We start from the raw sequence: 288,358 nt of genomic DNA on the forward strand, positions 1-288,358 counted from the left end.
ATACACACTAAAGAAATTAGCACAGTGTTCTAGTTTGCTAGCTGCCGGAATGCAATATACTAGAAACGGAATGGCTTTTAAAAATGGGAATTTAATGAGTTGCTAGTTTACAGATCTAAGGCCGAGAAAATGTCCCAATTAAAACAAGTCTATAGAAATGTCCAATCAAAGGCATCCAGGGAAAGATGCCTTGGTTCAAGGCCGATGAAGTTCAGGGTTTCTCTCTCTAGTGAGAAGGCACATGGCGAACACAGTCAGGGCTTCTCTCTCAGCTGGAAGGGCACATGGCGAATACGGTGTCATCTGCTAGCTTTGTCTCCTGGCTTCCTGTTTTTTGAAGCTCCCCGGGAGCCGTTTTCCTTCTTCATCTCCAAAGGTTGCTGACTGGTGGACTCTCTGCTTTGTGGTGCTGCAGCATTCTCTGCTCTCTCTGAATCTCTCTCTCCAAAATGTTTCCTCTTTTCTAGAGCTTCAGAAACTAATCAAGACCCACTCAAATGGGTGGAGACATGTCATCCCCTAATCCAGTTTAACAACCATTCTTGACTAAATCACATCAACCAGGGAGATGATCTCATTACAGTTTCAAACATACAGTATTGAATAGAGATTATTCTACCTTTATGAAATGGGATTTATATTAAAACATGGCTTTTCTTAGGGGGCATGCTTCCTTTCAAACCAGCACACACAGGCTGCTCAAGAGAGAGATGTGTCCTGGGAAGGGTAGGTTTTGTTAGTTTTATAGGTGCTTGAGCACACAGTAATTTTTTATTTTTGTCTCATGATTGTCAGGTGTTCACATTATTTCAAAATAATTTATTATTGTCTGCACTGGCTGCTTTCCTGTTAAGCACTTATTACATTGTCTTAAAAGAGTTGTTCCTATTGGTCCAATGGGAAACCTGCTGTGCAAGTTTCCCAGCTGGAACTGGTGTTGAGATCATGTCTTAATTGTTCTGGGGACACACAGCACACCACAGGAGGCTACTGCATCAGCCTGGGTGAGTGGTTATGAAAGGTTGCGGAATAGGGATGAGGAAGACTGAATAAATTCAAGGACTGTTTTGGGAGATGAAACCCAGAAAGATTTGATGATTGATTAGAAGTGGAAAAGGTGAGTTTTTTGCCTGGGCTGGCTAGGGGGATGGTAGTGTAACCAACTCATACTGAGAAAACAGGAAGAAGATAGGTGTTTGTGCAGAAAATGTTTACGAAGGACTAGGAAGGTGACAGACGCGGGCTGACCACGTGGTTGATGGTGGCTTCCATTTTGGTGGAATAGTTATGACAGATCTGGGAGTTCATGATTGATTGATGATAAGGAGCTAAAGAACAAAAAAATGGTGTTTGCTGGTCACAGAGGTTGGGGACGGCCAAGTTGGTCCCAGAGATTGCAAATGGAAAGGAGACTGGAGGGCGGACGGAGGCTGAAATGGTGGTACTCCCCTGGTCTGTTACATCCAAACACTACTGAAGCAAGGGACAGAGCCATGGCCTGGTCTTTTTATGTTGGCCTTCTCATTGAGAGAAGAGAGTGTGTTTATGAAGAAAAGGAGGATTTATGTCTTATATAACTGCTGTGGGCTGGCCTGAATTTGGTGGATGCAAATAATTCTCAAAAACTGTAGTCATTCTCTGCCAAAAGGTAATTCAAAACTTTCAAGTTAAAAAATCCCCAGCTCTTTCTCAGGGCACAGGTGTCAGTAAACAATCTACCTTTATTCTGCCCCAGTTTTTGTCTAAAGTAAGGCTAAAGGTGTGCACCATCCTTTATAGCTGCAATGGGTTTGGCCAAAATAGAGAATGATAAAACCCATCATGTAAAGATCATGAGAGACAAACCTGTCATCTGACAAACTTACGCTTATTAACTTGTTGGAATAAGAGAAACCACACACCAGAAGATCTTTGGGGGAGCCTAAAAAAGGAGAAGGCAGGGATATAAAAGGATTTGGGGGAACGGTAGAGTTAAGATTTAAATTAATATTTAAATTAATCAAAGAAAAGGAGGGTACTTTTTTCTTGAAAACTACAAAGTCAAATATGGAAGTTTATATCTAAAAACTCCTTATTTAGAAAAATATCAGGGACCTACATATCTTAGAGCCTGTAGGTAAGGGTAAGATGTTCCATTCTTACTGATATGATTTCAATCAGCAAAGCTTAAGAAAGTTTATCTTGGGGCACATAGTTTCTCAGCCCTATTTTTTTTTTTATTTAATTAAGTTTTTTACAGATTCATAATGTGTTTTACAGATTCCCTATGTGTTAAAGTCCTGCTACTTTAACATCCAGCAGGAAGGCTGTTTTCTTGGAGTGTTATTCAATTTGACCTTGGTTGGGTTGAAGGCCTCTTTCATTTTCATCAACAATAGCATACGCATTGTGTGCTTTAATTGAGTGCCAGTCCCAATTGATCCTCACCACAAATCAGTGAGGTAGTTACTAATTTTTAACAGAGAAACTGAGGCTTAGAAATCAACATGTCTACAGGATTTGCTTTTACATTAGTATTTTTCCATTATTGCAATTTATTTGGTTCTCTCTTACGTTTTAGCTAGCTAACATTTTTTCAGCTTTTCAGGCTGCAAAACTGTTCTTCCTAGGTGGCAGATTCTCAATAAACATGGGACTGAATCTAATACAGGATTCGTAACTCCCTTCCGTGATATCAAGTAAACTGGAACATTCATGTTCACAGGATTGGTCTGCCAGCAGATTTCTGGAGTTGCGGCTTGGGCAGCACAATGGTTTGACGCTGGGTTTAGGTGGTCAGGCCAAGCCTCCTGCTATGAGAACGCCAATTACAATCCACATCAAAATTCTAGGGGCTGTCGCTCATTCCCGCGGAGGTGGGGCTTCCTGAAGAAGTACTTCCGGCCAGAGCCGGAAGCTTTGCTGCGGACCGGCGGTCGTGAGGTGCTGCTTCTTAGACCATCGCGGCCGCCTGCGGGCAGGTAAGTTTGGGAAGGTCTGGAGAGATGAGGGAACCCAGTATTCCTATCGGCCCGTTGTCTGGAATGTCCCCTTGCTGTTCTCTCAGTCCTTTTCCGTTTCCTAGAGATTTACTAGGTTGCCCGGGCGTTGCCTGTTCCCTGCGGCTTTCACTAAGCCTATGCGCTCCGACGCGGACGGGCGTGCCTGAGTGCGGGCCGGGTGACCTGGGTTCCGCGGTGGCCCGACCAGTTTGGCAGCGCCGCCCAGCACTTCATAGAAAAATCTTAGTTAGGAGAAGCCAGACGTGTGTATCTGTTTTTAAGCGCACGGACAATCGGCATGCCACTTTGGTACAGACGTTAAATATTTTTACAAATGGTGAATTTGGTAGCGGGATTAACGACCTTGCTTGGGATCGTCTTAGATGAACATCCCCACCTTTTCCAAATCAGTTAGCATTTGTGAGTGAGGAGAAACAAGGTCAAGAAATAGGTGGAGAATATTTAAAATAAAAATATTACATAGCGATTACTACCAAATGGGTACTGTTCTAAGTATTAAGTTGATGGGCTCCAAATGAGGGTGAGCTATTCCTGTCCCCCATAGAAACAGTCCAGTCAGGAAGACACGATTAACAAATGCCAGCTGTTAAGAGTAATACAGAGGAGGTAGTGATTTAAAATACCAAAGAGATCACTTTTGTGTGCTGACGTTAAATATCAAAAGAGGGTGGGCCAGAGTTCTCGCCTGCCATGTTGGAGACCTGGATTCGATTCCTAGTGCCTGCCCATGTTAAAAAAAAAAATATATATATATATATATATATATGTTTATAATATATATAATATATATATCAAAAGACCTTGGTGGCTGTCCTTTGCTATTTGTCTCATAACTTTTTTCATGTGTTTTAATTTTAACTTTTGTGTACCCTCACATTATATATATAATTGTTGTAAATATATATATATAAATATATATATTTGTTGTAAATATATATAAGTTTTATATATATATATTTTGTAAATGGCATATAGCTGGTTTGTTTTTGTTTTTGTTTTTTAATCCAAGCTGGTAGATTTATTTACATTCATTGCCACTGTCGAGCTATATGTTCAGACTTAAACCTTTGGAATCATAGTTGATTCCTCTCTTTAACACTGCACATCTTATATATCAGCAGATCATGTGGGTTCCACCTTCAAAATCTGTCCAGACTGGGAAGGACTTCTCATCACCTTCGCTTATCCAAGTTACAGCCATCTTTTATCTGGATTATTGCTTTCGCTGCCAAAGTAGTGATTATGCTTTTGTTCTTTTTCATGATTCAGTCTTTTCCCAACACTTCATCTAGAGTGATTCTCCTAAAACATAAATCTCCCTCCTCCCCAAAAATCTTCCAAGGATAAAAGCCAGAGTCTTTACAGTGACCTCCAAGGTCCTGTGTGATCTAGTGCTTCTGTTATCTCTTCTCTTACTACGCTCCCATTTGCCTCCTCCCTATGGCCTCCTCTAGTATCTTCCAACCTCAGGATATTTGCCCCTGTTGTTCCTTTGCCTGGAATACTCGTCCCCCATATACCCACCTTACCTTCCTCATCTTCTTTTGAATATATACCTTCTCAGTGAGGCCTTCCCTGACAACCTTTTTCATACTTATATCCATTGTACTCGCTGTCATTGTTATATGAAAATGCTATGTGATTTATTCTTTTCTCTGGTTTATTAGTTTACCTCCACTAGGATAAAAGATTCATGAGAGCAGGTAGTTTTGTATGTTTTGTTAACTGCTGTACCCTCTGTGCCTAAAACAGTGTCTGACATTTATTAGGCGCTCCATAATATAAATGGTTGCATGACTATAGAAATTTTAATTTGGGCTTTTTCTACCATCTTACACTTTTTACTTTACTACTACCTTTTACATTTATTCTCCTTTCTGGCTCCCCCCATATCCCCCCTTTATTGAATGTTGTTTTTGTTTTCTTTTTCCACTTTTCTCCTTGTAATGGTTTGGTAGATATATTATTCTGTATCCTCTTTCTGTTCTTACAGTGGTTAATCTTTTAATTTTACTATGCACACTTAATTGGGTCTAATCAGAATCCTAACGGTGCAGAACAATGTGTACTTTTTTTCCACCTCTAAGTTGTGATTTTGAAGAGTTTTCTTAGGCATCTCACTAACTTAATTATTTTTGTATGATGAGAATGTTCAAAAATAAAACTATCAAAAAAAGAAACTAGGGTGGGTGATGGTGGCACGGTGGCAGAGTTCTCACTTGCCATGCTGGAGACCTGGGTTCAATTCCCGGTGCCTGCCCATGCAATAAAATAAAATAAAACTAGCAGTTACTATTTCTGGTGGCTTTGATTTTTTTTGTTTGTTTAAGTCTATGTAACATACATTTTAATGGAATATTTATCATGTACTTAGCACTTCAAGGTTTATAAGAGTAAATAAGTGACACTTTTCCTACCTCAGCATCTTGTTGCGAATACACAGGAGAGACCATCAGAAAAGAGTATGAGAAGATATATGATTAAGTGTGAAATGAATATTATCTAGAAAGTGAGGAACTACTAGAAAGAGGAAGCATTACAATTTTCTAGTTATTAGGAATACCTGGAATGATTTTGTGGGACAATGACTGGAAGATTAGGTGGTTTTTGAAAATGTGTAGAGGAAAGGCACAAACTTATTGATTCCTCTGTTACTTTTATTAGTTCTGTTTCATATAGATATGATAAGAATTGTGGGATTGATTAGATTTCTGTCATGGATGTTATACAGAGAAGTAGGTACGGCATTTTCAGATATACTGAAAGCTTTTTGCAGGAGCTACTGAAAATGATATAATCTAATTTAGTACCGAGAGAGCAAAGAAGTAATGTGAGTATGTGGTACAACTTAGACATAGGCTTTGCATTGAATGTTAAGTGAATAAAAAGAACAGCAGACAGGTTTGCTTAAATTGGCCTCAGTAGCTGAAAATTAGTACTTTTGGAGAAATAAAACGCAAAATGACATATTCTGCCTTGAATGCTTAAAGGTATTCCTCATTCTTCATCTGGTCTTTCAACATGTACCTCTAGTCAGAGAAATTCTCTTACATTTCCCTTCCTAAGAAGCTGTTTTACTCCATGCTTGTTTAAAGTAGTCCATTCCTGACAGCTTATTAACCAGGATGTATTTTCCACATGAAGCCGTACTCCCTCAAGCAATTCTTCTTTACCATTCAGCTTGATCTTTGCATTTGTAATTTTAGGTCTTAATTTTCCAACCATTAGTTATCACTTCCAATTAGACTCTTTGTAAGAGCATGTTTTTTACTTTCTGATGTTCTTCGCCATGAAGGTGTTTAAGCACTCACAGCTTGATAGGGAGTGAACTGGGATTACCACCTGCAGCTCCTAAATCTCAGTTAAGTGTTTTTCCTTGTGTTGTTCATTTTTCAATTTGATAGATGTTCAGAACAGCTTCTGTGTATGAGTCGTAATTATCTACTTCAGTCCTCATATAAATTATTTTGGTGTAACTTTGAATAAACATCATGGAAAGACTTAGGAAAGCAAATTTAGAAAGATAAGAAAATCCGTGTTGAAAAATCTTTTTTTTCTAATATTCATTCATGAAGTGCCAGTGTTTTGTTTTCATCTTTTCTGTAGTGAATCAGACATACGTTTTGGATCTGTTGGTGGCTAAAGAATCTAGGAAATGGGGCGGTGCAATGGTGGCTCAGTGGCAGAATTCTCACCTGCCATGCCTGAGACCTGGTACAATTCCCAGAACCTGCCCATGCCAAAAAAAAAAAAAAATTAAGAAATGTGATAATTGGTATTGGAATCCATATCCACTATGAGTGGAAGACTTACAATTAAATTCGCCTGTGTCATCTACTGTTATTCTGAAACTAACTTTTTTTAATTTATGGAATATTTTCTCTCCTCTTAATATAGAACATAATTTATAATCTTAATGGCTAACATTTATTGTCCATTTATTATATATTCACTAATTTAATTCTCACAATAAGTAAGTCCTAATATTATCTACATTTTACAGATAAGGAGACTGAGCCAATGAAAGGTTTAATTATCTAATATCCCCTAGCTAGTATATAGTGGTAGAGGTATAATATCTATCCAGCACATTGGCTGTACACCTGTTTTCTTAGTTACTGTGTTGTATGGCCTCTCAGCATTTATCCATATAATGTCCATATAACATAAGCAGGAGCAAATATTACCTAAGTTCTTATGCATGTTTCAGAATTCTTTCAATTGCAGAAGAAAGAAACTCCACTCAAATTGGCATAAACAAAAGAAGAAATGTAGTGATTCATTTAACTGGTATAATTGAGGGTTTTTGGCATAGCCATATCCCAAGAGTTGAGATGACATTATTAGGAATTTCTGTCTTTTTTTTTTTTCTATCTCACCTCTGCTGGGCCATATTTTCAGGCATGCTTTTCTAGTTGGTGGCAGAGGTACCCTTCAGCTATTCCAGGTTTAAGTGTCCCTTTCATTTTAAGGAAAGAAAGATTTATTCTCAGAGGGTCCATGTCAATACCTAAAAGATTGCCTCTGCTTGGGTTAGATTTTTATACATGCTTTCATTTCATTCATGTATATAGGAAACAAAGGAAACAAGGCAGGGAAGGTGTATTTTCTAAAAGGAGAAAAAGCTGGGCTGAATAAAAAATTTACAGATGTCCTCCATGCTCCCAGTATATTAATCTGAGATAGGGGTGAGAGGCCAGTACAGAATCAACATGAGTAATAAAAGATTTTGCTTATACATTCCTTAAACAAATATTTATTGAATTTCTGCTATTATATGCTCATGGGAATATGCCATGCACATGTATAGTGCGAAGGCTGAAAATAGTTGATAACCGTTTTAACTGTATAGCTGGAACTCTTACACTTTCTTCAGGATGTCTTTCACAGGAAAAGATTATTCTGCTCCTAAAAAAATGGCACAGTTACGAAGAAAGTATTAAAAATTTGAAATAATATTCTGCTCTTGAGATAAGGAAGATGAAAGCACTTTATGATGTGCTGTTCTAGTTTGCTAGCTGCTGGAATGCAATATACCAGAAATGGAATGGCTTTTAAAAAGGGGAATTTAATAAGTTGCTAGTTTATAGTTCTAAGGCTGAGAAAATGTCCCAATTAAAGCAAGTCTATAGAAATGTCCACTCTAAGGCATCCAGGTAAAGATACATTGATTCAAAAAGGTCGATGAAGTTCAGGGTTTCTCTCTCAAGTGGAAAGGCACTTGGTGAACATGGTCAGGGTTTCTCTCTAGGCTGGAAGGGCACATGGCAAGCATGGCATCATCTGCTAGCTTCCTTTTCAGCTCCGTAGGAGGCGTTTTCCTTCTTTATCTCCAGAAGTTGCTGGCCAGTGGACTCTCTGCTTCGTGGTTCTGTAGCATTCTCTGTGTCCTTCTCTGTTGTCTCTGAATCTCCTTCTTTCTCCAAAATGCTTCCTCTTTTTGTAAGATTCCAGTAAGGTAACCAAGACCCACCTAGAATGGATGGAGACACATTTCTACCTAATCCAGCTTAACAACCACTCTTGATTGAGTCACATCTCCAGGGAGATGATCTAATTAAAGTTTCAAACATGCAGTATCAAAAGGGATTAGAAGAAACAGCTGCCTTTACAGAACAGGATTAGGATTAAAACATGGCTTTTCTAGAGTACATATGTCCTTTCAACCTGGCATGTGCTGCATAATTCAATTAATTGCTTTGTTGTTGATGCGGAGATGTAGCACTAAAGTAAAATTTAGTGTCCTCTGATTTTCTTAATTGATTCTTTACGTAGGATAAAGACCTTTTTAGCAGCATGATGAAGCCTGTAAACTCCTTCACAGAATAATGTTTTCAATACAGAAAATAAAATACATAGGATTTCAAAGGAAACCAGTTATGTGAAATTGTTATCAAAATATTTTCAAAAATTTCAATGTGTATTTCTTTATTAACATATTAAGTAACAAGATTGTTGGGGATTTAACTATGTACCCCAGAAAACTGTCCTTAAATATTAGTCTGTTCCTGTGGGTGTAGACCCATTGTAAATAGGATCTCTTGAAAATGTTACTTCAGTTAAGGTATGGTCCAACTGAATCAGGTCAACCTTTAGTCTGGATTATTGAAGTCCTTTATAAACAGAATGAAATTCAGGTTTAAAAAGGAGAAGCTGCTGGGAACAACCAGAAGCTGGAAGTCAGTGGAACCTGGAAGAGAAAGGAGAAAGTACACAGCCATGTGACAGATGCAGGATTGCCAGCCAGCGAAAAGAAACCGACCCTAAAGGAAGCAAGCCTTCTAGCCTCTGAAAATGTCAATTCCTGTCATTAAGCCAACCCATTGTATGGTATTTGTTATAGCAGTTATGAAACTAATACTAAAGATCTAGCAGTACATCTAATAAAAATGCTCATTTTGAAACGGTGATGAATATAAGCTATATTTGAGAGATCTGCAGTAGCTATAATGTGAATTTAAACATATTTGTGATAATGATAACAGACTCACTGGGGCCGTTAATCCATCTTAATTTTTTTTTTTTGCCTTTGTTCATAATATAAGGAAATGCTAAATTTTACTTAGAAGTTAGTGAGAATCTTCAGTCAGAAATACCTTGAGGTATCTCAGGTACTGATACTTCAGGTAAAGAACCCCTTGCCTAGGTTTTGTTCAGGTAATCATACCAGTACCCAGTACCCAAATTCCTGATACAACAAGGTCCATTTCTGCTCCTGTTAGTTCCCCTTTCCAAGGCTCGGAGCCCTACCCCTGAACTCTAGTGATAATTTCCTCCATTAGTTTTTCTCCTCCTTTTCCCTTCTCTTCTCTTTCTGGGACACCCACAACACGTATATTCGTGAGCTTCATATTGTCATTCAGTTCCCTGAGTCCCTGTTCATATTTTTCCATTTTTTCCCCCTATATTTTCTTGTCAGATTTCAGATGTTCCATCCTCCAGTTCACTAATCCTATCTTCTGCCTTTCGAAATCTACCATTGTAGTTTTCCATTGTTTTTTTCATCTCTTCACCTGTGCCTTTCATTCCCATAAGTTCTGTGATTTGTTTTTTCAGACTTTCAATTTCTTCTTTTTTGTTCATTCCTTGTCTTCTTTATATCCCCCCTCAATTCATTGATTTGTTTTTTGATGAGGTTTCCCATGTCTGTTTGTATATTCTTAATTAATTGTTTCAGCTCCTGTATCTCATTTGAATTGTTGGTTTGTTCCTTTGGGCCATATCTTCAATTTTCTTGGTGTGATTTGTTATTTTTTGCTGGCATCTAGACATTTAATTACCTTGATTTGTTTATTCTGGAGATTGCTTTCACTTCTTTTATCTAGGGTTTTCTTGTTGTCTGTTTGTTCTTTGACATTCAGTTCAACTTTTTCTGGACCTCTTTGTTTAACGGAGGAAAATTTTTCAGTTCTTGTTTTCTTGTTTCTTGCCCTGCTTGTATGGTGCCTTTTTCCCCCCACCCTGAGGAGGGTCTACCTGGGTATTATAGACCCCAGCTGTATTTTCCCAGACCAAACTGGCCCCCTATGAGGTGGAAAGATTCACCTGTGTCGGTTTTCCCCGAGGGTGAGACACAGCAGGTTGACAGACTTTCCTGTGAAGTCTCTGGGCTCTGTTTTTCTTACCCTGCCCAGATGTGGTGCTTGTCTGCCTGCAGGTCCCACCAGCATAAGATGATGTGGTACCTTTAACTTTGGCTGGAGGTGTGGTGGAGACAGAGGAGAGGTTGTAGGCTGGTTTTAATGGCTTCAAATTACCAAGCCCTGGTGTCTGAATTCCTTGAGAGAGGGATTCCACCTGAGTTGGGTTTCACCCCTCCCCTGGGGAAGGCACAGGTTCCAGACAAGCCCTCAAAATGAGTTTGTTTCTGCCTATGCCTGGGGCAGTTGCAGCCTGAGAAGTCCTGCTGCTGTATCCAAAGGCAGTCAAGCCTTTGTAGAAACACAGCCGCAAAAACCCGTTTCCTTCTCTTTTTTTCCTTTTTCCTTCAGCCCTGCCCCCTTGGCACCGGGGCAAAAATGAGTGACCTCTGCTTTGACCAAGTTCACCTGAGCTGGGGTCCTATTCTTAGTAGTCAGAATTTGTTAATTAATTCCACGATTGGCATTTGTTTGGGCTCAGCCCCTGCTGCTGGTAAAGTCTCTTTCCTTTCCCCTCTGGGAAGCAGATTGTGGAGGAGAAGTGCTGGCCACCACGGCTTTGCTAACTCACGGTTCTGGGGAGGTTCACAGCCAGTCCAGCTGGTCCAGACTCAAGGGTACGCTGTGTGTCCTGTTACTGATGTGGCCCCAGGAGCTGTTCTGTACTGTTTCTGGTTATTTAGTAGTTGTTTTGGAGGACGAACTAAAATGCGCACATTGCTAAGCCACCATCTTGGTCCCCTCTCTCCGTACCCCTGAACTCTAGTCTCATGACTTACACTGTTTCTTTTATTTTAAGGCAATTTTATTGAGTTATAGTCAAACACTCTACTGTCTATCTGAAATATGTAGTCATTGGCTTACAGTATCATCACATAGTTGTATATTCATCATGATCAATTTTAGAACATTTTCATTATTCCAGAAAAAGAAAACCCAAAATATCTTATCCCCCCCATGATTGACCCCTATTGTTGGTATGAAATATTTGTTACTGTTTAGGAAAGAATATTAAGATATAACTGTTAACTATAGTCTATGGTTTGCAATAGGTACATTTTTTCCTATATCCCCCTCTGTTATTAACTACTTGTAATATTGCTGTATTTGTTCTAGTTCATGAAAAGACTTTTTAATTTTAATAATTAGACATAGTCACTGTCTACCGCAAGATTCACTGTTAGACGTTCTCATGTTTTAACCTCCAGCTTTCCTTCTGGTGACATACATGACTCTAAACTTCCCTTTTCTACCACATTCACCTGCAATTCAGCACTTACACTTTTTCTTTAACCAGGCTTCCTAGATCCAGCCTTTGAGTTTTTGAGAAACACCCGCTTGGACTGTCAACTATGCCCTCTCCAGTTTTTATGAGAGTTATTTGTGTTTTCTTGAATTCCTTGATGCCATTTGTGGACCTTGACCCCCTTTCAGTCTGAATTTCTGGGGGTCATGACTTAACTGAGTTATGTGCTTCTAATAAGCATGTATAATACCTAGGTCATGGTGTGTCTTCTCATTCGTTGTCTTCCTAGGTGATGATCAGCTTCATTCTAAAGTATTAGCTTTTTATAAGAATTGCAGAAAAACTTTCAATAGGAACTAAGATAACATGACAATGACTGGATATTAACTTTTACAAAGAGGGAAAAAATTGCTTGTGAAACTGTGGAATTGGATGCTCTTGAGAAGAGTGCAATAAGGAGAGACACAAACTAGTGAAGAAAATACACTAAAGATTTCTGGAAGTGATACTGTCTCAAAAGTACAGTAACTGAATTTATAGTCTCAAGTGTTTATTCATTCCAGGAAGATCTGGCGATATTCTTAATGCTGCTGAAATTTGTTAGGATAGGCTCATCATTGAAATGGAAATATGTTTTTGTTGAAACAATCTAATAAAGATTTAATCAATAAATAATGTGTATATTGTTATATACTTGTTTGGAGCCCAAGACTGGTTCAGTAGGGTAGAAAGCATGTAAATCACAGTAAAAGGAATAAGAAATAGAAGAGACCTATAGATTGTGCTACAGATTATTTGGTAAAAGGAGAAAAAAGATATTGCTCTCCTATAGAGATTTTATAACTGGCACAATATATTTTTAGCTATCCTAAAATCTCCTGGAAGTCCCGTTCTTTTCAAGAAAACCCAGTATATTTTATATATAATTATTTTTTGACCTTTTAAGTAAGGGACAGCAACGAGAGGAAAGATTACATTGGTTTGATTCTGATCAACCAGAAAAAAAAAAGATGGGTGAATTGTAACAGCCTGAAATATTGTTGGAAAAGAAACTGCCATTTTTGAGATTTTCCCCAGGTAAATGTTGAATATAATCAAGCTGGCAACTTGGGCATTAGGAAGTATACTTTGGAAAATGAGAAATAAATACCATAATCTTAAGATTATATGTTCCAGAATCAACTACAGTGAAAACAGTTGAAGCAAATCAAAGCTCTCTAAAACCTAAATACTAGGGATTAAATTTCAAATTATTTTATTTGAGGAATTATCTAGTTACCTCATAATTAAGACTATATAGAAACAGACTGAGTCTAGATTTAAAAAAAGATTTTTATTGTGGTAACATATAACACAATTTGCCATTGTAATCATTTTTAAGTGTACAATACAGTGGCATTAAATACATTTACAATATTGTGCTATCATACATAGCATCCATTACCAAAACTGTTGTTACTCTAAACAGAAACTATGTATTCCTTAGTAATTTCCCATTCCTCCCTTCCCCCAGCTCCTGGCAACCACAGTTGTTTCTATCTCTGAATTTGTTTATTCTGAGTATTTCATTTAAGTGGAATCCTACAACATTTGTAGGTTTATTTCATTCAACATAAGTTTTTTTTTTTTGCTAGAAAATAAAAGTTCTTATTAGAGAGAGTTTGTTCTGAATATGTCTTTTTTGACAAATGAAATCCTAATATATATGACTTTTTTTCATAGAGTGCATTTATCATCACAATCGACTTTTTCTCTTTTTTGTGAAAAATAACATATATACAAAAAACGATTTTAGGTTTTTATTTCTAGCAGTTCTAAAATACTGGAGGCTAAAAGAAATAACTATATAGTGTTTCAGCAGTCATACTCATTTATTAAATCCTACCTTCTCTGTATAACTCCACCATCACCTTTGATCTTTCTCCCACTCTGTAGGGATATTTGTATGTCCATTCTAACTTTTTTATGTTGGAAGGGGCTATCGATAATATGGGATAGGGGAATGGACTTAGTTGATGTTCTGGAGAGGCTGGCCCCCCTACATTTTGGGACTTACCTGGTCCAGGGACCCATCTAGAAGTTGAAGGTTTCTGGAAGGTTATCCTAGTGCATGAACCCTTTGTAGAATCTTATATAATGCCCTAGCTGTTCTTTAGGATTGGCAGGAATGGTTTTGGTTGGGGTTTGGTAAGTTATGACAGTATATGATGTTTTATATCTTATATTTTCCACAAAGTATTGTATTGGAAATACCTTTCATATCATTAATTCTTCTTGAAAAATATTTTAATGTCCATTTGATATTTATAATTACATTTCCCCTTTGTATGAACGTTTTGCTGTCTTAACTTTTTCACAGTTACGAAAAACATTGTCAAATGGAACCTGTATGCATAATTTTGACCATATATATGTTTTTTTGTATGCTGTATGGCAGGGGTCACATTTCATTGTTTTCTCCATGTGAGTATCCTGTTATTGCAGTTTATGAAACAGGATTTTTTTTGTGTCTCATTTTTTCCCTCTGACAATTAGTTTTGCATTACTTTTACCCTTTTTTTCCTAGTTTTTACTCTTCATTACCTATTTCAGTCTGATCGTGACTAGACTTTTTTTTAACTTTTTTTATTGTATAATATAACATATATACAAAGCAAAGAAATAAAAAAAAAATAATAATAGTTTCCAAAGTACTCTTCAACAAGTAGTTACAGATCCCAGAGTTTGTCATTGGCTACCATATGATCCTCTCATATTTTTACTTCTAGCTGCTCCAGAATATAGGAGGCTAAATACTTTTTTATCATCACAATCAACTTTTTTTCCTTTTTTTAATATATATATATATTTTAATTTTTTATTAATTAAAAAAATATTACAAGATGCACAAACATTCCCAACACATACACTCAGCAATTCAAAATATCATCACATAGTTGCATATTCATCATGATCATTTCCCACACATTTGCATCAATTCAGAAAAAGACATAAAAAGACAGCAGAAAAATAAAACAAAAACAGGAAAAAAAAATTTTACATATCATACCCCTTACCCCTCGCTTTCATTGATCACTAGCATTTCAAACTAAATTTATATTGACATTTGTTCCCCCTATTATTTATTTTTATTCCATATATTCTACTCATCTGTTGACAAGGTAGATAAAAGGAGCATCAGACACAAGGTTTTCACAATCACATAGTCACATTGTGAAAGCTATATCATTATATAATCATCATCAAGAAACATGGCTACTGGAACACAGCTCTACATTTTCAGGCAGTTCCCTCCAGCCTCTCCATTACATCTTTTTTTTTTTTTAATTTGTTTATTAATTAAAAAAATTAAGAACAAACAAACATTAACATAATTCTGTTCTACATGTATATTCAGTAATTCTCAATATCATCACATAGTTGCATATTCATCATTTCTTAGAACATTTGCATCAATTCAGAAACAAAAATAAAAAGACAACAGAAAAAGAAATAAAACAATAACAGAAAAAGAGATTATACATACCATACCCCTTACCCATCACCCTCATTTATCACTAGCATTTCAAACTAAATTCATTTTAACATTTGTTCCCCCTATTATTTATTTTTATTCCATATGTTCTACTCGTTTGTTGACAAGATAGATAAAAAGAGCATCAGACACAAGGTTTTCACAATCTCACAGCCACATTGTGACAGCTATATCATTATTCAATCATCCTTGAGAAACATGGCTACTGGAACACAGCTCTACATTTTCAGACAGTTCCCCCCAGCCTCTCCATTACATCTTTTTTAAAAATTTTTTATTAAAAAAAATTACAAGAAACACAAACATTCCCAACACATACACTCAGCAATTCACAATATCATCACATAGTTGCATATTCATCATCATGATCATTTCTCAGAATATTAGCATCAATTCAGAAAAAGAAGTAAAAAGACAACAGAAAAATATAACAGACAGAAAAAAAAAATTTTACAGGCCATACCCCGTACTGATCCCTTTCATTTATCACTAGCATTTCAAACTAAATCTATTTTAACATTTGTTCCCTCTGTTATTTATTTTTGTTCTATATGTTCCTCTCATTTGTTGACAAGGTAGATAACAGGAGCATCAGACACAAGGTTTTCATAATCACACAGTCACATTGTGAAAGCTATATCATTGTACAATCATCATCAAGAAACGTGGCTACTGGAACACAGCTCTACATTTTCAGGCAGTTCCCTCCAGTCTCTCCATTACATCTTGGATAACAAGATGATATCTACTTAATGCGTAAGATTAACCTCCAGGATAACCTCTCGACTCTGTTTGGAATCTCTTTGTCCCATTTCACTCTTCCCCCTTTTGGTCGAGAAGGTTTTCTCATTCCCTTGATACTGGGTCTCAGCACATTTTAGAGTTTTTCTCAATCCCTTGATGCTGAATCTCAGCTCATTCTGGGATTTCTGTCCCATGCTGCCAGGAAGATTCACACCCCTGGTAGTCATGTCCCACGTAGTGGCTGGAGAGAGAGGCCACATCTAGCAACAAAAGAAGTTCTCTTGGGGGTGACTCTTAGGCTTAATTTTAAGTAGGCTTGACCTATCCTTTGTAGGGTTAAGTTTCATATGAACAAACCCCGAGACTGGGGGCTCAGCCTATACCTTTGGTTGTCCACACTGCTTGTGAGAATATCAAGAATTCAACTTGGGGAAGTTGAGTTTTCCCCCATTCTCACCATTCCCCGAAGGGGACTTTGCAAATACTTTTCCACTCACTGATCAAATCACTCTGAAATTCATCAGGGCATCACCTGGACAAACCAACAAAATCTCATGTCCTATACAAAGTTCCATGTACTTAAGGTGTTCAATCAACTATCTACATAAGTTATATTAGGAGATGCACTAGTCAAAGTATAGATTTGTGCCAAATAAACATTTTTTGCTTTGTCTCACACATTAGTTGAAATTTTAAAATATTAAGTACCATCTATTTTCAGCACACTGCAGTAATGACATTCTTTTGTTCTTCCTCATGCAAAAACATTTTTTAAATTTGTACATCTAGTCACTGTCATTATACACTCTAGGCATTCCTAGATTACACCATCTCAATCTTTATTGTCTATCTTTCTTTGTGATTTCATTTATGCCCCAGCCCTCCTCTGTCATTCTCATATGCAGCTTCATTCAGTGTTTTAACATAATTGTATTACAGTTAGATAATATTGTACTGTCCATTTCTGAGTTTTTCTCTTCAGTCCTGTTGCACAATCTGTATCCCTTCAGCTCCAATTACCCAATATCTTACCCTATTTCTATCTTCTTATGGTCTCTGTTACCAAGGAAATATTCCAAATTTATTTACTAATGTCAGTTCATATCAGTGAGACCATACTGTATTTGTGCTTTTGTTTCTGGCTAATCACACTCAGCATAATATTCTTAAGGTCCATTCATGTTGTTACATACTTCATAACTTAATTCTGTCTTACAGCTGCATAATATTCCATCTTATGTAAATGTCACAGTTTGTTTAGCCAACTGTCTGTTGATGGACATTTTGGCTGTTTCCATCTCTTGGTAGTTGTTAATAATCCTGCTGTAAACATTGGTGTGTAAATGTCCATTTGTGTCCTTGGCCTCGTGTCCTTTGAGTAGAGACAGCATATGTATAGATGGGTCCTGTTTTTTATTCCATTCTGCCAGACTATGTCTTTTGATTGGAGAGTTTAATTGATTAATATTCAGTGTTATTACTGAATGGGTAGTACTTCTACTATTTTGCCTTCTGAATTTTATATATCATATCTAATTTTCCTTCTTTTTACCTTTACTCATAGTCTTCCTTTCTACACTCTTCTCCACACCTCTCTCTTCTGTCTTCGTATCTGTCTCTAGTGTTCCCTTTAGTATTTCTTGCAGTGTTGGTCTCTTGGTCACAAATTCTCTCAGTGATTTTTTTGTCTGAAAATGTTTTAATTTCTCTCTCATTTTTGAAGGACAATTTTGTTGGATATAGAATTCTTGGTTGGCAGTTTTTCTCTTTTAGTAATTTAAATATATTATCCCACTGTCTTCTCACCTCCATGGTTTCTGCTGAGAGATCTGCGCATAGTCTTATTGGGCTTCCCTTGTATGTGATGGATTGCTTTTCTCTTGCTGCTTTCAAGATCTTCTCTTTCTCTTTGACCTCTGACATTCTGATTATTAAATGTCTTGGAGTATGTCTATTTGGATCTATTCTCTTTGGGGTACGCTGTACTTCTTGGATCTGTAATTTTAAGTCTTTCATAAGAGTTGGGAAATTTTCAGTGGTAATTTCCTCTATTAGTTTTTCTCCTCCTTTTCCCTTCTCTTCTTCTGGGATACCCACAACACGTATATTCATGTGCTTCATATTGTCTTTCAATTCCCTGAGTCCCTGCTCCTATTTTTCCATTTTTTCCCCGATAGTTTCTGTTTCTTGACGGATTTCAGATGTTCTGTCCTCCAGTTCAGAAATCCTGTGTTCTGTCTCTCGAAATCTACCACTGTAGGTTTCCATTGTTTTTTTCATCTCTTCTACTGTGTCTTTCATTCCCGTAAGTTCTGTGATTTGTTTTTTCACACTTTCAGTTTCTTCTTTTTGTTCTTTCCTTGCCTTCTTTATATCCTCCCTCAATTCATTGATTTGGTTTTTGATGAGGTTTTCCATGTCTGTTCGTACATTCTGAATTAATTGTTTCAGCTCCTGTATGTCATTTGAATTGTTGGTTTGTCCCTTTGACTGGCCATATCTTCAATTTTCCTAGTGTGATTTCTTATTTTTTGCTGGTGTCTAGGCATTTAATTACCTTAATTAGTTTATTCTGGAGATTGCTTTCACTTCTTTTATCTAGGGTTTTCTTGCTGGATGAATTTGTTGTCTATCTGTTCTTTGACCTTCCGTTCAGCTTTACCTGGACCTTTAGCTTAAGTTTTGTTTAACAGAGGAGAATTTTTCAGTTCTTGTTTTCTTGTTTCTTGCCCTACTTGTGTGGTGCCTTTCCCCCCAACACACTTAGCAGGGTCTATGTAAATATTATAGACCCCAGCCGGATTTTCCCAGACCAAACTGGTCTCCTATCAGGAGGAAAGAGTCACCTGTGTCGGTTTTCCCTGAGGGTGAGACCCAGCAGATTGAAAGACTTTCCTGTGAAGTCTCTGGGCTCTATTTTTCTTATCCTGCACAGTATGTGGCGCTTGTCTGACTGCAGGTCCCACCAGCATAAGATGATGCGGTACCTTTTACTTTGGCAGACTCTCCCTGCTGGGGCCGTGGTGGAGCCAGAGGAGGGGTTGTAGACTGGTTTTAATGGCTTCAAATTACCAAGCCCTGGTGTCTGAATTCCTTGATGGAGGGATTCCACCTGGGTGGGGCTTCACCTCTCCCCTGGCTAAGGCACAAGCTCCGGTTAAGCCACCAAAAGAGCTCACTTCTGCCTATGCCTGGGGCAGTTGCAGCCTGAAAAGTCCTGTCGCTATATCCAGAGGCAGTCAAACCTTTGTAGATACACAGCCACAAAAACCTCTGTTTCCTTCTTTTTTTTTTTTTTTTTTTTTCCGTTTTTCTGTCAGTCCTGCCTCCTTGGCGCTGGGGCAAAAATGAGCAACCTCCGCTTTGATCAGGTTCACCTAAGCTGGGGGCCTATTTTTAGTAGTCAGAATTTGTTAATTAGTTCCACAATTGGCGTTTCATTGTGCCCAGTCCCTGCTGCTGGTAAAGTCCTTTCCTTTCCCCTCTGGGAAGCGACCTCTGGGGGAGGAGTGCTGGCCGCCGCAGCTTTGGGAACTCACGGTTCTGGGGGGTGCTCACAGCAGGTCCAGCTGGTCCACACTGGGGTACGGTGTGTGTCTGGTCACTGTCGTGGCTCCGGGAGCTGTTCTGTACTGTTTCTGGTTATTTAGTAGTTGTTCTGGAGGACGAACTAAAATGCGCACCTTGTTAAGCCGCCATCTTGACCTGGAAGTCTCTCCATTACATCTTGAGTAACAAGATGATATCTACTTGATGTATAAGAATAACCTCCAGGATAATCTCTCGACTCTGTTTGGGATCTCTCAGCCATTGACACTTTGTCTCATTTCCCTCTTCCCCCTTTTGATCGACAAGGTTTTCTCAATCCCTTGATGCTAAGTCTCAGCTCATTCTAGGGTTTTTCTCAATCCCTTGATGCTGAGTCTCTGCTCATTCCAATGTCTCTGTCCCACGTTGCCAGGAAGGTCCACACCCCTGGGAGTCATGTCTCACGTAGAGAGGGGTAGAGTGGTGAGACTGCTCGTTGTGTTGGCTGGAGAGAGGGGCCACATCTGAGCAACAAAAGAGGCTCTCTTGGGGGTGACTCTTAGGCCTAAATTTTAAGTAGACTTGACCTATCCTTTGCGGGTTTAAGTTTCATATGAACAAACCCCAAGACTGGGGGCTCTGCCTATAGCTTTGGTTGTCCACACTGTTTGTGAGAATATCAAGAATTCAACTTGGGGAAGTTGAATTTCTCCCCATTCTCACCAGTGCCCGAAGGGGGCTTTGCAGATACTTTTCCACTCACTGATTTAATCACTCTGGGATTCATCGGGGCATCACTCTGGACAAACCAACAAAATCTCATGTGCTGAGATTCCAGGTACTAATGGCGTTCAATGAAACTATCTACATAAGTTATATTAGAAAATGCACTAGTCAAAATATTAATTTTGTAATAGATAAACTTTTTTAGCTTTAGTCTCACATAGAAGGTGAGATTTTAAAATATTAATTACCATCTATTTTCAGTACCCTGCAATAATGACATTCCTTTGTTCTTCCTCATGCAAAAACATTTTTAAAATTGTACCTTGTACATTTCACTGTTATTATATGCTCTAGGCATTCCTAGATTATACCATCTCAATCTTTAACATCTATCTTTCTGATTTCAATATGTCCCCAGCCCTCCTCCCTCTATCATTCTCATATGCAGCTTCATTCAGTGTTTTAACATAATTATATTACAGTTAGGTAGTATTGTGCTGTCCATTTCTGAGTTTTTGTATCCAGTGCTGTTGCACAGTCTATCCCTTCAGCTCCAGTTACCCAATATCTTACCCTATTTCTATCTCCTGATGGTCTCTGTTACCAAGGAAATATTCCAAGTTTATTCACTAATGTCAGTTCATATCAGTGAGACCATACAGTATTTGTCCTTTAGTTTTTGGTTAGTCTCACTCAGCATAATGTTCTCAAGGTCCATCCGTGTTTTACATAATTCATAAGTTTATTCTGTCTTAAAGCTGCATAATATTCCATCGTATGTGTATACCACAGTTTGTTTAGCCACTGTTCTGTTGATGGACATTTTGGCTGTTTCCATCTCCTTGCAGTTGTAAATAATGCTTCTGTAAACATTGGTGTGCAAGTGTCCGTTTGAGTTTTTGCCCTTAATTCCTTTGAGTAGATTCCCAGCAATGGTATTGCTGGGTCGTATGGCAATTCTATATTCAGCTTTTTGAGGAACCGCCAAACTGCCTTCCACAGTGGTTGCACCATTTGACATTCCCACCAACAGTGGATAAGTGTGCCTCTTTCTCCGCATCCTCTCCAGCACTTGTCATTTTCTGTTTTGTTGATAATGGCCATTCTGGTGGGTGTGAGATGATATCTCATTGTGGTTTTGATTTGCATTTCTCTAATGGCCAGGGACATTGAGCATCTCTTCATGTGTCTTTTGGCCATTTGTATTTCCTCCTCTGAGAGGTGTCTATTCAAGTCTTTTTCCCATTTTGTAATTGGGTTGGCTGTCTTTTGTTGTTGAGCTGAACAATCTCTTTATAAATTCTGGATACTAGACCTTTATCTGATATGTCATTTCCAAATATTGATTCCCATTGTGTAGGCTGTCTTTCTACTTTCTTGATGAAGTTCTTTGATGCACAAAAGTGTTTAATTTTGAGGAGTTCCCATTTATTTATTTCCTTCTTCAGTGCTTCAAGGGACATTTTTAATTGTCATACTTAGTGCTGCTTTACTGGCATCAGGGCAAGGATGCCACTTAATTGACAAACCCTATTTTGTTCTAGTTCTTAACTATCAGTAAAATCCATTCCTTCTGATCTAACTGCCCCTGGATTGTAAACTTCTAGTTCAGGATTCATACACATGTAGTTTACTATGTCAGACCTAGCACAGTAGCAAGTATGTAGTAAGGTGCTCAGTGAATATATATTAAATAAATGAATGGGCCACTGCTTTGGTTTAATCTCCTTGTTTACTCCTGGATTACAGCAATATTTTTCTAATTGTTTCCTCTGTTTTTGACTTCCACTCAATGTATTCTTGATACTATCACTTAGAATGATATATCTAAAAATCATTTTTTTAACTTCTAAACATTTTAGTACGTATTTCTAAAAGGTAAGGGCTCTAAAAATACCAGTATCTCTGCTAGAAGTTTAATATTCTTAAATATCATCAGTAATCCAGTGTTCAAAATTTTCAATTTTCTTATAATTCTTTCTCTTCTCCCACTTCTTCATTGTTGTCATTGTTGTTATCATTCATTTTTTTTGGATTAGGATGCAAATAAAGTCCATACAGTACAATGGATTGCTTAAATCATCTTTCTCTGTCTCTTTTTCTCATTTATTTATTGAAGGTACTGGTATACATATTGTTCTAGTTTGCTAGCTGCCAGAATGCAATATACCAAGGGTGGGATGGCTTTTAAAAAAAGGGGAATTTAATGAGTTGCCAGTCTACAGTTCTAAGGCTGAGAAAATGTCCCAATCAAAACAAGTCTATAGAAATGTCCAATCAAAGGCATCCAGGGAAAGATACCTTGGCTCAAGAAGGCCAGTGAAGTTCACAGTTTCTTTCTCAAGTGGAAGGGCACATGGCAAACACAGTCAGAGTTTCTCTCTCAGCTGGAAGGGCATGTGGCGAACACAGTGTCATCTGCTAGCTTTTTCTCCTGGCTTCTGGTTTCACAAAGCTCCCCGAGAGGCATTTTCCTTCTTCATCTCCAAAGGTCTCTGGCTCGTGGACTCTGCTTCCTGGTGCTGCAGCATTCTCTACTCTCGCCGAATCTCCTTCATTCTCCAAAATGTTTCCTCTTTTATAAGACTTCAGAAACTTATCAAGACCTACCCAAATGGGTGGAGACATGTCATCACCTAATTCAGTTTAACAACCGCTCTTGATTAAATCACATCTCCAGGGAGATGATCTAACTACAAATTCAAACATACAGTATTGAATAGGGATTATTCTGCCTTTATGAAATGGGATTTAGATTAAAACATGGCTTTTCTAGGGGACATACATCCTGTAGAGTTTCCCACAGTCTGGAATTTGGCTGACCAGATGCTGATGATGTCATTTAATATGTTCATCAGGCCTTTGCTTTTCCTGTGAAGTGGAATTTAGATCTGCTTACCTTTCCTTATGATACGTTTTCTCTGGGTATTTTTAAGATTTTCTCTTTACTTTTAGGCTTTTGTACTTTCAGTAGAGCTAAAATTTTTATTTATTGTTCTTTATAGGTTGCTTCCTGAGTCTGTGGATTTATCTTTTTCACAAACTCTCCCTTTCTGAGGAGAAAACAGTGCCTAAATTGTCCCCTTCCCTCCTTTCTCTCCTCCTTTCCTTGAGTAAATGCAGAATAGACAAGTCATGTGACATGAATTAGAGTTAAACAAGAGTTAAAAAAATTAGATTATCAATATAGTTAGACAGTGAAATAAAACCAAATCATGAAAAATACAGTACACAAACGTATTAGGTTCTTCTCTTCTCCAAAATACAAAAGACTAAATCGTTCAGAAGCATTGTACTCATGAATATCTCTATGGAGTTAAAATCTTTTAAAGGAATTATATTAAGTCCTTGTCAACGTTGTAATTTTCTTCCTAGATCTCCTTGTATATTGGATTCTGGCTGTATTATAATGAGTGACACTTTGACTTTAGATGTTATCGGTCGAAGAGTTGAAGTCAATGGAGAACATGCAACAGTGCATTTTTTTGGTCTCATCCCTCCTGTAGCAGGTACTTTGTGGTTTTATATGTCTGTGTGTGTGTGTGTGTGTGTGTGTGTGTGTATATATATATATATATATATACACATATATATGTGTGTGTGTATAATACATGTATGTGTATATACATTCTGCAATTGTTTCTTTGTAAGCTTTATCAAACCAATTTTGAGGAAACTAACAACCAGTTAATAGATGTTTCCTGTATGCAGTTGTTTAATTTCTTAGGATATCTGTGGTTTTGTTTAATAATAAGCCATAATTGAAAGCTATTTAATTACTTAGTTGTTGCTGTTGTATATCATATACCTTAAATATCTTCTGAAAAAACTTTAAACAATAACAAATCTTGATTTCTCATAATCTAATCCCCAAAACCAAGTCTTAAATTTAAAAAATTTCTTTTCAGTCATTAAATCATGGGTGTAGGTGTTTAATGTAGTTTAAATTGATAAACATACAATTTTGTACGGCCTTTTTTTTTTTTGCATGGGCATGCACCGGAAATCAAACCTGGGTCTTCAGCATGACAGGCAAGGATTCTGCCATTGAGCCGCTATCACACCGCCCTGCCTTTTCTGTACTTTACTATGTTTCTGTAGCATTATTTTACTTATATTTCCTAGTGGCTGCATTTTAGTATACAGTTTGTTAAATCATTCTCCATTTTTGGACATCCATTTCTAGTGTTTTGCTTTTGTTAATAACGGTATAGTAAACTTATTTATTTGTGTTGGTCAGTCAGCGCATATTTGAATATTTTTCAGCACATATTTGAATATTTTCTGTATGGTAGTAACTGACCTGAATAGTAATATATTCAGTTAATATTCGTTCTTAGAATATAGGGAAACATGTGTTGGAATGAAAACACTAATAGTATTCCTTATTCTAACCCTAACCGTAACCTTATCCTACACATATGTGAATAGTACAGGGGATTTAGTCATAAACTAGACCAGTGGTTCTCAAACTATGATCCCTAATCAGAATCAGCATCACTTGGAGACTTGTTAGAAATTCAAATTCTTGGGTCTCACATCAGAACTACAGAATTATAAACTCTGGGGATGGGGCCCAGCAATCTGTTTTAATAAGCCTTCCAGGTAATTCTGTTGCTTACTAAAGTTTTGAGAACCACTTAGCTAGATAGATATGGACTCTGCCTTTCCGGAGCTTACAGTTTACCATGGAAAACTTTGAACAAATTCCTGTTATTATTAAGAATATTGGCAAATGGGAAGGGAAAGTAACATTTAAAAAATAATTACTATGTACCAGGTAGTTTGGCATATGCTATCTACTTTGGATGTTATGCCAACACCCCTAAAATATAGATGTTAGTATTCCCATTTTTATAGATGAGAAGACCAAGATTCAAGACTCAAAACTTTCAAATGGCAGAGCTGAGATAGGAATTTATGCTCCAAAGCCTATGCCTTTTGCACTGTTACATCTCAAGAATATGAGTATTTTAAGGTTCTTGATATGTATTGCCAAATTATCATCTGAAAGTACTGGATCAATATTAATACCTGGAAATTTCTAATACCTAGGGTCTCCGGGAAGTAGACTAAGGTGGAGATTGCATTTAGGAAGTTTAGTGTTCAGAAATTTATCAAGTAGACTAAGGTGGAGATTGCATTTAGGAAGTTTTAGTGTTCAGAGATTAACAAGTATGAAACGGGAGAAAGGGAAAGAAGCAGGATTGGGCAGTGGGAGGAGATGGGCTGTAGTTCAGTCTCAACAAAGGTTTCAGTTGAACCCATGGGAAGCTCTGAAAGTAGGATGCATCTTCAGAGTCATTCTTAGTTGAGATGATAGGGGTTGGGCCATTAATTCCTCAGCCTTGATCAGTCCTTGAGTTCTCCTCCCCTAAGGAAGGGGAAATGCCCTTGGGCAAGGTGTTCTCTTAAAGAGTTTTTTTAAGAGGACTGATGATTGAAGGCTACTCCCAAAAGTCAGTTCTCCCAGCAGCTGTGAAATAAATCCCAATTCCTGAAGGTGAAATGGGTGATGCATCACAAATACAGTAATATAGATGAAAGTTACTTAATGGTAGCTTAGTAAATATGAAGTAGCACATTAATTTAATTTTCATTTATTAAATTATCTGTGAGTTTGATACTTCTCCATGTATGTATTATCAAGCAGGAGTTTTTTTCTTTACCCCTGAAAATTATACTTCTACAGAGAGGAAGTTACTGTGTATTAAGTCTTTACTAATTATCTCATTGTATGACTTTGTTCTCTCTTTACTTTAGCTCAACTGATACTAGTTTTGAATTGCTTTTAGAGGTTATCTGATGGAATTTGTACAGAGATGCAAAGAATTGAACAGAGATTTAGTAATTATTCCTAGGGTTCCTTTATAATCACTTGTATGGTTGTTACAGGACTGTTGTGAGAATTAAATGAGTTAAGGTGTTAGAAGCACTTCAGCCAACTTATTAGTGCATAATGTTTACACTATTGTTGTTAAATAAACATTTAAAAAATCACTTAATCCCTGATGCTTTGCAAGTGGCTCTTTGGGGTTTGAGATGTAATTTCCTGTGCTGGTAATATATACATACATAGATTTAAAAATCATCCTATCTTAAAACTGTTTTGACAGAAGTAAAAATAATGTGTTCTAGTAGGAGAATTATGGCCCCCCACTCCAAAGATGTTCATTTCCTAATTCCCAGAACCTGTGAATATGTTCATTGGTATGGCAAAGGGAATTAAGGTTGCAGATGCAATTAAAGTTGCTAACTAGCTGACCTTAAAAAGGAAGATTATCATGGGATTATTCAGGTGAACCCAGTAAAATCACAAGGGCCCTTAAAAATGAATCATAAGTAGAAGAAGAGTTATTATCAGAGTGATGCAATGTGAGAAGGACTAGACTGGCCATTGCTGACTTTGACAGTGGAAGGGGCCATAAGCTAGAAAATGCAAGAAAACAGAATGTCCCCTAGAGTTTCCAGAAAGTCTAGGCTGACACCTTGATTTTAGTCCAGTGTGTTCCATATCAGACCTCTGACCAACAGAATTGTAAGATAGTACATTTGTGTTGTTTTAAGCCAGTAGTTTGTAGTAATTTCTTATACCAGCAATGAGAAACACATGTGCCTTAGAAAATTGTGTGAGGTATTTGAAAAAGCAGGACACTGATAAGAAAATTTCATTTGAAGAGTCCAAATAAAATTGTTTCATGAAATGTAGGAGTAAGCATCGGGAAGCAGTATTTCTAAATTAGTGTACTATTTTATCCCATGTGATTTTTTTTTAAACATATTTTTATTGAGAAATCTTCACACACTTACATTCCACACATGGTACACAATCAGTGGCTGACAATATCATCACATAGTTGTGTATTTGTGCACCATGTGACTTTTAAAAATTTTTGGTTAATTTTTAAAAAAATTACAAGAGAAAGGCAAACATTCTTAACATTTGCTCATTCTGTTCTACATATATAATCAGTAATTCACAGTATCATCACATAGTTGCATATTCATCATCATGATCATTTCTTGGAATATTTGCATCAATTCACAAAAAGAAATAAAAGGATAACAGGAAAAAAAAAGATTATACATACCATACCCCTTACCCATCGCTTTCATTTTTCACTAGCATTTCAAACTAAATTTATTTTAACATTTGTTCCCCCTATTATTTATTTTTATTCCATATGTTCTACTCGTCTGTTGACATGGTAGATAAGAAGGAGCATCAGACGCAAGGTTTTCACAATCACACAGTCACATTGTGAAAGCTATATCATTATTCAGTCATCATCAAGAAGCATGGCTATTGGAACATGGCTCTGCATTTTCAGGCAGTTCCCTCCAGCCTCTCCACTACATCTTGAATAACAAGGTGATATCTGCTTAATGCATAAGAATAACCTCCAGGATAACCTCTCGACTCTGTTTGGAATCTCTCAGCCATTGACACTTTGTCTTATTTCACTCTTCCCCCTTTTGGTCGAGAAGGTTTTCTCAATCCCTTGATGCTGAATCTCAGCTCATTCTAGGGTTTTTCTCAATCCCTTGATGCTGAGCTTCAGCTCAGTCTAGGATTTCTGTCCCACATTGCCAGGAAGGTCCACACCCCTGGGAGTCATGTCCCACGTAGACAGGGGGAGGGTGATGAGTTTGCTTGTTGTGTTGACTGGAGAGAGAGGCCACATCTGAGCAACAAAAGAGGTTCTCTTGGGGGTGACTCTTAGGCCTAAATTTTAAGTAGACTTGACCTATCCTTTGTGGGGTTAAGTTTCATATGAACAAACCCCAAGACTGGGGGCTCAGCCTGTAGCTTTGGTGGTCCACACTGCTTGTGGGAATATCAAGAATTCAACTTGGGGAAGTTGAATTTCTCCCCGTTCTCACCATTCCCCAGAGGGGACTTTGCAAATACTTTTCCAACCACTGATCGAATCACTCTGGGATTCATCAGGGCATCACTCTGGACAAACCAACAAAATCTCATGTCCTACCCAAGATTCTAAGTACTTGTGATGTTCAGTCAAGCTATCTGCATAAGTTATGTTAGGAAATGCACTAGTCAAAATATAAATTTTGTACCAAGGAAATATTTTTTACTTTACTCTCACACATAAGGTGACATTTAAAAATATTAATTACCATCTATTTTCAGCACCCTGCAGTAATGATATTCCTTTGTTCTTCCTCATGCACAAACATTTTTAATATTTGTACATTTAGTCACTATTATTATACACTCTAGGCATTCCTAGCTTATACCATCTCAATCTTTATCGTCTATCTTTGTTTCTGATTTCATTTATGCCCCTAGCCCTCCTCCCTCTGTCATTCTCATATGCAGCTTCATTAGTGTTTTAACATAATTGTATTACAGTTAGGCAGTATTACGTCGTCCATCTCTGAGTCTTTATATTCAGTCCTGTTGCACAATCCGGATCACTCCAGCTCCAGTCACCCAACATCTTACCCCATTTCTATCTCCTGATGGTCTCTGTTACCAATGAAATATTCCAAGTTTATTCACTAATGTCAGTTCATATCAATGAGACCATACAGTATTTGTCCTTCTGTTCCTGGCCACTCTTACTCAGCATAATGTCCCTGAGGTCCATCCATGTTGTTACATACTTCATAACTTTATTCTGTCTTACAGCTGCACAATATTCCACCATATGTATATGCCACAGTTTTTCTAGCCACCCGTCTGTTGATGGATATTTTGTCTGTTTCCATCTCTTGGTAATTGTAAACAATGCTGCTATAGATATTGGTGTGCAAATGCCTGTTTGTGTCCCTGCCATCATCTCCTTTGAGTAGAGACAGCATATAGATGGGTCCTGTTTTTTAATCCCTTCTGCCAGTCTATGTCTTTTTTTTTTTTAATCCATTTAAATAATTTTGCTTTTATTTATTCTGTGTTTTCACATAGATAGTGAAATCTGGCTGAAACAAAGAACCACCACAACCACAATAATAATGATAGGAGTTAAGCAGATTAATTAATCAATTGCCACACCAGAAAATATGCTTAGTACTCTAAGTAGATAATCTCAATTGGGTGCTACCTTTGGAGTTCTTCCTCTCAGGTTTTTTGTCCTCCAGGCCCTCCTAAGGGTGCTTCAGTTTCAGATATTGTGCACTTTCTATGTCTTTTGATTGGGGAGTTTAATCCATTAACATTTAGTGTTATTACTGCATGGGTAGTACTTTCTTTGCTATTTTGCCTTCCTGATTTTATATGTCATATCTAATTTTCCTTCTTTTTACCTTTACTGATAGTCTTCCTTTCTATACTCTTCTCCACACCTCTCTCTTCTGTCCGTTCGTATCTGTCTCTAGTGCTCCCTTTAGTATTTCTTGCAGAGCTGGTCTCTTGGTCACAAATTCTCTCAGTGATTTTTTGCCTGAAAATGTTTTAATTTCTCCCTCATTTTTGAAGGACAATTTTGCTGGATATAGAATTCTTGGTTGGCAGTTTTTCTCTTTTAATAATTTAAATATATCATCCCACTGTCTTCTTGCCTCCATGGTTTCTGCTGAGAAAGCTCCACAGTCTTATTGGGCTTCCCTTGTATGTGATGGATTACTTTTCTCTTGCTGCTTTCAAGATCCTCTCTTTCTCTTTGACCTCTGGCATTCTGATTATTAAATGTCTTGGAGTACGTTTATTTGGGTCTATTCTCTTTGGGGTATGCTGCACTTCTTGGATCTGTAATTTTAAGTTTCATAAGAGTTGGGAAATTTTCAGCGATAATTTCCTCCATTAATTTTTCTCCTCCTTTTCCCTTCTCTTCTCCTTCTGGGACACCCACAACATGTATATTAGTGCTCTTCATATTGTCCTTCAATTCCCTGAGACCCTGCTCATATTTTTCCATTTTATTCCCTATAATTTCTTTTACTTGTCGGATTTCAGATGTTCTTCCTCCAGTTCACTCATCCTATATTCTGCCTCTCGAAATCTACCATTGTAGGTTTCCATTGTTTTTTTCATCTCTTCTACTGTGCCTTTCATTCCATTAAGTTCTGTGATTTGTTTTTTTAGACTTTTGATTTCTTCTTTTTGTTCATTCCTTGCCTTCTTTATGTCCTCCTTCAATTCATTGATTTGGTTTTTGATGAGGTTTTCCATATCTATTCGTATATTCTGAATTAATTGTTTCAGCTCTTGTATCTCATTTGAACTGTTGGTTTGTTCCTTTGACTGGGCCATATCTTCAATTTTCCTGGTGTGATTTGTTATTTTTTGCTGGTGTCTGGGCATTTAATTACCTTAATTAGTTTATGTGGAGATTGCTTTCACTTCTTTACCTAGGGTTTTCTTGCTGGATGAATTTGTTGTCTGTCTGTTCTTTGACATTCAGTTCAGCTTTTTTTGGACCTCTAGCTTAGGTTTTGTTTAACAGGGGAGAATTTTTCAGTTCTTGTTTTCTTGTTTCTTGCCCTCCTTGTATGGTGCCTTTCCCCCCGCCACCCTTAGGAGGGTCTATGTAGGTATTATAGACCCGAGCTGGGTTTTCCCAGACCAAACTGGCCTCCTATCAGGAAGAAAGAGTCACCTCCATCAGTTTTCCCTGAGGGTGAGACCCAGCAGGTTGACAGACTTTCCTGTGAAGTCTCTGGGCTCTGTTTTTCTTATCCTGCCCAGTATGTGGTGCCTGTCTGCCTGCAGGTCCCACCAGCATAAGATGATGCGGTACCTTGAACTTTGGCAGACTCTCCCTGCTGGGGGCATGGTGGAGACAGAGGAGAGGTTGTGGGCTGGTTTTAATGGCTTCAAATAACCAAGCCCTGGTGTCTGAATTCCTTGCGGAAGGGGTTCCAGCTGAGCTGAGCTTCACCGCTCTCCTGGAGAAGGCACAGGCTCTAGATAAGCCCTCAAATGACCTTGTTTCTGCCTATGCCTGGGGCAGTTGCAGCTTGAGAAGCCCTGCCGCTGTATCCAAAGGCAGTCAAGCCTTTGTAGAAACACAGCCACAAAAACCTCTGTTTCCTTTTTCCATCAGCCCTGCCCCTTTTGTGCCAGGGCAAAAATGAGCAACCTCCTCTTTGGCCAGGTTCACCTGAGCTGGGGGCCTATCCTTAGTAGTCAGAATCTGTTAATTAATTCCACAATTGGCGTTTGGTTGAGTTCAGCCCCTGCTGCTGGTAAAGTCTCTTTCCTTTCCCCTCTGGGTAGCAGCCTGTGGGGGAGGGGCGCCGGCCACTGTGGCCTGGGAAACTCATGGTTCTGGGGGGGCTTGCAGCCGATCCAGCTGGTCCAGACTGGGGTACGCTGTGTGTTTGATCACTGATGTAGCCCCAGGAGCTGTTCTGTACTGTGTCTGGTTATTTAGTAGTTGTTCTAGAGGATGGACTAAAATGTCACGTTGTTAAGCTGCCATCTTCTCCTGGAAGTCCACCATGTGATTTTAAAAAATATTTTTTACTGTGATATATAAATCTATACAGAAATCAATTAAACTTCGAAGTACATTTTAACAAGCAGTTAACAGAACAGATCTCAAAATTTCATATAGGTTACAGTTCCACAATTTTTCTTTCTTTGTGCTATATGATTTGAAAAATGACATGTACCTAATAAAATGTTATAAGTAGACTTTTTGACATCTATATGCTTAAAATTTAAATATTTATTACTTGGATATTCAAAAATTAAATATTTATTACTTGAATATTGAAATATGTATATAATTGGGATTGTCTCATATCAGTGCATAAACTGTATTTATATTTCTTCTTGGGTAATTGCCTTCATGGTTCTTTACCCTTTATGATCATCCTGTGATGTGCTTTATGATAATTAAAATAGGATATTATTGACTGCCTTCATGCAGTGACTAAATTGAAATGCTTATAGTATTTTGCTTCCCATTTATCCCATACTAATAATGTTACTATTTAAAAAGTGTTAATTTTAAGTAAAATAGTTCAAGTATTTCTTGTAGTTTCTTGTGAAGTTATTTTGTATTCTATGCTCAGTACTAAATTGCACTTGAAATGTATTGTCACCTGTTAAAACTGGAATGTTGGAAATTTGAATTTACCTTAGGAAGTAGGGCTCTCAATCTGTGACTTTTCATCAGAAATGTCAGACATCTACTTTTGATCTCTTTAACGTTTTTCTCCATTCTTCACATCAGCTTACCAGAACCTGCATATCAACTTCCAGTACCCCAAATTTCAACTTCTACCTGGAACTCTTTTAAAAGGTCTGAATCTCACCCCCAGAGAACCTTTTTTGTTGCTAAGATGTAGCCGCTCTCTCTTTCTCTCTCAGCTGACATGGCAAGCAAACCCACTGCCCTTACCCTTCCACATGGGACATGACTCCCAGGGTTGTAAACCTCCCTGGCAATGTGGGACAGAAATCCTGGGGTGAGCTGGGACTCGGCATCAAGGGACTGAGAAAGCCTTCTTGATGAAAAAAGGGAAAGAGAGAAATGAGACAAAAGAAAGTGTCAGTGACTGAGAGATTTCAAGCAGAGTTGAGAGAGTATCCTGGAGGTTATTCTTACGCATTGTATAGATATCCCTGTTTTAGTTTATGGTGTATTAGAGTGGCTAGAGGGAAGTACCTGAAACAGTAGAGGTGTGTTCCAGTAGCCATGTTTCCATTTTTTTTTTTAAACTTTTTTTATTAATTAAAAAAAATTAACAAAAAACATTTAGATATCATTCCATTCTGCATATACAATCAGTAATTCTTAATATCACCACATAGTTGCATATTCATCATTTCTTAGTACATTTGCATCGATTTAGAAAAAGAAAAAGACAACAGAAAAAGAAATAAAATAATAATAGAGAAAAAAAAGACTATACATACCATACCCCTTACCCCTTGCTTTCATTTACCACTATTTCAAACTGAATTTATTTTAACATTTGTTCCCCCTATTATTTATTTTTATTCCATATGTTCTACTCTTCTGTTGATATAGTAGCTAAAAGGAGCATCAGACATAAGGTTTTCACATTCACAGAGTCTCATTGTGAAAGCTATATCATTGTTCAGTCATCATCAAGAAACATGGAGTAGCCATGTTTCTTGAAGATGATTGTATAATATAGCTTTTGCAATGTGACTGTCTGACTGTGAAAAGCTTGTGTCCGATGCTCCTTTTATCTATAGTATGGACAGAAGAATAAAAACTATGGATAAAAAATAAATAATAGGAGAAACAAAGGTTAAAATAAATTGAGTAGATTGAAATAGTGGTGGTCAAAATGAGAGGGAGGGGTAAGGGGCATGACATATATGAGTTTTATGAGAATTTATTTATATTTGTAGTGTTAATCAGTGGGACACATGAGTCTATACAGTCCCTTTCAGTCATGTTCACCTTCAATATGGTAATATTACTTATAGACCTACTAGAGAACTGCTGTTCTAGTTTGCTAGCTGCCGGAATGCAGTGTACCAGAAACAGAATAGCTTTTAAAAAAGGGAATTTAATAAGTTGCTAGTTTATAGTTCTGTGGCCGAGGAAATGTCCCAGTTAAAACAAGTCTATAGAAATGTCCAATCAAAGGCATCCAGGGAAAGATACCTTGGTTCAAGAAGGCCGATGAAGTTCATGTTTCTCTCTCAGCTGAAAGGGCATGTGGCGAACATGGCATCATCTGCTGGCTTTCTTGTGGTTCTGCAAAAAGGACTCTCTCCAAAATGTTTCCTCTTTTAAAGGATTCCAGCAAGCAACTCCACCTTGAATGGGTGGAGACACACCTCTATGGAAATCATCTAATCAAAAGTTGACACCCACAATTGGGTGGGTCACATCTCCATGGGAACAATCAAAATGCTCCCACCCAGCAATATTGAATGAGGATTAAAGGACATGGCTTTTCTGGGGTCCACCACAGATTCAAACCGGCACAACTGCCTTCACTTCTATCTATTCCCTTACAATTACAATTCAACCTCATTAGCAAACTGTTCACCCATCTCAAGCTTCTGTGTATCTCTAGGTCCCCCCATATTCCATATTATTAGCCTCTGATTTTACCTTTACCATGGTCGTAAAAGTGGAATCATGTAATATCTATTCTTTTGTATCTGTCTTATTTCACTCAGCATTATGTCCTCAAGGCTCATCCATCTTGTCATGTGCTTCACGATGTCATTTCATCTTATTCCTGCATAGTATTCCACTGTATGTATATACCACATTTTGTTAATCCACTCCTCTGTTGATGGGCACTGGAATTGTTTCCATCTTTTGGCAATTGTAAATAGTGCTACTATGAACATTGGTGTGCGAATATCTTTTTGTGTCAGTGCTTGCAGCTCTTCTGGGTATATACCCAATAGTGGAATTTCTGGGCCATAGGACAACTTGATGTTAGTTTTCTGAGGAACCGTCAGACTTGTCTTCCATAGCAGCTATACCATTATAGATTCCCATCAGCAATGCATAAGTGTCCCAATTTCTCCACATCTTCTCTTAACATTTGTTGTTTCCTATTTGTTTAATAGCAGCAATTCTTAGAAGTGTGAGGTGGTATCTCATTGTCGTATAGATCTGCATTTCCCTTATAGCTAATGAGAATAAGCATCTCTTTGTGTGCTTTTGAGCCATCTGTATTTGCTCTTCAGAAAAATGTCTTTGTATCTTTAGCCTACTTTATAACTGGGTTGCTCGTTCTTTTGTTGTTCAGTTGTATGATTTCTTTATGTATGCAGGATATCAAACCTTTATCCAATGTGTGGTTTCCAAATATTTTGTCCTGTTGAGTTGATTTCTTCTTTACCTTTTTGGCAGTCTTTTGAGGCACAAAACATTTGATTTTGAGGAGTTCCATTTATCTATTTTCTCTTTTGTTGCTTGTGCTATGGATGTAAAGTTTAGAAAGCTACCTCCTATTACTAGGTATTGAAGATGTTTCCCTACATTTTCTTCTGTGAACCTTATGGTACAGGTTCTTATATTTAGGTGTTTGATTCAGTTTAAGTTAATTTTTGTATAGGGTGTAAGGTAAGGGTCCTCTTTTATTCTTTTGGTTAGTGATAGCTAGTTTTCCCATGCCCATTTATTGAAAAGACTATTTTGTCCTAGTTCAGTGGATTGGGGGCCTTGTTGAAGATCAGTTTACCATGGAATTGGTGGTGTATTTCTGAGCTCTCAACTCAATTCCCTTGGTTAATACTTCTATCCTTGTACCACTACCATGCTGTTTTGACTACTATGACTTTATAATACATATTAAAATCCCATTTCATTCCTCTTTTTAGGGTACCTTTAGCTATTCAGGGTCTCTTTCCCTTCCAGATGAATTTGGTAACTAGCTTTTCCATGTCCTCAAAGTAGGTTGTGGGAATTTTGATTTATACTGCACTGCATTGAATCTGTAGATCAATTTGGGTAGAATTGACATCTTAACGACATTTAACCATCCTGTCCATGAGCATGGAATGTCTTTCCAACTATTTAAATCTTTGATTTCTTTTAGCAATGTTATGTTGTTCTCTGTATGCAAGACCTTTACATCTCTAGTAAAGTTCGTTCCTAGAAGCTTTATTCTTTTAGTTGCTATTTTGAATGAGATTATTTCCTTAATTAACTCCTTGGTTAGGTCTTTGCTTATGTATAGAAGCATTACTGATTTTTTTTTTTTTTCTTGAACAGGCAGGCACCGGGAAATGAACCTGGGTCTCCAGCATGGCAGGCATGAACTCTGCCTGCTGAGCCATCGTGGCCCGCCCCATTACTGATTTTTGCACATTTTATAACCTGCTGTGTTGCTGAATTTCTTTATTAGCTCAAGTAACTTTATTGTATATTTCTCAGGATTTTCCAAGTATCACATCATCTGCAAATAATGAGTTTTACTTCTTCCTTTCCAATTTGGAAACCTTTTATTTACTTTTCCTGTCTGATTGCTCTCATTAGAACTTCTAGTGCAATGTTGAGTAATAGTGGTGATGGAGAGTATCTTGTCTCATTCCTGATCTTAGAGGGAAAGCGGTCAGCTTCTCAACATTGAGTATGATGCTGGCTGTGCATTTTTTTATAAATACTTTTTATTATATTGAGGAAGTTACCTTGGATTCCTACCTTTTGAACCATTTTTATCAGAAAAATATGTTGAGTTTTGTCAAATGCTCTTTCAGCATCATTTGAAATGATACGATTTTTCCCTTTCGTTTTGTTATTGTGCTATATTACATTAACTGATTTTCTTGTGTTGAATCATCCTTGCATTTCTGGTATAAACCCCTCTTGGTTGTGGTGTTTAATTCTTTTAATGTGCTGTTGGGTTAGGTTTGCTAATATTTTGTTGAGAATTTTTGCATCTGTGTTCATTAGGGAAATTGATGTGTAATCTTTGGTTCTTGTAACATCTTTATTGGTTTTGGTGTTAAAGCAATGTTAGCTTCATAAAATGAGTTAGGTCGTTGTGCTGGTTTGAATTTGTGGACCCCAGAAAAGCCATGTCCTTTAATCATCATTCAGTATTCTGGGTGGGAGTTTTTAAATTATCCATGGAGATGTGACTCACCCAGTTCTGGGAGGTAACTTTTGGTTAGATGATATCCATGGAGGTATGTCTCCCCCATTCAGGGTGGGTTGCTTACTGGAGCCCTTTAAGAGGGAACCATTTTGGAAAGAGCTACAGAGCTGGCACAGCTAGAGCCCTTGGAGATGAACAAGGTGAATGCTCCGGGGTTGCTTCATGAAACAGGAAGCCAGGAGAGAAAGTTAGCAGACACCACCATGTTCATGTGCCTTTCCAGTTGAGAGAGAAACCCTGAATGTTTTTGGCCTTCTTGAAAAAAGGTATCTTTCCCTGGATGCCTTAGATTGGACACTTCTATGGCTTTGCTTTAATTTGGACATTTTCACAGCCTTAGAACTGTGCACTTGAAATTTTATAAATTCTGCCTTTTAAAAGCTGTTCTGTTTCTGGTATATTGCATTCTGGCAGCTAGCAAACTAGAACAGATTTTGGTACCAGAAGGTGGGGTGTTGCTGTGGTTTGTAAATACCAACATTTTGGAATGGCTAATTTTAAATGGATAAGGGGAAGATTCTGGAAGAGTTATGAGGAGCTTGATAGAAAAGGCCTAAAGCGCTTTGAAGAGACTTGGTAGAAACATGGACTCTAGGGATGCCTGTGGCGAGGCGCTAGACAGAAGTGAGGCCTGTGTTATTGCAAACTGGAAGGAAAGCGATCCTTGTTTTAAAATGGCAGATAATCTGGCAAAATTGACTTGTGGCTTTGGCTGGAAGGAATATTTTAAAAGCCATGAATTCAGATATTTAGCAGAAGAGATTTCCGAATTAAATGTGGAAAGTACGGCCTGGTTTCTCCTTGCAGCTTACAGTGAATGCGACAGGAAAGAGAGAATCTGAGACCTCAACTCTTGGGTACAAAGAAACCAGAAATTGAACCCATTTCAAATTGAGTTCTGCTTATTGAGAGCACTTCAGAACTCTGTATTATCAATAAACAAATCTCTGTGCTGCCCTTAGCACAAGGAGTTTCTAAGAATATTCAAATCTCCTATTGGTTTGTCGTCATCATTGCAAATAATTTAATTATGCTTATGAAGTTCACTTACAAACAAGCAGCAAAATCACTTTATTTTTTTTATTGTTGTACATGGAGGAACTGGTTCTATAGAATGACTCCAAAAATGTTTATCTAATATTTGGTGAGGGGCTGGCAGAAATTTAAAGATTTAGTGAAGAAAAACTTATCTGTATAATTAATTTATTATGTTGGTGTATGGGCTGTGAGTTCACCCTTTAGTGGTCAGTTGTCATTTCCTAACAACTATGCATTTTGGTTCACTGTGATGATGGTCTATATTAGTGACTACAACATGTTTATACCACTGATTCAAATTCCATCCATGATGAAATTATACAAATACTGCATATATTGATATCTTTTATTGCAAAATTATAAATTTAAAACTTGTATAATGTTATTGTGCTTTTCGAAATAAAATATCTCATATGTGTATATTAAAAAAAAAAAAAAAAACGAAACCAGAAATTGATGTTCTGGAAAATTCTCGGCTTTCAGGAAGGGAAACCCCAGAGAGTAGTGCCCCATGTTGAGGATTTAACCAAATGTGAAGTCAGTCAGCCATTTCAGAAAAAGCCAGGATTAGAAACGGAGTTATCCAGGAAGGATTTGTGGAAATTCCTGCTGTCTAATGGGCACGATCCTTGCCTGCTACATAGAAAGCCAACAAAAGTGCTGTGGGACCTGTATAAACAGAGCCACTGCCAGTCTGGACTTGGGAGCTTAGAAAAGGAAAAATGTGCAGGTAAAATAACTTCAGAGGCAGAATTGTGGAAGCTAAAGTCTAAAGTTAAGAAACCTCAGTCCAGGAGAGCAGACACACGCAAGTACTTGGAGAGGGTGATTTTGCCCCAAAGGCAGAGGATGGGCCTTCTGTCTCATTGCAGTGGAAGAGTTGTACACCCTCGGGCCTTAGAGAATGTGCAGCACATTCCTTGGGAATTGGGGAGAGCCTGCCTGCCACCACATGGGGGGGTTGAGCGTGTACCCTGGAGATGGCAGAGAGCCTGAGTGCGGCTCCGATGCTTGGAGAAGGTGGAGCAGAGAAAAAGGTGGTCTCCCCATTGTCCTCCAAGGTTGCATTTGGAGAGAGGTGGGCCACTGCATAGGCCCTTGGAAAGGGTGACTGCCGCTTTCTAAGGCCCTGATGATCAATAACTCTCAGACTTTGAAATCTAATGGACTTTGTTCTGTAGGTTTTTGAAAGTGCTTAGGTCTGGTGACTGCTGTGTTCCTTCCAATTTCTCCCTATGGAAATGGGGCTATTTATCCTATGACTGTATGTTGGCAGCAAATAACTTATTCTGAGTTTTACAGGTTCAGAGCCAGAGGAGAATTTTGCCTTAGGACAGACCATGCCTGTAACTAACTTTGAGATTTTGTACTGTTTCTGACTTTATATTTGTATTGTTACTGAAATGCTTTAAGTCTTTCTGATACTGCGATAGAATGAATGTACTTTGTATTTGGAAAGAACATGTCTTTTTAGGGTCCAAAGGGACCCTAAATTTGCTGGTTTGAATTTGTGTACCCCAGAAAAGCCATGTCCTTTAATCGTCATTCAGTATTGCTGGGCAGGAATTTTTTTTTTAATTAATTAAAAAATATATAACAACAAACAAACATTCTTAACATATGATCATTCCGTTCTACATCTATAATGAGTAATTTACAGTATCATCACATAGTTGCATATTCATCATCATAATCATCTCTTAGAACATTTGCATTAATTCAGAAAAAGAAAAAGACAACAGAAAAAAATTCATAGGTACTGTATCCCTTACCCATCTCTTTCATTGATCACTAGCAATTCAATCTAAATTTATTTTAACATTTGTTCCTCCTATTTTTTATTTTTATTCCATATGTTTTATTTGTCTGTTGATAAGGTAGATAAAAGGAGCATCAGACACAAGGTTTTCACAATCACACGGTAACATATTGAAAGCTCTGTATCATTATACAATGATCTTCAAGAAACATGGCTACTGGAACACAGCTCTGCATTTTCAGGCAGTTCCCTCCAGCCTCTCCATTGCATCTTGACTAGCAAGGTGATATCTATTTAATGTGTAAGAATAATCTCCAGGATAACCTCTCGACTCTGGAATCTCTCAGCCATTGACTGGACGGGAGTTTTTAAATTATCCATGGAGACACAACTCACCCAGTTATGGGTGGTAACTTTTGATTAGATGATTTCCATGGAAGTGTGTCTCTACCCATTCAAGGTTGGGTTGCTTACTGGAGCCCTTTAAGAGGGAACCATTTTGGAAAGAGTTACAGAGCCTGCGCAGCAAGAGACCTTTGGAGATGAAGAAGGTGAATGCCCCTGGGGAAGTTTCATGAAACAAGAAGCCAGGAGAGAAAGCTAGCAGGTGTCACCATGTTCGCCATGTGCCTTTCCAGTTGAGAGAAACCCTGAATGTCATCGACCTTCTTGAACAAAAGGTATCTTTCCCTGGATGCCTTAGATTGGACGTTTCTATAGCCTTGCTTTAATCTGGACATTTTCATAGCTTTAGAACTGTGGGCTTCCAACTTAATAACTTCTCCCTTTTAAAAGCTGTTCTGTTTCCAGTATATTGCATTCTGGCAGCTAGCAAACTAGTTCTATACTGTTCCTTTTTTCCTCAGTTTTTTGGAAATGTTTGAGCAGGATTGCTGTTTGTTCTTATTGGAATGTTTGATAAAATTCCCCTGTGAAGCCATCTGGCCCTGGGCTTTTCTTATAGGAAGATTTTTGATGTGATTGAATCTCTTTACTTGTGATTGGTTTGTTGAGATCTGTTTCTTCTTGAGTCATTGTAGCTTGTTTGTGTGTTTCCAGGAATTTGTAAATTTCATCTACATTGTATAGTTTCTTGGCATATAGTTGTTCATAGTATCCTCTTACGTTTTTTTTCTTCCAGGGTCTATGGTAATGACCTCTCCTCATTTCTGATTTTATTTGTGTTCTGTGTTTTCTTTTCACCCTTTGCTAATAGGCCTTTGGTTTTATTGATTTTCTCAAAGAACCAACTTTTAGTTTTATTGATTCCTTCATTTTTCTTTTGTTCTGCCATTTATTTTTGTTTTAATTTTTGTTATTTCAATAAAATCCTCAATTTTTGCTCTTTCTTTTTTTGAAAGTCATAACTCATTTATTGAATGAATAGTATATACAAGAATACCAGTAAAAGTAAACAGTACTACAAACTACCAATTTTGATAATAAAATCAGTATTACAGTAACAAAATACGCATAACATGAGAGGAGTGTTTGATTTTGACACATAATGGCCTTTATCCTTATTGTTACACTTAACCTAAAAGTCAGTTGGAACTTAACTGTATACCTTGGTCTAACAAGTGCTTTTAAAAAAAACAAGAACCCTCCAGATACTTTTTATTTTGCTTTGCAGTATTTAAGATTTACACAGTTGTTCAATTATATAGATTCTGATTCAACAGTATATCTATATAGCTTGTTATTCTCTTAATATCTTGAGTAGCAAGTACTCCTGAGCAAGTACTATCTGATTTTCTAAAATTGCTGTTTGAAATAAAATTTACTTCAATTGTGGGTTTTTAATTAAGTGAGATAAAAGTAAAATTCATACCCCTATCCCCCTAGGAACAAAGAGCTTTTATTAAAGTATGGAAACTCAAATCTGTCTTTCTACACTAAAGAATGGTTTTTACTAACATTTCTGGTAAGGCAATGAATGCTCCAGAATAATCTCCGATATATGTTTGCAAAGCTTAAAGTTTAAAACTGTAGTTTTAATAAGCATGACTTTATTTGATAAGTATATAACATTTACATCATTTCAAAAAATTTTTTTTGAAATGTCCTTTTTTCCCCTTGTTTTGTTATTGATATTTAAGAGTGTAATCTTTCTTCTTTGTTAATATAGGCATTTAGGGCAATAAATTTTGCCTTTAAGCACAGCCTTTCCCACATCTCCTAAGTTCTGATATGTTGTATCTCATTTTCATTTGTTGCCAGATAGCTACTATTACTGCTGTAATACTGGCATTATTATCAAAATTGTAGTTTGTAGTATTAGATTTCTCTAGCAATTTCTTCTTTGACCCACTCATTGTTTAAGAGTGTGTTAATTTCCCTGTACTGTGAAAGTTCTTGTTCTTTGGTGATTATTGATTTCCAGCTTCATTCCATTCTGATCCGAGAAAGTGCTTTGAATAATTTCAGTGCTTTTAAATTCATAAAGACTTATTTTGTGCCTGAGCCTGTGATCTATCCTAGAGAAGGTTCCATGAGCACTAGAGAAGAATGGATATCCTGGCATTTTTCAATGTAATGACCTTTATATGTCTGTGAGGTCTTATTTATCACATTGTTTACCTCCTCTATTTCCTCATAGATCCTTTTTCTGATTGTTCTATCTATACAGGAGAGTGGTGTATTGAAGTCTCCCACTATTATTCTTGAAACATCTATCGCTTCTTTCATTTTTGCCAATGTCTGTCTCATGTACTTTGAAGCTCCTTGATTGGGAGTATAGATATTTATGATTGTTATTTCTTTTTGGTTAATTGTTCCTTTTACTAATATATAGTGTCCTTCTCTATCTCTTATGATATCTGTTCTAGTTTGCTAGCTGCCAGAATGCAATATACCAGAAACAGAACAACTTTTAAAAGGGAGAATTTATTAAGTTGCAAGCCCACAGTTCTTAAGACTGTGAAAATGCCCCACCTAAAACAAGGCTATGAAAATGTCCAATCTAAGGCATCCAGGAAAAGATACCTTGGTTCAAGAAAGCTGATGATATTCAGGGTTTCTCTCTCAACTGGAAAGTCACATGGCGAACATGGCGGTGCTAGCTTTCTTTCCTGGGTTCTTGTTTCATGAAGCTCCCCCAGGGGCATTTTACATCTTCATCTCTGAAGGTCTGTAGCTGTTTGGGCACTCATGGTTCTCATGCCTCTGTTGCTCTCAAGCTTTTTCCAAAATGCTTCCTCTTTTTAAGTATTCCAGTAAACTAATCAAGACCCACTTGGAGTGGGTGGAGCCACATCTCCATGGAGATAATCTAATAAACTTTCCAACCTGTAGTAGTGAATAGGGGTTTAAAGAAATGGCTGCCTCCACAAGGTGGATTAGGATTAAAACATGGCTTTTCTAGGGCGTATAATGCTTTCAAACCAGGACAGTGTCTTTACACTTAAAGTCTATTTTGTCTGATATCAGTATAGCTGCTCCTACTTTCTTTTGGTTACAGCTTATGTGGAACATTTTTCTCTGTACTTTCTCTTTCAATCTATTTGTATCCTTGCATCTCTCTTGAAAGCAGCGTAGTGCTGGATTATATTTCTTAATCCATTTTGCCAGTTTTTAATTGGTAAATTTAATCCATTAACATTCAGAGTTATTACTGTAAAGGCATTTCTGGAATCTACCATCTTGTCCTTTGTATTTGTTAGCTCTTTATTTTCCTTTCCCACTTTTTCTTTTTATCCTTTAAGTTACCCTTACAAGTACTCTTCAATTCTGTGCCTTACTACAGACGTCCATCATCTGTTTTCTTCAGCTGGCAGAATTCCCTTTATGATTTCTTGTAGAGCCAGTATCTTGTTGACATATTCTCTCAGCCTTTGTCTGTCTATGAAAATTTTAATCTCTCCCTCAGTTTTGAAGGACAGTTTGACTGGGTACAATATTCTTGGCCTGAATTCTTTCTCTTTAAGGATCTTAAATGTATCATATTACTGCCTCCTTGCCTCTGTGGTGCCACAGAGTAATCTGAACTTGGTCTTAACATGGTTTCCCTTGTATGTAGTAGATTGTTTTTCTCTTGCCACTTTCAGGAATTTCTTCTCTTCAATATTTCATAGACTTATTAGTATGTATCTTGGGGTAAGCCTATTTGGATTTACTCTATTTGTAGTTTGTTGGGCTTCTTTGATTTGCATATTTATGTCTGTTATAAAGGTTTGGAAGTTTTCCCCCATTATATCCTCCACTAATTTTCCTAGCCTTTTATTCTCTTCTACCTCTGGGACACCAAAGATCCTTATATTTGTGTGCTTTGTTTTGTCCATCATTTCCCTGAGATCCAATTCAAATTTTTCTATCTTTTTTGTTATTTGCTCTTTTATGTGTTCAAAATCAGTCCTCTAGTTCACTTATTTTTTTCTTCTGCCTCTTCAATTCTTACTGTTATGTGTGTCTAATATATTTTTGATTTGGTCTGCAGCATCTTTAATCTCTGTGATATCTCCTATTTTTCTGTTTACTCTATCAAATTCATCTTTATGCTCTTCTCATTTCTTCTTGATCTCCTTTGTGTCATTAGCCATCCCATTGACTTTATTAAGTAAAATTATATGAATATCTTTGATTAGTTGTTTCACCTTCTGCATTTCCTCTGGTCTTTTAATTTGGTCATTAGGCTTGGGTATATCTGTCTGTATCATGATATGCATAGTGATTTTTTGTTGCCTTTGAGGCATGTAAATATCTTGATAGGGTTCCTTTGGAAGTTGATTTCCTTCAGTAGACTAAAGCTTTGTATTTGCAGGATGGATGTGGAGCATAATGGGGGCCTAACAGTGCAGTGATGGGTTGCGGTGCAGGTATAGGCATCGGTTGGGGACCCTATGCTGGCACCCGTGAGCCTGGGGTGCGGGGTGTGGGGTTGTAGAAGTGCAGTGCAGGGGCCTTGGGGGCAGGTTGCAGCTCAGGTACGCCGCCTTGGAGTGCAGGAGCAGGGCGCAGTGTGGGGGTCACAGAGGTAGGGCATAGTGGGAGACGGATGGGGTGACTGAACAGATGCACAGGGGCTGGTTTGCAGGCAAGATGTCGGTGGATACTTGAAGTGTAGAAGTGTTGGTTTCAGGGTGTGGGTAGGTGGCACAGAAGTTGGGGTACAGGGAGAATAGGTTGCAGGTATGTCCCTGCACATGTGGAGTGGTTCTTTGTGGTCAGTAGTAATAGTCCCCCTCTCATTTCGAACTTTATTTGCATCTTTTTTCTGATTTTCTTTGTCAGTCTAGGTCAGTTTGTCAGTTTTATTGATTTTCTCATAGAACTAACTTCTGGTTTTGTAGATTCTATTATTTTTTTATTCTCAATTTCATTCATTTCTGTTCTTATATTTGTTATTTCCTTCCTTCTTTTTGTCTTGGGTTTAGTTTGCTCTTCTTTTTCTAGTTTGTACAGATGTGCTGTTAGATCTTTGATTTTAATTTAAAAAGAATTTTTAATTAATAATAATTTTTTTAATTAAAAAATATCTTTTTTAATGTATGCATTTAGCACAATACATTTCCCTCCTAGCACTGCCTTTGCTGCATCCCGTGTTTTGATATGTTGTGTTCTCATTTTCATTCATTTAAAGGTATTTACTGATTTCTCTTATAATTTCTTCTTTGACCCACTGATTAACAGTGTGTTGTTTAACCTCCATGAATTTGTCAGTTTTCCAGTCCTCTACCTGTTATTGATTTCCAGCTTCATTTCATTATGATCAGAGAAAGTGCTTTGTATAATTTCAATATTTTAATAATTTATTGAGATCTGTTTTGTGACCCAGGATGTAGTCTGACCTGGATAATGATACATGAATGCTTGAGAAGAATGTGAATCCTGTTATTTTGGGATGTGTTTTTCTGTAAACGTCTGCTAGGTCTAGTTCATTTACGTGTTATTCAAGTTCTCTGTTTCTTTATTGGTCTTTAGTCTAAATGGCCTATACGTTGATGACAGTGACATATTCAAGTGTCCAACTATTATTGTAGAGAGGCTCTTTTCCCTTCATTGTTGCCAGAATTTACCTTATGTATTTTGGGAAACCCTGGTTTGGTGCATAAATATTTATGATTGTTATTTTTTCTTGGTTGAGTGCCCCTTTTATTAATGTGTAGTGTCCCTGTTTGTCTCTTATAACAGCTTTGCATTTCAAGTCTATTTTGCCTGATATTAATATACTTTCTACAGCCTCTATTTTTGGATGCTGTTTGTGTAGAATGTTTTTTCAGTCTTTCACTTTCAACCTGTTTTATCCTTGAGTCTAAGGTGAGTCTCTTGTAGATGGCATGGAGATGACTCATATAATTGTGTGTGTGTGTGTATATATATAATTTTTTTTGTATGCTGTATGGTTGTCAGATTTCATTGTTTTTCCATGTGAGTATCCCTTTATTGTAGCACCATTTGTTGAATTTTTGTTTGGTGAAATTGTTTGTTTATTTTGGGAAGTGCATGGGTCAGGAATTGAACCTGGGTCTCCTGCATGGCAGGTGGAATTCAACCACTGAACTAACTTGCACCCCCTCATTCATTCATTCATTCTTTCATTTTTGCATGTGCAGGTCCCGGGGATTGAAACTGGGTCTCCAGCATGGCAGGCGAGAGAACTCTGCCTGCTGAGCTACCGTGGCCCACCCCCCCTCATTTATTTTAATCTCTTCTGCCAGTCTGTGTCTTTTGATTGGAGGTTTTAATCCAGTAACATTCAGTATTATTACTATAAAGGCAGTACTTCAATCGTTTTATCCTTTGGCTTTATATCATATCTTATTTTTTTACCCTTTTAGTTAACTTTACTGATACTCTTCATTTTTACACTGTCCTCTCTCTCATATCTTTTCCTTCCAGCTGCAGGACTCCCTTTAGTATTTCTTGTGGGTAGGTCTCTTGGTAATGAACTCTCTGGGTTTCTGCTTACCTGTGGGTATCTTAAAACTCTCCCTTGTTTTTGAAGGATGGTTTTGGCTGCATAGAAAATTCTTGGTTGGCATTTTCTCTCTTTTAGCATCTTAAATATATCATACCACTTCCTTCCTACCATCTTGCCCTGCTTCCTCCCCTGCCATTCCATATTTGAAATGGAGGCTGCCAGCTGTTTTCTGTCTCCAGTTGTTTAAAACTTAAGCTCTTCTTGGAGCTGCAGGCCAGTCTCCCAAATTTGCCAATCAAAAGCTGGAGCTGGTGCCTGGCACTGTCACCTCTTTTTCTTGGGGAAGAGCCATCCTTCAGCAAACTTACCTCGCCATCCCGAGATGTTACTGTCTCTCTCAATCTGCCCTGCTTCTTCCTTTGCCAGGAGCAGGGTTGAAACAGAACCTGCTGGATGCTTTATCTCCTGGGTAGGTTAGATATTTAGCTGTGATTGGTACTTGGCGAAGTGCTCCCACTTTGCTTCTGGAATAGAGGGCTTCTATTTCCAACCAGGGAGTGGCTCTTGAGGTAGCTTGCCATGCCAGTCAGGCATGGGCTTAATCCTCCACAGTATGGAGAGTTCTCCTTACAGCTCTTCACCGCAATTTTTTATCATTCTCTTCTTTGTGCCCTTCCCTGAATGGTGTGTGGTGTTCTTTTGGTCTCCAAAGTCCCCCATACATTTGTTTCCAGCAGTTGCTGACTATTTACTGGCTACCCTGGCAGCCAAACTGAATCCTAGAACTCCCTACTCTCCCAATTTGGGGCTCCCATCATCCATGTATTTCATTTTATTGCCATTATTTCTTTAGTTTCTATTTCCTTTTTTTATAAATTGAGAAAAACATATATATAACATAAATCTTCCCATCCCTAGAATACCATTCAGTGGGATTAATCAAATTTACCGTGTTGTAGTACCCTCAGCACCATCCATTACTAGAGCTTTCCCTTCACCACAAATAGAAAACCTATTCTCACCCATTATGCATAAATTCCTCATTATTCCTGTCTCCCACCCCTGGTAACCCGTGCTCTCCTTTCTGTCTCTTTGAGCTTGTGTAGTTTCAGTTATTTTCTTTTTGATTACTGTGGGACTTAAATTTAACATCCTTAATCTATTACAGAATTATTTGCTTTGATAGCAACTTATCTTCAGTAGCATGCATGAACTATGTTCCTAGATCCCTCTGTTTCTCCACCTTTATGTGTTCATTTCACAAATTACATATTTATACATTTTGAGTCCAAAATAGTTGATATATCCTTTTATTTAATGCATTTGCCTTTTAGATCCTTAAGGAAGTGAAAAGTGGAGTTACAAATAAAAAATATAATAGTACTGGTATTTATATTTACCCATGTCATTATTTTTACCGGAGATCTTTATTTCTTCACATGGCTTCAGTCAATTGTCTAGTGTTTCAACTGCCAGAATTTCCTTTAACATTTCTTGTAGGGTCAGTCTAATGGTAACAAATTCCATCAGCTTTTGTTAATTTAGGAATGTCTTAATTTTTCAACATTAAAATTTCACCTTCATTTTTCAAAAACGTTGAATGCTTGGTTGGCATTGTTTTCCTTTGGGACTTTATATCTGTGTTCTTATTGCATTCTTGCCCCCTTGGTTTTCAATGAGAAATCAGCACTCATTAAGGCTTCTTTGTGTATGACACATTGCTCTTTTCATGGCTTTCTTAGTTCTCTGTCTTTGGTATTTGACATTTCTTTTTATTTCTTTTAACATTCTCTATGCCCCTTTTTCTCTTACTGATACTTCCACAGTATATATGTTGGTATGCTTGATGTCCCACAGGTTCTTAAGGTCTGTTTACCTTTCTTCATTCTTTTCTAATCCTCAGACTGGATTATTTCATTTGTATTATTTTAAATTCCCTGAATCTTTCTTCTGGCAGCTCCAATCTGCTGTTGAATCCTTCTAGGGAATTTTTTTCTTTTTAATTTTTGTTAATATAACCACTCAACATATAAACATGAACATTCTTAACATAAAAACATGAACATTCTTAACTTATGAACATTCCATACTTGGTGTGCAATCAGTGGCTCACAGTATCATCACATAGTTGTATATTCAACACCATGATCATTTCTCAGAACATTTATGTCACTCCAGAAAAAGAAATAAAAAAAAAGAAAAAACTCATGCATACCATACCCCTTACCTCTCCCTCTCATTGACCACTAGCATTTCCCTCTACCCGATTTATTTTAACATTTGTTCCCCCTATTACTTATTTATTTTTAACCCATGTTTTTTTAACTCATCTGTCCATACAGTAGATAAAAGGAGCATCAGAAGAAGGTTTTCACAATCACACAGTCACTTTGTGAAAGCTATATCATTATACAATCATCTTAAAGAAACATGGCTACTGAAACACAGCTGTACAGTTTCAGGCACTTCCCTTTAGCCTCTCTAATACACCATAAACTAAAAGGGGGATATCTATACAATGCATAAGAATAACCTCCAGGATAAACTCTTGACTGTATTTGAAATCTCTCAATACTTTATTTTGTCTCATTTATCTCTTCCCCCTTTCAGTTGAGAAGGTTTTCTCAATCTTTTGATGCTGAGTACAAGTTCATTCTAGGATTTCTGTCCCACATTGCCAGGGAGGTTTACAGCCCTTGGAGTCATGTCCTACGTAGAGAGGGGGAGGGCAGTGAGTTTGCTTGCTGTGTTGGCCGGCAGGCCACATCTGAGCAACTAAAGAGGTTCTCTGGGGGTGACTCTTAGGCCTAATTTAAAGTAGGCTTAGCCTATCCTTTGTGGGGATAAGTTTCATATGAACAAACCCCAAGATTGAGGGTTTGGCCTATTAATTTTGTTGTCCTCACTACTTGTGAGAATATTAGGCCTTCTCCAAATGGGGAAGTTGAACTTTCCCCCTTTCTCATCATTCCCCCAATGGGACTTTGCAAATACTTTTTTATTCACTGTTCAAATCACTGTAGGATTTATCGGGGCATCACTCTGGACAAACCTACAAAATCTCATGCCTTACACAAGGTTCCATGTACTTATGGTGTTCAATTAAACTGTCCATATAAGTTATATTAGGAGATGCACTAGTTAAAATATAGATTTTGTACCAAATAAACATTTTTTTGCATTATTCTCAGATATAAGTTAAAGTTTTAAAATACGACTTACCATCTATTTTCAACACCCTGTAATATTGACATTCCTTTGTTTTCCTCATGCAAAAACATTTTTTAATTTGTACGTTTAGTCACTATCATTGTACGCTCTAGGCATTCCTAGATTATACCATCCTAGTCTTTATCATCTGTCTTTCCTTCTGGTTTCATTTGTGCCCCCAGCCCTCCTCCCTCTGTCATTCTCACATTCAGCTTCATTCAGTGTACTAACATTATTGCACTACAGTTAGGTGATATTGTGTTATCCATTTCTGAATTTTTACAGTCAATCCTGTTGCACAGTCTATCCCTTCATCTCCCATTACCCAATATCTACCCTGTTTCTGTCTCCTGATGGTCTCTGTTCTTAACTGAAATTTTCCAACTTCATTATTAATGTTAGTTCATATCAGTGAGACCATAAAGTATTTGTCCTTTTGTTTTTGGCAAATCTCACTCAGCATAATGTCCTCAAGTTTCATCCATGTTGTTACATACTTCATAACTTTATTCTGCCTTACATCTGCATAATATTCCATCGTATGTATATACCATAGCTTGCTGTAGCCACTCGTCTGTTGATGGACATTTTGGCTGTTTCCATCTCTTTGCAATTGTAAATAATGCTGCTTTAAACATTGGTATGCAAATGTCTGTTTGTGTCCTTGCTCTTGTGCCCTCTGAATAGATACCTAGCAATGGTATTGCCACATCGTATGGCAATTCTATACTTATCTTCCGGAGGAACCACCAGACTGCCTTCCACAGCAGTTATACCATTTTACATTCCCATGAACAGTGGATAAGTGTGCCTCTTTCTCCACATCCTCTCCAGCACTTGTCGTTTTCTCTTTTATTGATAATGGCCATTCTAGTGGGCTGAGGTGATATTTGATGGTGGTTTTGATTTGCATTTCTCTAATAGCCAGGGAAATTGAGCGTCTTTTCATGTGCCTTTTAGCCATTTGTATTTCCTCTTCTGAGAAGTGTCTGTTCATGTCTTTTGCCCATTTTGTAATTGGGTTGTTTGTCTTTTTGTTGTTGAGTTGAACACTTTCTTTATATATTCTGGATACTAGACACTTATCTGATACATTGTTTCCAAATATTGTCTCCCATTGTGTAGGCTGTCTTTTTACTTTCTTGATGAAGTTCTTTGATGCACAAAAGTGTTTAATTTTGAGGAGTTCCCATTTATCTATTTCTTTCTTCAGTGCCTGTGCTTTAGGTGTAAGATCTTGGAAACCACCTCCTATTATAAAGTTTATAAGATATTTCCCTACATTTTCTTCTAAAAGTTTTATGGTCTTAGATCTACTGTTTAGGTCTTTGATCCATTTTGAATTAATTTTTGTATAGGGTATGAGATATGGATCCTCTTTCTAGGGAATTTTGAATTTCTGTTACCATTCTCTTCTGCTCTGTTTCCTTTTCATAATTTCTATTTCTGAATTGATAGTTTTTATTCTGTTAAACTTTTGTTTTCCTGATGTCCTTTAGTTCTTTGTCCATGTATTCCTTAACTCTTTAAGCATATTTAGTACCAGTTTTCAAAAGTTTCTTTTGTCTGGAATTTCCCAGTTTTGTACCTACCCAGATGGTTTTTCATGCTTTCATTCTCACTTGCCCTGGCCATTGCTTCTTGCTTATTTGTTTATTTCTTTGTTTATTTTGTAATCTTTGGTTGAAACATGGACATTTTGATATTTTAAAGTATTACCATTGGAATTTACACTCTAAGCTTGCATCCAACTAGTGTTATGACAAGAGCTTTCCTGAGATGGCAGGAGCTAAACAAAAAAGAAAAATGAAAAAAGATGGAAAAAAAAACCCACCTTTCCCAGTCTTTGCCGATTTACCTGTGTGTGCGTGCTCTCCTTCTGGGCTTATCCATACAACAAATTTTGAGAAAAGCCCCAGGTCAAAATATAGGGGTCTTTCTTCTCCTTTCTGTGCACATACCTTGTCTTGTGCATGTTGTGTGTCTGTGGGAATTCCCCTGATTATATGATTCTGAATGTTCCCTCTTCTCTAGGAAAATGTTTCCTCATAGTCCTGGGCAATGCACTCTATGTCCTTTAGCCAGCAGTTTCTTGTCCCTCGTAGCACAATTTGACTGCACTCCCACAATATTTTGCAGGAGAGTTTGGTGAGCCACCTTTTATGCATAGGGCAAGTTCTTGGACAACAAGTCCCCTATACCACTACTAGCCAGATTGCGTCAGGCGTTGTGGTGGTTAGATTCAGTTGTCACCTTGGCCAGGTAAAGGCACCTAATTCTGTTGTTATGGACATGAACCAGTGGTACGTGAACCTCATCTCTTGCTGATTTACATCTCCAGTCAGTTAGGAGGTGTGCCTGCTGCAATGAATGATGTTTGACTTAATTGGCTGGTGCTTAAATGAGAGAGTTCATTGTAGCACAGCCCAAGCGGCTTGGCATACCTCATTGCAGCACTCTCAGCTCAGCCCAGGCCTTTGAAGATGCAAAGAGGAATCACCCCTGGGAAAGTTGTTGGAACCCAAAGGCCTGGAGGGAAAGCCAGCTGAGATTACTATGGGCCTTCTCACGTAAGAAAGAACCTCAGATTAAAGTTTGCTGCCTTTCCTCTGAAGAACTAACAAAATAAGTCCCCTTTTATTAAAAGCCAATCCGTCTCTGGTGTGTTGCATTCTGGCAGCTAGCAAACTAGAACAGGAATATGTGTTCCCTTCTGTGCATGATGGTTACTGTGCTCCCTCCGGAACTGGGACTAGGTGTCTGCTCTTGGAGTATGGGCCAGCTCTGCAGTGTTCTGATGAGGGGTGGTAGATATGTCAGCCAAGGCACCAGGAGATCTGTCACTTTTAAATGGTCTTTTTTTATTGTTTCGGCACTTGCCCTGTTACTGCATTCCTTTAACTGTATTCTGTAGCTTTTAGAAAGGTGTTTCTACTAGTTTTTGCTTTTTCAAAGCTTCCGTGGAAGGATAGAGCCTTGAAGCATCTCATTGTGCCATTTTGATCAGAGCAGGCTATTATTATCATTTTATATTGTAAATATTACTTAGATTTACTCATGTGTTTACCTTTTCCTTGCTCTTCATTCCCCCCCTGGAGCCTTAGACTTTACTCTGGGATAATTTTCTTTCTCTTTGAAGATCAGCGTTTTCTTTGCTGAAATTGTCTTTGTTTTGCCTAAAGATTTTCAACAATTAAAGAGTTCTATGTCACCAGGTATTTTCTTTCAGCGTTTTGAAGATAACATTCATTAATCTTCTGACTTTTATTATTTTTGTGGAGAAGTCTGCTATCAGTGTGGTTGCTCTTCCTTGAGAATAGTCTGTGTTCCCTCCTCTTCACCTAGCTGTTCTTTGTCTTTTCTTTACTATAATGTGCCTGTATGTGATTTTTTGTGTGTCTCTACTGCTTGGTGGTTTTAGAGTTTATTCAAACAGTGATTTGATGTCTTTTTTGCTCTTGATAATGCTCAGCTTCTGTTTCTTCAAAGATTGCTTCTTCTTTCTTTCTCTATTCTCCTTTTGGGATTCCAGTTATATATAGTAGACCTTTTCCTTGTATCCTCCATGTCTCTTACACTTTTTTGTGTTTTCCATCCTTTGTTGCTGTGTTTCACTCTGTATCTGTTATTTTCTGACTTAATGTTTTGCACTATTTCCCTTTTCTTGTAAAAACCTGTCTATTGAGTGCTAATTTGAATTATTTTCAGTCCTAGAATTTCCGTTTATTGATTTTAAAATAAATTAGTTTTTAATTTTCTGGTGAAATTCTCAATCTATCTTTTGTTTTACTGAACTTATTGAATATAGTTACTTTAAAGTCCATGTCTGAAAATTCTATTATTTGGATGCCACATGGGTCTAATGACTATTGTTTTCCTTGATTTTTCTGTCACATAGTCTTTCTGTTTGTATTCCTGATTGTTTTTTTGTGTGTCTGTGTTTGTCAAATATTGACTATGAAATTATAATTTGAATCTTGAGATGAGTCTTGAATAGTGTTATCTTCCTTCAGAGAGAATTGAAGTTGCTTTTCGCAGGAGGTTAGGGTCAGTAGCAATCCAGTATCACTTTCAATGCTGTTGAGGTTATTTAAAGTTGGTCTTAAATTCCTATCAGGGCTAGTCTATTTAGAATTGGTTCTTCTTTTCCCTTAGGGCTTTTCCATTGATAATTGCAGTACAAAGCCTCAGGAGTTTCTTGGAAACCTCGCCCTTCTCTGGGTGGCTATGATTTCTAATGTTCATATGTTAGCCTCTCAGATCTGTCCAAAACTCTGTTCTGCTTTTCAGTTTTTCAACCTTTTTTACTAGAATCTGCACATGCTTCTTTGAGGAAAAATGTCCTCAAATGCTTAGCTCAGTTCTTTGGGTTTCTTCCTTCTCCCGGATTAGTTGTTTTCGACAGGGCAGTAGATTCAGAAGTGAAATGCCCTGTGTCTTTATCTGTCTGTTTATTTATCTATCTACTTTTTATTTTCATATAATTTTATTGATATATATTATATATCCACACACCGTGTAATCATCCAAACTGAACAATCAGTCGTTCACAGTATCATCATATAGCTGCGTGTTCATCATCACAGTCAACTTTGTGTGTGTTGTGTGAAAAATAACATATATGCAAAAAGCAGTCATTTTAAAGCACACTCATGCAACAATAAGTTGTACAGCAGATTTCAGAGTTTGGTATGGATTATAATTCCACAATTTTAGGATTTTACTTCTAGCTTCTCCAAGACACTAGAGACTAAAAGAAGTATCACAATAATGATTCATCACTCACACTCATTTTTTAAACCCTACCTTCTCTGTATAACTCCACCATCTTCTTTGATCTTTTTCCCAAAGTTTAGGGGTATTTGGCTACTTGTATTCTTACTTTTTCATGTTGGAAGGGGCTGTCGATGATATGGAATAGGGGAATAGAATTAGTTGAATCATACTGCATGGAATCTTTGTAGAATTTCAGATAAAGCTCTAGGTGTTCTTTAGGGTTGGCAAGAATGTTTTTCTTTTTTAAAGTATTTTTACTGTAAACAACAAACATACAAACATTCTTGGCATACAAATATTCTTGACATGGTTACAATCAGTGGGCTCACAGTGTCATCACATAGTTGTATATCCATCACCATGATCATTTTCTTTTTAACATTTCCATCTCTCCAGCAAAAGAAAGAAAAAACTCAAACGTGCCATACCCTTTACCCCTCGCTCTCACTGACCACTAGTATTTCAGTCTACTCAATTTATTTGAACCTTTGTTCCCCCATTAGTTGTTTATTTCTTATCTATATTTTTTACTCATCTGTTCATACCATAGATAAAAGGAGCATCAGACACAAGGTTTTTACAATCACACAGTCACATTGCAAAAGTATATCATTATACAATCATCTTCAAGAAACATGGGTACTGGAATATAGCTCTGCAGTTTTCAGGTATCTCCCTTTAGCCATTCTAATACACCATAAACTAAAAAGGGGATACTTATATAATGCGTAAGAATAACCTTCAGGATAACTTCTCGACTCTGAACTCGCTCAGCCATTGACTCTTTATTTTGTCTCATTTCTTTCTTCCCCCTTTCGGTCGAGAAGATTGTCTCAATCCCTTGATGCTGAGTCCCAGCTCATGTTAGGATTTCTGTCACATATTGCCAGGGAGGTTTACATCCCTGGGAGTCATGTCCCATGTAGGGTGGGGGAGGGCAGTGAGTATGCTTGCTGTGTTGGCTGAGAAAGAGAGAGAGGCCACATCTGAGCAACTAAAGAGGTTCTCTGTGGGTGACTCTTAGGCCTAATTTTAAGTAGGCTTAGCCTATCCTTTGCAGGGATAAATTTCATTGGTCCCAAGATTGAGGGCTTGGCCTATTGATTTGGTTGTCCCCACTGCTTGTGAGAATATCAGGAATTCTCCAAAAGGGAAAGTTGAATTTTTCCCCCTTTCTCCCCATTCCTCTAAAGGGACTTTGCAAATACTTCCATATTCACTGCTCAAATCACTCTGGGCTTTATTGGGGCATCACAGTAACCTGGACAAACCTACAAAATCTCATGCCCTAGTCAAGGTTCCATGTACTTAGGGTGTTCAATTAAACTGTCCATATCAGTCAAATTAGGAAATGCACTAGTCAAAATACAAATTTTGCATCAAATAAACATTTCTTGTTTTAGTTTCACATAGAAGTTGAAGTTTTAAAACATGAATGACAATCTGTTTTCAACACCCTGCAATATTGACATCCCTTTGTTCTTTGTCATGCAAAAACATTTTTTAATTTGTACATTTAGTCACTATCATTGTACACTCTAGGCATTCCTAGATTATAACATCTCAGTTTTCATCGTCTGTCTTTCCTTCTGGTTTCATATGTGCCCCCAGCCCTTTTCTGCCTATCATTCTCACATTCAGCTTCGTTCAATGTAATTACATTGTTGTACTATACTCGGGTATATTGTGCTACCCATTTCTGAATTTTTACAATTAGTCCTCTTGCAAAATCTGTGTCCTTTCAGCACCAATTATCCAATTTCTAACCCATTTCTGTCTCCTAATAACCTGTGTTCTTAACTGAAATTCTCCAAGTTCCGTCATTAATGTTAGTTCATATCAGTGAAACCCATACAGTATATTTGTCCTTTTGTTTCTGGCTAATCTCACTCAGTATAACGTCCTCAAGGTCCATTCACATTGTTATATGTGTCAAGACTTTATTCGGTCTTACAGCTGCATAACATTCCATTGCATATACATACTACAGCTTGTTTAGCCATTGTCTCTTGATGGATATTTGGGCTGTTTCCATCTCTTAAACATTGTAATTGATGCTGCTGTAAACATTGGTGTGCAAATGTCATTTGTGTCCTTGCCCTCATGTCCTCTGAATAGATACCTAGCAATGGTATTGCTGGATTATATGGCACTTCTATACTTAACTTCCTGAGGAATCACCAAACTGCCTTCCACAGTGGTTGTACCATTTTACATTCCCACGAACAGTGAATAAGTGTGCCTCTTTCTCCACATCCTCTCCAGCATTTGTCATTTTCTGTTTTTTTGATAATGACCATTCTAGTGGGTGCAAGGTGATATCTCATTGTGGTTTTGGTTTGCATTTCCCTAATAGCCAGAAAAGTTGAGCATCTTTTCCTGTGCCTTTTAGCCATTTGTATTTGCTCTTCTGAGAAGTGTCTGTTCATGTCTTTTGCCCTTGTTTTTTTAGAAGCATGATCAGGGAATTGAATCCAGGTCTCCTGCCTGGAAGGCGAGCATTCTACCACTGAACACCCATGCACACCCCCTTTTGCCCATTTTTTAATTGGGTTGTTTGTCTTTTGTTGTTCAGGTGAAGTATCTCTTTATATATTCTGAATATTAGACCCTTATCTAATATGTGGTTTCCAAGTACTGTCTCCCATTGTGTAGGCTGCCTTCTTACTTTCTTGATAGAGTTCTTTGATGTAGAAACGTAATTTTGAGGAGTTCCCAAATATCTATTTCTTTCTTCAATGCTCATTCTTTGGGTATAAGATCTAGGAAACCATCTCCTATTGCAAGTTTTATAAGATATCTCCCTACATTTTGTTCTAAAAGTTTTATGGTCTTAGATCTAATGTTTAGGTCTTTGATCCATTTTGAGTTAATTTTTGTGTAAGGTGTGAGACATGGATCCTCTTTTATTCTTTTGCATATGGATATCCAGTTCTCCAGGCACCATTTATTGAAGAGACTGCTCTGTCCTGGGTGAGTTGGCATGACTCCTTATCAAAGATCAATTGTCCATAGATGAGAAGGTATACCTGAACACTCTATTCGATCCCATTGGTCAGTATATCTATCTTTATGCCAGTACCATGCTGTTTTGACCACTGTAGCTTCATAATATGCCTTAAAGTCAGGTAGTCTGAGACCTCTGACTTCATTCTTCTTTCTCAAGATATTTTTAGCTATTCGGAGCACCCTGCCCTTCCAAATAAATTTGGTTATTGGTTTTTCTGTTTCTGCAAAGTAAGTTTTTGGGATTTTAATTGATATTGCATTGAATGTATAAAACAGTTTGATAGAATTGATATCTTAACTATATTTAGTCTTCCAGTCCATGAACACAGTATGCCCTACCATTTATTTAGGTCTTCTGTGATTTCTTTTAGCAATATCTTGTAGTTTTCCATGTATGGGTCTTTTGTATTCTCAGTTAAATTTATTCCTAAGGATTTTATTCTTTTGGTTGCAATTGTAAATGGAATTTTTTTCTTGATTTCCTCCGCAGATTGCTGATTACTAGTGTATAGAAACACTACAGCTTTTTGAGCGTTGATCTTGTACACTGCCACTTTGCTGTACTCATTTATTAGTAGTTTTGCTGTGGATTTTTTGGGGTTTTCGACATATAATGTCATAGTTATCTGCAAACAGAGTTTTACTTCTTCCTTTCCAATTTTGATGCCTTGTATTTCTTCTTCTTGTCGAGTTGCTCTGGCTAGAACTTTTAACACAGTGTTGAATAAGAGTGGTGACAGTGGACATCCTTGTCTTGTTCCTGATCTTAGAGGAAGGCTTTCAGTCTTTTGCCATTGAGGATGATGTTAGATGTGGATCTTTCATACATTCCTTTTATCATGTTGAGGAAGTTCCTTTCTATTCCTGTCCTTTGAAGTGTTTTTATCAAGAAAGGATGTTGAATTTTGTCAAATGCCTTTTCTGCGTCAATCGAGATGATCATGTTGTTTTTCTGCTTTGATTTGTTGATATGGTGTATTGCATTAATTAGTTTTCTTATGTTTAACCAGCCTTGAATACCTGGAATAAATCCCATTTGGTCATGGTGTATAATTCTTTTAATGTGCTGCTGGGTTCGATCTGGAAGGATTTTGTTGAGGATTTTTACATCTTTATCCAGTACAGAGTTTGGTCTGTAATTTTCTTTTCTTGTAGGATCTTTGTCTGGCTTTGGTATGAGGGTGATGTTTGCTTCACAGAATGAGTTAGGTAGCCTTCCCTTCTGTGCTGGTTTGAAAGAATGTATGGACCCTAGAAAAGCCATGTTTTAATCAAAATCCCATTTCATAATGGCAGAATAATCCCTATTCAATATTGTATGTTTGTATTTGTAATTAGATAATCTCCCTGGAGATGTGATTTAATCAAGTGTGGTTGTTAAATTGGATTAGGTGACGACATGTCTCCACCCATTTGGGTGGGTCTTGATAAGTTTCTGGAGTCCTATAAAAGAGCAAACATTTTGGAGAATGAGAGATTCAGAGAGAGCAGAGCAGAACGACATAGCCACAAGAAGCAGAGTCCACCACTCAGTGACCCTTGGAGATGAAGAAGGAAAACGCCTCCTGGGGAGCTTCATGAAGCTGGAAGCCAGGAGAAGAAGCTAGCAGATGAAACCATCTTTTGCCACGTGCCCGTCCAGATGCGAGAGGAACCCTGACCATGTTTGCCATGTGCTTTTCTAGATGAGAGAGAAACTCTGACTGTGTTTGCCATGTGTCTTCTCACTTGAGAGAGAAACCCTGAACTTCACTGGCCTTCTTGAACCGAGGTATCTTTTCCTGGATGCCTTTGATTGGACATATCTATAGACTTGTTTTAATTGGGACATTTTCTCGGCCTTAGAAGTGTAAATTAGAAACTTATTAAATTCCCCTTTTAAAAGCCATTCCGTTTCTGGTATATTGCATTCTGGTAGCTAGCAAACTAGAACACCATCTATTCAGTTTTTTTTGAAGAGTTTAAGCAGGATTGGTACTAATTCTTTCTTGAATGCTTAGTAGAATTCATATGTGAAGCCATCTGGTCCTGGAATGTTCTTTTTTGGACTTTTCTTCTTGATGACTGAATCAATTTCTTTACTTGCGATTGGTTTGTTGAGGTCATCTATTTCTTCTTGAGTCAGTGTTGGTTGTTCCTGCCTTTCTAGGAAGTTGTCCATTTCATCCCGGTTGTCTAGTTTATTAGCGTAAAGTTGCTGATGGTATCCTCTCATTACCTCCTTTATTTCTGCGCAGTCAGTGGTTATGTCTCCTCTTCCATTTCTGATTTCATTTACTTGCATCCTCTCTTTTTCTTTTTGTCAACCTTGCTAAGGGTCCATCAATCTTATTGATTTTCTCAAAGAACCAAGTTCTGGTTTTGTTGATTTTTCTCTGTTGTTTTCAGTTTCATTTATTTCTGCTTTAATTTTCGTTATTTCTTTGCTTAAGCTTGCTTTGGGGTTAGTTTGCTGTTCTTTCTCTGGTTCTTCCAAGTGAACAGTTAATCCTCAGTTTTTACTCTTCATTTATGATATGGACATTTAAGGAAATAAATTTCCCTCTTAGCGTTGCCTTTGCTGCATCCTTTAAATTTTGATATGTTATGTTTTCATTTTCATTTGGCTTGAGATATTTACTGATTTCTCTTATAATTTCTTCCTTGACTCACTGGTTGTTTAAGCGTGTGTTGTTGGGCCTCTGTATAGTTGTGAATTTTCTGGCCCTCTGACTGTTATTGATTTCCAACTTCATTCTTTTGTGATCCAAGAAGATGTTTTGTATGATTTCAATCATTTTAAATTTATTGAAACTTGCTTTGTGACCCAGCATATAGTCTATCCTTGAGAATGATCCATTAGCACTTACGAAAATTGTGTATCCTGTTGTTGTGGAGTGTAATGTTCTGTAAATGTCTGTTAAGTCTAGTTTATTTATCATATTATTCAAATTCTCTGTTTCTGTTTTGGTCTCTGTCTAGATGTTCTGTCCATTGATGAGAGTGGGGAATTGAAGTCTCCAAGTATTATGGTAGAGGTTTCTATTTCTCCCTTTAGTGTTGCCTTGTGTACTTTGTGGCACTCTGGTTTGGTGCATAAATATTTATGATTGTTATGTCTTCTTTTTTAATTGTTTCCTTTATTAATACATAGTGTCCTTTGTCTCTTTTAGTTGTTTTGTATTTGAAGTCTAATTTGTCGGATATTAGTATAGCTACTCCTACTCTTTTCTGATTGTTATTTGCATGAAATATCTTTTCCCAACCTCTCACTTTCAACCTATTTTTTTGTCCTTGGGTATAAAATGAGTCTGGCAAGAATGGTTTTGATTGGGTGTCTCATTTATTTTTGTACCTAGCACAGTGCCCTATACATAGTGGGCACTTAATAAATATGGGTAAAAGGAAGGAGAGAAAGCAAATGAAATGCTTTGAAAACTACAAGGTGATATGCAAAGATAAAGTATGAGCTATAGATAGCACAGTATGTAGGATAGATTTGGATTCTGGAGTTAGAATTTGGAAATATACTTCTTTGGGCAAGTTATTTTGGCTTTATTGAATAAGAGTCTTTATTGTATAAGAGTATTGTATATGTATCGATTCTTATTTTGTAATGGTAATTTACTGCATTAGGGTGCTGAAGATCTGAGGTTTTAGTTCAGGAACTTGTAATAAGAGGATCATAATTAAATCTTCTTCACATCAAAGAAATGGCTATTACGAAAAGTCTGGCATTTAATAAGTGTGCTTAATTATGTTTTGTGTTTTCAATTTTTTTTTATTTTTTGGCTTTTTGAGTCGAACATTCTACTGCATTTGCTGATTGAAGTCATGAGTATAAGATTAACTTGTCTTTCCCAACAGACAAGTTAATTGTCCCTAAGTGGCATATATGCGTTGGTGGTGGTTCTAGTTTGCTAGCAGCCTGAATGAAATCTACCAGAAACGGAATGGCTTTTAAAAGGGGAATTTAATAAGTTGCTAGTTTACAGTTCTAAGGCCGAGAAAATGACCCAATTAAACAAGTCTATAGAAATGTCCAATTTAAGGCATCTAGGGAAAGATAACTTGGTTCAAGAAGGCCGATGAAGTTCAGGGTTTCTCTCTCAAGTGGAAGGGCACGTGGCGAACACAGTCACAGTTTCTCTCTCATCTGGAAAGGCACATGGTGAACACAGTCAGGGTTCCTCTCTCATCTGGAAAGGCACATGGCGAGCATGGCATCATCTGCTACTTCTCCTGGCTTCCTGTTTCATGAAGCACCGCGGAGGCATTTTCTTTCTTCATCTCCAAAGGTTGCTGGCTTGTAGACTCTGCTTCTCATGGCTATGTAGTTTTGCTCTTCTCTCTCTAAATCTCCTTCATTCTCCAAAATGTTTCCTCTTTTATAGGACTCCAGAAACTTCTCAAGGCCCACCCAAATGGATGGAAACATGCCTCCGGCTAATTCAGCTTAACAACCACTCCTGATTAAATCACATCTCCAGGGAGATGATCTAATTACAGTTTCAAGCATTCAATGCTGAATAGGAATTAGAAGAAATGGCTGCCTTCACAAAATGGGATTAGGGGTAAAACATGGCTTTTCTGGGGTTTATACATCATTTCAAACCAGCACAATGATTTACGTTGTAAATTGTATTTGCTTGCAGGAAAATGATGGCAATTACCTGTATCACCCTTCATTGCTCATTTGACTTTTCTTGTTTTGCTAGGACTCTGGTTAGGAGTAGAATGGGACAATCCCAAGAGAGGAAAACATGATGGGAGCCACGAGGGGACTGTCTATTTTAAATGCAGGTAATGTTCAAATATAAATTGTCATGGTAGTTTAGTCAAGATAAAATTTAATCATTGAATAAAAGGAGATGCAGAAGTAGAAACATTGTTTTGATCTTGGGGCTGTTTAATACAGTATTTGGTGTATTCTAAAAAGACAGTTTGATTTGTAGCACAACTGCTGTTTGTAGTGTTCATTCTTTTAAAAATTTGTCTTTTAACTTTACAAGTGGGATAGTGTTGTTGCCCTTTTTTGTTTTTTGAAAGTCTTTTTAGTTGGGTGAATAGAAACGTAGTTCAAAAAAGACAGGGCTGTACAACTCAAACAATGAACCCTGATATAAATCATTGACCACAATAAATAGTGCAACATAAAATACTGTTTCATCAGTTGTAATGATTGGACCACATTAATGCAAGGTATTAATAATAGGGGATAGAGAATTATATTGGAACTCTATTTTCTACAAGATTTTTCTGTAAACCTATGACTTCTCTGATTTAAAAAAAGGGAAAAAATGAGTAGACCACCATTTTGCCACCTACCTACTTCACAAACATCTTATAAAAAAATTCTTGATCTAACAACTTTAAGCTGCTTTTCTTTTGTTAAAATAGCATCTAAACATAAAGAAAATGTTTGCTACAATAAACTATGTTATCTTGTTGTGACCACTTCCTAAGTAAAATTTGAAATATCAACTCTCCAATGAATTTTTTAAAAGTGAAGTATATATGATATATTAGTAAGATAGGTGAACTAGCTTAATGATAAATATGTATGGTTTAATCTGTTTTGTTGATTTAGAGATTCTAAAATATTGCTGTTTTCTTTAATAATGGAAGACATATTCTAGTTAATAGCAATATAAGGACTGACAGATATAAAGGACAAGTTCAATTTCTTTTGTCTACACTAGTGGTTCTCCATCATATCAGACCCAGTATTCCCTTTTTGATTGCCCCCTGGAATATTCTGAAATGAAATTCATATATTTGCCATATTATTTTTTATTTTATCCATATAATTTTTTAAGCCAATACAATGCCTTTTTCAATGAAAAGAAAGAAAAGACATTTACAATAAAATAATATGTATTTCAATATATAAATGGTCAGGTACAAATACACTGAAAGACATAATGAGGTAAGGAGGTACTCCAGGATAAGTATCCAAACAGTAAGTCCATACCCCTGAACTGAGGTCTCCCATCAACACCTGAGAGGAAATCTTTGATTTGCTAGGACAGAAGCAATTCTTCTTCTGCTCAAAAAGTGACCATGACTTTGAAAATATCACCATATCCAGACTCCATTATGGACCACGAAATCATGGATGATATGGGCATTCTTTTAGAAGTTGTAAGTGGGCTGGGGTTAATGAAGAAGGATATCAAGCAGGCTCCATATGAGAGGTTTATTCACTGGAAGGCTTGAAAGATAATGGCCAGCTGGGTAAGGGATCAATAGCCCTGGCTAAGATAACTTCTACTTTCCTAAACACATTCCTTAAATACTCTAAATAATAAAATATTCCTAAATGTTCCTCCCTTCATCTTCCACTGACAGATTCTAAAATGACTTCATTCTATGTCTGCCATCAGTTTGCCTCTAGGAACATGCTGATTCTCCTTCTAACTTGACATAGTAAAATTGGGGAATAATAGAACAGGAAATATATTTTGCTATTATTGAACTCTGACCTTCATTTTAAAGGTTAATAACTTTGTACTTGTTGAGGGTCACAAAGATTGTTATAAGCCAAGGAAGAGGCTTCCTGATCCAGGTTAATATTGTGGTCACTGTACCTCACAGAAAAATAAAGCATTAGAGTAAATGACCTTTTGAAAAACTGAAATCTAAAGAAAATAAACCACAACAAAATGAAAAAGAGATTCTGCCTGAAAGCTCCCTCCTTCTCTTTTCAGAGCTTTTATGCAGTTTCCCTTACATCAAGCAGTTAAAAAATTAGTGATATGCAATACAATGTTTAAATCTTTCCATAACAAGAGTATTTTTTAAATAACGGTCTAGCATGTTTTAAATGGCAGCCTAGCATTCCACTGTTTGGATAGCTATATTTTGTTTAATCAGTTGCTTCTTATTGAATATATAAACTTTTTCTCATTATTTTTCAATTAATGTCTTTTTAAAAAAATTTTTTATTCTAGTAACATATATGCATATATAACATATATACAACTTAAAATTTCACTTTTTAGCCACAGTCAAATACGTAATTCAGTGCTGTTCATTATGTTCACAGTATTGTGCTACTATCACCATCGTCTATCACCAAAACTTTTCTATCACCCCAAATAGAAACTCTGTGCAATTTAAGCATTAATTCCCTCCCACCATCCTCACCCTGGCCACCAGTAACTTGTATTCTAATTTCTGACTCTATGAATTTGCTTATTCTAATTATTTTGCATCTGTGAGCTCATACAACATTTGTCTTTTTTCATCTGGCTTGTCTCACTCAATGTAATATCTTCAGGGTTCATCCACATTGTTGGATTTGTCAGGACCTCGTTCCTTTTTACAGCTGAGTAATATATTCCATTAGATATATAAATATCTGTTTTTTATCTAATTGTTGATATTGGGTTGCTTGCATCTTTTGGCAGTTGTGAATAATGTTGCTGTGATCATCAGTGTGCAAGTGTTTGTTCAAGTCTCTGCTTTCATTTCTTTTGGGTATATACCTAGTAGCTGGATCATATGGTAGTTCTATACCTAGCTTACTGAGGAACAACCAGACTGTCTTCCACAGTGGCTGTACCATTTTACTTTTCCACCAGCAGTGGATGAGTTTTCAAATTTCTATATATCCTCTCCAACACTTGTAGTTTTCTGTTTTGTTTTGTTTTTTGGTTTTTGTTTTGATAACTAGTCATTCTAGTAGGTATGAACTGATATCTCATTGTTGTTTTGATTTGCATTTCCCTAATGACTAGTGATGTTGAGCATCTTTTCATATGCTTTTTGCCATTTGTATTTCCTCTTTGAAAAAACGTCTATTCAATTCTTTTTCCCCATTTTTAAGTTGGATTGCTTGTCTTTTTATCATTGAGTTGTAGGATTTCACTATATATTCTGGATATTAAACTCGTATTGAATATGTGGTTTCCAAATATTTTCTCCCATTGTGTAGGTTGTCATTTTACTTTAAAGTCCTTTGCACAAAATTTTTTAATTTTGAGGTGCTCCCATTTATCTATTTCTTTTGTTGCTTGTGCTTTCAGTATAAAGTCTAAGAAACCACTGTGTTACAGAATGTTCTGAAGATGCTAACATTTCTGAACCTTTGCAGTCAACATTCTGTACTCCTTAATATTAGTTGCTCAATCTCTGCCCTCTATCTCCTGATAAACAGTGGTCTAAAATTTAACTCTGAGTTTGCTCGTTATTGTTTGTTATTATTAGTGAGACCATACAATTTGTCTTTTTTGTTTCTAGCTGCTCCACTCAACATAATGTCCTCAAGTTTCTTCCATATTGTTGCATGTATCAGGACTTCATTCTGTCTTACAGCTGCATAATATTCTATCATGTGTATATCCCAGTTTGTTTATCCCACTGGCCAGTTAATGGACATTTGGGCTGTTTCCATCTGTTGGCAATAGTGAATAATGCCGCTGTAAATATCAGTGTGCAAATGCATATTCATATGCCTACTTAACATTCTCCCGAGTTTATGCCTAGTAGCGGGATTGCTGGATTATATGGTAATTCTATACTTAGTTTACTTGAGGAACCGTATTAACTGCCTTCCAAGTGGCTGCACCATTCTGCATTCCCTCCAACAGTGAATACGTGTGCCTGTTTCTCTAAATCCTCTCCAGTACCTGTAGTTTACTGATTTTTTTTTATGGTGGCCATTTAGTATGTATGAAATAGTATCTCATTGTGGTTTTGATTTGCATTCCTAATAGCTAGTGAAGTTGAATTTCATATGCTTTTTAGCCTTTTGTATTTTCTCTTTGGAAAAGTGTCTATCCATGTTTTTTGCCCATTTGTGAATTGGGTTGTCTTTTTATTGTTGAGTTCTAATCAGCTTTTTTTTTTTTTTGTATGGGTAGGTTCTGGAACTCAAACCCAGGTCTCCAGCATGGCAGGCAAGAATTCTGCCTGCTGAGCCACTGTTGCACTGCCCCTAATCCGCTTTTTTTTAATTTTAACATTTGTTCCCCCTATTTATTTATTTTTATTCCATATGTTCTACTTGTCTGTTGACAAGGTAGATAAAAGGAGCATCAGACACAAAGTTTTCACAGTCACACAGTCACATTGTGAAAGCTATATCATTATTCAATCATCTTTGATAAACATGGCTACTGGAAGACAGCGCTATATTTTCAGGCAGTTCCCTCCAGCCTCTTCATTACATCTTGGATAACAAGGTGATATCTACTTAATGCATAAGAATAAACTCCAGGATAACCTCTTATATTAGCTAGGGTTCTCTAGAGAAACAGAATCAACAGGGAACACTTGCAAATATAAAATTTATAAAAGTGTCTCACGTGACCGCAGGAACACAGAGTCCAAATCCACAGGGTAGGCTGTGAAGCCGACGACTCCGATGGAGGATCTGGGTGAACTCCGCAGGAGAGGCTCACCAGCCGAAGCAGGAATGGGGCCTGTCTCCTCTGAGTCCTCTTTAAAAAACTTCCTGTGATTAGATTTAGCATCACTAATTGTAGAAGACACTCCCCTTTGGCTGATTACAAATGGAATCAGCTGTGGATGCAGCTGACGTGCTCATGACCTAATCCTATGAAATGTCCTCGTTGCAACAGACAGGCCAGTACTTGCCCAATCAGATAAACAGCTACCACAACTTGGCCAAGTCGACACATGTCCCTAACCATGACAGCTCTCGACTATGTTTGGAATCTCTCAGCCATTGACACTTTGTCTCATTCCACTCTTCCCCCTTTTGGTCGAGAAGGTTTTCTCAATCCCTTGATGCTGAGTCTCAGCTCATTCTAGGGTTTTTCTCAATCCCTTGATGCTGAGTCTCAGCTCAACCTAGGATTTCTGTCCCACGTTGCCAGGAAGGTCCACACCCCTGGGAGTCATGTCCCATGTAGACAGGGGGAGGGTGGTGAGTTTGCTTGTTGTGTTGGCTGGAGAGAGAGGCCACATCTGAGCAACAAAAGAAGTTCTCCTGAGGGTGACTCTTAGGCCTAATTTTACGTTTTGTAGGGTTAAGTTTCATATGAACAAACCCCAAGACTGGGGGCTCAGCCTGTAGCTTTGGTGGTCCACACTGCTTGTGGGAATATCAAGAATTCAACTTGGGGAAGTTGAATTTCTCCCCGTTCTCACCATTCCCCAAAGGGGACTTTGCAAATACTTTTCCACTCACTGATCAAATCATTCTGGGATTCATCGGGGCGTCACTCTGGACAAACCAACAAAATCTCATTTCCTACCGAAGATTCCAAGTACTTATTGTGTTCAATCAAGCTATCTGCATAAGTTATATTAGGAAATGTACTAGTCAAAATATAAATTTTGTACCAAATAAACATTTTCGCTTTACTCTCACACATAAGGTGAAATTTTAAAATATTAATTACCATATATTTACAGCACCCTGCAGTAATGATATTCCTTTGTTCTTCCTCATGCACAAACATTTTTAAAATTTGTACATTTAGTCACTATTATTATACACTCTAGGCATTCCTAGATTATACCATCTCAATCTTAATCGTCTATCTTTGTTTCTGATTTCATTTATGCCCCCAGCCCTCCTCCATCATACACACATTCACTTTCATTCAGTGTTTGAACATAATTGTATTACAGTTAGGTAATATCGTGCTGTCCATTTCTGAGTTTTTATATTCAGTCCTGTTGCACAGTCTGTATCCCTTCAGCTCCAGTTACCCAATATCTTAATTCTATCTCCTGATGGTCTCTGTTACCAATGAAATATTCCAAGTTGACTCACTAATGTCAGTTCATATCAGTGAGACCATACAGTATTTGTCCTTTTGTTTTTTGCTAATCTCACTCAGCATAATGTCCTTAAGGTCCACCCATGTTGCTACATGCTTCATAACTTTATTCTGTCTTACACCTGCATAATATTCCATCGTTTGTATATACCACATATACTCGTCTGTTAATGGATATGTTGGCTGTTTCCATCTCTATAATTGTAAATAATGCTGCTATGAACACTGGTGTGCAAATGTCTGTTTATGTCCTTGCCCTTATGTCCTCTGAGTAGATACCTAGCAATGTTATTTCCGGGTCGTATGGCAATTCTATATTCAGCTTTTTGAGGAACCCCCAAACTGCCTTCCACTCGGTTGCACCACTTGACATTCCCACCAACAGTGGATAAGTGTCCCTCTTTCTCCACATCCTCTCCAGCATTTGTCATTTTCTCCTTATACAAAATTCAGAATTTCTGTATTTGGATACAACCTTTTACTATAAACTTACAATCATAGTGGAGTCTTATGTAAATTCTTACAGCTTGCTGTGGAGATTTGGTGTTATTGATGAGTACTCATTTCAGTTAGCAATTTTTACTCGCTAAGCTGTTTTGTTTTCTGAGAAACCTGCCAGGAATGTTCCAGAGGAGATTAATCTTTCATGCTAGCCTTTAATCTGTAAAAAGCACAGCTTCTTCTTTGCAATTACTTAGCACCATTCCTAACTCTCATTTCAACTGCCTATAACCAAAATAGCTAATAATAAAGTTCTCTCCTTGAATTGTTTCTACTATTTTAAACAATGGAAATTTAGACATAAAAATAAACTTATGCTATTTGTGTTTTGTATTGTTTTCTCATTAATCATCATTATCCATGTACTGCCTTTTAAACTTGAGCTCTTATACTTTTTACATTTAAGTCACATAATATTAACAAAAAAAATCTTTCCTTTCTCTTCTTCTGCCCCTCTTCCCTACTCTTTTAAGGAAAACCAAAATTATATTAAACCTCTTAAATAAATGTCTGATGTTAGAAATAGTGAGAATAAAGTCTCTTAGATGCAAAATGTGTTTATACGCATACAGCTAGATTAAGGTATATAAGCTACTGTTTTAAATAGTTAGAAATTTTTTTTCCAACATCTACAACATGCATTGGGATTTATTTCAGTCTTGTATAACTAGAGTGTTTACCATTAATAACTAACTAGTTGTCAGTAAACACAAGATCAATTTATATGCTGTCATGATAGAAAATTAAAGGAAATAACCTAGAAGTGATCTTTGTAATTTCCATCAGAAAAAGCACCTTTTATTTAAACTATAACATTTTATTTAAAATATTATCCCTTTTGGCATTGGCTTACCATCCGTGGTATTGTCATTTAAGTTATTCCAGATGTAGGATGAGGATAGTTGAGTGTTGTTTCTCTGATACACATATCCAGGAAGAGCCCCTTGATCCAAGGACTTCTGAAATTAAAAAGTTATCTTCCCCCTTCCACCTTACATACAGTGATGTGACAGGAGAGAATAACTGCAGTAGACATCCCTGTTCAGTAAGGACAAGAAGAGAAAGTATGTAGCAGTCATTAATTTCTACTGTTCTGAAATCCAGCCTGGTGCATGCTGCCAAGTCCCCTTACTTTCGGGGCAGGGAATGTTCCTTATTTAGGGTCCATTTTACTCCTTGGTTCATCTTTCCAATAGACATGAGTGTTACATGAATCCTGAGTATTTGTAATATGAAAATTATAAATTTGAAAAACTGAGGTATTTGTAGTATGAAAATGCCTTGCACCATTCTTGGAATATAGTAGGTACTCAAAAATGTTTGTTGTATGTCATTACTGTCTCAATATGTGCTGCTCCTGTAGACTATTCAAAACATTGGTGTTTGTTTTGCTTGCGCAAGAAAATTTAAAGGTGATATGTTCATAAATTAATGTTTACATTGCTTTGGGTAGTTGTTATGCTGCAGTAGATAATGAGACAGTTAACCTCATGTCTGAGGTTGTATGTGACTTTATACTGCACACATTTATAGCCATAGTTTCTGCTAGCAAAATTGTACATCATTTGCATGATGAGTTGTGTCATCGCTAATGATGTGTATACTACAGGAGTCCATCTGAACAAATTTGGGAGCCTTTGCTTGTTTTAGAAAGTATGGGCCCTGAGTTATCCCAGTATTAAAAAAAAAAAGTAAAGTTTCTTTTTAGTGGATTTATTTTTCATAGCATAGATAGATTAACTATATGTAAAGAACAAATATCTTATGTGCCAAGCATGATAGTAAATGGCTTTATATCATGGTTTATTTAATCCATATAACCTTATTTGATATAGAGGTTTTATATATGAAGACATTTAGGCCAAAATATGTTAATTAAGTTACATGAGATCATACACTTAGTAAGTAATGCCACCAGGAACTGAACCCAGGTTTGTCTAAATCAAAAGTATGTACTACACTGCCCTCCTGTCTTAGAAACTGTTTTAGTTTCCTGGCTGCTAAAATAAATACCATATAATGAATTGTCTTAACAACAGGAATTTCTTGGCTAATGGTTTCAGAGGCTGAAAGACTTGCTTCCTCTTAGGGCAGTATCTTCTGGCTGGCTGGCAGTCTTTGGGATTCCCTGGACTTTCTGTCACATGAAATGTACGTAGTGGTATCTTCCCCATTCTCTTCTGGGTTCTGTGGACTTCTAGCTTCTGGCTATTCCTGGTAGCTTCTTTCTTTGTGACCTTCTCTATATTGCCTCCAATAATAGAGTAAGAGCTATTTTGACTGGATTGAGTCACAACTTAACTGGAATAATCTCATCAAAAAATCTTATTTACAGCGGGTCTGCACCCAAAGGGATGGATTAGGAACATGTTTTTCTGGGGTACATAGTTATAAATCACCACAGGGACATATATGTTAACTAGAATTTTAAATTTGAGATTAAAAAATGCATATATAAAAACAAATTGTTAATTTGTGTCTATGCCACGACAGAAAAGTGGGAAAGAATAGTACAGCATTCACCTAGTGGTCAGAAAATTTGAAATTTTTGTCCTTGGCTGTGCTACTTCTGTAACATTAGAGCCCACTGTTCTCCTCTGAAATGGGATTGAGTTAGGTCAGTTTCTTAAAGAATGACCAATGGCCCAGCTGTGTCAGAGGCCCCTGGAACATTATCTTTTTTTAACATATCTTAAGATATTTATTATAGTTATTGGCTCGTATGACTGTGGGGATTGGCAAGTCCAAATTCTGTATGCAGGCCACAAGCTGGAAACTCCCATCAAGGTAAAGTTGAATTCCCCAGGAGAAGCTGACTGACTGAACTAGGCACAGAAATTCTTTCTCAGTTCGGAAATCCTCAGGTTTGACTTTTAGACCTCCAGTTTGATTGGAAGAGGAGACTCCCTATATTGCCTACGGCAGTCTTTGTTAATTAGATGTAACTGGGCATAGATGCAATCAACTGATTATAAATGTAAATCTAACTACAAAGTGCCCTCACAGTAACATAGTAACAACAGGCTAGTTCTTGCTTACCAAACAGCTGGACACCTTGACCTAGCCAAATTGACATATGAACTTAATCATCACAAGCAGTTTTAGGCTTACAAAAGAATTGGTGGAACATTGTTGTGTATGTGTGTGTGTGTGTGTGTGTGTGAGAAATACAGCATATATATAAAAAAGCAATAAATTTCAAAGTCTATTCTAACAAGTAGTTATAGAACAGATTTTAAAGTTTGGTATGGATTGCAGTTCCACGATTTTTTGTTTTTTCTTCTAGCTCCTCCAAGATACTGGAGATCAACAGAAATATCAATATCAATTCAGCAGTCATACTCATTTGTTACATCCTATCTTCTTTTTAACCTCCTCCTTCTCTTTAAATAACATATATACATAAAAGCAATGCATTTCAAAGTATGTCACAACAATTAGTTGTAGAACAGATTTCAGAGTTTAGTATGGGTTACAATTCCACAATTAGGTTTTTGTTTCTAGCTACTCTAAAGTGAGGCTAAAAGAATTATCAGTATAATAATTTAGCGCTCATACTCATTTGTTGAACCTAATGTTCTCTGTATAGCTCCACCATCACCTTTGATCTTTCTCCCATTCTTTAGGGGTATTTGGGCTATCCCCAATTCTAACTTTTTCATGTTGGAAGGCACTGGCACTGTGACAGTATGGGATAAGGGGCTGGAACTAATTGATGTTCTGGAAAGGCTGGCCCCTCTGCATTTTAGGATTTATCTGGTCCGGGGACCCATCTGGAGGTTGTAGCCTTTGGAAAGTTACCCTAGTGCATGGACCCTTTGTAGAATCTTATATAATGCCCTAGGTGTTCTTTAGGATTGGCAGGAATGGTTTTGGTTGGGTTTGGCAAGTTACGATAGGTAAAATGTCTAACTGAAGTATGTGTAAGAGTGACCTCTAGTGCAGCTTCTTGATTTTATTTGAACTCTTTCAGCCACTGATACCTTATTTGTTACACTACTTTTCCCCCTTTTGGTCAGGATGACATTGTTGATCTCAAGCATTATCTTTAAAAGCCGCTTTCTGGGTCCCAACCGAGCTTTACTGAATCAGGATCTCTGTGAATGGGGTCCTTTTCAGATTAAGTTTGAGAAACTTTAGGCTAGGTAGATACTCTCTCACATAGATTCCTTTGAATTTCTAAAAAAAAATAATGCTAGTTATTTTTAATGTCTCTAGTTGAGTGATAAGATTGTTAAAACAGAATTTTGTTCTTTAACAATATGAGTCGTTCTTGGAGTTAAAATGTAGTATGTTTTAAAACACTTTCTGGTAGTCAGTTATTCTCTGATGCAACAGACTTTATGAACTCATTTTAAAGCAACGGAGAATTTAATTTCCTGCATCATCAGTTTTCCCTTCTCTACTGCATTGTTTTCATCAATATACAAACTTGATACTTTCTCCCATGTTAAAAAATACATTCCTAAAAGAAAAGTGCATTCTGTTTTGGTCGTATGTATCCCTTTGGTCGTATGTATCCCTTTAGTCATTCTCTTTGTTCTCTTATTTTCTTTACAGTAAAACTTCTCGAGAGCTCAGAGTATTCTATGCCCACTGCCCTCATTCTCTCTTGAACCACAATCAAGCTTTTGCCCCCATTGCTCTTTCAAAGCTGCTCTTATCAGGGTTACCTTCATGTGCTAAATTCCCTGCTGGCACTCCAGTCATCATCTTAACCTTTTCTGTTTGCAGCATTTCACACATTGTTAGCTTTCATTTGGCTTTCAGGACATCAACACTCCGTGGGTCTCTGCTTCGTGACCACTCTTCCTACCTGTGTATGTTGGTTGCAACTTATTGGAATTACAAATTCCTTTTCATAATCTGGTAATAACTATAGACCTTTCCAGGAATAAATGTATACATATAAACAAAATTTATTGTAAATATTATTTTCCATCCTTTTAAATTATGATAACTTCTAAAAAGATCTAATTTCCTTATGAGTTAAATGTTATAAGCTGAAATAGTGTTTATAATACAATTCATACAATTCATCATTTATTCTTTAATCAAATTATAATATTAACAAATTTACACTTGTTGATAGCCATAATTAGGTTTCCTTGATACTAATGTTTAGGTTTCCTTGATATTAATGTATCATCACCATGGCATAAAGAACACTGAAATTTAATGGAGCCGAAGCCCTCGTTTGACTCTCTTGGAAAGCCTGATAGAGTGGCCATTATGTATAGCATTATAATTAATATTTCAGTTAAATCCTGGTGAAGAGTAATATTAAAATTGCTATAAAACTGGAGTATTAATTGTGATACTATATTGTATCTCTTTACAGAATTCTTCCCACATGTTCTATTTTAGATTTTAAAATGTATTATTTTTAAAAAAAATGTGTTATTGATTCAAATTTGTCATTGAAAGGAAAAGAATTTCTTCATAATCTTGTCACGAGCAAATTTTTTCATTTCTTTGTGTCCTTTTCCAATCTCCTTCCATTAGTAGATATGATTCCTATGTTGTTATATCACATATAATTTATATTCTATAAGTGTTTCAGCTAGAATTTACTGACTATATAATATTCTTCATCTGTCATGATTCATTTAATAGTTCCTTTCCATCTGGGCATTTTTATTGTTTATAGAGTTCCTGAACATGAATAATACCATTAAATAAAATCTTTGTAAATGTGGTTTTGTTTTTATTTTTCATTATTGCCTGTTGACAAATTTCTGGGATTATGATTATAAATTCTTTTTTGTGTGTGTGTGAGTTTTGATGAAAAGAGTTTAATTATTTTAGTTTGCATTTCTTAATCATTAGTGAGGTAGAACTTTCCCTGATAAATTTAATACTTCTGTTTCCTCTTAGAGAATTATCTGTTCCATATTTCACATCTGTTTGCCCACTGGGATTTTCTATGTTTGCATAAGCTCATAACCCTTTATAATCAATCATGTTGATTATAAATTTTCCTTTAGTATATTATTTTCCCTTTTCTGCTGATTTTTTAATTTATCAAGTTGCAGAAATTTCTTAAAACTGTCAGAACATTGTGTTTATGTATTGGTAATCTCTTGGTGGTAAAATTTTATTCTGTGTACTATTTTTCTCCTTTTCCAGGCACCCAACAGGAGGATCCTTTGTCCGTCCAAACAAGGTAAATTTTGGAGTAGACTTTCTTACTGCAGTTAAGAAGCGCTATGTGGTAGAAGATGAACCAGAAGAAGATGGAAAAGAACAGATTATTACAATTGGAAATAAACCTGTGGAAACTGTTGGCTTTGACTCTATTAGAAAACAGCAAAGGTAAGTTGAGTTGATAATGGTAGAGCTGAGTTTAGAGTTATCAGAGTTCAGGATTTAAATACATATGACCCTTGTCACATGCCCAGAACTTCACTCTCAAACTGGTTTATCCTTTCTATGTCAGCAGTGAATTGAAATCTGAGGAATCCCAGGATTTTATAAAATAAAATCCCTTATTTTAGCATAGGATTAGTGGATTTTTCTAGGTTGGAAGTGAAACATTGCTTTGTTCATTTTATTTACATTAAAATGTATTATTTAAAAAAATAATTTAAATATTTTTATTTAAATATATGCTGACATGTTGGTTCTATTATTCTTCATCATGACATTTTCAATTGGATGATAAGTCAGGAATGGAAATAGAAGGCTAAATAGTTACCTATGCTATATAAAATGTTGGTACCTTCTAGAAGCAAGTAGGTCCCATTTCTGGCTGCACAACTTTATCACCTGGTGAGCTTTTGAAACAAGCAGAATCCTGAGTTCCATCCCAGACCTACTGAATTTGCTTTTAAGAAGTGTCCCAGAACAGCTTCATTCCACACTGTGTAATAATAATAATATTGATATTATTAATTTGAGTACTTTCTATATGTCGGACACTGTGCTCTGAACGTTATGTTCCATATGTCATTTAATCTTTATGACAGTGCACATGGCAAGCATTATTATTTTCATTTGCTGGAGAATAAGCACAGAGAGGTTAAGTATGTTGCCCAAGGTCCCACAGCTAGTAAGTGGCAGAACAGGCCATCCGTTCTAGGTTTTTGTCTATAGAGCAAACAAACACACACATGCTAGAGAAATATCTGGAAGGATATATGCCACGATGTTTTTACCTTTATTATTTATAGATGATGGGATAATAATTGTTTATTATTTATTGTGACAGTGTTACTAATGTTACTTAGTGTTAGTTGCTATTTTTCAAATTTTTTGTTTTGAGCATTCATTATTTAAAAAAATATATTTTAAAAATGTGATCATGGTGATGAATATACAACCATGTGATGATATTGTGAGCCATTGATTGTACACTATGTATGGAATGTTTGTATGTTAAAAATGTATGTGTTTGTACATTGTTGTATTAAAAAATAAAAATATATATATATACTAAAAACAAAAACAAAAGAAGTGTCCCAAATTATTACGTAGCATTCTGTGGTGCACTAAACAGCATTTTGAAACTGTTAAACCAGAGCTGTTTTCTCTGAAACTTTCTGTGAACTGTAGTTCTGTACAGATAGGCTTACTATTCTCACGTGAACTGAGTCAAAGAAAGTGAAGGATGATATATAGTCACAACTCTACAAAAACCCTCCAGGCCACTTGAGTTTAGTGATGGTTGCTGATTGGGCATCATCCCAGTAGTGACTCCTGGTAGGCATTCTGGATAACAGATTTGCAGCCACACTCTAAAGTTAAAGAATTAAGTATGGCTCTGTCCAGAGTAATTTTCTTTGCCATCTTTTTTCGGTTATTAGGGTTTGACATAATACAAAATATAAAGTGCAGATGGAACAGTGAAGCAGACTTCTTTATTCTCAGTGTTGAAGAATAAACTCATTTCTTGATACCTCTGCTTTTTAGCATAGATGCTACCATTAAAAAAAATCTAAGATTAAAATTTTAAAATTTCCAAAAGCAACAACTTGACTGTTTTTTTTAATTATGAAACAATATGCATTCATTGTACAGAATTTAGAAAATACAAATTGATACACAAGAAAGAACAAAATGAAAGTCACGACTAATGCCATCAAGGGATAATTATTAGCAGTTTGCTGTTTATCCTACTGATTTACTTGGATTTAAAGAACCATATTCCTCATAGGGTAAGAGTTTTTTGCTTTATTTTTTCCACTTAAAGCACAAATATTGAAATATCTTTTATCCCAAAAGAGACAGGTTTTTCTTACTGGTTCATCTTTTTTACTATGAGTTCTGTGGATATTAACAAATTGTAAACAGAAAAAGAAAAGCTTTTTCCCCTCACAGTTTATGAACAACTACATAACTCAAGTACTGTCCTGGAAGATGACCTGACTTCTTGAGTATCACTGCATTTAGTAATTAACTGGTATCCTTTTGATTGAAAAGGTAAAATTAAAGAGATTCTGAAGCAATCTCTTAAATGGGTTAAAGGTTAGTAAAATAAATTATGAAATTATGGGACAGCATAGTGAAAAGGACCAATATTGGAGCCAGACAGAGGAGACAGATGATTCTGATAATAGCTGAACCACTTCCTAGATTTGACACAAATTAGAGTTAATTGCTTATAATTTCTCAGCCCCAGTTTCCTCATTCATAGAATAATTCCTAAGCTGCTAGAGCTGTTGTGCATAACAAATGAGATTGTGCAAAAAATGATAGTCATCATTCTTAGGAATTGAGACCTCTGTTCTTAAGTCATTTTCTTAATCATATCCAGCTGACCAGTTTCAACTTTGTATAATCAAGAAAAAATTTATACAGTAAGGAAATCAAAAGCAAATAGCTTTCTGTATGGTTTTTCATGGAGATTACTTTGCTTGGAGTGATGTCTCTCTTGAGACTGCAGTTCCCCAGCTTTGTACCAAGGTATCACTGGGCACGGCAGTGGATAGCTTAAATTTTAGACAGCAACAGTGACATCAGTTGAACACTGTGCAAGCTATTAGTTCAACATAGGTCATAGTTTCATTACACTGTACAACTCCTTTCAGTGATGCATATTGTTACAGAGTTGGGGTTTTTGGCAGTTGCTGTGATAAAAGCAATTATCTCCTGAAAATCCACATGAAATCTGGAGGTGGTAGAGCCCAGTCTTATTCTAAAGTTTGGGAAGTTGTGCAGTGCCCAACTATCATTAAATTGATAGGACAATTATTAAATTGCTTGGACCTAACTACTTCCAAAATGGAACTATTTCTTTTGGCCTAGGCACTGATAAAAATTTACCAGAACACCAAGGGCCATGGAGATTGAGATCAGTGTTTGGGAGGCTCTGCTCTAGGACTTTGCTGGGGCTGATTTATTTTTCCAAGTATCTGATGATTGAGCTTGTGCCTTACATTTTTTTGTTTTTTGTTTTTATTTTTAAAAATATTTTTATTGAGAAATCTTCACACACATGCAGTCCATACATAGTGTACATTCAGTGGCTCACAGTATCATCACATCGTTGTGTATTCATCATCATGATCATTTTTCAAACATTTGTGTCTCTCCAGAAAAAGAAATATCCATATCCCTTACCCCTCCCTCTCATTGTCTGCTAGTGTTTCAGTCTACCCAATTTATTTTACCCCTTGTCCCCCTATTATTTATTTATTTTTTATCCATTTTTTTTAAAAAACTCATCTGTCCATACCCCGGATAAATGGAGCATCAGACACAAAAAATTTTCACAATCACACAGTCACACTGTAAAGCTATATAGTTATACAGTTGTCTTCAAGAATCAAGTCTACAGGAGTACAGCGCAACAGTTTCAGTACTTCCTTACAGCCACTCCACTACACCATAAACTAAAAAGGGACATCTGTATAATTCATAAGAAAACTTCCAGTACAACCTCTTGACTCTGAGATCTCTCAGCCTCTGAACGCTTACCCTGTCTCATTGCTCTCTTCCCCCTTTTAGTCAGGAAGGCTTTCTCAATCTTAAAATGCTGGGTCCTGGCTCATCCCGGGAGTTCTGTCCCACGATGCCAGGGAGATTTACACCCCTGGGTGTCATGCCCCACATAATGGGGGAGGGCAGTGTGTTTACCTACTGAGTTGGCTTAGAGAGAGAGGCTACATCTGAGCAACAAAAGAAATGCTCTGGGGGTGACTCTTAGGCATAGTAGGCTTAGCTTCTCTGTTGCAGGAGTAAGTTTCATAAGGGTGATCCCCAAGAGTGAGAGCTCCGCCTATTGAGTTGGTTAACCCCACTGCTTACGAGAAGATCAGAAATTCCCCAGATGTGAAGTTGAATATTTCCTCCTTTCTTCCCAGTCCCTGAGGGGACTTTGCAAATACTTTTTATCATGGCCCAAATTACTCTGGGTTATATTGGGGCATCACACTAACCTGTTCAAAACAACAAGATCTCATGCTTTATTAAGATTCCATTGTGGTGTCCGAATAAACTGACCATACAAGTTAAATTAGATAATATGCTATGCAAAATAGAAATTTTGCACCCAATAAATATCTCTTCCTTTGGTCTCACATAAAAGTTGAAAATTTAAAATATAGACCATATCATCCTTTCCCCTGTATTCTGATTTACCTTAGTCTTATCCTGGTCAGCTTCATTCATATCTCTAGTTGAAGTCTGATTACTTTATCAACATTTTTAACAGTTGCTGAACAGAATATGATGACTTTCATAGCTTCAGTGCTCCAACTCTAAGTTTCTGGTGTCACATAAATACCCAAGTTTCAGGGAACAACCAGGTTATATACAAATAGCTCAGTATCTCAGAATTTAGAAATATCAGTTACCACTCCTAATATATGTGGCTGCTATAAGAGCTTACAATCTAGAACCCTTAACAGTAGGCCCCAACTGATAACCCCATTGTGCCTTGCATTTTGAACTTGATATTTTCCCCAAAGATTGTCATTTTAATGTTCTTTTTTTTGCATGGACAGGCAGCAGGAATTGAACCCAGGTCTCTGGCATGGCAGGTGGGAACTCTCCCTGCTGAGCCACTGTGGCCTGCCCTAATGTTCATTTTTTATAAGTTATTATCCATGCCTTACTGTACACCAAATGCTAACTCTCGAAATTATTTTAAAGATGCAGAATCTGAGATACAGAGATGCTAGTTAAATTGTCCAAAGGCAAAGGAGGTGGTAGAATTGAGATTTGAACCCAGCCTCCAGATTCTGTGTTCGTATACTATTTCTATAACATACTGTCTCTTTTAATAAGTAGAAAATACCAATTCTATGTACCTGAAAAATGGCTGATTAGAGAACTAGTAAAGCTGAAGATAGGCACACACTCTAGGTTGTATCCTTAGATTTTTGCATGTGAGTGCAAGGAGAAGTATGAAATACAGTTTACTTCAGCACTGCTAAAAATGATCTAAGTGTCAGCAGAGGATTAAATAAAATAACTGTATCTTATGCATATAGTAAAAGTTCTACAGCTACATATGTCAGCATAGCTAAATCTCACTGATGTACAAATATGCTGTTAAGCAAAAAAAGTAAAGTTGCAGAAGGATATGTGTGGTGTGTGTGTGTTAGAATATCATTTTATAAAGTTTCATAATACACAGAAAAAAAGGATTTAAGGATGTGGAAATAATAGAGTCAAAGAATTAAGAAATGCTTGTAATTTATAATGAACACCAAATGGTTACCCCTGGGAAAGAGGTATGTTTTATGGAGTGGGACACAGAAGACTTCAGTTATATTTTTAATATTTATAATGCTTTCTTTCATAAGTTGGATGGTGAGTACTGGTATTTGTTATATTATTTTTTATGTCTTTTTATATATCTGAAATGCTTTTAATTTTTTTTGTATATTATTATTATTTTTTATTTATTTATTTATTTTGGTACATGAGCAGGCACCGGGAATCGAATCCGGGTCCTCTGGCATAGCAGGCAAGAACGCTTTTTAATTTTTAAAGGGCCAATAGATAGCATATGTGTTTATGTATGTATGTATGTGAACTGTGTGTTTTTTATTCAGTCAGCTGAGCAAGTTGCAGGAAATTTCTCTGAGGAACTGTGTGGTGAATTGTGCAGGGGAAAAAGGAGAAATTGCCACAACATGTCCTAGTATCCTTTTTCACTGATAGCTTGTACTGGAATCTGATTTTGGGTTTGATACTTGTGCCAGACACTGCTACTAATTGCCTAACCTTCCTAATAGCATTTCAGTCTTGCTTGGGGAAATCAGTGCCCAGATAAATGATTTACTTTCCCAGACTGCCTTGTGTTAGGTGTGGAATGTGACTCATTTCTAACCAATGAGATGCTGGTCGAAAAAAAAAAATTAGGGATATGGAAACATATAGTACAAGTATTAAGAAATGCTTATGAGTAAATAAACACCAAATGGGGCTTTTAAAAAAGGGACGTGTTTAGTTGGCCCTGCCTTTTGCCCTTTGACTTCACCTTCCTCCCTGCTTTGAATGCAGACAGAATGCCTGGGGCGTGAGGGTGGGGGGGCGTGGGGTGAGGTGGAGGGGTGGAGTGTGTGTGTGTGTTTGGCATGCTTCTTGCAAGCGTGAAGAAGAAAGCCATCCAGTATGAATCAGGAGAACCGAAAAATGGAAGGAGCATGAGTTCTTGATAGTATTCTGGGGACTCTATACCAGTTTTGGCTGGCCTTCTTGTAAACTTCTTGTTAGTGAGAAAAATAAACTTTTTTTTCTTTATTAAAGTTCCTGTTCATGCAACTAAATACTATTTTGTTACAGTACCTCCGAACAGTCCTTTCCAAAGAGTTTGTATTCTCTTTTCTCTACCTTCTCTTCTTACTTTTTTTTTTTTGCCATATGTTGCTTTTATGCCCACAATAAAAAAAAAAATGTAGGAAGTAAGTTAAAAAAAAATTCCCAGTGGAAAATCAGTAGGCTTTCTCTAACTTTAGAAAATCTTCTTTTCCCAATTTTTGCCTAATCTCTAGATAATAATTCATGCAAAAGATAGTTTATAATCTTGCTTATCTGAATGAGGAGATGCCAGATGAGTAATATACACTAAGTTCTTTTTAGCAGAATGTTTCTAACCACTCAGAACATACTTTAGTTGTGATAGAAATTAGGACAGAACTCCCCAACCAGTGCATCTGAGATACTGATCTCCTCAGCCTTGAGGAGCCTGTTCGTATTTGGAGGGACTGGAGCATTCAGGCTGGTGATCTTTGCTCATGAGCAGCAACTAGGTTTTACCCCTGTGCACTGTGCAGATGTGATTGCTTTCCGCAAAATTAAGCAGCCTTGAGTGTAGAGGAATTAAAGTGGATGTGGAAATAGAGTTTAGTAATGAATAGAATGCTGAAGAAGTGTGCATTCTGTATCATGCCTAGCCTACTCTTAAGTGATCTTAGAAAATTGGGAATTGGTGGTTCAAGGCATATTTTCTTTCAACATAAAAGAAAAGATCTGTTTAACTGGGGAATGTAGAGTGTTTGGTTAATCTGAGTTGTCATCAGAGTACTAAAGAATCAGCATAATGCTTGTTTATACTACTCTTTCATGGGGAAATGTCCCCCAATACTTGAAAAAATGAGTTTTAGTAAGATAAGTCATAGATGATATTTGCAGATACAGTGATGAATTTCTTGCAGTTACTGATTGAATTCCTGCCAGAAATTGAAGTATTGCCTTTCTGTATTTAATCTAGTCATCCTCTTTTCGGTTTCTCCCTCTTTGAGGTTATTCACTTGACTATGACTAAAGGCAGTATAAATGTCGCAGACCTGATTTATATAAAGTTGTGTAGGACCTCTCATGGAAGGGATGAGCAAGAATACTTCACCAGAGGACTCAGAACCTAGGGGAAAGAGAATTTATCCACTGGGAGCAAGAACTGTATAGCAACAGGATCCCTTTGAATTTTGAGGGGAAGAAGAGGAAAGAGAAGGAGATACTACATTAATGATTTATATTGTTTACAGTTTATTTCAGGATGTAGATAATCTGTGTACTCTGTACAGAAGAGTAAAAATATTTATGACTCTAGCCTATGTAATAGAAAGTGTGAGTGAGTGAAGAGTCACTGGATCTTCTAATCTGCCTGGTAACTTGGAGATGGCAGGGCTAATGGAGATGAAAGGTGGCCAAAGTTCAGTCAGACCACGACGCATGAAATACCCCCAGCACATCAGTCCACACCAGGGTCAGTGTCTAGAGTGTCAGAGTAACACACAGGGCAGTAGAAGACAGGGGCAACATAAGGGGATCCCTGGCATTGAAGAGGGAGCCTAACAGGAGAGAATCAGGAGTAAGACCCATGTCTGAATGCATTTGCCATGTGGGCTGTAGATCCTCACTGTCTTCCGTAGCTGCTTTGAGAAACTCTAAGAACAATTGTACAAGAATGTGTAGCCAACTTAGTGGAGGAGCAGAACTGAGTAGACCTAGAATCTGTTTATTGTGTCTAGCATTTCTTGTCAGTCTTCACTTTTTGTGCTTGTGTTTGATATGACATTTTTGCTTTGGGTAGTTATTCTACTTGTAGAAATTCAGATTAATGTAGCTAATTCTTCTTCTTTTTTTTTTTTTGCTATTTCTGCCATTAAACTTCACTCTGCAAGTTGTAAAATATCAGTATCCAAGCATTGTGGCTTGGGTGGCATCTCATCATTCTGGGATTTTTATTCTGTTCCCAATATACTTGGCATTATTGTCTTGCTCACTGTCTTGTGGCCCATGTTCTTCTGAAGGATTCTAAATCAGAGTCAGCAAACTTTTTCTTAAAGGTTCAAATAGTAAATAATTTCAGCATTGTGAGCCAGTAGGCAAAATTGAAGATAATGAGGGTACTTTATGACATACCATTTAAAATGTAACCATTTAAGGGTGGCAATGGTGGCACAGTGGCAGAGTTCTCGCCTGCCATCCCGGAGACCCGGGTTCGATTCCTGGTGCTTGCCCATGTGAAAAAAAAATCATTTAAAAACTAAACACCATTCTTAGCTCTAAGGTTGTGAAAAATGCAGGCAACTGACTGGATTTGGGTCACAGGCTGTAGTTTACCAATTGTGGGTTAGGATCCATTCTTTGCATTTCCACTGCCTTAATTCACTTTTTCTTGATCTGCTTGTAGAGCTCCCTTATTGGTTCCTGCCTAAAACTATTTCCTTTCCAACTGTTTTTTGTAAAAAAAAGCTTTTCCATGTTTTTATTCTATACTTAGATTACCTGTTGCTTTAGTGGGTATAAGAAAATGGGTTTTGGAGTGAGGCAGACTGGAACTTTTAATGCACTCTCTTTAATTTGCATAGGGTTACACAGTTATATAATTTCTTCATTTCTCAATTTTTTCATCTTTGAAATGGGAAGAGAGTAATGCCTGGGGCATGGTTAGCAACAGCAGTAGCAGCAGTTGCTGGTACTATTATTGGATCTTGGTTCTCATCTTCCCCCTTTGATTGCTTCTTCTCTGTTTCTTTATTCTCTGAACTAAGAGTGTTGGGAGTGCCCAAGGCTCCGACTTTTGACCTCTTTGCTTCTCTATCTACATTCCTTCTTCCCCTGGGGAGCTTTTCCAGTGCATGGCTTTTAAACATCATGTAGACGCTGATATTTCTACATTTATATTCTAGCCCAGACCTCTTTTCTTCTAGACTTTTATGTGCAGCACTCATTTGCTCTCTCTATTTAGACAGCTAATGTCCATTTCAAATTAAGTGTGGCTGAAACTCAGTTCCCTTCAAACCTGCTCATTCTGTAATCTTTTCCATCTCAATAAATGATAATTTATAATATATAATGATTATATATGTAGAATGGAATGATATCTTATTGTTTTGTTTGTTTGTTAATTTTTTTAATTAATAAAAAAATAAAGAAGTAAAAAAAAAGTAAATGATAATTCCAGTTGCACAGATCAAAAACCTTGGAGTTATCCTTGACTCTTCCTTTTTTCTCACGTCCTATGTCTAAATCTACTGGCAAGTCCCATCAGCTCTACGTTCCGATTTGGGTACCACATTTGACATTCCCAATCAGCTATCAGTCTGATTGAAGCCTAGATTATTGCCAGAACTTCCTTCTGTCTTCCTGCTCTGCATTTGCTTCCCTGTAGGCTGTTGCTCAACACAGTAGCAGAGTGACCTTTTAAAAACCCAGTTTAGATCACATCAGTTTTCTGCTCAAAACCCTCCAGTAGCTTTCCATTTCAGTCCGAGACTAGCAAAGACTTACAGTGGCCTCACCCCTAGGAGCCTTTGTGACGTCATTTCCAGTACCCACACCCTCACTGTGCTCCAGCCACACTGGTGCTCCAGTCCCAGTAAGGGCTAAACCTGTTCTAATCTGAGGTCTTTGCTCTTGTAAATTCCCTTTGCCCAGAATGCTCCCAGAGGTATCCTTCAATTCATTAGTTATCTGCTTAAATATGCCCTTACCTGACCACCTTATTTTAAATACCTACATCCACCCTTTCCCTTATACCCTGCTTTATTACTCTTAGCATACATCTGTACATAATATGCTATAGATGTGCATGTTTATTGATTGTCTTTCTTTCCTCAACTGAGACTTTATTTTGCTCACTGCTGTATTCCCTCAATAATTACTTGTGGAATAGAATATTTGTGGAGTAATTATTTGTGAATGAATTGAATAATTTTAAAAATCAAATTAGTGTGTTACTTAATTTACCAGAGCTGCTATAATAAAGTACCATAGACCAGTTGTTTTAAACAGCATAAGTTTACTGTTTCACAGTTCTGGAAGCTAGAAGTCCAAAAATCAAGGTGTCAGCAGGACGACATTTCCTTTTAAAGGGGAGAATCCGTTCCATGCTCCCAGATTTCCAGTGGTGATTTGCTGGCAGTCTGTGGAGTTCTTGGCTTGTGGCAGCATAGCTCAATCTTTGCCTCCCTCACATGGCTTTGTCTTTCTCTCTTACTGACCAAATTTCCTCTACTATAAGAACACCAGTCATATTGGATTGTGGCCTACCCTAATCTAATTTCTCCAATTTGGCCTCTTCTTAACAAATGACATTTTCAGAGAACCTATTCTCAAATGGAGTCACATTCATGGGACAGGGGTTTAGGATTTGAAATGTCCTTTTGGGAGGGACATGAGGCAATCCATAACAGTGTATAAGATCCAACTTTACCTGGTTTCAGTCCTTGTTCCAGGCTTCTTTTCCATCTCTCTCCCTAGATATTTTGCTAAGTTGTGTCCTTTCCTGATTCCACTACTACAGCTCCTCTCTAGCAGACAGTATTGCCCATCAGCTCAAATGCCCTTCTTTTTCAACCCTCCTGGGTTTCCCTTTTCTGAATTCCTGCTCCAGAGGCAGTGGGGGTCATTCTAACTGCTTCTGTTCTTCAGGGATCTTCTGAATCCCCATAATCATTCTTAGTAATTTTGAGCATCTGTCCAAACTAACCCTTATTCCAGGAAAGATGACACTGTATTTGGGGATTTGTACAATGCAAAGTAACTCTGGTTAGGAAGATTATTTGTGTAAGCTCTTGGCTATTAAGCAGTGCCAAGAGCAAGGCCTATGTGGCTGTACTTTGAGTGCTTAATAGGTCAAATTACTATCACTACTTTTTCTCTCTTTTTGTTGGATAATTCTAGATTGTTCAGGGGATGGCATTTGGTCCCTATTCATTAATTATAACTGTCTCAATTTTGTGGTATATGACTTTGAAGTTTCAGTTTCTGAATGATCAGTTGGACAATTTGAAAAGGTAAAAAGCAGCATGTGCTTATGAAAAAATTTCAAGCAGAATAGAGGGTATAAAGTGAAAAGTTCAGAATCCCATGCTTCATATTTAATATGTGATGATTGTTATGTTTTTTTAATGACTCTTTTGAAATCATTGTTTCTTAACATGAATTTAGATATTAGGGAAATAGATTTGTCAAAAAACCTGTTGTCATCATGGGATGAAGTGATACATATTGCTGATCAACTTAAACACCTTGAAGTTCTTGATCTCAGGTATGAATTCTTGGTTGCCTAATTGTCTCATACTACAAAACTCCTAACCTCTCCTGGCTGGCTCATAGCATCTCTGGGGAAAGGAGATGGGAAAATGGATGGTGTTAAGGCTGCTCCCCTAGTGGAAGTTTAATAGAGCTGCTTTTGGCTTTTTTGACTTTATGCTAAATTGTTCTTGTAGTCTTTCAAATAGTCATGCGGTAATTGATAGGAATGTTTTACTTTTGATTGGGTGGGTGTGAATTAGGTTGCATCGAGCGGAAAGATCTTCATAAAAGATGGAAAATTTGAAGGAGGTGATATTTAATTGGGGCATAGGAGGGGAGAGGTGATAATATTAAAACTTTATTTTGAAGCTTCTTGCATTTAATTGGGGAATTAATAACTTTGCTGGGAATAATTATTTTAATAGGGATTTTTCACTGATCGATGTATTTTATTAATATCACAGTTTTCCAATTCTTCCTGAATGTTTGATTAGTTTTAATCTCAGAACCAAATTTTCTAAGGTCTCAGCCAGGCTTCCCCTTTCATACTTGAACCAAGTTTATATATATAGGTGAGTTGTAGCTGGTTCGCGCAAGTACATTCATAAATAGTCAGGCCTAAACTGGTTGTACTCCAAATAGAGCAAATCATTGTAATTTTACCCATGGTGTTTCCTCTGGAAATATGGGATAATTTTCAAATGGTATCTTCTTTCAGAGTAACTAATGAGGTTGAGTACTTTCTGAGATTAGGATCTTGAAAGAAAATCGGAAGGACAATAATTTATTTCATTTAACTAAATCCTGATAGCAAAAGGGCAAAAGGTGTGTTTAGAAAAGCAAGATCCTGGTCCACAGTCTATCATATTAATGAAATTCTTTAGAATGGAACTTAATTTTTCAATGTCAAGAGCCACATCTTGTGAAACTGAAAAGCTGACCTTAGAACTGCTGGAGTCTCACATTTCAGGAAACATGCAGCCTCACATAGCTCCCCTAACCCTGTGAACATATTTACATGTCAGGCACCAAAAAACGTTGCATGTTAACTGTTAAAAACTCGATAGTCCAGCTCACTTTATTTTTAATAGAACTTCATTTCAAGATCGAAGCAAACCAAAACTCTCACCCAAATTGTTGTTTCAGTTGAATCTACTCCATAGTAATAAGCATATTGCATTTTTTTTTCTATACAGTGAAAATAAACTAAAATTTCCCTCTGGTTCACCATCTCTAAGTGGAACACTTTCTGCACTGAAGGTTTTAGTTCTTAGTCGAACAGGAATCACATGGGCTGAGGTAATGATATTTCTTTGTTTTTTGTTTTGTTTTTTAACCTGGTAATAAGCAATTTTGAATTCTGGGTTTAATAGGGAATGTGACTTGAGTTGAATCATCTTGTTAGCCAAATAAGATTTTTTATACTGCCGTACCAAAAGAAAAAGTTTTAAAAAATCATATATCTAAGTAGAATTTTATATCTAAGAACCTGCATTCTCTCTTTTAGCTCAAAAAAAGGGTATTTTGCTTTATCCTGGTGTCTTTCTATTGTATATGCAATAAGTGTGTGCTTACTTTTAAAAGCTTGAGATTTAGCTCTTCACTGAGCCTTTAGCTACCTGATTTTTACCACTTTTGAGGGGACAGGGTAGTCAACAGAAAGGTTATTACATCCCTTTTTTTTTTATTGAAGTTCAGCTAATATAATCCACTGTTCATTGTATATAACTGGACTTGAAGTGGAATTGTGGATCCTGGGCATGACAACCATTTGGAGTTTTATCTGGGACTACTGTTTTCTCTTAGGGGTTTACTGATTTCACCTACCCAGAATTTTTCATTTTCAAACCAGCTGCAGATAAGTATATCCCAAGCAGTATTGTTCATTTGTGAAATGTCACAAAAGCAACTCATGAATAAAATGCCCTTTAACCTAAATCAGCCATTTAACTTCTTTCCCAGTACTCCTTCCATTGTGCGTTATTCCCTCTCTGGGTCTAGGTTTAGCATCGAACTGGAAAGGCATATGGGAATTTAGGTGGCAGAGATGGCAATCAGGTTCAAGTGAGAGACTTTAGAAATAGTTGCTGAGAAATTTTGTTTCGATTAGTGTGTTCTTTACAAATCCAGATTAACATTAGAATTAAGGAAAGGTGTGTTAACATCAGTGCCCTTCCTTTGCTTAAGGAAACTAAATATGAGAAGAATGTGTTAAATCAGCATCTCCAGTTCAACTTTGCCTTAACGATGCATTTGTATCTATCCAGGTTGGTTCAAAGTGTTGAAAGTATGTGCTACCATATTAAATGTGCTACCTATTAAAATGTAGGCCCTTAACATTTTAGTTTTAACATCTTCCCACCAACACTCCTTGCCTGAAATATAGTCTGTAATGAAATTCTGTGAGGTAATTTATTTCTAAAACAGTAAACTGAATTCATATAGAGGTTATTCTAATAAAAAAATAGAAACAAACATTAGCGGTCACTTAATTCTGAATTGAATTTTTCTCATAGGTGCTCAGTTGTGCTTCTGGATGGCCAGTTCTTGAGGAACTGTACCTACAGTCTAACAACATTTTCATTTCAGAAAGGTAAAAAGGTGTTTTTATTTTTGTTTTTGCTTTCTGAGAGCTTTTTATTTAAAAATTTTTTATTTTTAAATTAAAAAAATATGACAAGAAACACATTCTTAACATATGATCATTCTGTTCTACATATATAATCAGTAATTCACAATATCATCACATAGTTGCATATTCATCATGATCGTTTCTTAGAACATTTGCATCAATTCAGAAAAAGAAATTAAAAGACAGCAGAAAAAAATTCATACATACCATACCCCTTACCCCTCCCTTTCATTGATCACTAGCATTTCAATCTAAGTTTATTTTAACATGTGTTCTCCCTATTATTTATTTTTATTCCATATGTTTTACTCATCTGTTGATAAGGTAGATAAAAGGAGCATCAGACACAAGGTTTTCACAATCACACAGTCACATTGTGAAAGCTATATCATTATACAGTCATCTTCAAGAAACATGACTACTGGAACACAGTTCTATATTTTCAGGCAGTTCCCTCCAGCCTCTCCATTACATCTTGACTAACAAGGCAATATCTATTTAATGCATAAGAATAACCTCCAGGATAACCTCTCAACTCTGTGCAATCTCTCAGCCATTGACACTTTACTTTGTCTCATTTCACTGTTCCCCCTTTTGGTCAGAAGGTTTTCTCAATCTCTTGATGCTGAGTCTCAGCTCATTCTAGGGGTTTTCTCAATCCCTGTAAGAAGATGTTTTAATTTCCTAGCTGCTAAAATAAATACTGCATAATGAATTTGGCTTAAGAACAAGAATTTATTGGCTCATGGTTTCAGAGGCTAGAAAGCTTTGCTTCCTCCTGAGTTTGATTTCTTCTGACTGACCTGATCAGCAGTCGTGGGTTCCTTGGCCTTTCTGTCACATGGTGGTGTCTTACCTTTCTCTTCCGGATTCTGTTAACTTCTAGTTTCTTGCTTCTCCAGTGGCTTCTTTTTCTGTCTGAATTTTACTCATAAAGGATTTTAGTAATCTGGATTAAAGCCCAGACTGATTCAGCTGAGTCACACCTTAACTGAAGGAACATCTTGAAGAGATCTTATTTACAACAGGTCCACACCTTACAGAATCCAGACCACGACCAAGAATATGTCTAAATTGGCCTATGCAATTCAGTCCACCATGTGGACCCCTAAAACACATGTTCTTCCCACATGCTAAATGCATTCATTCCATCACAACATCCCCAAAGCCTCAAACTATTTCTGTAACAATACTAAGTACAAAGTCTCATCAAAATCAGTTATGGTTGTGGTCCATCCTAGGGCAAATTTCTTCTGTCTAAAGGACCTGTGAAACCTAGAACACAAATTATCTATTTCTAATATAGAATAGAGGGACAGGCATAGGATAAATATTACCATTCCCGAAGGGAGAAATTGTAAGGAAAACAAGGGTCATGGGCCCCCAACATGTCTCAAATCCAGCAGGGCAAACTCTTATTAGATTTCAAGGTCTGATAGTATCTACAGATTAGTGTTTTGCCCTTGGGGCCTAATGGAGTGGCAGCCCCACCTCTTCCAAGAGCTTGTGCAGCAGCCATGTTATCCCCAAACCTAGGGTGAAGGTCCCATATTCTACAAGCATTAGGATGGTGTCGGACTCTCTACGAATGCTGAGACACAGATCTTACTTTCTCCGAGCATCAGGATGGCAGCCAGGCTGTCTGTGAGTGCTGGAACACTCATAGCATTGTGATGGTGGCTGGGTTCTCCTCAAACACTGGGGCACAAGCCCCACCATTTCTGAGCATTGAGATGGCAGTACTGTCCCTGAACAATGATGCACAAGGCCTGCCCCTTCAAAGCACTGGAGCAGATGTCCTACCTTTCCATATACATAGGTAGGCCCGTTTTCTTGGCTTAAGGAGATCTTTTCAGTCCAGACCTTTTCTTCCATAGTTCTTTCATTGAAGTCATTCTTCCTTCAATTGATCCCTTCTCTATCCCTTCCAATCCAGGCTGGTGTAGTTCTTCTCACACACATTTTGATAAAACCTTTTTGGATTTGTGTGCAGTTCATGTGGGTCCAAACCATCAGACATTAGAACTTTCCACAGATCCTTTTCAATACTTACTTCCCAGAAATGATTGACTGGATCCATGTTCAGCCACACCCTCTTTAGCAAAGTATTGTTCAATTAAACCTTCGCATGGACCCCCTTCCTCTGGGGACTCACTTCTTGGAAGCTCATGGAGGTCCCTGATAGAGCCACCTCTGGCTTCTTCTCAGAGCACAGTGTCTGGATAGGTTCAGAATTTTCCAAACCATCAGTTTCTGGTTTCTTTGTGCTTTAAAAGTTCAGTTCTCAGCTTAATCCCTCTCCTCTTGCACTTTACCGTAAGCTACAAGGAGAAGCCAAGCTGTACCTTCTGACACTTAGCTTGGAAATCTCACTAGCTAAATATCCAATTCCACTGTTTAAATTCCACTTTCGAACTGACATCAGGACACAGTTTTGCCAAGTTCTCTTGTCACTTTGTAGCGAAACCCACCTTTCTTCTAATTCCCAGTAACATTCATTATTTCCTTCTAAGACCTTCAACATTTGTATTTCTTCCAAAAATCTCTTCAAAGCAACCAAGCCTTTTTCTATCAAGCACCTCCCCATTCTTCTACCTCTACTCCTTACCCAATCCAAAGCAGTTTCTATATTTTTAGGTATTTGACATAGCAGCGCTCCACTTTCAGATACCAAAAACGATTTCAGATTCTTAGCTGCTAAAATGCATCCCATACGGTGGGTTGGCTTAACAAGACAAATGTTTTGGCTCCCAGTTTTAGAGGCTGGAAGGCTTGCTTCCTCTCGAGGTCACTGTCTTTTGGCTGGCAGTCTCTGGGGTTCCTTGGCTTTTCTGTCGCATGGCAATGCACATGGCAGAAAACCTTTCCCTTCCGGGTTCTGTTAAGTTCTAGCTTCTTGTTTCTCCAGTGTCTTCTTTTTCTGTCTCACCCTTTCTCTGTTTATAAAAGGACTCCAGTAATCCAGATTTAAGTCCAAACTGATGCATCTGAGATGGTAACTGAAGTAATGCCTTGAAGAGACCTTATTTACATGGGTCCACACCCATCAGAATGCAGACCGAGACCAAGAACATGTATTAACTGGGGACACAGTAAAATCCACCATACAAGGGTTTACGTAAATGCACCTATCACCACTTAAGTCATTTTGAATAAATAAATGCCCATAACATTACTTTTTTGGAGGATTTGCAAATAAAAATTAGAAAAATGCTTATCATTCACTGCCTTTACAAATTTATAATATAAACTAAAACTTCATAATAGATTCTAATCGAGGGAAAATTGGACAGAGTAAAAAATATAACAAATATTTTTGAAGACATGAATTTTATTAGTATCAAAAAAGATTAAATAATGCATTTTAATTAGTATCATCTGTATCAGAGTATATGTAAAAATAGCTCGTTCTCATAAATAGATTAAATGTGTTGTTGCTTCATCTTTTTTGTTGTTTATTTATTTCAACTTTTGTTAATATTAAGTTGCTATGTAAAGGTAATTAAGTGCGACAAATTACCAAATTCTCAAAATATTCAAATTAATAAAATTTTACTGCCCAGAATGATTTTATTTATCATACACATGCAGGTATTTTAAGATAGTATCTTTGAAAAAAGTGAAGAGACTAAATTCATGTTGAATACATTCTATTTTCCGTACAGGCCAACTGATGTTCTACAGATGGTCAAGTTATTAGACCTTTCCAGTAATCAATTAATTGATGAACATCAGCTGTTTCTAATAGCATATCTACCCAGGTAATTTTGTTCCTAAAATGCTTGTTAATAGTGTTTAGTAAATATTTAGTGAACAAATTTTCATATTCTGAATATATTTTCTCAATAGAAATATGATAATGATGACAGAATTCCTGAATTGAGTTCCTTTGGGAAAATTTTGTTTGGATTCATTTAGAGTATTTACTTGTATTCACAAGTATTTCTTGTGAATCATGTTCTGTGTTGTCAGTGACTGTACGAGATAATGTCAGAAGTCTTTGTTTCACACATGATTTTGAAGTAAATAGTCCTAGGTTTAGCAGTAATTTAGAGTTCCTTCTTATAGATATCCTTTCCATTTCTTTGTTTTAATAACAGCTTTATTCTCATATAATTCACATGTTATACAATTAATCCATTTAAAGTGTACAGTTTGTTTTTTAGAATATTTAAAGTTATGTAAGCATCATCATGATAGCTTTTAGAACATTTTCATCACCCTAAAATATACCTTGTACTCATTAGCAGTCACCCCTAGTCCTAGACTACCACTAATATACTTTCTGACTCTATTTCCCTGTTATGGACATTTCATGTGAATGGAATCATACATTATGTGGCTTTTTGGTTCTAGCTTCTTAATATAGTTTTCAAGGTTCATCCATGTTAGAGCATATATCAGAACTTCATTTCTTTTTATTGGCCATTGTATCACTATACCACGTTTAATTTATCCATTCATCAATTGATGGACATTTGGGTTGCTTCCATTTTGGGGCTGTAATGAATAATACTGCTTTGAACATTTGGGTACAGTTTTTGTGTGGATATGGTTTCATTTATCTTGGGTAAATAAATACCTAGGCCTGGAATTGCTGGTTATATTGGAACTGTGTTTAACCATTTTGAGACTGTTTTCCATAGTGGTTGCATTGTTTTATCTTCTCATCAACAGTGCACAAGGATTCCAAATTCTCCATATCTTTGGCAGTGCTTTCTGTTATTATCTGTCTTTTTGGTTATAGTCATCCTAGTGGTTGTGAAGTGGTATCTCTTTGTGGTTGGATTTAATTTGCTCTGAAGACTCTTGAGAATGAGAATCTCTGTATGTGTGTATTGGCTATTTGTATGTCCCTGGAGAAATGTCTGAAAAGCCTTTGTCTCAGGGTGCAAATCCCTTAGCATGTATATGATTTGCAAATATTTTCTCCCATTCTGTGGGTTGTCTGTTCACTTTCTTGATGGTATCCTTGTCCTTTGAAGCATAAGTTTAAAGATTTGATAAAGTCACATTTATATATTTTTCTTGTATTTCGTGCGCTTTTGGTGTCGTATCTAAGAAACCAATGTTAGGTTTTCTTCTAAGAATTTTATAGCTTTAGCTTTTACATTTATGTCTTTTATCCATTTTGAGTTCATTTTTATATGTGTTATAAAAGTCCAACTTCATTTTTTGCATCCAGTTATCCCAGCACCATTTGTTGAAAAAGCTTTTTTCCCCACTTTGAATTGTCTTTGCATCCTGGTTGAAAACCTATGCACTGTAAATGTACAGATTTATTTCTGGACTCTGAATTAATCTATTCACATTATCTATATGTCTATCTATTCTTTACCACAGTGTTTTGATTACTGTTGCTTTGTAGTAATAAGTGTTGAAATTGGGAAATATGATTCTCTGTTCTTTTTCAAGATTGTTTTGGGTATTCTGTGTTCCTAGCATTTCTCTATGAATTTTTGGATCAGTTTGTCAATGTTTGTAAAGAAGCCAGGTGGGATTTTGATAGAGATTGCATTGACTTTGTGGATCAATTTGAGGAGTATTGCTATCTTAACAATATTAAGTCTTTTGACTTATGAAATCTTTCTATTTGCTTTGGTCTTTTATTTTATTCAGTAGTGCCCCATGGTTTTCAGAGTTTAAGTTTTATTATTTTATTAAATTTGTTTCAAAGTGTTTTATTATTTTTGATGCTATTGTAAATGGAAATTTTCTGAATTTCATTTTGCATTTTTCACTCCTAGTATATAGGAGTATATAGAAATGGATCCTTATTCTCTTTTTGTTTTTGCATGGGCAGGTACCAGGAATCAAACCTGGGTCTCCAGCATGGTAGGCAAGAACTCTGCCTGCTGAGCCACTATGGCCCACCCGGTCCTTGTTCTTGATAGTTTGTGTTCCTTTCCTTCTTCCAGGTTGTTCTGTCATCACAACCACTTTTGAAATCTGTGCCATCTGCCTATACTAACTTCATCTTTCTTAGTGACATTGTACCCAGTTGATAGCCTCTTTCTTAATTCATTTTCCTTGCTTTTCTGCTGTATTTCCCTACCTTTCTACTCCTAATGCTGGAGAGAGGGTTACAAAACTGTACCAACTAAATCTCCTACAAACTTGTCTTGTGCCACTTTAGATGTTAAATTTTGTTTGATAGCTTCTTGTTTGCCTCTTGCTGACTTTTTAATCTTTTTCCTATAACAGCTGTTTAAACTTTTCATCCTCTTCTAGTTCCCAATCTGACCTTCTCTCTTACTGAGAACAAACACTGAAGCCATCCAGTATTAACTCCCTAACTCAGTACCTCTCTGCTATTTTTCTGTCCCAAAGGAAGCCTCTCTCCTTATTTTCAAGTACTGTTATTTTATTTTCTCTTTGGAGCCTCACTCCATCAATTATCCCTTTTCTCTTTCATATCTGATTGCTTCCTCTCTATTGGCTCTTTGCCCTCTGCTTACATATGTTGTACTGCTTCATACTAAAATACCTTCCTTTGATCCAGCCACATGGTAACATGTTATCCTATCTTACCTTCTGCTGCTCTTCTCAAAATAATAGACTCTAATTACCAACTCCTTGTTGAGGACCCACTTCTCACTCCCTCCTGCAGATATATGTCATCCCACTCTAAAGCTTCCAGTTACCAGTGACCTTTATAGTTCTCATTTAAGGGTATTATCCAGCCCTTCCCCCCTTGAAAGTGTTTCCTTGACCTTCTGCTAGTTCTCCTGTGATTGCTTCATCTGCATCTTCCTGTGACTCTTCTTTGGTTCCTCTTTTGTCTTTACATCATAGGCCATGGAATCTCTTTTATTTCCATACTGATGACAACAAATCCTATCTCTAGCTTTTGCTTCTCTTCTGACTTAAGCTTCCAGGTGCTTGCTGGGCATCTTTACATCGCTATATTACTTGGCACTTCAAACCCACTGTTCCCCAAACAATGCATTCTTTCCCTTAACTATAACTGGACCATCTTTTGATTTCTCTATTTTGATTGGTAGCGCCACCAATTTCTCTATCAACTTTGACTCCTATTCACTACCCTCCTCCTCTCCATTGCCTGGACATCCATACATCATCTGAGTCCTTTGGATTTCTCTTCTGAAATGGCCTGATCCCTCTACCTGGAGTATTGCTATGATGTCCACCCCTTGTGTCTTGTCCTTCCACTTCATCCACCCACTGGAAGCATGGCTCTCATGTTACATTTTTGTTCAAAACATGTCTCCTTATTGCCCAAGAAGTCAACTCGGCATTTGAGATACTTGTGATGGGGCCTCAGAGCGCCTTTTGCTACCTTTATATACCTTTTGCTCCTGCCAAACTGGACTTTTTTTTCACAATGAGATGTAAGTGGGGGCTCTTCTGCCTTCCTGCCATCGCTCACTCCGTTCTCTTTTTCTAGATGGTCCTCTCAGCTCCACTTGACAGAGCTTACTTTATTCTTCAGGCTTTTGCTGAAAAGCACATGCATATTGAGATCTTCTCTTATCTTCGCTTCTTGTGCACTCACATTGCTTTTAGAGCATGTATCTTTCCCCTTTGATACCATTTAATACCTAGCATAGTTGTAGGTACCCAGGGACTGTTAGGTGACTGTATAAACTGTAGAATTTATCTTCATGCCCAAAATTGGATATCATGGTTTCTTAGCATTTTACATGGGATTAAAATCCTAGGATGTAGAAAGTATTTTTTTAAGCATTTTGTATTGCTACTTGTAATAAAATTTAAAATTTTTAATTTCAGATTAGAACAACTAATCCTTTCTGACATTGGAATTTCTTCTATACATTTTCCGGATGCTGGAATTGGTATATAAGATTAATAAAGTGCCCCCCCCCCATACTTTAGCTATTTCTTTTGTTTCTACTGTGTAACTTTATTCTTCTTTTTCTAGGGTGCAAAACATCAATGTTTCCTTCCTTGCAATACCTTGTAGTAAATGACAATCAGATATCACAAGTAAGAGCTTCTTTTTGCTTTTTGTTTTTGTTTTTATTCTTAAACTTTTTATTTTGAAATAATTTCACTTATGGGACAGTTACAAAAATAATACAAAACCTGTACAGAGGACTCCAACATACCTCCCAACCAGATTCCCAGATCTGTCCTTCAGCTTTAAAAATTTTGCCACATTCTGTCTATCTGTCCATCCATCCATCCACATATTCTTTTGTCTCTCTGTCTATTTTCTAAATATTTGAGAGTTGATTATATATATCATGCTCCTTGAACACTTAATTCCTTCATATACTGCGGGAGCCGTTTCCTGTCCTGGTTTCTGTGACTCCCGCTTGGGGTCCGTCTCTTAGCGAACGGGGGGCTCGGGCAGTCCGGATCTGCTTTCGGTCCTGGGGGCTCGAAGGTGTGGAGGGCGCGCGACGCTCAAGGAAGAGTCGCGGGAACGAGTGGAGGTGCACATCGAACGTTTATTAGCGGAAGTGCAGGGGTTTATATAGCGCGGTGGCGGAAATTGGGAGGGGGGTAGAAGGACACTGCGATTGGTGGAGGGTTTGGGTGTGGAGACGAGTTAATGGGCCTATTAGAGAGCGAGAGGAGAGTGGTATGATGTGAGATAATGAGTTACTGGGTAGAGGGCTAGCAAGAAGAAGACGAGTTTTTACATCCGGCAGTGATGTCAGGAGTTGCTAGGCAGAGGGTTTTTGAGATGAGGCTGATATTACATCCGGCAATATACATTTCCTAAGGATAAGAATATTCACTTATATAACCACCTTAAGTACAGTAGTAAGTGACAATCAGATATCACAAGTAAATATTCTACTAAAAAATATTTTAAATTGAAAGAAAAATGCTTTCTTGGAGTGAAACTCCTCAGATAAAGCTATAAATATTAAGAAAAAAGTTAGTCAATTCACATTTAAGCATGCTATTTTTTTTTTGCACAGGCAAGCACCGGGAATCTAACCTGGGTCTCTAGTATGGCAGGCAAGAACTCTGCCTGCTGAGCCACCATGGCCCACCCTCATGCTATCATTTTAAATATAATCACAGTTATAAGAGTAAAAAAATATATGGTCTTTCTCGGGGGGAGGGGCGGGGGGACTCAGTACATGATGAAATTCAGTGCCTTAGATTAGAAGTGGGGACTTTTGCTTTGTTGTTATTTCAAATGATTTGAAAAAGTAGCTTGAGACATGTTCATTTTCATTTATTTTCTTCTCTTTGGTTTCAGTGGTCATTTATCAATGAACTAGATAAGTTACAGAGTCTGCACTCTCTTTCCTGCTTAAGAAACCCCCTGACTGAAGGGAACAAGGAAGCCCAGACTAAACGTCAATTCATTATTGCCAGAATTGGTCAGCTGAAGACACTGAACAAATGTAAGGTGAGTGTTAGTATAATGACTAAGCATGTTTTAGACTAGAAAATAAGTCCATCCACATTTATAAAAGGAAGAAATAATGTTTGAATATTATAAAAGGTGTCAGATACAGTTTTCCTCTAAATGGTAAAATATTATCTTTATGCATATTACTAATGGTTCTTCTCTGATTCCTCAGGAGAAAGGTAGATTACACTTTTTACCTTAGTACAGGCAAAACCTGAACTTCTCCCTGGTCTGATTTATAATCATTTGATGAGGGGAGAAGAATACTAGATACTTTGTCCTTTTTCTTGAGAAGAACATAGGCAAAAAAGAAGACAAAAGCATAAAGCTTATTTATCTTTTATTTCCCAGCTACTCTTGCCCATAAAATTGAGAAGGTAATGAATTGCGAGCACTTCTGTATGTACCTACAGGCTGACTCATGTAAGTGACCTTACATCTAGCAAAGATCAGTATGAAGAGAAGTATAAAGCTGAAATTCTTTTTTCTTTTTGAATAAACTTCAGGATTCTGTCAGTGTTTAAAAAAAAAAAAAAACAGAAGTATAAATATCATCTTGTCCCTCTCAATTTGTCTATTCTCTAGGAGTGGGCAGTGGAGGAAGGACGGGGTGCAAAACAGACAACTTGTTAGTAAAATGCTTAATTTGTTTTGTTTTTTTTTTCACTTAAACATAGATTTTACCAGATGAAAGACGTGGAGCTGAGCTTGACTACCAAAGAGCTTTTGGAAATGAATGGAGAAAGGCTGGTGGACATCAGAATCCTGACAAAAACAGACCAAACAAAGAATTTCTCGCAGCCCATCCTAGATACCAATTACTCTGCCTTAGTATGTACAGTGTACTGACCATCTCTTCCTTTGGTGGTCTTTCACCTGATAAAATACCTTGGGTATCAAAGGAGGTTCTTAATGTTGTTTTTGCTTTTCTCCCTTTCTTGGGGAACTTTCTGCACTCTTTTAAAATACTGGGGATACTTTCCTGGGCTATTTCAGCAGGTTCGAAGGAGATAATTGTAATTATCTTTATAGAAGATAAATCAGCCAGCATCTCAGCAGAAAGAACCTGGGGTGTGTGTAGGTTCCTGAAAGTGAGCCATTTGCATTTGGGGAAGGGAAAGCAGCTCTTAAACTTCAATTCTTTTCACTTTTGCAGATATTCACCAGAGACTTTAAATTTCAGGTGGTAGGTAGCACTCCATACTTTAAAAAGGGCAGGAAGCATCAAGTTTTTATCTTAATCCAAGTTACAACCTAGGGAATTTTTTTAAATGAGAATATTTTGAGGTGGAAGTCTTGTGTTGGCATTTTTAAAAGCTTCCCAGGTTATTGTAATGTATTATGATAAATGCATAGTTTTTCCTTGGCACTCTTGTCCTGTGGGCTCACTACACTCCATGTGTTCCAATTTAGGTACTTGGTGTGCAAGGCGGTTTCTGAAATCAGAGGATTATTCCTCAGGCTTTGAAGCTATGACTTCATGAATCTTTGTCCCTGATGTACTTTTCATTTTGTTTTGACTTCATTATTATTCCAATTTCACTTTTATGCGATTTCCCTTTTCATATATTTCCTAATGCAAGTTCACTGCATAAATACTTAACGCTAGAAAATTATCTTTGAGGAAGAAAAGCTGCCTGTGGGAATTGCTTTCAGGTTATTCCATTACCTGGCCCAATTTCCTGACCTCTTTAGGTGAATTCTAAATCACTTGAGGGTGGGGAAGGAAAGGTTCTAAAGCTGCCCTGTAGGTATGATTTAGTATTTTACTGCTGAAAATGCTAGAAGACAAAAACCCAGATGCTTGGGTGTTTATGGAGATTGTCACCTTTTGCCCAGCAGAAGTCAGTGTTGTACACCCACCCAGTCTAGCATTACACAGTCTGGTTGAAACCTGATGATTTTCTGTGAATTGTGTCCCAAATAATACCAGGGTTCTCATTCAGGGCCCAGAAAGAAAGGTAGCTGTTATCAAAGCTGATTTTCTAAGTAAACATTATATGTATTTTTGTACAGCTTTTTCTTGCTAGTTTGAGTCAGGATACTATTAGTCTCTATGGAATGGTAATGTAATGCACCGATGGAGGAGTCTACCCTTTTAAGTGGTAGTTATCCATCCTTTCTAAAATGAAAACGACAGATAATGAAATAAAAGAAGCAGATCCCTGGTCAGCACATCAACTGTCTATTGCTAGGTTTATCATGGGAAGGCAATCTGTTTTCTTACTGTGGCCTTTAGTTTATTATTTATCCTTAATTTCTTCATAAACAGAATATGGTGCACCTGAAGATGGGGAACTCAAAATACAACAACCATCTGTGCTCAAAAATCAGCTACTAAGTAAGAACCCAAAGTTTAAATACAGTGTAATTTGTATTCAAATCTTTAGGTGATCACCTAATAGGGACTGAGTTTGTTTTTCTTAATTACCTTGGTTTTTAGAGAAATGATGAGTTCTGAAATTTAACATATTTAAGTTCTTATATTGAATATTTTTTGCAACTCCTGTGCTTTAAACTCTTTAATACTGTTGCAGATGTAGAAAGTATGAACTGAATTGTGACTTCTTGGAAATTTGTGATTTTTCTTTTGTTTGAAAACTTGACTAAATTGTCAGGGAAAAGTGAAAACAGAAAAGGGAAAGCTATAGAATATTGACCCAGTTATTTTATTATTGTTGCTAGTTAGTTCTAGGAAGTATTAATAGAAGAAATTTTAAATATCAATAAGGGTGATTCCTTTATTAGGATCTGAGCAAAGTACTAAACAGCTGTATCATTTGAGAGTTCCTATTAACTTGCATGTGCAATAAAATCCTTATTATCAGAGGTAGAGTTGTTTTTCCTTTTTTTCTTAAAGCACTGAAGATAAAATATCCCAACCAAGATGATAGAAAAATCATAGAGAAACAACTGCCAGGTAAGAATGAGTCTATCTTTCCTCTCCTTTTACCTGTGACTATTGACTGGCCTAAGTTTGAGTCATCTGAAGTATGAAATATTCAATTCATACCTGGAAGTGTAGACCTTAATGACTTGGAGATTTTCACTAGTGTTTTTATTCTAAAATACAATCACTCATGCTCCCCTCAAAAAGTTCACGTATTCCCCAAATGTTTATCAGCTCATCTAGAAAATAGTTTACATTAAAAATTTGAAGCCCTTACATGTGATTACATTTCTAAACAAAGGCATGAGAATTTGAATGGCTTACTTAACCTTTCAGAAGCATGTCCTAAACCCACTGATGTGTTCTCTCAGTATCGCTCTGGGGTTTTTCTTGTCCAGAGATTGGTATGTTGGGCTCTGGGTCTCCAGTGTATCATCCCCACTGATATGACTGGAAACCCGCCAACTTAGGTTTCCTTAATGGTGAGGAATGCCTGCAGAAACCATTCTAAGACTTTTTTTTTAGCAGACATACTGAAAAGGTTTTCTTTGGGGGAAAAAACTTTAGGACTTTATATTTGTGCTACTGGGACTGAATTAGTTTTATTAGGAAAAAAATATCTTGGGGTCACCAAATTAGATTAACAAAACTTTCACACAAAGAAAAAATTAGATTATAGCCTATGTTTTCTGTATGCCATGGTACTATGAATTCTAAATATTAAACTAGATTCATAAATGCTAAAATGTAAACAGGTTAAATTTAGAGCAATGAGGATTTGAAGAAATCATCACTTTAAATGGTTCTAATAAACTTTGCCTATCACACTAAATTCACATCAATTTTAAAATTAGTTTATATCAAATAAAACAAGTGTATCATGGTATTTCTTATGGAAGGCCTTCATTATGCTCAGAGTACCTTTCTCATGAATAAACAGTCCATTTAGTGTTAATTTACCAGTACTGCTCCATTTTTATTTACTAACAATCCAAGCTCTATTTTAAGTGATGTCTACTATTGTTACTCTTGTACAATGAAGAATTAAAAATAGTGGTTTCCCCTTCATTATTTTGTTTTCAGACTTCAATACTGTCAGTATAAAGATGCTCTTGGGGATGAACAAAAGAGGGCCAGAATTTTTTGTTAATTGGCCTGAATATCTTTGCATTTTTCCTTTGATATATCAATTCATTTCATATACGATTGAACTAAGGAATTTTGCTCAAGATTTTTTTCATTAGATCTGTGCTGAGCTTTTTTTTCAGAGCTTTCTCTGCTGCATAGGCATGATCATCATTTTGGTCAAGGACTGTGGATTTATCTTTGGTTTGGGCACATACCTGAGGCTGTCCTAGTCCAGTAGTCACAGCGTGTGTCCCCTTCTTCCACATTGTACATCTCACAGATGTCCCACTTCTTTAGAGATTCAGTTACCCATTTTTGGAAACATCCATGGCATACTTAGTTGTTTTATGCTCTGATTTTTATTATCTTTAGCAGATATCAGAATCATCCATAAAAATTACATGTAATAATTACTACTTTAGCTATTCAGAATCTGAGCCCTATACTTTCTATAAAAATTCAGCAGTAAATCATCAGATTACAAGGATTCTTGCTATGCCACATGCTATAAATGCCTAACTGCTAAAATAAATATCCTTTAAAAAGAAGATAGAGAAATGTAAAATACTACAGCACCATTTTTTCTTCTCTATTGCTCAGCACATTAGCATAAGTTAAATAATAATACCCAGAGCTGGCATGAGAAATTGATACAACCTTTTTATAATGTCATGTGATAACTGTTATACTAACCCTCTCACCGAACATTCTATCTTGTAGCACTTGTAATGGTAAAAATAAAAACAGCTAAATGTTTACCAGTGAGGGAATGGTGAAGAAATTCTGGTAGAAGAGAATGAAGTAGATCTACATAGGGTTAGATTATCCAAAACTAGTTGCCACTAGTGGCATGCAGCAATTTAAATTTATTAAAATGAAATAAAAATTCAGTTCACTCATACTGCCATATGTCAGGTGCTCAATAGCCACTTACTTGTGGCTGCTGTAGAGGAACTGGCATGAAAAGAAGTACCATCATATAATAAATAAGTGCAAGTTGTAGGCGCCAGTGTGTATTATGAAACTCATGTATGTCAACATGGCAACAAACGTGGAAAGTATACCCATTATTAAACTTTCAGCATCGTTGGTGATGGGGCAGTAAAAAAAAAAAAAAGACAATTTTTCAACTATCTCCATATTTTCTGAATGTTAAATTAAATTTAAATTATATTTAACTTCTATAGTAGAAATTATAATGGTTTTTAGATTACACACTAATAGCCACTTTTTTTCTCTAGACATATTGCACAAAGGCTACTTTCTTACTAGAATTGTTTTATGACCAAATTTTTTGTTTTGGCATGAATTAGGAATTTGTCATTTCCCATTGGTGGGTGTGCAGAGCACCACTAACCACAGGCCAAACAGTGAAAACACCCAGTCTGCCAAAATCTTTTGAAAGGTAGAGATGATCTAGCATGCATATACATATAAGAGAGCAAATTGTGTTAAAGTCATAAATATTGGTGTCTGCATTTAATATATAAACAGAAGGCCAGTTTTTATTCTAAAATAAAGATAATATTTATTATCACAAGTTGCATAAAAACACAGACAGCTTTTACAAAAATGGTTTTTGATAGAAAAATATTTGTCTGAATACACTGATATTTGTAGGAACACCACACTATTGCTGTACCTCCAGCTAAAGCGTCAAAGAAACTATATTTCTCCTAATCAAAATATCCAGTATTTACCACAGTCCATCTTTGGAAAGAACTTCATTGTGTTTTCTGAACAAACCAAAGCATTTACTCATTTAAGCTACATTCCCATGCCTGGTGGGCACTTTCACATGTTAGTGTAACACAAGCACACATTATAAATATAGGATGGTAGAACTGGAAGGAACTTCATAGATTTTAGTCTGCTCCCTCATTTTACAGATGAGGAAATTAAGGCCGGAATCCTACTCCAGTGCTCTGTTCTCTCAGTAATTCTTAAATAATCACAAAGGTTTATAAAGAAAAGTTAAAGATTTCACTCACATATATTTCTCTGTGCTGAGAATATTATTTCTGGTTTATTCAGATTAAGAAATATTAAACACCACTGAAATGGTATGAGAACTCACTGTGTCAAAGGGCACTTAGGTCAAAACAGTGGCTCTATTTCCCAGAGCTTATGTAAAAACTCAAGTAAGTGGTGTGAAACCAATGATTTTTGTGGACTGCCTAATAATTGGTGGGCCTTTCCCTAATTATTTACTTGGGGTAAAATAAAAACTTTAAACTGACAGATAAAGCTTTGTGTTCTTGTTGTGAGCCAATTTCACAGGTAATTATCATTTGAGAGAATCAGTGGGTTTTCTTTTTTCTGATAGACTCCATGACAATTCAAAAGGTGAAGGGATTGCTATCACGTCTTCTAAAAGTTCCTGTGTCAGAACTTCTGTTGTCCTACGAAAGTACCAAAGTAAGTTGCCAACCAAAACACAAAGTCAAGATTAGTTTTCCACAGTATGACATGCTGTTAAAGAATATGCAATATTGTTTGATCACTAAGCTTAGACAGTACATTTTTTTTTTACTTTTGACTTATCTTAAAAAGAGTAATCTGCTCTTTGGGGAATATATATAAAATGCTTTGTGAGATCTGTCTTAATCACCTCCCCAGACCTTTTTTCTAATTTTAGATGCCAGGAAGAGAAATTGAACTAGAAAACAACCAACAGTCATTACAGTTCTATTCTGTGGAAAATGGAGATTGTCTATTGGTGCGATGGTAACAGCCAACTAATAAAATTCAGAGACCAGATTGCTTATCAGGACTGGCATTCACTGGAGATAAAGAATTTATTGGAACAGTTCTACTGTCAAGAGAGTGAAACTTGCCCTAAGTATAGAAAAGATTGTATTTTTCATTGGCCACAGTCCATTTCTAGGCTTGTATATAATAATAGTAGTAATAAAGGCTTTGTACCTACTAATGATTTTCTGCTTTTATTTCATATTTATTTCTGGTTTATTACTACATTTTATTGCATGAAAATTTAAATATTAACTAGCTAACCTAATATAATCTGAACAGTTAATTTTGCAATAAGTCTAAGTTTTAATGGAATCCTCTATTGATGCTATTTTTAACAGGTTATTAAAATGATTTGGTTGGTCATTTTGAGGGAGGCACATTCTCTTGTATTTATAACATATGCCTTTGTATCTCTTCTCACTTGTACTTTTTAGGGTACTTAAAATTAATCACATGCTTTTCTCTACACTTAACTCTACCTTTGATTGAAATTCACTTACAGTAGGTAAAAATTAGGCAATGATACGAAGAAAACAAAATTAATTTTTTCATATGTCAGCTATTTAGGAAAAACCTGAGAGGTATTTGCTTTTACTCATTTTCACAAAATTTAGCCATTTAGTACTCCTATAAAAAACTGTGATGGCAAAGACGACTTGATTAATAGTACACTTAAATGAATTTCTTTAAAACAAAGTCCAGAAATGAGTACACTGGTTCCCCTTTTCATTCAGAGATCCACAAAATCTGAAATTATTTTCAGAAATCTCAAAACTTTGGTATAACTGACTGCTGTTCACATAATCACAGTGATTTCTGTGGATTCTTTTTTGTCCCTTAAATACTCTAATTATGCTATACAGAGCTCTTCTACTCTGGTTGAAATTCAAACTCACAGTCACAATTCAAGATTTCTGAAATAGGCCACGTTTTAACTGTAAATGATAGGCAGTGATGAATCACTAACTAGAAATGATACATGAGAATTCAGAAATATTTTTTCTTTTATAAACAATTTGGTATTTTTCAAATCAGCCTATAATATATATCTAAAAAAATTTCTTATGCTTCAGTCTCAGTTGAGTTTTAAAAAGGAAAATTTGTGCAAACAGTAAGAGATACCCCATTGGGTACAGGTGAAAGTGTGAGTCCAGAACTACCCTGAAGGACCCGAGTATCCACTGTCAGACCAAGGGCCTTCCTCAGACTCACACTCAGATTAGTCACAGCCTTACTGTGATCTTCAAACACTGCTAATCAAAATCCTTGTTATCCTGCTTCACATTTACAAGGATCACCACACAATTCCTTCAGTTTCCATAGTTCTGTTAGTTCCTGTGGAGAATACTGAGGGGAAGACAACATTCCAGTTTCACAAGTCTTCTCACACAGCCAGAGACTGTCCTGTTGAAAAACCAAACCAGACCTGATTTGAGAGCTGTGAAACTGTTTTAAAAGAGAGAAACAATGCACATAAGGCAATTTATATATTCTGGTGAAGCTGAAATTATTTGAAAGACAGCTCCAATTAGATAGTCAAGGTATGTGTGGGACCACGCATGGGGTTTGTGGAGTGATACCTCATGATTCTGGGAAAGTACCACGTCCAGAGATCATGCGGTATGGAATACAAAAACAATGTAGTGTGTATGGTTTAGGAGTTAGCAAATGAAATTCTATAAACAGAAAATCTGGAAACCACAAATAGAGAGTTTCATGTTTGCTATTAGAGAAAAGATGGCTAAATATAGCAGTATTAATACTAGCTACTGTTCTAATGGAATGCTTACAATGTTCTGGGGACTGTACCAAGTGTCTTATAAATAATATCTCCTTTAATTCTCACAATAATCCTTGAGAGATTATTTACCTTGTACAAATGAGAAACTGAAACTGTGAGCAGAAGGGATTAAAATGGCTACCTGTAAGACCTAAACCCAAGTTCTTAACTGGTAGACTGGTTAAGATTTCTGTTAACCAGCAATGTAGCAGAATACATATACAAAAAAACCCTTTCAATTACAAAAAACAGAAGTTCTGGATAAAATTAAAACTTTCTAAAGCAAGGCTGAACTGGTGGTAAAGAAAAAGGAAAAGCAGAGTAGGAGAAAATACGGGAGTTAGCATGTATCTTAAAGTCATCTGCTGATGCTTGGGTTTTGAAAGGCCATGCCTGGGCTGAGCCGGTAGGATGACAGAGCACATGCCCACAGAAAACTGGGACCACTGAAAGGTGGTTTCCTTAGTGGGTATGTAAGGAAATAAAACTTTCTGTAGAGAACGAGACTTGTCTGTCTCAGTTTTGACCCTATATGGAATAGAAAAGGAGTCTTTCCTGAGCATCTGTAACCACAGTCTGCATGCACTTATACTGTGAAGGTATTCACATACTTAGGGAGTCCCCAAAGTCCCAAGCCAGAAATTTAAAGCATTCATAGGTAGTAATGCTTTTAGGTGCATGGCAGAAACAAATGTAAATCTTCTATGTAGTAAGCATGTTCCAAGGAACATAAGCGCACAAAAAAAAAAGTCTCAACACATCAGGAAACAAACTATTCCATGAGCAATAGTCACCAGAAAAAACCAACTATGAATCATAACTGCAAAGATTGCAGATGTTAGAATTTATCATTTACAGAAAATAATTCTATTCAATTTTAAATAAGTAAAAGGTGGAACTGACCAAGTAGATATAGGTTTATTTATTATTCACCTTTAAACTGAGGGTACAGTACTTTGGGGTCCCAGCTCTATGCGGGGTTACTACTGGACAGGTCCCACGTTTTATCTTCTGTCCTCTAACCTTCTATGGCCAAAGCAAAAGCAGATTTCAACAGAAATCTCTGAGGTAAAAGCCAGCTTGCCTTCCTCTCAGGGTTCCTACTTTCCATTTTTGGTCTCTGCAGATTTCTTTCTTTTTTTAACCAGTACTTTACTTGTATTAGTCATCACTGTCGTTCAGGGTTCTTAGACTGCCATAGTGCCAAAAACTAAGTCATCTGATTCTTTTATTATGTTTTTACAACTGCAAAGAATTTTTTATCAAATGGATAAAATCCTATTTAGTCTTAATGGGTGGAGGAACTTCCATTCCAAACATTTCCTTTTGGTTTAAACTCTTAGAAATACTGCATGGAAAATAACCTGGGAACATTACTGTGAATTAAATCAAGAACACAGTGATGATGCTAGATAATCTTCAAGTCACTGTTTCTGTCCAAGGTTTGACATATATAGAAACATTACTTCCTCAACTCTTAAGAACCCTGAGGTCGGTGGACCTAAGAGACTTGCTTACCTGGTATCTTTTAGGTCCTATTGCTGCCATCCAAATGCCCATGCTTACATCTTCACCCTATATATGCCCCATAAAGTTTAAATGCAAAAGTGTAAATGCTATTTCATCTGTAAAGACAATGCCACATCCACTGCCATGATAAATAATCTTTACCTCTTTCCTGGTAATTATTCTAATATGAAGTGCCAAACATGGATTAAAATTGACACAGAAGGTAAAAGCTAATGGTTGCTAACATGAAACACTCAGAGCACAACGAAATGAGTAGACTACACATGACAATGAGAAGTCAGCGTCCTCTTCTCATGTACCTTCAAATTCCAGCGTTATGTATGAAAGATAGAGTAGATCTAAGCATTAGGCAGAGTTGTCTATTTACACTATAACCAGAATCAGTTAAGCACTTCCTTTATATTCTTCTCATGAATGTACATCTTTAGATTCCTTCAAGGACTGTACTTTGTAATTACAGGCTCAAACATTAATAGGTTCAAGAAAGATTTAGGAGTAGAATTTAGAGAGAAGATTGGAGGAAAGTATGAATGTGTCCCTAACTGATACAATATTGGCCTGAATTAAACCTGATTTGATGAATGTACACTTAGGTAAGAAGTCTTTAATTACCTGATAGGTCTTTAGTCTCTCTGAGTTACTTGCCAGCCAGTGGACGATGTCTCTGGAGATAACATAACCCGACCCACACGCAAAGGCAGGGTAAGCAGGACTGGGGTACTCTAACTCTTGCCACTTTCCAGTTCGGTCAACTGCCCAATTCAATCTGAAACTGAGATGGGAAATAATTTGGCTTTTTTGCATTGGTCTGACACATACACTATTACCAGTTAACTTGACTTCTTTATTACCACTACAAAGAAGTAAGTTATTTGCTTGTGGAAGCAAGGAAGAAAGAATGAGAAAGTATTTTTTAATCTAAGGCAAGGAATTATTTATTCAGTGAGTGCTTTATATAAAACACTGGTATATATTAAATTCTCTCAAAGATGCATTTGTGGAGCTCCTGAAAAGAAAGTATCAGAACATCACACACTGTACATCTACCAAGAAAAAAAAAATATTGTTCTATATTACATTCCTGAAGAAGCACGTGGAATGATTTCAGAGATATGTCACAGATTTACTTTGGCCTTCTTGACCAAAAGGGTAAAGAGAAAAATGAGACAAATAACATTTCAGTGACTGAGAAATTTCAAAGTGTTGAGAGGCTATCCTGGAGGTTATTTTTATGCATTATATAGATATCCCTTTTTAGTTTATGGTGTACTGGAGTGGCTGGAGGGAAGTACTTGTGTTTAGCAGCTTTTTTCTTGAAGATGATTGCATAAAGATACAGCTTTTACAGTATCACTATGTGATTATGAAAACCTTGTGTCTGATTCTCCTTTTATCTACGGTATGGACAGATAAGTAAAAAATATGGATAAAAATTAAGTAATGGGACACAAAGGTTAGAATAAGTAGGTAAATGGAAACACTAGTGGTCAATGAGGGAGGGGTAAGGTGTATGGTATGAGTTTTTCCTTTTTATTTCTCTTTCTGGAGTGATGCAAATGTTCTAAAAGACGATCATGGTGATAAATACACAACTGTGTGATGATATTGTAAGTCATTGTACACCATGTATAGAACCTATGTGTGAAGATTTCTCAATAAAAACAACAACAAAAACATATAGCATCTTCTATTTTGAGGTCCACTTATTTGTAGGGATTGAGGATAAAAGCCACATCATTTTCCCTCCTTTGGTACATTAGCCCATGTTTTTTTTGTTGTTGTTAATTTTTTAAAGAAGCCTTTGCTGTAACAGTATGATATGTGCCAATCACCATGCTATGTCCTTTTCTTTTCTTTTTTTTTTTAACGTAGGCAGGCACCAGAAACCAAACCCGGGTCTCCGGCAGGGCAGGCAAGAGAGAACTCTGCCACTGAGCCACTGTGCCCACAACCCATGGTTTTTTGCTAAAAAAATTTTTTTTCTCTAATTTCAAAGTAATAAAATACCCAACCCAGGAGACTAATAGAGAAATCTCATACCTCAGCCACATTTTCCTTGTGAAAAATGACTTGCAATATTTCATTCTAAATTAATTACATTTAAAGACATCCATGAAAATCAATGAGCTAAAAATGTGTGACTTACTTGCCCCACCAAAGATTAGACCCATCTAAATTTTTACGGGCAATGCTATTAAATACAGCTTCTAAGTCTATGTAACAGTCGTCATCTGTCTTTAGCAACAAATCGAAGTTGGTTGTTTCCACAGTCCTGTTGGCAAAAGAGGTATACAAAAAAAATCAGTGTGACCACATAGGGAACAAAGTAACACCAAGGCAATTACATCATTAATATTTTAATTAAAAATTGCACCTGTGCTACCTTTATACTTTTTCTGTCTCTTATTCCTCAAGTGCTGAGTCATTTGCCTTTAGCAGGTCACTGCTGCTAGTGACCACAATACTCACTTGTAACTGCCAGGTGGCCTTACACAGAAAAGTAGTGAGCTGATTTTAAAAGGGTTTCCCAGAAAAGAAAAGAACAGTGAAAAAAATTCTGGTTAAAGTGGAATCGATGATGAAACATACTTCTTAATTCAAGTCAGTCAGGCAAATGCAGTAAACACTTGAGCCTGGTCAAGTTGTTCTTAACAGCAAAGGCCTAGCAAAATGGGACAGGCGTAGTTGGCCCCTCGCACAGGACAGCTATACAACAAGTGGGCCTATGCTACTAATGTTCAACTCAGGATATCGCATGGTGTGGGATAATTGAATTTTAACACCGAAACACACTTCCTCTTGGAAACAGTTTGTATCATCAAGTGACCTTCTGGAAGACACAGGAGTGGGGCTTCATTTATCTAGAAATCAAAAAAGGAAAACATGGACAACAAGAGACAAAACTGACTCCATTCCACATTGACAATCCTTACACAACTTTGTTTAAAAACCCAGAGTTCTGTTAGGGAATTAGCCAGATGATGGAAATCTGAACAAAGTTTCATTTCATCGAGGAATGGTAAAATTATGAAAAATGGGCCCACGGAATAGCATAATGTTTCTGAAGTGTATTTCAATAGTATGAGGCATATATATTTGTTGGCTAGTTAGAAATAAACTTTTGTGACAAAGGACATTTAGCTCACTGACAAATCAATTCAACAAAGAAGAATGAAGAATGAAATTTTCATTTCAGTGTGGAGGGTAGATGGGTGGAACAGGGCCTGGGAAATGGAGTCCTGAAGCAGATTTAGGGTATTGCATTAGTAATCCAGGTGGAGAAGATGAGAGTCTGAAGCACACAAGGGCAGTCAAGACTGAGGAGAGGCTAAGATTTCAGAGATATGAAAGGAGTAAAAGATAAAATTTAAATTAAACTGAAAGTAAATCAGAACTAACTGAATTTCTACAACTGGGAAGTATTTTCCTACAGAAATTAGTTCCTGAGATGCCATTTCCTGGAACCTGCATTCCCACTCACTTCTTTATACCCTTGCCTTGCCAGCACCTATGCCAGGAACCCCTACGGTGGCCTTGAGCTAAGCTCTTTTACTGTAACAGTTTAAACTTACTCTTGGAGTTCTAGACACACCCAAACTGCCAACCTGCATTTACATCTGCCTCCCACCCACAGGATCCCTACAAAATTATATCAACTTGCCCCAACTTTGAAATGTTACCTTCCAGAGACTGATTAGAACACCTACCCCTTAGGAATTATATCCATAAAGTACTTGATAACGTCCTACTCTGTCCAAGGCAACAGAGAAAAAAAAAGAAAGAGATCTTGAGGCTCACCAAGTAACTGGAGCTCACTGATAAGTTTTCAAGAAAAAAGTCAAAGAAACAAACACTTTTATAGGATTAGCCTAAACAGAGATGCAGTAAAAGTTTTTAGTAAAAGGCTTTTAGTTCTGCCGTCAGGACCAGGGGATTCAACAGCAAATTCTGAGGCCTTAGAACAACAAACAACAAAAATATAAAAGTGGTAATTTTATTAAGGCAGGAATGAATTATAACTAAGATCCAAGAAATACTGGAGGGTCTTGGAAGCCATATATATGCTCTAAGGGTTGGTGAATCTCAGGGAGCCACCCCACATACAAGAGCTTTGGAATTAGGGCAAGAAGCTTTTAAATGGGTGGAGCAGAGAGTGGAAATATAATGTGGGTGTTCAGTTGAACAGAACTCAAATCAGTAACTTGGGTGTGAGTGAACTTGAAGGGAGGATTTGGTGGTGGGTAAGAATACAACTGAAAGTGGGGCCTTTTCCAAATTCCCTGGTTTTCATCTAAGGCTGACCTGAGACAACTATGGCAAGTAGCAAATACTCAGAGTGAATCAAGTTTTACCTTGTGTTGTTTTTTATGTCATGTATCTGCTAATCTAAATAATAAAGTGGCAGCGTTTTTAGATCAGCCCTCAAAAAGAACCAGAACACAAAAGATCACATCCCAGGTGCTCAGGGATCTGAGGATCTGTGTCTGTGTGTGTGTGTGTGTGTGTGTGTGTGTTCTAAGACTCAGCGTTTTGAAGTTTTTAGATCATAAGAAAAATAAAACAAGTTCAAGCTACCCAACATTTTTACAACCTACCATCTATAGAAGTTCAGTAGTTTTGTAGGAACATTTCGGTAAGTGTCAACAACATCCACAAAAACAATATCATCATAGGTGCTGCTTTCCTTCTTCAGTAAGGCATCTTCCTTGTGGAGGTTACTTATATGATCAATAAGTCTTCGAGGGCGAGAATGAAGGTTTTTTAAGAGAGTATCACCTTCTATAAAGGAAAAATTGAGGAGTTGGAGAAAAATGCTATTGCCAACTTAAGACCCAGAACTTCTAACATTCCATACACTAAACCTCTTTTTCCAAGGCCACCTAATAGAAACACAGCTGTTAGAAACTGTGAAGTAGGGAGACGGGATCTGTGATAAACTGCTGGTAGGAGGGTGAATGTGGTGAATATACACACTCTGGAGAGCAATGTGGCAGTATGTAGTTTAAGATGTGCATACACATGGCTCAGTAAGTCTACTCCAAGGTATCTTCCTAGAGAAATTATTTTCCATGTTTGCAAAGATATTACTACAGCATTGTTTGTCACAGAAGAAAAATGGAGCCAACCTAAATGCCCACAGATGAGAATAGCTAAACTGTTATAATCACACAGGAAATGAAACAGTTTAAAAATGTCAGTAAGTGGAGTATGGGGGGAGGGATATGGGATTCTTTGCGGAAGAAAAGGAAATATCTTCATACAGATTGTGGTGGCAGAGGCATAGCTAATTAATTATACCAGGAGCTATTGATTTTTTACTTAGGTTGGATCGCATGATGCATGAATAAAACTGCTTAAGAATGAACAGAGAGATGATACAAATGCTAGAGAAAATGTGGACAAAGAGATGTTGGTAGGGTCGCTGCAAGGTCCAGCTCCTCCACAAGGCAGTGTGGTGGTTCCGCAGGAGGCTAGGGATGGTGTTGCCATATTATCCCGCAGCCCTACTGGTAGGTATATACTTGGAGGAACTGATAGTGGGTACATGAACGGACATTTGCACACTGGAGTTCATGGCAACAGTGTTCGCGATTTAAAATGGATGGAAGTGGCCTAGAGTACAACTGAGGGAAGGAAGAGAGAACTGCGGTGTATACACACAACAGACTACTGAGCAGTTGTGAGAAGAATGAAGTTGCGAGGCATGCATCTAGGTGAATGAACTTTAAGGACAGTATTTTGAATGAAATGTCAGAAACAAAAGGACAAATATTTTCATGCCTCATTCAGATGGACTAACTATAATACACAAACTGGGAGAACTGAAGTTGACAGCATGGGTTATCAGGCTGGGGTCTGTGTAAAGGGTCCTAGATTGTAGGCTCTTACAGCAGTCACATCTATTCAGGAGTTATAACTGTTATTTCCAAATTCCGAGATACTGAGCTATTTGTGTATAAGCTGGTCATTCCCTGGAACTTTGGGTATTTGTGTGACACCTGAGACTCTGAGTTAGAGCACTGAAGCTATGAAAGTCAGCATTACCCCACACAGCAAATGTTAAAATAGTTGGAAAAATGATCAGACTTTGACTAGAGATATGAATGAAGCTGATCAGAATAGAACTAAGGTAAATCAGAATACAGAGTAAAGGATGAGATGGTCCATATCACACTTCAACTTCTGTGTGAGACCAAAGGGAGACATGTTTATTTGGTGCAAAATTTACACTTTGGGTAGTGCACTATCTAATTTAATTTAAATGGTCAGTTAATTTGAACTCCATAATTACATGGAATTTTGAATAGAGCCTGAGATCTTGTTTGTTTGTACAGGAAAGTGAGATGACCCAATATATCCCAGAATAATTTGGGCAGAAAATAAAGAAGTATTTGCAAAGTTCCCTTGGGGGACTGGGGAGAAAGGAGGAAATATTCAACTTTCCAATCTGGGGAATCCCTGATATTCTCGCAAGCAGTGGGGGCAACCAATTCAATAGGCTGAGCCCTTGATTTTGGAGTTTGCCCCTATGAAACTTATTCCTGCAAAGGAGAAGTGACGCCTGCTTATGATTATACATAAAACTCACTCCCAGAGAACCTCTCTTTGCTTAGATGCTGGCTCTCTCTAAGCCAACTTGGCAAGTAAACTCAACTTCCTTCCCTCTACCTGGGACATAACTGCCAAGGGTGTAAATCTCCCTGGCAGCGTGGGGCAGGACTCCTGGGATGAGTCCTGCATCACGGGATTGAGAAAGCCTTCTTGACCAAAAGGGGGAGGAGACAAATGAGACAAAATAAAGTTTCAGTGGCTGAGAGAGTTCAAACAGAGCTGAGAGGTTATATGGGAGGTTATTTTTACGCATTATACAGATATCCCTTTTTAGTTTGTGGTGATTCAAGGGGCTGAAGAGAAAGGAACCTGAAACTGTTGAGCTGTGTTCCAGTAGCCTTGACTCTTGAAGATGATGGTATAACTATATAGCTTTTACAATGTGACCACGTGATGGTGAAAACTTGTGCCTGATGCTTCTTTTATCCAGTGTATGGACAGATGAGTAAAAAAGAAAAAAAAGGGATAATAAATAAATAAATAATAGGGGTGGACAAGGGGTTAAAAAATTGGGTAGATGGAATTACCAGTGGTCGATGAAGGGGAGGGGTAAGAGGTAAGGGATGTATGGGTTCTTCTTTTATTTCTATGCTCTAAAAATGATCATGGTGATGAATACCACACTATGTGATGATACTGTGAGGCACTGTATGCCTTGGATGAACTGTGTGTGTGTGAAGATATTGCAATAAAATATATTTTTTAAAAAAGGTGCAAAAAAAATTCTGAAGCAAATATGATGAAATGCAAATAGTCGTTAATTCTGAGCAATGAGAACACGGATGTTTCTTACAGTACTCTCTATTGTTGGTGTACTTGTTATGTTTCATAATAAAAATGATTACTAATGTGCTTAAAAGACATTTTATTTATCATCTCATGAGCTAATGAATTATTTATAACATTTGTGCAGGGACTGTCCCCAGATCCTACGGATTTAAGGCAGTAATTCTTTCACTAAAGCAGGTTGAGATAGGAATTTCTCTAATGTCTCAACCAAATTCAAGAAAATTTCTGAAAAAGAACACAGAAAGAAACTGAAAGTGATTTAACACTCTATTCTTTGTCATTGTAATGGAAGGAATGGGGGATGGGAGTCTGAGGACCTATATAATGATTTCTGGTTTTGTCACTATTTTGTGAGACACTGGACAAGTTATAACTTCTCATAAGGAGGAGGTGAATGAAATTGGTGGTTCTTAGGAACACTTATTAAAATAATAGACACCTGAGCCCTAAGCCTAAGTATTCAGATGGTCTGAGAGGAGGCCCAGGAATCTGCATTTCTGACTGTCCCTGAGGTGCTCAGGTGCAGGTGGAACACAGACTACCTACCCTTTAAGAACCATGGGCTTAAATGACCTCTGGGTCTCTTTTGTGTCTTACTTTTTATTGTAACATCCTTTTACTTTTAAGATAAATATATGCAGTTTATTCGATTCCTGGAGCCTGCCCATGCTGGGAAAAAATATATATGCAGTTTAACACTTGAAGGAAAGGTGAAAGTGTTACAAAACTGCAATAATAGGAAAATGGCTGGTAACAAGACGAGCGTAGAAAATAAATACAGGCCATTTAGGGAACAAAATGTTCTGTACTGAAAATCTAAGTATAAACTAAAATAGCTGCGTGTAGTTTTAATCCAATGACCCAAAAAGAATCATATGGTATACAGCCTCTTAAAACTGGGTAGGCTGGGCGGTGCAACGGTGGCTCAGTGGCAAGAATTCTCACGTGCCGATCTGGAGACCCAGGTTCAATTCCTGGAGCCTGCCTATACCAAAAAAAAAAGAAAAGAAAAGAAAAAAAAAACCACAATCTATTCAGGGAACTTATTAAAATACTGATATCCAAGCCTAAATTCTTATGATTCTGACTCTAATTTGATAGGGCCCAGCCATTTATTTTAGCAAGCTTCCCAGATTCTAATGCCCAATAAAATTTGGCAATTTGTGTACCTGATTCTTCTGAAGAGTACTTAGATGCTCAGATTAAAAAGAAAAAACACTTATATTTTCAGATATATCTGGTACACAAGATGCATAAAACTTCCTAGCCTGAAGAAACCATATCCATTTCTGTTTTTATCCCATTATCAAACATGTCCCCAGTTACTGCAATTATTTTAAAAATTATCATTTCTTAACAATTATATGGTTTTTCTTATATTAGGATTAGCCTTTATCATGGAATACTTGCAGTAAGAATACAAAAAAATTGAATAATACTCTCTCTTCAATCTATTCATTTAAATTTTTTTACCCTAAAACCTGAATTATTTCATGGTTGTTTGAAAGGATTTTTCCTCCCCAAACCTTATTCCTTTATACTCAGTGAGATAAAAATTATGAGTAGCTGTTCCCTGTAGAATGGTTCAATGCCAGGAGTTTCAAGAGCTCCCTGAACTAAATTTTTTTTCAAAGAGAGAAAGAGTTTATTATTAGGAGTGTAGTAATAAAGCAGATGGCCTAGAGGCCCAAAATCTGTCTCCCCAAACTGCAGTAATCTGGACAGTTCTATCAGAGAAAAAGATGGGAGAGTATAGGATGAGCACAGTGGCCCCAGATGATGTGATCAGAGGTGACCTGATCACTAAGCATGCGCAGACTGATTGCATGCTTACTGAACTAGTTTTTAAAGAGTCCTGGTAATACACACTTGAATTACTGGTGAAAGAAAGGAAGCTGCTAGACATGAAGGCCAGATGATACTACACCCACAGATGGTCTCCTAAATGGGAGCTGCTTTAGGAAATTGACTTAACTTCCATATCTCAGTTTTATCCCAGGGCTGAATTATTCCTACCCTCTTGTGAGCTAAGTTGATACCTTCCTTGGCAGTGAGGCCACACAGTTTATGAAAAGTCTCTGGAGTGGAATTAAGGAAGCCTAGATCTTAAATCTCTATCTTCAAACATAGCCAGCGTGCAAAGGGAGAAGTAAAACTATCTCTATTTGCAGATAATACAATCTTATATAGAGAAACTCATAAGAAATCCACACAAAAACATTAGAACTAATATGTGAGTTCTGCAAGGCTACCGCATATATAAGTCAAATACAAAAATCAATTGTACTTCTATACACCAGCAATGAACAAAAATAAGTCAATTTCACTTACAACATCATCAATAAGAATATTTAAGAATAAATTTAACAAAAGAAGTACAGGACTTTTACATGGAAAATTATAAAATATCATTGAGGGTGCACGGGTGGTTCAGTGGTAGAATGCTTGCTTTTCATGCAGGAGACACAGGTTCAATTTCTGGACCATGTACCGAAAAAAAAGTCACTGAAAGAAATTGCAACAAACCTAAATAAATGGAAAGACGTCCATGTTTTTGGACCAGAACACTTAAATTGTTAAGATGGCAATACTACCTAAATTGATTTACAGATCAAATGAAATCTTTCAAAATCAAAGCAAGTATGAAAGTCAGCAGTACCCCATATAGGCACTGTTTAAAAATTTGAAAAAGGGATCTGGCTTCAAGTGGAAATATGAATGAAGTTAATTTGGATAGGACTAACGTAGATAGAAGACTGGGTAAAGGATGATATTGTCCATATTTTAAAGCTTCAACCTCTGTGTGAGATCAAAGAGAGAGATGTATACTTGATGCAAAACTTATATTTTGGGTAGTATATTTCCTAATTTAACTTGTATGGTCAGTTAGGTTGAACACCATAAGTACATGGAATCTTGAATAGGGCGTGAGGTCTTGTTGGTTTGTCCAGGTTAGTTTGATACCCCGATATAGCCCAGAATAATTTGGGTAGTGAATAAAGAAATATTTGCAAGGTCTCCTTGGGGCAACTGGAAAAAGGAAGAAATATTCAACTTCCCCATTTGGAGAATTTCTGATATTCTTGCAAGCAGCAGAGACAACCAAGTCAACAGACCATGCCTTAGATCTTGGGGTTCACCCCTAGGAAACTTACTACTGCAGAGGATAGGCTGTGCCTATTTAAAATTGAGCCTAAGAGTCACCTCCAGAGAACCTCTTTTGTTGGTAAGCCAATGCAGCAAGTGAAATCACTGCCCTCTCCCTCTGCACGGGACGATTCCCAGGGATACAACTCTCCCTGGCAATGTGGGACATTGATTCCCACATTGGGAATCCCAGGATAAGTCAGGACCTGGCATCAAGGGATTCAGAAAGTCTTCTTGACCAAAAAGGGGAAAAGAGAAATGAGACAAAATAAATGTATAGTGGCTGAGAGATTTCCGAGTTGAGAGATATCCTGGAGCTTATTCTTACACATTAGATAGACATTTCTTTGTGTTTTTTGATGTTTTGGGAGTAGTTAGAAGGAAGTACCTGAAACTGTTGAGCTGTGTTCCAGTAGCCTTGATTTTTGAAGACAATCATATAACGATACGTCTTTTACCATATGCCTGTGTGACTGTGAAAACCTTGTGTCTGATGCTTTTTATCTAGGGTATGGACAGATGAGTAAAAAAAATGGATGGAGAATGAACATATAATAGGGGACAAAGGTTAGAATAAATTGGGAAATGGAAATACTGGTTAATGAGAGGGAGGGGTATGGGGTATGGCATGAGTTTTTTCTTTTGTCTTTTTATTTCTTTTTATGGAGTGATGCAACTCTTCTGAAAAATGATCATCATGATGAATGCACAACTATGTGATGATATTGTGAGCCACTGATTGTATACCATGTACGGAATGTTTTTATAAATTTATCAACAACAGCAAAAACGATCCCAGCAAGATCATCAATGCTGACCTAGCTCCAGTTTCAGAAAAAAACAGTGAACGCTGTGCCTTTTAAAAGACTCTAGAATGACAGGAGGACAGAGGGAATGCTTATTAATGAAGATACTCTTCAAATTTTAGCATTAAATCCTAAAAAGCTTGAAGACTGTTCTTATGAAGAAAAAAAGCAATTTCTTAGAGCTTATTTCCACAAGAGTACATATCCTAGTAAAATGGAAAAAGAACTGTTATCCTCAGTCTTATGGGTGTAGAAAATGATGTGGCTTCATTTTTTTTTTTTTGTAAAAAGAAGATATATCTGTATGAAAGCAATAAAAAATCACAAGTCTTCTTTGCTTTTAGGCAAAGTTCATGTCTGAACTTAAAATGTTAACACAAATTGAACTATGAGTATGAACCACAAAACGTAAAAAAAAATGTTAAGAACTCTAAAGTACTAGGTTATTGGTAGTTTTTCAACTGAGGTTTAAAATACGCTATTTTCTTCACTCATGTGTTGAACTCTGGATTTCCTTGGTCTTTATACTATTCTTTAGATTTATTTCAGGTGCTCAGAAAGACTACTATATAAGGAAGTAAATAGTTCTCAAATTATAATTTCCTGAAGTTTGCTTTCATAAGTTATTTTTAGTGTTTTTCTTCTGTCATGTAAATTAAATTGCTTGATATTTCATACATACCTTGTTTTCTTAGTAAATACTGTTTTGCCATTTAAAAAAATTTTAGTTTATTCAGAACACAGTATTTGATTAATTGCAAATTAAGGGACTGTTCTGCTTCAGTTAGCTTCACAGGTAGAAGCAAATGATAAATGTTTAGAAATGTGGGTACAGATACGCAACATGTATGTGGCTCCTCAAGGCTGCATTGCATTAATTTATACTGATTTCTTTTTTGTAATATATTTGCAGTAGATTATAATTTTATCTTTACCTTTCTCAGATTTATCATAACAGGTATGTTCTGTCATAATTCATTGAAAATAAATGATTTCCTTTGAACATGAAGTCTGGTATGAAGCTCATCTATTGAAACAGTTATTTTACAAATAAAGTAATTCTGTAGGTACAGAAATACTTTTCAGTATAGACTTTCTTCCTCTTTTTGATAAGGTGATAGGTAATTTCTCCATTTAAATGTAAAATAGTAAATCTTTAGTGCCTTTAGGATAGACACTTAAAAAACACAAAAACAAAAACTCTCTTAACCTAACTGCTCATAAATGAGTGAAAGGGAAGGGCCACATTGCTCAGGAATACATTTTTAACCCTGAGTGTGGTTACTAATTGAAATTTAAATCCAGGTTTTCAGGGGACAAAATAAAGTGAACAACAGACCAAAAGCTCCACAGTCAACATATTAAATCTTTGACCAAGTTTCCTAGAAATAAATATGTTAATACTGGGGAAATGGGGTTTTTATACCTAGGCTGTCAGGGATAGTGGGACAAGTGTGCTAGTTTGAAACTATTACGTATTCCAGAAAAGCCATGTTTCAATCCTGGTCCAATATTGTGGGGCCAGACCACCCACTATTTAGGAAACTGCAGATCATTTCCGTGGAGATGGGACACACCCAGTTGTGGGTATGGCCTTGATTAGATGGAGATGTGGCTCCACCCATTACTTTATACCAGAGTCCTTTAAAGGGGAAACTTTTTGGAGACACCTCAGATGTAGGTGCTTGGAAAACAGTTGCTTCAGAGCCAACAGAGATGCTTGGAGTGCTGAAAGGAGAGAGCAGATACCTAGTTAAGGGCGTTTGGAGCCCAGCAGACTCGCCATGTGTCTTCCCATGAGATGCTAAGCAAGCCGGAACCCAGAGGTGTATCCCAGGGGAGCTAAGTAGAGGCCTACAGATGCAGAGAGAGGAAACCACTGGCTTTGGAAGCTGGAAGCGACAGAACAGGGACAAAGACTAGCAGTCACCAGCCACATGCCTTCCTATGTAACAGACATCAGTCTTTCTTTGGAGTTAAGGTATCTTTTTCTGGATGCCTTAGTTTGGATAGTTTTATGGCCTTAGAACAGTAAACCTGCAACATCATTAATTCCCCTTATAAGAAGTCATTACATTTCTGGTATACTGCATTCCGGCAGCTTTAGCAAACTAATACAGATGGTGTGTTGCTCAAGACTAATCCTGGTTTCTCCAAAAATATAAAATTACAGAAAGCACTGAAAGCACAAATGAAGGTTATTTAGTCATATTGCTGGTGATAGGCAGCAGGGGAACCTGTCTAATAAGCAATTACTAGATATTTTGGGAGGATGTGATTTAGCCTCTGAGAAATACAATGTTACTATATGGATTTCAAAAACATATAATATTTGCATGTCATGGTTATGGTGTTCATTTCTTTTTTTTTTTTCACATGGGCAGGCACCGGGAATAGAATCCGGGTCCTCTGGCATGGCAGGCAAGCATTCTTGCCTGCTGAGCCACCGCGGCCCGCCCTGATGTTCATTTTTGAGTCAACTGTGAATCTACTCTGTGATTGTCAGTGTTGTAAATTCAAAATGAGAGCCTGTTGAATTTTATTTTTTTACCCACTGCTTTCAGAGTATCTACTTTCAATTAAAACTTGTTATTCCACTCCAAAAAAAAAAAAAGTCCCAGCAAGGTTTTTTTTTGGCAGAAATTGAAGAGCTGACTCTAAAATTCATATGGAAATGCAAGGAACCCAAAATAGCAAAACAATCCCGAAAAAGAACAAAATTGGAGACTCCTACTTTCTGATTTCAAAACTGAACTACAAAGCAAGAGTAATATAAACACTATAGTACTGGCATAAGGATAGACATATAGATCAATGGAACAGAACTGAGAGTCCAGAAATAAATCCTTGCTTTTACAGTTAACTGACTTTTTTATAAGGGTGCCAAAACAATTCAATGGGGTAAAGAACGGTCTTATCCACAAATGGTGCTGGACAACTGGATAGCCACATGCGAATGAATGAAGCTGAACTCTTACCTCACATACAAAAATTAACTCAAAATGAACCAAATAATTTTATCAAGAAAGTGAGAAGGAGAAAATATTTGGAAACCACATATCCTATAAGGGTTTAATATCCAGAATATATAAGAAATCATATAACTCAACAATAAAAAGACAAAAAAAAACTGATTAAAAAATGGGCAAAAGACTTGAACAGACATTTCTTCAAAGAGGATATACAAATGGCTAAGAGGCACACGAAAAGGTGCTCAACATCATTAGCTATTAGGGAAATACAAATCAAAACCACAATGAGATATCATTTCAAACCCACTAGAATGGCTACTATTAAAAAAGACAAAACTACAAGTGTTAGAGAGGATATGGAGGAACAGGAATGCTCACTGATTCCTGGTGGCAATGTAAAATGATGCAGCTGCTGTGGAAGATAGTTTGTTAGTTCCTCAGAAAGCTAAATACAGAATTACCATATGATCTGGCAATCCCTCTACTTGTATATACCCAAAAGAATTGCAAGTAGGAACAAATATTTGCACATTGATGTTTTGAAGCGGCATTAGTCACAACTGGCAGAAGATGAAAGCAATCCAAATATCCATTAAACAATGAATGGGTAACCAAAATGCGGTATCTATATATGTGTTAGTCTGCCAGCTGTTGGAATGCAACAGATATACCAGAACTGGAATGGCTTTTAAAAAGGAGAATTTAATAAGTTACAAGTTTACAGTTCCATGGAAGTGAAAGTGTCCAAATAAAGGAACCAACAAGAGGTTACCTTCACTCAAGAAAGACTGATATATCAGACACATCTCTGTCAACTGTGTAGTCACATGGCTGGCATCTGCTGGTCCCTTGGCTCTCTCCAGGTTCTGACTTGCTTAATACCCCATGGCAACATCTCCTGGGCATCAAGCATCTCCATGCATCTGTATCTCTGTTTTCTGACTATCGGCTCTACTCTTTCTGTCAGCTCTGACTCTCTCCAAAATGTTTCCTCTTTTAAAGGATTCCAGTAAATTAATCAAGACCCACCTAAAATGGGTGGAGTCACGTCTCCATCTAAACAAATGCCACACGCCCAACTGGGTGTGTCACAGCTCTGTGGAGATAATCTAATGAAAAGATTCCAACCTACAGTACTGAATCACGATTAAAACGCTGGGTATGTCCCTCCCTTGGGCAGGCCCATGTTAACCTAACGTATACTCTCTTCTTTTAATAAACTTTACTATTTAAGCCTACCGGCCTCTTGTCTCTAAATTCTTTTAGTTTCAAGACTATCGAACCTGGATTTAGACTCAGCTGGCACCATTACCAGCAGAGCTCTGGTTACATATTCTGGGAAGCCCGGCAGGAGTGATTTCAAAAGCTCTCAGGAGAGCAGCATCTTCCATGTAAGACAACGGCCCTTAAAACATGCGTTTCAATAACGGGTAGTGAGTTCAGCATCCTGACTGAGAGTCCCCTGGGTTGCATCCTGAAAAACTGGAATAATCTGCTGACCACTGAATTGAAAAAGAAAAAGGCAATTTCTTATTGTAACATTGCTTGGCCTCAATATAAATTGGGAGGTGGAGAAGAATGGCCAGAGAATGGCACTCTTGGCTTTAATGCCAATCTCCAATTAGATCTTTTTTTGTAAAAGAGAAGGGAAATTATTTGAAATTCCCTATGTCCAGCTTTTTATGGCTCTATATCAGGAGAAAGCCAAGAGGGAAGCTTGTCAAGTATGTTATCTTAAGGGAAAATTAAGAAATGAATCCTTTCTGTCTCAGAAAGAGGAGGCAGGTATTTTTTTTTTTTTTTAACATGGGCAGGCACCAGAAATCGAACCCAGGTCCTCTGGCATGGCAGGCAACCATTCTTGCCTGCTGAGCCACCGTGGCCCAGGAGGCAGATATTTTAAATGACCTACTGTTAGCTAAACCCCCAAAGTCTGAAACATCAAAAGATCAGGAATGATCCTTCCCTAAACCCAGACCCAGAGTCCACCAGATCTGAGACTCCCATAAACCCACCCCCTATAAAGGAAGAGGTTTCCAAGTGCACACCCTCCTTATTCAAGTCCGGCTCGACACACTCACAGTGGAGCCCCTTACCAACCCCTGGAGAAGGAAAAAAAAAAAAAAAAACTCCAAAAGAAATGGAATGAATTCTCTCCAGGAAGTAGACAATGGGGATATGAGGAACTATAAGGGTCCACATTCCTTTTTCTATGACTGACTTTGTACAATGTAAGAAGCAATTGGGAAAATTTTCTGAGGACCCCTCCAGATTTCTGGAAGAATTTAAAAACCTGCTGCTCACCTATGAGTTCACCTGGTGAGTCAAGTCATTCTCTGTTCCTATTGCACTCCCGAGAAGAAATGAAGGATCTGGGTAGAAGCCAAGGGCATGCAGACCAGCTACATGGGGAACAGCAGCACAATCTACGGCAGGGCACAGCAGGGACCGGAGCTGTCCCAAAGGCAGTTCCAGGCTAGAACAAAGAGGGCAGCAAGGTCTTGACGCAAGGGACCATATTACTTATTTAACAGAAGGTATGAAAAATGTATTATCAAGCCTGTAAATGATAACATGCTACAGAGAATAACTAAAGAAGACAAGGAAAATCCGGCTTTGTTTCAGGGGAGATTAGCGGAGGCAATAAAAAATATATACTAATGTAAATCCAGACTCTGAGGAAGGACAAATCATACTAAAAACCTACTTTACAGGCCAGTCAGCTTCTGACATAAGGAGAAAACTACAAAAGATGTCCTCAGGGCCCCAGCCGCCTGTGAATCACCTTATGAATGCTGCCTTTTCTGCCTCTAATAACTGGGACAGGGCTGCAGAGAAGAAAGAACAAGAAGAGACTGGAATAAGACAAGGTTCATAGCTTTAGCGATGGACAGTAAGCAGCCACCTCAGGCCCACTTGGGGTAGAAGCCACTGGGAAACTGTCATTGATGTGGAAAGTTGGGGCACTGGAAGCGGAAGTGCTCCCAAAGCCCAAAGGAGCCCTGAGGAGGGAGAGAGCCTCCAGGTGCCTGACCACAAGGCAGGAAGGCAAGACACTGGGCCCAAGAGTGCGTGGAGCCCTCAAGGGGGAGTGACTCCTCTATAAAAGCCCCATTGGCCGCCCCTGACCAGGACTGAAAGGGTCTGGGACCAATGGCTCCCTGGGTCTCACTGAAGAATATCAAAATTGTGGAGCCCTGAGTATCTCTAGATGTGGCAGAGAAATTCAATGGGAAGTTCTCCAAGGTCTTCACCAAACTACCCATCAAGGCAGAGATACTCTCACCACCTTAGAACAGAAAATATTTGAAGGGAAAAATTAGGCCCAAACCATTAAAAAACAGTTGAAGTCCGTGGAATCTCCAGTTGGACTCACCTATCCAGGGTCAAGCTCCCAGCCAGGATCCAGCAGAACTTCCTAACCAGAAAGAATCCTACAGCTGTCAATCATTAGATGGATTAAAATTCCTACTAAAGAAACAGAACTAAGTACAATGAGTTCTCTATCTCTCTTTAGTACTCTACTGTTCCTTGCACCCCACATCCTATCTGAACATCCCCTAAAAGGCCTCCTAAGTTACACTGCCAGTCACCTCAATCTGTCCCATTGTTGGCTGCGTCCTAAAAATTCTAAATCCACTATAGTTTGGCCAGACAACAGCACATATTGAGGAACTGCAAGTTTTTCCGTTCCTCCAGTTCTGCAACACACAGAACACTGGTCTCCTTATACAAGGAACCTTCTAGATTCCTTCCCAGGAGCACTCTCCTATCTTTTAGACCAATTTAAAGCTCATCATCCTACCACACCTACCAGTGCTATAAACTTCAAAGTAAGAACAACTCCTAATACCATTTTCCCTTTTTGCATAAAAGCAAACTCCACCAAAGGTCCATGCTTAGGAGAAATACCACCTAAGTTGTGCAAATTCATAATTTATGTCAACCCAAACGGACAAACTTGGGACCTTGAGGTAACAACCACAAGCCCCAAAAGCCAAGCCTGAGGAAGCCCAGAGAAGGTCACCTGCAAGAACCCCAACTATTTCTTCACCTCTAAATTACATGAAGCAGCAGTTATTTTCTTAGACCAATCTATGATTAACTGTCAGGATGGAGCCCAATTCTGCCAGAATAGGCCAAGCTCCGACCAAGTTTTTTCTGAAAACTACTACTCAACAAGAAGAATGATGTAAAGAAGACCGCAAAGTAACAGGTCCCTTTGTAAATGACCTGGCAAAATAAAAAGTCACTTGGCATTCTTCTTTTATGAACACCTGGAAGCACTGTCACCTCTTCTGTCACCCATAACTGTCATTTGAATGAGTCTTTCCAAAATACGCCTACATGCCCCTGAGGCAGATAAAGGGGAAAATACCTGTAGAATAACCCGAATTAGTTTCGGGCAGCCAGCGAGCTGTATTATTTCAATCTGCGGGCATCTAGCTACCCTATACTTTGATGTCACCCTCAAAGCTGAGGATTATTTTTTCTCCGCGGAACTATACCTACCTGACTTAACTCAGCAGCTGGACTGGCTCTTGCTCTGTAGCTTATGCTAGCCCAGAATTATCCTATTTACCATACTCTAACCCAGTTCCTCTTCCTTCCTTCACAATGTTGTTCCAACCAAAACGTGCATTACCTCTCCTGATTCCTCTTTTACTAGACACCACACTCGCCGCCACTGGACTCAGCATGGGAGGACTGGTTACAAGCCACCAGTTCCACCACGACCTCTCCTTGGAGCTCACACCAAGTGTAGAATCCACTGCACAAACTCTAGGCCTCCTCTGGGCCCAGACAGAGGAGCGGTGCTGCTCCAAAAGCCGAGCCTTAGATGCACTCACTGCAGCACAGGGGGGATTCTGCTTCTCACAAGAAGAGTACTGCTTTTACGTCAACCACTCAGTAGAAATTAAAAAAACCACATGGGGCCTTTGGGAACAATCCCAACAAATCAAAAACAATGCTAATAATGTCTGGGATTCTTTGCCACATCTACCTAATCAAACTACTTGGGTCCTCCCTTTTCTAGGCCCCTTAATTTCTTTTCTTCTCCTTCTTATCTTTGGCCCATGTATATTTAACCTTCTTTTCAAATTTGTTTCCAACAGACTGCAAGCATTCCATATTAAACTCATGTTCACCAGTGACAGTGAAGCCGTTCATTGTCAGACCAGTCTATTCTCACACTCATTAGAACAGAAAAAGAGTTTTACACCCTTGCAAGTAGAGTCTACCATCTTTAAAACAGCAGGGAGAAATTTCAGAAGATAGACCTTTGCCCCTCAGCACCCCTTAAAATTAAGGGTGTTCTACTCTTTCAGGGGAGAAATTGAAGCAGGACAGAACAGAGCATCAAGGCAGTGATCCCTGGTCTTCTGTTCAATTCTGAAAGAGTTAACATACAACCACCAAGTTCCTTGTTTCTTATCTAGTTCCAAAAGAACTAATACAGGGTGCAAACTTCCTGGGACAAAAAAAATCTCCCTAAAGTCCCCAAACCATTGAAACCTCCCCAAACCACAAAAACTTGTAGAATTCTGGGCCTAAAGGAAACTCCGAGTTAATGATGGGAAGCATAGGGTCAAACTGCTAGCCATTAGCCCAAAGACAAATTTCAGGTATGTGGCAACAGGCAAGGAATTCTGCTAACTATATCCTCCTAAAGCAAAGAAAACATCTCCCGAATGCCCACAGACCACCATGGGAACCTGCACAAAGAAGACACTTAGTACTCAAAGGTTACTATGGAAACCTGCTACCTACAAGACTTCCTATAAAGCGAGAAAAACCCAACCCACTCAGCGCACCCCTCCCTCGGGTATGCCTGTGTTAACTCTAACGTGTACTCTCTCTTTTTAATAAACTTCTCTTGTAACGAACTTTACTAATTATGCCTAAATAAAAAAGAAAAAGAAAGAAACAGCTGTTCCCTCAAGACTGGATAAGGGTTAAAACATGGCTTTTCTGGGTACATAATACTTTCAAACCAGCACAATATACAACAGATATTATTCAGCATTAAGGAAGAATGAACTTCTAGTTCCTGTGGCAAAATGGATGAACCTTGAGGACATCATGTTGAGTGAAATAAGCCAGACACAAAAGGACAGATATTGAATGATGTCATGGATACAAAGTAATTAGAATAAGGCAATTCACAGAGTTCGAATCTAGAATATAATTTACTAGGGGCTGGGCTGGGGGTAGGAAATGGAGAGTTTATGCTTAATTTGTACAAAATTTCTATGAGGGCTGACTGTAAAGTTTTGGAATGGTGGCACATTGTGAGACTAATTAACAGCACTGATTTATATACGTGAGTGTGGGTAAAAGCAGAAATTTTAGGTCATGTTTGCTACTAGAATAAAAATTAAAAGGTAAAACAGACCATACAAAACAGTGAATCCTATTGTGAATGATGGACTATAGTTAATAGTACAATGATGAAAATGTTCTTTCATGAATTATAACAAATATATCACACTAACGCAAGATGTTAAAAATAGGGTGGTATATGGGGACAAAAAAGTACACTCTAATGTAAACTATGGACTTCAGTACAATTATAATGTTAGCTAATAGTACAATTGTAATGTTCTTTCATCAACTGTAACCAAGGTACCACATAATGCAGAGCATGTGTGGGAGGGAATAGGCATGGTGCATATTTTTACATGATTTTCCTGTAAACCTGTAATTCCTCTAATTAAAAAAATTAATTAAAAAAATGGACTAAAGACCTAAATATAAGAGCTAAAACTATAAAAACCTTAGAAGAAAGCAAGGGAGAAAGCTTTGTAATCTTGGATTAAGCAACAATTTCTTAGATATGACACGAAAGCACAAGTGACAAAAGAAAAAAACATAAAATGGATTTCATCAAAATTTAACCTTTTGCACTTCAAAGGACAAGATACCATTAAGAAAGAGAAAAGATAACCCGTAAAACTGGAGAAAATATTTGCAAATCATATATCTGATAAAGGACTTATATCTAGAATAATAAAGAACTTCTATGATTAACAATAAAAAGGCAAATAACCCAATTAAAATCGGACCAAGGCACTAAACAGACATTTCTTGAAAGAAGTTATACAAATGGCCAAAAGCATTATGAAAAGATGTTCAATATCATTAACCACCAGGGAAATGCAAATCCAAACCACGAGATACCTTTCATATCCACTAGGTTAGCTCTAATAAAAAAGACAGACAATAATAAGTGTTGGTGAGGATGTGGAGAAATTAGAACTCTCATACGTTGTCAGTGGGAATGTAAAGTGTTACAGCTGAAACCTGCTTCTCTAAAAAAAAAAAAAAAAAGGTACAGCTGTCCCTCAAATGGTTAAACACAGAATTAACATATGATCCAGCAATTCCATCCTAGGTATTTACCCAAGAGAAATGAAAACATATGTCCACATAAATACTTATACATAAACGTTCATAGCAGCATTATTCATAACAGCCAGAACGCAGAAACACAAATGTCATCAGCTAATGAATGGATAAATGAAATGTGGTGTAGCTATGCAATGAAATATTATTTGACTATGAAAAGGACTGAAGTACTGACACACGCTACGACATAAATGAACATTGAAAACACTATGCTAAGTGAAAGAACCAGTACAAAAGACATGTTGTTATGAGTCTGTTTACATGAAATATCCAGAACAGGCAAATCCACAGAGAAAGAAAGTAAATTGTTTGTTGTCAGAGGCTACAGGGAGAAGAAAATGAGGAGCAGTTGCTAATGGGTATGGGATTACTTGCTGGAGGCAATGGAAATGTTCTGGAACTAGTGGTATGATTGCACAACTTTGTGAATATACTAAAAACTACTGCATGGAACATTTTAAAAGGGTGAATTGTATGGTATGTAAATTATTTCACAATAAACCTATTATTTTTAAAAATGGGCAGAAAAATTCACCTCTCATGTCAGCTTATAAAAATTAGATACAGGTGATTCAGCAGTTCAACTTTCACTTAGCAGACTTACCCTGAATAGTATAAATAAAACCTCCCGCAACTCCCTCCACACCTTCCATGAATTCATGAGGCAATGCACCCTCTCCAATCTGAAAGAAATGAGATAGAAGTGTTCAATATGTTTCATTAAATACATTTATTATATTTTAAAATTGACTTGGCAAAAGACTTAATAATGTGCCTTCACAGTAGGTAAATCCACCTAAGATGGTTGCTACACTAGAGACTTGTAACATCAGGATAACATACAGCAGTCTCTCTCTCTTTTTTTTTTACGTAATTACAATATTAAACATTAGATTTACTCACTAGTTCATACTGTGCTGAAAATTTCAACTTACAAGGAATCACATGTTGCTTTTTCTCCCAGAATAGTACTTTTTTTTTTTTTTTTAAATATTACCACCTTTGGTGGCTTAGAGATTAAAAATTCCTATGACTTCAAATACATCTAGGCATATTTTAAAGTTAGATTTCCATGCAGGAAAAAGCACCCCCCTAAATGAATAAAACAGATCAGACAGATTCTACTGATTGCTGATGTCACTGAAGGTGCCTAGAGACCACTGCGCTAACAACGAAGAACAGGCCCTTCGACACCTTGAGGCTCTTTTAGCAAAGATTTATGTCTCTTCACCTCACAAGTTACCCCATGCCCTCGGTTAAAATGAAATGTTTTATTTCTGTGGGCAGCGCACCAATAAGGCATATCTATTGGAGCTATTCTTCACCTGCTGTAGGGCAGATCAGAAACAGTTATGGTTTAGTATGTTCATAGTGTTTCTTCTACACACTCACACTCATCTAATTAAGAGGATTATTACTTGGTTATTCCTCTTTTAAATATCTTTTTAGCAGACTGTATTATAAAAAGCACTACTTTTGTGATGATGTTCTGAGGGCAATGTGGTAACTTACCATGTAATTTAAAATATGGTTCGTATTGAATGCTGAGGAAATTACAAAAGTTGGATGCTATAGATCCCAATTTTGTTGTCCCATAAAAAGTTGTTAACTCGTTAATTTTTATTTTATAATCTACATTGTTTTGGCTTGTTTAGAACTTGTTGGTGCTTTTTATTAACTTCTCTCTAAAAGGTCAGAGGTTAACTTTTTTTTTAACTTATAAGCAGTGTTGCTTTTATTTTATTTATTTATTTATTCATTTTTGTATGGGCAGGCACTGGGAATCGAATATTTCTTTAGTATGGCAGGCGAGAACTCTGCCACTGAGCCACCGTGGCACACAGGTTAACTTTTAATTTGGTTTCTAAAATATTTACTCCTCATCACTTGCTAACAAAGGAGCAAGATTTAGTGAAAACTTTCAGCTCTATGTAATTATGATAAAAAAACCTTCATTTGTATATGCTATTTCTTAGAGTAGGCTACTAAGTTATCCAATTTCTTTTTTAGGGTAACTGAATGTTAAGCTATCTTTAATCCTAAACTATATGTACCCACAAAACAGATGATTTGAGTCTTTCCCTTTGAACCTGGTCCTCAGTGCAAATTTAAACTTGTTCCTTTTGTGTAACTAACTCAAATACTACAGAATTCCAACACATTTCTGATATTTTAAGTTTCATAAAGAGAAAAGGAGAAAAGATATTAAAGATACATGCCTTGAAAATAAAAATAAAAAATATATTTCACAAAACTTCTGACCTTAAATAAAGGACTTTTCATAATAAAGGATGAAATTCCTAAAACCTTAACATGGGTTTTCCATTTGCTAAAGCTGCCGGATTGCAATATACCAGAAATGGACTGGCTTTCACAAAGGGGATTTATTACATTACAAGTTACAATTCCAAGGCTGTGAAAATGTCCAAATGCAGCAAGAGGGTACCTTCTCTCAAGGAGGGGTGATTGGGTCCTGGGTTACATGGTGATGTCTGCCCTTCTCTCCCGGCTTCTGGGTTCAAACGACTCTCTCAGCAACTTCTGTATCTCCAGACGTCTGTGTCTTGGTTTCATCTCTCTGCCCTCTGTGCCAGCTCTGAGCTCTTGCTATGCTTTCTGCCTTTTATTCTCTTCATACAGGGCTCTAGTAAAAGGATTAAGACCCACCTTGAATTGGGTGGGTTGCATCTCCATGGAAACAACCAAAAGGTAATAATAGGTCTGTACCCACAAGATTGCATTAAAAGAACATGGCTTTTCTGGGATACATAATTTCAAACCAGCACATTCCGCCCTCTGGACCCCCAAAAGACATGTTCATTCCGAAGGCAAAATACATTCATTCCATTACAAAATCACAAAAACCTTAACCCATTTCAGTAACAATTCAAATACAATACGAAGTCTGAAACAGTACAAAATCTCAACAAAGTCAGCTACAGGCATGGTCTGTTCTAAGGCAGAATTCTCCTCTGGCTGTGGACCTGTGAAACTCAGGATAAGTTATCTGCTGTCAATATACAAAGGAGGGACAATCATGGGATACATGTTTCCATTTCCATAGGAATAAAAGGAAAACAGGGGTTACTGGACCTAAACAATTCTGAAAGTCTATAAGGCATACTTCATTAGATTTCAAAGTCTGAGAATCATTCACAGAATGGTATTTCCTACTCAGGGCTTGAGAAAGCAGCAGACCCACACTTTTCAAGGGTTTGCACAGTGACCCTTTTCTCTCCAAACAAAAGGGGTGAGGGTTTTAACATATCCAAGCATTGGGGAGACCACCTTGTTCTTGGCCCACCCTCCTCAAGTATCAGGGTGGGACCTAGGCTCTCTGCCATTTCTAGGGCACCTGCTCAACCCCTTCAGAACAGTGGGGTGTTAGCCAGGCTCCCCACAATCCCTGGGAAATGTGCTCTACTCTCTCTGAGGCCTGAGGGGACAATACTTTTCCTGTACAATGAAGTGGAAGGCCCTCCCTCTCCTTCCAGGCCAAACTCACCCTCTCCACATGCATGAGTGAATCTGCTCTCCTGGTCCAAGATTCCCTGGTTTCAGACGTTAGCCTCCACGGTTCTGCCTTTGAAGTCATTTTTCCTTCAATCTGTCCCTTTTAGTCCAGGTTGGCAGTCAGATCTCACAAAAAACTTGACTTGTCATGCAGTATACATGGATCAAAAACTTCAGACAATAGGACTTTCCACAAATCCTTTCTAATGTGCTCATTTGAAGTTGTACCCCCAGACAAGCCACGTTCTTCTAATCCAATCTTTTGGGTGCAGATCTATTGTGAATGGGATCTCCTGACTAGATTGTTTCAAAGGAAATGTGACCCTGCCCATTCAAGGTGGGTCTTAATTAGCTGTTTGGAGTCCTTTAAAAGAACATCTTGGAGAAGGCTCACACACTGATGCTTGGAGATGCTGAGAGAGCCATTTGAAACCAGAAGCCCAGAGACAAGGACACCAGACGTCACCTCGTACCTTCCAATGTGGTAGAGGATTCCTGGACTTGATCAGCTTTTCAAGAGTGAAGGTGTCCTCCTGCTGATGCCCTAATTTGGACATTTTCATGGCCTTAGAATTTTAACTTGTAACTTAATAAATCCCCTTTATAAAGGCCAATCCATTTCTGGTATACTGCATTCTGGAACTTTAGCAAACCGAAACAGATTTTGGTAACAGAGAGGTGGGGAATTGAGGTTTGCAAATACCAAAGGTGTTAGAACAGCTTTTTATATGGATAAAGGGAAGTTTCTGGAAGAATTGTGAGGAGGTGAATAAGGAAAAGTCTGGCTTGCTTTGAAGAAACTGCTGGTAGAAACATGAGCACTAAAGGTGCTTCCAAAGGGAACACAGAAATGTGTGTTTTTGCAAACTGGAAGGAAGATGATCTTTGTTTTAAAGTGGCAGAGAATTTGGTAAAATTGAGTACTGGTGTTGGATGGAAGGCAGAATTTCAAAGCGATGAGCTTAGATATCTAGCTGAGGAAATTTCCAATATAAGTGTGGAAAATATGGCCTTGCAGCTTATAATAAAATATAAAAGAAAAGAGACAAGCTGAGTACTGAAATCTTAGATACAAAGAAACCAGATATTGATGATCTGGAAAATTCTGGGCTTCCAGAAAGTGAGACCCTGGAGAACAATACCCCAAGTGAGGATTTAACCAAACATGGAAACAGTCAGCCATTACTGGACAAGCCAGGATTAGAGATGGAATTATTTAGAAAGGTTTTGTGGAAAGCCTACTGTCTAATGATTATGATCCCTGTGTGCTGCATGGAAAACCAACACATTTTTTTGTGAGATCTAAAGTGGAACCACTGCCAATCTGGACTTAAAGGGGCAGAAAAGGGACAGATTGAAAGAAAAGTGACTTCAAAGGTAGAACTATGGAAGCTAAGGTCTGCAACCAGGAAATCTCAGGCCATGAAAGCAGATCTACCTATGCATGTGGAGAGGGTGAGTTTGCCCTGAAGGCAGAGGATGGACCTTTCTCCCTGATGTTCATTAAGAGTTTTGCCACCTCAAGCCTCAGAGAGAGTGGGGCTTATTCCCTGGGGACTGGGGAGAACCTGGCCACTACCCCACTGTTCTGAAGTGGTTGAACAAATGCTCCAGAGATGGTACAGAGTCTGGGTGCTACCTAGATGCTTGGAGAGGTTAGGGCCAAGAACCTGGTGGTCTCCACAATGCTCCCTAATGATCCAATCCTCATCCCAGTATTTGAAGAGAGAGGGGCCACTGCTTAAGTCCTTAGAAAGGGTGGGACTGCTGCTCTCTCAAACTTGGAAGCTAAATGATTCTCAGACCTTAAAATCTAATGGAATTTGTGCTGCAGGTTTTTGGAATTGTTTGGGTCACATGAATGGTGCTTTCCTTTCAATTTCTTCCTATGCAAATGTTTACACTATGACTGTTCCTCCTTTGTTTATTAGCAGCAGATAACTTGTTCTGAGTTTCATGGGTCCACAGCCAGAGTATTCTGCCTTAGAACAGATCATGCCTGTAGCTGATTTTGATGAGACTTTGTACTGTTTGTGACTTGGTATTCTATTTGTATCATTAATGAAATGGTTTAAGGCTTTTGTGATATTGTGATGGAATAAATGCATTTTGTATATGAAAAGAACATGTCTTTTTGAGGTCCAGAAGGTGGATGTGCTGGTTTGAAATTATTATGTACCCCAGAAAAGCTGGTTCTTCTAATCCAGTCTTCTGGGGGCAGACCTACTGTTGGATGGAAACTTTTGATTAGGTTGTTTCCATGGAGATGTGACCCCACCCATCAAGGTGGGTCTTAATTACCTTATTGGAGTCTGTTAAAAGGAGACTATTTAGAAGCCTCACACACAGGTGCTTGGAGATGCTGAGAGAGTCATCTGAACCCAGAAACTGGGACAGGGCAGTAGATGTTGCTACATGCCTTCTTGTGTGACAGAGAAACCCCGGACTTTATCAGCCTTCCTTGAGTGAAGATATTCTCTTGTTGGTGCCTTAATTAGGACATTTTCATGGTCTTAACATTTTAACTTGTAACTTAACAAACCCCTTTATAAATGCCAATCCATTTCTGGTATACTGTATTCTGGCTGCTTTAGCAAACTGAAACAATGGGCTACAAGGCCAAGTATAGAATTACATATGAATTTGAGTCTATTTAATGTTCTGCTTATTCAATGGACTGTAAGTTCCACTGTGGGCCTATACTATGTTTACATGTTACAGTATAAAAATGTTTTTTGAATGTGTAATAACATAGCAAATGATGTACATCTCAACTACAGTAATTAATTCATGTGACTAGGTTAATATTTAATGAAAATTTACTAAGTTTGGGTATTTAAATGCCAAGTGCTTTACTAATCATTAGACCACAGCATCAAGGAAAAGACTGTGTCTACACCACCAGCACATACTACATCTGCTTATTTAAAGTTCATCATTTAAAATGTGCCTTCTTCATTATTCTACATTTACTCTGAGAAATTTACCTGTCACACTGTTTTAAATTTGAGGCAAATATGAACACATGAAAAATCAGTCAGAAGCCCCAGAGTTGCTTCATAATATAAATGAAAGCATGAACTCAAACTTATCTTCCGATGTTGTTATCTGTAGTATTTTAAATACCATTTCACTATCAAGGAGAGATGGTAAATATTCTGAATATTATTGAGCAAATACTCTTAAGGAATGCTAACTTAAAATGAATGAGAAATAAAATACTCAAACTTTAAAAATCAACAGATCTTAAGGCAAAACCATATATTCACTGACAGTTATAAATTCATATATAACATTTGAGTTTTTAGTCTTTACTATGGAGACATTAACATTTTCACTATTCATGTTTTAAAACACACAGGACTCACTGTTCTACAATGCCTGAGTTGGTGTAAAGTAAATTTAAATATACTTTTATGCATTAAAAATATAAAAAGTATGCTAAACATCCTCCCAACCTTAAAAAACAAGGATGGCTTACTGTAAGGACTCTGAGAACTCCCCCTCCATCATTGACTGCCACTTTGTGAAGATTTCTTGACACAAGGCCTTGGAGGTCCTGGCTCTCCCACACAATTGTACCTTCAAATCTCTTTTATGGAAAGATAAACGGTAAGTTGATTTCTATATTGTTGTCATTTAAGTTTTTAGGTAAGATTTTGGAGAGAAACGTATTGTTGTCCAAGACATAGCAGTTAAATTTTGAATCTCACAACTCACAACGTAACCATTATTAACATTTTGGAGTTTATACATGAGTCATTTATTTCCACACATCTTTAAAAAAGGTGGGGGGCGGGCAGAGGGTACATACACAATTTTGCATGCTGCTGTCCGTCATTCACCATTGTATAAAAAGCAGTCCTTCATGCTGCTGCAGCTGTTACAACCATTCTTTTAAATGTATATATAACAATACCTGTAGTAAGTGCATCCTTACTTACTCAAACATTTCCCTAATGTCAGGAATTTAGTTGCTACCAAACATCTACTAAAATAATAAACCATGTTTTAGTTAAATGCTTATTTTTCCTTAAAACTGTGTCTCTTAATTAAAATAAATTTCCAGAAGTGAAATAACTGGTAAAAGAAATGTGGATTTTGATACACATTGCCAAATGCTTTGCAAAAGCGATTTACACTAATTTAAGGGTCACTAACAATTTACGGGAATGCTAACAGCCTTGTACGGGATATTAAACCTGTGTGGGATATTAGTAAGAGAAGTTTAAGCTAATTTAGTTGATTAAAAAATGATTCCTTATTTAGTTGTTTTTCTCTGATTCCCAGTGATCTCCACGAATTGTTCTTTTCTGGGATTTGCCTTGCTATGCTACTTTGTCATTTAGCTACTCAGTTTTACATATTTCTTATCAATCTGTATAAGACTTTCATATAGCAATTATCTTAACTCTCAGCACATTTTATATGTTAAAAATATTTTTTCAGACTTGTTTACCACTTAATATCGTTATTATTTTTTTAACATCTAAGTCATTACTTCCTAACCTTAAAAAATAGAGAAAATGATACCTACCTCAAAGGGTCATTTTGTGGGTTAGTGATAATGTGTACAGTGTAGTGGCTGTGCTCGGCTTGTAGCTTTATTACCACTAGAAGGAAAAAGAAACTGTCCCTTTAAAAGATTCCGTTTTCTAATTTTAGAAAATAGGTATTGATTGCTTCTGTACTTTCCCTAGGTGGCTTTAATTTGCTACTGAACTTGAGGACAAACCTCAATTCCATAAAAACAAAAGAATCTCAAAATCAGAAATATACATAGAAAAAAAAGTCTAGGAAGAAATATATCAAATACATTGGTCAACGATGGGCGACATCATATTCTTTAAACCTTTCTATATTTTTGCCAAATTTTCAACAGTGAACACGTATTACTTTCATACTTTTATAATCAGGAGAAAAATAGTTTTTAAGCCAAACACACCTTTAAACTAAGTAAATCTGGGTTCAATCTTCTTTTAGACATGAGTCATTATTTAAACACTTAAGTATCTACTATTTACCAGGCTGTAGGCTATGTTTGAAAATAAAAAAAAAAAGAGAGAGAGAAGAAATAGTCTGTATCTTCAAGTAACAGTGACAGGTTATGATAGGCTCACTAATGAAGGAAAGTAATTCTGCTTGGGAAGATCTGACAAAATTTCAAATGACTGTGAGAGCTGAGTTTTAAGGGAGTTTGAGTCAGGAAAGTGGGAAGCAGACAAAATACACATCAAAAGGCCCAGACTTAAGTTCTCACTGACTAAAAATCACAAGCATATCAATGTTTAATGAGTGATTTACATTTTAAAAGTATACTTATTATGTTTTATTGAGAGTACATATTTTGCACTTATATATGCATGTCTGTAATGTAGAAGCAGATTTATATCCCTCCCTTTTTGTAATCTAATACGCTTTCTTGAATGGTAGATAAAAGGTTGAAATTAGCCCCGTGACAGTTGTGAAGAACCCTAGGTGCACCCATAGATGTACCACCTGTCAAGGACCTTGGCAGAAAAAAAGGTCAAGAGCTGTATAATTAGAGAACAAGATGGTGATAACTTAGTCCCTTGCCTATCACTAGCTGTAATGTATCTATTCTGTTTTCCTACAGCCTTGTTCCCTAGACTCCCTTGCTATCTTCATTTATTTATTTTTTGAGGTGACATTCATGTAAAATAAAATTAACCATTTTAAAAAGAGCAAACTGTGATGTATACATATGATAGAATGGGCATTGCCCAAATATCCCTAAAAACTGGGAGACAGATCCAGGGAGAAGGAGGAGTTATAGCAGAGAAGATAGGATTTAACAAATGAGTATGAATGCTGATTCATTATACCGATAGTTCTTTTAGTCTCCAATGTCTTGGAGCAGCTAAAAGGAAATATCTGAAATTGTGGAACTGTAACCCATACCATACTTTTGTTCTATAACAACTTGCTAAAATGTGCTTTAAGATTTATTGTTTTATTGTTATATTTCATAATAAATAATGTTTAAATATTAAAAAGAAAAGGCCCAGCCTTGACATGGCATGATATATTCAGAAAAATGTTAAGAAGTTTATTATTGCCGAAGAACAAGGTCAAGTAGAGGGTAAAGGTCAGCAGGTCCAATCAGGAGGGGCTTTGTATGCTACTATTGGGAGTTTTTCCTTTATCTTGAAGGCAATGGGAAAGCACTGATGGTTACAAGCAAACAATGACACAATCATATTGGCAGTTTTAGAAAGGACACTCCAGTAGAAGGGTGGCAACACAACAGAGAAGATTGGTAGGGAGAGGAGAAATCAGGGTAAAATGAAAGTCTAGATGAAAAAAAGTAAGCACCTATTTAAGGCAGTGGCTCACTATCAGAGAGCTACCCCTCTCTCCCTGAATTTAAGGAATTTAGAAATAAGACTACCCTCTGAGTTGAACTAAATAAATCCTTACATAAGAAGAAACAATTTTTTGTAATAAGTGAGTAGAATTTAAGATTGATACTTAATTAGTAAAATCAATACCTTAAAACAATTATCAATTGGCCACTATAGGAAAGCGGGAGAGAGAAATTTTGGCAATGTAGCAACACCAGAGGGAAAAAGATACTACATTTGGAAGATATAAAGCATTCTGGTCACATCCTTCCTGGATCTGACAGCTCTCTTTAAAACACTCACATCCCATTGTGTAGGCAAATTCAGTGCCTGAAGCCAATCACTGTTCAAATTCAGTTTTTTAGGTGCCTTGATATACCAGGAAAGTGGTCCATGGACAGGGGTCATGAACATTCAAATCACTCTAATAAGCTAATATCCACTAATGATGAATGAACTGACATTTTAGTTTATATACTGACCTTCTGTGGGTGTACAGTATCATTTAACTGTGCATCTGATCATTTCTAAGTAAACTAACCAGAAGTTCAGTGCTTGGGCCAAAAACCTAAGTTCCAGACCCTCTATGTGAGCCAGCTTTAGATTAATCGTGCAGCCCTTTCCTGGAGACAATCTTTTGCCTTTGCTGTACTTTACTTTCTTCTAAAACTTCAACAGTAATGAAATTTGGAAGGAACTAATACAAAATACATTTAGGGTAAAGAATTGATAGAATTTGGTGAGTGCTTAGATATGAAATCTGAGGATAAATCCCATGTTTCTGGTTTAGAAGAACCAGACAAATGTATCACTACCCAAGACTGAGAACACAGGAGGAGTTGAGAATGGGTAGAATGGAGATGATTACTGTTAGAAAGCCCAAGACACATGCAGGTGAAGCTGTTCGGCCAGCAGCTTGAAAAGTGTCTAGAGTTCATGAGAGAAGTTTAAGTTATAGATGCAGATTTACTAGCCATCAGCATACAGTAAGTAATAGATGAAGAATGTGTAAAATAAACAGAGGACTACGTATCAAATCCTAACAATTAATATTTAAGAGGAAAGTAACAGAAAAGGAGCTAATGAGGAACCAGGACTAGGCTAGGCAGAGCTGGCGGAACCGAAAGTAAGGATGTCATACAAACCAAGAGAGGACTCTTGAACAACTAGGATAAGGACAAAAAAGTGTCCCCTGGAGTTGGCAGGTTGCTAATAGTCTTAACAATTGCAATTTCAAACGAACCATACCAACAATAAAACATAGTGACTACATAAAAATATCTCACCTTAAAACCACAAATCTAGAAAATATGATAAAACAAATCTCTGTCCCATCCATTCAACTGATAGTTCAATTTAATGGTAGCCCCTTCCTGGCACCCAATTCCATTTTCTTTGTTACTAGGTCATGATGTAACACATAAAAATACTGATTACATTGAGTAATTACCAGAAAAACTCACTGGCTCAAAAAATGATCCTGATTTATTCACTGAACTTACATAACTCACCAGTTGTTTTCTCGTTATGCAAAGGAGGAGCTGTAACTTCTCCCCCTCTCCTGTACATGTTCATGTTCCATGTCCCAGTTGAATTTCCTATTTTTGCCTCATCTCTCATATGCCTACTTTCTACCCCCTGGTCTAAGTTATCATAAAACCAGGAATCTCTTAAGATGCAAAGCAACTTGTTTGTGACAATTTCCTGCTAAGATCATAGAACCAAACCAAGTTAAGAAAAATGGCATCATATAGGTTGGGAAATATGCTATCTCACTCATAACATAAGCAGACTGTCTGCAATGCTTTTTGCATGGTGTTAATTCTTTAGTGTTGTATTTCTAATTTCTCATCCAAACTAACAGAACAGTTTAAATAAATACTTTTGTCCCTGTAAATCATTAACAATTTCTTGTGGGCTGGAGAAATTACTACATCTCAAGATGTCAACACTTCATCAAAGGTAAGTATATAAATATTCGTAATACTACTAATAATAGCTCTAAGTGACTCAGGTGAACCAAAATAACCTGTTTTTTATTGAAATTAGTTTCAGGTTTTAATTGTACTATTAAGGAAAATAAGAAATCAGAGAAAGAAATATTTTAAGAAAAACAACACAGCAGTCTTCATTTAAATTTGTGACCCCCTTCCCACTAAGATTTATGCTTCAGCAAGTCACACAATGAACACATTAAAAGAGATCTGCTTACTTGACAAGCTATACTGATGCCATGCAACACTTGTAGATTATTAAGTGTAGTGGGAATAAGATGATAAAACAACCATCTGCTTCCCCCTCTCAATTGGAATAAACTGTTTTTCTTTTATTATTCTCTGTCGATATATAGTCTAATTGTTCATCATTATTTTTTTTCCTGAATTAATAAGCTCAATTAGGCTTCATGGAGAAACACAGAATATTTATGTAAAATTAAGCAGTTTCAACAAAAATAGGATTTATACAATAGTAAAGAGTTATTTTATTTTTAAAAGTTTAGTTTTCTTTTTCTAAACCTACTACACATTTATAACAGAACATTTAGAAAATGGATATACACACATACACAAAGAAAATAAAAATTCTCTTTATCTACAATCCCAAGTCCCAGGTCTAGTCACCATTATATATCTACATGTTTTTAAGTCTTAATTAAAATGGCCACTCATTGTGTCTCAGTACAATATTTCCCATCGTTAGTACCTACTGCCAGATATATCATTCTGAACACCAAGATGTATTTACCAAGGGAAGCAAAATCTTCCCACCCCCAACTTTTTATTCAGAAAAACTTCAAACTTATAGAAAAGTGGAAATTAACACCCAAATCACCTAGATCCACTAATTGTTAACATTTTGCCACATTTGTTCTCTCTTTCTCCATATACACAAACTTTTCTGTTGTGGGTGAAACACCTGAAAGTAAAATGCAAATATCATGACACTTCACCTTTAAATACTCCAGCAGGCATTTACTAAGAACAAGGAAACTGTAAGGAAAAGGGAACATTTTTTTGTGGATTAATACAAAATTTCTAATTCTTCTTATAAGGCTGATCAATATTATGGGGTAGGCCCTGTGAATATGTGATTAGCTTGAAACATTAAACATTATTTTCTTCCTCTTTGCCTCACATTATGTGTGACATCTTCTTGAACAGAGTTTCTCAATCTCAGCATTATTGACAATTGGGGCTGGATAATTATTTGTTATGCGGGCTGTACACTGCAGGATGTTTAGCAACACCCTTATTCCTAAAATGTCTTCAAACCATTGTTAAATGTCTAGGGGTTGGAGGGATGGTACAAAACTGCCCCTCCTCTTTGAGGAACACTGATCTTGAAGAATAGGACAGCTCAAATCCAGTTGAATAGCAGCAGTAATGACAGCATACAATCATTTGCTGAACCTCAGCATGTTCTAAAACACTCTTACATGTATTTAATCATCCTGCCTTTAGAACAACCCTCTGAATTGGGTAATACAGCACCCCCATCTTAGAGATTCAGGAAACAGATTTAGTGAGGTTAAGTAACTTGCACAAGGTCACAGAGCCATTAAGCGACAGAGTAAGGATTCAAACTTGCCTACGGGCACTGATGCACCCATTCACGCACTGGTGCCCAAACATGCAAGCACATACTTACTCCCAGGTATATCATTGTCTCTTTCCTACTCATATCAATCCTCTAAAATCTTTTGTGAAAATCAACCCTACATCAGGCTTCAAATCTTTCTGGATAGCATCTAACATAATACAGGTGATTCCTTATCTCCTTGGAACAACAATTTTCGTGTGAGAATCACCTGAGTTTTGAGTTACATTCTGCCCATGTTAGTCCTTATTAGAAAAGAAGGTCTCTAGTTAATGACTTGCTTCAATCCTAAAGGAACTTACCAATTAGTTAATGTAGAAAAAATGTTTACAATAGTGCCTGGCACATAGTAATTTAAAAACTGTAACAGTATTAGCTTTTCTCTTCCCACTAGTTTATATATTCCCTTAAGGGTAAGGAGCTTTATATTGTATCCTAACATAACCCCAGTGATTAGAATAGTGCATGACTAGAAATTGCAATATGTAAGTTCTCAATACATACTGTCTGAGTAAGTAAGTAAAAAAAACACAAAGAATGACTTCCTTTAAAAACTGAGATCCAATATGTTTTAGCTGAGGCATTACAGCTCATTAAAAGTAAAACACACGTTTGGTAGTGCATACTGCATTTAAAAAGGAAAAAAAATTCATATAGGAAAATAAAAAGAATAAAAGGCCCCAGGAAAATAGGCATTTTTCATATATTGCTCATGACTATTCAACTAATATAAATTACTAAACTGTCCTCTGGGAAGGAATCATACAACCTAAAAATACACATACTTATTGACCCAGCAATTAATCTTAAGAAAACAACCAGTTATATACACAAAACAGAGGTGTAAGGATGTTCACTAAGGTCTTTTTCATAATATGAAAAACTGGCAATACATCAATATCCAACTACAAAGGGTTAAATGAATGACAATATTTCTCTACAGTATATGTCTATGTAGCTATTTAAAAAATAATGTACATTTATATAAAAAATGCTCATGTTAATCAAAGAAAATGAAAAAAAATTTTTTAAACGTTGAACAGTATCACTGTGGTAGCTATACATGCATCCATCCCCTCTACCCCATTTTCTCTACATATAAGCAGGGGAAAAAAAAGCCTGGAAACATAGAAACCAAAATATGAAGTGACTATCTACAAATTATGGAATTTTGGTGATCTTTATTATTTTATTACTTTTTTTAGTTTATCTGTATTTTCTGTTTCTTTCCAATGTGTTTTAGCTGTACATTTTTTAAAAAACGTTTTTAAGCGGATTTTCTTATAGAGATGAAATAAAGGAAGTCTTTTTGATACTCAACAGAATTAAAATATATAGTTTCAATTACTTGTACTCAACTCCAAAGATCTATAGCATATTATACAAATGTGTGATTCTGTTATTGCACAAATGTGAACAGCAACCCACAAGACTGGTGGTAGGAAAGTTTCTTGGTTAGTCAGTAGGACAAGACAATTGTCTGGCTTCCACATCTTAAATCAGCACCGACGCTGCAGACTGAACTCTGTAGCTGTTCTAAAGTGAATCCCAGAGATGTTTGGGACACTGACCCCTATTCTGGCACCAAAGCACTGGGTTCCAGAATGTACTCAGACTACACTGAAATAACCAGAAAAGACTGAGGCTGATGGATGATTTGTTCATGCTTGCTTGTGTAATACTCTGCAACTGTATTGTGTTTTAATTCCAGGACTGATGAAGGGCATTTGGCCAGGTGAGGCAGCATCTAGCTGTGCCTAGAAGGTGAGAGTTCTGTTATCAGACATCAGATATCAACCACAACTATTCATCCCTTGGAGAGGTTTTATTTATCTTGAAAACTATGGCTGATTTCTCTGCCGTTATTTTGTCTGTACTTACATTTTGTTTTTCATTCTTCAGATAAGTAAATTGTTTGATTTACCCAAATGTTATCCATGTCTGATCTTTCTATCAATCCATATCGTTCACTATCCTTTTTTATTAAAACAGTTGTACATCTGTTCTCTTGTCCACTAACTAAACAACAGTCACATGTTGACACTTTTTAAAAAGTACGGTTTTGGAACCTTTGAGGCATCATGAAGATCTCTGGCTGTATGAGTGCAGACTGCTACCTTTCAGTACAATTGGAGTTGGTACCCTCATCCACCATTCAGGAGCGCTGCCCTGGCACAACTAATACCAAGGGCCTGCCTCTGAAGGCACATACCCATTGACACTATAGTCCTTTTACCACACCAGGTACCTCTGGTAAGATGAACTGTTCCACAGGTTTGTACCACAGTTTGTTCACCTGCACACCACAACTGGGAGGACTAAAGCGAGCACTGAAGAGGGCCTCCTACAAATTGGGGTAAAATAAAAAGAGAAAGAGACAAGAGCAAAATATGAGACAAGAAAAAAATACTTCATTTTTATATACTGCATATGCTACAAGAGTTTTCAAATACCTTACACCTTGATCAGCTAAATCATCAATGACCCAAACCATGGTTACTAACACTGTTCACTTATGTTTGGGCATCATTTGGGCTTTCTAGTTGCAGTCATGGTCATTAAATAATGACATTACCATAACCAAAGTTGTCATGAAATTCTCACACACCAAATATAATCTATGTAACCTTAGAGAACCAAACAAACCTTGAAATGAAAGGCGTTAGGGGAGTTGGAAGATACTGTTAAATTAAGCCAACATATTAGGATGTCACAACTCCTCAAAGGGTAAAGAATAAACTAAAACATCACAGATTCCTATATGCAACAAAAATACTCAGGAGGACTTCCGGAGAAGATGGCGGCTTAGTAAGACGCGCGGGTCTTAGTTCCTCCTCCAGAACAGCTACTAGGGGAGTAGAAAGGATACAGAACAGTTCCCAGAGCCATGACAGAGACCAAGAAGACAGCGTACCCCATTCTGGAACAGCTGACTGGCTGGGAGAACCCGCTGCAGTGAGATCGCCGAGGGGCGCGCGCTTCCCCGGGCCGGGGTGGCAGGCGGCTGGAGTCCCTTCCTCCCTCCTTCCCGGGCCGGCTGGGAGAATTGGACAGGCGATCCCCTCAAGCCACGGCAGCTGCCCACCCCCCCCACGCGGCCCCCCGGACCAGCTGGGAGAATTGGATCGGAGATCCCCCAAACCGCAGTGACCGGGGTCCCTTCCAAACACGTGGCTTCCCGGTCCGGCTGGGAACGGTGGATAGGCACTCCCCAAAGCCGCGGCGGCTGGCGCCCCCCCCCGCCACACTTGGTGCACCAGGCCGGCTTGGATATTTGGACAAGCGCTCCACCAAGCCGCGGAGGCCGGCAATCCTCCCCACGCGCGGATTCCCGGGCCAGCTGGAAGATTCGGATTGGCACTCCCCCAAGCCGCTTCAGCAGGCGAGCCTCCCCTACAGCAAGAGTTTTCCAAAGTTAAAGGACCCACAGCACCTTTTACTGGTGGGACCCGCAGACAGACGAGCGCCACGACCGCCACCTATTGGGCAGGATAAGAAAAACAGAGCCCAGAGATTTCACAGAAAAATCTTTCAACCTGCTGGGTCCCACACCCAGGGAAATCTGATTAAATGCCCAGACGCCAGCAGAAGATAACGGATCACACTCGGAAAATTGAAGATATGGCCCAGTCAAAGGAACAAACCAATAGTTCAAATGAGATACAGGAGCTGAGACAACTAATGCTGAATATACGAACAGAAATGGAAAACGTCTTCAAAAACCAAATCAATAAATTGAGGGAGGACATGAAGAAGACATGGGCTGAACAAAAAGAAGAAATAGAAAAACTGAAAAAACAAATCACAGAACTTATGGGAGTGAAGGACAAAGTAGAAAAGATGGAAAAAACAATGGATACCTACAATGGTAGATTTAAAGAGACAGAAGCTAGAATTAGTGAACTGGAGGATGGAACATCTGAATTCCAAAAAGAAACAGAAACTATAGGGAAAAGAATGGAAAAATTTGAACAGGGGATCAGGGAACTGAATGACAATATGAAGCGCACAAATATACGTGCTGTGGGTGTCCCAGAAGGAGAAGAGGAGGGAAAAGGAGGAGAAAAACTAATGGAAGAAATTATCACTGAAAATTTCCCAACTCTTATGAAAGACCTAAAATTACAGATCCAAGAAGTGCAGCGCACCCCAAAGAGAATAGACCCAAATAGGCATTCTCCAAGACACTTACTAGTTAAAATGTCAGAGGTCAAAGAGAAAGAGAGGATCTTGAAAGCAGCAAGAGAAAAACAATCCATCACATACAAGGAAAACCCAATAAGACTATATGCAGATTTCTCAGCAGAAACCATGGAAGCTAGAAGACAGTGGGATGATATATTTAAATTACTAAAAGGGAAAAACTGCCAACCAAGACTTCTATATCCAGCAAAATTGTCCTTCAAAAATGAGGGAGAAATTAAAACATTCTCAGACAAAAAGTCACTGAGAGAATTTGTGACCAAGAGACCAGCTCTGCAAGAAATACTAAAGGGAGCACTAGAGTCAGATACAAAAAGACAGAAGAGAGAGGTGATGAGAAGAGTGTAGAAAGAAGGAAAATCAGATATGATATACATAATACAAAAGGCAAAATGGTAGAGGAAAATATTATCCAAACAGTAATAACACTAAATGTTAATGGACTGAATTCCCCAATAAAAAGGCATAGACTGGCAGAATGGATTAAAAAATTGGATCCTTCTATATGCTGTCTACAGGAAACACATCTTAGACCCAAAGATAAACATAGGTTGAAAGTAAAAGGTTGGGAAAAGATATTTCATACAAATAACAACCAGAAAAGAGCAGGAGTAGCTATACTAATATCCAACAAATTAGACTTCAAATGTAAAACAGTTAAAAGAGACAAAGAAGGACACTACATACTAATAAAAGGAACAATTAAACAAGAAGACATAACAATCATAAATATTTATGCACCGAACCAGAATGCCCCAAAATACGTGAGGAATACACTGCAAACACTGAAAAGGGAAATAGACACATATACCATAATAGTTGGAGACTTCAATTCCCCACTCTCATCAATGGACAGAACATCTAGACAGAGGATCAATAAAGAAATAGAGAATCTGAATATTACAATAAATGAGCTAGAATTAACAGATATTTATAGGACATTACATCCCACAACAGCAGGATACACCTTTTTCTCAAGTGCTCATGGATCATTCTCAAAGATAGACCATATGCTGGGTCACAAAGCAAGTCTTAACAAATTTAAAAAGACTGAAATCATGCACAACACTTTCTCGGATCATAAAGGAATGAAGTTGGAAATCAATAATAGGTGGAGTGACAGAAAATTCACATATACGTGGAGGCTCAACAACACACTCTTAAATAACGAGTGGGTCAAGGAAGAAATTGCAAGAGAAATTAGTAAATACCTCGAGGCAAATGAAAACGAAAACACAACATATCAAAACCTATGGGACACAGCAAAGGCAGTGCTAAGAGGGAAATTTATTGCCCTAAATGCCTATATCAGAAAAGAAGAAAAGGCAAAAATTCAGGAATTAACTGCCCACTTGGAAGAACTGGAGAAAGAACAGCAAACTAATCCCAAAGCAAGCAAAAGGAAAGAAATAACAAAGATTAGAGCAGAAATAAATGAAATTGAAAACATGAAAACAATAGAGAAAATCAATAAGACCAGAAGTTGGTTCTATGAGAAAATCAGTAAGATTCATGGGCCCTTAGCAAGACTGACAGAAAGAAGAGAGAGGATGCAAATAAATAAGATCAGAAATGGAAGAGGAGACATAACCACTGACCTCACAGAAATAAAGGAGGTAATAACAGGATACTATGAACAACTTTACGCTAATAAATACAACAATTTAGATGAAATGGACGTGTTCCTGGAAAGACATGAACAACCAACTCTGACTCAAGAAGAAATAGATGACCTCAACAAACCAATCACGAGTAAAGAAATTGAATTAGTCATTCAAAAGCTTCCTAAAAAGAAAAGTCCAGGACCAGACGGCTTCACATGTGAATTTTATCAAACATTCCAGAAACAATTAGTACCAACTCTCCTCAAACTCTTCAAAAAAATCGAAGTGGAGGGAAAGCTACCTAATTCATTCTATGAAGCCAACATCACCCTCATACCAAAACCAGGCAAAGATATTACAAAAAAAGAAAACTACAGACCAATCTCTCTAATGAATACAGATGCAAAAATCCTCAACAAAATTCTAGCAAATCGAATCCAACAACACATTAGAAGAATTATACATCATGACCAAGTAGGATTCATCCCAGGTATGCAAGGATGGTTCAACATAAGAAAATCAATTAATGTAATACACCATATCAACAAATCAAAGCAGAAAAATCACATGATCATCTCAATTGATGCAGAGAAGGCATTCGACAAGATTCAACATCCTTTCCTGTTGAAAACACTTCAAAAGATAGGAATACAAGGGAACTTCCTTAAAATGATAGAGGGAATATATGAAAAACCCACAGCTAATATCATCCTCAATGGGGAAAAATTGAAAACTTTCCCCCTAAGATCAGGAACAAGACAAGGATGTCCATTATCACCACTATTATTCAACATTGTGTTGGAGGTTCTAGCCAGAGCAATTAGACAAGAAAAAGAAATACAAGGCATCAAAATTGGAAAGGAAGAAGTAAAACTATCACTGTTTGCAGACGATATGATACTATACATCGAAAACCCGGAAAAATCCACAACAAAACTACTAGAGCTAATAAATGAGTACAGCAAAGTAGCAGGTTACAAGATCGACATTCAAAAATCTGTAGCATTTCTATACACTAGCAATGAACAAGCTGAGGGGGAAATCAAGAAACGAATTCCATTTACAATTGCAACTAAAAATAAAATACCTAGGAATAAATTTAACTAAAGAGACAAAAAACCTATACAAAGAAAATGACAAAAAACTGTTAAAAGAAATCACAGAAGACCTAAATAGATGGAAGGGCATACCGTGTTCATGGATTGGAAGACTAAATATAGTTAAGATGTCAATCCTACCTAAATTGATTTACAGATTCAATGCAATACCAATCAAAATCCCAACAACTTACTTTTCAGAAATAGAAAAACCAATAAGCAAATTTATCTGGAAGGGCAGGGTGCCCCGAATTGCTAAAAGTATCTTGAGGAAAAAAACCGAAGCTGGAGGTCTCACGCTGCCTGACTTTAAGGCATATTATGAAGCCACAGTGGTCAAAACAGCATGGTATTGGCATAAAGATAGATATATCGACCAATGGAATAGAATAGAGTGCTCAGATATAGACCCTCTCATCTATGGACATTTGATCTTTGATAAGGCAGTCAAGCCAACTCACCTGGGACAGAACAGTCTCTTCAATAAATGGTGCCTAGAGAACTGGATATCCATATGCAAAAGAATGAAAGAGGACCCGTATCTCACACCCTATACAAAAGTTAACTCAAAATGGATCAAAGATCTAAACATTAGGTCTAAGACCATAAAACAGTTAGAGAAAAATGTAGGGAGATATCTTATGAATCTTACAATTGGAGGCGGTTTTATGGACCTTAAACCTAAAGCAAGAGCACTGAAGAAAGAAAGAAGTGGGAGCTCCTAAAATTAAACACTTTTGTGCATCAAAGAACTTCATCAAGAAAGTAGAAAGACAGCCTACACAATGGGAGACAATATTTGGAAACGACATATCAGATAAAGGTCTAGTATCCAGAATTTATAAAGAGATTGTTCAACTCAACAACAACAAAAAGACAGTCAACCCAATTACAAAATGGGAAAAAAGACTTGAACAGACACCTCTCAGAAGAGGAAATACAAATGGCCAAAAGGCACATGAAGAGATGCTCAATGTCCCTGGCCATTAGAGAAATGCAAATCAAAACCACAATGAGATATCATCTCACACCCAACAGAATGGCCATAATCAACAAAACAGAAAATGACAAGTGCTGGAGAGGATGTGGAGAAAGAGGCACACTTATCCACTGTTGGTGGGAATGTCAAATGGTGCAACCACTGTGGAAGGCAGTTTGGCGGTTCCTCAAAAAACTGAATATAGAATTGCCATACGACCCAGCAATACCATTGCTAGGTATCTACTCAAAGGACTTAAGGGCAAAGACACAAACGGACATTTGCACACCAATGTTTATAGCAGCGTTATTTACAATTGCAAAGAGATGGAAACAGCCCAAATGTCCGTCAACAGACGAGTGGCTAAACAAACTGTGGTATATACATATGATGGAATATTATGCAGCTTTAAGACAGAATAAACTTATGAAGCATGTAATAACATGGATGGACCTAGAGAACATTATGCTGAGTGAGTCTAGCCAAAAACTAAAGGACAAATACTGTATGGTCCCACTGATGTGAACCGACATTCGAGAATCAACTTGGAATATGTCATTGGTAACAGAGACCAGCAGGAGTTAGAAACAGGGTAAGATAATGGGTAAGTGGAGCTGAAGGGATACAGACTGTGCAACAGGACTAGATACAAAAACTCAAAAATGGACAGCACAATAATAATTGTAATGTAATTATGTTAAAACACTGAATGAAGAAAAAAAAATACTCAGGAATTTCCATTCAAAAAGAACCCTCAGGGAAAAAAAGGGGGTGGAATATAAAAGAGAACTGATTTTCATCATGTCTATTTATTGTTTTTTTTGGGGGGGCACCCTCCAGATTTATTTTAGGGAATAATATTTCCTTATTCTCATGCCTATCTTTATATACCAACTTACCATAGGGGAGACTTTTGTTAATGCTATCAAGACTATGCAGAAGTTCAGAATTAAGGGCACTTTAATGGATAGGTCTATTTCTTTCATTAACATTAGTTCTTGGCAATGGGAAGGGTCAGGAAGGATCCTTTTTGCATTGTGATGATGCATGAACCCATAAGCATCCACTTTAGACCAATCCTTCCTTGAGGACAAAGATAAGTAACCATTCCTTGGGCTAAAAATATGGCAACTAATGTTAGATCAACATGATCACATTATTTTGTACACATGAACAAAACTACTGATAACTCAAAATTTATGAGAAATAAAAAGACTATTTAATAAGGCAAACAAGTGTGTCAAAAAATGTGATCATAATTTCTACATAAAGATAACAGTGGAATTCAGATAATTGTTATTTCAGTTACCTAGTTGAGCTTCTGTATCAATGAAATCTTTAGCCACAATAATATATGGACTCCTATAATTGGTTAACTTGAAGATAAAGCTCTTCTCACTGCAATCATAATGGCTGGAATAAAAACAATACCCAAAATAAAGTAGCATGGCTTTCCTTGGTTGAATCATCAGTAGGATTTGTTATTTTCTCTTAAATTTATGTCAGTAAGCACTTTCAAAAACTACACTGTATTCTTTTCAGGAAGTAGGAATAGAAAAAATAAATTTAACCTTAAATTCATTTGTGTATTTACTGGTGACTCTCTAACATTGTATTCATTGCTATATGACAGCAATCAACATTAACATAATGCAAAAACATTTCTAAAGATGCTTAAAAAAGTGAACAGAGGTCAGTTGCCAGTAATATCAGACCAATCCTCCTATAAAACATAATGAATTGTGTAGAAAACATTTAAAAAACAACTATTTGAAGTCACTGGAATACAAACAAAAATAGAAAGAAACTGAAGAATCAGCACTGGGAAGAAGGGAAAGGTACTGGATATGTGTCCTCTTTTTATTTTTTAAATGTTTTTTTGCCTAAATGCAGGACTTGAGGGTAACTAACATTAGATAAAAATCCACAGTTTTTCGGTTTGAAAACTAGAGGGGAGAGAGAGCAAACAGCAGCCAAGTGAAAGGAAAACCTCCAGAAAGGGTCAAATAGGGAGATTCTAAAATTAAACCAACAACAACAAACTAACATATAAACATTCTTGAAATGGTTACAATCAATGGCTCATGAGATCCTAAAATTTTTAACATCAATTCTGCCCAAATCTGTGGCTGACTCAAAATAAATATTCAAAATACACATTCAAGGCAGAATCCAAGCAACCCATCAAAGGCCAAAAGAATTGAATAGAGATTTAAACTGCCACCCAATACAAGGGAGACAGTTTAGAGTTTGTATCCAGCCAATTTAATTACCTGCTAAAATAAACAAAAAATAAATCAATATTCTTTAGAGGAATGTAAGAGACTAGAGAGTCTCCATTATGAATTATTCACAATATACAACCCAAAGTTATCAAACAATATAAAACAGGAAAATGCTACCCATTTTCAAAAGGTGATAATAAAGATAGACCTCAGGATGACTCAAGTTCTGGAATAAGGCAGGCAGGAATTTTAAAGCTGATATTATAACTACAGTTAAGACTGGGGAGAAAAATATGCTTATAACAAATGAACACAGGAAATATTAGAGAAACGAAAATTGTCAAAAGGAGTGAAATGGAAATTCTAGAGATAAAATGTACAGTATCTAAAGTTAAAAATCTACTAGACAGATTTAATAGCAGATTGGAGAGATGACAGAATAATCTGTGAACTTGAACTCAAATTAACAGAAACTATCTAAATCTGAAAAACACTGAATCACATACATGTAACTGGTTCCCAGGAGTGGAGAGAATGAAGTAGAGAGGGTTTTTGATAATAGCAAAATTTCCAAAACTTGTTAAAATGCATAATTTACAGATTCAAGAAACTTATGAAACCCTGGCAAAAATAAAAAGAAAAACTACATTAACATATGAGGTTCGCTGAAAATTCCACAATCAACCCAATTATTTAAAGTGAAAACAAAGACAAAATCTTAAAAGCAGCCAGAGTAGGGAGAAACATTACATATATCTTATATGGGAACAAAAATAAGAATGATGGTTGACTTCTTATCAGAAACAATGGATGCCAGAAGACACGAGAATAACATATTTAAAATACAGGGGGAAAAAAGTCAACCCAGAAAATATCCCACAAGAATAAAAAAAGAATACAGGCAAAATAAAAACATTTTCAGCAAGTGAATTAATCACCCGTAAGCCTGTACTAGAATAAATGCTAAAGGATGCTCTTTGGGCTGAAGAAAAACGATACCAGATGGAAACATGGATCTTCAGGAAAAAAATGAAGAGCATCATAATGGGAAATATGTGGATAAATATAAAATACTACTTTTGGTCAGGCCACAGTGGCTCAGTGGCAGTTCTTGCCTGCCATGCCAGAGGCTCGGGTTTGGTTCCCAGTGCTTGCCCATGAAAACAAACAAAAAATACTTTTTCTCTAGATTTCTTTCATATATATCTAGCTGTCTAAAGCAAAAATTATAACATGTACTGTGGGATTTATAGTGTACATAGATGTAAGACATATGACAAGTACAGTAAAAAAAAAAGGGGGGATAGTAAGTGAAAATATTTTGCTGCAAGATTCTTGTATTTTACATAAAGGGCTACAAATGTTAACTTTAAGAAGACTGATAAGTTCAGGACATATATTTTAATTCTTATGTCGCCCACATACATACAAAAGAATGTCACCAAAAGCTAAAAAGACAAATTAAAATGGAATTCTAAAATATATTCAACTAACCCAAAACAAGAAAAAAAAAGAAGCAATAAAAGGTGAAATAAAAAGCAAAATGAAAAACTGAAATGTGACAGCAATAACTGCATTAAATGTAAATGGAGTAGATGAACATGGTGGTGTCAGATATCCCCACAAACATTGCCCCTTAGATAAACAAAAAGGCAGACTCAACTATCTTGGACCTCTAGAGGAAGACTGAGGCTGGAGAAAGACTCAATGAATGCTGAATTGGAAAAAGCCAAAACCACCACCACACAAAAGGAGTAGGAGAACACTGGGATGAATTTACTGATCTGGACTCCTCCCAGGTTCACAATCACATCTGTGTGGTTTATGTGACTCATGGCAGACACTCCTGCAGTCTCTAGCTACAGATCCCTGCGGTGCATATTTGCAGCCCACACACATTCAAACACCTGAGGTCACAGAACCACAGCATCGCTTTAGCAGTCTGCACATTTGCATTCAAAGTGGCTCTCTGAAGCTAGAATGACCCATGTTGGAACTCTGGCAAATTGTGTGCATTCTTAGCCTGGCTCCTTAGGGTCTAATTGCTGGTGCAAGTAAATGAAAATATTGGATATCTTTGTGTATTGACTCCATTTGGCTCTGTGCAGGACAGACTAACGGTACAGGATAGGATCCCCCAACCTGAAGTTACTGGAGGCAGAAAAGCTGCACAGTAAGGGGGAGTGGAGCCATTAACAGGCAGTCTGGACCCAGGAATGAAAGCTGGAGTACTGGAGTGGAGCTGAGCAAACCACATCCACAAGGGAGGGAAAAAGCTGTATAAAAACAAGAAGAATAGCACAGGAATCCTGAAGAGAAACAGGGGAAAGAAAATCCACTCTGGGAGAGTAAATACTTGCACATAACTCAGGAAATCTTGAAAGTTACTGTGTATGCCTAGGGCAATACACAGACTCAGAGAAACTGGAAAGACGCTGAACTGTTAACCATGGGCTACTGTACATGTTCAAGACAAACTGGGTCCAGGGTTGAAAAGCCTTAACACAACCAACCTAGAGTTAGCACATCAAAATCATTAAATGCGCAGACATTGATGAAAGATGTCTGAGAGATCTTTCTCAAAAGATGAAAGTCATACAAAGAACCAGAAGAATCAGCTCATTCAAGGAACAAATTAAACAACAGAGGTAGCAAAGACACTGGAACAACTAAGATATTCAGTAAATCTTCAAAATAAGTTCAAAGATCCAAAGGAAAACACGGACATGAAACTAAAGGAAATCAAGAAGATGATGTGTGAAAGAGAGGAATCAGATTTTTAAAAAGAGCACAGGGCAGACCATGGTGGCTCACAGGCAGAGTTCTTGCCTGCTATGCTGGACACCGTGGTTCGATTCCCGGTGCCTGTCCACCCCCAAAAAAAGGAACATAAAGAACTAATAGGGACTAAAAAGACAATAACAGGAATTAAAAATATACTAGAGGTGATCAACAGTAGATCTGAGCAGGCAGAAGAAAGAATCAGTAAACTAGAAGATGGACAACTGAAACCATACATTCTAAAGAGCAGATACAGAATTAAAAAATGAGCAGAGCCAAAGGACCTGTGGGACAAAAAGAAGTATAGCAACAATATATAGGAGCTCCAAAAGGAGTGGGGAAGGAAGAAGGAGCAGACAGAATATTTGAATAATGGCTGAAAACTCCCCCAAAGTGACAAAAGACATGAATATACACATCCAAGAAGTGTAACAAAAAGTATTTGCTCACGTGGAGGAACTTGAGAAAGAACAGCAAACTAACCTCAAAGCAAATAGAAGAGAAATAACAAAGATTAAAGCAGAGTTAAAGGAATGGGAGAACAAAAGAACAATAGAAAGAATCAACAAAACCAAAAGCTGGTTCTTTGAGAAAATCAATAAAATTGATGGGCCACTAGCAAGAATGACAAAGAAAAAAAAAAGAGAGGATGCAAATAAATAAAATCAGAAATGAGAAGGGATGCGTTACCACAGACCCTGACAAAATAAAAGAAATCATAAGAGGATACTATAAACAACTATATATCAACAAACTAGACAACTTAGATGAAATGGAGAAATTCCTGGAAACACATAAACAAGCTACATTGACTCAGGAAGAAATAGATTTCAACAAACCAATCATAAGTAAAGAGATTCAATCAGTCATCAAAAATCCCAAGGCCAGACAGCTTCACAGGGGAATTTTATCAAACATTCCAAAAAGAAATAACACTAATCCCACTCAAACTTTTCCAAAAAATTGAGGAAAAAGGAACTCTGCGTAACTAATTTTACGAAGCTACTATTATTTTAATAACAAAACTGTGTGGATGCTATTAAGAAAGGAAAACTATAGGCCAATCTCCCTAATGAACACAGATGCAAAAATTCTCAACAAAATACTAGCAAACTGAATCCAACAACATATTAAAAGAATTATACACTATGAACAACTGGGGTTTATAGCAGGAATGCAAGAATGGTTCAACACAAGAAAATCAATTAATGTAATACAACACATTAGCAAACTGAAAGGGAAAATCACATGATCATCTCGAATGATGCTAAAAAGCATTAGACAAAATTCAACATTCTTTTCTGATAAAAACACTCCAAAAGATAGGAATCAAAGGTAACTACCTCAATATGATAAAGAGAACATATGAAAAACCGACAGCCAGCATTGTACTCAATGGAGAGAGACTGAAATCTTTCCCCCTAAGATAAGGAACAAGACAAGGATGCCTACTGCCGCCACTATTATTCAACACTGTGCTAGAAGTTCTAGCTAGAACAATTAGGCAGGACAAAGAAATAAAAGGCATCCAAATTGGAAAGGAAGAAGTAAAACTTTCATTATTTGTAGATGACATGATACTATACTTGGAAGATACTGAAAAATCTACAGCAAAGTTACTTGAGCAAATAAACAAATTCAGCAAGGTGGTGGGATATAAAATTAATGTGCAAAAATCAGTAACATTTCTATACACAAGCAATGACCTAGCTGAGGAGTCAGTTAAGGAAAAAATTCCATTCAAAATAGCAACTAAAAGAATCAAGTAGTTAGGAATGAACTTAACTAGGGGTGTAAAGGACTTGTACACAGAAAACTACATAACAGCTAAAAGAAATCAAGGAAGATCTAAATAGGTGGAAAGACAGTCTCTGCTCATGGATAGGAAGGCTAAATACAGTTAATCAATTCTACCCAAACTGATCTACAGATTCCCAACACAAATACCAATCAAAATTCCAACAATCTACTTTGAAGATTTGGAAAACCTAGATACCAAATTCATCTGGAAGGGAAAGAAACCCCGTATACCTAAAAGCATCCTAAAAAAGAAGAATGAAGTGGGAGGATTAATACTCCCTGACTTTAAAACTTATTATAAAGCCACAGTGGTCAAAACAAGATGGTACTGGCAGAAAGACAGAAGCACTTACCAACAGAATCAAATTGAGAGTGCAGAAATAGACCACCAAATCTATGGTCAACTGATTTTTGATAAGGCCCCCAAATACACTGAACTGGGACAAAGTAGTCTTTCCAATAAATGGGCATGGAAGAACTGGATATCAATAGCCAAAAGAATAAAAGAGGACCCTTAACTTATACCTTATACAAAAACTAACTCAAAGTGGATCAAACATCTAAATATAAAAACTATCACCATAAAGCTTCTAGAAGAAAATGTAGGGAAACATCTTTAAGACCTAGTAATAGGAGGTAGCTTCCTAAACTTTACACCCAAAGCAAAAGCAACAAAAGAAAAAATAGATAAATGGGAACTCCTCAAAATCAAATGCTTCTTTATTTCAAAAGACTTTGTCAAAAAGGTGAAGAGGCAGCCAACTCAATGGGAGAAAATATTTGGAAATCACATATTGGACAAAGGTTTGATATCCTGTATACACAAAGAAACCATGCAACTCAACAAAAGAACAAACAATCCAATTTAAAATGAGCTAAAGATATGAATAGCCCACCTTTAAAGATAAAAATATGAATTTTTCTGAAGAGGAAATACATATGGCTCAAAAGCACATGAAGAGATATTCATTTTCACTGGCTATAAGGGAAATGCAGATCAAGACTACAATGAGATACCACCTCACACCTGTAAGAATAGCTGCTATTAAACAAACAAGAAACTATAAATGTTGGAGAGGGAAAAATTGGGACACTTATGCACTGCTGGTGGGAATGTATAATGGTGCAGCCACTATGGAAGACTGTTTGGTGGTTCCTATGAGCTAGCAATAGCACTACTCGGTATATACCCAGAACCAAAAGCAATGACACAAGTACATTTGCACACCGATGTTCATAGCAGCATTATTCACAATCACCAAAAGATGGAAACAAATGACCATCAACAGATGAATGGATTAACAAAATGTGGTATATACATACAATGGAATATTATGCAGCAGTAAGTCGAAATGACGTCCTGAAGCACATGACAAGATGGATGAGTCTTGAGGACATAACGATGAGTAAAATAAGCTGGACACAAAAGGACTGTATGACTCCACTTTTATGACCATGGTAAAGGTAAATCAGAGGTTTATAATACAGAATGTAGGGGACTTAGAGATATGTAGAAGCTAGAGATGGGTGAACAGTTAGCTAATGAGGTTGAACTCCAAGACAACCTCAAAGAGACAGAAGTGAAGGCGGTTCTCTATACATAATGTTACCATATTGAAGATGAACAATATTGAAAGGGGTGTACAGATCTACATGTCCCACTGATTAACACTAGAAATAAAAATTAGTTCTTGCAAGAACTGCTTCAAAGGTATGATTCAGGTACAAAGAGTGTTTAAGTCCAGGGTACAGGAGGAAAACTGCTGTTGCATGCTATGGGCTATGTTTAAAAGTAGAACATCAGCACTGCCAAAGTAACAGCAGAGGTAAATAAAGGGGGGAAGGGACTACAGTTCACAGCGAAGTTAAGATTTCCTATTTGGCAAGGATGTGTTTATTGGTTTTCTTTCTCTTGGTAACAATGAAATTATCTAAAATTGGGAGTGTTAATGAACTTTGAGCACTATACATGATGCCTGAAGAATGCAGGTGGCTGAAAAATGCACTGACTGAGAAGAAGATTGGCAAACGATGATGTATACTTATACACAAATGTTGTGCTGCTACAAAAAAGGAACAAAGTTATGAGGCAAGCAAAGACGTCAATGAACCTGTGGGACATTTGGGGAGGTAAAAGAAGCCAGAAACAAAAGAACAATAATGGTATGGTCACAGAGTCACAAAACAAGTCTCAATTAATTAAAAAATATTGAAATCATACAATGTATATCCTCTGACCACAATGGAACGAAGCTAGAAATAAACAGTAGAGGGAAAACTGGAAAATTCACAATTATGTAGAAATTAACATATTTTTAAACAACCACTGGGCTAAGGAGGAAATCAGAAGCAAAATTAAGAAATATCTTAAGGCAAAAGAAAATGAAAATACAACCTAACAAAACTTATAGGATATAGTAAAGGCATTGCTGCAAGATAAATTTATGGCCCTAAATGTTTATATTAAAAAAAGAAGAAAGACTTCAAATCAGAGACCTAACCTCAAAACTGGAAGAACTAGAAAAAGAGCAAACTAAACTCAAAAGAACAGAAGGGAGGAAATAACATAGTTTAGAGTGGAGAGAAATTAATCAGGGAAAACAAAATAAAACACAACCAAAATGAAAAGCTGCTTCTTTGAAAATAATCAATATAACTGACAGATCTTTAGCTATATGGACAAAGAAAAAAAGAGAGAAGATAAAAATAACAAAAATCAGAAATGGAAAGTGGGACATTACTACAGACCCCACAGAAATAAAAAGGACTGGATGAGGATACTATGAACAACTATATGCCAATAAATGAGATAACCTAGATGAAATGGACAAATTCTTAGAAACACAGAAAGTACCTGTATTGACTCAAGAAGAAACAGAAGATCTCAACAAACCAATTACTAGTAAAGCAATTGAATCAGTAATCAAAAAAGAAAAGCCCAGGACCAGAAGGGGAATTATACTAAACATTCAAAGAATTAACAGCACTCATTCTCAAACTTTTTCAAAACCTGAAGAAGAGGAAACTCTTACTAAATAATCTTATGAAGCCAGTATTACCCTAATACCAAACCAGATTAAGACATCACAAGTAACCTACAGATTAATATCTTTTATGAACACTGATTCAGAAATCCTCAGCAAAATACTAGTAAATCAAATCCAACAGCATATTGAAAGAATTATATGCATCATGATCAGTAGGATTTATCTCAGGAATGCAAGGGTGGTTCAACATAAGAAAATCAATGTAATATATCACACCAGAATGAAGGAAAAAATATATCATCTCAGTTGATGCAGAAGAGTCTTTTAACAAATCCAGCATCCTTTTCATGGTAAATACAATCCGGAAAGTAGGAAAAGAAAGTAAGTTCCTGAACATTATAAAGGGCCTATATGAAAAACCCACAGCTAACACTATACCCAACAGTGAAAAACAGAAAGCTTTCCCCCTAAGATCAGGAGTAAAACAACAATGCTTGCTTTCACCATGGGCATTCAATATTGTTCTGTAAAGAATTTCCAGAACAATTAGGCAAGAAAAAAGAAATAAAAGGCATTTGAATCATCTGAATGGAGGAAGTAAAACCATCTCTATTTGCATATGGCATAATCCTTTATATAGAAGATTTCAAAGAATCCACAAGAAAAGTAGAACTGAAAATGAATTCAGTCAAGTTGCAGGCTATAAGATTAACATGCAAAGAGCATTTGTTTCTATCCACCAGCAATGAAGATTCTCTAATAGAAATAAAAAAACAAAACAAAAAACAATCCCATTCATAATAGCTTATAAAATTTAACCTAGGGATAAATTTGACCAATGAGGTGAAAGACTTGTACACTGAAAACTACAAAACATTGCTGAAATAAATAAAATTAAATCTAAATAATAACAAAGACATCTCATGTTCACTGGAAAGGAAGACTTAATATTATTAAGATGTCAATTTTACCCAAAAGTACTTACAGATTCAATGCAATACCTACTAAAGTCCTAGTAGTGTTTTGGCAGAAATGGAAAAACTGATACTCAAATTCATACAGAATCACAAGAGGCCCTGAATAGCCAAATCAATATCGTAAAGAACAAAGATGGAGGTCTCATGCTTCCTGATTCCAAAACTTACAACAAAGCTTCAGTAATGGAAACAGTATGGTACTGGCATAAAGAAAGACACAAAGACCAATGAAAAAGAACAGAGTTCAGAAATAAATCCATCCATCCACAGTCAACTGATTTTGGACAAGGGTGAAAAGTAATTAAATGGAGAAAAAATGCTGGGTTTTTTTTTACACAAACGGTGTCAGGAAATGGAAATCCACATGCAAAAAATAAAAAAGTTAGATACCTACCTCATACTATCACTCTATATGGATCAAGGACCTAAACATAAGAGCTAAAACAATAAAACTCCTAAAAGAAAATATAGGGGGGAATCTTTGAAACCTTGGATTTGGTAGTGATTTCTAAGATAAGGGACCAAAAGTACAAGCAACAAAAGAAAACATAGATAACATGGACTTTGTTAAAATTAAAAACTTTTGTATACCAAAAATTATCATCAAGAAACCTACAGAATAGGAGACAATAACTGAAAATCTTAATATTTAGAATATATAAAGAACTGCTACAACTCAACAACAAAAAGACAAACAATCCAATTAAAAAATAAGCAAAGGACATGAATAGACATTTCTCTTAAGAAGATATACCAATGGCCAATAAGCACATGAAGAGATGCTCACCATCATTAGTCATTAGGAAAATGCAAATCAAAACCACAGTGGGATTATACTTCACACACACTAGGATGGTGATCATTAAAAAAGAGAAAATAAGTGTGGCAATATAGAGCAGTGTAGTCACTGTGAAAATCAGTTCGGCAATTCCTCAGATAGTTGAAAATAGAATTATCATATGACCCAGCAATCCCACTTCTTAGTATACATGCAAAAGAACTGAAAGCAGGTACTTGTACAGATATTTGTACACCAATGTTTATAGCAGCATTATTCACAAGAGCCGAAAGGTGGAAGAAACTGAAGTATCCATAAATAGATGAATAGATAATGAAAATGTGACATATACATGCAATGGAATATTATTCAGTCATAAAAATGAATAAAGTTCCAATCCCTGCTACAACATGGATGAATCCTGAAGATGTCGTGTTGAGTGAAATAATAAGGCAGACATGAAAAGAAAAATGTTGTATGATCTCGCTTATATGAAATACCTAAAGGAAACAAATTTCATAGAGACAGATGGTGATTTATACCTTACAAGGGAAGAGGTTGGAGAGTGAGAAGAGGGAGTTACAGTTTAATGGGTGAGTACTTTCCATCTGAGATGATGAAAAAGGAGGGGTAATGGATGTTGGTGATGGTAGCACAAAATTGTGAATATAACAAATACTACTGAATTGTATACTTGAATGTGATTAAAACGGGAAATTTTATGCTCTATATAAGCTACTGCAATAAAAATTTTAAAAGAAACAACAAGTAAAATGTAAGTGGAATAAACATTTCATGGTAAAAAAAAAAAGAGACTAGCAGACTGCATAAAAAGAAAAAAAGGAAGATCAAGCATAAGCTGTATACAAAGCAATTTCTACCAAAATATAAAAAGGAAAATACATTGTGACTAACTGGCTTATCCTAGGAATACAGGTGGATTTAACATCTCAAAATCAAGAAATGCAATTTGCTGCATGAATAGAAGAAAGGAAAACCCTGGAAACATTCTAGATGTCCATCAACAGGAGAGGAATAAACCATCATACATTGCTGGAATGCTACTTAGCAATTCGATGAACAAAAGGGAGAAATTCACTGACATAAGAAGGTGGATGCCTCAAAAACCTGTTGAATGAAAGAAGTCTTACACGAGAGAATACTTAATATATAATTTTATTTATAGATGAAGTTCCAGAACAAGCACAACTATCCTATGGTTAAAAGAAATCTTACCAGTGGTTGCCTCTGGGGAATAGGGTAAAAACTAACTGGGAAGAAACAAAACTTCCTAGGGTGATATGTGTTATATTTCAACAGAAGTTCAGTTTACACAGGTTTATGCATTTTTAAAAAGTGATTGTACGTAAATTTATCTTTAAAAATTAAACAAATTATTAAATTCTAATGATATTGTATTGGTTTGAAAAGATGTATGTACCCTAGAAAAGTCATTTTTAATCCTAATCCCATTTTGTAAAGGCAGCCGTTTCTTCTAATTCCCATTCAGTACTATATGCGTGAAACTTTAATTAGATCATCTTCCTGGAGATGTGACTCAATCAAGAGTGGTTGTTAAATTGGATTAGGTGGAGACGTTCTAGGTGGGTCTTGATTACTTTACTGGAATCCTATAAAAAGGGAGATCCAGAGACAGCAGAGAAGAATGACGTAGTCACGAGAAGCAGAAAGTCCACCAGCCAGTGACCTCTGGAGATGAAGAAGGAAAACACCTCCTGAGGAGCATCATGAAACAGGAAGCCAGGAGAGAAAGCTAGCAAATGACCCCGTACGCCGTGTTCATCCTGTGCCCTTCCAGCTGAAAGAGAAACCCTGACCATGTTCGCCAAGTGCCCTTCCACTTGAGAGAGAAACTCCGAACTTCATTGGCCTTCTTGAATCAAGGTATCTTTCCCTGGATGCCTTAGATTGGACATTTTATAGACTTGCTTTAATTGGGACATTTTCATGGCCTTAGAACTGTAGACTTGTAACTTATTAAATTACCCTTTTTAAAAGCCATTCTGTTTCTGGCATATTGCATTCTGGCAGCTAGCAAACTAGAACAAATATGCATACTGAAGTGCTTAAGGTTCAAGTGTACCAATATCTACAACTTTGAAATACACAAAAACATAAGTTAGACTGATAAAAGGCTATATATGATAAAGCAATAGATACATGGGTGTTCACTGCACAATTCTTTCAAGTTTTCTATATGTTTAAAACCCAGGAATAGATCTTTTCAAATACAATTTCCTACTATACTCCTTCAGATATACCCTGTAGGTATATTAGATTTTGCCAAATATCAGAAATAGTGTAAACTCATTGGTTTTCATCTTTTACTTCCTTTGTTACTACAAATTTATTTATTTAAAGCAGCTGTTAGCCTGTCTTACAGTGATAGACTTTTAGGATTCTAAGAAAGTGACAATAAAACTCATTTACTCCCAAGAGTCCCAAATTTTTTATATCTAATACCAACTTTTGAGGTTCCTTAGGCTTTAGGAGAATTTAAGTTGGGAACTTCTAATCTAGTCCAATTACTTCTTTTCTAGGTATAACACACTTATACATAGATAATCTCTCCCCAAACCAGCAGTATAATATATTACACTATAATGTAGGCAATCAATAAGGGAAGAAAGGTGGAAGTCTCCCAACCTATTATGTGCCATAAGAAAAAAACTGATGTTTTCAAAAAAGAAAAATATGAGAAACGCTACAAAGCAATGCATACCTCCTGTTCTGCCTGATAAAGCTTGACAGTGATGTTCCTCTGGAAACCCACATCGCTGGCATCATAGAACACTCCAAGACTGGTAATAATGATAGGATAGAGAACTCGGAAGCTCACACTGACAACTTGGTCCTCTGAGAGTCCTGACGAAACGTCTTCAGAAAGACTGAATGCCTCGATTTCCTGATTCAAAACTAAGGAAGTAATAACAAAAGGAGTTTTACATAACCAAACAAATATAAACTTTTATTTTACTAATACCAAGTAATGAAGGGGGCTTGATAGCAAAATCTATGTGATTATTTTTATAATCCTTTCATAAACGGCAGTAATAAAAAAGTGCTTTAGAAATATGGATGCTTCTAGAAATAAACTAAATATTTGTACATACTCTATATACTTGTTTATAAAAGATATATTATAGACAGTGTATATATTCAGTATCAATAAAGATTTCATTTTCCTATCTTCAGATAAATAAAAATTCTGTTTTCTTCTTGAGTCCCATTAGATCATTTGGATCATCATATTAGATTTTACACTTTACTCATGTGCTGGGCAAACAAACGTCAGAGTCTAGACTCCAAACATAGTGGATGACAACAAAAACTTTTTTCTTTAAAAATACTCAGTAAAGATTCCTATCCAAAATAGGAGCACGGCAATTAAAGGTAATAAGTCAAGCTATAATACATAACTAGATATTTTTTATCTAAATCAAACGCACTGTGGCCTTCTCCTTTATGTTATTAATTGCCAGCCTCTCCAGAAATCAACTAGTTTCATCCCCCCATCCCATATTATTGACAGCCACTTCCAACATGAAAAAGTTAGAATGGGCATTGCCCAAATACCCCTAAAGAGTGGAAGAAAGATCAAAAGTGATGGTGGAGTTATACAGAACAGGTGGGGTTTAACAAATGAGTATGATTGCTGAATCATTATATTGATATTTCTTTTAGTTTTCAGTATCTTAGAGCAGCTAGAAGTAAATTCCTAAAATTGTGGAATTATAATCCATGCCAAACTCTGAAATCTGTTCTACAATTAATTGCTGTGATGTGCTTTGAAATGTATTATTTTGCATATATTATTTTTCAAAAGAAAAGGAAAAAACCACTATTTCTTCTAGCCGCCAGTGTTTAGAGCAGCTAGAAGGAAAAATGTGAAATAGTGGATTTGTAACCCATAACGAACTCTGAAATCTGTTCTGTAACTACTTGTTGAAGTGTACTTTGAAAATCATTGTGTTTTCTTTCTTTTCTTTGCATATATATTTAACAATAAAAAACGTTAAAAAAATAATGCTATTAATCAAAACTTCTACATTTCCACAGTATCATAATGCTTAATGCTCATAGAGGTCTTAAATCATCAAATAACTTGAATAACTAAAAAGATAAAATCAGATTCAATATTGTTATATATTTATTCTGAAATGTTTAACTTACCATTACATCTATGAGAATTTTCTATTATTTCCACTCTCTTACTATTAACAGATAATAGTACTTAAAATAATAAAGATCTGGTTAATTTAAAGGTGTGAGCTTTTTTGTTTGGTTGGTTTGATTTGGGTTGTCAAAAATAATTTGTTCTAGGCTTCTCTTACATCACCAGCCATACAACATTCTTTTGAGGTTTATGATCCCTTTGGGACTGCAGTGAAAGCTAAAAGACCCTCTGCTCCCCAAAACACAATTATACATAAAATTTTGCTGACAACTTTTACTAAATTCATTGACATTCCTGCTTTACAGGAACCCTGTTTTACAATACAGACCTGAATATTATGGTTCAATTATTTTAAAAAGCGACTGAATCCCAACTTTATAAAAAGGGAGGCACTTTAAAATAACAATATTTAGTGCCTACAATGTCCCAGGAACTGTTCTAAACACTTTACATGTATCAATTTATGTTATCCTCATGTCAATACCTATGGGGTAGGTACTTAAGTCCCCAGTTTACAGATGATGAAACTGAGGCACAGAGTGGTAAATACCTAACCCGACTTCAGATGGCTAGAGAATGTCAGAGCCTAGATTTAGACATGCAGCTGGACTAGAGAGTTCTTGCTTTTGGCCACCACATTATCACTGCCTATAAGAGTGAGGTATACATATAATTAAATAGGTTTAACAAACTTAAAAATATGAGATGTGACAATTGGCAAATCTAAGATATGAAAAGTTTACCCTCCCTCAGAACCACAGCTGAACATAATAGGAAATGTTAATAAAGAAAGACAGTTATAAAATTATCAACTTCCTAAAATTGGTTACCTGTTAATATAGAGAACTTAATTAGGATCACCTCCTTTCATCCTCACCAGAACCCCCACAAACTTCTAATACTAAGGATTAAGAAGCATTATTTGTGATCTTCATTTTTTTACTAGATGTGTTTCTTTCGCAGAAGCTTAAGCAATACTGCAAAGAGAAAGTTGATCGAAAATATTTGTATCAAGGCTATTATATATTAACAGGATGGTGAAATCAAGTTTTCTAAAAGTTTAAAATTCATTAATTATGGTTTTATCTATGCATAGGGAATTTCCAGGTGCATCTGAATCACACTGAAAAATAAACTCTTCTGGACCTTGCAATTCTATACCTGTAAAGCGTCTCTAAATACTCTGATTAGTAAATCTCCCAGAAAGGATAAAGAGAAATTCTGATGAAAGACCAGTTTTAGGTGGCCAAAACCAGATTCTATACTGCTCAACTATGCAACTTCAAAATTATAACTGGCTGTCACATGGCTGAGAAAAATGAAGATTTACCTGGATTGGTGATGTTGAGGAGTTTGCAGGAGTAAGGGTCTTCCCTGTCCTCCACAGGCACTTCACAGCCATGAGCACCTATGATGAACTTGACAAGCACACTGAGAGATGTGTTGGCATTAACATCAGTTATTGATTATAACCTTCCACATGCATGTTTCCTCAGGCCCATTTCAGAGCTTTTACTTTGAGACTCAAGTATCTACTAGGATTAATTCTCTAGCTTTACTCTTCTAGTCTAGCAAAAAGGAGGAACAAACAAACCAAAAGTTGTTAACTATCAAGTGACCTATGTGTGAGTTCTCAAGGACAATACCATATCAAAGCAAGTATGAATATGTTTGACCTTGCTACCAGTAAATGCTCATGCTATCTAAAAGCAAACTCACACCCATATTTACAAACATATCTTTATCTGCAATGTTCCTCACTTACTTTCTTCTATTTCAAAAGGTATTTCTTCAGCTCAAGATTAGTCTTTCTATCAAGAAAAGGCCCCCTCCTCTCATAGGCCTCATTTCACTAGTTATCCCTATAACTCATGGCTCCTTCCCTATATAATATAAAAATGATGCTCTTTACCTTTTATCCCTCCTTGCCCAAATCCTTTCCTATATAGTGAAGTCCTACAAAGAAATTAAGTCAAATTGCAGCCTCTAGTTTTTCACATCCCACTTATTTTATAAAATAGAAATTTTATTCACCACCCACCACTTCCCCTGAGATACCATCACCAAGCTAACAGTGATGGTTAAGTGCAGGTGTCAACTTGGCCAGGTGATGGTGCCCAGTTGTCTGGTCAGGCAAGTACTGGCCTAACCGTTACTGCAAGGATAATTCATGTCTGGTTAATAAACCAGAAGGCTGGTTTATTAAATCATCAGCCCAATGATTGTATCTGTAACTGATTTACACCTACCATCAACTAAGGTTATGTCTTCTGCAACAAGAGAATCCAGACAACTGGTTTTAATCCAATCAGTTGAAGACTTAAGGAAGGAAAGAGAATTTTACTTCTTCAGTCAGCCAGGTCTCCCACAGAGTTCACTAAGGAATTTCACTGGAGTTGCGAGCCTTGTGGCCTGCCCTATAGATTTAGGACTCTCACATCCCCACAGTTGCATGAGACACTTTTATAAATTTCCTATTTAAAATATCTCCTATTGGTTCTGTTTCTCTAGAGAACCCTGACTAATATGGTAACCAATATTCTGCTGCTGTTAAATGCAATGGATACCCTTCAACCCTTTGCTACTTTTCTAGGGCTCTTTTCTATTGTTCATGTTAAAAGGCTTTCTTCCCAAGGACCCCTACCTCACACCCTATATAAAAATTAACTCAAATGGATGAAAGACTAAATAAAAGTGCCAGTACCAAAAAATTTCTAGAAGACAGGGAAACATTGTCAAGACCTTACAATAAGAGGTAGCTTCTTAGACCTTACACCCAAAGCATAAGCAATGAAAGGAAAAATAGACAAATGACAACTCCTCAAAATCAAATGATTCTGTGCCTTAAAAGACTTTGAAAAAAGGTGAAGAGGCAGTCAACTCAATGGGAGAAAATATTTGGAAACCATAAATATAAAGAAACGATATTCAGTATATATAAAGATATATACTGATAGCCAGCATATATAAAGAAATGATACAACTCAACAACAAAAGAACAACCCAATTATAAAATGGAAGCAAGATATGAATAGGCATTTTACTGAAGTGGAAATACAAATGGCTAAAAAGTACATGAAAAGATGTTCACCTTCATTAGCTATAAGGGAAATGCAAATCAAAACCACAATGAGATTTCACACATCACACCTGTAAGAATGGCTGCCATTAAACAAACAGGAAACTACAAATGTTGGAGAAAATGTGGAAAAATAGGAACACTTATTCACTGATGGTGGGAATGTACAATGGTACAGCTGCCATGGAAGACAGTTTGGTGGTTCCTCAGAAAACTAAATATCAAATTGCTCCATGACCCAGCAATACCACTACTAAGAATATACTCAGAAGAGCTGAAAACAGTGACACAAAGACATATGCACACTGATGTTCACAGCAGCATAATTCATAATTGCTAAAAGACGCAAACAACCCAAGTGTCCATCAACAGATGAGTGGATAAACAAAATGTGGTATATACATATGATGGGATCATACATCAGTGAGAAGAAATGAGGTCTTTAAGCATGACAACATGGATGAAACTTGAGGACATAATGCTAAATGAAATAAGCCAGACACAAAAGGATAAATTCAACATGATTTCACTAATATGAACCCTCTAAAAAATGTAAACCCAGAGCCTTAAAATGTAGAATATAAGGGACCTAGAGACAGACAGAAACTAGAGAAGGGGAAGCAGATACCTAAAATGTACAGACTTGTTAATGTGGTTAAACTTAAATGTTTAAGAGGTGATGGCAGTTCATTAGCGGGATTATAAGCAATAGTGCTGTACTGAAGGTGAATATGATTGAAAGGGGTTAAGGTATGTATCTCACTGATTAGCACTGTAAACATAAATAAGTTCTTGCATGAACTACTTCAAAGGTATGACACTACTACAAAGAGTTAACAGAGGAGTATAAACAACCTATTGCATGCTATGGACTATATTCGACAGGAATACCTCATTAATTTCATAGCAAACTAGGGGTAAATAACTGGGGGATAAGAGTTAAGGGGAGTTTTGGGTTTTCTCTTTGGTGTGGGTGTATCTGTTATTTTTCTCTTTGGAGCAATGAAAATTGTCTATAGTTGAGAGTGATGATGATTGAGCAACTAAGTGAGGATACTATGAGAAACTGTTCATTTTGGATAGAATATATGCTCTGTGAATAAATTCCAACAAAATGCAGATTCTAAATAAATAAATACTGAGATTATATTTTAACAAGATCTGCAGATTGTAAATAAATAAACAAATAAACAAAATGCTTCTTCCCTTGTTTACATGACTTTGCTCAGTCTGCCTCTGGCACTTCTTCCCCACCCTGTCCACTGTTACTCCAGGGCTTTGCTCTTGGATCTCTTCTCACTCTATTCACACATTTTACTTTCTCTTGCTGGACAGTATTATATATTCCCAAGGCTTTAATGACACGTACATGCTAATGATTACTGAATTAGTATCTATAGTTTGGACCCATCTTCTAAGTAAAAGATGCATAAATTCACTGGACAGCTCCACATAGATGACCCACAGGCAGTTGTGTGCTGGAGCCTGTTCTACTGGCTTCTGAGAGTCAATTATTAAAGTTTCAAGAACTTTTGAGCTCGTTATTAAACACAGCTGTTATAAAAAATTAAATTATATAAACTTAAATACATTAAATTTTAAATGAAAGAAATAAATACTAAAAATTCATCATTTCCTAAGTATTTTAATACATTTTACTATATATGGTATGCTCTTGAAGTTTTTCATATCTATCTGCATGGTGAAGAAACAACACAATGATGGGTTGTGGCACATCTTTCCCCAACTCTATGTTCAATAATGTCACAGTGATTACTTGAAACTGGTCACTGTGGGAATACTCATTCTATAGAAACTGGCAAATACTACAAAATGAAGACTTGATTTATTGTTTTGTTTTTTTGTCCAGATTGATGAAAGTGATGGAGAAAATGTAAATGCAGATTGAACTTAAAAATGTGAGGTGTTTGTAGCCATTACGTTGTGAATAACACAAAAATTTTTGGTCTTAAAACACTATTACTTGATTCAGTAAAGAATTTATTTACTTCATTGACTAACAGAATCTGACATATATTTTAGTTATCACTTTAGTCTTATCCTTTAACTTACAGGAAATATTTACATCAGAACTGTACTCCTTTGTCAACTGCAACCATACGTGGCTGCAGATACAAGAATCTGACAAACAATGAAAGCATTCTGTGTAAGTTTGCTAGCTGCTGGAATGCGATATACCAGAACTAGCACAGCTTTCACACAAGGGGAGTTTAATAAGTTACAAGTTTACATTTCCAAGGAAGTGATAGTGTTCAAATTAAGATATCACTCAAGAAAGGCTAATGGGTCTGGAACACCTCTGTCAGCTGGGAATTTATGTGGCTGGCATCTGCTGGTCCCTTGTTCCTGGGCTCTGTTGCTTTCAGTCTCCATCCTGGGAGGTTCCTCACTTTACTTCTCCAGGGCTGGCTTTCATCTCGTAACGTCCCTTGGCTCTCTCCAGACTATGGCTTGTTTAACATCTCATGGAAATACCTGTTGGGCTCCAAGCATCTGTGTCTCTGTTCTCCACATGTCCACACCTGTCTCAGCTCTGCTGCGTAGTTTCTGTCAGCTCTGAGGCTTCTGTCATTTCTCTAGGTTCTGTTGTACCTGGCTCTCTCTACAAAATGTTTCCTTTTTTAAAGGATTCCAGTAAACTAATCAAGACCCACCTGGCATGCGTAGTCACATCTCCGTCTAATCAAAAGATCCCAATCTACATTACTGAATCAGGATTAAAAGAAATGGCTACCCTGGCAAGACTGAATCAGGGTTAAAACATGGCTTTTCTGGGGTATATAAAACTTTCAAACTGGCACACATTCTATGAGAAATGACTGGTTATATGGAATTTACAATAAAAGGTTGTATATTTTATTATTTTTTGTCAACCATATGCTTTAATCCTTTATATCAGTAAAATTTATAATAACCATATAGGTATACATAGCACGCTTTACTTCCAGAAAGCCTGTTGGTAAACATTTAAATATTCACCAGCACATCACTGCCTGTGGGCAACTCAAACTCAAAAGTCTCACAACCAAGTCTCTTTTCCACGAAACATGCTCTTCTCCATCTAGTACTTTTTGTCTTCATTGATGCTTCCAATATTCTCCAAGTCAGAAAGCTAGCAGTCATCCTAGATTCCTCCTTTTTCTACAGTCAATTATTTTACTCTTTTATAAAGTTACCACTTTGGTTCAGCCCCTCAGCATTCCTCACCTAAACAGGCCTCACCCTTCCACTTGTCCCCAAACACAAGTGTTTGGTATGATACGGTTACTGCTTACCTCTCCAAGTCTTACCCTTCCCTCCCTCCTTCCTTCCCCAGCTCTCTCTCACACTCACTCCCAAATCCCTGTTCTGATTACATAGAACTGTTTGGAGGTTTTCCCAAACACTCTAGGCTATTTTAATTTTACATCTACTTATATCACAGCATATATAACATTTCATTATACTATTATTGTCTATTTCTTTCTACTAAACTTCAAGCCTCCCTAAGAACCCACACTATATTTTATATAACTTTGTATTCTACCACACTACAGAATATTACATGTATACAGAAGACACAATAAATATTTGTCCAACTGACAAATAATGGATTTTATTACAAAGTCTTATAATTAAGTAAGGTCCTCAAAATCTATGCTGCATCAGTCTTCATGAGAAATGCAAGATTTGAAAGTAAGCCATAGCCACAAAAATGCAAATTCTTTTACTAATGCCCAATGAAGTTAGAATATCCTTCATAAATACCACAAGTATTCAGAATAAAAGTTTAAACAGAAGTGAAGAAATTTGCTAAATTATTGCAGATATTTCCCAGTTTTGGCATATTAGCCACCTTAAATATACTGTGTCACCTGTTCTAGTTTGCTAGCTGCCAGAATGTGGTATACCAGAAATGGAATGGCTTTTAAAAAGGGGTATTTAATAGTTGCAAGTTTACAGTTCTAAGGCCGTAGAAATGTCCAAATTAAAGCAAGTCCATAAAAATGCCCAAATTAAGGCACCAATAAGAGGTTATCGTCATTCAAAAAGGCCAATGAAGTTCAGGATTTCTCTCTCAACCAGAAAGGCACATAGCTAAGTCTGCTAGCTTTCTCTCCAGGCTTCTTGTTTCATGAAGTTCCTCCAGAGGCATTTTCCTTCTTCATCCCCAAAGGTTTCTGGCTGCATGAGCTCTCGTGGTCCTTATGGCTCTGCTGTCTTGGAATCTCAAGATTTTCCAAAATGCTTCCTCTTTTAAAGGATTCCAGTAAACTAATCAAGCCCCTCCTGGAATAGATGGAGTCACACCTCCATCTAATCAAAGGTTAATACCCACAATTGGGCGTGCCACATCCCTGTGGAGATAATCTAATCAAGAGTCCAACCCACAGTACTGAATAGGGATTAAAAGAAATGGTTCCCTCCACAAAATGGATTAGGATTAAAACATGGTTTTTCTAGGTACATAAATCCTTTCAAATTGGCACATCACCTCTTACTAGATCAACAAAATTACTCTGTCCCCGGTAAATGTTTTTAGTTATTCATTTTTATACAGACACCCAACAATTTTCATAAAACAAACCACCAACCTGACTAAATTTAAGGCAAGAATGCTCCGATAGCAAGTTAAGTTACTGGTGAACATCTGAATATTAATTTTTCACTATATTTAGTTCTGAATAAATTGAATGCCTTACTCTGTGCCAGGCTCTTTTCCAGGTACTGGGAATATGTCAATGAAAAAAACCTGAAGCCTCCCATTCTCATGAAACTTACATTTTTGTGGGAGAAGACAACATATAAATATACAACTAAATATAATAAATATGTCAGTTGGTAATAAGTGTTAAAAAGAAAAAAGGAAGACAAGCAAGAGAAAATAGAGAGATGAAGATGGGTAGGGGTGGTGTTAATACGGTGTTGTCTGTTAAGATAACATCTAAGTGGAGGCTATGAGGATATCCAGTGGGACAGTGGTCCAGGCAGGGGGAATAAGAGCAAGTACTCTGAAGCAGGAACACATATAGTATATTAAAATGCAGCAAGGTTGGTTAAATTTACTTAGAGCAAATCAGTGAAGGGAAATAGATGTAGATGAGATCAAAGACCATAATAAAGACTTGGAGCCTTAAGATGGGAAGTCAATGGAAGAATATGAACAGAAAATTTACATAATTTGACTTATTTTTAAAAGGATTGCTCTGGCTATACCATAATAAGTAAAATATAGAGGAATAAAGGTGAAAGTAAGAAATTCAGATGAAGCTTTTGCAGTAATCCAGGTAAGAAGATGGTGGCCTAGATCAGGATGGTAGTGAGAAAAAGGTGGTGAGAAAAAGTCGTATTTTGGACATGATCTTAAGGTAGCACCAAGAAGATATGCTGACAGACTGGATATGGACAGTTGTATCAAGATGGCACCAAGGGTTTTGGTCTGATTAACTGGTAGAAAGGAGTGAATATTTTCTGAGATGGGAAAGGTAGGGCTTGGAGGGTGTTATGATAGTAGTGATGATTCTCAGGCCTTCCCTCATTTGCTGGGTAATAGGTTCTATTGTCATTGTGATCATGAACGAAAGAAACCTGTCTCGAAACAGAATGAAAGCTCCTATGAACGAGATAGGGAATCTATACTCTAATGGTCACTACTGATGACAAGAGAAAATTCACAATTGTTATTTTGCTTGTGTAGCTACTCAGTCCAAAAGCACCAGTAATTCAATCCAGAGAGGGCCTTCCCTGCTTATCACCTAAGCGTCTTCACATAACTAGAAGTCCAACCTCCTAGGCTTCTCTTCCACTAGCTCCTCACTACATAACCTTCAGTGGTTGATCTCACTGACAACAGGAAAGGCCCTGGGGTCCTAACAGATACAGAACCATCTAATGTCAACATGAGATATGCTACCAAAGCTCAGCCCCGGGAGGGGAGCCAGGAAATAAAATACACACACTGTCGCTCATATAACTAAAAAAATACTACAGAACCAGAAAAATTTAAGTGCATTTCAGTGAAGTTAGTAAAACATTATGTTTAGAAAAAAGTTGAAGCAGAGAACTATGTTGGAATAGAACCTTTTAAGAATTGCTATTTCAAATCAAAGCAAAAACAAACAACAACAAAAAACCTAGCTATCTATAAATGCTAGGTATGTTAACCAATGAATATACTCTCCTCCAACTATCTCTTTATTTAAAATGTTGGTGAAATTTACTCCTTGGACCTAACTATATGCAGGAAAAGCAAAATGAAATGACCATTTTTCCAGAAGAGGCAGCACATCTGAATTAACATCTCAACTATCCAAGGTTTTTCAGAATTATCTGAGTAAGTCAGGCATTCTGTCAAGTCAGAAAACCTACCGTTGACTCAATGCTGGATGCTGTATCAAATGCTTTAACCAGGTGCTTCTTATCACATTTCGAAGTTCATGGTTATTGCGAGCTGATAACACACCAACTACCACATCATAATGATGAGCTTTCCACTGAGGAAATAAGGCCAAATGATCTAGAAGTAAGCAAAAATAAGTTTTGTCTTGATTACCGTAAGCTCATTCATTTAATATGAATCATTAAAATATGTTTATTACAAAATGTGTTTTCCTGGAAACAAATGAAACAAATTTTTAAATCACCTATAAACCCATCATCCAGAGATAACCATTGTCATCAACATTTTGATGTAGAGTCTTTTTGCCTTCCACATGTATGTATGTATTCACGCTCACAAGTATGTAAATTCTTCAAAACAAAGTTGTTTGTGACAAGAATCAGTTCGAAAGATAGATGTTAAAGATCAAGATGGTATAATCTAGGAATGCCTAGAGTGTATAATAATAGTGAAATGTACAATGTACAAATTTTAAAAATGTTTTGGCATGAGGAAGAACAAAGGAATGTCATTATTGCAGGGTGCTGAAAATAGATGATAATCAATACTTTAAAATGTCACCTTACGTGTGAGACTAAAGCAAAAAATGTTTGTTACAAAATTTAGATTTTGACTAGAGCATTTCCTAATATAACTCATGTAGATAGTTTGATTGAATGTCATAAGTACTTGGAATCTCAGGTAGCACATGAGATTTTGTTGGTTTGTCCAGAGTGATCCCCCGATGAATCCCAGAATGATTTGATCAGTGACTTAAGTATTTAAGGTCTTGGATAAACTGAAAGCTTTCTGAACTTAACGTGAAGTGTGGTATCACCACTGATATCTCCCTGTGGAAATTTGAGACCAGCAAGTATTATGCGACCATCAATGACGTCCCAGGACACAAAGACTTCATTAAAAAGCACGGGCTAACTATGCTTTTCGGTCATGCAGCTGTTGGTGATTTTGAAGCTCGTTATCTCCAAGAATGGTTAGACTGTGAGTATGCCCTTCTGGCTTACATATGGGGTAGGAAACAAGTAATTGTTGGTGTTAACAAAATGGATTCCACTGAGACACCCTACAACCAGAAGAGATAGAAGGAAATCGTTAAGGAAGTCAGCAGCTACATTAAGAAAATTGACATAGTAGCATTTTTGCCAATTTCTGGTTGGAATGGTGACATGCTGGAGCCAAGTGCTAATATGCCTTGGTTCAAAAGCTGCAAAGTCACCCAAAAGGATGGCAATGCCAGTGGAACCACACTGCTTGAAGTTCTGGATTGCATCCTGCCACCTACTCATTCAACTGACAAATCCTTATGTCTGCCTCTTTAGGATGTCTACAAAACTGGTGGCATTAGTACTATCCCTCTGGGCTGAGCGCAGGCAGGTGCTCTGAAACTGGGTATTGTGGTCACCTTTGTTCCAGTCAATGTTACAACTTAAGACTATTGAAATGTACCATGAAGCTTTAAGTGAAGCTCTTCCTGGGGACAATGTGGGCTTCACATCAGGAATGTGTCTGTAAAAGATGTTCGTCAAGGCAACGTGGCTGGTGACTATAAAAATGACTCACCAATGCAAGCATCTTGCTTCACTGCACAGATTATCCTGAACCATCCAGGCCAAATCAGTGCTGGCTAGTCACACACCACATTACTTGCAAGTTTGCTGAGCTGAAGGAGAAAATTGATGACTATTCTGGTAAGAAGCTGGAAGATGGCCCCAAATTCTTGAAATCTGGTGATGCTATAATTGTTGATACGGTTCCCAGAAAGCCCAAGTGTGTTGAGAGTTTCTCTAGATTATCCTCCTCTAGGTGTTTTTGTTTTGTTTTGCTTTGTTTTTTGGGGGGAGTGGGAACCTTACAACAATAATTTAATATTATTTTTTCCAGATCTGCGGGTTGACTGAGCTCAATTGGGTAGTTTGCACTTGAGGGCTCTTGTGCAGGTGCAGTTAGGGAGATGGTGTTTGAGGTTTGAATTATCTGAAGGCTTGACAGCTGGTATGTCCAAGATGGTTTACCACATGACTGGTAGTAGATCAGAACAGTTACAAGGGGATTCTCCATGAAGCTTAAGTTCTCCCTGCCTAGCACAACTGGGTCCTTGTTTGTTTTCCTTCTATTGGGCATGATACTCCAATGTTGCATGCTGCACAATGTCTGAGCCCAGACACATGGCACTTTGCTCTGCAGGTAAAGTCAAGGAAAAGGTTTGAACTTGAGAAGTTCAAATCAAGGCATCATCAGGACCATGCTTTCTTTCCAAAGACTGGCATTATGGGGCTGGCTGCTGGTAATCCTTCCTCTTTAGTTTGTCAAAGGGCAAAGCACATAGCGCAGTCTCCTGGTCTCTCCTTTCTTTTCAGGGTTCTGTTTATGTTCAGCTTCTGGCTACTCCCTCTGTGGTTTTCTTTCCCTTTGGGTCGTTTTGCTGTTCACAATATGAGGCAGACAGTTGCTGTGAATGTCATCAAGGCAGTGCACAAGAAGGCTGCTGGAATTTGCAAGGTCACCAAGTCTTCCCAGAAAGCTCAGAAGGCTAAACAAATATTACCCATAATACTGCCACCTAAGTCTTAATCAGTGGTAGAAGAATGGTCTCAGAACTGTTTGTTTCAACTGGCCACTTAAGCTTAATAGTAAAAGATTGGCGAATGATTAACAATGCATGGAAAAACCTTCAGAAGGAAAGGAATGTTTTGTGGACCATTTGTTTTTGTGTGGCAGTTTTCAGTTATTAGTTTCTAAAATCAGTTCTTTTTAAATGGAAACAATGACCAAAAACCTATCACAGAATTTTGAGACCCATTAAAACTAAGTTGAATGAAGGAAAAAAAAAACATGGAATCGATCTTTAAATCCAAAATTTCATGGAGTAAGCTTACTTAATAGGCAACGCTTCACTGAACACTTACTATGTGCTAAGTACTATACACAGCATATCATTTACTGTTTACCACTGTAATAGGTATGTACTATTAGGCTTCTTATTTAACAAATGAGACAGGTATAGAAAATTTGGTAACTTGTCTTAAATCAAACAGCTTATAAATGGCTGGGCTACAACTTAATCCCAGGCAATTTAACTCCATTCTTCATCACTGTAGCTATACAGTTTAATGTAGCTCATCTGAGTTTAAGTCCTGATCTTTATCCATAACCCAACTCAAAGTGAATTAGTAATAAGCAGATCACCAAAAATGCTGGTTAGCTTGTTTCTTTTTTAATTAAAAAATTTTTTAATGTAGCACATTTTCTTGTTTTCAAATTTATGTCCCATGAACAATTTTTCTGAGACATGTAACTATACAATGGAAGTTTTACCTACTGCTGTAGAATGCTAAATGAGTCTGAATTTGGGGAATAACTTAAATGCTTAGTATAAAATTGGCAATGATGTGCCCAACCCTCCGCTTACTTTTTCACATAAGAGATATTAAAGTAAAACATTCTGTTGACAGGAGGGAGGAAAATGTTGTAAATAGACAGTTCTGACACTGAGTCCATAGCCAAAATGCTGCATTACCTTGATAAAAAGCTATTTATACCCTTTGTGCCTCAGTTTCCTCATCAAAGAAAACTTACACAAAAAATGTCTTTAAATACTCTATTTCATCAGTTTCAAAATGTCTTCTCAAGAAAGTAAAAGCTATAGCGCAAAAATCACATTTAACCTAAATGTTTTCTTTATCTGATAGCATCAGAAAGAAAGGTTGCTGCACAAAAGGGAATTTCCAAAATAACTGAAAACTCTCTATAAATGCCAAACATGTATTATCTTATTTTTGATGGAAATCAAAGTAAATCTCTTAAAAACAGATTACATGGAGCATAATTTAACCTCTTCTTATTGAATTAAAAATCATCATGGAAAATTACTCAAATTAATTCTAGCTGCTACTTCAGTTTAGATTTTTATCTTTTGCTTGGATCATTACGAGATTATCTTAACTGGTTTCTCCCTGACTCTTCCATATTATAGTCACAAAATATTTTTCTAGAAATAAAACTCCTCTTGATCTTATTCCACCTCCCCCTGCCATCGTCAACCCTCCCTGCTTCTAATCCATTTTTAAGCTGCTTCTGTTCAACTGCTTTACACACATATCTCTTTTTACACAGAGAAGTATATGGCAGATTTTGACCTTTTAGAACTTCCTTTACTTCCAGATGTATTGAAGTTGTTAGTCAGATTTCAGAAAAAGAGTTCTTCTTCTTTTATCCCACATACCATTAATATTGACCAGTCCGATAGACTCTTGGGTACTATGTTACACAGGATAAAACCCAAAGTGGATGCTCAATAAATACTTGTGTAAGAATGTTTCTCAAGCTCGTAGCTCTCCTTACCCACTATTACCTAAATGGTCTCATCAACGTCTGCTATATACTGCAGGCATAAGATACCTAATTGCATACTACTGTCTGAAAACAGAAAAAAAACTAAGAAGTAACATGAGACAAAAGGATATAAAATTCACACAATAAAGAAAGGCCAGTAAAACTATGAAAAAGTGTTCAACTCCACAAGGAATCAAGTTTGAACGAGAACAATAAGACACCAGCTTTCTCTCACTAAACTTACAAATATTTTCTTAAATGATAACAGAGTTAGTGGTCTTCCACCTTTTCTATTGACTACTTCTTAGTTTCCTTAATCTAGCCGGATCTAACTGGATGGCAAACAAGGGCAGGATCTAAAAACTAGGGGAAAAATTTACTTCAAAACTAAGAAATTAAGTCTACTAAAATTTAAACTTGAAGGCAGCGTTTTTACTTTGTTTTACTGAACTCCAAAAGAATGTTAAGGTTATAAATATCCTACGTTGCTGTGTAGATGTACTCAATTTCCAACTGAGTACATTCATCATATAAAAAAAGAAGCCTATAAAACACAAACCTAACAGATGTTACACAGTACTCCCTTCTCAGTTCAGTTTGCAAACAGCTAAAAAACAAAATAAAAAACCCTAACCTCTTAACGGGTTAGCTGCACTCTAACACTGTACTTTTATTAACTTGCTTAAAATGTGTTTAGTACTCCTGAGGTTTCTTAAAGAGAGATTTGTTACCAAAATACATAAGTCAAGTCATAATAATGAGATTGATTTTGAGGACTGCTGAATTCTTTCTACTTACAAGTTAAGGCACACAGCCACCTGCTTTGAACTGCTAACATTCTATTCTAATTTTTAAAACTTTTGGGTAAGAAAATAGAGGTTTTGGAGAGAGGTGGTAAACAGCCATCTAGATTTCTTTATATGCCCTAGGGTAAATCCTTAAATAAATAAAAATATGGTATGGGGAACAGGGTGGTGGAGCCCGTTTAAAACAAAGAAAACCCTAAGTAGTAAAGCTTTCATTACGTTGTGAAGCGTACTAGAACACCAAACTCAACAGAAACAACTGCACTCGCAGCCATGCCCTGTTCCGTGCCTAGATTTGCTGGCACAGATTCACATCATACAAAATACAGTGTACTTTAGAGCCGAGTTATACCTTAAAAGCAAAACCCAGTCACCTTTCAAAACACACAAAGAGACATTACCCACAGCACTAAGACCTCAAGTCTTGACCAAATAAGACCAACAGCTTGAGGACGAAGAAACACTCGATAGCGAAATCCCGGGAGTGCGACGAGTTTGCAAACAAGCCGCACCCTGCTGAAGGGCACACGAGGTTTCCCCCCCTGAGCAGGAGGGCAGGGACTCATACAACCTCCAATAGGCCTTGGGGACGGGCGAAGGACTTGTAGCTGCAAGCACTGGTTTACTGAACTTAAAGAGAAGCGGGTGATGGTGAGAAGCAGGTGGGAGACGACAAGAGAAGCGCTCCCTCGAGTATGTTCGATTTCAAGCTCCAAGGAGGAAAAGAACCACTTGCTTCGCCTGAGGACCGTGGGGCTCTGCCCTTTCCCCTCCTCCAGCAAATCCCGGCGGAGTTCCGCGGCAGGAAACAACCCCACAGACTGCCGCTCCGACCCGGGGCCTCCCTCCTCACTGAGACGGCCGGCCCCAGGACCTCACCTGCGGGGCCGGCCCCGGAGGCGCGGGCGGGCGACGGGGAGCGCAGCCGCAGCCAGAGGTGCAGCGCGGCCCCGAGCACACACGGGCACAGCAGCACCAGCCAGTTTCGCATTGGCCGCCACCGCCGGCTCCACCTCGCGCTCGCGTCGCGCGCCGGACTCTCCCGCGTCCCGGCGGAGAGGGAGGGATCTTGGAAGTGGGAAGGAAGGCGCCCGAAGACTGAGGAGCGGCGGCCGAAGCCCGCGCGTCCACGCTGGGAACGCCCGCTTGGCAGCCTGCGCGCTAAGCGGTCCTCGCTGCCTCCAGCCGCGCGCTTCAGGTTTCTCAGACCGCGGGCGGCGGCGGCGGCTCAGCTCCGCGAGGCCCCGCCCCTTCCGCTCAGCCTTTCCATCGGTCCCGCCCACCTCCTTTCCCAATCGCCCCGCCCTCTGCTGGAGCGTCCCCTCCGGCGCCGGCCGCTCGGCCGGGAGCTGAAGTCCCGCTCTGGACCTAGGCCGGGGAGGCACCAGTGATTCTGAGGCTCGGAAACCACATTTCCTACAATCCCACACCATCTGCTTCCGTTACTTGGTAGTGACGGACGCGAGACGCGAGTTCCCATACAGAGCATGCGCATCTCTTCCGGTTGCCTACTGCCACCCACCGGCCGAGGAGAGGTAGTGCCCAGCGACCCTGCGCCCGGAGGCAGTCCTAACCGGGAAGGGAGAAGACACCTGATGAGAAGGCTGCGGGTTGATTCACGTATAACGCAGATCCGAGTGACTTTTTTTAAAAAATCACGCAGGGTTCCCTTGTGCCGAATGCGCGCTTATTTGTCTTCTGTTGGAGGTGGGCTCCTGCTGATGTTTACTTGGCCCGAAGAGCAGAACGAGGAAGCCCTGTGCCCGTTTCTTCAGCACTGAATCAAGTATTAGTTGTGGTGCAGTGTATACCTGGCGCTTTGCCCACGGTTCTGCCCTCTAGGAATTTAGGGTGAATAAAACAGACTTCATCCAGGGGGTCAAGTTTGTGGAGTACCATAGCAATGGTCAATGGAGGGTAAAATTCCACATACTCCTATTTCAAACTTATTCTGTAAAGTTGGGAATAGAATGTGATGCGTACCTCAAATAGGATGAAAGCAGTGAAGAGCTGAGAGAATGTGGGCATTGAGGGACCTGTGGGCCGTGACTTCTACAACCTTTCTTCCGAATAAAGTGCTGCCCCGTTGTCGTGCAGCTGCGGCCCCAGGACCATGATCCCTCTTGGCCTGCATTGTCAAATGCAAAAGTGCCCTGGGAGGGTGAAAAACCCACTCCGGTGGGTAAAGATGTAAATTACGGTATTGGATGTTAGGAAGATGTAGGGAAAGGATGAGAATGAGTTCCTGAATTATGGTATTTTAAAGTAAAGTTTCTGCAAGTTGTGGAGACAGAAGATAACCATATTCTTGAGAAAACTCCTCCCTGAAAGCTACAGAAAAGCCAATTCAAATAGGTCTAAGCAAAGAAAAAACAAAACAAAACACGGTAATTTATTGCAGTACTGAACAATGTAGAGGTAGACGTCTCAGGCAGTCTAAGTACCATAGTCTCATTGAATAGCAATTTAGTTTCAGCAAAACAACCTTCTATTAAAATTACTTTTTATTTGTTTTGTAATATTGTCTATTCTTTATTTAATTTGTATATCTGTTTTAAGCCATAAGCCTAAGGAGTTTATATCATATGTATTACTTAAGTAACATAATTAAAGTTGGAAAAAAATTTCCCTTTAAAAGAGATTTGTATATTTACTGTTATCTATTGCTATATAACAAATTACCCTGTTCTGGTTTGCTAGCTGCCAGAATGCAATATACCAGAAACAGAATGGCTTTTAAAGAGGGGGAATTTAATAACTCACCAGTTTACAGTTCCAAGGCCGAGAAAATGTCCCAATTACAACAAGTCTATAGAAATGTCCAATTTAAGGCATCCGGGGAAAGATACCTTGGTTCAAGAAGGCCAACGACGTTCAACGTTTCTCTCTCAGCTGGAAGGGCACATAGCAAACATGGCGGCATCCTCTGGCTTTTACGTGGCTCTACCAAAAAGGGACTCTCTCCAAAATGTTTCCTCTTTAAAGGAGTCCAGCAAGCAACTCCACCTTCAGTGGGTGGAGACATACCTCCATGGAAATCATCTAATCAAAAGTTACCACCTGCAATTTGGTGGGTCACATCTTCATGGAAACAATCAAAATGCTCCCACCCACCAATATTGAATGAGGATCAAAGGGCATGGCTTTTCTGTGGTCCACCACAGATTCAGACCAGCACATACCCCAATCTGTAATAATCATTTTTTCTCTCTCACAATTTCTGTGGGTCATGAATTTGGGAGCTAAGTTCAAGTTCAGGATCTCATGAAGAAGCAAGCTTGACTGGGGCTGGATAATCGGTTCCTTAAGGGACTCACTTACATGGCTGGCAAGTTGGTGCTGGTTTTTGGCAGGAGGCCTCAGTTTCTCTATGTGTCTCTCTCCTTAAAGCTATTTTAGTGTCTCCTCATCATGGCCATCCAAGACACCAAGATGGGAGCTGCAGAGTCTTTAATGAGGAAGCTCAGATGAGACACACTGTCACTTCTGCAGTTTTACTATTGGTCACACACACTTGCCCTGATTTACTGTGGGAGGAACTATCTAAGAGTGTGAATACTAGGAGGCAAGGTGGTACTAAGGCACCATCTTAGAAGCCACCTATCACTGTATACTACCCAAACCAGAAAAACACTTCTCTTTTGAGAGTCTTTAGGGCAAATACTCTCCATGGTCCTTGATGACCTTCAACATTTAGATACAATAACTTTTCCTTGTTGTAGGAAACAGATGAATTAAAAGGCTGTGATCATTGATGCTCTTGGGCAAATATCACAAGGATTTAAGTGTCCCTTTCCCAGGACACTGTTTACATATTGCAAAAAGGAAGAAGAATATGTGACGTCTACAAGGTTTTTTCTAGGAATTACTCTTTGTTTAGAAACCATGCTGATTTACATTGTATGTAACAATTAAAGAAATTGACAGGAAATTAATAATCGGTTGTTACCAAGGGTGTGCTGTTTTTATCCCTAAGACAGGTGGTAAAAGTTCTCTAGGCCTTGATATCCTAAAATTTTCATTTTGTAGTTAAATGGTTACAATGAGTTAACTCTAGCCAAAAGGTGGAAACAACCCAAAAGTTCATCAGTGGATGAATGGAAAATACAATGGAATACTATTCAGCTTTTAAAAGAAATGAAGTACTGATACATGCTACAATTTGGATGAGCCTTTAAAATATTATGCTAAGTGAAAGAAGCCAGTCACAAAAGTCTGTAAGATTATAGCGTTCCATTCATATGGAAGTCCAGAATAGTGATTTCTATTGATACTGCAAGTAGAATAGTGGTTGCTTAATGGGGTGGATGTAAGAGGGTAGAAATGGAAGAGTAAGGGCATAATAAAAGGTATGGGTTTCTTGTTAGGGTGATGAAAGCAGTGGTATTTGTGAATATTCTAAAAACCATTCACTTATACACTTTAAATGGGTGAATTCCATGCTATGTGGATATGTCAATAAAGCTGCTTTTAAAAAAACTTAACCCAAAGAGGGAGTCATCCCTAATTCTGAACCTTTAAAATATTATGCTAAGTGAAAGAGGCCAGTCACAAAGCAAACGTTTGTTGAGCACCTGTTATGTGCTAGGCACTTTTGTAGGCACTAGGGATACATCAATGAAAACAAAGATCCCTGTCCTGGGGGGAGAGGAAGGGACAGGTTATTGACTGAAGCATAAAGAAATAAATACTATAGCGTATGATAAGTCTATGGAAACTAGAGCAGGGTGAGGGAGGAATAGGGAGTGTGGGACTGAAGTGGCACAGATTGCAGGGTTAAATCGCAGTGTTAAAACAACTCTTCAAACTGCACCAAAGGGAGGAATAAACCCTTCTCAATATCTTAACTAATCAAGATGTTGTTCTTTCCCGTCAACTAAATGCTCTAACCTAAAGGGAAAACTTTTTAATTCCCGGCACCTGACAGGCCTGCCACAGAAATAGTTTTGAATAACTTTTTAGCGCCCTTCCAATCTCACAGTGAGAACTGCCTAGATCACCTTTGGTTAGAATCTGTACCCTTCCTCTTATCTGTCCTCTCATAAACTCAAGACTGAGTGGGTGCTTCTGTTTCCCAGCTGCTAAAATGAATTCTGTGCACTGGGTTGGCTTAACAACAGGAATTTATTGGCTCATGGACTCAGAGGCTAGAAGACTTGCCTCCTCCCAAAGGTCAGTATCTTCTGGCTGGTCAGCAATCTTTTGGGTTGTTGGCTTTTCCATCATATGGAAAATGCACATGGGGCTGTCCTTCCATCTTCTGGTTGTGCCCCAGGGCTTCTCCTTGTCTAGTCTGAATTTCATTCTGTTTATAAAGGACTCCAGAAATCTGAATCCAAGCCCTACCCGATTCAGTGAGGCCACACCATAACTGAGGTGACATCTTCAAGAGGTCCTATTTACAGTGGATTCACAGCCACAGGACCAAAGGCTGGGACCTGAGCATGCCTTCTGTGGGGGGCAGGATTTAATCCCTGACAGTGACTAAAAAGATTGTAAGAGAAGCAGTATGCATAGTGGAAGGAAGATTATTTTTAAAATCCAGAGATGATGTAAACAGTATGTACAGTCGAGGTACTTATAGTCTTAAGATGTGAAAAAGGTAACAAAATTAGAATAAGGGAGAGACAGATGAGCAGCGTTGGCCATTCTGGTTGCAATTCAACGCGACAATGGCAGCACAAAGCAGGATGTATTTAACCCAGCCCAAGGCACCTCAGAGGAGGTTATCCCTTGAAAACACAGCACTGGGACTTGAAATCAAAGAGGCCAATTAACCAAACCAGAAAGAGTACCCCATGCAAAAACAAAAGAAAACAGAACAAAAAATGAAGAACAAAACTCAAAGAACAAAAATCTCTGAGATATGGCATGGCAAATAAAGAAATGCAAATAATTTTAAGTCAGGGATAGAGAATGGTAAGAAGGTGAGTATGCTGGTTTGAAAGAAAAGCCATGCTTTAATCTAAATCCCATTTCATAAAGGCAGAATAATCCCTATTCAATACTGTATGTTTGAAACTTTAATCAGATCATCTCCCTGGAGATGTGATTTAATCATGAGTGGTTGTTAAACTGGATTAGGTGATGACATGTCTCCATCCATTTGGGTGGGTCTTGATAAGTTTCTGGAGTCCTATAAAAGAGGAAACATTTTGGAGAATGAAAGAGATTCAGAGAGAGCAGAGCAGAATGACATAGCCATGAGAAATAGAGTCTGCTAGCCGTGACCTTTAGAGATGAAGAAGGAAAACGCCTCCCAGGGAGCTTCATGAAACCAGAAGCCAGGAGAGAAAGCTAGCACATGACACCATATTCGCCATGTGCCTTTCCAGCTGAGAGAGAAAACCTGAACTTCATCAGCCTTCTTGAACCAAGGTATCTTTCCCTGGATGCTTTTGATTGGACATTTCTATAGACTTGTTTTAATTGGGACATTTTCTCAGCCTTAGAACTGTAAACTAGCAACTCATTAAATTCCCCTTTGTAAATGCCATTCCGTTTCTGGTATATTGCATTCTGGAAGCTAGCAAACTAGAACAGTGAGCAAAAGGCAGGGGTCAAATTGTAATCATATGTTATGCTAAGGAATGTGGGTTTTATCCTGAAAACTCTTAGGAAGACTTTATTTTTTTCTGAGTACAAAAGTAATATGTGATCATGAAAGAAAACTTAGAAAATATAGAAGAATATAAGGAAGATACTATAAATATAAATCACACTAAATAAATATCATATATTGTTTTTCTTTTCAGCCTTTTCATAACATGTTTGACACCATACCTAAATACAAATTTATAATCCATTTATTTTTTTCCTAACATTTAACAGAAGCATTTTTACATTTAGTTGGTAGTCTTAGAAAATAAAACTTTTAATCATTTTGCCATTTGTCCACGTTATTGTTTCTTACCTGGTCCCTTATAATTGAACATGTAGACTTTTTCCATTTTTTTCACTATTATAATATTGGCACTTCTATGCATAAAATATTATTCACATTTCATATTTCCTTTTTTTAACTTTTTAAATTGTATAATATAACACATATACAAAGCAAAAAAAGAGAAAAGCAATAGTTTTCAAAGCACTCTTCAACAAGTAGTTACAGGACAGATCCCAGAGTTTGCCATGGGCTACCATACCATCCTCTCAGATTTCTCCTTCTAGCTGTTCCAGAGCATTGGAGGCTAGAAGGAATAAATATATATATTTTTTATCATCATGATCAACCTTTGTTTCTTTTTTGTGAAGGATAATATATATACAAAAAAGCAATAAATTTCAAAGCACAGCACCACAATTAGTTGTAGAACAGATTTCAGAGTTTGGTATGGGTTACAATTCCACAATTTTAGATTTTTTCTTCTAGCTGCTAAAATGCTGGAGACTAAAAGAAATATCAATATAATGATTCAGCAATCAAACTCGTTTGTTAAACCCTACCTTCTCTGTATAACTCCACAATCACCTTTGATCTTTCTCCCACTCTTTAGGGGTATTTGGGCTATGCCCATTCTAACTTTTTCATGTTGGAAAGGTTGTCAATAATAAGGGGTAGGGAGATGGAACTAGCTGATGTTCTGAAAGGGTGGCCCCTCTAGGTTTTGGGACTTATCTGGTCCAGGGACCCATCTGGAGGTTGTAGGTCTCTGGAAAGTTACCCTAGTACATGGAACCTTTGTGGAATCTTATATATTACGGAAAGTTACCCTAGTATATGGAACCTTTGTGGAATCTTATATATTACCCTAGGTGTTCTTTAGGATTAGCTGGAATGGTTTTGGTTGGGATTTGGCAAGTTATGATAGGTAGCAATGTCCCACTGAAGTTTGTGTTAAGAACAACTTCCAGAGTAGCCTCTTGACTCTATTTGAACTCTCTCAGACACTGATACCTTATGCATTACATCTCTTTTCCCCCTTTTGGTCAGGATGGCATTGTTGATCCCACGGTGCCAGGACCAGACTCATCCCTGGGAGTCATCTCCCACACTGCCAGGGAGACTTTCTCCTCTGGATGTCATGTCCCACGTAGGGGGCAGGACAATGATTTCACTTGCAGAGTTGCGCTTAAAGAAGAGTAAGACCAAACAGATGATTTCCTTTTATAAGATTATTTGAAGATCCTTTGTTCACTAATGTGCATTTTAACCTTCAACAAGTTTCTATCTCATCCCACCTACTCAAACATTTTAAAACAATTCTTTCCTAACTGGAAGGGCAAAACATTTTTTGTTCCCTAATAAGACTGAATATTTTTATGTTTATTAGCTATTACTATTTGTGAATTATCCATAGTTTTTGCCTTTTATTCACTTATATGGGCTTTTTATATATTAAGGATCTTAACCATTTACATTTTGTATTTATTACAACTATTTTTCCTTAGTTTTCTTGCCCTTTGATTTTATGATATTTTTGGATGCAAAAACATGTAAAATTTTTATGAATTAAAATCATTAATATTTTTTCTACAATGTAGGAGTTCCTGATCATGAGATTTGATCAATATTCACTTCTTGATTTGTTTGATTTAATTGTTTAATTCATCTGGAATTTATTTTGGATTATGATGTCTGGTGAGGATGTTCTAAATAGATTTATTTTTTCCATATAACTAACTATGTGGCTGGACCATTGTTTCCCTATTACTTATAGATGTCATCTTAATTTATTTGAATTTTTATATACAATAGTAATTTTATGAGCATATTTTTTGCTATCTTCCCTTACATCACCATCATAATACTTTAGTGATTATAGTTTCAAAATATTTTGTAATCCAAAGAGCAACTTTCCCCCTCAATACTCTTATTTCTCACAAATTTATTATTTCTAATGAATTATATAACCATTTTTCATAGTTATTTCCCATCCCCCTTAATCTTGCATTTAGTTATAAAACTAATATATGCTTATCATAATAAATACAAGTAAAAACAAATATAACCAAAAAATGTAATGTTAAACTCCCCCTTTTGCATACCTCAATCTTTCTCTCCAGACTTAACCACCATATTCTAGATTTTTCTTGTATATTGTTTTACCTTCCTAGCCTGCTCAAAGTAGACACCATGAAATGGGTTGGCTTTAAATAATGGGAATTTACTAGCTTACAGTTTGAAGCTGTGACAATGTGCAAATCAAGGCATCATGTAGGCAGTACTTTCTTCCTGAAGACTGGCTCTTGGTGATCCTTGGCTCCTCTGCCACATAGCAAGGCCCATGACAGTGTCTGCTAGTCTCCCACATCTCTTCTGGATGTCATTGCTTTCACCTTCTTGCTTCTGTTGCTTTCTCTGTCTGTATTCATCTGTTTATAAAGGGCCTCAGGAAGAGGATTAAGAGCCATCCTGAATGAGATGACATCCATGTCACTAACTGAAGTGTCCTACTTACAATGGGTCCACACCCACAGGAATGGACTGACATTAAACACATGCTTTTCTGGGGTACATACAACTTCACACCACACATATGTATCGTGAATTTTCCAAGTTCTCTAATCCGCTGATGGCGGAAAGGTGAGAAGCAATTTTCTTTTAATCTCCACAAATGTAGCCTGTACCCTTAAGATGCATAACTCCAGAATTCTAGTCCCCTCTCTAACTGTTTATGACCATCCCAGTAGTGTTCACATTTTTCACAAGTTCATCATTACTCTCATTTGTCATGTCCAAAACTGCTGCTCTCAGCAACCGCCTGAATCCACAACTAACTTCTCCAGGCCGCAGCCCCAACTTCTCTGGCTTTAACTCCAAAAATGGACATAGACCCTCCCTTTATCCCCTGAATCACAGTTAAGACATGGCTATCATGTTAACAGTCTTTATTAAGGATTTAGCCTAAAAAAGTATAACACAGAAAGGAAAGCTAAAACTAGATACTGGATAAAATTGCTCCTAGGATCCACCAGTAGAATTTCTCTTTTGGTCATCTGTGGTAGTTTGGAGGCTGCTGGAATGCAATATACCAGAACTGGAACAGCTTTTGAAAAGAGGAATTTAGTAAGTTAGAAGTTCACAGTTATAAGCATATAAAATTGTCCAGACTAAGGCATCCAGGGAAAAATACTTTAATTCAAGAAAGGCCAATGGGTCTGGAACCCCTCTGTCAGCTGGCAAGCCATGTGGCTAGCATCCGCTGGTCCCTTGCTCCTGGGCTCCATTGCTTTCAGCCTCTGTCCCTGTGGGGGTTCCTCACTTTGCTTCTCTGGGGCTGGCCTTCATCTCTTGGACTCCCTTGGCTCTCTCCAGGCTCTGGCTTGCTTAACATCTCATGAGGATGTCTGCTGAGCTTCAAACATCTCCAAACATCCATGTCTGTGTCTCTGAAGCAACTCTTCTCCAAGCATCTACATCTGCTCTCTCTGTCAGCTCTGAGGCTTCTGTCATTTCTGTAGGTTCTGTCATTTCTCCAAAATGTTTCCCTGTTAAAGACTCTAGTAATCTAATCAAGACCCACCTGGTATGGGTAGAATCCATCTCCATGTAATCAAAAGGTCACACTCATAATTGGGTGTGTCACACCTCCGTGGAGATAACCTAATCAAAAGTTACTGCCCTACAGTATTGAATTAGGATTAAAAGAAACAGTTGCCTCCACAAGATTGAGTCAGTATTAAAATATGGCTTTTATGGGATACCTGATACTTTCAAACAAGCACACCATCTCTTGCCTATGCCCTTACTGCCACTTCCAAAGGTCTCCTTAACCCTCTGCCCACCATGAGGAGCATTTCTTGCTAGTTTTCTCTTCTCCAGTACAGACACCAATTCTATTGCCAGCCAGTGGAATAAAATTGCCCTTGCAAGTCTCTTAAGTAGCCTAAGATATAGAGTATGTACAGTTTTGGGTATGTAATTCTGTGGAAGAATTTTTAAAAATTCATCTAATTCTTTATTATCAGTGTTTCTCTGTAACCCTCAGTCACTCACTTTCTTTCTCAAGGAAGCCATCTTATCTGGCCTCTTAAATGATAGATTTCACTTTTTTGTGTTTATAGTTGGGAAAACTTTAAGACCACTCACACATTCTTTCAAGAATTTCAGGACTAACGGAGGTGCGCTAGTGAGGTGCGCTATTTAAATGATTACTTCTCTCTTTTTTAGCCAATAGTTGAATTCTTTTAAGTTAAATGCCTATGGTATAAGGTAAGGTTATCTTTGCAGAAGACAACATTTTACACTACCGAATAGAAAGATTAACATCTCAGTCTGAAGCATCTTGATGCTTTTGCATTTTGATTATCCTGCTGGTTCAGACCTTCTCCAAGAACAGTAGCAAAACAGATATTGCCAAATTTTTCCTACAAAAATGTGTTCAAAGAATAGGGAGGAGGCTGATGTAAGGAGAACAGTGAGTGAGGAAGAGATAATAGGAGATAAGGTTAGAGAGTCTTAAGTAAGAATAGAATATAAATCATATTTTGGCTTTTACTCTGAAAAAAAAGGGGAAGTAGTTACTGGATAGATTTAAGCAGTGGAGTGATAAGCAGTGGAGTTTTAGTGGGATCACTCACATTGGTGTGCTGACAGGATAGACAGGCTGAGGGGGAGGGAAATCAATAATGGGTTATAGAGGAGGGAGATGATGAGTATCAGTTCTGGCCTTGAAACAAGCTGCAAGAGCACAAGGCAACCAGAAGGATGGAGGAGTGTTTCCAGTTGCTTACAGTAGGGACTGAGGAGCTGTGAGGGGTGCGAGCAGCAGCCTGTAGGAGATGCTGTGGTGTGCTACCCAGCTCCGCCTTTCAGGATTGAGAATGCTGATTGCCAGTGGCTCACAGTTGAATCTCTACTGGGGAATTGCCCCTGGCTGAAGGTCGCTGCCTGCCCAGTGCTACCTATATCCAAAGACTAGTTAAGCAGGGGTAAAAAGATTTGGAATAACTCTGTTCAGTTCTATTTCCCTCAGTCCTTTAAAGGTATTGTTCCCAAGAGCAGTCCCCAATTGTTTTAGTTTGCTAATGCTGCCAGAATGCAATAAACCAGAAAAGGGTTGGCTTTTATAAAGGGGTGTATTAGTCAGGGTTCTCTAGAGAAATAGAACCAACAGGAGATATGTGTAAATATGAGATTTATAAAAGTATCTTACATAACTGTTGGGAAGTAAGAGTCCAAAATCTGTAGGGCAGGCCACAAGTGGGCAGCTCCACTGAAGGTCCTCAACAAACTCCCCAGGAGAGGCTGGCTGGCTGAAGCAGAAAGAGAGATTCTCTCTTCAGAATTCTCCTTAAAAGCCTTCAGGTGATTAGATTAAGTGTCACTCATTGCAAAAGACACTCCCCTTAGCTGACTGCAGATGTAACCAGCCGTGGATGCAACCAATGTGCTCATTATTTACATCCATGAAATGTCCTCACAGCAACAGATAGGCCAGTGCTTGCTTAACCAGACAACTGGGCACCATCACCTGGCCAAGTTGATACCTGAACCTGACCATCACAGTCTACCCCTTGTCAACTTGGCAGCTATACACATCACCTTACACCAACCATACTTAATCTCTAATAGACAACAATAGCAGACACATTTTTTCTTGCCTAACAATACACTCAACTGTTCTGTGTACAACCAGAAACTCACTAAGTCTCTCCAGAATAGGGTACAAGTCCTTGGGTAATATATACTCTTAAACTTGATATCCTATAATTTAAATAGTATAATATGAATGATATGACTTATGCTATATGATGAAGGGAATAAAATTGAGAAGGAAACAAAGATATTTGCTTTATGTACAAATACATAGATACTCATTACAAAGCAAGGAAGAAATATTTATACCATTATAGTCCTCATTTCTGTAACTGGTCATGTGGTTATAGTTCATATTTATCACTACCTGCTTCCACTACCCATTCCATGTTCCCTTTACCCTCAGCAGACACCTCAGCTGGCCATTGGTCTTTGCCTGGTGGGGTGACCTAAACCCTCATTCCAGAAGTTTCTCAGCCATTGGCAGTCCTGCCTGGATTGGATTGTTGTAATTATCCATTGACTTTAATCACAGGGCACGGTAGTACTAAGAGATACCCTAGGAGATCTCCTGTATTCCAGGAAAAGCATGATATCATCAATATAATGGACCAGTGTGATGTTTGGAGGGAGAAATGATCAAGGTCCCTGTGGACAAAATTATGATAGAGGGCTGGAGAGCTGATATACCCCTGAGGTAGGACAGTAAAAGTATATTGCTGGCCTTGCCAGCTGAAAGCAAACTGTTTCTGGTGGTCCTTACTAACAGCTATTGAGAAAAAAGCATTTGCCAGATCAATAGCATCATACCAGGCACCAGGGGATGTGTTGATTTGCTCAAGCAATGATACCTTGTCTGGAACAGCACCTGGTTAAGTTTACAATAATCTGCTGTCATCCTCCAAGACCCATATGTTTTCTGCACAGACCAAATGGGAGAGTTGAAAGGGAGTGTGGTGGGAATCACCACCCCTGCCTCCTTCAAGTCCTTAAGTGTGGCATTAATCTCTACAATCCCTCCAGGGATCCAGTATTGCTTCTGATTTACTATTTTGCTAGTTAGGAGCAGTTCCAGTGGCTTCCACTTGGCCTTTCCTACCATAATAACTGACTCCACAAGTCAGAAACCCAATGTGGGGATTTTGCCAGTTGCTCAGTATGTCTATTTCAATTATGAATTCTGGAACTGGGGAAATAACTACAGAATGGGTCCAGGGACCCACTAGCCCCTTGGTGAGATGGATCTGAGCTAAAACTCCATCGAGCACCTGAACTCCATAAGCCCCCACTCTGACCGGGGGACCAGAGTAACATTTTGGATCCCCTGTAACTGTCACTCTGAGCCAGTGTCTAATAATCCCCAAAATATCCTATCATTTCCTTTTTTCCAATGCATAGGTACCCTGGTAAAAGGCCATAGGTCTCCTTGGAGAAGGCTGGGAGGAAAACCAAGGTTTAAATTTGTGGCAGTGTAAGTGTAACAGGGTCCTTCCCCAGAGGGTCCTTGCCTTCCTACCATTCAAGGGGCTCTGGGTCTGTAAAATGTCTCAAGTCTGGGAATTGACTAAGGGGCCGTGACTCTCTGTTTTTGTTATTCAAGTTAGACTTCTGTTCACTTGACCTAGAACTCTTCTGCTTATACAGTTCAAACAAGAATGTAGTTGACTGCCCATCTATTTAAGTTCTAAGTATCCTATGTTCTACTAGTCAATTCCATAGGTCTCTGCGAGTCAGAGTACTTTGCTGCTTTGAGTCTGCTGTCCTCTATGATAGCCACACCTACTTTATCTTTGGCGATTAAGTACCGCCACCTGGTTTCTGCCAACTTGGGATGTAATCATCCACATTGTGTTTAAGGATTCCAGCTCAGTGACAGCAATTCCCACAGTAAAATCTGACTTACAGAAAAGGATGATGTTCTAGTTTGCTAGCTGCCGGAATACAATATACCAGAAACAGAATGGCTTTTAAAAAGGGGAATTTAATACATTGCTAGTTTACAGTTCTAAGCTGAGAAAATGCCCCAATTAAAGCAAGTCTATAGAAATGCCCAATCTAAGGCATCCAGGGAAAGATACTTTGGTTCAAGAAGGACAACGAAGTTTAGGGTCCCTCTCTCAAGTGAGAAGGCACATGGTGAACAGGGTCAGGGTTTCTCTCTCCTCTGGGAAGGCATGTGTCGAACATGGCATTATCTGCTAGCTTTCTCTCCTGGCTTCCTTTCATGAAGCTCCCTGGGAGGTGTTTTCCTTCTTCATCTCCAAAGCGCTGGCTGTTGGACTCTCTGCTTCTCGTGGCTATGTCATTCCTCTCTGCTCTCTCTGAATCACTCACTCTCCAAAATGTTTCCTCTTTTATAGGACTTCAGAAAACCAATCAAGACCCACCCAAATGGGTGGAGACACATCTCCCCTAATCCACTTTAACAACCGCTCTTGACTGGGTTACATCTCCAGGGAGATGATCTAATTATGAACATATTGAATAGGGATTATTCTGTCTTTATGAAATGGGATTTAGATTAAAACACGGCTTTTCTAGGGGACATACATCCTTTCAAACCAGCACAGATGACTACAGAGAACTTCAGGGATGATGGCGCTAGTCTCACAAACTTATTTCTCACAGTTCTGGTAAAAGGTGCATCCTCTGGACATTCCTAGAGTATTGTCTTCTGGGATAAATCTACTCTAACATTCCAATCTTCCAATCCCTCTAAGCCTCTGGATCCTCTCATCTACATTACACCAGGGCAGTTCTGGCATTTCAACCTCAGGTGATGTTGGTCACCTTTTGATCCATGTTTCAGCCAAACATCCAAACACACTATTCATGCCCTTTCTAACTCCTTGAGCTATAACATTGAATGCAGAATCTCTGCTTAGTGGGCCCATATCAAGAAATTCAGCCTGACCCAGCTTTATATTCCTTCCACCATTATCCCAGAGCCTTAATAATCATTCCCACACACATTGGCCTGATTTCTGTCCATATAAACTGGAAGACTTATGCAGACTTTTTTGGAGTATAGCGTACTTCCTTCATGGGTAACACTTTGTATCTCATTTTTTGGGGCCTGTTGGCACAACAGGGGATTTGTTAAGTTACAAGTTATAGTTCTAAGGCCATAAAAATGTCCAAACTAAGGCATCCAGAGATAGATACCTTGACTCAAGAAAGATGGATGTCTGTTACATGGTAAGACATGCGGCTAGCCTCTGCTGTTCCTTGTTTCCGGTTCTGTTGATTCCAGCTGCTGATGGCAGTGGTTTCCATCCTAAGCATCTATGGGTCTTCATGTAGCTCTTCTGGGACACTGGGACACAACTCTGGGTTCTGGCTTGCTTAGCAGCTCATGGGTAGGTACATGCCAACATCTGCTGGGCTCTGCTTCTCCAAACATCCCTGCTAGGCATCTGTACTGTCAGCACTCCAAGCATCTCCAAACGTCTGCATCTCTGTCAGCTCTGAATCAACTGTATTTTCTGCAAAATCTCTCCCCTTTTAAAGGACTCTAGTAAACTAATCAAGACCCACCTTGAATGAGTGGAGTTACATGTTCATCTAATCAAAAGGCCATACCCACAGTTGAGTGGGCCAATGTCCATGGAAACAAACTAACCAAAGGTTCTACCTTAAACAATAGGTCTGGCCCTCACATGGCCGGATCAAGATGAAAAGAAAATGGCTTTTCTGGGATACATATCAGTTTCAAACTAGCACACCAATAAACCTCTTCTTGCACATGACCTATGTTTCAGACTGTTTCCCAGAAAAACCTGACCTAAGACAGAGATTCCTGGGGGCACGGATAGTTCAGTGGTAAATGCTCACCTTCCATGTGGGAGAACTGCATTTGATTCCCAGACCATGCACCACCACCCCCCCCCCCCCCAAAAAAAAAGACACTGATTCCCTTAGAATTTAAATGAAACTATGTTGTTTTTCTTTTTTTTTAAATTTATTTATTAATTAAAAAAATTTAACAAACCAAATAAAACACCAACATATATATCAGTAATTCACAATATCATCACTTAGTTGCATATTCATCATTTCTTAGAACATTTGCACCAATTCAGAAAAAGAAATAAAAAGACAACAGAAAAAGAAATAAAATGAATACAGAAAAGAAAAAAAAAAAAGATTATACCTACCATACCACTTACCCCTCGCTTTCATTGATCACTAGCATTTCAAACTAAATTTATTTTTAGCATTTGTTCCACCTATTATTTATTTTTATTCCATATGTTCTACTCATTTGTTGACAAGGTAGGTAAAAGGAGCATCAGATACAAGGTTTTCACAATCACACAGTCACATTGTGAAAGCTATGTCATTATACAATCATCTTCGAGAAGCATGGCCACTGGAACACAGCTCTACATTTTCAGGCAGTTCCTTCCAGCCTCTCCATTACATCTTGACTAACAAGGTGTTATCTACTTAATGAGTAAGAATAACCTCCAGGACAACCTCTTGACTCTGTTTGGAATCTCTCAGCCATTGACACTTTGTCTCCTTTCACTCTTCCCCCTTTTGGTGGAGAAGTTTCTCTCAATCCCTTGATGCTAAATCCCAGCTCATTCTAGGGTTTTTCTCAATCCCTTGATGCTGAGTCTCAGCTCATTCTAGGATCTCTGTCCCACGTTGCCAGGAAGGTTCACACCCCTGGGAGTCATGTCCCACGTAGACAGGGGGAGGGTGGTGAGATTGCTTGTTGTGTTGGCTGGAAAGAGAGGCCACATTTGAGCATAAACAAAACTACGTTGTTTTTCAACCGAAAATCCTGTAACACTCTCCAGTTCCGTCACAGGAAAGCCAGAATCCTTACTGTGGCCTTCAGACCGGTGTAATCTAGAGCTTTGAACTCTCTAACCCCTGTTAACCCTCCCGCTTGCTTACTTTATTTCAGAGTGGTTCTGGCCTCTTTGCTATTCCTTGACTATTCCAGATATATTCTTGTCTCAGGACCTCTGCTCCATTGTTCCTTCTGTTCATCACCCAGATATCTTCACAATTTACTCTTTCTTCTCCATCAAATTGGCTAAAATGTGACCTTCTCCTTGAGGCCTTCCCTGTTCATCCCATTGAAAATTGCAAACTCCCCCTAGCACTTCTAATCTTCACTACTCCATTTGTTCACTTATTACCCTTTTATCATATTGTCCATAGGTTTATGGTTTATTTCTTAACTGCTCACAAAAGGTAGGAATTTTTTACCCTTCATTTTGCTCACTGAAGCAGCAACTTGCACTTTGCAGGGGCCCCATAAATATTTGTTGAATGAACAAACGAATAAATTTGGAAATCCTTAGCAAGTTGATTGGAGTAGAATGCATGGGGTGAGATCACCAGGGATAGAGTGTAGAGCAAAAGCAGAGATGCAAGCATTTAGGTGTGAGCAGAGGGACAGGAAATTGCAAAGGCCAGTGAGAAGAAGCCAGAATACAGGAGGAAAATGGAGAGTATGTTACAAAAGACACAGAGAAGAGCATTTCTAAAAAGGGGAGCGGAGGCAGGGAACAATATGCAGGGCTGTCAATATATGAATTAAGATAAAGGTAAAGAGAGAAAAGTTGGAAGGAGGGCTCAGGTTGAAGAAATGTGTCTGTGTGTCTGTACATGTGTGTGTGTTTAGGTGGGAGAGACAGGACTAATGAGCATTTTAAGTGATGGACAGATAGAGCTGTAATAGCAATATTGTATCATCCACATCAGGGTTTTTGAGAGAAAACGTAGCACCACAAATGCTGAACTGATGGCTTCCAGGACAATAGGGATATGTATATTAGGACTGTCTGCAGACCAGGACATATTATCATCGTATCCAATTTTCAGATTTTCTGTGCAAGTCATTCCTCTATGCACTTAGTAAGTTATTACATTTTCTAACAGTAGGTGGCAGTAAAAAGCTTGCTTCCTTTGCCTCTTCTTTTTAGAAAAATTTGCAGATTTTAGATGGCGACTATGTATTGGTAAAGGTTAGGTCAGCTACGGAAGTATGCTAAAAATAGAAGATTTAAATTTATTTTTTACTTTCTAAAAATTCATATTGTACTTTTTTTCTAAAAAGAAGTATGTCTTCAAAGAGAAAAAATATTTGAGCAATTACAAAATATGTTGATCGCTGTATATTTTCACAAACTCATTTTACTTTTTTTTTCTATGCTGTATGGTGGGGTCACATTTCATTATTTTTCCATGTGAGTATCCTGTTATTAAAGCACCATTTTGTTGAATTTTTGGTTTTTTATTTTTGTTTTGTTTTTTGTTTGTTTGTTTTGGGGGAAGTGCAGGGACCAGGAATTGAACCTGGGTCTCCCGCATGGCAGGCAAGAATTCTGCCACTGAACCACCCTTGCACCCTGTCATTTTACTTTTAAAAGATGAATTTCTATTTTCCCCCAAAACAGAATTACTTCTATTAATTTTACTACTTCAATTGCGGCACATACATTACTAAATTGTATATAAAACTTTCTATATTTGTAAATTTGTATATAAAAATTATGTGTATATAAAATTTTCAGTGAAGTCCAGTTTTGATAGGCCTTGGGGACCTTGCTTTTGAAGATTTTTAGTATTTTTAAAGCTATTACAAATGATAACAAATGCATTATTATAAAAAATAGGACTAGCAATGTCCAAAGTGAACATTTTTCTCCAGTCCCTCAAGGGGATTGTCATGGTTAGGGACAGGTGTCAACTTGGCCAAGTTGTGGTACCTGTTTATCTGATTGGGCAAGCGCTGGCCTGTCTGATGCAATGAGGACATTTCATAGGATTAGGTCATGATCACATCAGCTGCATCCACAGCTGATTCTATTTGTAATCAGCCAAAGGGGAGTGTCTTCTGCAATTAGTGATGCTAAATGTAATCAGGGGAAGCCTTTTTAGGAGGACTCAGAGGAGACAGGTTGCATTCCTGCTTTGGCTGGTGAGCCTCTCCTGTGGAGTTCATCCAGGCCATCCATCGGAGTCATTGGCTTCGCAGCCTGCCCTGTGGATTTTGGACTCTGAGTTCCTACGGTCACGTGAGACACTTTTATAAATTTTATATTTGCAAGTGTTCCCTGTTGGTTCTGTTTCTCTAGAGAACCCTAACTAATACAACATGGATGAGAGCTGAGTACATATCAATGGGATAGAGTTTGGAGTGAGCTTGAGAAATATTGTTGAGAGAGGAGTATGAGGAGGAAGGCTAGGGGGAGTTAGGTGCTGGGGATGATTGTGAGCACTCAAGTGCCAAAAAAATGGGGTATGGAAGCAAAGTTCACCTGTCATGAATTTGGCAGACTTTGGTAATATTCATTAATTCATTCATTTTCTTTCTTTCAACAAATATAAATAATGTGTTTATGACTGGCACCATGAATGGTATAATTGAGAACAAAGCAAACTTGGTTCTTATCCTCATGGAACTTATATTCTAGTGGGAGAGTCACACAAAGAACAAACAGACCCAGCACACAGAAAAAAGGTGGTTAATTGTCTCTCGGATTGATTAAAGGTAGGATGCATTGTCAGTATGTGGACAATTACACCTTCATGGCTTTGTGATTTCATGGTGTCCTACAACTGGGTTTCCATTGAAATGAATAACTGGAAGGTTTGTAAGCATTGCCACTTTTTTTAATGAAACTCTTTATAATTATAGTTTAAACACAATATTAATAGTTAGCTGGACTCCTCATGTTGCTCAGAAGACTCCATAACTATTGCTAAATAAATAAATCCCTGCTATCTATTACTCTCCAGAAGTCTACACAGAGTTGTCCTACATTCAGAGAGAATGTTCTTGGGCCTTCTCAAATATGGCTCACATTGGAAACTCCAGCCTACAGTGATTTAATGCATATTACTGGCAGCCACACAGCCCTCTCTGTTTAGCTCAGTTTAGTGGTTGGGTAGGATGGATACCTATTCCTTTGAATTGCGCCCTAGAGGCTGATTAAAGTAAAGACTGACACAGAGCCCTAGCGAAGCTGGCAAGGCTTCTAACAATGAAAGGACACGAGAATAAAAACCAATGACAACCAGTGACTGGGAATAAAATAAATTAAAGTGAAGTTTGTTGAAAGCTAAACGGGTAATTAGAAGGAACAAAAATAATCAGGACAGTAAGCAAGTAGAAAAGCAAGCAGCCAAGAAACACCTATCAGGAAGTTGAAAAAGTTTGCTTTGTTATATGGCTGAAAGGGTCTTTCCATATGGTAAGTTGTAGGAAGATTCAATAAAGGAAAAAACTTTAGAAAACTTTTTAAAAATGAAATAGATTGTCTTAAAGAATAAGTTTTAGAAATCTAAATAAAATTTGGTAGCTGAAAATCATATATCTCATAAAGGTTTAATATCCAGAATACATAAAGAACTTCTTGAACTCAGCAACCAAAAGGCAAAAATAACTCAATTAAAAAGTGGGTTGTGGGTTTGAAACTATTATGGACCCCAGAAAAACTGTCTGGTCTGAAAAATCTAGTCTGGTGGGGCTAGATTGTTTAGTGTGGGAAATTTCAATTGGGTTGTTTCCATGGAGATCTGACACACCTAGCTGTGGGTGTGAACTTTTGGTTGGATTACTTCCATGGAGATGTGACACACCCAATTGTGAGCGTGGCCTTTTGGTTAATCGGAGATGTGACTCCATCTATTCAAGGTGGGTCTTGATTAGTTTACTAGAGTCCTTTAAAAGGGGGAACATTTTGGAGAAACCTCAGGTGCAGACAATTAGAGAACAGTTGCTTCAGAGCTGACAGAGACACTCAGAGGTGCTTGGAGTGCTGACAGAGCAGATACCTAGTCAGGGACATTTGAAGCCCAGCAGACTCTCTGTGTGCCCTCCTACGAGATGCTAACCAAGCCTGAACCCAGAGTTGTGTCCCAGAGGAGCTAAGTGAAGACCCGCAGATGCTTAGAGAGGAAACCGCTGGCATCAGAAGCTGGAAGTAATGGAACCTGGAACAAGGACAAGCAGCCGCCAGCCACATGCCTTCCCATGTGACAGACATCAGCCTTTCTTTGGAGTTAAGGTAGCTTTCTCTGAATGCCTTAGTTTGGACATTTCTATGATCCTAGAACTATAAACTTGTAACGTTACAAATCCCCTTTATAAAAGCTGTTCCTTTTCTGGTATATTGCATTCCAATAACTTTAGCAAGATAAGACAATGGGCAAAAGACTTGAATAGACGTTTTTCTAAAGGTGATATACAAATGACCAACAAGCATATGAAATAATGTTTAACATCATTAGCCATTAGGGAAATGCAAATCAAAACCACAATGACATGCTACTTCACACCCACTATGACGGCCATTAGTTCAAAATTCAGAAAATAGCAAGTGTTTGGAGAATGCCGAGAAATTGGGACACTCCATATTGTTGATGGGAATGCAGCCCTTGTAGAAAACAGCTCAGCTGTTCCTCAAAACATCAAACATGGAATTGCCATAATTATGGATTGAATCCTATCCCAAACAGAAACACATTCAATTCCTAATCTCCAGCAGTGTGGCTGTGAGGTCATTTGTAAATAGGATCCCTGCAGATCCTGCTAAAATTAGACCAAACTGATTCAGGGTGGGTCTTATTCCAACATGACTAGAGACCTTATAAGCAGTGACACAATAGTGCGAGGAGTAGGAGACAGACGGCCATGTGACGGAGGCAGCCACTGAGTTACGGATCATCAGTGAGCCACCATCAGGATGCTACAGACTTCAGAGCAAGCATGCCCTTACCCTACCAACACCTTGATTTGGACTGGTAGCCCCCCAAACTATGAGAAAGCAAATTCTCTTTTAAGCCAACTACTTTATGGTGTTTGTTATAGCAGTCCAAGAAAACTAAGATACCACATGACCTGGCAATCAATCCCACTCCTAGGCACATACCTCAAAAGAATTGAAAGCAGGGACTCAAACAGATATATGTGTGCCAATGTTCGTGGCAGCATTATCTACAAGAGCCAAGGTAGAAACAACCCAAGTGTTTATCAGCAGATGAATGGATAAACAAAGTGTGATTATATATAAAATGTAAAATTATTCAGCTGTAAAAAACAGTGAAGTTCTGATACATGCTACAACATGGATGAGCCTTGAAGACATCATGCTGAGTGAGTGAAATAAGCCAGACAACAAAAGGACAAATACTAAGTGATTCCACCTACATGAAATATCTAGAATAAACAATTATGTGTATAGAGTTTCTGTTTGGGGTGTAAATGTAATCAATACCATCGAAGTATGAACCTAAAAATGGTTAAAATGGGAAATGTTATATATAAAAACATATATGCCTTTTTGTTATATATATATATATATATATAATATATAACATATATATATATTTATTTATTCTACAATAAAACCTAAGTAAAATTTAATCTCTCTCTCATTAATGCTTAAAGGTCTTCAATCTCACAGTCCAACTTTGATTTTTTGCTGGCTTGAGTAAAATGCCGCTTTCTAATGCAATCTAAAATTGTGTGGATCTGAGCAGCTTTATCAAGCATCAAAGTTTCTTCCTTCTTACTAATCAATGACTCACTGCAAGCAGAGGGAACATTTCTCAGACTTCTACATAACTCACTTTAGTCCAAAGGAGCTACATGGGAATAATTAATGGAGAGACAGGCTTCTGTCAGTTCATGCCGAGCTTCCCGCTTCTAGTAGGGAAGCACAAATTGCTTAGATGTGGCTTTAAAAAATTCTCAAATGTTAGGTACATCAGTTATCCTCCTCAAGAGAAGTTGCATATAAACAAGAATTAGTACACTTCATCTTAAGAATTTGTGATATAGACTGTCTTTTTTGAAACAGGTTTTCTTCTCCAGAAACCAGGTTCCTCTTTGGACCCCAAGGAGATCTAAGAAGGGATGTTTACATGTATTATGTTACTTAATCTTAATCCTATGAGGTGGGTCTCATTTTGGTCAAACTGAGGCCCAGAGAACTATCATATACCTACTACATTACGTGCAAAGCAATGTCTTAAAAGGAACAAGGTACTTTATGAACTGAAGATTGGGGAGAAGTGAGATGTCCCATCTGTCAGTTCTTTATCAAACTTTTTTTGATTCTTTAGTAATGTGTGAACACATATGTTACAATTTTCTTTTTTACAACAGTATGAGCTAAGGATTAGTATTTCAATTTTCATAGATGAGGAAGTTGAAGTTTTATTCACATGGCAGGTGAATAAAAGAAGCAAGATTCAAACCCAGGCTCTTTCTTTAGAGCCAGCGTTCTTTCTGCTACTTACACAGTGCTGAGGCTTAGAATGATTTATCCAGATTTAAGGAGTTAACACAGGCAGCTATGGTGCCTCGCTCAGTTTGCTAATTTTTGTGAAAGGGACAGGATCATTACTCTCTGCCATTGCTCAGCTGACAGGTGCATATCTAGGGGTTCATTTTGAGCATTGAACGTTTGATGTGATTAATTTTTTGCTTTTTGTAAAAAAGAAAAAAAATAAGCCAAACCAACCTACTTAAGCCATTAAAAAATGTTCTGTTTTATTTTGAAATTTGACCTTAAATTTAGGAGTAGACTTTCCTTGCTAAATTCATAATGTCAGTATTGCTTTTATAGAGACAATATAGCAAGGAATATGTGGGGATAGCAAGGAATATGTGGGAGCATTTTTGATAACCTCAGAGATGCAAATCTTTACTTAGGAGTTTGTTGTAAATAAGGGAAGCCAGCTGAGCGCGTACTAAATCTGTTTAAACAAGAGATTCCAGACCTTTTCATTTTTGCTTATCTGAAAGTTTACCAGTGGATCTGCCCCATGATATTCCTTTTAACTATATAATGCATAATATGATGAATTTATCTTAATCCTTTTTCACAACAACACATTTACCAAATCGCAAAATTCAATAACTTAGAGTGTTTGGGGTTTATGCACATAGGAAGCAACTGATTTTAACCCATATCTTTTGTGATTTCTGTACCTCATTTCTTCTTGTTCATTCTGTACATTGCAATGTGTTCAGAATATTGTTTTTAGGAGATCAAAGAGAAAAACACCCAAGTTTCTTTTTCATTTTACTTTCTGCTCAGGTTAAAAATAAGCAATATTGGGCGGGCAGGTGTGGCTCAGTGGTAGAGTTCTTGTCTGCCATGCGGGAGACCCGGATTCAATTCCCAGAGCCTGCCCATGTCAAAAAAAAAAGGAAAAAAAAGCACTATTTTAAATATTTGCCCAAGATACATTATTAAAAGTACTTCAAAGCTTTTAGACCCAAATATGTACAGAGAAGCCTCATGCTGCAAAGCTGTTTTATAAGAAATTAATTTCAAATGCTAGCAGAGAGGATGGCGTTAGGTTTTCAAAATTTTACATTAATTCAGCAAGAATATCTTGCAGCCACTCCGAGTCAGAGGATAGGATGATATTTTGATCTTAAAAGATAACAGGGAAATTCCAAAAAGTTAATCATGCATAGCTTTCATTATCCATAATGATAGATGCATTAGGGAGAGTTCCTCTATTATATCAGTACCAAATTCCACTTTTTTTCTGCCGTTAAACAGGTTTTCCTTCTGATTCACATAGGACATAATAATTTTCTCTTTGTCCCTGATGAACTAATGTTGGGGTACAAAATTTAGTGGTGTGGGCAATTGGATAACTCAGCTACCTCATCTGATCTTTATAATAAATTTGGCTATGGAAGTATTGCTTTGCATGAAGTCCTGCTTTAGATTCCTAATTCTTCACTAAAATTTTTTCATTAGATAAGCTTCCTAATTTCTATGAGTCTGGTTTCCTTGACTCTAGAATAAGAAAACACTGGTTACCTCATAGGCTTTTTAAAAAATCCAATATATAATAATATATTTGAAAGTACTTGACAGTAGGTGCTCAGAAAATGTTAAATGCCTTTCCTCTATGAGGCTAGAAGAACAAACAAGGTAGAGAGCTATACGAGTCAGCTACTGCTGCATAACAAACCACACCAAAACTTTCGGTGAAACTCAGTGTTAATTCTTGCTCATGCATCTGCGAGTTGACTGGGATGATATCACCGGGGTGGCTCCAGGTTGTTCCAGACACCTTTCATCTGCTGAGGTCCCCTGCTCAATTTCAAAACACAAGATTCAGGTGGTGTGGTTTTCTACTCTGCTTACACCATATCCTAAGTGTGCTAACTACCTTATGCTTTTCCCTTTGCTTCTTGTTGTCTATTTCAAATCAATTTAATAACCCATGTGACCCAAGTATCTTCATTTGGTCTGTGAGTCTTTCTGTTTTTGACCTCTGGGATAATTTGCGAGGTACTGAATTGGAGGTTACCATTGCATCATAATAATTTCCCATATGACATCATGCTTTGCAGTTTTCTTCCACAGAGCTCAGTAGCCTGAGGATGAAAGGCACTGAAAAGATTAATAATTGGGTTCATCCAGGGTTGGGGTTCTGCCAGGCAGTTTCAAAGGAAGCATGATAAGGACATTGAGGAAATTGGCAAGAGGGGGTTTGAAGTGATGGATCATGGAATCTAACTTGATTAGAGGGACAAATGAGGAAAAGAAAGAACTAATTGTATGGGAGGAGCAGGGAAGTCAGTGGGCTGGAGGCCCTCAGAAGTACAAAAAATGAGGAATGAATAATGGATGTAACTGAGTGACAGGCTAGAAGGATAGGAGGTTGTGGTGGGGGGGGAATTTGAATTTATGACTTCACAGGGATCCATATAACCTCTGCCTTCAGCTTCCTAATAACCTTCACCATGATTATGCTTTTGTGGTTCGGAATTGACTTAATTGCATCTGCATTATTTTTGCACTTCAGAACTCAGTTCTTCATTCTATTTCTCTGTGATGGTTTAAGAGCCATTACTCAGATGCCCTTTGTCACTTTGAATTCTTGTTCCTCCTTGGTGATGAACCCATTACAAATAGCTACATCACAGCTTTCCTCACAGTAGCATATATTACCATCTTTTCTACACCATTATATTATGAGTTTACTGCTTTACCATTTGATTTGTTTATACATTTTACTGAAACAACCTATTTTAAAATTTAGTTCAACAAATGATTATTGAGCACTTGCTTGGGACCAGACACTGAGACAGGCGAAATAGTGAGAAAGAAAAACACAATCCCTGTCAGCCTAAGGCAGCAGTTGGAGGCATGAGGACCTTATGCTGCAAACAAATATTTAAAACAAATAAAGGAAGAGCCACTAAGATCTGAATCAACTCCAAAACACCCCGGAGCTTCCCCACCCAAATTTGAAAGCCCCTGTTCTAGAGGATGTTAACTTTGTTATTGTCCTTAAGAGAAATAAAATCAACTGCCACTTTTTAAACAAAAGTTTCTTTGTTTCTTCTCCCAGTTCTATTCCCTTCTCTTCTTTCTTCACCAGAATTGTCCCCTGTGTAATTTGGGGGTATGTCCTTCTCGTCCCTGTTTTTGTATTTCATATCATTCAGTGATGTTAATTACATTTGCCTTGTTGTCCTACCCTCACCATCCATCACCACAACTTTTCCATCACCTCCAACAGAAATTCTGTTCCAATTAAGCTTTAACTCCCCTCGTAAACGGTATTCTAGTTTCTGACTCTATGAGCTTGCTTATTCTAGTTATTCCATATCAGTGAGCACATACAATATTTATCCTTTTGTGTCTGGCTTATTCGCTCAGTACAAGATCTTCAAGTTTCACCCATGTTGTCACATGCATCAGAACCTCACTCCTTTTCACAGCTGCGTAATAGTCCAGTGAACATCAGTATGCAAATATCTGCTTCCCATTCTTTTGAGTATACCTAGAAGTGGAATTGCCAGGCCATATGGTAGTTCTAGACTTAATTATCTGAGGAACTACCAAACTGTTTCCCACAGTGACCACACAATTTTACATTGCCACCAACATTGAATGAGTGTTCCTATTTCTACATGTCCTACCACTTATTTTATTATTTCTTTATTTATTTAACAGTAGCTATTCTAGTGAGTGTGAAGTGGTATCCCACTGTGGTTTTGATTTGCATTTCTGTAATGGCTAGTGATGCTGAATGTCTTTTCAAGTGCTTTTGGATATTTGTATTTCTTCTTTGAAGACGTTCAAGTCTTTTGAACATTTTTTGATTTGGTTGTTCATCTTTTTGTTACTGAGGTATAGGATTTCTCTAGATATCCTGGAAATTAAACCCTATCAGATATCTGGTTTCCAAATATTTTCTCCCATTCTGTAAGTTGTCTTTTCATTTTTTTTATGAAGACCTTTGATGCACAAAAGTTTTACATTTTGATGTTGGCTCCTTTTTCTATTTTTTCTTTTGTTGTTGTTCACGTTTTTGGTGCAAGATCTAATAAACCATTGCCTAAGACAAGGTCCTGAAGATGCTTCCCTATGTTTTACTCTAAGAGTTTTATAGTCCTGATTCTTCAATTTAGGTCATTGATCTACTTTGAGTTAATTAAACATTTATTTTTAAGTTAGAGAAGTTGTAGGTATACAGAAAAGTCATGTAAAAAATACAGTGTTCCCATTTACCTCCCCTCTCCATTATTAACACTTTGTATTAGTTTCATATCTTTGTTACAATTGATGAAAGAATATTATAATTTTACTATTAACTATAGACCACAATTTACATTAGGGTATATTTTTTCCCATATATCATCCTGTTATTAACACCTTGCAGTAGTGTGATATGTTTGTGATAATTCATGAAAGAACATTTTTATAATTATACTATTAACTATATCATCACTTACAATAGGGTTCACTATGTTGTACAGTCCTATGTTTTATCACTTGATTTTACTCTAGTAACATACAGGATCCAAAACTTTCCCTTTCAACCACATTCACATACATAACTCAGCACCGTTAATTACACTCATAATAACGTGCTACCATCCCACCATCCATTTTCAAAACTTTGCAATCAACCCAAATAGAAATGCTATACAAATTAAGCGTTAGCACCCATTTCCTATTCCCATCCCAGCCCCTGGTAATCTATATTCTAGATTCTAATTCTATGAGTTTGCTTATTCTAATTATTTCATATCACTGAGATCATACAATATTTGTCCTTCTGTTTCTGGCTTATTTCACTCAATATAATGTCTTCAATGTTCACCCATGTTGTTGCATGAACCAGAAGTTCATTCCTTCTAATTGCTGAATAATATTCCATTGTGTGTAGATACCACATTTTGTTTATTCATTCATCGGCGATTGACACTTGGGTTGCTTCCATATTTTGGCAATTGTGACTAATGCTACCATAAGCATTGGTGTGCAAATATGTGTTCAAGTCCCTGCTTTCAGTTCTTTGGTTATATACCTAGTAGAGGAATTTCTGGGTCATATGGTAATTCTTAACTTTCTGAGGAACTGCCAAACTGTCTTCTACAGCAGCTGCACCATTTTACATTGCCACCAGCAATGAATGAGTGTTCCTATTTCTCTGCATCTTCTCTGACACTTGTAATTCTGTTTTTTGATTGTTAGACTAGTTTATTTAGAGTCTCCCCTCCCTGCCTTCCCAGTCTCTGGGTCACTTTTTCTGCTTGTAGGTCTCGTGTGCCAGCCCCAAGAAGATAGTCGGGGGCAGGGACTCAGAGGGTTGCTTGATGAGACCCAGACAGGGGCTGTAACTGTCTTCCTTATACTATGTAAAGATAACTGGCAACTCCAGCTCCTCATACAGTCCCTTTACCCTGGCCACCTTCTCAGGCTCCTTCTGCCCATAATTCTCCTGCAGGATCTGGCACTGTTCTGCAGAGGCCTGTTGCAGACACTGAACCACCAGCCAGCTACACTTGTCCTGGATGTCAGTGCCAACTTTGCCAGTCACACTGGGGTACCCAAAAAGGTCAAGGTAATCATCCTGAATCTGAAGAACTCTTCCATCTCCAGAAGGATCTTCTTGGCATTGGGATGCTCCTTCTCCCAATCAATGCCCACCATATACATGGTAGCAGCTACAGGAAGGTAGAAGGAGTAGAACTCTGTCTTGTATTTGACAATGGGGGGTTGTACTTCTTTTCAGTGAATCTTCCAAGATCCATGTTGCCCGGAAGGCTATGATGAGATCCAGAGTCTGCCTGATCTCAGTCTGATAGGAAACCTGCAGGAACAGCTCAATCATGCTCTGATAATAGGGTTGCTCCTGGCAGTAGAGCTTCAGCGGACAGTAGATATATGCTTCCAGCAACATGGCATCATTAATGGCATCCAAACCTATGCCTGGCTTCTGATACCAGCAGGGCTGTCCCCATTGGATGAGGGATGAATCCATGATGTTGTCTGACACCAGGAAAAAAACTGAGAGTGGTTCCCCACACCAGCCCACAGCCAGGGCCCATTGGGAACGAACAGTATCCTGCTTCTTTGGCTCCTCCAGCTCCTGGAAAACTGCCAGCCCCATCAGACCCTGATTGTACTTGCCTCCAATGGCGTTTTACTCCAGGATCTCTTTGGGCAATAGCATCTCCTGTCTCTGAGTGCCCTATCTCATCCTTGGTTAGCACCTTGAGAATGGGGGAAGAGCTGGACGAAATTCTGCTTTTCTTGGGCATAAACGTTAAATTTCTTGTCTCCTTTCATTCTGAGGGAAGAGCAAACTCTGTTCCTGATGCTGGTTCCTGCTTGGACAACATTTGCAATTTTCTGATGGTTTGTTTTAACAGTAGTCATTCTAGTGGATGTGAAATGTTACCTCATTGTGGTTCTGCTTTGCATTTCCCTAATATCTAATGATGTCGAGCCCCTTTTCATGTACTTTTTAGCCATTTGTATATCCTCTTTGGAGTAATGTCTATTCATCTTTTGTCAGTTTTTAAATTGGGCTTTTTGTCTTTTATTGTTGAGGTACAGGACATCTTTATATATTCTGGATTTAAACCATATAGAATATGAGGATTCCAAATATTTTCTCCCATTGAGTAGGTTGCCCTTTCACTTTTATGATCAAGTCCTTTGATACACAAAAGGTTTTAATCTTGATAAGGTCCCATTTATCTATTTTTTTTTCATTGCTTGTGCTTTGGGTTTAAAGTCTAAGAAATTACCTCAAACCACAAGATCTTGAAGATGCTTCCTTACATTTTCTTCTAGGAGTTTTATAGTCCTGTTTCTTATATTTATGTCTTTGATCCATTCCAAGTTAATTTTTTGTGTATGGTGTAAGTTAGGAGTTCCCCTACATTCTTTTGCATAAGTAGATATTCAGTTTTCCCAGCATGGTTTGTTGAAGAGACTATCCTTTACCAATTGAGTGAACTCAACACTCTCACCAAAAATTTATGTATTTTTGGGAACTTGTCCATTTGCGGTTGTTCATTTTGTTTTGTTGGTATACACTTTTGAAGAGTATCTTCTTATTCCTTTTTATTTCTGTGGGGTCAGTAGTAATGCTGCCTCTTCCATTTTTGATTTTAATTATTTGCATCTTCTCTTTGTCAGAAGTCTAGCTGAAGATTTGTCAACTTTATTGATATTTTTAAAGAACCAACTTTTGGTTTTGTTATTTCTATTTCTTAAATTCTATGTCATTTATTATTGTTCTGATCTTTATTATGTCCTTCCTCCTGCTTGCTTTGAGCTTAGTTTCTGTTTCTTTTCGAAATCCTCAAAAGTGTGCAGTTAAGACTCTAATTTGAGCTCCTTCCTCTTTTTTAACATAAGCATTTAGGCGATAAATGCTTTTTTATATCCCATAAGCTTTGATATGTTGTGTTCTCATTTTCATTTGTCACAAGATATTTACTGATTCCTTTATTATTTCTTCTTTGACTCAGTGATTGCTTAAGAGTGTTTGCTTCCCATAGATTTGTGTATTTTCTATTCCTCTGCCTGCTATTGATTTCCAGCTTGATTTCATTGTAGTCAGAGAAGATGCCTTGTATAATTTCATCTTTTGAAATTTATTGAGACTTGTTTTGTGACCTAACATGTAGTCTACCCCGGAGAATGATCCATCTGCACTTGAGAAGAATGCATATCCTGTTATTTTGGATGCAGTGTTCTTACATGTCTGTTAAGTCTAGCTCATTTATCATATTATTCAAGTTCTCTGTTTCCTTTTTGATCTTCTGTGTAGATGTTCAATCCATTGATGAAAGTATAGAATTGGAGTCTCCAGCTTTTACTGTAGAGGTATTTACTTCTCTCCTCAGTTATTTCAATGTGTTTTAGTTTGCTAGGCAACTGAAAACAATATACTATGAAATGGATTTGCTTTTAGTAATGGTAATTTATTGGATTACAAGCGTACAGTTCTGAGGCTGTGACAATGTCCAAATCAAGGCATCGTGGAGACAGTGATTTCTTTCTGAAGACTGGCTGCCAGCTATCCTGGACTCCTCTGCCACTTGGCAAGGCACATGGCAGCATCTACTAGTCCCTCCCTTTTCTTCTGGGTTTTGCTGCTTTCAGCTTCTTGCTTCAGTGGCTTCCTCTCTCTTTGTCTAAATTTCATTCTTATAAAGGACTCCGGTTAAGAGGATTAAGACCTATCCTGGGCCATACCTTAACTGAAGTAACCTTGTCAAAAGATATTACTTAAAAAGGTTTACACCCATAGGAACGGGTTAGATTTAAGAACATGGTTGTCATGGTTAGGGACATGTGTCAACTTGGCCAAGTTGTAGTTCCTGTTTATTTGATTGGGCAAGTGCTGCCTTTCTGTTGCAATGAGAACATTTCATAGGATTAGGTCATGATCACGTCAGCTGCATCCACAGCTGATTCCATTTGTAATCAGACAAAGGGGAGTGTCTTCTACAATGAGTGATGCTAAATGTAATCACCGGAAGCCTTTTAAGGAGGATTCAGAGGAGACAGGTTCCATTCCTGCTTCGGCTGGTGAGCCTCTCCTGTGGAGTTCATCCAGACCATCCATTGGAGTCGTCGGCTTCACAGCCTGCCCTGTGGATTTTGGACTCTGCGTTCCTGTGGTCACGTGAGACACTTTTATAAATTTTATGTTTGCAAGTGTTCCCTGTTGATTCTTTTTCTCTAGAGAACCCTAACTAATACAATGGTTTTCTGGGATGCATACAGTTTTAAACCACCACATCCCACCCTCTGGACCCCAAAAGACATGTTCTTTCTATATGCAAATACTTTCATTCCGTCACAATATCCCAAAAGCCTTAAGTCATTTAAGTCAGTAACAATGCTGAGTACAATGTCTCCGTAAAATTGGTTATGGGTGTGATCTGTTTTGGGACACAATTCTGCTCGGTCTGTGGATCTGTGAACTTAGAGAACAAGTTAGCTGCTTCTAATATACAAAGGAGGGTCAGGTATCAGATAAATATTTCCCTTCCCATAGGGAGTAATTGGAGAGAAAACAGGGGTCATTGGTCCCAAACAATTCTGAAACCCTGCGGGGCATATTCCATTAGATTTGAAGGTCTGAATGCCATCTAGAGAATGATTTGTCTTCTGGGCCTGACGGAGTGGCAGCCCACCCTTTTCAAGGGGGCTGAGCGGCAGCTATGCCTCTCTGAATATTGGGGTGTTGTTCCCCCCAAACACTGGGGTGAAAACTCCACCCTCATTAAGAGTGGCAGCCATACTCTCTGCATTCCCCCAGATGTCTGAGAAAACTGAGGAGGTAATACTTTTCTCGAACAATGGGACAGAAGGCCCACCCTCTCCAACCTCCAGAGCACGCTCACCATTTCCCTCATACGTGGATGGGTCTGTTCTCTTGCCTTGAGAAGATTTTTTGGTTCAGACTTCAGCTTCCATGGTTCTGCATTTGAAGTAATTTTTTCTTCAATCTGTCTCTTTTCCATCCTTTTGGACCAGGCTGTCAGTGGTTCCATTCACACAGCTCTCACCAAAAAAAAAAAAAAAAAAAAGGTTGGTTTTGCATAAAGTACACAGGGGGTTCAAATCATTAGATAAAAGAACTTTCCACAAATCCATTCTGGATAACTGCATTTCCAATCCTGACTTGAACTGAAATGGCTGACTGGACCCATGTTCAGTTCAACCCCCACATGGCGCACTATTTCCTGGGAACTTGCTTTCTGAAAGCTCAAAATTTTCTGAACCATTGATTTCTGGTTTCTTTGTGCCTAAGAGTTCCGTTCTCGCTTATCTCTTTCCTCTTGCGTTTTACTGTAAACTGCAAGGAGAAACCATGCAGGACCTTCCACATTTACTTTGGTGATCTCCTCAGCTAAATATACAGGCTCATCATTCTCAAATTCTGCCTTCCAGCTGACATCAGGACTCAATTTTGCCAAGTTCTCGGTCATTTTAAAATAAGGGTCATGTTTTTTACAGTTTGTAGTGACACATTCATCATTTCAGTCTCAGGCCTCTTTCTGCCTCTACTCATTAACTGATTACAAAGCCTTTTCCATTTTTGATATTGACAATAGCAGCATGCCACTCTTCTGGAACTAATATCTGTTTTAGTTTGTTAACCTACTGAAAGCAATATACCATAAAATGGGTTGACTTTTTAACAATGGGAATTTGTTTACCAGCTTACAGTTTTGAGGCCATGAAAATGTCCAAATCAAGGTATCATCAAGACAATGCTTTCTTCCTGAGGACTGGCTGCCAGAAATCCCGACTCCTCATGGAGTCTGCCAGTCACTCTTTCTCTTCTAGGCTTTGTTGCTTTAAGCTTCTTGTTTCTTAGCAATGTTTGCCTCACTTATTTGGAAAATCTTCTTGGTGAATTGACCCTGATACTAATATATAGTACCCTTCTTTGTCTCTTGTAACAGCTTTTGACTTAAAGCCTATTTTATCCAATATTAGTTTAGCAATCCCAGCTCTCTTTTGGTTACCATTTGCATGGATTATCTTTTCCTATAGATGTGTCTAATGTTAGTCTCTTGTAAACCACATGCAGTTGGACTGTGCTTCTTTCATCCATTCTGCCAATCTGTGTCTTTTGATTGGGGAGTTCAATCCATTAAAATTCATGCTATTACTATAAAGGCTAGACGTATTTCAGTCATTTCATCTTTTGTTTTTTATATGCCATATCTTTTTTGGCTCTCCTTTCCTTTACTGCAGACTCCTTTTCTGTATAGTTGATTTTTTGTGGTGTAGCAGATTGATTTCTTTCTCAATTCCATTTCTGCATATTTTTAAGATACATTCTGAGTACTTACCCTGGGGTTTGTACTACACAACCCAAGTCTATAATCCACAATTCTGAAAAAAATCAACTTAACTTCAATAGTATACACATCTCTGCTCCTATATCCCTACCTTTCCCCTCTTTACAGTGTTTTTGTCCCACATTACCTCTTCACATTTTGCATGTCCATTATCAGGAAATATAATTATTTCTTATTCAATTGTATTCTAACTTTATAGGAATTAAAGAATTGATTTATATACTGAGGCTACAGTGCTATTACATATTACATTTTCTGTTTACCTATTTATTTACATTTACTGAAGATCTTTACTTCTTCATACTGCTTCAAGCCATTCTCTCCTGTCTTTTCTTTTCTTTTTTTTTTTTTTTTAGATGCATGATCATCGTTTCTTAGTACATTTGCATAGGTTTAGAAGAACTAGCAACACAACAGAAAAAGATATAGAATGTTAATATAGAGAAAAAAAATAAAAGTAATAATAATAGTAAAAAAAACCTATAGCTCAGATGCAGCTTCATTCAGTGTTTTAACATGATTACTTTACAATTAGGTATTATTGCTGTTCATTTTTGAGTTTTTGTATCTAGTCCTGTTGCACAGTCTGTATCCCTTCAGCTCCAATTACCCATTATCTTACCCTGTTTCTAACTCCTGCTGGTCTCTGTTACCAATGACATATTCCAAGTTTATTCTCGAATGTCGGTTCACATCAGTGGGACCATACAGTATTTGTCCTTTAGTTTTTGGCTAGAATCACTCAGCATAATGTTCTCTAGGTCCATCCATGTTATTACATGCTTCATAAGTTTATCCTGTCTTAAAGCTACATAATATTCCATCATATGTATATACCACAGTTTGTTTAGCCATTCGTCTGTTGATGGACATTTTGGCTGTTTCCATCTCTTTGCAATTGTAAATAATGCTGCTATAAACATTGGTGTGCAAATGTCCGTTTGTGTCTTTGCCCTTAAGTCCTTTGAGTAGATACCCAGCAATGGTATTGCTGCGTCGTATGGCAATTCTATATTCAGCTTTTTGAGGAACCGCCAAACTGCCTTCCACAGTGGTTGCACCATTTGACATTCCCACCAACAGTGGATAAGTGTGCCTCTTTCTCCGCATCCTCTCCAGCACTTGTCATTTTCTGTTTTGTTGATAATGGCCATTCTGGTGGGTGTGAGATGATATCTCGTTGTGGTTTTGATTTGCATTTCTCTAATGGCCAGGGACATTGAGCATCTCTTCATGTGCCTTTTGGCCATTTGTATTTCCTCTTCTGATAGGTGTCTGTTCAAGTCTTTTTCCCATTTTGTAATTGGGTTGGCTGTCTTTTTGTTGTTGTTGAGTTGAACAATCTCTTTATAAATTCTGGATACTAGACCTTTATCTGATATGTCATTTCCAAATATTGTCTCCCATTGTGTAGGCTGTCTTTCTACTTTCTTGATGAAGTTCTTTGATGCACAAAAGTGTTTAATTTCGAGGAGCTCCCATTTATTTATTTCCTTCTTCAGTGCTCTTGCTTTAGGTTTAAGGTCCATAAAACCGCCTCCAATTGTAAGTTTCATAAGATATCTCCCTACATTTTCCTCTAACTGTTTTATGGTCTTAGACCTAATGTTTAGATCTTTGATCCATTTTGAGTTAACTTTTGTATAGGGTGTGAGATATGGGTCTTCTTTCATTCTTTTGCATATGGATATCCAGTTCTCTAGGCACCATTTATTGAAGAGACTGTTCTGTCCCAGGTGAGTTGGCTTGACTGCCTTACCAAAGATCAACTGTCCATAGATGAGAGGGTCTATATCTGAGCACTCTATTCGATACCATTGGTTGATATATCTATCTTTATGGCAATACTATGTTGTTTTGACCACTGTGGCTTCATAATATGCTTTAAAGTCAGGCAGCGCGAGACCTCCAGCTTCGTTTTCTTTCCTCAAGATGTTTTTAGCAATTCGGGGCACCCTGCCCTTCCAGATAAATTTGCTTATTGGTTTTTCTATTTTCTGAAAAATAAGTTGTTGGGATTTTGATTGGTATTGCATTGAATCTATAAATCAATTTAGGTAGGATTGACATCTTAACTATATTTAGTCTTCCAATCCATGAACACGGTATGCCCTTCCATCTATTTAGGTCTTCTCTGATTTCTTTGAATAGTTTTCTGTAGTTTTCTTTATATAGGTTTTTTGTCTCTTTAGTTAAATTTATTCCTAGGTATTTTATTCTTTTAGTTGCAATTGTAAATGGGATTCATTTCTTGATTTCCCCCTCAGTTTGTTCATTACTAGTGTATAGAAATGCTACAGATTTTTGAATGTTGATCTTGTAACCTGCTACTTTGCTGTACTCATTTATTAGCTCTAGTAGTTTTGTTATGGATTTTTCCGGGTTTTTGACGTACAGTATCATATTGTCTGCAAACAGTGATAGTTTTACTTCTTCCTTTCCAATTTTGATGCCTTGTATTTCTTTTTCTTGTCTAAATGCTCTGGCTAGAACCTCCAACACGATGTTGAATAATAGAGGTGATAGTGGACATCCTTGTCTTGTTCCTGATCTTAGGGGGAAAGTTTTCAATTTTTCCCCATTGAGGATGATGTTAGCTGTGGGTTTTTCATATATTCCCTCTATCATTTTAAGGAAGTTCCTTTGTATTCCTATCTTTTGAAGTGTTTTCAACAGGAAAGGATGTTGAATCTTGTCAAATGCCTTCTCTGCATCAATTGAGATGATGATGTGATTTTTCTGCTTTGATTTGTTGATATGGTGTATTACATTAATTGATTTTCTTATGTTGAACCATCCTTGCATACCTGGGATGAATCCTACTTGGTCATGATGTATAATTCTTTTAATGTGTTGTTGGATTCGATTTGCTAGAATTTTATTGAGGATTTTTGCATCTGTATTCATTAGAGAGATTGGTCTGTAGTTTTCTTTTTTTGTAATATCCTTGCCTGGTTTTGGTATGAGGGTGATGTTGGCTTCATAGAATGAATTAGGTAGTTTTCCCTCCACTTCGATTTTTTTGAAGAGTTTGAGGAGAGCTGGTACTAATTCTTTCTGGAATGTTTGATAGAATTCACATGTGAAGCCGTCTGGTCCTGGACTTTTCTTTTTAGGAAGCTTTTGAATGACTAATTCAATTTCTTTACTTGTGATTGGTTTGTTGAGGTCATCTATTTCTTCTTGAGTCAAAGTTGGTTGTTCATGTCTTTCCAGGAACCCGTCCATTTCCTCTAAATTGTTGTATTTATTAGTGTAAAGTTGTTCATAGTATCCTGTTATTACCTCCTTTATTTCTGTGAGGTCAGTAGTTATGTCTCCTCTTCCATTTCTAATCTTATTTATTTGCATCCTCTCTCTTCTTCTTTTTGTCAATCTTGATAAGGGCCCATCAATCTTATTGATTTTCTCATAGAACCAACTTCTGGTCTTTTTGATTTTCTCTATTGTTTTCAATTTCATTTATTTCTGCTCTAATCTTTGTTATTTCTTTCCTTTTGCTTGCTTTGGGATTAGTTTGCTGTTCTTTCTCCAGTTCTTCCAAGTGGACAGTTAATTCCTGCATTTTTGCCTTTTCTTCTTTTCTGATATAGGCATTTAGGGCAATAAATTTCCCTCTTAGCACTGCCTTTGCTGCGTCCCATAAGTTTTGATATGTTGTGCTTTCATTTTCATTCACCTCATGGTATTTACTAATTTCTCTTGCAATTTCTTCTGTTGACCCACTCGTTGTTTAAGAGTGTGTTGTTGAGCCTCCACGTATTTGTGAATTTTCTGGCACTCCGCCTATTATTGATTTCCAACTTCATTCCTTTATGATCCGAGAAAGTGTTGTGAATGATTTCAATCTTTTTAAATTTTTAAGACTTGCTTTGTGACCCAGCATATGGTCTATCTTTGAGAATGATCCCTGAGCACTTGAGAATAAGGTGTATCCTGCTGTTGTGGGATGTAATGTCCTATAAATGTCTGTTAAGTCTAGCTCCTTTATAGTAATATTCAGATTCTCTATTTCTTTATTGATCCTCTGTCTAGATGTTCTGTCCATTGATGAGAGTGATGAATTGAAGTCTCCAACTATTATAGTATGTGTGTCTATTTCCCTTTTCAGTGTTTGCAGTGTATTCCTCAAGTATTTTGGGGCATTCTGGTTCGGTGCGTAAATATTTATGATTGTTATGTCTTCTTGTTTAATTGTTCCTTTTATTAGTATATAGTGTCCTTCTTTGTCTCTTTTAGCTGTTTTACATTTGAAGTCTAATTTGTTGGATATTAGTACAGTCACTCCTGCTCTTTTCTGGTTGTTATTTGCATGAAATATCTTTTCCCAACCTTTCACTTTCAACCTATGTTTATCTTTGGGTCTAAGATGTGTTTCCTGTAGACAGCATATGGAAGGATCCTGTTTTTTAATCCATTCTGCCAGTCTATGTCTTTTGATTGGGGAATTCAGTCCATTAACATTTAGTGTTATTACTGTTTGGATAATATTTTCCTCTAACATTTTGCCTTTTGTATTATATATATCATATCTGACTTTCCTTCTTTCTATACTCTTCTCCACACCTCTCTCTTCTGTCTTTTTGTATCTGACTCTAGTGCTCCCTTTAGTATTTCTTGCAGAGCTGGTCTCTTGGTCACAAATTCTCTCAGTGACTTTTTGTCTGAGAATGTTTTAATTTCTCCCTCATTTTTGAAGGACAATTTTGCTGGATATAGGAGTCTTAGTTGGCAGTTTATATCTTTTAGTAATTTAAATATATCATCTCACTGTCTTCTAGCTTCCATGGTTTCTGCTGGGAAATCTACACATAGTCTTATTGGGTTTCCCTTGTATGTGATGGATTGTTTTTCTCTTGCTGCTTTCAAGATCCTCTCTTTCTCTTTGACCTCTGACATTCTAACTAGTAAGTGTCTTGGAGAATGCCTATTTGGGTCTAATCTCTTTGGGGTGCGCTGCACTTCTTGGATCTGTAATTTTAGGTCTTTCATAAGAGTTGGGAAATTTTCAGTGATAATTTCTTCCATTAGTTTTTCTCCTTTTCCCTTCTCTTCTCCTTCTGGGACACCCACAACACGTATATTTGTGCGGTTCATATTGTCCTTGAGTTCCCTGATACCCTGTTCAAATTTTTCCATTCTTTTCCCGATAGTTTCTGTTTCTTTTTGGAATTCAGATGTGCCGTCCTCCAAATCACTAATTCTATCTTCTGTCTCTTTAAATCTATCATTGTAGGTATCCATTGTTTTTTCCATCATTTCTACTTTATCCTTCACTTCCATAAGCTCTGTGATTTGTTTTTTCAGTTTTTCTACTTCTTCTTTTTGTTCAGCCCATGTCTTCTTCATGTCCTCCCTCAATTTATTGATTTGGTTTTTGAAGAGGTTTTCCATTTCTGTTCGTATATTCAGCATTAGTTGTCTCAGCTCCTGTATGTCATTTGAACTATTGGTTTGTTCCTTTGACTGGGCCATATTTTCAATTTTCTGAGCGTGATCCGTTATCTTCTGCTGGTGTCTGGGCATTTAGTCAGATTTCCCTGGGTGTTGGACCCAACAGGTTGTAAGATTTTTCTGTGAAATCTCTGGGTTCTGTTTTTCTTATCCTGCGCAGTAGGTGGCGCTCGTGGTACATGTTTGTCTGCGGGTCCCACCAGTAAAAGGTGCTGTGGGTCCTTTAACTTTGGAAAACTCTCACCGTGGGGGAGGTTCGCCAGCTGAAGCGGCTTGGAAGAGTGCCAGCCGGCCCGGGGATCCAAATGCGGGGAGGGTTGCTGGCCGCCGCAGCCCGGGAGAACGCCTGTCCGAATTTCCTAGTCGGCCCGGGGTGCCAAACGTGGCGGGAGGGCGCCGGCCGCTGCAGCCCAGGAGAGTGCACCATTCCCAGCCGGACCGGGGAATCACGTGTTTGGAAGGGACACCCCCGGTTACCATTCTCCGCGGCCTGGGGATTTCCGATCCAATTCTCTCAGTTGGTCCGGGGGGCCACGCGTGGTGGGGGCGCCAGCCACCACGGCTTGAGGGGACCGCCTGCCCGATTCTGCCAGCTGGCCCAGGAAGGAGGAAGTGAGTGACTCCGGCCGCTTGCCGCCCCGCCCGGGAAGCCCGCGCCCCTCGGCGATCTCACCGGAGCGGGTTCTCTCGGCCAGTCAGCCGTCCAGGATGGGGTACGCTGTCTTTTTTATCTCTGTCGTGGCTCCGGGAGCTGTTCTGTATCGTTTCTACTCCCCTAGTAGCTGTTCTGGAGGAGGAACAAAGATCCGCGTGTCTTACTAAGCCGCCATCTTCTCCGCCTGTCTTTTCCTTTTAACCTAGGAACTTCCTTTAGCAATTCTTGCAGGACTGTTTTTTGGTAATGTACACTCTAAAGTTTTTGTTTATGTATGAATGTGTTGAAAAACAAGACACTTCTGGAGAAGATGGTGGCTTAGTAAGGCGCGCGGGTCTTAGTTCCTCCTCCAAAACAACTACTAAAGAACTAGAAACAGTACAGAACAGCTCCCGGAGCCACAACAGAGACCAGACACACAGTGTACCCCATTCTGGACCGGCTGGACCGGCTCAGAGACTCTGCTGCGGTGAGGTCCCCGAGAGGTGCGCGCTTCCCCGGGTCACGGCAGCTGGCAGCCGGAGCCCCTCCCTCCCTCCTTCCCAGGCCGGCTGGGAGATTTGGATCGGCGGTTCCCCAAGACACGGTGGCCGGCACCCCTCCCCCACAGGTGACTTCCCAGAGGGAAAGGAAAGAGTCTCCAACAGTAGTAGAGACTGAGCCCAACCTAACAACAATAGTGGCATTAATGAACAACTACTGACTACTAAAAATAGGCCCTCAGCTCAGGCGAAACTGATCAAGGCGGAAGTCGCCTATTAGGCTAACTGAAAAAGAGGAAAGGGGGCGAAACAGAGCCTTCTGCGGCTGTTTCTATGGAGGCTTGGCTGCCTCTGGATTCAGCGGCCAGGATTACACAGGCTGCAACTGCCCCAGGCATATGCAGAAACAGGCTGCTTTCAGGGCTCTCTCCCACCTGAGCCTTCCCCAGGGGAGGGGTGAAATGCAACTCAGGTGGAATCCCTCTCTCAAGGATTTCAGACCCCAGAGCTTGGCAATTTGAAGCCATTAAAACCAACCTACAACCTTTCCTCTGTCTCCACCACACACCCAGCAGTGAGAGTCTTCCAAAGTTAAAGGAACCACAACATCTTTTACTGGTGGGACCCGCAGACAGACAAGCACCACATACTGGGCAGGATAAGAAAAACAGAGCCCAGAGACTTCACAGGAAAGTCTTTCAACCTGCTGGGTCCCACACTCAGGGAAATCTGATTAAATGCCCAGACGCCAGCAAAAAATAACAAATCACACCAGGAAAATTGAAGATATGGCCCAGTCAAAGGAACAAACCAATAGCTCAAATAAGATACAGGAGCTGAGACAACTAATTCTGAATATACGAACAGAAATGGAAAACCTCTTCAAAAACCAAATCAATAAATTGAGGGAGGACATGAAGAAGGCATGGGATCAACAAAAAGAAGAAATGGAAAGTCTGAAAAAACAAATCACAGAACTTATGGGATTGAAAGACACAGTAGAAGGGATGAAAAAAACAATGGAAACCTACAATGGTAGATTTAAAGAGACAGGCTAGAATTAGTGAACTGGAGGATGGAACATCTGAAATCCACAAAGAAACAGAAACTATAGGGAAAAGAATGGAAAAATTTGAGCAGGGGCTCAGGGAATTGAATGATAATATGAAGCGCGCAAATATATGTGTTGTGGGTGTCCCAGAGGGAGAAGAGAAAGGAAAAGAAGAAGAAAAACTAATGGAAGAAATTATCACTGAAAATTTTCCAACTCTTATGAAAGACCTAAAATTACAGATCCAAGAAGTGCAGTGCACCCCAAAGAGAATAGACCTAAATAGGCGTTCTCCAAGACACTTACTAGTTAGAATGTCAGAGGTCAAAGAGAAAGAGAGGATCTTGAAAGCAGCAAGAGAAAAACAATCCATCACATACAAGGGAAACCCAATAAGACTATGTGTAGATTTCTCAGCAGAAACCATGGAAGCGAGAAGACAGTGGGATGATATATTTAAGTTACTAAAAGAGAAAAACTGCCAACCAAGACTCCTATATCCAGCAAAATTGTCCTTCAAAAATGAGGGAGAAATTAAAACATTCTCAGACAAAAAGTCACTGAGAGAATTTGTGACCAAGAGACCAGCTCTGCAAGAAATACTAAAGGGAGCACTAGAGTCAGATACAAAAAGACAGAAGAGAGAGGTGTGGAGAAGAGTGTAGAAAGAAGGAAAATTAGATATGATATATATAATACAAAAGGCAAAATGGTAGAGGAAAGTATTACCCAAACAGTAATAACACTAAATGTTAATGGACTGAATTCCCCAATCAAAAGACATAGATTGGAAGAATGGATTAAAAAACAGGATCCTTCTATATGCTGTCTACAGGAAACACATCTTAGACCCAAAGATAAACATAGGTTGAAAGTGAAAGGTTGGGAAAAGATATTTCATGCAAATAACAACCAGAAAAGAGCAGGAGTAGCTATACTAATATCCAACAAATTAGACTTCAAATGTATCTATGAATGTGTTAAACTTGCCCTCATTTTTGAAGGACAGTTGTGCTGGATAAAGAATTTGTGACTGGCAGTTTTTCTCTTTCAGTACCTGAAATATATCATACCATTGCCTTCTCACCTCCCTGTTTTTTAATGAGAAATCAGCACTTAGTCTAATTGAGGATCCCTTGTATATGATAAATCACTTTTCTCTTGCTGCTTTTAGGATTCTCTCTTTATCTTTAGCATTTGACATTTTTATTACTATGTGTCTTGGACTATGTCTATTAGGGTTTAACCTGTTTGGAGTATGTTGTATACCTTGGACATTGCTTTAGTTTGCTAGCTGCCAGAATGCAATATACCAGAAATGGAATGACCTTTAAAAAGGGGAATTTAATAAGTTGCTAGTTTACAGTTTTAAGGCTGAGAAAGTGTCCCAATTAAAACAAGTTTATAGAAATGTCCAATCAAAGGCATCCAGGGAAAGACACCTTGGTTCAAGAAGGCCGATGAAGTTCGGGGTTTCTCTCTCAAGTGAGAAGGCACATGGCAAGCACAGTCACAGTTTCTCTCTCAGCCGGAAGGGCACATGGCGAACATGGTGTCATCTGCTAGCTTTCTCTCCTGGTTTCTGGTTTCATGAAGCTCCCTGGGAGGCATTTTCCTTCTTCATCGCCAGAGGTTGCTGGCTCATGGACTCTCTGCTTTGTGGTGCTGCAGCATTCTCTGCTCTCTCTGAATCTCTTCTATTCTCCAAAATGTTACCTCTTTTATAGGACTCCAAGAAACTTATCAAGAGCCACCCAAATGGGTGGAGACATGTCATCACCTAATCCAGCTTAACAACCACTCTTGATTTAATCACATCTCCAGGGAGATGATCTGATTACAGTTTCAAACATACAGTATTGAATAGGGATTATTCTGTTTTTACAAAATGCGATTTAGATTAAAACATGGCTTTTCTAGGGGACATACATCCTTTCAAACCAGCACAGACATGTATTTTTAAGTCTTTCATAACAGTTGGAAATATTTTGGTAATTATTTCCTCAAACATTCTTTCTGTTCCCCTTTCCCTTCTCTTCTCACTCTGGGATTCCCATGATGTGTATGTTTATGTATTTCATGTTGTCACATAGGTCCATTAGACTCTACTCATTATTTTCTATTCTTTTCTCTATGTGTTGTTCTGACTGTATGATTTTGGTTGTCCTGTCTTCTAGTTTGCCGATTCTTTTTTTCTGTTCAAATCTGCTATCCTATGCCTTCATGTATATTTTTAACACTACTATTGTGTTTTTCATCCCTGTAATTTCTGCTATGTTTCTTTTTTTATGTTGCATTTCTTTTAAAACTCTCTAAGTATTCTTTTGTTTATACATCATTGTCTTAACACTTTTAGCTCTATATCCATATTTAGTTTATTTCTAGCCATATTTTCCTTTAACTCCCTGAATTAATTTAGGAGATTTAAATTTATTTGATTGATTGTTCCACAATCTGTGTTTCTTCCAAAGCTTTAATTTATTCCCTTGACTGATAAGTATCTTCCTGTTTCTTAGTTTGGCTCGTAGTTTTCATATTTATAAAATAAGGAGTATTTTACTTTAAAATTTATCTACAGAATGGAATGATATCTTAATGTTTTGTTTGTTTGTTGTTAATTTAATTTTTTAATTAATAAATAAAAAGAAAAGAATTTATCTTCATAGCATTCTGATGATATGAGTTCTACAACTTTTTTTTTTGAGTCAGCATTGTATTTCCAATACTCATTTATTTGATATATGTAGGTCTAATTCATTCATTTTAGCTGCTGTTTAGTATTAGATTGCTCCATGGGAGGAATACACTACAGCTTATTTTTTGCATTTCCCTACTGATGGATATTCATATATTTATAAAACATAAAAATGATATTTATTATTTATGAGGCACCGTTTTCAGTGCTTTACAAATTCTCATTCACTTGTTCTCATAATAGGTAACATTGCTACCATCTCTATTTTATTGCTGAGGAATGTTAGACACAGAGAGGCTAAGTAATTTATCCAAGGACACAAGAAGTAGTGTAGCCAGGATTCAAATCCAGGTGATCTGCAATGTCACTCTGTGTCCTAATCACTGGGTTCTGCTGACTCTTCCAGTTTTTTCAGTTTTTTACTATTACAATCTCATAATTTATTCTTATACCGATATTACATATGCACATGAGTGGAAGTTTATTTCTGGTTTATATCTGGAGGTGGAATTTCTGGGTCCAGATACTAATTTTAGTCATAATGGGTTTTTAAAGTAATAACTACAGTGGGGGTAAAATGTCATAGAAAGATTTTTGAGGCCTTAAGGGAATTTAGAGTGGTTAAATACTTACTTAGCATTTTATCCAGTTCTTAACTTTTAGCTCTTTTCTGTCACTGTAATCATCTGAGATGAGGTTAATAAATTATGAAATACTTTGAGAGAAGACAGAAGGGCCCATGAAAATAAATAACTCTTTTGAATTGTGCATATTCTTTCATTGCAATGCACTTTAATACAGCTTTTTCTTGCTGTGAGATCTATTCAGAAACTAGACCTTTCCAAGACAAAGAATTTTTACTCAGAAGTGTAATTAACTAATCTATTTAGCATCATACAAAGTAAAAAGTGAATTCTTTAAGTTGGTATAAACCAACAATTTTGAATTCATTTATGGAAATATAATTACTGAAAGAGCCAAATAGATTTTGCTGCTATAAACTTCTGATATAACTGATGTAAGCCTTTGAGAATATTCCTAGCTCAGCTATAAATGCCACCAGCTTGTCTTGTTCTCATATAGGTACAAACAATGCATCCTCACTCGAAAAGGACCAAAACACCTGTTCTTATAGTTACCAAAAACACTCATTAAATTTAACAAGTAAAAGTATATCATTGATGAAATGTCCTCAATGACTGTAAACATCAAATGGACATAGAACTGGGTTGGGGGCATTTTTTTTTCTTCTTAAACGCATTTTAATGGTTAAATAGTATTCAATTGTATTATTAAAATAAGTTACTTAAGGATCTATTGTTGGAAATTTAGGTCAAATTTTTTCACTGCTATAAAAACACAGTGATGAACATGACTATACAAGCATCTTTGGTTACATTTCTACATCTCGTTTCCTTAGGATACATTCAAGTAGAGCAAATGCTGAGAGAAAAGGGCCTGGGCATCTTAAGTGCTTTTGATAATATCACCAAATTATCCCCAGAAATATTGGGCCAATTACAATCAGATGTGATTTGGTGGCTCCCCCTGCTCCCCTTCTTTTTATTTTGAAATACCTTCAGACTTATAAGACAGTTACAAAAATAATACAAACCCATACAGAGAACTCCAACATACCCTATCCGCCCATTTTGTCACCTTGGTCATATCACTCTATCTATCTGTCTAGCTGTCTGTCTATCAATCCATTTTCTGAACAATTGAGTGTAGATAGATACATCATGCACCTTGAACAAATAATACTATCTAAATAGTTCCTGATATAAATACCTAATATTTCCTAAGAACAAGGATATTCAGTGATGTAGCCACCTCAAATTCAAAAAATATAATATGATATAAAGTTTACAGTTTTTTCATATGTCCCAATAGTGGACTTTTGAGCATTTTCTCCCCCTTTATTAGATCCTGTTCAGGGTTATGTATTGCACTTAATTGCCATTATCTCTTTAGTTGCTCTCTCTCTTTTTTAAAAAACAATCATGGGAACATAAGCACAATATGAACTTCCCCATCTTGACCACTTCCAAGCACACCATTCAGTGGGATTAATCACCTTACCCTCACCACCCTGCATTACTAAAACTTCCCCAAGTCCCTAAACAGAAACCCTCTACTTACTATGCATTAACTGCTGCTGGAGGGTGGAGCTTTTTAAGCTCTTAACCCTTTCAGACTTTTCCATTTCATTTCATCTGAAATAGCCAACATATAAACCATAGTATGCCCCTCTGAAATGATAAGATCTATGCTTGCTATGTCACTCTCTTTACCCATTCATTTATACCATTTAAGCAACATGTGAAAGAACTGATTTGCATACAGGGTTCCAATGAATCCTGCCTACACAGACTTTGCCTTTAAAGGCTGGCTTTCAGCTCAGCGGTAGAGAGCTCCTAGTCATTTACTCTCTGTGAGCCAGTTTCCCAAGTTGTAAAATGGAGACAATACCCTCCACTTCATTGATTAACTAGTTGTATTGATTCAACGTTTATTAAGTACTCAAAGTCCTGATTCTTGAGCTGCTCACAATCTAGTAGGGAACTAGACATATGTAACGACATGGAGAAAATCTTCATTTCTTAGCAAGTGGCAAGAAGCACAATTTTATTGGGTGAGTATTTTTGATAAGGCTCGTCTGAAGCTAAGGCTCCACAACGTGTAAATGAATTGGTGGATTGACAACTGGATTGACAGAAGCCGATAGTGCCAACCCGTGTGAAACATGGAAAGGAATGCATCTATGCTGGGAGGGAGGAGGAGGATGTGAGGAAGGGACCTGGTCCTGCACCAGGGAGGGTGAACGACAAGCACCCTCAGATGGCGGGCAGGCATGTCCCAGGGGACATATAAAATCATGTGTGACATAAAACCCTCCTCCATCACCTCTGCAAAGTTTCTAGTAAAACCTACATTGCCCAGTAGTGCTTTTGGTGTGGATGGGATTCTTTCTGGCAAATTCAAAGGCAGCTGGCTATCACAATTATGCATTGTACAGAAGTGGTTTTCAAACTGCAGGTCAGTTCAGAGCAGCTAGAAGTAAAAAACCTAAAATTGTGGAATTGTAACCCGTGTCAAACTCCGAAATATGTTCTACAACTAATTGTGGTACTGTGCTTTGAAATTTATTGCTTTTTTGTATATATGTTATTTTTCACAAAAAAAGAGGGAAAAAAAGTCAATTGTGATGAAAAAAAAATCTTTAAGCTTTCTAGCCTCCTATATTCTGGAGCAGCTAAGAAGGAAAAATATGAGAGGATGGTATGGTAGCCCATGACAAACTCTGGGATCTGTCCTATAACTGCTTGTTGAAGAGTGCTTTGAAAATGATTGTCTTTTTATTTCTTTGCTTTGTATATATGTTATACTATACAATAAAAAAGTTAAAAAAACAAAACAAAACTGCAGGTCAGGATACACTGATACATGTGAAAGCAATCATACCAAGCATTTAATAAATTAAATAAAAGAGAAAGAAAACATCAAGACCCCTTGCCCATAGTAAGGGTAAGGACAGCTTAAAAAATTTTTAAGGATGTTTTTTGAAACTTTTGTTTCAATAACATATATATATGTGTGTGTGTGTGTGTCTGTGTGCTGAGCTGTGATTAAAATTAGGGTTTTTTTGGGGGGTCATGGTAAAAAAAAGTGAGAAACTTTAGGATTACAATATAGTGTGATGATTACAATTGTGGAATTAAGATATAAAGTGCAAAAAAAAAAAAAAAGTGCCGAGTACACAATCTAGTATGGAATCCTAACAGCTCACTCCCTTCTAACAGGTGCCCAGAGTCCTTACAAAACGCAGGTTCTTGGTTCTACCTTTCCTAATACAGTGAATAATTAGGTTCTACTTCCTGTTCTTTCCCACTTCTCCGTTTTCAATCAAGGCCACGCTTTTTTTTTTTTACTTTAGCCTCTGCCCACTGCTGCCTTTGACGGGGCCCATGTAGCTCAGGGGGCTGCCGTTGGTTTGGCCAGAACTGCACTCCCTGCTGGTGCCAGCGTGGGAGCCAGGACGGCACGAGGGAACCCCGGGAACCGCACGTCCGGGCCGCATTACCTGCCAGGCCCCGTGCACATTCCCTGCTCCACCTCCTCGCATCCTCGCTACCAGCTCTTCCAGCTCTGCCCAAACTGCCTACCTCGCTGGGAAATACGGAAAGAAACCGCCCGTCTCTGGGCAGATATGGGGAACTCCCTTTCCTTCGTTCTCTCTCGTGGTGAGAGGCTCCCAGGCTCCTCAAGGACCCTGCGAGCACAGGATCGCTTTGAGGCGCTCCCACCACAGCCCCCCCCCAACAAGGGCCCCGCGTCGCCGACCCGGGCTCCTCCATCTCCGTCCTCACGTGGGCTTTACCAGTCAACAGGTGGTGAGAACTGGGCAGAGAGGGTCACACACGCGGCTATCGTTAGGGTCAAGACTTCAGACGTGTGAATTTGGAGACACGGCTATGAGCTAGCTATTAAGGATTGCGCTAAGTCTTGAATGGAGAGTAGGGCTCAGTTGTGAAAGCTGACAACTATGCCTGTGGGTCTGATATGCTCATCTATAAGTGTGTGTGCAGCCAAAGAAGAGGAACCCAAAAAAGCAGCTGGGAAAGCCAGAGCAGCTTCCTTTCTCTACTGCATCACCTCTCCCGACTAAACACATGGGCGTTTCCAAAAGGGCGACGCTTCTGTCCACACCGCAACTGGCTGTTATCTTGACTGTAAAGGTGCTTATGTGTTTGTGAAAAGTGAGATAATGGCTACAGTACAATTTGGAAAAAGTAGATGCATATGTCTGTCTGAACAATCCGCCTCAAGATTTTCTTCCAAAAACTGGAGTGATGACAGTTTCAGTAGGACTGACAGGCTTGATTTCAGTGAGAAAAGTTTCTAGATTTAGGAAAATTGCAGATCCTGGGACTGGCCACTAGGAGCAACTGCTTGCTACCCAGTTCAGTCCGTAATGATTGCAAAGGTAATGGGGAAAATGCATATACTGCAAGTTCACAAATCAATGAAGCCATTAAATCACTGTGGGCAAAAAAAGCCACAAAAAAAGAACCTGTTAATCGATGCAAATGTTCTAAGAGATGATCATGATGATGAATATACAACTATGTGATGAAAAAAAATGTTCAATTGTATGTTGATTGGTTTTATTAAAAAAAAAAAAAAAGAACCTGTTCCTGAATCTAAAGTAAAAAACTAAGCTGGGAAGCACTGAATTGAAACACCTGCAATGGCATAGCAAGACATGTACTACTCCATGCCTTTTGCCAACAGACCTCAGGTATGAAACCAAATTAAAACCCACCTTTGGCGCCACACAGTTTATGCCTGACTCCCAGCTCATGGATCATATACCCAGAAGGTATAAAGAGCTAGGTAAGGCACTAGCTGCCAGACCACGTACAGAGTTATGAGACGTGCGAAGTTGCAAATAATACTGACAAAAAATTATATGATGGGTAACTGTGATGTATAGAGTATAACTTAAATCAAGTTTCTTCTCTTGCACCTTCAAATGTGCAGTTTCACCAACCACATAAGATGAGTGCACAGACGGTGAGTACAATCCAAACAATATTAAACAGTTGATGAAGAAGGAGAGGCAGAAGTATTAGGATACATTTGATGGCTTTTAAGGGCTCTCATCAAAGACCAAAATAGAATAAAGGAACGATGAACACTGATGAGACTAAATTCAGAAAACATGTGTGTGAATAAATATATGTATTTCTATATATGCATCTATATATTTGCTCTGGATTTTCCAAATTAACGATGAACACTGATGAGACTAAATCAGAAAACATGTGTGTGAATAAATATATGTATTTCTATATATGCATCTATATATTTGCTCTGGATTTTCCAAATTAATGCTATCTTAATTTAGAATGATATGTGGAAGGATGTTCCACCACCTGTTGTTTTTGACATTTCCCAGAGCTAGAATAAAGTATGCACATTTTATGGAAAAAACAAAACAAAGCACACAAAAAGCCTCAACAGGTCACGGGCTCTGGAATCGATGGAGAAGCTGCTTAGCTGACGGGGCGTAGTGCACAGAGGCTGGGACTGCTCCGGAGCATGCACTTGGCACACTGCTGCAGACGCTCCAGATAAAATGCGCCCAACCTGAAGAGGTGAGGCTTTATACTTGTAATTGGAACAATTGAAATAATCAACTAAAATAGTTAAGTGGGGTTTGGAGAAGATACAGTCAAGGGAAGAATAATCATATGACTTTAAATCTCCTCTTCTCATTGTGGTCAAAAGATAGGTCCGAAATGCAAACTGGACCTTTCCTCACACCCTCTGTGGCTCCCCATTACCCGGGGGGAAATGTTCCAACTCGTTTCCTTGGTTTACCGGGACCCTCACCATCTGCCCAGACTTCCCTCCCATGGCTTACTCTTTGCCACTACCCCATTTCCAACTGCTTGCTTACCCTTCTGAGCAGCTTCCTGAGTGTCCCCACCCCACTCCACTCCTTCCTGTGCCTGCCTCAATTCCTCCACCTACGCTCCCTTCCTACAGCTTTTTTTTCTGTCTACTCAATTTATTTTACCCTTTGTCCCTCTATTATTTATTTATTTATATCCATATTTTTTACTCATCTGTCCATTCCTAGATATAAGGAGCATCAGACACAAGATTCTCACAATCACGCAGTCACATTGTAAAAGTTACATCTTGATACAATCATCTTCAAGAATCAAGGCTACTGAGACACAGTTTCAGGTACTTCCCTTTAGCTTCTCCAATACACCGTAACCTGAAAATGGGTGTCTATATAATGCATAAGAATAATTTCCAGGATAACCTCTTGTCTCTGTTTGAAATCTGTTAGCCACTGACACGCATATTTTTTCCATTCTTTTCCGTATATTTTCTTTTGTGTGTTGGATTTCAGATTTCCAGTCCTTTAGTTCACTAATCCTTTATTCTGCCTCTTCAAATCTGTCATTGTAGTTTTCCATTGTTTTTTTTTCATCTCTTCCCCTTTCAGTCCCATAAGTTCTGTGATTTGTTTTTTCAGACGTTCAGTTTCTTCTTTTTGTTCGCCAAATGTCTTAACTTATTGATTTGATTTTTGATGAGATATTCCATGTCTGTTTGAACATTCTGAATTAGTTGTTTCAACTCCTGTATCTCATTTGAATTGTTGGTTTGTTCCTTTGACTGGGCCATATCTTTGATTTTCCTAGTATGACTTGTTATTTTTACTGGCATCTAGGCAGTTGATTTCCTTAATTAGTTTATTCTGGAGGTTGTTTTCACTCTTTTACTAAGGGTTTTCTTGCTGGATGGCTTTATTCTCTGTTTTTTGGCATTCAGTTCAACTTATTCTAGACTGCTAGCATTTATTTCACTTCTTGTTATTCTGTTTTTTCACATGCCTATATGGGGCCTTTCCTCAGATATTACAGACCCCAGTCAGATTCCCCTGACCCCACAGGCCCACACCTCAGGAGGAAGGAGTAGCCAGCATCAGTGTTCCCTGAGGGTGAGACCCAGCAGGTTGTCAGAAGCCTCTAGATTCTGTGTTTTTCCTGTCCTGCCCAGTATGTGGCGCTTGTCTGCCTGTAGTTTCCCACCAGCATGAAGTGATGCGGTACCTTCAACTTCGGTAGACTCTCCCTGGTTGAGACAGAGGAGAGGTTGTAGGTTGGCATTAATTGTTTCAGTTTTTCAGTCCCTGGGGCTTAAATTCATTGAGGGAGGGATTCAGGCTGGGTGCCACCATTTTCTTGGGGAAGGTACAGCCTTTAAGAAATTAACTCCTTTCACCTGACTAGTTACCCTGTTTCTCAGAGGAGCTTAATTTCGCCCTTGCCTGGGGCAGAGCTGGTGCCTGAAAGTCCCTCCAGTTTTATCTAATGAGCTGTTAAGGAATAGAAAAAAAAAAATTCTTTTCAGAGCAGGACCCCTGCTCCTCTGATTTGTCAATCAAGAGCATAAGTGAGTCTGTGGCTCTATGTATCTCCAGGCTGTATGTGCCACCACCACCCCCCTCTTTTAGGGTCCAGTCCTTTTCCAATATTTTGTGCTTTCTGACTCAAAAAGCCTCATTTTTTTTTTTCCATCAGCCATGCCAAGTCCCAAACTCCAAATACTGTTAGCACTTATTCTAGGTTCTTCTGTGCTGGGGCCTATTTTCAGTAGTCAGAATTTGTTAATTAATTCTGCAATTGGAGCTTGGTTGAGCTAAGCCCTTGCTGCTAGTCAAGTCTGTTTCCTTTCCTGTTGGGAAACCAGGCTGCTGTGCCCGCGCGGGAAGAGCGCCAGCCTCAGTGGCTTGGAGGCCTTACAGTTCTGTGTGGGGCCTCAGCTGGTCCAACTTGTCCAGACTGGTGGATGCTGTGTGTCCGGTCACTGATGTGGCCCCAGCAGTTGTTCTGTATATTTCCTGGCTATTTACTAGCTGCTCTGGAGGATGAACTAAATTCCACACCTCACTAAGCCTCCATCTTGCCCCAGCAATCCCTCCCTTTTTCACCTGGCAATTCCTACTTATTTTTCAGGCCTTAGCAGAGAGGGATTGACCATGCAACTAATAAAGTTTCAGGGACCATTCCAAGGCTTTGTACCTAAGCTCGTGATTTGACATTCCTTTTCTTAAAGGGGTGCCCAAAACTGTATAAACTTTTGGTTTCAGAAAGCTTGAATCTACCCCTGGGTCTCAGTTTAGACAATTACACCTTCCTGACTCCAGAAAATGGGGAACCTTATCCCCTAAATGCATCCACTGACCCCATGTTTCCCCAGGACAGCCCTGACACACTCCCCAACCCCTACACTCTAAGAGAGAAGCAATTTTTGTCTGTTCTTGGACCTAATGTGCCAACGTGAAAAGTGCATAGTAGAGCATAAACAAAAATTGGATTAATATATACATTCACAATTGGATTTGGGAAAACAATGCTCTCTGTTTCCAAAAGTGTTCTGTAAATCTTAATGAATGAAGAGGGTGGGGAGTGGCCAAGAAGGCAGTTCCACATCATTGACCTGCCTTGGTCCAGTACCTTGGACACAGTACTTGCGTCCTGTTTCTTAATGGTTAACAGAATTTGTGGCAACTCCACCAAGGAAAGATATCTTAATGGCTGGCCCCTCCACTTAAGGATCTCTGGGGAACAGAATCTTTTTTATGGAAAATAAAAACCCCATAAAAATGAAAGATGTAACACTTAAGAACTATCAAATTTGTCAAATTTTCTTCTTCATTGAGTTCATTTATATTTTAAAATTTGCCCTCTCTTCCCTTTTCTTACTGAAGTCCCAAGTGGCAGCAGTTCAGCCAGTAGCTTTTGCTTTGGTGCAGCCCTTGGTGTAGGGATGTCCCCTTTCTCTTTTCTTTTTTCAACCTCTGGTGGATTATTCTCTAAAACAGGAGGACATGTACTTTGAAATATATTTCTTTTTGTATATATGTTATATTTCACAATAAAAAATGTAAACAAAACAAAACAGGGGGGCAGGCCACAGTGGCTCAGCAGGCAAGAAGGCTTGCCTGCCGTGCCGGAGGACCCGGGTTTGATTCCCGGTGCCTGCCCACGTAAAAAAACAAAACAAAACAAAACAAAACAGGAGGATGTAGTACTAAAGGACAGAGTGGCTGAGAGCATGGGCTCTGAAGCCAAACTGCCTGAGTTCAGATCACAGCTCCGCCATTTCCTGATCGTGCGACTAGTAACTTAAGCAAGCCACTTGGCTTCTCTGTGGGTTACTGGAGTTTTAATTGCCAGTGTCAGCTTACTTTTAAGTTTTCAGGAACTTTGCAAGCCTGTTGATTAATGTTTGTAGCTTGAAGTCAGCCTTGATGGAAATATTCCTACCATGGGGATGGGCAGATGCTGCAAAGCTGGTTATTGCCACTTACCAGCACACTACTGCTCAGTTTCTTCATCCGTAAAATGGGAGTGATAGGAGTGTTCTCTGGGAGAACACTCTGGGAGAATTCTGTGGGAGTGAAGTTATGCATGGCAAATGCTCAGCAGATACTCTTGGTATTTCCTCCATTTCACATCGTCCCATGCCTTTTTATTTCCTGTGCCTGTTTCTACCATAACTTCAAACATAGAATCAGCCAGATCCAGTACATATGTTGGTAATAAAAATTTTTAAATCATTTAGCTTGATTAGGGCCTTAAAGCAATCAGTTCATTACTGGTAGGAAATGTGGGGTCTAATATTATTTATTCGGTGTACTCTGATGACATATATAAAACGAAAATTCTTCTAAATCTAACCTTGTTTATGAGCAGGCACTGATGACACATAAAATTCTAAATCTAGCACTGATTGCTTTTGTTATACAAATTTCATTTGACTAGGTATTAGGAAGAATTTCTTCTTTGGTGTTTCTATTCTTCTCCTTCCAATTAAGGCTAAAAATGTAACGAGAATTTATTTTTTTAAATTTAAGGAGCTGCACTGAAGTACTTCATGAGTTGAAAATTCACATTAATTATATGCAACAAAATAAAGACTTTGGTGAGCAAATAAACTCTTGGAAATATATTACTGCTGACTGCTAAAAATATAATATGTATTATGAATACGTAACTCACTCTGTTCATTAATACATTAATCACATGTATATTCAAATGTAAATATTATGCTGATCAAGCTGAAGTGCAGTGTTCTTTTAATTTACTCTCCCTAGGTTTGTGGGGGGCTTATTTTCTCTTCATCTTAATGATTAATGAAATATGTATATCTTAATCTAATTTTACTAGCATTTAAATCATAGTAAGTGTTACTAATGTATAGTCTATTATCACATAATCATGATATATTCTGCAGCCAGGATGGCTTTATATTGGGGAATGTTTCCACCAAGATTTTTTCAAGTTCATCTCTTCAGATGACTGCGCTCGTCAGAAAAAAGTAATAGCCTGCTTGTACGATGTTTACAAAATACCAGATGCCAACAGTTAAGAAGCTAGCAGGGTTTGAAGTAACATGGATGTTTATTTTCTGCATTGGGGAAGTTGAACTTTATGTCATTGGGACCTCTCTCACTCAGGACGTTCTGAAGTCACCAGATAGATACCTTTTGGGAATTCTCTCCTTTGCAGTGGTAAACCTTTTGCTGTCAGTGGAGTTGAGTCCAGTCCAGCAACCAGATCGCAGGGAAATCAATACAAATAGATACCTCCCTCTCAGGCAACAAGGGACAATGCCAGAGGGTCCTGGGGATGCCCCCATGGTGATGCGCTTCCCCACACTTTCCTGCTCCTGCTTCTTCAGGCCCCCAAAATTGGGCTTCCTGAGTCCCCATATGTGTCAGTTCCAATCTGTGCCTAAATAGCCATGGCCCCTATCTGAAGGGTTTGGTCCCCCCACTTCTATGAGGCTGACCTGGGATGTGGTGCCCAGGTCACCCTGGCTGAACAGCTGTGATTTAGTTTTTAAAATTTAAGTAGCTGCGCTGCAGTACTTCATGAGTTGAAAATTCACATTTTCATTCACATCCAATGTTTCAACCACAGCCCCACCACCTGTTCTGCTTATGAGGATTCTGCCCTGGAGTTTCCAGGCCTGAATTCCCCTGTCCCTTGTGTGTCCTGCTTTGTAGGAGTAGGTGTCTGCTTTGGTCTCCACTTCAAATTCTTTTCCACCCAGTTCTAGTCCTCCAGACTCATGGCATGAATCAGGATCTTGCTCTAGCCAGGCATATCGTCGGGGCTGGGGCTTTGATCTGGTTATCTGAGGGTAACGTGTCCCCCCACCGCTGTGTCTCGTGCCCTCAATGATAACTGCCAATCTGCCATGAATCTTCAGCATCACCTGCCAAGCTGCCCTAACTCTCCTCTGCCCACCTGTTCACTTGTTTCTTATTTCAATCTGAACTCTGGTGTATAGTAAGGAATTTGGCCTCACTAAAGAGAGGACAGGCTTTTTCCCCCTGGCTCCAAGACAAACTGGACACTCAAACATTAGGGATGCCCCAATCGATAGGCCAAGCTACTGATCTTGAGGCTTGCTCGTGTGAAGCTTATGTATGTAGTAAGAAGCTTAGCCAACCTATAGGCATGCCTAAGTGTTACTTCTGGAGGACTCTTTTGTTGCTCAGATGTGGGCCTCACTCTAAGTTCAACTCTGCAAGTGAAACCATTGGCCTCCCCCTATGTGGGACTTGACATCTAGGGGTGAAAGTCTCCCTGGCAGCATGGGAGCTGACTCCCAGGGATGAGTCCGGCCCTGGCACTGTGGGATCAACAATGCTATCCTGACTGAAAGGGGGAAAAGAAGTGGAACAAATAAGGTATCAGTGGCTGAGAGAGTTCAAATAGAGTTGAGAGACCACTCTGGAGGTCACTCTTATGCAAACTCCAGGTAGACTTTGCTACCTATCATAACTTGCCAAACCCCAACCAAAACCATTCCAGCCAATCCTAAAGAACATCTAGGGTAATATATAAGATTCTACAATTCTTCCATGTACTGGGGTAACTTTCCAGAAACCTACAATCTTCAGATGGGTCCTTGGACCAGATAAGTCCTGAAACCTAGAGGGGCCAGCCTTTCCAGAACATCAGCTAGTTCCACTCCCTCTCCAGGACATCAGATAGTTCCATCTCCTGACCCCATATTATTGACAGCTCCCTCCAACATGAAAAAGGTAGAATGGTCATAGCTCAAGTACCCCAAAGTGGGAGAACGATTAAAGGTGCTTGTGGAGTTATACAGAGAAGATAGGGTTTAACAAATGAGTATGACTGATGACTCATTATATTGATATTTCTTTTAGCCTCCAGTATCTTAGAGCAGTTAGAAGTAAAAACCTAAAATTATGGAATTGTAACCCATACCAAACTCTGAAATCTGTTCTATAACTAATTATTGCACTGTGCTTTGAAATTTATTGCTTATATATATATATATATTATTTTTTACAAAAAAAAAAAGGTCAATTGTGACAATAAAAAAATGTTTATTCCTTCTAGTCTCCAATGTTCTGGAGCAGTTAGAAGGAAAAATCTGAGAGGATCATATGGTAGCCCATGACAAACTCTGGGATCTGTCCTGTAACTACTTGCTGAAGAGTGCTTTGAAAATGATTGCTTTTTTTCTTTCTTTGCTTTGTGTATATGTTATATTATACAATAAATAAGTTTAAAAACAAAACAAAACTCTGGACACCGAAGCTCAAATGAGCTTCCTTGGTTGGTAATACATGAATGTGATGGGTCCTGACTTCACGGGGCGAAGACCTGGAAACTGAGCTTGGGGGCCTCTGAGACTTCGTCCTGTGTGTCTCTTCTTTTGGCTCTTCTTACCTGTATCCTTTTTGTGATCGTAAGTAAAGCACTCTCCTGAGTTCTGTGCATCATTCTTGCAAATTATCAAACCTCATTCTAGTGAATTGTCGAGCCTGAGGGGGCAGTGGGAAGTCTGGAATTGGTAGCCAGTTGGTTGGAGGTGAGGGTGGCTCTGGGAACCCCCAAACATGGGACTGGTGTCTGAAGTGATGGCAGTCTCGTGGAGGATCGCCCTTAACCTGCAAAGTCTGCTCTAACTCGGGGTGTGTCAAAATTGCCACATGCCTGGGTCTATCATAGCAGCAGACAAAGCGGTTAGGAACCCTGGGCTTTCTGGGTTCAAGCTTTGCTTCTTCTTAGTAGTGTGACTTTAGCAAGTTACTTGTCTATTAAATACCTATTGGCTCGATCATAATTTATAAAGTGGACCTCTCCTTTCTATTTGTGTTTTTCTTGCTCCTCTGTAATTTTAACTAAAGGGAGCTGTGATACTGTAGAGACCAGTAAAGGCTAACTTGAAACAACTGATCATTTGGCCAGGAAACAGATAGTATAAAAAATGGCATCGATTGCAAGAGACTGAACTCATTCAGGACAGTGGGTTCCTTTCTTCTGCCCTGGGGATTAGTTTATACTTACCACTGAATTGAATGGAATCTAATTTAACTTTAAAACAAAAAACATGACATAAAATAAAATGAAAAATGATCTAAAAATGTAAATGTCCCAAGCAAATGATAGGAATTTCACTAAAGAACTTGGAAAGAACAAGCAGAGAATTAAAACTTGCACACAAACCTGGCCATGGTAACAATAGGTCTCTTTTACGAGAAACATTTAAATAACCCCTACTCCAAATGATCAGCATCAGGCATGAGCTAAATCCACTAAAATTACCTTTGTACTTCATGGGGCAGTTTCCTTTCTCTTCAAGCTGTTCTTTCATTTCTCATCTGGAAGCGATGCTTTCCAGCCCTAAATTACCATAATTAAGCACAGCACTCTGCCACCCAGTGAGGAGGGGCCCTTAGAGTATGCAGGTGCTTCATGGCTTTTAAATGGCAGATAAATGTGAGGATACTCTGAAATCAGTAGTGTGCTTTGTGGTTTCCTAGGTTATTTTTTGTTTTTGTTTTTAGTGGGGTTTAAGGAGATGAGCTTTTGCCTCTTAAACTCCTTGGTTTCATAGCAGGCACTATGGTGTTAAGCCAGGGGGATTTCTTTGGATTCACATCCAGTCACTTAGTGGTTGTAACTCAGGCAAGTTCCTCAATTTGAACCTCAGTTTCCTATATGTATATGCGGAATATAAATCTACAGATGATAATAAATTTTATACCATAGTTGTTGTGAGGATTAAAAGATTAACTGTTTCCCTGGGCACCAGTGCCTGGCCCATGCCAAGTGCTCAATAAATATTGGTGGTGCTCTCTCCTTCCCTTGGTTACTATTTCCCCGGGACCTCTGAAGGGTCATACTCACTGGTCATCAGCTTATACAGAACCTTTAAAGAGAGACACTCAGTGCCCAAAAGTATTTACCTTTCACTCATTCAATTCATAATGATTGAGTATTGTGGTAGTTCGATTCATGTGTCAACTTGGCCAGGTGAAGGTGCCTTGTTACACTGCTGTGGACATGAAACAATGGCATGTGAACCTCATCTGTTGCTGATTACATGAGAAATCACTAGGAGGAGTGCCTACTGCAATGAATGATGTTTGATTTAATTGGTTGGTGCTTAAATGAGAGAGCTCAAGGTAGCACAGCCCAAGCTGCTCAGCATACCTCATTTCAGCACTCGCAGCTCAGCCCAGGCCTTTGGAGATGCAGAAAGGAATCACTTTCCAGGGAAAGATATTGGAACCCAGAGGCCTGGAGAGAAGGCCAGCAGAGATCGCCTTGTGGCTTCCCATGTAAGAAAGAACCTCAGTTGAAAGTTAACTGCCTTTCCTCTGAAGAACTATACATTAACTAAATAGATCCCCTTTTATTGAAAGCCAATCTGTCTCTGGTGTGTTGCATTCTGGCAGCCAGCAAACTAGAACAAGTACCTATTATGTGTCTGGTGATATGGTAGGTGCTGGGGATACAATGGTGAGTAAAACCAGGGTCCCTGCCTGCAGGGAGTTTATACTGCAGTGGTGGTGGTGGTGGTGGGGGGTCAGATGTCACTGAGTAATCACATACACAACTGTAAAATTGCAATGATGGCAAGTGCTGTAAAGGAGAGTTTCACTGTGCAGTAAGACCCAATAAAGAGATTTGACCCGGTCAGAGAGGTCAGAGAAGGTTTGAACTTTCAGGGATACTTGAATTAAGATCTAAACATTAAGTAGATGTTTAACTTGCAAAGTGAGAAGAGTGTGCCAGGCAGAGGAAGCAGCAGGTGCAAAGGCCCTGTGGCAGCATGGGACAGGGCAAATAAGACAGGCTTGACTAATGACCAGGGTGGATGGAGCACAGGGTTTTGAGGGTGGGAGGGGGGTTGAGGTCTGAAAGTGAGCTGGAGAGTAAGTAGGGGTGAGAGCACGCAGGGCCTTGTGGGCTGCCCTTTGTCATCAGGGAATCTTGGAAGGTAAGTGATTATAGTAACACCAGCCTATGTTTAACTATCATACATATGCTTGACATTTTATAAAGTTAGTATATCTAAAAACAGAATCAAGGGTAGGGATTTTATTGGAAACCAGCTGTAATGCTGGGTTATAAAAATGGAAGTTGGCACTGGTTTGTCCACACATCTCCAGAAGCTTTAAAATTGGGCAGCTTATCCTCTCTTCTCCTACTGTTCTTGATGTGGGGAGGGCAGAGACTTGTTCTGTGTCTCCACAGATCTGCCCATGATCTGGTGTCTTCTCGCCAACCTGAAGGAAGTGTAAATAAATTCCGTCTAGCTTACTACCTTAGTTCATATTATTCTTAGGTTGAAATATGAGTTGTTGCTATCATCCTCATTATTATTTTAGTCTTGAATTTGTAAAGCCACAAGAACAAAATTCTTTCTGACCTTTGGTTTGCTTACCTCCTATGCCTCCCTGGGAGGGAAGCTGCTGACAACCCCTGGGTTCATTGTTAAGCCATGGGTGCTGGACCTCAGAATCAAAGGTAAGACCTTTTGATGCATGTAGTGGGTGTCCCAGCGTGAAGCTACCTTGTGATCATGCTGGGATGCAATATGTCAGTGCTGACAGAAGGAAAATAACAGAGGTCACATGGAAACCTAGAGCACATAAGAGCACCAAGAACCCTTAGAAACAGCTGGGGGTTTTGAAGGGGGTGCTAGAGCTCCCTCAGGGTGGGAGCAGAGTCAAAGAAGCAATGTTTGTGATTGTATCCTGACCTCAGTTGTTTCTGCGGGCTAGTAGGTTTCAGTTGTATCGAGAAGTGTCATTGCAGAGCTCTGGGTACTGCCCCATCCCCCAAAGGTGGTGTTTGGCAAATGGGATTTTGTGGCAGGCTGTTCCTTCTAGTCTTTCCTGATGGTCAGAAGGCAAGAGAGCCTGAGAGGATTTCTTTTGCCTCATCTACAAAGAAGCTGATCCAAGAGGGAAATCCCAGTAGGATTCCTCACTGTTTCCCCAAAGACAAAAATTCCACAGCATGGCTCTCATACATCTTCCTCACAGGGAAACATCTGCATAGAGCTGCAAGTCTATTCTCTGTGCAGACAGCTGCAGATTGTATTTTGACCTGTTTGTCTAGACGTTGTTGAACACACTTTAAAAATGCCCCACCAAGAGGTTATATCTAAAGTGGAGTAAAAAGTTGAGCAAGTGGCAAAGGAGAAAAAAATCAGAAGGATTCCTTGGTTGCTAGCCACAGAAACCAACTTTTTATTGAAGTATAACATACATACAGGAAAGGTGCACAAATAAAAAATGTACAGCACAAGGAATTTTCACAAACAGAACACACCTGGGCAACCAGCAACCAGATCAAGAACCGGAACACACTAGAAACAACCCTTGGGCCCCCTTCTGGTTACTATTCCTACTTCCAAGAGCATACATAGATCGTTCTGCCACGTTTTCTACTCTATGTAAATGGTATCACACAGCACGTACTCCACCTTATCTCGCTCCACCTTAGGTTTGTGGTATAGTTACAGATCATCACTCTCATGCTGTGAAGGATTCCACTGTATGAATATATCACCATTTATCCATCCAGCATGGCATTTGGGTCCTTTCCAGTTTGGGGTTATTATACACAGTGCCTCTTGAATATTCTAGCACATGCCTTTTGGTAAATATTTGTACACATTTCTGTTGGGAATGCACCTAGGAGTGGGAACTGTTTAGTCAGAGGGTATGCACATCCAACTCCAGCTATTTCCTGGGAGAATAAGGGTTTTCTTAGATAGAGCTTGGAGGCTCAAAGAATTGGCAGCAAGCTATAAAGCAGACCTGGGAAGATGGACAGGAGCTGAGACAGCTCTGTGGGCCAAGGAGTGAACAAGAGTGTTTGCAGGGCACTGCCATTCCTGGACGCTGTTACCAGTGGACACACCATCTGTGTAGACTGCCAGGCCTCGGTACCTCCCCTGCTGTACCACTGTCAGCCCTGGACACCACCATAGCTACCATGAAGCGGATCTTAGCATTCCTTCTTTTCTGTCACTTGCAAGAGAGTTCTAATGGTCCATCCTGGGTCACTGACCACTCCTGGGCTGGTGCAGTGCTGGAAAAGCAGTGCACCTACGAGAGAGAGGGGAGGTCTCCACAGGGTGAAATGGGCCTCGCATCCCACTAAATCTGTATGTAAGGGTGATTTCCCTCCAATAGAAAGGGAGGCCAAATGCGGGAAAACCAAAATGAAAGGAAAAGAAAAAGAAAAATGTCTACCTCAGGTGCACCCTGTAATACAAACAGGTCTTATTTCATTCATCTTATAAGGGGTTTTAAAAGGTGGCTCGCTCATATGCTTGTGTAACTCACTGCCCATCTGCATAAACCTGTCCTTTAAAAAGAGAGAACTAAGTTCAGGCATTCTTCAGAAGAGAGGAACCACACAAAATGCCACAGATTTGGAAGAAAGAGGTACAGTGAAAAGACGAAAAAGCATTTCACAGGGGAAGATAACAGAGGAGGGACAGGAAAAAGGAAGAGGAAAATGGGGGGCAGAATATGGAGGGGGAGTAAAAGGAAAAACAAAGGGGAAGAATTTTGTGAAAGACCAAAAGCAAACTATTTTCTTGACCTTATTTCACTGGGTATGTGTGCTGTCTCACTTTCTCAGCTCCTCTGATGTGCTTCTATGGACTGTGCTTTGCTCTATCGGGTTAATGGTGTTGACATGGGCCACAGAATAATGAGATTCTGGTCATAAGCCCAAATATAGGAGGGTCTGAAGTCTCATCACAGACAGCAAACAATTCTGATAGAGTTTGAGTCCACAGCTTCCTGACAATACTGGTGTTATCAGTGAGTTTTAATGTGACCAAGAATGGGGTTCAAAAAAAGGATCAAAGAATAGGGTCAGTGGAAGGCAACGCGGCCCAGGGGCTAGGAGACAGGGCTCTGGGCCCAGACCTCCTGCACCCAAACCCCAGTTTTTCCGCTTACTCTCTATAACTCTGAGCAAACGACTTAATTTCTCTATGCCTCAGGTTCCCTGTCTCTCATACACTTATAGGATCACGGGAGGATTAAATATATTAATGCATGTAAATATTTAGATCACATAGAAATCTGTGGTCACTATGACTCATTCCTGCTGGGCAGAGTGCCTTCTGGTGAAACCCCATAAGTGGGCCCTTATGACTGTAAACCATCTTATAACTACCCAGCAGGGGTCAGAAGAGGAAGGAGCAGGGAAAGGTGGCTCATGGAGAGGCGAGATGGTGTCCTTGGCAGGTCTTAATGGAGCACAAAAAATAGCAGTCACGGTACACTGACGGTCACATTTGCGACAATGCTCATCTAAAATCTGTATCTACAGAAAGACCACCTAGAAAATGGTCGATAACAAGCTGTGGGAAACCAGGGGCAAGGACCCTGGACCAGGGACTGGGCCATTCAGCTCCAGCCCCAGGAAGATTCAAATTAGGAAAACCAAAGCCTTTGGATGATTTCCTTTTTAATAGGATGATGGAAAAGTGGGAACTAGAGAATTTCTGGAGCCGTTTTCTCCAGGCAAGGAGATGGAAACTTTACTCATAATTTGTAGCTGGTCCAAATGCTTTAATTTGACACTGAATTGTTGTGAATGCGAAAGTCTTAGGTACAGAGTTCTTTCCAGTAAATGATCCACCAAAACTTATTAACTTGATGTATTTAAACTTGGCAACTGATGTTTAAAAAAATGTAAACCCTTAAATCCATACTTAGTTTTACCTGGCACATTTGTCATTTGGCTATAAAAAATGTCTATTTACTTTGCTAATAATGAAAATAAAATGAGGATGAAAAGAAAAGAAATGAAGTTAGATGCCACGAAAAAAAATGATGAAATGAACATCTGTGGGCAGGGATGGGGGTGGGGCGAGCTCTCTAAGGCTAGGGGCATGCGTGAGCTCTGGGAGGGGTTGGTCCCGACAGAAAAGGAGCCATCCTTTCTGTCTGTTTTCCATCTCCATAACAAATGGAGTTAGAGAATGGTACAAAAGAACTTCTTCTCTCGGAAGGGGTTTTCCGATGCAGGCACTGGTACGATGAGAGGGTCTTCCCGCACGTGGGCTTCACAGTAGGCCAGCAAGTCCGCTGCTGCCTGGGAGACCTGAGAGGGAGAGAAGACGACAGGTGTTTCTGTTAAAGGCCAGCTCACAGAGGCGGCGCCATGCCAAGAGAGGAAGCGCCTCGAGTCTCTTCACAAGGCCACCCCTCGCCTGCAGGAGGGTTTGTGCGAGCCTGGAGCAACCCTGCCCTAGGATGGTCTCCTGGGAACAGCTGGAGAGGAATGAAGATGCAGACGTCCTTGTCTCTTCATTGAATGATGAGTAGAAACCCGGGGCTGGTAGCCACAAATTCCTCGGTTTAACCATCTCTGGAAGAATAAAGCAGAGCTCTGCTCCTCATTAAGCCAGTGTGATTATATTATTGAAAGTCACTCTCATGACCAACACAGATATTTTATACTTCTCCACAGAACATACATTCAGCTATGTATTCTAAGCACACATGTTTGAACTGGCTTTCCCCTGGGAAGAGGGTTTCTCCCCTCCTTCTTCCTTTCAGACTACTCTCAAGCCTGCACATGAAACTGTCTGCTAGCGTAAATCCAAGAGTTCCAGAGAAAAATCTGGGTGACAGTGGGCAGGGCATGGATAAGCATTCAGTAAGAAGCAGATGAAGTTGCCAGCTCATTTTGCCTGTGGTCTGTGCCATGTGCTTAGCAAATGAGTGGCCTGTGTATGAACTCATCCTCCAGTTAGACTGCTGTGCCTGCAAGTGCTGATTAGAGGCTTACAGGCAGGGCTAAGTATATAGCAGTCAACTGAAGTCCTTTTAGTACATTTCAATGTCTAAATCTTCTCTAGAAAGATAAAAACATTCTATGCAAAAAGAATAAGATGTTTTAAAGCTTCCAGTGCATAGAAGCCACACATTTTCCTATCTTGGTTTTAAGAATTGACTTATCTTCCAAAATATTACAAAGATTCTACTTATGATTTCCAGCCCAGACCAACTCACTTTATCAGTGACTGGAATTCTGCAAGTAATATATATATATGAATGTTCTTGAAATAAGTCAACTAGAAGTTGAGCAGGTGAGTCAATATAAATTCTGACCAAACCCACATTTGTTGAGAGAGTGATATGAAGAAAAGGGTACCAATGAGCACTTGGTTTCAAATTCCAGCTCCACCCCTAAGCTAGCTGTGTGACCTGTGGCCCCTTGGAGACTGAGCCCTGCATGCAGCATGGTTGCTGCCACCTATTGAGCTAAAGACACATGGGTGCTTTCGTCATAACCTCCCTCCCTTTCACTCCCGGCTTCTGGTCATGCCCAGAGAGGCAGATGCTGCCTCCCCCACTGCCGCCATGTGAGAAGAACCGCTGCATTCATCCAGTGGCCCTGTGGTGACTGTGGGGAAGTGTACTTCACTGCTGCCCGGGCCGGCACACACGAAAAGGCTGGAGTGCTGACCCAACCACCATCTTCTGACAATCACTGTGCTGGTTTGAAAGGAAGTATGCCCCCTAAGAAAAGCCATGTTTTAATATAAATCCCATTTCATAAAGGTAGAATAATCTCTATTCAATACTGTATGTTTGAAACTGTAATGAGATCATCTCCCTGGATGATGTGATTTAGTTAAGAATGGTTGTTAAATTGGATTAGGGGATGACATGTCCTCACCCATTTGAGTGGGTCTTGATTAGTTTCTGAAGTCCTATAAAAGAGGAAACATTTTGGAGAATGAGAGATTCAGAGAGAGCAACACTACGAAGCAGAGAGTCCACCAGCCAGTGACCTTTGGAGATGAAGAAGGAAGACACCTCCTGGGGAGCTTCATGAAACAGGAAGCCAGGAGAGAAAGCTAGCAGATGATGCTGAATTCACCATGTGCCCTTCCAGCCGAGAGAGAAACCCTGTGTTCGCCATGTGCCTTCTCACTTGAGAGAGAGACCCTGAACTTCATTGGCCTTCTTGAACCAAGGTATCTTTCCCTGGATGGATGCTTTTGACTGGACATTTCTATAGATTTGTTTTAATTGGACATTTTCTCAGCCTTAGAACTGTAAACTAGCAACTCATTAAATTACCCCCTTTTAAAAGTCATTCTGTTTCTGGTATACTGCATTCTGGCAGCTAGCAAACTAGAACACTCACATAACCCACTCTCAAAGATATACTAAATCCTGTCACTGACTTCAATGAGCTCTTCCAAATGGGTACTTTTTTTTTTTTAGTAATTTCATTTTATTGAGGTAAAATTCACATAATACAAAATTCACCATTTTAACTATTTTAAAATGTATGATTCAGTGACTCCCAGCACATTCTCAATGTTGTACAACCATTTAATTACAGTGCATTTTCATCACCCCAGAAAGGAAGCCCATACCTGTCAAGAAGTTATGCCCACTACCCCTTTCCCCTGCCCCTGAAAACTCTACTCTGTGTTCAGTGGCTATGGATTTGCCTATTCTGGACAGTTCACATAGATGGAATCCTACAACAGGCGGCCTTTTGTAGCTAGTGTCTTTCACATAACATGTTTTCAGGGCTCTGTGTTGTAGCATGTTTCAGTAAATCATTCCTATTTATGGCTGAATAATATCCCTTTGAATGGATATGCCATATTTTGTTTATCCATTCATCAGTTAATGGACAGCTTAGTGGCTTCCATCTTCTGGCTATTGTGAAAAAGGCTGCTATAAATATTTGTGTATGATTTTGTTTTCGACGACATTTCAATATCTAATGTCATTCTCTTATAGCAATTTTTGCCCTTAAGGTATTTTGTTTGATATTTGTATGGCCACTCCAGTTCTCTTTTAGTCAGTGTTTGCATGGAATATCTTTTTTTTTCATTCTTTCACTTTCATTGTATTTTGTGTCTTTGGTTCTAAAGTGAGTCTCTTGTATGCAGCAATAGTTGACTCATAGTTTCCTTAACTGTTCTGCTAATTTCTGCCTAGTAATTAGAAGTTAACCTATTTACACAGAATGTAATTACTGATAAGGAAGGAGTTAGGTTGCCATTTGCTGTTTGTTTCCTAGGTCATAATTCTGTTACTCAATTTCTCCATTGCTCCTCCATTCCTCACCCCTCCTGCTATTGTTACAAAATCGTTATAAATTACATTTCTATAGGTTGAATGTCCACTGACATTGAGTTATTATTTTATGTAGCTACCTTTTAAATAATGTAGGAAAAAAGATATCCTGACCAGAAAAATATTTATACTGACTTTTATATTCACATATGTAGCTAACTTTACCAATGTATTTATGTCTTTGGACCCAAGTTACTCTCTAGTATCCTTTCACTTCAGGCTGAAGGACTCCTTTTAGCATTTTTTGGAGGGCAAGTGCTTTCGTTTGTTAATGCTGCCAGAATGCAATATACCAGAAATGGGTTGGTTTTTCAGGTCATTCTATTTTTTTTCCCCCATGGGCAGGCACGGGGAATCAAACCCAGGTCTCCAACATGGCACTGAGAACTTTGCCTGCTAAGCCACCGTGGCCTGCCCATGGGTTGGTTTTTATAAAGGGGATTTATTGTTATATGTTTGCAGTTCTAAAGCCATAAAAATATCCAAACTAAGGCATCCAGAGAAAGATACCTAGACTCAAGAAAGACCGGTGGCATCTGAAACACCTCTATCAGCTAGGAAGTTATGTGGCTGGCGTCTGCTGGTCGTTTGGCTTCTAGTTTCCAACAGCTTCCCCAGGGGCATTTTCTTTTTGTATCTCCAAACATCTGTGTCAGCTCTGAGCTTTTTCCAAAATGATTCCCTCTTCAAAGATTCCAGTAAGTGGTTTTAGACCCACCTTGAATGGGTAGAGACACAGTTCCACGGAAACCACCTAACCAAAAGGTCCCACCCATAACTGGGTGAGCCACAGCTCCATTGAAATAGCTTAATCAAAAAGATCCTGCCAAAACAGTAAGTCTGCCCCCATAAGACTGGACTAGGGAAAAAGAACATGGCTTTTTGGTGATACACAACAGCTTCAAACCAGCACAGCAGGCTTACTAGCAACAAACTCTCTCAATTTTTATTGTTCTGGGAATATGTTAAATTCTCCTTATTTCTGAATATTGGTATTGCTGAATATAGTATTGCATCCAGTATTGGTTGGCAGTTGTTTTCTCTCAAAATTTTGAATATGCTGCTTCACTGTCCTCTAGAGTTTCACTGAAGAGGATCAACAAATCTGAGTCAACAACAACAACAGAAAGAAAAAACTGAGTTTAGAGCTACTGAGATTACTCAATCTTAGGATGAAAAAGGAATTAAGGAAAGTGAAGAGGGCCTCAGAAACTGAGATTTCTGAGATCGCAATAATGAGAAATCAACTATTGATCTCATTGAGGCTCCCTTGTCTGTAACAAGACACTTTTCTCTTGCTGCTTTCAGAATTTTCTCTTTACTTTGACTTTTGATAATTTGATTATAATATGTCTCATTGTGGATCTCTTTGAGTTTATCCTATTTGGGGCTCGTTGAGCTTCTTAAATGTATAGATTCATGCCTTTCATCAAATTTGGTGATTTTTCAACCATAATTTCTTTAGATATTCTTTGGGCCCTGCTCCCCCATCTTCTCCTTCTGGGTCTCCTATGATATGTATGTTGGTGCACTTAATGTTGTCTCACAAGTTTCTGAGGCCCATCCTCAGACTGAGTAATCTCAATAGATCTAAATTCAGTTTTTTTCTTTCTTCCTTTTTTTTTGTTTTTTTTTTGTTGTTGTTGACTCAGATTTGTTGATCCTCTTCAGTGAATTAGTTCTTTCAATTAGTGGTTTCTTTACCTTCACCAGTTTTACTCTGTGTGATTTCAACTCTTTGGAGAAATCTCATCCCATTGTTTCCTGTAGCTCTTTGAGCATATTTATAATACTGGAGTATTTAATACTAGAGACACCGTTTTCTGATGCCCGGGGTTTTAAAGGGTGAGTTTCAATTTTCTTTTTATCCAGTGTATAGCCCATATTTGGCCATATGCCTGCTTTGTAAATCTTTGCTGAAAACTGGACCTTCTGAATATTATAAATGTGTTAACTCTGGAATCAGAGTCTCCCCACTCCTCAGATTGCTGTTGCTGCCTGCTGTGGTGGCAGTTGCTTCTTTAGTGACTTTTCTGAACTAATATTATAAAGCCTATATTCTTTGTTTTGTGTGGCCCCTGAAATCTGTTTGGTTAGCTTAATAGTCATCTAGTGATTTAACAATTTCCTTATAACACCTGAAACCAAAAAACAACAGCAAAAACAATGAAACCCTCGCAGTCTTTGCCAGTGGGCTCTGAGCATGTTCTGGTTCTCCTTCAACATTTAGCTGGACAGTTTACAACCCTGCCTTTGCCTTCAGGTGCTGCTCGTGCAGAGCCAGAAGTTCAGTCAAACCTGCGGACTTGAGGGCCTTCCCAGGTCTTTCCTTAGCAATGTGCTCCACTCGGGGCATACAGACGACCTTTTAGATTCACATTAAGTGGGGAGCTTTAACAATTCCTTATCCTTCAAACTTTTTAAATATCTAATGTTTGTCTCCAGACTTTTTGGTGTCTACTGCTTGCCTCAACTGTGATTCCTTGCCCAGGTGGCAGTGGCTAATACATTTTCTCTTTGTTTTTCTTGACTATATAAGCAACTGTCATTCCATGTCAGGAGAAAATTTCTCAGGATAGCAATAATACATGTCCAGCCCACCGTTCCATGTGGCTGACATATTATACCCACCCTCATGACGGGCACACTGAACCTGGGGTGAACATGTTTATTTCTCAGAATAAAACTCCCATTCCCTGAGAAAATACACAGGAAAGATGAAGGAAGAGAGAGTGTCCACGAGGAAGCAGGTTATGATTGGGGACGCTATTGGGGAGCATTCTCAGGGGCCTGTGTGCCCAGAGCTCAGAATTTCAGAGGATGACTGCCCAGTACTTGGGCTGCTTTCTGTCATAGTGCTTGATGAAACTAAGCTGCACCGTGGCCTTCACAGCCTGGGTCTTGGTAGCACTGTCCCTGTACAGTTACCTCATCTCGGCTTGGTACCTCTCGCCGGGCCTCTCGGATGGGGATGCCACCGAGTGGCAGGGATTGTAGTACAGGTGGTCAGTGCTCATCTAGTCCTCCAGGTGCTCTCTGTCCAGCTGCCGCTGCTGCCGCCACTCTTCTCTGTATCTTTTGGTCTCTGCAAAGTACTGGCAGAGCTCCTTGGTGATTTCCATATTGGCTAGGTCGCATTCTATCTCCCCATCTGACTCATTCTCCATTTCCTCCTCCTGGACTTCTCTCATGGATACTGGACATTAGGGCTGTCACGCGGATGGGGCCCAGTCCTTCTAGAATGTGGATATCTGCAGGGGGATTCCTGGGAGGCTGACAAAACTATGCTCAGAGAATGAGGGCATTTCCTATCATAAGAGCTGTGGGGAGGAATGGCAGAGGGAAAGAACCAGGGGCAACCGTAAAAGGATCCCAAGGTTTTCCTGTAAGCTTTCTGGTAGCTTTGCATCCAAGCCACTGCTTGATGATAATATTGCCAGCATCTTGCATAGATGGGGTAAAAATACCAAGGCGTGGCATCGATTGATGAATGTGAAAGCCAAGTGGGCACAGACACTTGTGGGAAGGCCAGCACTCTGTTTCTCGGTGGGAAAACAGAAGGAGTGTGATTGGGAGGGGTGTTGCCTGAGCAAGTTGAAAGCGCCTACATTTGCTTTTTTTTTTTTTTAGGTGCATGGTTCAGGAATCGAACCCAGGTCTCCTGCATGGAAGGCAAGCATTCTACCACTGAACCACCCGTGCACCCTACATTTACTTTTAACTATTTTTGAAAAATGCCTCTCAGGCAGTCACCTCTATCTTGGGAGAGTTCCAAGTCAGGTGAAATAAAGGCAACCTCTTTGTATGACTCGGTCAAGGTGCCACAACACAGATCAGAACAACCAAGCACAATTCTTTGAGAAGAAAGTCTGCTCTTCTCTTTCTTGGACCAGGAATCCTGTTTTAGTTTGTTAAAGCTGTTGGAATGCAATATACCAGAAATGGAATGGCTTTTAAAAAGGGGAATTTATTAAGTTGCAAGTTTATAGTTCTAAGGCCACGAAAATGTTCAAACTAAGGTGTCTAGAGAAAGATATCTTGATTCAAGAAAGGCCAATGGGTCCAGAACACCTCTGCTAGCTGGGAAGCACATGGCAATGTCTGCTAGCTTTCTCTTCTGATTTCAAAAGGCTTCCCCAGGGGAGCTTTCCTTCTGCATCTCCAAAATTCTCTATGTGGGTTCTGTTGGCATTGAAGCTTTTTCCAAAAGTCTCTGTCAAACAATCACACCTTGAATGGGTAGAGACATATCTCCATGGAAACCATCTAACAAAACTTACACCCACAATTGGGTGTGTCACATCTCCATGGAAACAATAAACAATAAAAACAATAAATAAAACAAAAGCTCTTATCCAGCAATATTGAATGAGGATTAAAGAACATGGCTTTTCTGGAGTTCATTGCAAATTCAAACCGGGACATTCCACCCTTTGAGCCCAAAAGACATCTTCTTCCCAGATGCAAAACATATTCATTACATCACAATATCACAAAGTCTTAAACCATTTCAGTAATAAAACGAATACAATACAAAGTCAGAAACAGTACAAATTCTCACCAAAGTCAATGACAGACACGGTCTATGCTAAGGCAAAATTCTCCTCTGGCTCTGGATCTGTAAAACTCAGAACAAGTTATCTGCTGCCAATATACAAAGGGGGGACAGTCATAGGATACATATTCCCATTTCCATAGAGAAGAACTGGAGAGAACACAGGGGTCACCGAACCTAAACAGTTCTGAACACCTGCAAGGAAAACTCCATTAGATTTCAAAGTCTGAAAGTCATTTAACCTCAGGGCTTTAGAAAGCAGCAGAGCCACCCCTTCTAAAGGCTTATGCAGTGGCCCCATTCTCTCCAAATGCTGGGGTGAGAATTGCAACTTTGTAGGACATTGGAGAGACCACCTTTTTCTTGGCTCCACCCTTGCCAAGCATCGGGGCAGCACCAAGGCTCTCTTCCGTCTCCAGGGCACACGCTCAACCCCCTCAGAACAATGTGGTGGCTGCCAGGCTAACCCCAATCCCTGTGGAATGTGCTCCATCCCCTCCAAGGCCTAAGGCAGCATGACTCTTCCTAAACATAGAGGTAGAAGGCCTGCCGTCTGCTTTTGGGGCAAACTCACCCTCTCCATTCGTATGGGTTGGTCTGCTCTCCTGGCCTGAAGTTTCTTGGCTTCAGACCTTGGCTTCCATGGTTCTGCCTCTGAAGTTATTCTCTTTTCTGCCCCTTTTAGTCCAGACTGGCAGTGATTCCATTTATATAGATCCCACAATGCTCTTGTTGGTTTTCTAGGTAGTATGCAGGGATCATAACCATCAGACAATAGGACTTGTCACAAATCCTTCTTGGATAACTCCATCTCCAATCCTGGCTTTTCCTGATGGCTGACTGCTTCCATGTTTAGTTAAGTCCTCACATGAGGTGCTATTCTCTGGGGTCTTACTTTCTGGAGGCTCAGAATTTTCCAGACCATCAATTTCTGGTTTCTTTATACCCAAGAGTTCAGTTCTCCACTTCTCTCTTTCCTGTCACATCTCACTATAAGCTGCAAGGAGAAATCAGGTTGCATTGTCCACATTTAATTTGGAGATCTCTTCTGCTAAATATTCAAGTTCATGGCTTTTAAAATCTGCCTTCCATCTAAAACCATTAGTTAATTTTGCCAGATCCTTTGCCAGTTTAAAACAAGGTTCACCTTCCTTCCAGTTTGCAATAACACATGCATCATTTCTACCTAAGGCCTATCAGAAGTATCTTTAGAGTCCACATTTCTACCAACAGTCTCTTCAAAGCATCCTATGCCTTCTCCATCAAGCTCCTCGCAGCTTTTCCGGAATCTTCTCGTTATCCATTTGAAAAGCCATTCCAACACATTTGGTACTTGCGAATGCAGTGGCCCTCTACTTCCCCAATACCAAAATTTGTTTTAGTTTCCTAAAACTGTCAGAATGCAATATACCAGAAATAGAATGCTTTTAAAAGGGGCAATTTATTAAGTTGCAAGTTTACAGTTCTAAGGCCATGAAAATGTTCAATCTAAGGCATCCAGGGAAAGATTCCTTGATTTAAGTAAGGTCAATGGGTCCAGAACACCTCTGACAGCTGGGAAGGCACATGGTGACATCTGCTAGCTTTCTCTTCTGATTTCATAAGGCTTCCCCAGGGGTGTTCTTCTCTGCATCTCCAAAGGTCTCTGGCTGTGTTGGCTCTGTCGGCTCTGAAACTTTTTCCAAAATGGTTCCCTTTTAAAGGGCTCCAGTAAGCCACCCTACCTTGAACGGGTGGAGACACATCTCCATGGAAACCATCTAATCAAAAGTTACCACCCACAATTGGGTGGGTCACATCTCCATGGAAATAATCAACAAGATCCCAACTACCAGTATTGAATGAGAATTAAAGGACATGGCTTTTTTGGGGTCCATGACAGTTTCAAGCTGGCACAAATTCACATTGAGAATGTGGGTGCTGTCTGCTGCCAAGTTCTCAAATGCTGGAGTGTGGCTGTAGAAGGCCCCTGCTCATTGTTGGGTTGTGGTAATAGGGGAAGCCAGAATTTGAACCCAAGCAGTCTGGCCACAGAATTTATACTCTTAACCACCATGCTATAGCAGCCACCTTATTAATTGGCAATGAAGCCTCTATCAAGTGGGTCAGAATATCCTCATCTGGCCAGCCAGCACACTCCTTGTTGACAAGCTACCTAGGAAGTCAAGTGAACAAAAGGAGAAGAGTCTGTACCTAAAGTTTCCTAGGTCTTCTCATTTAGCATAGGTGTTGGTTGCGCCAAGGAAAACCTAACAGGGAAGTCTCCCCAGCTAGGACTCACTCTTTCCCTACCGTGCCTTAGGCAGTACTTGGCTGGACACTGCCAATGTGTGCGGATTCTCCTTCCTCCAGGCTTCTGTGGCCTGACAATCCCCTTTACTACCGAGCCTGCCTCCAACAGGATACAATTGGTCAGAAGTTGGTGTGCTAAATTATAATCACAGCTCCCTTCCCTGACTTCCTTGTATAAATGGTTTCCTTGTGCAGGGCTCTGACTGGTTTAATTCTCTGAAAGCAACCTCAGGGAGGTGCTTTAGTGCGGCTGCTATTCTGTCAGCCAATACATCCCTGCCTAGACACTGGGAAGAAGGGAGCTGAAAAAAATGCTGGGGCTTTAGAGGACATTCCCATGTCATATCAGTGTATCTTATTTCCTCGTAGCCCAGTGTTTGCAACACAGTCACAGATACGCTGTTAATGTCTGACCTTGCTATTTCGAAGCAGGCCTAATCTAGGAATTTTTCTATCACCTCCCAAAGGTGATACTGTGCTTGCTGTCACATTATTTTCTTCAAGAAAACAAGTTGTTCTTAGATTGCTTCTTTTGTTGTTATTGTTTTAAGATCACAGTTGCATTTGCTTAGTGATAACCACACCCCTGTGGATTACTGAGTCCTGTGGCCATATTTTACAACAAGTATGAATACAAAATAAGTCGGTATTGGTGCCAAATAAAATAAGTGCTCAGTTTAAGACAGAATGTATGGACATGGGTTGGTTCCATAAAATATAAACTTCCTGGGTACACTCAGAATCATTGAAAAATAACACCATAAAGAATGGTCTACTAATAAGTAGCTAGGTTTAATACAGTAGAAGTCATAACAAAGTAACGAAGAGATTTTTTTCCACCTTAACTGTCAGTCCCCTTATTTCACGTGGTGTTCAGTGTCCTTTTATTCCTGTTTGATCAAAATATCTTGGAGAGCACCTGAAATTTGTTGTAATGTTATCTGTAAAGATAAATATCTCTAATGAACATCTTCATGAGACTTACACATTAAAGGCACCGTCCTGATACCTGGTTTAGAATCCAGGTATTATTTGACCTAAAGCTGCTCCTTGGGTTAAGTGGGAGGGTTTTCATAACCAACCTTAGATTGGATTTTTATGGTTTGATGCATATAAAATATAGATTGCAGATATTGCCAAATATTGCAGATAGCCGATATCTCTGAAGCATAATAGACAATTAGCTTTCAAGGAGAAGATTTTTATATTTTCCCTTCAAATCTAAAGTCTGATCTCCTTAAAGTGCTCTGTGAAGAAATGCCTAGAGCATCACGGACTCCCCTCCTTGGTATTTAACTGAGCTACAAGATAACAGATGTTGAGAAGAATCGGCAGCCTGGGAACAAACTGTGGAATTTTACCATTACATTTTAGAGTAAAAGAGGTGATTAAAATAGCCCAAGTTAGCATATAATCCTGTTAGTTGCACTATAATTACAGGCTTCAATGATGGGAGAAAATGTTGCAATTACTATAGTCACATTCCATGACAGGACAGATGACATAATTACTATTCTGGCTGTGACACCCACTGTCTTTATCCTTTGCATCTAAAGTAGAGAGACTTACACCTATTTCTCAGCAATCCCAATCTGTCTAGCAATGCTATTTGGAATCAGTAAAAGGCATCTTTGTTGGCTCTGTCCGCTCCTCCCTCCGCCCCAAGAAAACAAAACAGGATCAGAGTCAGGTTGCAGTTACCATGATGCCATGGTATCGTTGACAAGATCAAAGCAGGTGTGTGTCCTCATCGTCAAGAAAGCGTGAGCCACTTAGGATATTACAGGCATATGACTCAGCTCCAAATTCGGAACAAAGACTACAGAGTAAATTCTTGTGATGATTTTTTTCCTCCAACCATTGGGAAATATTTGAGATCAACATACCAGTTCCTAATGGCAATCTCTAGATACATTCATATTATGGCTTCAAGTGCATTCCAGCCACTACTTCGCATAGAGTCAGATGAATACAGGCAATTCTCAATCAATGGCCCGTAAAGGAAGAAGCTTCTGCTGGCCCAGGGAGAGTAAGCCATAGATGCCATCTAGTTGGAAGAGGGTAAGGTTATACACGGAGGTGGAAACCAGAGCTTTGGAGGGAAGCAGGGGGCAGGGAAGGGGAGGCTGTGTGCCAATAAATGAATACTGCAACAGGGTCTCTCTCTGAATTCTAAAGTCAGATGTTCAGAATAGAGAATTAGCCACTGTTTACTATCATTAGCAAAAGGCTCTGTTTCCCCATATCCAAAGCTGATTGCACATTGTGAGGTAAACCATCTAAAATGCTTGAAAATGAGTTTTAATGTTTCCAAGTTCACTTAAGTAAGATGTTATCACATGGCCTTCCCTGCAAGAGTGAAACCACCGCTTAGGCTGCTTAGAGTCTGACTGCTCTAGACACAGGCGGGACCACGATGTAACCAAGCCCTTGCATCCCGCTGGTACATGTCCTGACCGATTATCTCTTCAGTTTTGATATTTTCCAAAGGGAAAGCATTAATTGAGCTATTTTTCAAGTTTATAAGAAGAAGAAGACTTTATTTTGTGATAGAAACTAGTGAGTCAAGTGACTTCTGGGACTTAGAGGTGAAAGGGGAACATAATAAGAACAGCCACAGAAGGCTGTGGCTCTGGAGGGATTCTAGAGAGCAGGGACCTCTCTTCGAGGAGCACTGGATTGGGAGTCAAGAAGCAATGTCCCTGATTAAGCAGTACTCAATCATAACAGCTTTGTCACCCTTTGGGCAAGATGAATGTTCAGTGCACTCAATTTTCACTTTTGCAAATGGTAATAGCAATATCTGCCGGTTTGTGGCTAAATGATATAATGGGTGTCATTATACATAAACGGTGTCATTATTTCATTATTAACTTGGCCACATCCTAGTAGGACAGAAAGGTTATTTGAGAAATACATGTGAAGAAGTTTCTCAGAAATTATCAGGGCAATTTGATGTCCACAGTGCCTAAGACCAAAATATTGCCTCTGGGAGAAGGAACCTCATCTTTTTCAAATCCACCTTATATTAAGAGTGGCTTTCATCTTTTTTCACCTACTTCTAATATTCTACTTTTCGATTTAATGCAAAAAATTTTCTCCTTTTATCTGATACTAGTTCTGGAATTTCTCATTCTAATCATCCGTTCTTTGCGTTTATTTCTAAATTTGATTATAGGAAGTTATCACTGCAATAGTTTAATTTCTAAAGGTCTGTGTGAGAACTTCAATCTTTTCTGATAAAGGATGGGAAAATGAAGTCAAGGCTTAACCTAAATTTCCAAACTAGCAGAAGTTGGAGTGAGAAAGCATCACTCTACATGGTTCAAACTAGATTTACCAAAAGTGCAAAATCTATAACCCTTGGCACTAGATTCCTAGATGGATCATTCTCTGGTTTGGCTTCACAAACTAACCCAGTGTTTTTTTATCTTTTGGACAAAAATGAAACCATAAAAAAAACCAAATTCTGTTCTTTCATATGAGCTCACAAACTGGCAGTACTGCTAAAGATTCCTTGGAAGTGCTAGAAAAAATAAGGGTAAGACACGTGTTAAAGATACATTTGTAGCAAGAATCACAAGGAAAAAACTTTGGTTCTAATACAAATGTGAAGCAACAGCCAAGGCAAACTTCTGGACACCTACTGTTTGGCTCTACTAAACAGACTAGATTATCCACACTGATGGAGGAAACCAGCAATAAATACAATCTCAATCTAATTTACAATTACATTTGAGATATTCTTTATGATTTTTATGTAATGCGTTTACATAAAACTATCATCATATTTTGCATGAGGCTTTCAGTACCTCAGGGGATAGGGAAGGAAGAAATAGATTCTACACAAAATGAATAGTGTACATGTAGATAGTTAAATTTAATTAACACTAGTAAAACAAACTCTTAGGTTTGTAACAAAAGTTGCTTAAAGTTGGAGGTGTGATGGTGAGGCCCTATGTGAAAAGAACAGAAAGCGTTCCTTTTTCATGTTTACTATAGTATGCAGTCACTGTTCTCCTCACATGGTGTAATAGTTTCTCAGGCTATTATGACAAATACCACGCAATAGATGGGCTTAAACGATGGGAATTTATTGACTCAAGGTTTTGAGCCTAAGAGAGTCCAAAACTGAGGTGTCAACAAGGTGATGCTTTCTCTCCACAGTCTATAACATTCTGGTGCTGACAGCTGGTGACCCTTGGGTTCCTTGGCTTATATTCTTGCCTTGCATCGTATGGCAATGTCCTCTTCTTTCTCTTCCTGGTTTCACTGACTTCCAGCTTATGGATCCTCCTTGTGGATTTTTTTTGACTATGGCTGAATTTCTTCCGCTTATGAAGGACTCCACAAATCCGGATTCAAACCCACCCTCATTCAGTTGGGTCACACCTTATCTAAAAATAACATCTTCAAGAGATCTATTTACAATGGCTCCACACCCACAGGAATGCAGATTTAGATGAAGGACATGTCTAAATTGGGGTACATAATTCAATCTTTCACAGTCCGCTGTCTGGACCTCCAAAAGACATCTTCTTCCCATATGAAAATGACATTTACACATCATAACACCCCCAAAGCACTAAGTCATTTCAGTAATAACTCTAAATCTAAAGTCTCATAAAAATCAGCTAAGGGTGTAGTGGGTGTGGTCAGTTCTGAGGCAAAATTCCTCTCCATCCGATGGACCTGTGAAACCTGGAAAATAAGTTATTTGCTTCCAAAACACAACGTTGGGACAGGCATAAGCTGGACCTTCCCATTCCAGAAGGGAGAAATTGGAAGGAAAACAGGGTTCACAGTCCCAAGCATGTCAGACACACATCAGGGAAAACTCCATTAGATTTCAAGATTTGAGAGTTATCAATGCTTTGCCCTCCAAGCCTTCTGGAGCAACAGCTCTACCTTTTCCAAGCATTTGCACAGAGGCCACTCTGTCTCTGAATGTTGGAAAACAGTTTCCACCCTCTTTGAGACTTGCTCTGTCCGATCTTCTCTGCCTGGTCTTGCTTTGTCTGAAAACTGGGGTGTAAACCCCACTCTCTTCACCCATTGGGGTGGCATTCAGACTTTTCCCAAACACCTAAACTAGATGCCACCCTCTTTAAGCACTGGTGTGTGGCTGAATTCTTGGGTGGCAGGCCTTCCCAAACCAAACACCAGGACAGATGACCTGTCCCCTCCAAGGGCAGAGCAGATTTGCCCCTACAACACATGTGGGTGGGCCATTTCTCTTGGCTCAAGGAGATCTTTTTGGCCCAGACCTCTGCTTTCATGGTTCTTCCCCTGAAGTCATTCTTCCTTCAGTTTGCCTCCTCTCTGTCCCTTTCAGTCCAGGCTGGAAGTTCTTCTGTTCATACAAATTTCACAAAAATCTTTTTGGCTTTGCAAGCAGTTCAAGGGTGTCCAAATCATCAGACAAAAGGATTGTCCACAATGAGCTGAGACTCAGCATCAAAGGACTGAGAAAAACCCTAGAATGAGCTGAGAATTAACATCAAGGGATTGAGAGAACCTTCTTGACCAAAAGGGGGAAGAGTAAAATGAGACAAAGTGTCAATGGCTGAGAGATTCCAAACAGAGTGGAGAGGTTATCCTGGAGGTTATTCTTACGCATTAAGTAGATATCACCTTGTTGTTCAAGATGTAGTGGAGAGGCTGGAGGGAACTGCCTGAAAATGTAGAGCTGTGTTCCAGTAGCCATGTTTCTTGATGATGATTGAACAATGATATAGCTTTCACAATGAGACTCTGTGAATGTGAAAACCTTATGTCTGATGCTCCTTTTAGCTATGATATCAACAGAAGAGTAGAACATATGGAATAAAAATAAATAATAGGGGGAACAAATGTTAAAATAAATTCAGTTTGAAATAGTGGTAAATGAAAGCGAGGGGTAAGGGGTATGGTACGTATAGTTTTTTTTTTCTCTATTATCATTTTATTTCTTTTTCTAAATCGATGCAAATGTACTAAGAAATGATGAATATGCAACTATGTGATGATATTAGGAATTACGGATTGTATATGTAGAATGGAATGATATCTAAATGTTTTGTTTGTTAATTTTTTTAATTAATAAAAAAGTTAAATAAAAAAAAAGGAAAGCAAAAAAAAAGGACTGTCCACAAATCCTTCCTGGATAACTGTATTTCCCATCCTGGCTTCCTCCGAAATGGCTGACTGACTCCATGTTCAGTCACATCCTCTATAGCAAAAGGTTGTTCAGTTAAACCCCATATGGAGAACTGTTCTCTGGGGAGTCATGTCCTGTAGTCTCAGAGAGGTCCCTGATGGACCTTCTGGCCGTAGTCTCAGAGCACACTATCTGGATAGGCCAAGAATTTTCCAAATCATCAACTGCTAGTTCCTTTGGGCTTAGGAGTTCAGTTTTCAGTTTAGCCCTTTCCTCTCATATTTTACCAAAAGCTGTAAATTGAAACCAGGTGGCATCTTCTACACTTAGTTTGGAACTCTCTTCAGCTAAAAACCCAAGTTCATCACTTACAAGATCTGCCTTCCACCCAACAGCAGAATACAACTTTGCCACATTCTCTGCTACTTGATAACAAGGATCAGCATTCTTCTGGTTCCCAAAAACACTTTCATCACTTCTTTCCAAGGTCTTACCAAAAACTTTTAAAGTCCATGCAACTACCAATTAGCTCAAAAAGGTAACTGAGGCTTTTTTTTTTAAAACTAAATGTCTCAAAATTAATCTAGCCTCTCCCCATCACCCAATCACAAAGCTGTTTCTACATTTTGGGTATCTGTCATAGCAGCAACTCACTTTTCAGTACCAAAAACTCTGAGTTTTCCTGAGCTGCTAACACAAATACCAAAACTGGTTTTGGATCAAACAATGTGATTTTATTGGCTCACAGTTTGGCCTCTAGAAGTTCAAAACTGAAGCACCAGCAAGGCGATAGTTTCTCTCTAAAGACTGTAACTTTCTTTTGCCGGCTGTTGGCATTCCCTGGCATGTACCCCTGCCTTGCATCACATGGTGAAGTCCTCTCCTTTCTCCCCTGATTCCACTGACCTCTGGCTCCTCTCTGTGGCTTCTCTATGTCTGAATTTCTTCTGTTTTTGAAGGACTCTAGTCATTCATACTAAGATGCACCCTCATTCAGTTGGGCCACACCTCAGCTAAAAATAACATCTTTAAGAGATTCTATTTACAATGGACTCACATACCAGAAATGTGGATTAAGACTAAGAACATGGGACTTCCGGAGAAGATGGCGGCTTAGTAAGACGCGCGGGTCTTAGTTCCTCCTCCAGAAAAGCAACTAAAGAAACAGAAACAATACGAAACAGCTCCCGGAGTCACGACAGAGACCAAAAAGACAGCGTACCCCATTCTGGAAGAGCTGAACGGGCAGGGAGAATCTGCTGCGGTGAGATACCCGAGGGGCGTGCGTTTTCCCGGCCGGGGCGGCTGGCGACCGGGGTCCCCTCCACGCACGTGGCTCCCCGGTCTGACTGGGAACGTTGGATAGCGGGGCCCTCCCGTCACGCTTGGCGTTTCGGGCCAGCTGGGCAATTAGGACCGGCACTCTCCCAAGCCACGGCGGCCAGCGACCCCCGCCTCCACGCGCGGTTTCCCCGGCTGACTGCCGTGCAGACAGACGAGCACCACGAGCGCCACCTACTGGGCAGGAAAAGAAAAACAGAGCCCAGAGATTTCACAGAAAAAGCTTTCAACCAGCTGGGTCCCACACCCAGGGAAATCTGATCAAATGCCCAGACACCAGCAGAAAATAATGGATGACGCTCGGAAAATTGAAGATATGGCCCAGTCAAAGGAACAAACCAATAGTTCAAATGAGATACAGGAGCTGAGACAACTAATGCTGAATATACGAACAGAAATGGAAAAACTCTTCAAAAACCAAATCAATAAATTGAGGGAGGACATGAAGAAGACATGGGCTGAACAAAAAGAAGAAATAGAAAATCTGAAAAAACAAATCACAGAACTTATGGGAGTGAAGGACAAAGAAGAAAAAATGGAAAAAACAATGGATACCTACAATGGTAGATCTAAAGAGACAGAAGCTAAATTAGTGAACTGGAGGATGGAACATCTGAATTCCAAAAAGAAACAGAAACTATAGGGAAAAGAATGGAAAAACTTGAGCAGGGGATCAGGGAACTGAATGACAATATGAAGTGCACAAATATACGTGTTGTGGGTGTCCCAGAAGGAGAAGAGAAGGGAAAAGGAGGGGAAAAACTAATGGAAGAAATTATCACTGAAAATTTCCCAACTCTTATGAAAGACCTAAATTTGCAGATCCAAGAAGTGCAGCGCACCCCAAAGAGAATAGACCCAAATAGGCGTTCTCCAAGACACTTACTAGTTAGAATGTCAGAGGTCAAAGAGAAAGAGAGGATCTTGAAAGCAGCAAGAGAAAAACAATCTGTCACATACAAGGGAAACCCAATAAGACTATGTGTAGATTTCTCAGCAGAAACCATGGAAGCTAGAAGACAGTGGGATGATATATTTAAATTACTAAAAGAGAAAAACTGCCAACCAAGACTCCTATATCCAGCAAAATTGTCCTTCAAAAATGAAGGAGAAATTAAAACATTTATAGACAAAAAGTCACTGAGAGAATTTGTGACCAAGAGACCAGCTCTGCAAGAAATACTAAAGGGAGCACTAGAGTCAGATACGAAAAGACAGAAGAGAGAGGTATGGAGTAAAGTGTAGAAAGAAGGAAAATCAGATATGATATATATAATACAAAAGCCAAAATGGTAGAGGAAAATATTATCCAAACAGTAATAATACTAAAAGTTAATGGACTGAATTTCCCAATCAAAAGACATAGAATGGCAGAATGGATTACGACCCAGCAATACCACTGCTAGGTATCTACTCAAGGGACTTAAGGGCAAAGACACAGACGGACATTTGCACACCAGTGTTTATAGCAGCATTATCTACAATTGCAAAGAGATGGAAACAGCCAAAATGTTCATCAACAGACGAGTGGCTAAACAAACTGTGGCGTATACCTACGATGGAATATTATGCAGCTTTAAGACAGACTAAACTTATGAAGCATGTAATAACATGGATGGACCTAGAGAACATTATGCTGAGTGAGTCTAGCCCAAAACTAAAGGACAAATACTGTAAGGTCCCACTGATGTGAACCGACATTCGAGAATCAGCTTGGAATATATCATTGGTAACAGAGACCAGCAGGAGTTAGAAACAGGGTAAGATAATGGGTAATTGGAGCTGAAGGGATACAGACTGTGCAACAGGACTAGATACAAAAACTCAAAAATGGACAGCCCAATAATACCTAAGTGTAATGTAACTAGGTTGGAACACTGAATGAAGCTGCACCTGAAATATGGTTTTTTGTTTGTTTGTGTGTTTGTATCTTTTTTGTTTTTTTTCTTTTTCCTTTTATATATATATATATATATATATTATTAGTATTATTATTTTAATTCTCTTCTCTATATTAACATTCTATATCTTTTTCTGCTGTTTTGCTAGTTCTTTTCCTAAATCGATGCAAATGTACTAAGAAATGATGATCATACATCTATGTGATGATACTAAGAATTACTGAATGCATTTGTAGAATGGAATGATTTCTAAATGTTGTGTTAATTTCTTTTCTTTTTTTTTTGATTAATAAAAAAAATTAAAAAAAAAAAAAGACTAAGAACATGTTTAAATTGGGGAATATAATTCAATCTATCACATATGGCATGTTCCTCCCCCTTTCAAAGGGCACCATAATATATAAATGATAAGAAGAACAGAGGAAGGAGTGATTACATGAGTTCTTAGGGCTGTAGGGAGTGGTATCTCTGTTGAAAAGGTGAGTCCTAGGAAGCTATATATTTTTTGAAATTGCTTTATTGTTTTTACCTTAATAATACTTTATTGTTAATTAAAAATTATTTAATTAAATAGTTTTTAACAAAAGTACAAAGACAGAAATAAAAATAGACTAAACCTTCTATTTAGGTGAATGTTTTGGTGAATATCTTTCCAGACATCTTACTACACATTGTTGTACATAATTTCACATAAATAAAATACCATACAAACTCTTCTGTAACTTGCTTTTTTCACTCAGTACAAATCTACATCATTGCTTTGATGATAATATAGCATAACATTGCCTGTATAATAATTTGCTTAACTGTTTTAGTTTGCTAGGTGCTAGAATGCAACACACCAGAGACAGATTGGCTTTCAATAAAAGGGGATTTATTTAGTTAACATATAGTTCTTCAGAGAAAAGGCAGCTAACTTTCAACTGAGGTTCTTTCTTATGTGGGAAGGTATGGGGCGATCTCTGCTGGCCTTCTCTCCAGGCCTCTGGGTTCCAACAACTTTCCCCGGGGTGATTCCTTTCTGCATCTCCAAAGGCCTGGGCTGACCTGCGAGTGCTGAGATGAGGTATGCTGAGCTGCTTGGGCTGTGCTACATTGAGCTCTCTCATTCAAGCACCAGCCAATTAAATCAAACATCATTCACTGCAGCAGACACGCCTCCTAAACGATTGCAGATGTAATCAGCAACAGATGAGATTCACATGCTATTGGCTCATGTTCACAGCAACAGAACTAGGCACCTTCAGCTGGTCAAGTTGACGACTGAATCTAACTACCACTTTAACCAATCCCTATTGACTGACACTTGACTGTGTCATGTAAGTCTTGAAGTATTAGCTATCCTGGGTCTTTCGCATTTCCATATAAAGCTTTAGAATCAGATTGCTGATACCAAAAAATAACTTCCTGGGATTTTTATTGGGATTATGTTGAATCTCTAGATCAAGATGGAAAGAAATGATATCTTAAAAATATTGACTCTTAAGGAAAAAATTCCATTCATAATAGCAACTAAAAGAATTAAGTACCTAGGAATGAACTTAACTAGGGAAATAAAGGAAGAAAACGTAGGGAAGCATCTTCAAGACATAGTAATAGGAAGTAACTTTCTAAACTTTGCACCCAAAACACAAGAAACAAAAGAAAAAATAGATAAATGGGAACTCCTCAAAATCAAATGCTTCTGCACCTCAAAAGACTTTGTCAAAAGGTGAAGAGGCAGCCAACTCAATGGGAGAAAATATTTGGAAATCTCACTTCAGACAAAGGTTTGATATCCTGTATATATAAAGAAATCATATAACTCAACAACGAAAAGAACAACCCAATTATAAAATGGGCTAAAGATAGGAATAGGCATTTTTCTGAAGAGAAAAACAGATGGCTCAAAAGCACATGAAGAGATGCTCATTTTCACTGGCTAGAAGGGAAATGCAGATCAAGGCTACAATGAGATACCACCTCACACCTATAAGAATGGCTGCTATTAAACAGACAGGAAACTATAAATGTTGGAGAGGATGTGGAGAAATTGGGATGCTTGGGCACTGCTGGTGGGAACGTATAATGGTGCAGCCACTATGGACTGTTTGGCAATTCCTTAGGAAACTAAATATCGAGTTGCTCTATGACCTGGAAATACCACTACTCAGTAAATACCCACAAGAGCTGAAAGCAGTGACACAAACAGACATTTGCATACTGCTGTTCATAGCAGCATTATTCAAAATTGCCAAAAGATGAAAACAATCCATGTGTCCATCAACAGATGAGTAGATTAACAAAATGTGGTATACGCATACGATGGAATATTATGTAGCAGTAAGACAAAATGACGTCCTGAAGCACATGAAGAGATGGATGAACCTTGGGTACATAATGCTGAGTGAAATAAGCCAGACACAAAAGGATAGGTATCGTATGACTTCATTTTTTATGACCATGGTAAAGGTAAAATCAGAGGCTTATAATACAGAATATAGGGGACTTAGAGATACATGGAAGCTAGAGATAGGTGAATGGTTAGCTAATGAGATTCAACTCAAATATAAGGGAATTATAGAAGTGAAGGAGGTTCACTAGTGGGTCTATGATTAATATTACCATTTTGAAGATGAACATGATTGAAAGGGGTTGTATAGACCCATGTGTCCCACTGATAACACTACAAATATAAATAAGTTCTGGCATGAACTATTGCAGAGGTATGATTCTTGTACAAAGAGTATCTTAAGTTCAGGGTATAGTGGTAAAACTGCTATGGCATGCTATGGGCTATGTTTAACAGGAAAACATCAGCACTACCATAGCAACACCAGGGGTAAATAATGCGGGGAGGGACAAGAATTAAGCGGAAATTTAGATTTTCTATTTGCTGAGGTTGAGTTTCTTGGTTATTTTCTCTTGGGAAAAATGAAACTATCTAAAATTGAGAGTGCTGATTGACTATTGACTTTGGGCATTAAACATAATGCCTAATGAATGCAGGTGGCTGAAGATTGCACTGAGAAGTAGATCGGCGAACGATGGGTGTATACATATGATCGAATATTGTACTGCTACAAAAAGGAATGAAGTTGTGAGACATGCAACATTGTGCATGAACCTGTGGGACATTTGGTGAAGCGAAATAAGCCAGAAACAAAAGAGCAATTATTGTATGGTCTTCTTTAGAAAATGCTTATAAGAAAACAGTGCCTTCAATTGTAAGCTCTTTTGCAGTCACATTTAGTCCAGAGTTTTAATTGTTACTTCTGGATTTTGAGGAGCTGTTTTATATATGTATAATCTGGTTGTTCTATTTTGCTAGCTGCCAGAATACAATATACCAGAAATGAAATGGCTTTTAAAAGGGGGAATTTAATAAGTTGCTAGTTTACAGTTCTAAGGCCGAGAAAATGTCCCAATTAAGACAAGTCTATAGAAACATCGAATTTAAGGCATCCAGGGAAAGATACCTTGGTTCAAGAAGGCCGATGAAGTTCATGTTTCTCTCTCAGCTGAAAGGGCATGTGGCAAACATGGCATCATCTGCTGGCTTTCTTGTGGTTCTGCAAAAAGGACTCTCTCCAAAATGTTTCCTCTTTTAAAGGAGTCCAGCAAGCAACTCCACCTTCAGTGGGTGGAGACACACCTCCATGGAAATCATCTAATCAAAAGTTGACACCCACAATTGGGTGGGTCACATCTCCATGGGAACAATCAAAATGCTCCCACCCAGCAATATTGAATGAGGATTAAAGGACATGGCTTTTCTGGGGTCTACCACAGATTCAAACTGGCACACTGGTACTTAGAAATAAGAACAAAGCCGATCAGCTCAGGATTAAGGTAATTCAAAACACAGGGGTAAGGAAGACTTTGTCTATATTTTAGAACCTTACCTACTCTTTGAGACCAAAGGAAGAAAGTTTTATTTTGTCTGGAACTTAAATTTTCTGTAGCACATAATCTAACTCAATCTGGCTAAGATAGCTCATTTAAACAATCAAAACACAGGGGACCCAGAATAAGAATGAGGGCCTTTACAGCTTAATTTAATACCTGGATACATCCCAGAACATATTAAGCAGATAATCAAAAAGTATTGGCAAAGTCCTTTGAGGGATGGGAGAAAAAATATGGAACTATTAATGTTTACCACCAGGGAAACTCCTGATAATGAGTCAAACATTAGGGACACCCAAATCAATAGGTCAAGCCCTTGATCTTGAGGCTTGCTCTTGTGAAGCTTATGTATACAGTGAGACTTAGACTACCTATAGGTATACCTAAGTGTTACTTCAAGAGGATTCTTTTGTTGTTCAGATGTATTCTCTCTCTCTCTAAGCCCAACTCAGCAAGTAAAATCATTGCCCTTCTCCCCCTACGTGGGACATGACATCCTGGGGTGAAAATCACCCTGGTGGCATGGGGAATGACTCCCAGGGATGAGTCTGGCCCTGGCACTGTGCGATGAACAAAGCCATTCTAACCAAAAGGGGGAAAAGAAGTGTAACAAATCAGGTATCGGAGGGTGAGAGATTCAAATAAAGAGTTGAGTCTGGAGGTCATTCCTATGCAAGCTTCAGTTAGACATTGCTACCTATCATAGCTTGACAAAGCCCAACCAAAACCATTCCACCCAATCCTAAAGAACACCTAGGGCATTATATAAGATTCTACAAAGGTTCCATGCAGTATGGTAACTTTCTAGAAACCTACAACCTCCAGATGGGTCCCTGGACCAGATAAGTCCTGAAACCTAGAGGGGTCAGCCTCTCTAGAACATCAGCTAGTTCCATCTCCCTACCCCATATAATTGACAGCCCCTTCCAACATGAAAAAGTTAGAATGGGCATAGCCCAAATACCCCTAAAGAGTGGGAGAAAGATCAAAGGTGATGGAGGAGTTACACAGAGAAGGTAGGGTTTAACAAATGAGTAGGATTGTTGAAACATTATATTGATGTTTCTTTTAGTCTCCAGTACCTTAGAGCAGCTAGAAGTAAAAAGCTAAAATTGTGGAATTGTAACCCATACCAAACTCTGAACTCTATTCTACAACTAATTGTTGCGCTGTGCTTTGATATTTATTGCTTTTTTGTATATATGTTATTTTTTCAGAAAAAAGAAAAAAAAGTCAACTGTGATGGTAAAAAATATACATTCCCTCTAGCCTCCAATGTTCTGGAGTAGCTAGAAGGAAAAATCTGAGATGATGGTATGGTAGCCCATGACAAACTCTGGGATCTATACTGTAACTAGCTACTTGTTGAAGAGTGCTTTGAAAATTGTTTTTTCTCTCTTTGCTTTGTATGCATGGTATATTATACAATAAAAAAGAAAGAAAAACAACACACAAACACACAAAGTGTATCAATTTCAACAACAACAAAATACTGAGTCTTCCTATCTATGAATATGGAATATATCTCCAATTATTTAGATCTTCTTTGATTTCTTTCATCAGAGTTTTGTAGTTTACTTCACATAGACCTCGCGCATAATGTATAAATCTGATATATTTTTGCCCACCCTTTTACTCTCAGTCTGAGTTACTTTATTTTAGGTGTATGTCTAATGTAAAATATATTTTGGTTTTTAAAAAATTAAATATGAGAGTCTAATTAGTTTTCCCATTTACATTTATTGTTAAACCAGATATGTTTGGTTTTGATTTTGTTCTCTTATTCTTGCTTTTTTATTTTTACATTTTATTTTGGTTTTCTAGTTTCTGTTACATGGTATTTATTTCTTGTCTAGTAACAGAAGTGTTTATCCTTATAGCTTTAATATGTTTAAAATATACTAATCAATATCAGAAATGAAGTTGTATCTGCTGATTCATACCCATGAAATATAAGAAAATTGACTATACTGGACAGTTGTCATTCATCTTGTCCCCCAAGCATTTGAATCTTATCTATTTGGAGGAATTATCTACTTTATGAGTCTTAGTGTGAGGAAAAGATTACCTCTTGTTATAGGATCTGAAAATGTTAAATACTCATTTTCCCAGAATCCACTGCAATTGGGCACAAGCATGTGACAATAGTTCTATTAATCAGACTCACATGTGTCAGATTTTGACAAATGATACAAAAGGGAAGGGACTGGGAGTTCTTTCTCTGGTGACAGCGGCAGTAGCCTTGGCTACAAGGTTGAGTTCTTGGCTCAGAAGTGGTCATGCTATAATTTGTAGCAGGTAGTGCTTAGTCACGATTGCAGAGGTTCCCTCATCGGACTGTTCTGCAGCACAGTTTTGATCACTCTTCACAAAAGCTCAGCCTTAGGCCCCTTTCTCCAGCTCTTCCAACAATTCTGTGAGCTAGTCAAAATCTCTTAAATGAACATCTTTTATGTTTATTCATCCAGGATCAGCTGCTGTTTTTGCATCAAAGAAACTTTATTGATAGGTTGGCGTACTTAACTACCTATGCTTTTCCTGTCCCCACTTTATATAAATATTTTCTGGGATTGTCACAGTCTATTACTGACAAATATTTATTTTTACCTCATTTAGATTTTCTTAGAAGAATGATAAAAATTACATTTGATTTTGCAAATGTGATCACCACAGTTATTCCTAATTATGAATTATCATTGATTGATTCAATAATCACTGCTGCTTCTTTCACAACATATCCCCATTGAGAAATTATTTTGATTCAGCCTTCAGTTGGCTGGATTACATGTTACATAAAATATGTGCAGAGTACAGAGGAGACAGGAAATGACAGTGCCCATGGCACTGGTACGAATCCTGAATTCTCTCTGAGCGAGAGAGACCAAAAAACAAAAACCGAGATCAGGAGCATGTAGCTAGTTTCACATCAGTCCTGGCAATTTGAAAGAGTGGCAAGAGAGGATTCAAATCTTTATATAGATATGAAGTTGAAATCCTCTAAGGGGATAGGAATCAATGCTACTTGTATGAAGTTACCAAGAGCAATAACAGAAGTGAAGTTCTTAAAAGACATTACATTTTTGAACAAAGGCTCTAGCATACATGGATTCATAGCAAAGTTGCCTTTGGATTTAAAGAATCCATTAATATCAGAACAATAAGCAATGCTACTGTATCCCCAAAAGAATGTGGCTAGCTCAGTTAGCACCAGTGCTAAAAAAATTTGCTAGAGGTCACCTATATGACTGCTTTATTCCTTATATACCTAAAATATGCTTGCAACTTGTGGTAGTTAGATTCGGTTGTCAACTTGGCCAGGTGAAGTTACCGAGTTCTGTTGCTGTGGACATGAGCCAATGGTATCTGAACCTCATCTGTTGCTCATTACATCTGCAGTCGGCTAAGAAGTGTGCCTGCTGCAATGAATGATGTTTGATTTAGTTGGCTCATGCTTAAATGAGAATGCTCAACGTAGCTCAGCCCAAGCAGCTCAGCATCCCTCATCTCAGCATTCGCAGCTCAGTCCAGGCCTTTGGAGGTGCAGAAAGAAATCACCCCGGAGAAAGTTGTTGGAACCCAGAGGCCTGGAGAGAAGGCCAGCAGAGATCACCCTGTGCCTTCCCACATAAGAAAGAACCTCAGTTGAAAGTTAGCTGCCTTTTCTCTGAAGAACTAACAAAATAAATCCCCTTTTACTAAAAGCCAATCCTTCTCTGGTGTGTTGCATTCCGGCAGCTAGCAAACTAGAACACAATTCTTCAAAGAGACAGTGGTGCAGATTACTGGTAGGCATACATGGTGATATGGTGCAATAAGAGATTTGGTGTTCCAACCGTGACCCATTTCTGTGAAACCATTCTCTCTCAGAGTAACCATGTGCCACTCATCTGCCATTTTGGGTGAGGAAGTAATAAGGCTATAAAGAGTAAGAATTGAGAAGACTGACCTATTGTATTGAAAGATAATTAAGCAGAATTCCAAGATTGGATATTGGTCCAGAAAACATAACCTGGTGTGCTGGTTTGAAAGGATGTATGGACCCTAGAAAAACCACGTTTTAATCAAAATCCCATTTCATAAAGGCAGAATAATCCCTATTCAATACTGTATGTTTGAAACTGTAATCAGATCATCTCCCTGGAGACGTGATTTAATCAAGAGTGGTTGTTAAACTGGATTAGGTGACGACATGTCTCCACCCATTTGGGTGGGTCTTGATAAGTTTCTGAAGTTCTATAAAAGAGGAAACATTTTGGACAATAAAAGAGATTTAGAGAGAGCAGAACAGAACGACATAGCCACGAGAAGCCACGAGAGTCCACCAGCCAGCGATCTTTGGAGATGAAGGAAAATGTCCTGGGGGCTTCATGAAACAGGAAGCCAGGAGAAGAAGATAGCAGATGACGCCGTGTTCACCATGTGCCCTTCCAGATAAGAGAGGAACCCTGACCATGTTCACCATGTGCCTCTCCAGATAAGAGAGAAACCCTGAACTTCATCAGCCTTCTTGAACGGAGGTATCTTTCCCTGGCTGCCTTAGAGTGGACATTTCTATAGACTTGCTTTAATTGGGACACTTTCTCAGCCTTAGAACTGTAAACTAGCAACTCATTAAATTCCCCTTTTTAAAAGTCATTCTGCGTCTGGTATATTGCGTTTCGGCAGCTAGCAAACTGGAATATCAGGTAATACAGGAGCTGAAGTACTGAGAGGCTGCCACACTGTAGGGCTGAAAGAAATGGATAATTACTATTCTTTTCCTTCAACAGAATCCATACCAACCTCCTCATAATCCTTCTCAAGGGTAGCCATGTTCTCATGGCCAAAGAAAAAACTCTTCTTTCTCTACTTCCTCACCCACTTACCAGTGAACCAAGGCATGCTTGGTATGCATCAGGTCAAACTTGTGGCCCAGGCAAACCCAGCCTCAGCAACAGCTATGGTGTTGGTCTCTATGCACATAACTTGCTGTCCTGTGGTCAGATCTCCACCTGGTTCTAACCTGGGAGGCTGGTAATTCATGCCGACCTTGAAATCAATGAAACAGCAGTCTACAGACTGGATGTTGCACTTGGCCTTGATGCTGGCAATGGCAAAACTGAAGTCTTTGGGAACAACATCACCATGGTACAGCAAGTAGCAAGCCATGTATTTACCATGGTGAAGGTCCCATTTCACCATATGGTTCACTGGATCAAAGCAAGCATTAAAAATCTCTGTTACAGAAAACCGTTCATGGTAGGCTTTCTCAGCAGAGATTACAGGGGCGTGAATGGCCAGAGGAAAGTAGAAGCTAGGATAGGGCATTAGGTTGGTCTGGAATTCTGTCAGCTCAACATTAAGGGCACCACCAAGCCTGAAGGAAGTGGCAATGGAGGATACAATCCGGCTACCAAGGTGGTTAAGGTTATATAGGTCAGGTGCTCAACATCAAGGTTTCCGTGATAGAAATCACAAATGGCCTCATTATTTATCATGAAGGCACAACCTAAGTGCTCCAGGGTGGTACGGGGGGTGCAGATGGAATTGTATGGATCAACTCCAACTATGGAAACCTGGGGGGCTGGGTAAATGGAGAACTCCAGCTTAGACTTCTTGCCATAATCAACAGAGACAGTCCCTCAGCAGGGGGATAAATCCAGAGCCAGTTCCCCTGCCAAAGCTGTGGGAAAACAAGAAGCTCTGAAGATGTAGGCACTGATTGGCCGGTTTGCAAATTCTGTCCAAGATGAGGTCAATAATTTCTTTGCCAAATGCGTAGCGCTGATGGGAGTAGTTACTGGCAGCATCTTCTTCACCTGTAACGAAGTGCTCAAGGTGGAAGACCCCGTGTGAATTTCATGGATGACTGTAGGTTCCAGGTCTACAAATATTGCTCTAGGCAATAAAGAAGGTGTTTAAAGAGTCATCTCCTCTCTGAATGGTCTTATCATTTGGCATCTGGCCATCGGGCTGAATGCTATGTTGTATACAGTAGAGATCCTAGCAGGCATTGCCAATCTGACATCAGCCTGGCCTATGCAGATGGAGAAGCACATGTGAATGGTGGCTATGGACTAGGAGGCAAAGATCACAAGAGCAGACATGGGTCCTGGATACTGTCCCCAACAAGCTAAGAGTCCTGGCAAGTAATATACTCTAGGATGTCTACTGTCATGATCATGATGCATATTTCTTTTAATGTGCTGTTGGATTCAATTGGATAATATTTTGTGGAGTATTTGTACATCTATATTTATAAGAGATATTAGTCTCCGATTTTCTTTTCTTGTGGTATCTTTATCAGCCTTTGGTATTAGGATTCTGTTAGCCTGACAGAATGAGTTAGGGAGTGTTCCCTCCTCTTCAATTTTTTGAAGGAGTTTGATCAGGATTGGTGTTAATTTTGCTTGGAATGTTTGGTAAAATTTCTCTGTGTTCTGGGCTTTTCTTAGTTGGGACATTTTTAATTAGTGAATCAATCTCTTTACTAGTTGTTGGTTTGTTCTAGTTTGCTAGCTGCCAGAATGCAATATACCAGAAATAGAATGGCTTTTAAAAAGGGAAATTTAATAAGTTGCTACTTAATAGTTCTAAGGCCGAGAAAATGTCCCAGTTAAAACAAGTCTATAGAAATGTCCAATTAAAGGCATCCAGGGAAAGATACCTTGGTTCAAGAAGGCCCATGAAGTTCAGGGTTTCTCTCTTAAGTGAGAAGGCACATAGCGAACACAGTCACAGTTTCTCTCTCATCTGGAAGGGCACATGGCGGACACGGCATCATCTGCTAGCTTCTTCTCCTGGCTTCCTGTTTCATGAAGCTCTCCAGGAGACATTTTCCTTCTTTGTCTCCAAAGGTTGCTGGCTGGTGGACTCTGCTTCTTGTGGCTATGTCTTTCTGCTCTGTTCTCTCTGAATCTCTTTCTTTCTCAAAATGTTTCCTCTTTTATAGGACTCCAGAAATTTATCAAGACTCACCCAAATGGGTGGAGATATGCCTCTCCCTAATCTGGCTTAACAACCACTCTTGATTAAATCACATCTGCAATGAGATGATCTAATTACAGTTTCAAGCATACAATACTGAATTGGGATTAGAAAAAACAGCTGCCTTTAAAAAATGGGATTAGGATTAAAACATGGCTTTTTTAGGGTACATACACCATTTCAAACCAGCACATGGTTTGTTAATATATTCTATTTCTTCTTTAGTTAGTGTAGGTAATTTGTATGTTTCCAGTAACTTTGTTCGTTTCATTTAGGTTATTTTATTTGTTAACAAGCAGTTGTTCATAGTATCCTCTTATAATCCTTTTTATTTGAGTGGGGTCAGTAGTAATGGTCTCCTTTTCATTTCTGATTTTAGTCATTTGTGTCCTCTCATTATTTTCTTTGTCTAGCTAAAGGTTTGTCAGGTTTATTGATCTTTTCAAAGAACAAACTTTTGTTTTGTTGCTTCTCTCTATTATTTTTTCCTCCACTTCATTTATTCCTGCTTTAATAATCGTTATTTCCTTCCTTCTACTTGCTTTGGGTTTAGTTTGTTCTTCTTTTTCTAGATATTCCAGGTGTGAGGCTAGGTCTCTGCTTTGAGCTCTTTCTTCTTTTGCACTGTAAGTTTTAAAGTTATAAATTTCCTTGTCAGCATTGCCTTTGCTGCATCCTATAGGATTTGGTATGTTGTATTTTCATTTTCATTTACTTCAAGATATTTTCTAATTTCCCTTGTGATATCCTCTTTAACCCATTGGTTGTTTAAGAGTACATTGTTTAATTTCCATATATTTGTGAATTTTCTATTTCTCCCTCTGTTATTGATTTCTAGCTTCATTCCATTGTGGTCAGAGTAGATATGTCATATGATTTCAATATTTTTGAATTTTCAGACTTGCTCTATAACCTAAGAAATGGTCTATCCTGGAGAATGATCCATGTATACTCAAGAAGAAGGTGTATTCTCCTGTTCTGGGTGAAGTGTTAGATATATGTGTTAGGTCTAGTTGGTTTAGAGCCCTAAAGGAAGCAAGTGGAGAGGGCCCAACATTTAGCATTCCTTCCTTTTTGGCTCCTTTCCCTCCTGGTCTTCAAAGTCCACCTGGGAGCTGCCTGCTGTGGACTGAGCAGGAAACTTGACCCTCTCACCCCCCTATGGGAGAGCGGCTTCTCTGAAGCTGAACCTTGCTTTCAGGCTGTTCAGGCAGGTTCCAGAGGCTCTTTTCTCCATTTAAGTCTCAGACTCTGCTCAGCTCAGAGCTGCCATAATTGGTTGTCAAATTTCCCCTATTTGGTGGTAAATGTTATATTTGTAACACTCTTCTGATAGGATTTTATATTGTGAGAAAAAGAATAAGGCTATGATAGTATTCTTTCAATGGGGATGAAAATACTTTCTAAATTCATCTTTTATGTGCTCTCCATTTATTTTTTAGGAACCTGATGCTTATTTTCCTAGTTGTTTTGCTTTTTGTGAGGCCATACAGGTTGTTCTAGTTTGCTAGCTGCCAATGCAACACACCAGAGACAGACTGGCTTTTAATAAAAGGGGATTTTTTTTGTTGGTTCTTCAGAGGAAAGGCAGCTAACTTTCCACTGAGGTTCTTTCTTATGTGGAAGGCACAGGATGCTCTCTACTGGTCTTCTCTCCAGGCCCCTGGGTTCCAACAACTTCCCCCAGGGTGACTTCTTTCTGCATCTCCAAAGGCCTGGGCTGAGCTGTCAGTGCTGAGATGAGGAATGCTGAGCTGCTTAGGCTGTACTACCTTGCGATCTCTCATTTAAGCACCAGCCAATTAAGTCAAACGTCACTCATTGCAGCAGACACGCCTCCTAGCCGACTGCAGATATAATTAGCAACAGATGAGGTTCACGTACCATTGGCTTATGTCCGCAGCAACAAGACTAGGTATGCTCACCTGGCCAAGTTGACAACTGAATCTAACTAACACACAGGTTCTGTGTTGAATATTTTTGCGTTTATGACAATAGACATTTGCATTTTTTTTTCTAGCAGCTGATAAGGGTTCTCAAGGAGGAAATACCCCACCTTTGTTGGGAAAATGCCTTGATTGACTTCTAGGGAGTGAGACCCGAAGAAGCATGCTAAGGAAACAAAACAATCAATATCCTGCTTTTTAAGTGAGGCTTATAAACAGGGCTGCTTTTTATTTTTGCTGCATTACTGCCATACCATTTAGGGATAGAACTTGGGGCTGACTGAAATCCTTTTTATGACAGAGAAGAATGGAATGGGGCAGGGAGGGAGGGGTAGGAGGCCAGGGGTGGGGTAGCTTGGAAGGAGGACAAAGCAGAGAGGGACAATCGATAAACAGGAGATGAATGAAGGTGGGGGGGTGCATGAGGGTATTTATGGGGAGGGTCTCTGAACTAAACTGTATATAGGTTTGGGGCCTTACTGTGGACTATGAAGTATAAAGCCTCCCCTCCACATCTCCTACAAAATCTAGAAGAGAGTCTACATTTGCAGTCATGCTTTATGCAAATCAGGTTTTCTGGAGGGACAAACAGGACTTCAAGACGACAGTGGATATTTTGGCTACATTTTTTCTTCTGCTCACTGTTCCAGCCTATGGATTCTATTATTTTTTTCTTACTTTGCAACCTTCCCTTCCCTAGACAGTGCTCTCCTTTATTCTCTCACCCCCCATCATGAGTGACAAACACAGTCCTCTCCTTACTTCTTCCGTAGACATTCTCTCAAGCAGAGTAAGTACAAAGCCTGGAGGTGGGTTCTGAAGTTGGCTACAGTCCATGGCAGCTGTGGGGCTCCCTTCTGGTTTCACAATGGGACCTGCCCCAGCCTGGGCCATTCTCCCTGGGTCCCCATCTGTCGTTCTCCTACCTGGGGCCAGCTCTGTGGGACTGTAATTGCAATTATGTCTCCCATGGAGCTTCTAGCTGTTTCCCCTCCAGCTTGTCCTTTCCTCTCTCCTGGGTACGGTGAAAGGCGATGCACACTCACCTTTTTGGCCTTCTCACCATGCAGTCAGCTCAGGCCTGTTCTTTTTTCACCTCTTTGGAAACTCAGTCTCAGTGTTTTCATCTGAACTTGGCATTCCTGTCATAGTTTGTAAGGGTCCACTGAACGTTATGAACTGTTCTTCTCCTCCTTCCATTTGGCTGCCCTCTGTCATGTACCACCCAGGCTCTCTTTTGGATGCTTCCTCTCCTGCAGTCACCTCTTATCCATCCTAGAAAGGCCAATTCCTCTCCCGTGTGCCTCTCTTCTTCTTTCTTCCCTCAAGCTTGTCTTTGATGACTCCTCTTTATTTCCACATTTTGCTTTTACACCAGGAAATCAATACACACCTTCACTTGCCAGGAACTGCATCAACTAGCCGCCGTGTGCTCTTCTCGTCCTGCTTGAAGCAAGGGGTGTCTAATGCTTTAAGCCACATGTGATTGCACAGCTATGGCTGGGATGTGGTTCTTCAAGGCCCTGCTCTCGTCAGGCAGCCGAGGGATCATCTCTTCAACTACAAAACTCTGCAACTCTGTTTCTGAGCAGACATCTGAGATGGCCGTGATTGGCTTACTCCCTGCAGCCTCCAGAGTCTGCAGACGCCCCTGGAGGCTGTCCTAGTGATTCTGTAATCACATCTCCATAACGTAATCACCACAGGAACATACACTGACTATCAGGGATTGAATTGTGTCCCCCGCCCCAGTAGATGCATTGCGGTCCTAACCTCAGAATGGGACCTTATTTAGAAATAGGGTCATTTCAGATGGAATTACTTGTATTAAAATGAGGCCAAACTGGGTTGGGGTGGGCCCTAATCCAGTATGACTGGGGTTCTTATAAGAGGAAATCTGGACACAGACACACAGTCTCCCAAGGATTGCCAGCCACCACTAGCAGTCAAAAGAGAGGCTCGGAATCCGTTCTTCCTACAAACTTCAGAGGGAGCCCGCTGATGCCTTGACTTTGGACTTCTGCCCTCCAGTACTGAAGGAATCAATTTCTTGTGTTTTAAGTCACCCAGTTTGAGGTGCTTTGTCATGGCAGCCCTAGGAAATGAAAACACTGATATTCCTTTGAATACCGTATCAGTAATGAACTTTTCTTTGGCTGGCTTATGAGTTCTTCCCCTTCCTTTAGAGACAGTGTATGAGCCTTCAGTGACTCTTAAAGAGACTTCTACCCATGGGGACGTAAGTTCCCCCCTCCCCCAACTCCTAGAGTGGTGTTTATGGTAAGTGAATATCAGTTATTGCAGAATATATTTTCCTCAGCAAAGCAGAACTCCCCAGCATGGCAACTGTCTTACTGCCAAAACCGGTACCACCTTCTTTCCAGTCCTCGGCTGTGGAACTTGGCTGCTGCCTCCAACTTCTCTCTCCCTACTATCTCCCACAGTTAGTCTCCAAGCTCTGCTAATTCTCTTGGTGCATTTGACTCTCCGACTCCGCTTTTGCTGTCTGCTCCGCATCACATCCTACTTCTCTTCCTCTTCACCTCTTCTGGTTACTTCAGCAACTTCAACCGCCTCCCCTTCTCTGACGACTTCATCTGTTGCTGACAGGTTAGTTCACCTTAAGCACCTGTCTCTCCTTCACCCCAAATTGTTTTCATGATCCGTGCCCTGTGTACTTAAGATGTGGCTTATGACTAGCAACTCCCGAGCTGCCCAAACCTGGATTACCAGAACACCTGCAGCTCTACCAGTCAAGTCCAACTGCTCGACACTATAAGCCAATTCTAGCCTTTCCTTTTTCTTCACTTATCACCTCAGAACCAGCTCACGACTCACAACTTCAGCAAGTCTTTGAGCAGCACAGTAGCGATCACTGTATCCTGTGTATATCTGAGGACGGAGCCTAGTATAGAACGCATGCTCAAGGAATGTTTATCAAGAGTGACTCTCATCACGCTCTGTATTCTTAACACATCTTTTCCCAGTCTTTAAACCTTCAGCATGCTGAATGGCTACAGCAGCCATTTTAAAATTCCCTTCTGCACTATGGGTACTTGCCCTGTTCTGTGGGTGTTAACCTTGCTCCCTCCTCTAGCCTAGAGATCAAGGACTGGTGTCTAATTTGTAGGTGGTGTCAGTATGTGCAAAATGTAGATGCTCAAGTAATACTGGTCTAGCTATGCTCAATTTACATAGTGCTGAATTACCTCACTTGCTTCATATGCTATTGTGTCATCTTTTGTGCAAGTTTTCTACCTCCTTGGACAGCCTGTACCCAAAAACCCCAGAGGAAGAGAATAACTACCCTTCTCGTGGTAAGAGCTGCTGCCCTCTGGCCATAACCCTAGCATGAGGCCACGGTGACCGAAGCCCCCAGGAGGGACTGCTCGCATTGCCAACAGGAGGCCTGAGGACTTGCCCATTGCTCTCAGTTTCTGTCTTTTTAAAATTCCAGGTGCTTGGGTGAGACCCTGGTCTTGGGTCCCCAAAGACCATAAAGCACATTAGACTCAAGTCTCCTGGTACCACATTCATGACAGGGTTGGAGCTCTATTACAGCCAATGAACCAAAACTGCATTTCAGAGCCACATGCTTTTCCCAGCCTCCTGCTTGCCTCTAAGTGGCCTCTGGATAATAAGTGGCTTCGTCTTCCTCCAGCTTTCCCAGCACGAAAAGATCTATACTAATCAGTGAAATGAACACGGTGAGAGGTGGCTGGCACCTTTCTTCACTTTCCCCAAAGGAACATTTGACAAACACAGCCTACGATTCGATGCTTCACTCCCAACAATGCCCCTGTCAAAATATCAGATGTTGTCTAACCTCAAAGTCACTGTAGCAGACAGAAAAACTGCGGCTGATCTCATTGTTAAATTCTCTTGCAACCTTATTGGCATGACAACAGAGCTAAATAGAGCTGATATGAATAGGAGTCTATTTTTGGCGACTCCTTAAGGAATTCATGCACACTGTGTATTTTGTATCATTTGAATCCTTGGGTGTACTGAGAACTCTGAGGCAAACACTCATTTGTAAATGTTACAGCCGCCAAGGTTGGTGGAGTATTCCATTGGGTGATGTACCGACTTCTACTGCTTTGGAAATGGGTGGAATGCTTGAAGCTGGGTTTCGGTCAGGATTTGGCAAGGCTACCTCGTGCATGCTTACCTTTACCCTGTCCATGCAAGCCTCCATCTTCAGCTGCTCCACAGCTTTCCTGGCTTGGGAGATGCTAGTGGTGCTGTTATTGGACATGCCTTCTTTCATTCTGCTGTCCCTAAAAGCAACCACAGTTAAAGAGTTGAAATGCTGCTTTTCCAAAGTCTAAACTAGGGAGTATTTGGAAGCACAGTGGCACTCGGAAGCAAAGGCTCCTGTGAGGAGAGAAAGAAGTGCTTCATTAGAGCCGTAGGAGCAAGACAGTGATTCTTTTCTTTTTAAAGAGTTTCTCAGGAGTGGGGAGTCTGTCAAAAATAACAGATGGTACCAGAGTTGCTTTCTTACCATCACCATGACTGTCAGTAATACTTTGACAGTGGTTTGTTAATAATAAATCATTTTCACAGATATTGTTCATTCATTCCTTATAGAAGTTCATTCTGCTAGGCAGAGCAATGTTCATTTTTGTTTTATAAATGAAGAAAGTACAAAAATCAGAGAAATTAACCAATAGCCAAAGGTCCGTCAGTCAGAATGTGTGGATTCAGAACCCAAACTCAAACCTTTGAAGCCTAACTAGGTGTTCTTTCCACTGTCTCAAAAGGACATTCCCAGGAATCTAAGACTCTAAGCACAAGTTCCCAATGCATAAAGTCGCTTAATTATTATTTAATCTGCTGTCATTCCAAAAAATTTACTGACCTCATACTAGGAGTTTGTTTTAAAACAAAGTAATAGACACACACTCCCATGCACACACACCCTTATCACACATAAATTTGCTTTTCAAGAAGGGGCAAGAGATTCTTCCAGATCTGCCACATATTGATGTCACATGACTCAGAACAGACCACTGCAATGCCAACTGTTCCATAACACAGCATATGTTGTGGATTACACTTACTCCATCTAATGAGAAGCTGCTTGGAGGAGGCTTAATAATTAAAGTCTAGGAGCTGGGGATGGGAAACATAGGTGATAACAGCTTCGGAGGGTGCTCAGTGAGGTGGGAGGAGGCTTGACCAGCCTCTGGGTCAGGTGCACAGGCCAGGCTCTCTCTGTGGGTTTTGTCACATGTGAGTTAATAGTCTGGCCTGGATGGGCATGATGACAACTTCATTTGTCCATAAGCACTTTTTTAAAAAGGAAAGATTCTCATTATAAGGCATAAATCAGCCACCTAAATCAGAGTCTCATAGGTGTGTGTTCCTATCTTGGTTAGGAACTTTTACTCAACAAGAAGAGTAAACTGATTAGTAGGGGGCTTTGAAATTCAGGAGAGCAACCTCTTAACCTCCCCTACTATGCAGAGATGTGCTTGCATTGCTGCATGTATGTTCGGCCCTGTGCCCGCAAGGCTGCAGGGCATGCCTCGTGCCTGTCCATGTACATGGCCGTCTCCGTGTGGATGGTTAGGTGTGCCTGGGTCCCTATGTGACCATGAAAAATGAGGGAGGAAACAAAGTCTCATTTCCAGCTCTTCCCAGACTGAAACTAGTAAAACAGGACTCCAAAATAGTTGCCTTCAATCCTGATCATCTCATCCCCATTCCAGAATCTGTTGTCTTTAGGCTTTTAGGAGTTGGGAAAGTCAACAGGAACAGTGATGGCTGGGGACAGGGAAGCAGAGCCTGGGGTCAGCAGGAGCAGAGAAAGGAAGACAGGGGAAGGGAAAAGGAAGAAGAAGCGGGACTCTGCAGCTGTGTGTGTTGGGTGTGTGAGAGAGTCAGTGTGTGAGAATGAGTGTGTTTGTGTCTGTGTCAGTATGCATGTGTATGTGTGTGTGCATGTGTAATGTCTGCGAATGAGGGTATGTGTAGGTGAGGTTATCACCAAAGCCTCATCAGACCCCCTTGAATTGCCTTCTCCCTTCCTCCTGGCCCTGGGATCTGCTATATTTAAAATGCCCTGATTCCACCAAGAAGGGCACATTATCACATACTCCACAACATTACACAAAAGAAGAACTCTGGCTGAAAGTTTAATATTTGTAAAAGACTTCACCAAGCTATGAAGGTGGGGATAAAATAAGCTGGTGGGGGAGTGGGACTCCTCCCCCTCGGTGGCTCTTGTAGTCAAGAATACGGAATTTCATCCTCTCATGGAGCCAAGGCCTCCCATGTCCTCTTTGCTCTGTTCTTCAGTCTCTCCACCACCAGTGCTACCCTCCAACCCACTTCTGCCACCCACAGCTCCAGACCTGGTCCACTGTTAGGAGGGCTTCTTTCTTCCTCCCCCCCTCCTGGCCCCACTCCCCAGTATTGTATCCCACCTATGACCACATGCTCTGGTCCTTCTTCCTTCTCTTCAGTCTATAGAGCCACCCCTCCCCCCCACTGGTATCTCCTAAAGAAAAGATCTCTCCTAGCTTCATTCAGTTCTATGTTGAGCTTAAATGAGGGGACCCAACATTGCAACCACTCTTTTCCCAGGGTTTCCTACTTGCCTTGCCTTTCCCTCTTTCTCCCAACCTGACTGTATCAATCCACTTCCCTCCCCTCTCTACTCACACTGAGAGGCTGTTAAACACTGCTGGAAACCACTCCCCCTCAACTCTGGGAACTGGTGTCATCAAACATTCACAATCCAGCATTAGCTAGATCCTTCAAAGCTGTCTGGCAATATTTTTCCCTCCCAAATCACCCTTTCCTTACTTTCGTTTTCCTATTTCTTCATCACTTCCTTACCACCTCTGACCTCTCATTCTTAGAAAATGACCTCAGCTCTACCTGCATAGAGAAAAAAGACCACTAAGGCAGAGCCCTCTCTCCACTACCTACAGCCTATCTACATTGACATCAACTTTTACCTTCATTTGGTGGAGCACCTACTCCTCTGCATCCACTCTGCTGCTGCCCACCCACTCACGGTTCCCTCACTCGGCATCCCACCAGCAGGGCCCACCTTCGGCGACAGAGGCTGCAATGCCACACCTGGCACTTCCTCACCACCCTTGCAGAAGGCTGGAGCACATGACTAGTTTCCAATCAATGGCATCAGAGGGGAAGTCTGCAGGGAACTTCTAGGAAAGGTTTTCCTCTGAAGTTGAGGCACGAGAAGAGAAACACTCCTCTTTGGCTGCCTTGATTGAATCTTGTCCAGAGCTGCAAGCACCATATCGACCAAGAGGAGGAAGTTAAAAGATTCATGGAGAAACCAACCCCAAGCCCCAAGCTGAGCGGATCCTGGAAGGTCTGCTCTGACTCCTCAGTGTGTGAGAGAATACACTCTGTCATTTGCAGCTGAAAGAATTTTCTTGCCCAAGGCTAATACTTCCACTTGTGGTTGGGCCTGTCCCCTCCCCAAAGGCTCTATTAACCTCCCTCCTTCCTCCTGTAATGTTAATGTCTCTGGCTTCCTTCTCAGTATATAAAATTATATTCATGTCTTTTCCCTCTGACCACCTTAAAACAAACAAATAATAACAACAAAACAGAAAACCCTTCCTCTTCCTGAATTTCCATTCTTGCTCAAGAAGGAGGTGGAAAGGTAATAACGAATTCCCATGTAAAGGGCCCCCCTAAGTGATGAAATGAGGAGAGAGTCTAAAATAAGGTGGAAAGCTCTCCTCCCAGTACACAGGATAAAAAAAAGGCTGCAACACTGTCTGTCCTCTGTTCTCTTCCTCAACCCTCTCTGATGCCATTTATAGGACATTTACTCATTGCCATCAGTGATTCCTAAGCTGTTTCATGTGTTCATATTCATTCTGTCTCTCCAACTGGACAATAAGGCTTCTCAAAGAATCCGTACCAGGAATCCACACAGCGAGCAAGCAGACCTGGACATCTGCATTTTATAATTTTCCTAGATGATTATGGCATGTGTTGAGAACCAAAATGGCTACAAATCATTTTCACTACATCATTCCTTTGTATCCTCCCAAATTACCTTGTAAGGTGCTCCAAATACCTTAGCGACTCGTCAGTCCTTCTAAGATATGAATATGTATTTGAATCACCTGGGGATCTAAATAAAATGCAGATTTTGATTTGGTGGTCCAAGATTTTGCATTTCTAAAAAACTCCTGGTGGCCACTAAATCTCAGAATGTGAATACTGGAAGGGAAGTTGGAGGTCCAGGTCCAATCCTCTTACTTTTCAGAAGAAGAAACATATTCAGGGAGGTTAAATAGCTTAATTCCAAAGATCCCTTTAGTGGAAGTGGAAAGAGGCATTATCCCAATGTTGCTTCCAGCTTGTCCTCCCTCCCGGGCTTCTGGGCCTTTGGAGCGGGACTAGGATTTCAGCCCAGACTTGGTCTATACTTTTCTCCTAGGGTAGCTCAACCTCAAATGATCCTACCCCTTGCCAACTTGGGAGTGAGATGGCAGGGAGGGGCCATTCCGTGGTGATGAAGGTAGGAAGCTGGCAGGGGAGAAGGAACTGTTTTTTTTATCAGCTGAAACTAAAAACAAAAGATAACAATATGACCCAGAGGGAAGCTTTCAGAGAACCTCCCTCCCGTATCTGGTCAGTGACCTTCCAGATTCTACTTTAACAACTCTGTCCTTTTCAAGACTATCAGACGCCATATTTCTATGTGAATTGGTTTATGTATCTCTACACATATGAGTGCACGCATATACATCTTACCTTGAACAGGGGGCAGTTTTACAAGAAGAAAAATGGAAGTAGGGACAAAGTAGCATGGGCATGAAGCTAAAAATGCCCATTGGCTACCAGGGGGCCACAAATTTGGCTGCTGAGCTCTTTAAAAGACAAGGCAAAAGGGAAAACAAGCTCGGGGTTGGTCTTTGGTACTGCTGTGCTCAGACACTGGTTTCTTCCTGGGCACAGAGGAATATACCCAACCCACAGGTTTCATGGTGCTGTTTCTTATGGGTTGCATTATGTGGTGCACAACTCAATAAAATCAAAGTTGGAGATAAGACCAATGCAA

At 38.4% G+C, this 288,358-nt stretch overlaps 3 protein-coding genes and 3 pseudogenes across 14 annotated transcripts in view; 2 read left to right on the forward strand and 4 right to left on the reverse strand.

The window, feature by feature from the left end:
* The first annotated feature begins 982 nt into the window (after window positions 1-982).
* TBCE (tubulin folding cofactor E) lies at window positions 983-105,704 on the forward strand. 8 transcript variants are annotated; one of them, XM_077168395.1, is made up of 17 exons: window positions 2,867-2,960; window positions 23,797-23,930; window positions 62,285-62,369; window positions 74,954-75,139; window positions 80,827-80,915; window positions 86,675-86,774; window positions 87,958-88,060; window positions 89,278-89,354; window positions 93,059-93,154; window positions 97,146-97,210; window positions 97,297-97,361; window positions 98,596-98,748; window positions 99,429-99,582; window positions 101,024-101,092; window positions 101,612-101,671; window positions 105,096-105,187; window positions 105,389-105,704. In XM_077168395.1, the coding sequence occupies exons 2-17, from the start codon at window positions 23,831-23,833 to the stop codon at window positions 105,425-105,427; spliced, it is 1,533 nt and encodes a 510-aa protein (XP_077024510.1). In that variant the 5' UTR covers window positions 2,867-2,960; window positions 23,797-23,830; the 3' UTR covers window positions 105,428-105,704. The 8 variants fall into 8 exon arrangements, with proteins under 8 accessions (XP_077024514.1, XP_077024513.1, XP_077024516.1 ...); XM_077168394.1 differs by having other exon boundaries at window positions 105,408-105,704; XM_077168399.1 differs by lacking the exons at window positions 2,867-2,960; window positions 23,797-23,930 and adding exons at window positions 983-1,004; window positions 80,702-80,738 and having other exon boundaries at window positions 105,096-105,502.
* A 358-nt stretch (window positions 105,705-106,062) lies between these two features.
* On the reverse strand, window positions 106,063-183,483 carry B3GALNT2 (beta-1,3-N-acetylgalactosaminyltransferase 2). Of its 4 annotated transcripts, XM_077168402.1 has the most exons (12): window positions 183,170-183,476; window positions 177,122-177,269; window positions 169,004-169,104; window positions 166,219-166,412; window positions 146,293-146,388; window positions 137,564-137,674; window positions 131,174-131,252; window positions 113,429-113,612; window positions 110,980-111,105; window positions 109,446-109,605; window positions 108,822-108,878; window positions 106,063-106,927 (listed from the first exon to the last, which is right to left on the reverse strand). In XM_077168402.1, the coding sequence occupies exons 1-12, from the start codon at window positions 183,279-183,281 to the stop codon at window positions 106,793-106,795; spliced, it is 1,503 nt and encodes a 500-aa protein (XP_077024517.1). In that variant the 5' UTR covers window positions 183,282-183,476; the 3' UTR covers window positions 106,063-106,792. The 4 variants fall into 4 exon arrangements, 3 of the variants coding, with proteins under 3 accessions (XP_077024517.1, XP_077024519.1, XP_077024518.1); XM_077168404.1 differs by lacking the exon at window positions 137,564-137,674; XM_077168403.1 differs by lacking the exon at window positions 108,822-108,878.
* A 27,827-nt stretch (window positions 183,484-211,310) lies between these two features.
* LOC143689467 (farnesyl pyrophosphate synthase pseudogene) lies at window positions 211,311-212,374 on the reverse strand (annotated as a pseudogene).
* A 19,385-nt stretch (window positions 212,375-231,759) lies between these two features.
* LOC143689422 (MICOS complex subunit MIC27 pseudogene) lies at window positions 231,760-232,355 on the forward strand (annotated as a pseudogene).
* A 14,347-nt stretch (window positions 232,356-246,702) lies between these two features.
* Window positions 246,703-288,358, reverse strand: part of GNG4 (G protein subunit gamma 4) — a 109,158-nt gene continuing 67,502 nt past the window's right edge. For both annotated transcript variants that reach the window (XM_077168407.1, XM_077168408.1), the window contains exons 3-4: window positions 283,466-283,574; window positions 246,703-247,258 (exon numbers count right to left, since the gene is read on the reverse strand). In XM_077168407.1, coding sequence (XP_077024522.1) covers window positions 247,130-247,258; window positions 283,466-283,564 — 228 coding nt within the window. In that variant the 5' untranslated portion in view covers window positions 283,565-283,574 and the 3' untranslated portion in view covers window positions 246,703-247,129. The remainder of the gene's footprint in view (window positions 247,259-283,465; window positions 283,575-288,358) is intronic.
* Window positions 253,080-253,750, reverse strand: LOC143689423 (gem-associated protein 8 pseudogene; annotated as a pseudogene).

The sequence above is a fragment of the Tamandua tetradactyla genome, chromosome 7, assembly GCF_023851605.1.
Source record: "Tamandua tetradactyla isolate mTamTet1 chromosome 7, mTamTet1.pri, whole genome shotgun sequence".
Lineage (NCBI taxonomy): Eukaryota > Metazoa > Chordata > Mammalia > Pilosa > Myrmecophagidae > Tamandua > Tamandua tetradactyla.

Coding starts and splice junctions, on each gene's coding strand:
- TBCE (XM_077168393.1), top strand. CDS start 23,831: ATGAGTGACACTTTGACTTTAGATGTTATCGGTCGAAGAGTTGAAGTC. Junction 86,775..87,957: donor CTTGAAGTTCTTGATCTCAG/GTATGAATTCTT, acceptor TTTTCTATACAG/TGAAAATAAACTAAAATTTC. Junction 98,749..99,428: donor AGACACTGAACAAATGTAAG/GTGAGTGTTAGT, acceptor ACTTAAACATAG/ATTTTACCAGATGAAAGACG.
- B3GALNT2 (XM_077168402.1), bottom strand. CDS start 183,281: ATGCGAAACTGGCTGGTGCTGCTGTGCCCGTGTGTGCTCGGGGCCGCG. Junction 137,675..146,292: donor AACAGTTCATCTTACCAGAG/GTACCTGGTGTG, acceptor TTTCCATAAAAG/AGATTTGAAGGTACAATTGT. Junction 131,253..137,563: donor GAGTTCTCAGAGTCCTTACA/GTAAGCCATCCT, acceptor CATTTCTTTCAG/ATTGGAGAGGGTGCATTGCC.